Source organism: Podarcis cretensis (assembly GCF_951804945.1).
Source record: "Podarcis cretensis genome assembly, chromosome: 5".
Taxonomy (NCBI): Eukaryota; Metazoa; Chordata; class Lepidosauria; order Squamata; family Lacertidae; genus Podarcis; species Podarcis cretensis.
Window position 1 is genome coordinate 6,396,398 of NC_137174.1, and position 283,603 is coordinate 6,680,000.

Consider the following 283,603-nt stretch of genomic DNA (forward strand, 5'->3'; position numbering starts at 1 on the left):
AACAATCTGGGGAACGTGTGAGCTTTAAAAGCTTTAAGATTAAAACACCATTTATAAACTGTAATATGTGGTAAAATAGAATGTTTTGGAAGATAGCAATTCAGGAGGCCTGTAGTTTCCTTACCAGAGTTGCTTACCCATTTTTTTCTCCCATATTGAAAATTTGGGCTCCTAACAACATGGTCCTATTGAACGATGGCTAATGCTGGCCATCCTTTGTCAAATGTCTCAAATAAATCATTTGATGGCATCCATTAAGGAGTGGTTTAAATTTTAAAGGCAGCAAGATTCAAATGTTGTCATCTTTACAGAGGTAAGAGGAACTCAAGCTATTTCATGATTGCCTTCAGGACATGTTTTAATGACAGTGTGGAAACTGGGATCAAAAAAATTCTTCATGGAAGGTCACCTGTAGAATTTGAATTATGTCAAGAAAAATGGAGAAGGGGATACTACGAAAAATGTGAATTTAGATTTTTGTCTTGCTTAGCGGTTATGCAACCAGTGTGATATATGCATTGAAAAACAAAGTTGAGGAAGAGTAAGTCTCGTATGGCCCCACCCCACAATGAATAAGGCATTTACCCACTTTGGAGTACGTGACAAAATGTGGAGGTTTTGCTACCAAAACTTTGCACAGTGATAGAAAACTCTGGCATTAACTTGGAACCACAGCTTTAAGTATTCCTTGATGTGCTTCCTACAAAACGATTGCCAGACTTTGAGTTGCAATTACTCAGTTTGTGGGGCACAGCAAAACAAGAGCTTTCACTGCAAAATACTGTAAAACCGTTGCCAGACTTTGGCACTGGCTTGGAGGAGATTCCAAATTTTGGGGTCCAAAGTTAATGTTAAGTACGGACCCCATGTTTGATGTCCGCACCTCTCCTTCTGCCTCCAGCTGACCACAGAAGGGCTTCTTGCTCTGAGGGGAGGGCAACCCTTTCAGAAAAAGGATTTCCACTTCAGGTGTTTTTTTTGTTTTTGTTTTATTGTTATTGATGTGCATTGCTATGAAAACCACTTGGTGAGGTTTACCTGAAAAGCAGCACACCTTTGGTGGCGTAGCGAATGGGGTGTGGTGGGTGCGGTCCGTCCCAAGTGTCATCACTGAGGGGGGTGACCGCAGGGCCTGGCTGGCAGCACACCCAAGCCACACGTCTCTCCTGAGGAGTGACGCAGTGGCATGGGCACCTGCAGGTTCTGCGCTGCCCGAAACAGCAACGTGGGGTTTGTGGACTCGGTGGAGGTTCCGCACAGTTGCTCTGCCTCGGCTTGCCCCACCCCTGGGTGCAGGGCATTTGTGCCGTCCCGGGCGCCCAAGCAGATAGCTACGCCACTGCACATCTTTACATGAATACAGCTGTTGTTGTTGTTGTTTAGTTGTTTAGTTGTGTCCGACTCTTCGTGACCCCATGGACCAAAGCACGCCAGGTACTCCTGTCTTCCACTGCCTCCCGCAGTTTGGTCAAACTCATGCTGGTAGCTTTGACAACACTATCCAACCATCTCATCCTCTGTCATCCCCTTCTCCTTATGCCCTCCATCTTTCCCAGCATCAGGGTCTTTTCCAGGGAGTCTTCTCTTCTCATGAGGTGGCCAAAGTATTGAAGCCTCAGCTTCAGGATATGTCCTTCCAGTGAGCACTCAGGGCTGATTTCCTTCAGAATGGGTAGGTTTGATCTTTTTGCAGTCCATGGGACTCTCAAGAGTCTCCTCCAGCACCATAATTCAAAAGCATCAATTCTTTGGCGATCAACCTTATTTATGGTCCAGCTCTCACTTCCATACATTACTACTGGGGAAACCATAGCTTTAACTATATGGACCTTTGTCGGCAAGGTGATGTCTCTGCTTTTTAAGATGCTATCTAGGTTTGTCATTGCCTTTCTCCCAAGAAGCAGGCATCTTTTAATTTTGTGGCTGCTGTCACCATCTGCAGTGATCATGGAGCCCAAGAAAGTAAAATCTCTCACTGCCTCCATTTCTTCCCCTTCTATTTGCCAGGAGGTGATGGGCCCAGTGGCCATGATCTTAGTTTTTTTTTATGTTGAGCTTCAGACCATACAGACAGAAGCAGCCAAAATGGTGGAATAACTGCTTGAGTCATTCTATCCAATCATTGATTCAGTGGAACAAATTGGCTCCATGCAGCTGTTCGCTCATTCATACACCTCCAAATGCATCATCAGGAAGCATCTCCCAGGCCCCATGCTGCCAACTTGTAGCTGCTTGTATTACGCAAGAGTTGCCAAAAGCACAAACGAACTCTGCATGGATTGCTTTACTGCAGGCTGCTGCAAGGTTTCAGAGCAGCATGTGAGAAGTCAATGTGTGCCAACATCAGCACACGTTTTCCGTCTTCATTTTGGCACGCATGCCCAGCACTGTGAGCAAAATCTGCAGCACCAGAGACGCTTGTGAGAATCGGCTCCCTCTCTAACTGGCATTAGCTTCCCAAGTGCCCAGTCGTTGCAGGGCAAAGTGCACAAGGCATGCTAGTTACGATGATAAAAGGAAGCTACAAGAAATGCAAGCTGTCACGTGGGATGCTGGGAAACGTAGTCCTCACAAAGGCATGTAATAATATAGTCACTTTGACAGTTTTAGCACAATACGCAGAAATTTGCAGCTGATTCCTTGGATGTAGTCAGAGTTTGTTGACGCTAAGAAGAGGGAATCAGGCTTTCATCAAAATGCTGATAGAAACATTAATGGTGTTTCTGGTCCTGTTCCAAATAATTCAAAATTTGGTTTGGATGCCCCAGATGTTGGGAGTATGTTTTTGCATCTATAATATCCTTTTTTTAAAAAAAAAAATCCCCTTTCAAAAATATCCATGCCTGATGCAACATGCTAAATAGCCATTTTCAAGAGAGCTTACAAAATTCATACGATATATTGGAGGCACTTTGTTCAGTTCTGTAAATATCTCCTTGATGGCTGGTTTAGGGTGCTTTACTCAGGTGCCAGAATCACCAAGATTCCTTTTTCCAATCTAAGAATCCCCAAAATGAAACCCCATTTGTCCAGCCTTCCAACTTCAAGACTACAGCAGCTGGCAGGCCAGTATTTTTATCCCCATTTGAACTGACCTTCATACAGATGGCTATTTCATGTTCGGTTAGGTACAGACCTTATTGCAATACATAGAGCATAACTTGCAATCCTTTGCTGCCCTTGCATAAAGGTAAAGGTAAAGGGACCCCTGACCGTTAGGTCTAGTCGTGGCCGACTCTGGGGTTGCAGCGCTCATCTTGCTTTATTGGCCAAGGGAGCCGGCGTACAGCTTCCGGGTCATGCGGTCAGCATGACGAAGCCGCTTCTGGCGAACCAGAGCAGCGCACGGAAACGCCGTTTATCTTCCCACTGGAGCAGTACCTATTTATCTACTTGCACTTTGACATGCTTTTGAACTGCTAGGTTGGCAGGAGCAGGGACCGAGCAATGGGAGCTCACCCCGTCACAGGGATTCGAACCGCCGACCTTCTGATCGGCAAGTCCTAGGCTCTGTGGTTTAACCCACAGCGCCACCCACGTCCATAATACAATGCCTTAAAAGGGCTAGCATATTATAGGACTACAGCAGTGCAGGGCTGATACTTCCAGAAAACTCCTACGAAGGCAATCCTACGATTCTTTTGGCTTATATTGGGTTTATTCACCCTTGAGACTCAGCATGCTGCTCCTCCCCCTGCCCTGTTCATGGACACTTGGTTGCCAGGAATGATGTCATGCTCTTCATCTCATATCTCACAATAACACTTTCCTAGAGTAAACCTTAATCTCTTAAATCCAGCATACAGTGGCTGTCCAAACAGAATAGGTCTCTCTCTCCTTCTCTCTCTTTAATAAAAACCAGGTGATAAATTAAGTGTTTCTGATAAATGAGGGCCCCTGTAGTTCTGAAGACCCAAGCCAACGAGGGAGAAAGAAATATTTAAACCAGACATAATCGGTTTCGAATGAAATAAACTCTCTGTCAGAAGGACACCCCTAACTCTGACTGCGCACTGCCAATATTTTATCTATAGAGCAGGCATAGGCAAACTCGGCCCTCCAGATGTTTTGTGACTACAACTCCCATCATCCCTAGCTAACAGGACCAGTGGTCAGGGATGATGGGAACTGTAGTATCAAAGCATCTGGAGGGCCGAGTTTGCCTATGTCTGCCATAGAGCTTAGGAGGTGGGGGATTAATAACTTTACTGCCATATGAAAAGGAATCCTGGGTAACATATTTTCCCTTCTCTATCTTGACAGCTATTGGGGGGGGGGGTTGCTGGCATTTTTGCCACCATTGTATATTGTGGCAAAGGAAAGTTGCTGCCCCTGCTCCTTGCTGGAGCCTGTCGTCCCTTCTCTCTCAAGAAGCCAGGAAGCACATGTCAATAAACGGTGCCAGAAGTAAGTGGTACAGATCCAGGGCTTCAAGAAGACATTCACATAAGAGCGTGGGAAGAGCCAGAGGTGGCCAAGGCCTAGAAGAAAGCAGGTCCTTGGGGTGACCTTGGTCCAATCACTGCCTCTCAGCCCAACTCACCTCACAAGGTTGCTGTTGTGACGCTCAGATGAAGAGGAGAACCATATTATAGGCCACCTTGAGCTCCTGGGAGGGGGGATGGGATAAGAAAGAAAGAAAGAAAGAAAGAAAGAAAGAAAGAAAGAAAGAAAGACGCCCCAAAGCATCTCCAAAAACTAAAATAAAAACTGCCTCAAAATAGGAACTAAACAATTTAACCCCTGTATTGCAAACAATATTAATATCCAAGGCAACCCGATGACCAAATACAATGATACATTGCATAATGCACTCACAATAACTTCTCCTATCTACATTTTGAATGGTCCAAGGTCAATCTCTGGTTCTCAGAATCCTTATCTTGCAGCTGGAGACCTCCCAGTTACACTCCTATAACAATTTCAAAGGCTCCCTCTAGAGGGAAACAGTCTCCATTTGTATCAGTTCTTTCAAGCACAACTCAAGCAATAAACATAGTTTTGATTTTCAGTTACTTTTTCCTCCATTTTAAATGCAGAAGAGGACAATGGAAACAGTATCTTACTCTTATTTTAGCTAGCTGTCAAATCCGTTCTGTCAATAAACTTTCCCCAAACATCATCTGGCAGCCCGTTCCCAGGTTCGGAGCTGTGGTAATTTGATTTTCCCCTCACTCCTGCAGGCTTACTAAGTTCAAAATTTCCCCCCTCTTCACCTGCTTCCAAGGGGGTTTTTGTATTTTTAACTGATGGAGATTTAATCCTTTGTCAAAAGCTTTCAAAGACTTTAGCATGTAACGTCTTTGCTTCAGTCTATTTACAAAAGCGGAAGGCGGACTTCCTGTTTATGACCTTCCCGCTTCGGCGCCAAATTAAGGTATTTAAAGATCCAATTTTCCGTTCTACTCACGGGTAGTTGTTTAAAATCCAATTATCCACAGGAAAAAGTCAGCGCTCTCCAGCAACAGCAATGCGGCATTATGTAAGATAAACTATTTGCTGGAAGAGCTTCATAAAAAGACGGATGACATGACTTTTAAAATTGATAATTTGGAACAGAAAGTGACTAATTTGAGACAAAAAGCGAGCACCAACACAGAAATAATTCAGGACCTGGCACAGGAACCTACTTTGGCAGAACAAATGGTGGAGGAAAAGGAGAAAGTCATTGTTTTTGAACCTAAAATAACACAAGCGGGATCCTTAGTTTTACAGAAGCAAATTGAGGACTATAAATTGAGGCCTTTTATGATTGAATCTAGAAAAAGCCAGATTTTGAGGATTGGATCCCGGCTTGGACTGAAGAAGGAAAGTTGGAAAGATCCCTCTATCCAGGGATTAATTGACTTTTGGGACATGGACTTGGATTTTGAGGAGATTGAAGTTTTGGGGGCCTTTGGATTTGGAGGAATCTTGAAATATGTCTTGAAACACTGTATAGACCCTAGCTTCAACTATGGAAATTTGGCTGAACTGTCCAGAAGGAATAAAAGTAATGTTAGGATGGAGTTCTCTCGAGATTTGCTTTCTAGCATTAAAGAATATGAAGAAGATCTGCAGAAGGGACCTGGAAAAGAGTTAAGAGCCTCGGAGATAAGATCTCCAGGTTGATGGACTATATGGAATTGATGGAAAGGACTGGCAGAATCCAAAACCAGGGAGAGGAGTTGATGGAAGAAGATTGGAAAATTTAAAGTTTATATATAGAAATATCGCAAAATTAATGAGTGATAGAAAAATGGTGGATTAATACTTTATGGATTTAGCAGAAATGTTATAAGGAGCTAAACATATGTAAGTATTTTAGTTTTAATGTTAAAATAAGGTTAAAAAATATGTTATTTATAATATGATAGAGAATAGAGAAAGATGGAAAGGATTTGCTGAAATAACTAGTAGAAGTGGAATACAAAAAGGGAGGTGAGAAGAGGTCGAGGAAACAAGGGAATGAAAGAAAGAGTATCGGAAAGGGGGATGTATTATTATTATTACTTTTTAAAATAGTTTTTGTTTTGTTTTATTTAGGGTTAGGGTTAGGGAGTTGGTTTGGTTTAGTTTAGTTTAATGTGTTTAGTTTAATGGGTTTAGGTTGTGTTTTGTATTGTTTATATATTGTATTGTATTGTCTTTTTTCTTTTTCTCTTTTGTTTTTTCTCTTCTGTCTTTTTTCTTTTTAAAAGTAATAAATATTATTTTGAAAAAAAAGAAAAGGAGAAAAAAATAAAAATAAAATAAAAGTAGAGATTGGGTTAAAAAAATAAAATACAATGATCCATTGCTTCTTTCAGAGACTTATAAGACTTATGTTTATTTGGTTTTGTGTTTTCAAGAGAATCCATTAAGAGTGCATTTTTAGTGACTTTCAGAGATTCATAAGTTTTCTGTTTATGTGATTTCATATATTCCATATTATATAAAGAGTGTATATTGATATCGTATTGCCTTGGATATTACTTACTCAAAATAGGAACTGTCACTGCTAAACAGACATAGTTGTACTATTTGGAGATATTTGTTTCTAATATTATTTGGTGTTAAAATGCTTAGTGTTATGAGTGTTTCCTTCCAGTATAAGCAGTGGCTGTGCTGGGATTTTTATTTATTTTTTGTCAAGATCAGAGATAGGGGCAAATAATTAAACTCTTCCCTTATTTGAAAATCAATTGTAATCAACAGATTACGCTAGTAGGACTGCAATAAGTTTGGTAAGGAGGACTGTGTGAAATATTGCAGAGAAAAGCATGAAGAGAATTATTAGTGAAGGACTTTTAAAAGTAATAGTGAAAATAATGAAATGCAGATTAAGTGATAAAGACTGAAAAATCTTCAGATGTGGTTGATGAAAATCCAAAACATTGTATAAGATAAGAAAATATGTTGTATGGTTTTTTTTTGGAAACTTTATGTAAAGATTAATAATAATATATATATTTTAAAAAATAATAATTAAACTCTTCCCTGCCTGCTGCAATCCCCACCCCACCCCCCCTTAGGACCCACCACTGCTTCTATTGACATAAAAAAGAAGCATATTAATGCAAAAACACATGTACTGCTAAGTTAAATCTGGCCCACAGGAAGCTATATCATACCTATTTATGCCACTGGACTATTTAGTTCAATGTACTTTACATCATAGGCTCCACACTGGAGGTGACCCTCTCTATCTAGCCCTCACTGGGCCTGCTCAGGGCTGTGGTCAAAGTGCTTTTGCCTGGCTACAGGATAAGCTGAGAGGCAGTGACTGGACCAAGGTGGACAATCTTGGTCTACTGGACCAAGTGACTGGACAATCTTCCAGCACCAAGAGGAGAAGAGGAAAAAACACAACAAGAAAACAATATTCACACATTTAACATTGATAGCATTACATCCTATGAATAGACTTTGAATTTAAATAATGTTTGTTATTATAACCCAAGCTGCCAATATCCAGAAATAGGAAAAGGAAATAAGAAAAGGGAAAAGAAATAATGTACTTGATATGTGGAATATAGTTAATAGGAGGAAGGTATTTAATGAACTGCTTTGTTAATTTATATGTTTATAATCTGTGGTTCAAGAAGATCATCTTCATTTGTTCTCTTAAAAGTGCAAAAGGATTATAACTAGCCCTCTTCTATCTGTTGTTCCAAAGTTCTTTAAACATTGCCCAATGTTTGGAAGTGCCTTTTAAAACCTCACACATCTGCATGGGAGTCCTGTCTGCCATGTTGAATGGTTAGTATATAAGGAGCAGCACCTAGCTCTCCCATTACCCTGGGGGTTGGGTTGGTGGTTGGGTCTGGTTTGTTGTTAATGTATTTAGTGTATAAGGAGTTTTTTTTTTGTAATTAAAACCTTGCTTAAGTTATTTTTGAGTCCCTTTCTTTTTAATGCATGGTCTCCCCAGCAAGCTCTCTGCAGCGCTACCATACTGCAAATAGCCAACATCTTTGGTTATGGGCCCAGCTGCTGAGTGGATGACTGCATATTTTTGGACTCTGAGAAAGGTTTGAAAACTCCTTCTCCTGTTAGTGTAGTTCTGTGGGTCTGGAAGAGTTCCAGAATGGTTGACCGGGTTCCAGAAGCTGAGAAGGCTCTGGTCTTTCCACAGCTAACAGATGAGAACTATAGTTTATGGTCTTTTCGGGTGGAGGCGCTTTTGACCTCTAGAGAAGTATGGACCTATGTAACTGATGACCCTCCTGACCCTGTAACTAATGCTTGGTCGAAAGGAGATGCGAAAGCCAGGGCGATAATTAATTTGGCAGTCAGCGACCAGCAAGTAGTCTACATAAGGAATAAGAAAACTGCCAAAGAAATGTGGGACAGTCTTGCAGCAGTGCATATTAGAAAAGAGTCAGCGTCTGCATTGACGTTTTTCAAGCAGTTGTACCAGACTAAGTTGCAGCCTGGTGGTGATTTGGCAGCACACTTGAGACGTCTGGAGGCAATACGCGGCGAATTAATTCGAAGGGACATGGACATACCTGATATTCAGTATGTTTTTATCATTCTTTGTTCCCTTAACGAGGACTTTGATGGTATAGCTAGCCAGATATCTGCCGTCCCACCAGCACAATTAACTGTGGAAGGGGTGACGGCAAGATTAATGGGCGAGTTGGATAGAAGGGAGGCTTGTGCCATAAGCACTCCTATTTCCAGAAGTAATGAGGAACGCCATATGCAACCTTTTGGTGATGCGACTGCATTTAAAGCTGCAAAGCGTTGTTGGTTCTGCAATAAGCAAGGACATTTTGCAAAGGACTGCAGATCCAAAAGAAAGCAAAGTACTCCTAAGCCTGTTTCTGCTCGTCAGTCACGGTTGTCATCTCAGCAGCCAACATCGCACCGTAAAGACAGAAATGAGCCGCGAGCTTTTCATGCTCGGACTGCAGATCATAAAAGAATTAAAGGTGCCAAGTGGAATTCTTTTATTGTGGACTCAGGAGCTTCTCACCACGTTTGCAATGATCGAAGCTTGTTTATTTCTTTCGAAGAGGAAATTGGTAATGTACATTTAGCCAATTCACAAGTCTTGCAGTCACTTGGCAGAGGTACTGTTAAACTTGACTCTTTAAATATTACAATAGCGAACTGCATTTACTGCCCATCAGTGGACAATTTATTATCAGTAAGGTGTTTTGCTCGTCAAGGCATAAGTGTGCGTTTCTTAAATTCAATGTGTGAGTTTTTTGAGGGGAACAAACGTCTATTGTATGCCCGGGACTCTGATGGTTTATATAGACTGTATTTTCGCACCTACTCCCAATCGCCTATAAATTGCAGAGCAGCACAGTCAAGCCAGGGGTTGAGGAATGTAAGGCCACATTCTGGGTGTGTCCATGAGGCGCACAGAATTCTGGGACACTTGAATTTTGCTAATGTAATTAGGACGAAGAATATTGTTAATGGCCTCAACTTAAAACCATGTAAATTTTTTATGCAATGTCTATCTTGTTGCAAGAATAAGATTAAGGTTGCACGCAAGGGTAGGTGCTCAGATAGGAAAGTAACTGAGCCATTTGAGCGTGTACATTGTGACTTAGTTGGGCCACTCCCACCATCATTAGGAGGTTCAAAGTACTGGCTCACTCTCATAGACCAGTATAGTAGATATTGTTGGACTTATGCAATAGCTGACAAGTCCCAAGCATTTGAGAAGTATAAAGTTTTTTGCAACTGGGTAAAAACACACTTTAACAAACCTATTAAGAACCTGTTTTCTGACCGGGGCGGAGAATTTGTTTCTGAGGATTTTGAGAAATTCCTGGAAGCGCAGGGGACTACTAATGAGTTATCTTGCCCCCGAAGTCCCTGGCAAAATGGGCTTGTTGAAGTTGTGCAGCGTGATCTGCAAGCAGGGATCAAAACGTATCTGCACGATGCTAATCTGCCCAAAGACTTTTGGGCGGAAGCGCTTAATGCTTTTTGTTATGTTAGAAATCGCAGTTATCATTCTGGTTTAGAAGTCACCCCCTATGAGAAACTGTTTAAAAAACGCCCTAATCTGAAATACCTACGCATTTGGGGTTCAGATGTAATTATGCATTATCCCGCTAAGCAAAAATTGGGTGAGCGTAGTGTTCAGGGAAAATTAATGGGCTACCAGCAGGGGGCGTACAGAATTTACATACCAGCAACTGGCAAATTTCATATTACCAGAAGCATGATACAAACTGTAAATTGGAATGGAGTTGCTGTTTTCCAAGATACTAATGGTATAGATAATACTGAGGAAGAGGAGGAAGAAGCAGCAGCAGCAGGAAATGGTGATTCTGAATTAATGGAAAAAGACAAAAAGCCTGTTGAATCTGATAATTTGTTTGATGATTTAAAGTCACAGGCACCCGAGGGGAGGTTAGATTCTCTTGATTTTTCTGACCGTGAGCTTAGCCTACAGGCACCTCTTCAGTCTGACAATGATGATTTACAACCTGAAACTAGTGGTTCCCTTAGTCCTATTAAGTCTGAGGAGTCTGACTCTCCTTCCGGACTGAGACGTTCAGATAGAAAGAGGCAGAAGCCACAACGATTTGCAGATGAACATTTTAATACTGTGTATGCCAATAAGGCGGTTTTTGAGCCAAAAAGCTACAGTGATGTTCAGAATTTACCTAAGCACCAAGCTGCAAATTGGTATAAAGCAATGAACTCTGAGATAGCTTCTTTAAAAGAACATAACACTTGGTCTCTTGTACCACAAACCCCAGATATGAGACTTATTGATTCAAAATGGGTTTATAGAGTTAAAATGAATGACAAAAATGAAGTTGTAAGGTACAAAGCAAGATTAGTTGCTAGGGGTTTTCAACAAATTCCAGGCGAAGATTATGATTTGTGTTATTCACCAAGTGTAAAATATGAAACAGTTAAGCTCTTGTTAAAAGATGCATCACAACGTGGACATTCTGTTTATCACCTAGATATAAAAACTGCATATTTGTTTGCAGATTTAAAAGAACAAATTTTTATGCGTGTCCCTGAAGGCATAGATGCCGCTGAAGGTTTGGTATGCAAATTAAATAAATCCCTTTATGGTCTGCACCAAAGTGGAAGGAATTGGCACCAAACTTTAGCAAAAGAATTGCTGGATATTGGTTTTTCACAAGGAAAGGCAGACAATTGTGTGTTTATAAAGGAAAGGGCAAACTCTGTAACAAAGATATGTGTGTATGTAGATGACGTGTTAATTTCTACAAAAACTAAACAGGAATATGAAGAGGTAGTATCACAGTTACAGAAGAAATTTGATGTGGTGGAATTAGGCATAGCTAAAAATTACTTATCCATGCAAATTGAGAAAGGCAAAAATGGATCTTTTCTGGTTCATCAAACTGCAAAAATTGATGATCTTGTTGAAATGCTACGTTTGCAGTTTGTAGAGAAACTAATTGCTGATGAAATGATTGTATTTGAATATGTTCCAGGTAATAATCAAATTGCGGACATTTTTACAAAAGCACTTCCAAAGGTTACACATGAAAGACATGTACAAAGTATGCTTTATGTTTTTGTTCCACAATGATGAACCACAGGGGAAATGTTGAATGGTTACTTTAAATGTAAAGGTTCATCATTGTTCCACCTAATGTGTGTGTCTTTAAGGGGCCAGAGCAAGGGCCAGAGCAAGATAACGAGACCCAGCTTTACAGCTGTGAAACATAGCAGGTGCTGCCGAGTTGCATTGATTAAGGTGTGTCAGCATTTGCATGTAGTATATAAGGAGCAGCACCTAGCTCTCCCATTACCCTGGGGGTTGGGTTGGTGGTTGGGTCTGGTTTGTTGTTAATGTATTTAGTGTATAAGGAGTTTTTGTTTTTTGTAATTAAAACCTTGCTTAAGTTATTTTTGAGTCCCTTTCTTTTTAATGCATGGTCTCCCCAGCAAGCTCTCTGCAGCGCTACCATACTGCAAATAGCCAACATGCCATTTGTCCTACAGCTCTCTATCCAGACAGTGTCTGCTGCCAAATGAGTTTGAGCTGCAACTATCATGTCATATTGCTTTCTCCTTATTCATCTTTCCCTTACCAACCCAACTAGTTTCCCAAGGCAGGTTACAAAAGTAATGGAAAACCAAGTACCATTTAAAACCAATAACCTCACATTTCCATCACCTCAAAACCCCACTCAAAAACCTCCCAGCGAGACAGAAATGACACATGCCAGATCTATGGCCAGATTGAACCTTCCAGTCAACTTCTGAAAATCCTCCTGGAAAAGAAGAGTTCTGATGCACAACTCAGTCCCAGCAAGCAATTGCAGAGTAAATGGACCCAGAAGGCAGCAGGTGGAGAAGAGCCATTGGAAATGTGTACAAGCTGAAGAGAAAGCAGATTTGTGGCAGAGATTCTTGGTGGATGGGTTAGTACAAAGTGCATCTGAGTGTTCCTATTGTCATCTAGGAGATGTTGGACAATATATATTCCTTTTTAGATCTCCACATTTCCACATCTGTGTTTTGGTTTGTTTCCAAAGTCCTCATGAAAAATTATCATTATATCAGTACGTTTAGCTCACACATTTTGCCTCATATACCCAATTCTGTTGAGAAAAAATGAGAACATTGCTAGGATCTAGCTAATGTGCAAAATATCTGTGCAGATAAACCCATCTTCACAAAAGAAATCTGTTATTGTGGGCAATGGTCCCAAATATGTGATGTCACTTTTACTAAGATGGAAATATCTGCAGAATAGGAATGTCTGGAACGTTCCCTATTAATCAAAGCTATTATGACTTTGGAAGATAGCATAAGATGTGCTCTAGTATCTTTACTATAGCCAGGAAGAACTTTACAGGCTGATCTTCCCAAAGAACTGGAAAACAGCTCTAGGGCTTTTATTTCCATCAAATTAAGTTTTCCATACTTTCATGTTCCTCTCTTCACAAATGTGAAAGAGATTGAAAAGTGTTTTCTTACTCACGGGGCCCAAGTTAGGGTTGGAATTGGAAAGCGTTCCATTTCAATCAGGTACGAGATCATGAAAACAGCACCATAGACCAGCATTTGGAAACAGCATATTTGAAGATGATGTAATCAAGTTCAGTGTGCATATACAGTGATCTTAGGCGATTTATGTTAGGAATCCAGGAGCACGATAGACTGATTATATTCAGATGGTTTGCTATAAGTTCTGTAAAAACTGTTCCAAAATTAAGTATCCGAAGTCAAGATTGGTTTATGATGAGCGTAGGCTCTCACATATTTCAAAAGCTATGATTTTCTCACTTTTTGACTTTATGATATTTTTACAGTCCTGTTTGCAGAAGACTCCATGGATAATATATTTAGTTTGTAGACTGCAACATCCACATCTTGACTGCAACATCCAGCAATGGCTTGCATGTGCTATCGGGCCATCACAGATTTTAACACAACTTCAAAATGCAAAGCTTTTTACTGAATTCAGTTCATACATTCAGCTGCTTATAATCAAGTGTACAATGATGAAGTAATGAAAAATCACGTAATGTGTATGCATTTGTGAACGAATGTGAATCTTGCCAGTATTGCAAATGCTAACTAAAAAATGGTTGCCCCAAATAGTCCCTTATGAACTTCCTAGTCAAAAATTAAAAAGCATTAAATTAATATAAAAGACAGAACACATTATCCAGAACTCAGAGGTGGTTTTTTTTTTTTTTATTAGCCTCATAATATCAATTGGCAATAGAAACTGCTAAATCATACAATTCAAGGCAATGTGTGGTGTGTGTGTTTTTTCACATAGGGAGATGTGGGAGAAATTTGTTTTGCTTTGAATTTTAATGCAACCCTATCTATTTGCAATTCCCAAAACAATATGCAGGACAAAATGCAGCTGTCCTTCAAATCGTGCAGCTTTCAGACTCTTGTGGCACAACTCTCCAACACAAAAAATATACAAAGATGCATCCATTAGTGGAGTGTCTACAAAATGTGCATATAATAGTGAAGAAAATAATGGACTGTAGGTGTATATTAGGAGATGTGTGCACTAAAATGCTGACAATTTTTCATTTGTCCTTTTTTTAAGTGCTAACTGATGCAGAAATGTGGTACGCTGAATGTAAGGTTAGAAAAAAGAAAACTGAGAGAAACCGGAATTGATATCTAACCCTAGTTTCACATATTCATCCCTGGTTTATTTTTCGGAGAATAAGTCAATCTATAGGCGGTAGCTATATGGTGCTTTGCTGGGTCTAAATAAATGCATAAAGATCCCCCAGGCCAGATGCCTGCTGGAATAGCTTGCCATTCCCTCTTCAAAGCAATGGCCTCATATTTACCTGGCAAACAGGTAAATGGGGCCTGGACTGTCAGAGTCCCAGCTTGAGCTGCAGCCCCAGGCATCTGAGTGACTCTCTGTCCGGAATTGGCTGTTGAAGTGAAATAATTGAGAAGCGTACTTATGACCTCTATTTCACAGTGTAAATTTGTTGTTCAATTGTACTAAGTAAGTACTCTTTTTTATCACCATAAATTTCTCTTTGCATTAAGCATCCTTCTTTTCACGTCTTTTGGAGAGGAGCCCAGAAGGTATGTTCCATATTTGGTTTTGGCACTTTGGTCATCTTCCCCAGTGACTCAAAAAGAATAACACTAACAGACCAAGGGTCTGGCAGATGGCTATACTTTCTGGACAAATTATTTATTTGAACTTTAAAACACTCAGTTCTTATTGCTTAAAAAAAAAAAAAACCCACCACCACCCAACCCTATATTTTAAGACTTCATTAATCAACAAGAAGCAACCAGTCTACAACTAGAATAATTAATTGATTAATATGCTCATTTCAAGCAAGACTGTGAAAAATCAATTTGTTCATGGTGGGAATGGCAAGAAGATGCAACTTTAGCCAAATGTCTGCCATATGTATTAGGCTTCATATGCCTTCCCTGAAAGTAGGACTGGCCATTGGAGATAGGAGATAAAGCTCTCAAAGCAAAATGGGCATGAGCTCCTTATGTAGGTTTTCCCTTCCCCTTTGCAAAGACTCATGGGACAGCTTTTTCCCATCAGCCTATCACACAGACAAGATACTGGGCAAAAACCTGCCCAGTATTTTGCCATGGGCCCCAGCGCTGCTGGGTAAAGGCATCTCACACTTATTGGGCAGGAAATAAGGCTTACAAGGGCAAAATTCCACTAATTTTTGGATGGATTGAAACAGTCATTATGAGATCTTCTTTTGCAATTTAAATGATGAAAGTTTATCATATTTACCACTTTAGAAATAAAAAGCAGCAAGTGTCTTTATGCAAAGAGGTATGATTGATGAAACTTCAAGCCACAGTCTAAATAAGCTTGAACTGGACACCTCATATACGCCCAGCATTTCCTTTATGCCTTAGAGAGTCTGAACAAGTTGAAGGAAGGCCTTGAATGGCCAGAGTGTCTAAAGTTCAAATCCTGATAGCCTTAGTTATACAAATGGGCCTCAGCTACTCTAGATTACAGAAGCAAAACATTTTAAGCAAGATGAATGATTGCAAAACACATCAGGTGGTCTTCATTTGAAGGCATTTAGTGGAAGTCTTGAGGAATTGGTGTCAACAATGGAACGAACTGAGGAATATCATCAAAAATACCACCTGGCTGGGTCTTGCATTGTGGTAACATATTTACCTGTGCTTTATCTCAATGAGCCACAGAGAGCAAAGTGGGTTGTTAAAGGACAGGTAAGTTTGACAGAAACATACTACATCTAGTTATTGCCTTGCAACGTTCCAGCTTATAAACACGTTCCTGTTTTTATAGACAAGTACTGTTTAAAGTTCTTGTCTCTTAATGAAGTAGACGTTGTTTTTCTTAGTATCTGCTGAGATACAATTCCACATTTCCTAAGCCCTGCTCCCACTTCTAAGGCTTCGATATGTGACTTTATTATTTTCATAAGCATGAGCCTTGCTGTGTGTCTGGCTGTATTTTATAAGCCATTAGCGTGCCAGCTGGCTGAGAGAACCAGATAAACGATACTCGCCTTAAACCGCATAAATGTGTGTCTTGCATCTTTCTGCCCCGATCCTTCTCCTTTCCCATTTAGTTTCAAAAGGGTTAAACTGAGCTTTCAGTCCAGCAATTTTCAGCTAGGCCACTTGCCTCTTCTTTAGAAGAATTACAACCCTTTTGCCACATCTAATGGACATTCTATGGGAAAGTCATGAAAACCTCATTGTAAATAAATAAAATGGCTTAAGTATGCTAGAGAGAGGTTTCTTATAAGCAAACAGTTCCAGTCTTCTGGTTCTCTCTAAGAAACCTCTTCCTGCCCTTTTTAGCTGCCAGCATGCGGCGTTCCTAAAGAGAAAATGATGACCAATAAACACTTTCTTGCCAGGAATCACTGGAGGGCACAATTGTCTTCCCTTGTTCCAAGGAAAGCTCACAAAGCGAGGGATCTACCACACACACTGTGCCAAAGTAACGCCCTTCGTCGTTTGGGAAGGATATCCCTCAGACAGAAAATATAAAAGCAGTTGAAACGAGATTTCATGGAGCTCAATTCCCACAGCCTATTCTGGGCAACTAGCTTGATTACCCTTATAAAACATTCTGCACTAAATAGCTAAGACACTTTTTGTTTTGTTTTGTTTTGTTTTAAAACCCAACACTTTTTACTTCTGTCTGATTTAGAAAGAAGAAGAAATCAGTTTTTTCAAGAGATGTTTGGAGGAAGCCGGACAGCTTTTCAATCAATTTTCCACCATAGCAAGGAAGGTCATTGTTGCCTTCTCTTTTGTTGCTGTCCATAGTTCTCTCTCTGATGCACTTACTGCGTCAATTTTCTGAGATGAAAAGAAAGAGAAACGTTTGAATTGAAACCAATGTAGCAGAACAAGCGGCACAATAAAAATTACAAATTAATTTATGAGAGAGAGCTGCATAAAAACCGTTAAAGTCACATTAGATTGAATTCTTAATTCAAATACAGATATTCCTTTCTTGATCAAAAATGACACCATCTGAAAGCAACATTGATTGATGGGGAAGTGAAAGCTTTAAATGATCTCTCATCTCTCCCTACCCCCAACTCCATGAACTGCTTTCCCTGCTGGTGTGCAAGTGGTCTTAGGGATTGTGAAGCTGGTGGCATTTATCTTGTGTGGCAAGTATCACAGGCCACTAAGAGCACAGCACAAGAACCTGAGCAGAGTCCTCCTGGGTCAGGCCAATGTCCATTTTAGGCCAGCATCCTGCTTTCACAGTGGCCAGAACAAACACAAACCCCTGTGTTGCAGAATGTGACAATCTACAAAAATGCAAACGCAACACGCTGGCTAATAACTGTTAGTAAATATATAATCGGTATGGTGTCATTCAAAATATACGAATAAGCCACTTCAAAATAATATATATAACATACAACACATCTCACAAAATATACAAGTAACTGCAAGTTGTTACATGTATCAGAGTCAAACAAAGGTTGAAACAACCAATGAATAGCGAGGAACGCCAAACCGTCTCTCAAAGGAAGACGTCTAAAAAAAGTCTCAAAGGAAGACGTCTCTCCAAAGTCTCAAAAGGACAGTGTATACGGAATAGTTCAACTGTTTCGGAATACAGTCATACCTCGGGTTAAATATGCTTCAGGTGGAGCATTTTCAGGTTACGCTCCGCAGCGACCCGGAAGTAATGGAACGCGTTACTTCCAGGTTTCACCGCTCGTGCATGCACAGACACTCAAAATGACATCACATGCATGCGTGGAAGCGGCGAAACACGACCCTTGCACGCACAGACGTGCAGTCGCATGCTACGTTCTACTCAGGATGCAAACAGGGCTCTGGAACGGATCCTGTTCGTATCCAGAGGTACCACTGTAAAGTCTTCATCAGCGAATAATTATCAATGAAATATACCTACTAGTGAAGATCATAGTTGTGGTTCAGTGCTCTTCCTTTGAGACTTGTGTGAGATGTGATATATATGTTATTTTGAAGTGGCTTATTCGTATATTTTGAATGACATCATACCGATTATATATTTACTTACAGTTATTAGCCAGTGTGTTGCGTTCACATTGGCCAAGCAGATGCCTGAAGAAAGCTCCTGAACAGGACCCTGCCACAAGAACCTTCTGCCCACCTGCTATTCCCAACATCCAACTGTGGAGGGAGAACATGCCAGGCAGTCAGGGGCAACCTTATCCCCCATGATCTCGTCTAATCCTCTTTGCTTTCACAAGGCTGGTGGTCCACCATACGTGTTAGGTTTGCTCACCTCCCAAGAGGGTGGGGGGCACAAGGAACCTGCAAGTGTAATGGCTTTGCTAAAAAGATACTTGGTTTATTGACAGAATAACTGTCAGAATTCAGGGCCGGTCAGAGGTATGTGCCTATCTTTCCAGGCACCGGCTGAATTCTTTCGACCTCCCTCCGGCGACTCCCGGTAGGAAAAACACACGAGGTCCGTTCCGGCGATTTTCCTCAGGCTGTGAGAAAAACACACCAACTGCTCTCCTCCTCCCTGCTCTCCAGCATATCCCCAGGGAGGGGAATCAGACACAGACAGAAATGTATCTACATGTTTTATTCCTGTCTTCAATTCAGTACAGAGAAAACATGTCTGCTCTCATCAACAAACAGAGAGAAACTCCAAACTCCACCCATGTACATCCTGTACAGGTCATATGACACACACACTGAGCTAACATCCGGTGCTCAGTACAGAATGGACTGCCCCTTTGTTTCCATGGCAACAGTCACATACTTCCTGTTTGGCTTTCCAGCCACAAGCAGCAGACTTGGCTGCTATAGCCTTTGCTTGCTGTTGCATTGCTGCTTTAGAATAACATACTCCCCCTAAAGTATCAATGCGTGCAGCGAGCAAAGCGTCATCCAGAGAAGAAAACAAACAGTTGTTATACTTATAACACTCCCCTGTTGTTTCAGTTCCACCCTTGGAACTACCTGCCATTGGTTTTACCAATGTACCTCTCTGGTTATGTGACTTCCAAGGAATGAGTGCTTCTGCATTACCTTGGTTAGCAACTCTCTGTTGTGCCTTTGTCTCTGACTCAGACACAGCTTCAATTTGACCTTGGTCGTTTACAACAGCAACACATGCAATAGCTTGGTTGGCAAACTCTTCTGAATACCTCTTGGGTGGTACACCCTTCGTTGCTCTCTCAGACCTACGTAAGAGGTGCTGCTCTCCCTTGCTTTCTGGTTCAGCCTCTGAACTCTCTGAAGAACCAGTACTAAGCTTAATCAGTGGTTCATCCTCCTCTTCTGAGGGTCTAGTCATTACGTGAGATTTCCTCTCAATGACTGTGACAACTGAGCTGTCTGAGCTATCGCTGTCATCATCAGTACTACTGAACTCAATAAGATCAAACTCATCATCATCATCATCAGAATCATCATCATCACCTGTGGGAAATGTGTGAACAATCACTCGCTCCTGTTCAGGAGCACTCTCTAGAAATTTTGTGAGAATCACCTTACCAGATTCAGACAAAATTACTCTGTAGAGACCCTTTTCATAACCCACAAAAATGCCTCTGGCATTCTTTACTCCACCCGGAGCTTCTGTCCTCACATGAGACCCAAAAACCTTGAAATGGGCAACAGAAGGTTTTCTGTGGAACAGTTTCTCAAAAGGAGAACATCCCATGTCTTTTGAAACCTTTCTCAACCACGTGTAACAAAATGACATTAGCGACTCAGCCCAGTACTCATGTGGCAGATGTGAACTAAGCAATTGCGCTTCCATTCCCTTTTGCAATTCTTTGTTCACCCTAACACAGATACATCTCTTCCAAGCTTCTTCGGAAGCTGCAATTTTGTGCCTTATCCCTTTCTTCTTCAGGAACCTCTGGAAATCCTGTAAGAGAAAAATTGGCTTCTCATCTGTGCAAAGACAATCTATGTCAGCATCATGCATATTTTTAACCTTGTCACAAAACTCTTTAAACCTTTCTAAGGCTTCTTTCGGTCTCTCCAAAAGATAAATCCAGACAAAACCTGTAAAAGAATCAACACATATTAGGTAATATTTTGCATTGCCTCTAGATGGTGCTAAAGGACCAATCACATCAGCATACACCCGCTGAAATGCCTTGTCGACCCTCGAGGTGACCTGCTTGGCGTTCTTCTTGGCTACACCTGCAAAAGAAATCATGTTAGAATCACAAGAATTACATTCCATGTAATCTCTTTGATCAAAAGTCAACAAATACAGTCCATCTTTCTCTTTGGCAGAAAGATACAACTCTCCATCTTTGTAGATCTCGCAGTGTTGATCATCATAGGACAGTTTTAGTCCCTTCTTGGCAATCTGCGAAACGCTGAGCAGATTGTACTTCAACTCTGGAACCAAATAAACATTGTTTATAGTCAAGTTCAGACTTTTAAGATACACAGTCCCAGTTCCGGTGGCTTCCAGCTCTCGACCGTTGGCTTGTTGTACAACGAAGCTTTGCTTCTTAAACGACGAAAACAAATCCCTGCGATGGGTCATGTGAACCGTCGCTCCCGTGTCTAAAATGAAGGAATTCCCCACTTGTGGTGTGGCTTTTAGGGACATCAAAGCCTTTGCAGGCTTCGCCTGTGACTTGGCATGACTTCTGCCTGACGCCTCAGACTTTGTGGAGCTTCCCTTGGCTCCTTTGTTCTGACGTGGCTTCCTGCAGTTCCGCTGAGGATGCCTAGTCTGTCCACAATTGTGGCATCGGACAACGTTCAAAGCTACGGCGTCTCCTCCAGTAGCTACAGCAGTGGGGGTGTCTGAACTCCGTTCTTCCCTCCCCCTGTCCTTGACTTCCAGGGCGGCAAGTCTGTCATGTTCGTTCAGAACCACGGCAAAGACCCTGTCCGACGTTAGATCTTGCGCTGGGAGAGACCCCAGCTGACTGGCAACCGTTTTGTAAGTCTGATTCAGGCTGTTGATCACCATGAAGCAAAACACTTCCTCCTGCAGACGGAAATTGCGTTCCACCATCTGCTGACGCAGAAATTTCATTTCCGTCAGGTGCGCTTGAACATCTCCATCAGGCGCAAGCCTCAGGTTAGTCAGCTTTTCAAAATACAGCAACGCTGAAGAACCTGCATCTCTCTGATGTGTCCTTCTCAGCGTGTCCCAAACATCTTTCGCGTGTTCTAAACCTTGTATATGAACAAGCTGAGAATCTGACACGCACAGAATTATAGCGGTTCTGGCCTTCACATCCTGTGACTCCCAAGCACGCGTTGGTGCTGCAGGGATGGGGTTCTCAATCACCTCAAACAGTCTCTGATTCTGCAGCAAGGCCTTCATCTTAATAGACCAAGATGCATAATTGTCACTGGTCAAGTGGGGTGGAGAAGGCAGGCCTCCCTTCTTGGCATCCATTTTGAGTCCTTGCATTGACTCTCAAACACAAGCCTCTAAAATCCAATAGCTGGCTTGTTTACACTCTGTGCACCTGGCAGCAATAACACTGGCTGCTTGGAAAGTCCCTTTCCAACAGTTCCTTTGCAAGGGCCTAGACTAAACATGAGCTGTTTTTGCCTCTCCGGGCATAGCCCTTATCTTGAAACTGGCCTGCGTTGCTAAGCAACCACATTCCTTTCCTTGGACAGGAAAAACCACAGGAATGTTTGGAATGCAGACTCTTCTCTCTCGGAGCTGTTTTTCCCAAACGTTGCTCCCATGAAGCAGAGAATTAATCAATCTGCATTCACACTCTTAAGCCCGAAAATCTCATACCTGGGCTCCGTAGCTTGGCTTTCAGCTTCTTCTGGTCAGCTTCTAGCTGCAGAGAATCAGCATCCATCTCAGGCTTCTTGGAGAGGGATGAATACAGTCTCCTTGATGCAGACTCCCATGGATCGTAGCAACCATCCTCTGCTACCAATGTCAGAATTCAGGGCCGGTCAGAGGTATGTGCCTATCTTTCCAGGCACCGGCTGAATTCTTTCGACCTCCCTCCGGCGACTCCCGGTAGGAAAAACACACGAGGTCCGTTCCGGCGATTTTCCTCAGGCTGTGAGAAAAACACACCAACTGCTCTCCTCCTCCCTGCTCTCCAGCATATCCCCAGGGAGGGGAATCAGACACAGACAGAAATGTATCTACATGTTTTATTCCTGTCTTCAATTCAGTACAGAGAAAACATGTCTGCTCTCATCAACAAACAGAGAGAAACTCCAAACTCCACCCATGTACATCCTGTACAGGTCATATGACACACACACTGAGCTAACATCCGGTGCTCAGTACAGAATGGACTGCCCCTTTGTTTCCATGGCAACAGTCACATACTTCCTGTTTGGCTTTCCAGCCACAAGCAGCAGACTTGGCTGCTATAGCCTTTGCTTGCTGTTGCATTGCTGCTTTAGAATAACAATAACATCCTCAACAGAGAGGAATTTGCAAGAGCTGCAGAACTCCAGAACTATGAAACTTACAGCAGGCAGTGAGGAATTAGCTGACTAGAATTCTGCACTCAGGGAAGCAGGATGCTTCACCAGCAAGTTTCATATGGTTATTAGTAGGGTTGCCATATTTCAAAAAGTGAAAATCCAGACAGAAAAGGGGCAATTTGCCGGGGGTTTTGAGATATGTCTATGGAAATATGGGCTGCCATACATCTGGATTTTCCCAGACATTTAATACCGATTTCCGCCTGGACACTGCTGAAGTTTTCTGCATATGTCTGGGAAATTCCAGATGTATGGCAACCCTATTAGGTGCCCTTCAACTACATGACAGTTCCTAGTTAGTGACCCTCAGGAGGCAACAGAATTAAAACCCCATTGCTTTTGCAACACTTGGCAACCATTTCTTGACTACGTGGAAACAGAAGGCCATGAAAAATCACCACCACACTCTCATTTGAGCTTATGGGATGATTTATTCAACTGAGCCAAGATATAGACATTTGGGCCACTCATAACTTTTATTCTCGTAGGCAGTTGTAACAACCAACATCTTGTGATATTCTTTATTGCTTGTATAGTTCAGTGGACCTGAAAATGAATAAAAATATTTATATTTTTTAAAAAATCAAAACTTGGTTCCTACTACTATTACTTCACTTTAAAACTTGAATGAATTAGTAGCTAGCACCTAACTTATTAAATGAAAGTAGGAAACAAAGCTGAGTTTCAAAAAGGGTGTTATAGAAATATAGTGAGCACCACATGAAAATACACTGGGGAAAAAGCAAAGAATAAGCTATTATACTTTCATCACAATCCTCATAATTGCAGCATAAACCCATTCTCCGCCCTTTTCCAATAAATCTGCTCCACTGAGCAACAGGCTATAATTGTAATAGTTTAACAAAGACACTATCAGATGTTGATTCCTGAACGATATTTGCTTTGAACCAATGTCTTCAGGCAGAGGTGAGCCACCCACCTTCCACCCAGTGAAAGTTTACTTGGATGAAAGAGAGAGAGAGGAAAAGAAGGATATTTCCAAGGCTATTTATCTGAGCAGGCATCTATATTTATCAGACACCTATACTTAAGGCAAACAGAGAGGTCTTCAAAATCACATGAAGTAATCAAACAGTGACAGATCTTATTTGCACTGCTGAACTTGCTGACAACTTAATTGTTCTTCTCCCTATGATATTTCAGTCACAGGTCTCAAGAAAACCCTGTAAAAGCAAGCAAGTCAGACAGTTGCATGTCTGTTCATATGCGTGTTCTCCTGCATTTAGAAAGCAGTGTGTGCCTGTTTGATGATTTCTCTGGTTTGGATCTAGACAAATCTTTGACATATCTCTGGTGTGGGGTATAAGGTAAACTGAGCCAACTGCAAAATACTTACTGTCAGCATCGCCCTTGAGCCAGTGTCACCAACTGGACTCATGCACTTCAACCCCGACTGGGCTAGGCGAGCTGGGTAGCACTTCCAGAGACCACCTTTTACACAGGAACAGGTCAAAGTGCAGTGGACTCACAGCTTAGAGTTGTGAGCACCGGATTCATTTCCACAATACAGTCGTCGCACAGCAGAGTATAGCAGAGTCTGGCAGTGTATACACGACTCGGAGAGCAGCTCTGTAGAATATCTTCTTTTATTCTTTAACTACAACTATAATACAAAACTATATACAGAGCTAAATAGGTCTAAGCATAAATGAATGCTGCACTGAGTGTCTGCAGCTGCTCTTAGCAGCAACCTTATCTCTACACACAATCTCTAACACTCAGTCTCTCTCTCTCTCCGACACACTAACTGACTGACTGACTTGGTGCTGGAGCTGAATAAGTAGAAAGCAGAACACTGCTCCTCCTCTCTGGAGAATCAGCAGACTCGTCAGGAGATTCTTGGATATGGGAGGGGTGAAATCTCCTCACTTATGGGGTTTCTGTACCTTTGACAGTTATATGCATATGGGTCAGTTTGGATTCTATCTGGCCAATCTTTGCATATAATGGAGTGAGCAGATGCCCCTTAAAGTAATTCCAGACTTATAAGGGTCCAGTTGATACTGTTCCTTCCTCTCAAGCAACTCAGATGTGCAGGCCAGCACCTTAAAGGCTGACAAAGGTCCATATAGTTAAAGCTATGGTTTTCCCAAGACGCCTGCTTCTTGGGAGAAAAGCAGTGACAAACCTAGACATCATCTTAAAAAGCAGAGACAATACCTTGCTGACAAAGGTCCGTATAGTTAAAGCCATGGTTTTCCCAGTAGTGATATATGGAAGTGAGAACTGGACCATAAAGAAGGCTGGTCGCCGGAGAATTGATGCTTTTGAATTATGGTGCTGGAGGAGACTCTTGAGAGTCCCATGGACTGCAAGAAGATCCAACCTCTCCATTCTGAAGGAAATCAGCCCTGAGTGCTCACTGGAAGGACAGATCCTGAAGCTGAGGCTCCAGTACTTTGGCTACCTCATGAGAATAGAAGACTCCCTGGAAAACAGCCTGATGTTGGGAAAGATGGAGGGCACAAGGAGAAGGGGACGACAGAGGACGAGATGCTTGGACAGTGTTCTCAAAGCTACCAGCATGAGTTTGACCAAACTGCGGAAGGCAGTGGAAGACAGGAGGGCCTGGCGTTCTCTGGTCCATGGGGTCACGAAGAGTCGGACATGACTAAACGACTAACAACAAAGGCATGGCTTTAGAGCAACAAAAAATGCGTCCTTGATTTTCCACAGGCTCTGTAATTTCCTGATCAAAATTATCTTTTCCAATGGACGATTTTTAGACATGGACCATTTTTAACCCATGGCTGATAAAGCGTAAGGAAAACAGATGCTTCTCATCAGGAAACCAGTCTGCGAGCAACATTATTTACCATTACTTGGGCCTGTTCCAATCTGCATGCCTGTCTCTCACGAGGGCAGGTCATACGTCAGAAACTGAACAAAGTATTGAACTAGTGTCAGGATGTATTTCTGTCACAGAACAGCATGTGCCTTATCTATGTATTTTTCTGTCTTGATACTAACACTTTTTGTGAGAGATTGAGACAAAGGCAAAAGCTACAGCCATTGAAACAGATGCACATCTATATAGTAGGGTTTGCCATACATCCGGATTTTCCCGGACGTGTCCGGAATTCCAAATGTCCGTAATTTTACTTCTTGAAATATAGCAACCCTAATCTGCAGCAATAGTAGATCTCACATCCAACATAACTATTCTGAAAGATGATCGGTGATACTCCAGTGAGGCAGCACAGCACAGTTTTGACTAGGTCACATCCCAAGGAAAAATTGTCTCAATCTCTTGCTGCAAACACAATAATCTTGTCATCCCTTAAAGACTAGCTGTACCTGCAAATAGCAGGATGCAAACCTGTTACTTGCAGGTCTCCATTATAATTCTCTCTTCTGTTCCTGGCATTCCTGCTGCTGATGAATTGAAAAGGTGTCCTACACGGGAACGTATTTTCTGCCCGCAGAAGGACTGCTTTGCATCTTATTCCAGAGCATAGACATCTTACATACATGGGAGCATGAAAAGAACCTATTGTAACACTTCGTGGAGGGGAGCCTGGGGGGTCATCTAGTCCTAGGAATCTCAACTAAAGCAGATAGTTGACAGCTCTGCTTGAAAAACCTATGGCTTTACATTAAATGTTTTACAACATTTCATGTCAGCCTTAGCACTTGTAAAAAAAGAAGAAGATTGCCTTACTGACTGGGATTGCCAGTGGTGCTGCCAGGTACCAAATGGAGGAGAGGCAAGGGAGCAGGGAATGCAGGATGGGGCAAACGGTGGCAGGAGCACTGGGTTGGCTTTGCTGCTGTGCTCGCACTGTGCTGGGTTCCCTGCTGCCTTGCATCTCTCCCTCTCGATAACCAGCAGTAGTAGCAGGCAGTCTCAAGAAGCCAGCTCAGCGACACAGCTGGAGTGCAACCTCTGCTGGCAGCATCTCTCTCTCTCTCTCTCTCTCTCTCTCTCTCTCTCTCTCTCTCTCTCCATGTGTGTGTTTCTACATTTGTTTTCCTAGTGAAAGGGAGCTAATTCCACTTCACAGCGTAGCTCCGACTCCCCCCCCCCCCAACCCCGCTTGCATGTCAGTTTGTGAATTCAATCTTCAGTAAATCCGAGGAGCACAGAAGGTGACAGGCACAGAGGCCAGGACAGATAACAAGTCGGGAGGATCTGAGGATTAACCAATTGCTCCCTGATGTCAGGATGGGAATCCGTGGAAATAATCATTTTGGCATCCGCCAGGATAGGCCAAAGGTCAGGCTTTAGTGCCGTCACAGTTTCTTGACATCATCCAAACAGGTGCTTAATGAGGCGTGGTAGGTTTTTTAAAAACTGCTTCTAGGGGTTTGGAAGAAGCTATGCCCTGAAGATGGTATGGGAGACGGTAAGGCGGTTTGGGAAGTAATGATATATTATAAAAGGAAGGTCTGCCTAAAGACACCAGGATTTCCTCTGTTGTTGTTGCTGTATGGGAAATCTACCTGCAGGTTATTCATGGGAAATGGAAAAAAACAAACAAAAAACCCTTGAAAGCATGCACCTTGGTATCATTGGCCAATTGACATATCTTGTGCTTTAAATGTGATCCTTCTGACTGCAGCCAGAATACGGAAGCTCAATCCAGATAAGACAGAGGCACTTTTAATTGATAGTTCCCAGGACCAGAGAGGTTGCCTGCTCTTGAGGGGGTTACACTGCCTCTTACGGAGCAGGTACAGACCTTACGTAGACCAGTACAGGAGAGACATCTTTTATTGCAGCTGGGGCAGATGAAGGCATCAGGTGGTGGGGCTGAGGATGCACCATGACAGGGGTCGGCAAGGCTTACCTTGCCTGGGCTGGTTCATTGCTGAGGAGCCCCCTCCGTGGGCCGGATCGTGGGCGCGCGCACAATTTCTGGTGTCTGCATCTGTGCAGACACGATTTCCGGTGCCACGAAAGCGAGTCCCCGCACCGTGCTGCGCTGGTTTCGCGCAGCGCGCGGGGACTCGCTGAGTGGGTGACTCGATTCAGGGGCAACTTATGGGTCGGTAAAATGACCCCCATGGGCAGCTTGTGGCCCATGGGCCTTAGGTTGCCAGCCCCTGCACCATGGTGATTTTATTTCTGTGTTCCTCCCAGCGGTCATTCCTTCTCTGATGACTGCTCTGGATGCACAAACTGCATGTCTCCAGGCACTGCGGTCTCCTGCAAGTGATTCCCACATAGCACGGTTGTTGTTGCCAGCCTTCATGTCATGCTTGCAGACATCTTTACAATGCAGTGTTGGCCTCCCCTTGGGGACCCTGCCATCTTCCATTCTGTGGGCATGGCCGAGCCAGTGTAGATGTCTTTGAGACAGGAGTGCACACTCAATAATCCTACACAATTTGGAGAAAATTGCAGCTCTATGGTATTTTTCAAGGCCACGTGTTTCACTAGAGCAGCGGTTCTCAACCTGCAGGTCCCCAAATGTTGTTGGACTACAACTCCCATCTTCCCTGAGCTCTGGCCTTGCTAGCTAGGGGTGATGGGAGTTGTAGTTCAACAACATCTGGAAACCCACAGGTTGAGAAAGGCTGCACTAGAGGGACAGAGGTGTGACAGTCCATGATAAACTAAAGATGGGAGAGACAGAGAGGAGCAGGCTCACCCACTTCCTTGGAAGTAACTAACACAGAAATCAATATGCCTTACTGCTGATAAATAGGCATTGTCTATTGTCCTATTCCATGTGCAGAGAAGAAAAGCAGGTTTTGCGGTTTCCAGTAGATATTTGGGTTGGTATTTTCTTATGTCTAATATTTTCTGATAGTTCCAACAACCCCTGACCTTTGGCTATATAATCACCTTGGTGACAGGAGCCCCCGTCCTGCCAATTTCAAGAAGAAACCCTGAGCTATAGATCTATGCATCTTAGAACATAATTCATGCCCAGACATACCATATGCTCAGTTGGAGGCTGTGATCTAACACAGTGACAGTTGGATCTAATCTTTATTAGTTTTACCTTTGCAAAGGTTAAATGCATGAATGAAACCCGCATGAACAGACTTAACTCTGATGCTACAGGATGATCGGAACAGGGTGGCAAGGAGAATTTTAAAGCAGCGCAGAGCAGTGCCTCCCATGACCTGGGTTTTGATGTGATTCAACACAGAAGCACATGTGGCCTTTCAAGGTCTCCGTGGTGTTTTCATAAGGGGCTCCTGTTGAAGATACTCACAAATTACTGTAATACAGAGCAGTTGGCAAAAGGGCCCAGCAATGATATCTAATAAAGAGGGAATGTAATGTAGGCCAGGATGCTCCTCTGCTAGTACAAACCATCTGTTTCTACAAGATATCTGCATTGCAGAGTTGGAAAACAGTGGGGGGGGGGGGAGAAGGAGTTTGATGAGAGAAATATCTTCAGATCTAATAAATCTCCAATCATTAACAAATCTGTTAATACTGACACCTTGGAAAGTCACAGAAAGTTTATGGCATGGGTTTGGACCACTTTTTTTTTTTTTTTTAAATACAGCTTTCATCAGTTTCTAATTGTCTTATTCTGATGTTCAAACCAGATGAAAGTCAGAACGAGTTTGTCTAAAGTGGGGCTCCCAAAGAGAAACACATGGGGAAAATATTTCAGGCTAAGTTTCCCTTTGATTGGCAGAGTTAAGTGTTTGGCCATTCCGTTCCACAAAGTTAAAAAAAAAAGGCACCAGTCGGGATTGGTTGACGTGGCTGAAGCTGGAAGAGCAGCAAGATATTTGCTTCCTGAAGAACAAAACATCACAAACCAGGGTGCCTGACCCCCAAAGGGAGCGTGGGAAACCCAGAGAAGGAATCCAAGACATGGGGACCAGGGGGAGAAAAACTACAGCTACTTTGCAATTCTGCACGCTTTGCTAGAGGGACATCTATGTGACAGCCAGTGGCAACCTAACTATGGAAGACAGGGAGATGAGTAGATGCTGGTTGAATGTGCAGGAGGACGTGGTGTTGAGCAGTGGCAGATTTATGGGCTGTGGAGCCTTGCCTGCACCAATTTTGAGGTGCTCTATTCATTAACCATGGGACACGGGTGGCACTGTGGTCTAAACCACAGAGCCTAGGACTTGCCAATTAGAAGGTCGGTGGTTTGAATCCCCGTGACGGGGTGAGCTCCCGTTGCTCAATCCCTGCTGCTGCCAACCTAGCAGCTCAAAAGCACAAAGTGCAAGTAGATAAATAGGTACCGCTCCAGCGGGAAGGTAAACGGCGTTTCCGTGCGCTGCTCTGGTTCGCCAGAAGCGGCTTAGTCATGCTGGCCACATGACCCAGAAGCTGTACGCCGGCTCCCTTGGCCAATAAAGCGAGATGAGCGCCGCAACCCCAGAGTCGGCCACAACTGGACTTAATGGTCAGGGGTCCCTTTACATTTTAAGGCATGAAAATAAGCAGGAGATGTTATTGCATAACAAACCAGAAAAGGAAGTTGAGTGAAGTCTCGGGGGGGGGGGCTGGGGAACTGTATTTCTTTTTCTGTTTGAGACAATGCTTTTGTGATGAACACAAAACTGCAAAACTTAATGAAAATTATTTAAAAAAAGAAAAAGAAAATAAAGACATTTGCACCCAATGTATTAATGCCGCAGGGGACTTTTTTATGTGTTCTTATGACCAACAAGGGACGCAGGTGGCGCTGTGGGTTAAAGCCTCAGCGCCTAGGACTTGCCGATCGAAAGGTCGGCGGTTCGAATCCCTGCGGCGGGGTGCGCTCCCGCTGCTCGGTCCCAGCGCCTGCCAACCTAGCAGTTCAAAAGCACCTCCGGGTGCAAGTAGATAAATAGGGACCGCTTACCAGCGGGAAGGTAAACAGCGTTTCCGTGTGCGGCTCTGGCTCGCCAGAGCAGCGATGTCACGCTGGCCACGTGACCCGGAAGTGTCTCCAGACAGCGCTGGCCCCTGGCCTCTTAAGTGAGATGGGCGCACAACCCCAGAGTCTGTCAAGACTGGCCCGTACGGGCAGGGGTACCTTTACCTTTTACCTTTATGACCAACAAGTGGTGGAAGGAGCGAGCCGCATTCCGCTGAGTGAGCCTGTCCCTGGCTATAGTACTGGCTTTAGCCCTCTCACTGGTCAGAGCTGAAGGAGCTAATGGGCAGAGGGATTAGGGGAGGGAGGCTGGGGAAGATGAAACAGGTTTGAAAAGGCAACAAACCAGCTTAGGTAAGATCACTTTTCAAAACTATTGGGATTTTTTTTATAGAGTAAATGAAGGGATTTCCCTCTGCTGAAATTCATCATTTACAACTTTAAAAAGGGACACGGGTAATTTTCACCTGCGATCTCTGCTGTGGTTGATTTCAAATACTGCACACATATATCTTAATCAGGTATTTGTCCCTAAAAAGCGTTAGCAGAGGCACTAAATTTTAAACTGAAAGGAAACCAAAGGAAAATAGAAGATCAATGAAGACTTAATCCTAATAAAACAGGGACAGTAAATTGTGGGCAGATGGTGGACCTTGAGAAAGTCTCCACCTAGGAGCTTCCGGGTCAGCGCCTCCGGCAATGGCGGAGCTCCTCTGAATGGGAGGAACTAGCTCCGTGAAAAGTAGGGTCTGAACCGCCACAGCAAAGGCGGAGACCCATGGAAATCACAGGCGGAAGAAGCCTGTGAACTTGGGATTCGGCTGGCACCCTTTGCGCCTCCTCTACTCATGGGGAAACCCTGTTTTGGGGATCCGGAGCGACGTGGGGTGAGCGGCGCGGTGCTTTGAATCGACTGCTTCTTTCACGGAGTGAAGCCGCATTGCTGCTGCTGGAGAGCGCTGACGTTTTCCTGTGGACAATTGGACTTTAAACAACAACCTGTGAGTAGTACGGAAAATTGGATCTTTAAATACTTTTATTTGACATTGAACGGGGAAGGTTCAAAACAGGAAGTCCGCCTTCCCCTTTTGTAAATAGACTGAAGCAAAGAGCTTACAAGTTAAGGTCTTGGAAAGCCTTATGTAAAGGACTAAACTTCCATCGATTGAAATTATTAGACCCCCTTGGAAGCAGGAGAAGGGGGGGGGATTTTGGACCGTGTATCCTGCAGGAGAGAGTGATTAGAATTAAATTGCCACTGCTCTGAACCTGGGAACGGACTGGAAGTGACTGACGTTTTGGGAGAGTTCATTGACAGCGAAGAGAACGGATGTTGACAGTCGGTTGAATAAGAGAAATATATTGTTTCCATTGTCCGCTTCTGCGTTTAAAAGAGGGGGAAAGTAACTGAAAATTGAAACCAACTTTACTTTTTGAACATTCTTTGAAAGGATTGATACAAGTGGAGACTGTTTCCCTCTAGAGGGAGCTTTTGAAACTGTTACAAGAGTGGAGCTGGGAAATCTCCAGCTGCTTGATAAGAAGTGTGGGAACTAGAGCTTGACCTTGGACATTTGAGAATGTCGACAGGAGAAGCCTTAGTAACTGCATTTTGCAAGATAAACTATTTGTTGGAAAAGCTTCATAAAAAAATGGATGCTATGATTACTAAAACTGACATTTTGGGACCAAAAGTGAGCACCAATACAGAATTTATTCAGGATTTGACACAGGAATCTATTTTAGCAGGACAAATTGTTGAAAAGGAGAAGGAGAAAGTTGCTGTTGTCGAACGTAAAGCAATACAAGGGGGAGCCTTAGTCTTACAGAGGCAAATCGAAGACTATAAGTTGAGGCCCTTTATGATTGAAACTAGAAAAAGTCAGACTTTGAAGATCGGAGCCTGGCCTGGACTGGAAAAGGAAAGTTGGAAAGATCCCTCTATGCAGGGATTAACTGACTTTTGGAATATGGACTTGGGTCAGGAGGAGCTTGGAGCTTGGGGGGCCTTTGGAGTTGGAGGAATTTTGAAATATGCCCTGAAATACTTTATGGATCCTAGCTTTAATTGTGGAAATTTGGCTGACCTGTCGAGAGGGAGTGGAGGTGTCGTTGGATTGGAGTTTCCTCGAGATCTGCTCTTTAGCATCAAAGAATATGAAGAAGAATTGCAGAAGGGACGTGGAAAAGAGTTAAGAGCCTCGGACATAAGATCTCCAGGTTGATGGACTGTATGGAGTGGACGGAAGTGTCTGGCAGAGCCTGAGACCGGGGAGAGGAGATGGTGGAAGAAGATTGGAAGATTTAAAATTTATATATAGAAATATTGTAAAATTAATGAGTGACAGGAAAATGTTGGAATGAATTTTTTATGGCCTTAGTAGAAATGCTATAAGGAGTTAAGCTTACATAAGTATACTAATTTTAATGGAAATAAGATTAAAAATATGTTAAGACATTTATATGATAGAAAATGGAGAAAGATGGAAAGGAATTTCTAAAATAATTAATGGAAGTGGAATACAAAGAGGGAGGTGAGAGGAGGTCGATGATATAAGGGAATGAAAGTTAGAATATGGAAAAGGTATGATGTATTTAAATTGTTTTTGTTTTATTTTGCTTATGTGTTGAGGTTGTGTTTTGTATGGTTTATATATTGTATTGTATTGTTTTATTTTTTCTTGTTCTTGTTCTCTTTTCCCCCCTTTTTCTTTTCTCTTTTGTCTCTTTTTCCTTTTTTAAAAAAGTAATAAATATTATTATTTTTTAAAAAAAGAGAAAGTCTCCACCTAGGACTAGGGCTAGGGACAAAGGTGAGAGCTGTTTCCTAGTTCTGCTGGATCTCTCAGCGGCCTTTGACACCATCGACCATAACATCCTTCTGGACTGTCTAGAGGGGCTGGGAGCTGGGGGCACTGTGCTGATCCCGGGGGGAAGGTTACCATAGGCGTAGTCAAAGTCTGGTCCTGGGTCACCAGCCTGGAATCAGTCCACGAGGAGCGGGGCGAGGTCCGAAACAGGAAGCCGGGCGGGGACAGGAGCACTGGAGAGTCAAGTCTGGGTCTGGGCAGGAACAGGAACTCAACAATGACGTTGCTCCCACAACCTGGGACCGGGCCGACTGGCCTTTATCTGTTCTGAGGCCAGGGGCAGCCCCGGCCCCCAGGAGACCCGCCTCTCTTGGCCTTAAGGCGAGCACTCCTCCTGGGAGCAACCAGTTCCCTTCACCTCTCTGCCCTGAGTCTCTGCAGTTCAGGAGACGTTAAAGGGTTACTGAGCCCAGGGGGAGACTCACCTGCAGGCACTGAGTCCTCAACCACCTCTGGAGCCAGAGTGGGATCACCTCGTGCCTGCTCCTGAGGCTCTGACACAGGTGCAGGCGCTTCAGCATCAAGGCCCTGCCCCAATTCAGCTGGCCCTGGAGGCGGGGACTCCTGTGCAGGCTGGGATTCCTCTGGTTCAGCCTCTGAATCGGAATCCCAGGCCATCACGGGCACTGTCATACAGTGGTTTCGCTCCTTTCTCCTGGGCCGTGTCCAGAAAGTGGTGTTGGGGGATAAGTGTTCAGACCCCTGGGTTCTCACTTGTGGGGTGCCTCAGGGTTTCGTCCTCTCCCCCATGCTTTTTAATATCTATATGAAGCTGCTGGGAGAGATCATCAGGGGGTTTGGGCTGGGTGTTCATCAGTATGTGGATGATACCGAGCTCTACTTCTTCTTTAAATCAGAACCAGTAAAGGCGGTGAAGGTCCTGTGTTGGAGGCTGGAGGCTGTTGGAGGATGGATGGCGGCTAACAGATTGAGGTTGAATCCTGACAAGACAGAAGTACTGATTTTGGGGGACAGGGGGCGGGCGGGTGTGGGGGATTCCCTGGTCCTGAATGGGGTAACTGTGCCCCTGAAGGACCAGGTGCGCAGCTTGGGAGTCATTTTGGACTCACATCTGTCCATGGAGGCGCAGGTCAATTCTGTATCCAGGGCAGCTGTCTACCAACTCCACCTGGTACGTAGGCTGAGACCCTACCTGCCTGCGGACTGTCTCGCCAGAGTGGTGCATGCTCTGGTTATCTCCCGCTTGGACTACTGCAATGTGCTCTACGTGGGGCTACCTTTGAAGGTGACCCGGAAACTGCAATTAATCCAGAATGCGGCAGCTAGGCTGGTGACTGGGAGTGGCCGCCGGGACCACATAACACCGGTTCTGAGAGACCTGCATTGGCTCCCAGTACGTTTCCAAGCACAATTCAAAGTGTTGGTGCTGACCTTTAAAGCCCTAAATGGCCTCGGACCTGTATACCTGAAGGAGCGTTTCCACCCCCATTGTTCAGCCCGGACACTGAGATCCGGCACCAAGGGCCTTCTGGTGGTTCCCTCATTGCGAGAAGTAAGGTTACAGGGAACCAGGCAGAGGGCCTTCTCGGTAGTGGCGCCTGCCCTGTGGAATGCCCTCCCAGCAGATGTCAAGGCAATAAACAACTATTTTACTTTTAAAAGACAACTGAAGGCAGCCCTCTTTAGGGAAGTTTTTAATGTCGGATGCTGTATTTTTAATATTCAGTTGGAAGCCGCCCAGAGTGGCTGGGGAAACCCAGACAGATGGGTGGGGAATGAATGAATGAATGAATAAATAAATAAATAAATAAATAAATAAATAAATATTAAAGAGTTTAGCTAAGCAAAATTTAAACTGAATACTCAGAAAAATACCAAGATGGAGATGTTAAAGAGAATCAAGAAAATTAACCGGAAAAGCGAAGAGTAAATGAAGGTGAATGAAGGGATGTGAAGCGGGAGGAATCAAGTTTTATTTACCTTTCAAACTAATTAGTCTTTGGATGAAAAGAAGGACCACATGGATATGAAGCCTGCTTAAAGCAGAGAGAAAATGAGTAGGGGAAATAGAAGGCATTTCTTTTAAAAGGCAACTAGAGAAGTCAAGGGATGCGGGTGGCGCTGTGGGTAAAACCTCAGCGCCTAGGACTTGCCGATCTCATGGTTGGCGGTTCGAATCCCCACGGCGGGGTGTGCTCCCATCGTTCGGTCCCAGCGCCTGCCAACCTAGCAGTTTGAAAGCACCCCCGGGTGCAAGTAGATAAATAGGGACCGCTTACCAGCGGGAAGGTAAACGGCATTCCGTGTGCTGTGCTGGCTCGCCAGATGCAGCTTGTCACGCTGGCCACGTGACCCGGAAGTGTCTCCGGACAGCGCTGGCTCCCGGCCTATAGAGTGAGATGAGCGCACAACCCTAGAGTCTGACAAGACTGGCCCGTACGGGCAGGGGTACCTTTACCTTTACCTTTAGAGAAGTCATTTCATGAAGAGAAAGTTGGGGGTTTTGTTGCTGAAGCTAGAAATGTGCATGTGGGGGGGGGAGCAAAGAAGACATGGAGAGGACAACACTGCTCCTTCTAATTTCATGTCGGCTCAGGTTGCCTTGGAAGGAGAGAAAGACAGGTAAGTTAAAAACTTGCTGAAAAGGCAAATAAAGCATTTTGAGGATGAACCTGCTGGTGGTGATTGGAGTGACTGTTCAGCGACATGGAAAGTCCAGGATCTCATGGGAAAGTGCTTTCTCTGAAGGAAGTTCCTGAGAGAGTGGAGCGGCTAGAGTGGTGGATTAGGAACTGGGAGATTTGAGTTCAAATTCTCACTAAGCCATGAAACTCTCTATCTCTCAACCTAACTTACCTCACAGGGTTGTTGTGAGGATCAAATGAGGAAGCAGACTAGAACATCAACTCCACTAAGCCTTTCCAGCAGAACTGGCAAGATTACGAAAAGATATGGGAAATGGAGCTCAAAAGGTTAACTATGGAAGAGGCCAGGCAAAATGATCCCTGATGCATAACATGGCTCTCTGGTGATAATAAACAAGGTTTTGGGATTTTATTTTATTTTTGCTAAGCATCTTCTTGGAACAGCTATTTAGCACGTAGCTCAGACAACACAAAGCATTGACTTTATATAAACAAAAAGATATACAAACTTCTCACTTTGAAGTGACCATCACAGTGAAAGGAAGTTACTATCAAGTACTCTTGTATTTTCAGAGGCAATGATGCTTCCCTGATTCATCACCGGCTAGATCATGTGGGTGCTTCCTATCCTAGCATCCCAGGTATGTATGCATGTATCTATGTGTTTTAGGGACACAGGTGGCGCTGTGGGTAAAACCTCAGCGCCTAGGACTTGCCGATCGTATGGTCGGCGGTTCGAATCCCCGCGGCGGGGTGAGCTCCCATTGTTCGGTCCCAGCTCCTGCCCACCTAGCAGTTCGAAAGCACTCTTAAGTGCAAGTAGATAAATAGGGACCGCTTTATAGCAGGAAGGTAAACGGCGTTTCCGTGTGCTGCGCTGGTGCTGGCTCGCCAGCTGCAGCTTCGTCACGCTGGCCATGTGACCCGGAAGTGTCTTCAGATGGCACCGGCTCATGGCCTCTTAAGCGAGATGAGCACGCAACCCCAGAGTCGGACACGACTGGCCCGTACGGGCAGGGGTACCTTTACCTTTACCTTTACCTTATGTATGTATTTAATTTCTATACCGCTTTATATTTTTAAGAAAAATCTCAATGTGGTTTACAGAATATTAAAACATCAGTAAAACAATCTGAAGAAAGTCAAATATAGAGTATATTCTGTCAGATTTTAAAAATGAGATGCTGACACAAATGCAAAAGCAGAATGAAAAAGTTGTAGTGGAATTGGGGAAGAACACAAAAATGGTCACAGAAATGTCTAGCAAATTAAAAGCTTTGGACATTTCTGTGAAAAACTTGGACAAAATTGAAAAAAGAAAACGAAGAAATTAGAGGGGAACAAGAGATAGTAAGGGGGGATATGAGAGGTTTAGCTGGCAGACAGGATCAATTTGAGGATTGTCTCGCAGTCTTAGAGGTGAGACAAAAATCTAATGTTCTGAGAATAAGAGGCCTTCTAGAGGCGGAGGGGGAACAAGTTCTTAAAATATACATAGCCAAGACAATTGTGGATTGGTTGGGAGATGAACTGGAGTATGTTGAAGAATCTATTGGCAGTTGCTACAGGGTCCAGTCTAAATCAGCTAAGGCTAAGAAACAGCCTGGAGAATGTTTGGTAACTTTTTAATTCTAAGAAATTGAAGGAAACTATAATTGAAGGAATTGAAGGAAGTGCAGGCAGAGGGAGAAGGCAGTCAAGAAGTGAGGGGGACTAGATGAGTACAATCAGGAGTCCTGTCCCCAACCCTCAGGTACGTCGACTGGAAACAGCCCTGATGGCAGACAGACAACCATTTGCCAGCCGACCAATGGAGTTCAAATTACAGCAGCAGCTCAGAGAGGAGGAACGAAAATGGAAGCTCCATGTCTGGGAATGAGGAAGGGGAGGGGCTGACCCCCTTAGCCCCCACTCTCGTCAAATAGGCGGCCTTCAGGACAGATCACGTCACAAGAGGAGGCTGGGCTGCTTTTGGTTTCGCCGGAAGAAGTCTCCTCAGTAGGAACATCTTTACTGATGGACAGACGGCAGCGTTCACCGCTCCATGAACCCTGTTGTTGTTTTTTGCAATATATCTTCTTTCTAATTAACCATGCTCATTTGTTTCCACAACTCCCTGACAAATAAAATTGAACATATAATTCTCGAACAAAATTTAGATGTAATTAGTCTTCAAGAAACACATATAGTGAGCAAACATAATGGGCAGGTTCCAATCTGCCTTCATTACATATCTCTAGGTGCCAGGCAAAATCATTCCTCTTTCTTCCAGACCTTTGGCTCATTAAATAATCTATGACCTTTTAAGCTGGGGAGGTTAGTGCTACTCTGGTACGCATTTTTGTGTTTTTATATTGTAAACTGCACTGTGATCTTTGAATGAAGGGAAGAAGAAGAAGAAGAAGAAGAAGAAGAAGAAGAAGAAGAAGAAGAAGAAGAAGAAGAATGCTCTGGTGTGGATTCACTCTCAGTTTAGACAATTAGACAATGGTTGTCAGGGTTGGGAAGTGTGTGAGCAGACACTGCAATGAGCAGAAGACTTGCAATGAATAGTGTTGCCCTCATGCCAAACACCAATGGAGGAAGTGGGAAGATTATTTTCAATTATTCCTCCTTCCCCTGTAGCCCCTTTGTAGCCAAAGGCACTCCCCCACATGGTGGTCCCTGCGGGGGTCACCCTATTGGATGTAAGTCTTCAGAACCTCCACCTGGATTGACCTACACATCACTTCCGGCGGGTGGGTTGGAAGTATTTTGATTGCCCCATGACCAAGCCAAACCTCTTTCATCTGTATTCAATGAAGTTGTGGCCTGTTTTGATCCAAACCAGTCTTAGTGGTCTTTTATTTATCTGGGTTGGGGACTGGGGAGCACGGCACCTGGACCTGCAAGTGAGTTATATCGTATCTATTTTCACCCCTGTGAATTATCAAAACTTCCTCAAATCATGTAAATTAACAAATTCCCCTTGGCCGTTGACACTGGGGTCGAAAATATAGCCTGTGAGTTTTTCACTGTGGGGGAGAGAGAGAGAGAGAGAGAGAGAGAGAGAGAGAGAGAGAGAGGTGGTGCTGCTACAACAACAACAACAACAACAATGAAGTCCTGTGTATCCGTGTGAGTACATGAAAGCAAGAGACCAGCAGGATCACACTGAGTAGCCGTGGAGAAAGCCCAAGCCCTGGGTTCCTGGGAGAGAAGCCATGACAAGTCACAGGCTTAGTGATGTGGCAGCTTCTTCTCATTTTCAGGGCTACAGAAAGAGAAAGTATTAACAAGACCCAGTGGCGGGGAAGGTGTTGATCCTTTCTCCAAGCAGGTGGAGTCAGGTTCCCCCTCTTTCCTGTGCCCCTGGGAGATACTGCTATATCGCTCCCACAAACGAAAAGTCCTTGAGGTAGGCATTAGCCGTGCCAAAGCTTCACGCACACTTGTATAAATCGGAAGGAGCGTTACTGAAGTCAGTGCGGAATGTTAACTCTAATCTTGCTGATAAACCTGAGTGAAACCAGTTTGGAGATTGACTCTTTCAGTCAGTTTTGCAAGAGCAGCCAAAACGGTTTCAACAAGGTTACTTACATAGCAGAATAGTGCTCCTCCTAATGTACCCTGTAGTATTATAATACCAATTTTTACTTCATGTGCTTGACACCACACCTTTTAGCTGGGTCCAGGCAATTCTAACTCTGGCTGACATGCTTTCAGAGCACACCGTCAACCTTTTCCTTGCTTTAAAGGTGCGGTCAGCATGTGCAGTCACGCTGGTGTTCAAGAGCCAATATATCGCTCCCCTGAAACTGCAGCAAAACTCCAGTTTGAAATGTGGCAATTGTTAGATCTAAGTTCTTTGGGAATCACTGTGAGCTTAGGCCTAATGTGAAATAGGGTGAAAGGCCAATCCTAAAAGTACTCCACAAAATGGTAAAATCAACTGAGACTTAATGTTATTTATTTATTTAAAAAGCAGTGTGTGTCAGCCCTGCAGGGACAGGGAGAAATTCAGTTCAGTTGGCTTAATTCCTACTTACCCGAACAATGTTCAAACCATGAGAGTCACACTGAATTTTTTGATGCACTTGTCTGTCCCACCCTAAATGTGTACAATGATGCATATTTCAAGGGAAAGTATGCATAAAGAGAACTATACAAGCAGAAAAATTCATTGTGTTTTGGAAAATCGCTTGCAAAAACGTGTCTGTCAGTAGAAAAATGCTGATGGTTATTTGTGAGGACTTCAAAATATTTTTGACTGAGGTAACCAAGTGCCATACAATCATAGAACTGTAGAGTCAGAAGGGATCCAAGGGTCGTCTAGTCTAACCCCCTGCAATGCAAGAATCTCAGCTAAAGCATCCATGACAGATGGCCATCCAGTGTCTACCACCTCTCATGGGAGTCCGTTCCACTATCAAACAGCTCTTACTGTCAGAAAGTTCTTCCTGATGTTTAGTTCGAATCTCCTTTCTTGTAACTTGAAGCCATTGGTTCGAGTCCTACCCTCCAGAGCAGGAGAAAATATGCTTGTTCCCTCTTCCAAGTGACTGCTCTTGAGATATTTGAAGATGGCTATCCTATCTCCTCTCAGTCTCCTCTTTTCTTAGCTAAACAGATACAGCTCCCTCAACCATTCCTCATATGGCTTGGTTTCCAGACCCTTTATAATTTGGGTCACCTTCCTCTACGCACGTTTGAGCTTTATGACCTTGGACATGATATTAATGGATCAAATTGCACACTCAAAATTTGTTCAGCTGCGTGAAATTAATTTTGCCAGCTGAACCCCAAAAGTGAAAGATCTAAGCATGCCTAATAACCAGATAAGCTTTAGGAGGTGAAGCAGGCTTCTGTAGGCAAGACAGCTTCTGTTGCCAGGATACATTCACTAAATGCGTTAAATCTGAAAAGTGATGATCTTGGGTTTCATTTGAAAGACACTCCACTAGTTCTCATGGAGACCCTGTTAAAAACGGGTGAGTAGAATCTGAGGAAATCCGAGAAGCCATAGGAAACATTCGGGAATAACAGTTGTGGGACAGCTCTCTTCTCTCAGTCAATGCCCTGCATATGCTTTCTGTGGTTAATGGTTATTGCTTATATAGCACCATCTGCTTTACAGCATGCAATGCACAATATAGACAATTCTTTGCCACACTGAGCTTCCAGTCTCAACAACTGCTCACATACACCCACTACAAATGCCTCTCTCTCCCTTCTTGCATTCTGGCACCTCCATTCCCCATTTTGGGGCTGGGTTTAGTTTTTTTTTTTTTTTTTTAAAAAAACACCTTAAAATTTGAACCCCCCCCCCCCAAAAAAAGTACACAAAATATTTTTGGTTTCCAGAGTTTATTCTCAACTCGGAACAGGGTTTCCTTGGCAAACAACTAATTTCTCTTTGGTGGTAACTTCCTTCTGAAGTGAATGTCTTGTTCAAGTATTCGGCTGCAGGCATACACCTCTATGACAGCAAATCCGAAGGAAAATTTCTTCCCATTTGTAGGCAGCTGGTTACCATATTCCACTGAAAACAATCCTTCAAGCAACATGAATGGTGTAGTTTGCCTGAAAACCTTATATGCCTGTCTTTCTTTCTTTCTTTATTTCTGCAATAAAAATATTCTCCATGTAGTTTAATGTCTGTGGCCTGTAAAATAATCTTTCCGAAACTTCTTTGAAAGCAGAACCTGGTGATCCAAAACATGCTTTTATTGAGAGGATGGAATTCCTTCAACAATCCACAGAATGCTCAGCCTTCAGGCAAATATGCTGTGGGTGAGTGTTTCGTTTCACATTTCTGACAAAAAGAGACAGCACTTTCTACCAATAATCTGAACCAGAGAGGCGGGAGAGACGCTTGCGTTTCCAAAGTGCTCCTGATTTGGGAATGGGGTGGAGGGTTGATTTTCCTTTCCCCTGTATCGTAGGATTCTCACTAAGATTGAAAGTGGCTTGGGGACTCAAGTATTGACTGTGGCTGTTCCAGGGTGTGAGGTGCAGGTGGAAGTGAGGGAAACAGAGAATTGGAAAAGAGTTGCATTCCCAATGGACTTCTGCGTAGGATTTCATGCAGGTTGGCATTGAATGCTGTTGACCTTCTGCCTTTTGCTGTTCTCCAGATGAAATTAGCTGTGAGGACTGCACCAGGCATTTTGGTTGACATATTTCCACTTCTTCTTTTTACAGGGGTTGCTAACCGGGCAAATATTTGTGTTGCAGCACGAGGCTAATGATTATAATGCAGGGCTGTTGAGAGATATGGGGAGGGGAGACGGGGGCATTTCTTTTTTTATATAAATGCAACAACAGCAACAGCAACAACAGTAATGTGAGGTATCAATTCTCATGAATCCTGGAAGCAATGGACGAAGCCTTCCGAGCCTGGCAATTGGGAAAGAGCTGGTTGGGGATGATGTCTTTAGGATCTGGATGCAAATGTTAATGGAATTTTGTTGTTGTTGTTTAGTTGTTTAGTCATGTCCAACTCTTCATGACCGCATGGACCAGAGCACGCCAGGCACTCCTGTCTTCCATTGCCTCCCGCAGTTTGCTCAAACTCATGCTGGTAGCTTCAAGAACACTATCTAACCATCTCGTCCTCTGTCGTCCCCATCTCCTTGTGCCCTCCATCTTTCCCAACATCAGGGTCTTTTCCAGGGAGTCTTCTCTTCTCATGAGGTGACCAAAGTATTGGAGCCTCAGCTTCAGGATCTGTCCTTCCAGTGAGCACTCAGGGCTGATTTCCTTCAGAATGGAGAGGCTTGATCTTCTTGCAGTCCATGGGACTCTCAAGAGTCTCCTCCAGCACCCAGTAATCATGGACTCTGTGAAAGGATCCTTGCATTCCCATTCAGAACTGCATGGCAGCGAGTACACCATCCAGTTGCATTTGAGTAACAATGGATGGCAAGGCACAATGTTGAAATGTCCTTCCCCCATCTCATGCCCGCCTTTCTTCCATCACTATTTGCTTGGGGAAGGGTTTCTTTCCCCCGTTAGGTCAGGAACTCATCTTTTCAGTGTAACTTCTCATAAGAAGTTTCTCCTGTTCCAGAATCCGGTCCAAAACACACCAGTTTTACAGGATTTTCTCTGTTTGTATGAGTTCATCTAGTTCTGCAGAAAGGCTCATCATTAAAGAAGGCCCGGAACAACAGATATTTCACTAATTGTCTTTAATGCTTGACCCCTTTAAACCTTTTCTGACAGAATGAAATATTTCAGCTTAATTGGCTTCCCTTTCTGTGTATGTTTGTGAAACATGATGCATAACTGGTGCCAGATCGCAATTTGAGAACTGCCCCCACCATATTTATTAGATGTGTTTCTCTCCCCCCTTCCCCTCCCTGCTTCTCTGTTTGCCACACTTTGTAGTTCTCTGCATTTATTAGCAGCCTGGCATTCATCTGTCAAAACTTTGCTTGACATGGATGTAATAGAAAGGGGAAAGCTTCACCAGTTGGATTTCTGCCTGTCAAGGCACAAGCGCAGAGCTGGTTTTAAAAAAACACTTCTCTCCCCAGCAGGGGCGCCGACTTATAAAAAATATTGGGGGCGGGGCGGGGCCCATACCGACTTATAAAAAATATTGGGGGGGCCCAAGACCTCCAAACCACTGCTGCTGGGGGAACGAAAGGGGCGAGCCCCGGGCTGCCCCGACCTTAAGTGAACCTGTGAGGGCCTGCCCTTTGCGGCAGCCGATTGGCTGCCGCCATGGGCGGTGAATATTAATGAGCTAGGGGGACGCCAGCCCCGCGAGATTGTTGATGGGTCGAGAGCCCGCAACCCCACCCCCTCTCTAGATCGGGAGTGACTTTGTTTTTCTTAAATTATTGGGGGGCGGAGCCCCATGGAGTCGGCGCCTATGCTCCCCAGTGTTTGATTTCATTCATCTGGCGTTTCCCTCCACTTGTGTTCAAGATGTCTCCCAGCTCAATTCATTGTTCTGAGGCCTGGTGTGTACCCAGTTTGGCACCTGAGACGAAACATTCCCTTTGCCGCCCCCCACAATGGGGGTGCAAACTCTGCAAGGTATCCTCTCTGAATTGCCCCCCACCCGAAATAAGGATTTTTCATTGGCTCTCCCCTTCAGGAGAAGCCAATGCAAAACCTCACCCCACTGCTGGGTGCGGGAAGATCTCCTCCCTCACCAGGCAGGAAAGCTAGGTGGCAGGATGCCTCCCCTCTCAGAGGGAGTGGAAGCATCCCAGAGAGCATTGTCATCAGTCCCTCTCTCGCCAGAGTGGTGCATGCTCTAGTTATCTCCCGCCTGGACTACTGCAATGCGCTCTACGTGGGGCTACCTTTGAAGGTGACCTGGAAACTACAACTAATCCAGAATGCGGCAGCTAGACTGGTGACTGGGGGCGGCCGCCGAGACCATATAACACCGGTCTTGAAAGACCTACATTGGCTCCCAGTATGTTTCCGAGCACAATTCAAAGTGTTGGTGCTGACCTTTAAAGCCCTAAACGGCCTCGGTCCAGTATACCTGAAGGAGCGTCTCCACCCCCATCGTTCTGCCCGGACGCTGAGGTCCAGCGCCGAGGGCCTTCTGGCGGTTCCCTCATTGCGAGAAGCAAAGCTACAGGGAACCAGGCAGAGGGCCTTCTCGGTAGTGGCGCCCGCCCTGTGGAACGCCCTTCCAGCAGATGTCAAAGCGATAAACAACAACCTGACATTCAGAAGACATCTTAAGGCAGCCCTGTTCAGGGAAGTTTTTAAAGTGTGACATTTTAATGTATCTGTGGAAGCCTCCCAGAGTGGCTGGGGGGACCCAGCCACATGGGCAGGGTACAAATAATAAATTATTATTATTTTTATTATTACTGGGGTGGGGGACATTGACTGAAGCATCTCCCCCACTCACCCTTGTGGGCAGGCTGGCTCTGTGTGCCTCAAGGAGCCAAGTGGGTTTCATGTAACAAGAGAAGGGACTCAGGGCCATGGGCAGGTTTGCGTATTCCCCAAATCAGCCAAGACTTCGACAACAGCACCGGCCATATCAGCCTGGAAAATTCCCTAGAGCTTTATGGAAGACAACGGGATCTATCAACCCCTGGGGGTGAACCATCCTAACAGGTCCCCTGCCTCTGCAAAGGGGGAAAGGGGCCATGCAGCTAAGCTGGAGCAACCAGCTCTGACCTCTTCATACACTGGGTTTCTCCGATGGACCAGGCAGGGGGAAGGGACAATAGGCTTTATTATCTATTTCCTCCCAAGATAACGGAAATTGTAGGAATAACAGAGACAACAGGAGGTTGGATGCAGGTGAGCTTTGCAGAAGCACTCTGGCAAGCATGCTCCAAGCAAGCTGCCGACTAGCTCTGCTGAGGCTCCTTTTATTAGCAGAAGCCAACAATTGGAAACAGTAGTGAAACCACCCTGAACATGACGTATTTCCATCTAAGCACATTTCCAGCATTAGCAAATACACGTGTCAGCAGGTGTTTCCCTCAGATGTTCCCCCGATACTTAATCACGTCTGCGCCCCCGGTCATGCTCCAGCCAAGCGATATGTCTAACAAACAAATGGTGAGGGGACAAAAGGTCAGGGGGGAAACCCTGTTTTTTAGCCAAGAAGGCAAAATGTCAGGGAAAGCAGGGAACACTCCTTGACACACTGTTGCATGTCTGGTGCGAGGTTTGCCTTCGCAAAGCGGAGCGTTACCTCCACAGGAAATAGCACAGCAAAGTTCTCCAGGAATGCTTACTCTATAGTATTAAGCCTGTCATGCATTAGTTGGACTTAAGCATGTTGGTTATACGAGGCTGGTTATCCCACACTTCCCAAACTGCTTGGCTTTGGATTTGAGAGCTGCTGGCTTTGATCTGTCTAGGAATCATCTCAACCGTGTGCTCACCAATTCTGCAAGTTTCTGTGATTAGTTCAAATGATGGACACTGATGCAGGAATTGGAAGGATCCATTTATTCCTCCCTTGTGTCTCTTTGAGTCATTTTCACATTAATCTGCTATTTTTATTTTTAAAACATCTCTATGGAGTTTACATTTAAATCCTTATTAATCATTGATTGGTTGGCATCTGCCTGTCATGGGAGACAATGGAGGAGTTCATCTTTGGGGAGGGGGTGAGGTCAAACTGCTGGAAAGTTGCAGTGCCTGCTGTGACTGTAGAGACTGATAGGGAAGAGACATGTTTCATTGCAGCTGGGACAGAGGAAGGTCCGGTTGTGCTGCTGCAGATGCACCAGGGCGTTTCTTCTCTCTGCGCTCTTCCAAGTGGTCATTCCTCGTCTGATCACTGCTGTAGATACATGACCTGACTGTCTTCAGGCATTGCAAATGTATGCATATTTAAATACACATTTCCCACACATTTTGGCATTACTATTTTTTGAGACAATAAGTATAGCACAAAATTGGGAGGATTTTGAAATTCCAAGGGAAATCACTTCCTGATCTGCACATTGCTCTGAAATATGCAGATCAGGAGATCAGTTCACACGGAAATTCACAGAAACCAAATTCACAGAAACCAAATTCACAGAAACCAAACCAGGCTGAATATCTGCCTTTACTCCCGCTGAGTTGTACAATCAGGGCTGATGATATTGGTCTGGTCTATGCTTGCAGCTACCAGTTTCCTGACATAAGAAAGACACACACACACAAATTGGAAATTACATGATGTCCTTGAGCAATACATGCAATATCCATTTGTGCACATGGTTCCAAATCCAGTAAGAGATGTATACTATCAAAGCCTCCAGTGTGCACATCATTCTACATGGATCAGGGTTTTATAAACCCCCGTGCAACTGGAAAACCCAGTAGGTCACCTTGGGCAAGTGTCTCCATCTCTTAATCTCACCTAGCCAGCCTATTAGGCGCATAAACTGACAATGGAATTGAAAAGCACCACGGTCACAAAATATGGATTTAGAAATATCCTTGGCTAAATGGATCACCATAATGACCGCATGGAAATGGATGACAAATGTCCAGTAAACAAGATTTGGTACGAAAAAAAATCCTGTTGTGGATGTTAAATATGCACCAGGATTTAAGCAGAAGCTTGTTATGAAGGTGAACAACTTCTGGCTCCGTGGGCAAAATTGCAGCTGACAATGGAATGGGCGAGAGGAGATTGAAATTAAACTTCGACCTATTGACAGAGTCACGTCCCTTAGTTTTGCTGCTGTAGGAATAATTTGCATTTTGAACACCTCTATGAAGCTGTCTGTTCTGATGGCAAAACATTTACACATAAAGTGAAGAGTCCTTTGGAATTTACTGTTTGCTAGAGTACAATCAATATGTACATTTAAGAGCTCACTGCCATCTTGGATGCAAAACTAGAATCCATATTGATGGTAAAGTAAAAAACAAACAAACACACCACTCATTAACCACTTAGCAGTGTGCTAATTATTACTTTTCACAGGTAGCAATTTATTTTTATTTATTATTTGCAAGCATACCTTTTGGTACTCTCTTAAAGGGGGAGATGATTATGAGGTTGAAAAACACTGCAACAGAATAAAATAATATGGGCCCCTGTTTTTAAAACATCTAACTGTATCCTCTAATCTGAATATCCTTGACTAATCCTCTCAAATCTACACTGAATTGGTTCTGTGGTATTGAACTGTTTGCAGCAACCTGATCATTCCTACACATGACACTCTCTCTCTCTCTCTCTCTCTCTCTCTCTCTCTCTCTCTCTCTATATATATATATATATATATTATTCAGGACTTTCTGTTACAAAATTATACATACATAAATCATAAAACATGACACGACTGACAAAAATAGGCCACTAAGGGGTAATATTATTCCATTTTAAATAATTTTAAATTATTTCAATTTAAATCCATAATTACATTATTTTTATAGATCCAGACGTTGAGAGAAAATGTCCAAATGGCTTTTTAAACTGACCTTGAAACGTCAATTTCCTTAACAGTTTCTAAAATAACCATACAAAGTAGCCAAAAAAAGGAGAGAGGTCTGTCTTAGGGGTGGGGTGGGGGTGTAACTGGCCAAATTTATACATTTTATTTCTAAGTGGTTTTAAATAAAAGTAGTATGAAGGACTGAGGAGTCTCCTCCAACTGCGTGGGTCAGATTCATAGGAATATAGTTGCGGACCATTTTATGATACATAAAACTGGAACTTAATTCAGAGTAAAGTTGGGAGGTGACTCGTGAGGGAATCAGAGCTACTTACCCGTCACCATTAATCCCGTTTCAACATTCTGATTCATTTTAAGATACCATAAAAACTGAGGTGAGTCCATTTGAGTCCAACCTAAAAATCATTTCATGGTGTGTGAAAGTAAAGTTATAGGCCATAATCTTAAGGGGTACGAACTCCATATGTGCGGAATAGGGATTTGGGGAGAAATTTTATTCGTTTTTCATATAAAGGCAAACCTACCTAAGTATTACTTTCTGAAATGGTACACTAATCAAAACACAGCTGTCCCTTGAAACCTATGCTCCCCTGAATTATGCAGTGCAGTTTACCAGGCAAATAATGGATACCCAAATGTACGTATTATTGAAAACAGCATTAGAAAAAAGCTTTATAGTAGGGGAAATTACTCTGCAAAAATGTGTGTGTTGGGAAAAATTGCACACAAATATGTATATTTTAGGGAAAATCTGCAGTAAAATGCTGATGAATTTTCATAAGGATTTTTTTATATATATAATTACAAACTGATGTGGAAATGTAAAGAATTGAGGACTGGAAAACTGAGAAACTGGGACAAACCAAAATTAAACCATTTGCCCATCCCTGGTGTGAAGTTCAGCTTCTGAGGCCTCCCTCTCTGAAATGCATCACCTAACATTGCCTGGAAAGCAGTTCCTAAAACATGGGAGAAACTTCAGAAGCTGGTGTATAGTGTAAAGAGTTACAAGAAGGAGGAACATCCCTGTATGTATCTGAGGACCTCGCAGGATTACAACTCTGGTAACGGACATTTGTAGCATCCAGTTCCCTGTGTTTGCTGAGTGTTCACAAGTCCGATTAGGAATCCAAATCCCGTTAAGGTTTGTGCACTGCAGACATGATACTACCAATATCAAAATATAGGATGGGGGACACCTGGCTTACTAGCAGGACATGTGAAAAGGACCTATGGGTCTTGGGGGACCACAAGCTTAACATGAGTCAACAGTGTGTTGCAGCAGAAAAAAGGCTAATGCTAGTCTAGGCTGCATCAATGGAAGTATAGTGTCCAGGTTAAGGGAAGTAATAGTCCCACTCTGTTCTGCCTTGGTCAGACCACACCTGGAATACTGTGTCCAATTCTGGGCACCACAATTGAAGAAGGATGTTGAAGGCATCTCCTTCTACTGGCCAACAATAGAAAGTGTTCTTTCATACTGCATCATGGTGTGGTACGCTGGTTTGACATCAACTGATAGGAAGTGCCTACAGAGGGTGGTGAATACAGCACAAGATATTATGGGCTGTCCCGTGAATCCACTGGATGAAATAGCAGAAGAGCGTTGCCTCAGGAGAGTGAGGAAAATTCTCAGGGATGATTCACACCCTGGCCGGCACTTTCTTGATCTCCTGCCCTCAGGCAGAAGATATAGAAGCATGATTAGTCGCACCAACAGGGTAAAGAACAGCTTCTATCTGTAGGCTGTTATGCTGAATGAAAAGATAACAACAGGGCAACTGACTTTTGGGTTTGCATCAGTAAACGAGGGGAATTAAAACTAAGAGAGCTGAGTGGGGGTGCTTGTGTAATCTCACTGTATACAAGTTGTACAAGTGACAATAAAGTATTTCAATTTCAAAACAAGCTGGAACGTGTGCAGAGGAGGGCAGCCAAGATGATCAAGGTTATGGAAACCAAGCCTTGTGAGGAATGGTTGAAGGAGTTGAATATATTTAACCTGGAAAAGAGGAGACTGAGGGAAGAGATGAGAGCCATCATGAAATATCTCAAGGGCTATCACATGGATGATGGAGCAAGCTTGTTTTCTCCTCTGGAGGGTGGGACTCAAACCAATGGCTTCAAGGAGATTTCAACTAAACATCAAGAAAAACTTTCTGACAGTAAGAGTTGTTTGACAGGGGAAGGGTTTCCCTTGGGAGGTTGTGGACCCTCCTTCATTGGAGACGGTTGGATGACCATCTGTCATGGATGCTTTAGAGGAGATTCCTGTATTGTGGGGGTTTGGACTAGATGACCCTTGTGTACCCTTTCAACTCTATGATTCTATGAATATCCAGATCAAAATCTGTCTGTTTGGTATTTTAATTTTTTAAAGAACTAACACAAAATGTTTCTAGTTGGATACTGTCCACACAGCAGCAGCATAGCAAGAATAGTGGTTAGTACTAGCAGAGGCCAAGGTGTGTGGGTATGAAACACCACCCAATCGAAGACTTGTCTGGACCTTTTTCCAATATTATGACTTGTCTATGATTTTCTTGGCTTGCCTAGGCAAAGCTATTAACCAGCAACCCACAGCGGTAATAAAAGGCACCAGGAGCACTTTTTCTGCTTCTTACATCACTCCGGCAGCTAAAGAAACAAACATGCTCTACCCTTGTAAAGGCCTCCATACATTAGAATGCAAGTTTCTTTAAAATCTCCAAATGCTTATTTTATTTGAACTTTTGTCTGAGGAAGAACCTGAGTGAAAATGGAACAGAATTATTTATCTAGTTACTCAAGGCAACTTTATATAATGCGCCACCAAGCTACAAGAGAGTTTGGCTTCAACTTTAAAGCAGCCTCACAAATGAGTTCACAAAAGTTATTGCTTTCCAAAACTTTTTACTAGCCCTCCTCAACTCTTGGCCTATGATGCTCCTTTGCCTTTCCATAGGGCCTGAAATAAGAAAAGTGCCAGGTTGTATAAATTTAGCTACTCTAGCCGCTTGGAGATTTAAATCAGGCCACCGAGCGAAGAAGTGATTTGCTTTAAACGAGGAAAAAATGTGAGCTTTTGAGGGGAAAGGAAGAGCAGGATAATAAAGAGAAACTCTCCACCAATCTTGGGTTAATGTATAAAAATATAAAATAAATTATATATTTCACTGCACAATATAGTTTTAAACACTCTGCATGTTTTATAAAGACATTAAAACTGTAGTATTGCACTAGATCCTTCATTCCCCTTAAGGTCTCTATGGGCAATGTTCTATATTAACATTGAGAGCATAAGGGTTTGCTATTTAAAAAATGAAATACGGCAAAGCCTAGCCAATGGATGAAGAACACTCCTAAACAATTCACATTAAGGAGGTAAAGGAACCAGCCTTATTACACATGAAAGGAAAAGACCAGCTTCATTGCAACACCTTGGCGATCTTTCCTAAGCTGCACAACTTTTGTTTTTTAACTACTTTCAAATAAACCCAGAAATGAACGGATTTCACACCTTGGCTAAACTATACCAGCTTATTGCAGAGGAATATTAGCCACACAAGGTAAAAATTAATAATAGAAAAGATTAAAAAGCCATATGGTATCGATTTTCTTCTACAAGTGTGATTCCTTTGTCCTCAAATGATTTACACCTGTATTTACACTTGCAATATCATTGAATTGTACATTCACCAGGTGATGTTTTTGGAATAATTTGCTTTTTAAAAAGGTCTCTTGGTTCCAGTTAAATCGTCGATGGCAAGGTGAGATGAAGTGGTCAATGAAATATTTTCAAATCTGCTATGTATATATTTACATTAAATACTTGCTATAACTTTACCTTGCCAGAGAACTAGAATAACATATACAAGGCTCAACAGACCATTCACACTTCTCATGCGTAATGCTGTAACAGGGAAGGTTATGTCATTCCTAAACATTCTTTTTTCTGATCTTGCGCTCTAAACAACAAAAGAAAAGGAAACAATTTCTGGATCTGGTAACACTAAACTTACCTATATATTATCTCAAACATTTCCTATTGATGGATCCAGGTCAACGACCACATTGTTGCTCCTTTTCTTCTTGAAATGAGATTCAGGAACAGCATCCTAGACGATTGCTTGCATGTGTGAATGAGTTACACCAGAGGAAACACCAGAGAGAGAAACTTCCTTTTGCCTCAAAAATGTTTTGTGTGTGTGCAATGGAGACACTGAAGCTGTGAATTACAAAATGTTGAATAAGCAAGATGTATGTGCGTGTATTGGGCTGTGGTATCCAATGTGGGGCCCTTTGGATGAAGCTGGGACTACAACTCCCCTCAGCCTTGACCAATGGGCCATGCTAGCGAGGTGGGATGGGACTGATGGGACTGATGGACACTGGAGTCTGGAGTCTGAAACATTTGGAGGTCACTGATTGGTTCAAAATTGGGAAAGGCGTATGACAAAATTGGGAAAGGCGTGTCTCCCTGCTTATTTAACTTATATGCAGAATTCATCATGCGAAAGGCTGGGCTGGATGAATCCCAAACCAGAATTAGATTGCCGGAAGAAATATCAACAACCTCAGATATGCAGATGACACAACCATGATGACAGAAAGTGAAGAGGAATTAAAGAAGCTTTTAATGAAGGTGAAAGAGGAGTGCGCAAAATATGGTCTGAAGCTTAATATTAAAAAAAACGAAGATCATGGCCACTGGGCCCATCACCTCCTGGCAAATAGAAGGGGAAGAAATGGAGGCAGTGAGAGATTTTACTTTCTTGGGTTCCATGATCACTGCAGACGGTGACAGCAGTCACAAAATTAAAAGACGCCTGCTTCTTGGGAGAAAAGCAAGGGCAAACCTAGACAGCATCTTAAAAAGCAGAGACATCACCTTGCCAACAAAAGTCTGTATAGTAAAACTATGGTTTTCCCAGTAGTGATGTATGGAAGTGAGAGCTGGACCATAAAGAAGGCTGATCCCCGAAGAATTGATGCTTTTGAATTATGGTGCTGGAGGAGACTCTTGAGAGTCCCATGGACTGCAAGAAGATCAAACCTATCCATTCTTAAGGAAATCAGCCCTGAGTGCTCACTGGAAAGACAGATCCTGAAGCTGAGGCTCCAATACTTTGGCCACCTCATGAGAAGAGAAGACTCCCTGGAAAAGACCCTGATGTTGGGAAAGATGGAGGGCACAAGGAGAAGGGGAAGACAGGATGAGATGGCTGGACAGTGTTCTCGAAGCTACCAGCATGCGTTTGACCAACTGGAGGAGCCAGTGGAAGACAGGAGTGCCTGGCGTGCTCTGGTCCATGGGGTCACGAAGAGTTGGACACGCCTAAATGACTAAACAACAACAACAACAACATGTTGTATCCCCCTGGAACTTCTAGATTTTTTGATAACAGTTTGAGGCAGATCACAGCTCAAACTAACAGTAATTCCACATTCCACCATTACCTTTGAAATCAAAGGAGGAGAATCATATATAACAAAAGAAGCCATTTATTACTCACAGGATCTGCTATGTTTTAAAGGAGTTTACTAGAGGAAGAATTTAAAAGAAGTGTTCAATATATGTGGAAACATACGGTAATTTGTATATTTCAAGAGATGTGCATTTCTCCACCACACTCTCCAAACAAAATTGATTTGTTTTGTAAAAAAAAAAAAACCAACAACCCATTATTAATTTTTTCACAAAATTCCTGCAAATATTTTGTTTGTACATGATTCCCTTGTGTCCACATATCAAATTTTGATTTAGGAAGATTTCTACGTGAATAACCTTTGCAAGTGATATTAAAAACCTTCATGATTTCCCCCAGAGTTATTTGTTGTGTGTTGTCATTGCAGGATGGTCCAATATTGTTTTTGCTTTGGTTTAACATAATTAAAGAAACTTGCACAGCACTTTTGTGGTTGCGATGTACGGTAGACATTATTGTATGACATCATTAGCATGTTTGGGGCATTTATTATAGCCATTTATTTTTTCAGTTGCATTGAAATTGTTCAAATTCCTGTGTTCATTCTGTTTCCCTTGAGGTCCTTCCCAAGATCTACAGTCCTTAGGCCTGACCTTCATTGCCAACTGAATAACAAGCAAATGGCTTTTTAAAAGACCTTCTTCCTCAATATCCTTTGCTTTGTCTAACTCCTTCAGTGGCCTCCAGTGCCCCTTGAAATGTTTGATCCTGTTAAAACCAGCTGTGTCATTCATATATATATATATATATATATATATATATATATATATATATATATATATATATAAATTTTCATGCACATTTTGATTGTGTGTTGTTCTTTTTTAAAAAATCCTATTTTGTAAAAAAATAAATAAATTACTAAATTGATATGAGAATCAAAGTCCTGCTAATATCTAAAATGCTGAACATTTGTACTAAAAATATTGATTTGTTGTGGAGCCAAAAGCATATAGCGAAGGTACAAAGAATTTGTAATAGCCCCATTATCACAGGTTCCTTCTATCTTTCTCGGAGATTCCACCCACCCTCCATTCAACTGAATCTTGCACAGAATACCAAACGCAACACTTGCCTTGCCCCGGGCACCGGCAACCCACACTATGCCACTGCTATAAAGCAGCGGCTATATTGCTAAATTAGAGTGTCCATCATGTTGGGGTCATTAATTAACTTGATTATGCACCACCATGTTAATAGGGGGTCTAAATGACCCAATGCTCATTTAATGAAATCTTTTTTAAAAAGAAAACCACCCTGGGAAAAAACCTCAACACCCTATATTGCAATGATGGTTCAAAATGCCCCTGTACAATCAAACCTTTAAGGAGCCTATATGGGCTATAATGCAGCACAACTTAGGGGGAGCAGGTGCAAACCCCTTTAAGATCAGTTAGGAGCAGGAGCCCAGCATGGTTTAATTTTCTAATGGGAATTATGATGATGCGAATCATTAACATCCATATTTTCTATACACGCATCCCTTTATCCAAAAAACAATTGCAAAACACAAAGCAGCTGTACAATTATTAACCAGAAGGAAAGTAGGTACATATACAGAGCAACAGACGATAACTACTGCTAATTTTTTCCAGAGCTGAGAGTCAATGCTTTAATGAATTTGCTTTAATGAATGGCCCTCCAATTACATGGCTTTCCCATAGAATTTGCTCCCAAGATGAGTAGAATGCATGAGAAACAAGGAAAGTCTGTCGTTTTTGGTATCCATCAAAGCTTTCTTCCATGTGAGGAAGTAGCTAATTTGTCATTTCACACCCAAAAAGGCATGAAAAGTGAAAAGGGTGGGTGGGTGGGGGCAGCAGAAAGGAGGAAAACTGGTAAGAAGGCACTTCAGTGCAGGGGCAAGCCTTGAGATGATGAGATGTGACTCTTGTTTGATCTCAATTTGGGCGTTATAAACCAGCTCCACTGATGCCAAAAGGCTACATGGCCACAGGGCTCTCCTGGAGGAAAAACTGAATTCTGTCAGGAAAACGGAATCTACCAAACAACAGAAAAGTTAAAAACAAACTAGGAATATTTTACAAAATTACAAAGCTGCCCAACTCTAACTTGTGCGTTATTTACACATGGACGTTGTTTGCATTTCATTTTAATAAAAATATAAAGCATTAATTTCCCCAATGCACCCTTGCCTGTAAAATACACAGGACCTTTACAAAAAGAATACACAGCTAAGGACAAAGGCTGCTTCTGCCAGGTTTGGCTGGCAAATGGCGTTTTCCTTCGTGGATTTATTTGCGCTGCCATTGGTATCAAAGAAGCAAATGCAAACCAACAAAGGAGTCTAAAGTAGCAGAGGTGATGTGTTACAGATGGGTAAAAATGTCTTAAGAGACAGACAGGAGAGGTGCTGGCAAAAATCCCATTACCAACTAATAGGATTTGTGTGCATAACTCCCATTCGCTATTTTACTCTCGAGCATCTTCGCTGGCAGGTCCAATTAGAGTCAACACGTCACCTCAGCAAATGGCCTTCAAACTGGTTGCTACTTACACTCTAGGGAATGAAGCTCTACACGTCTTCCGAAAAAGTGAGGATTAAATTTGTTTGCATGTGCTATGACCCGTCCTGTCCACCCAGCCAAAAAATACCAAAGTGGACCTATGTGCCCTGAGACCCCGTGTGGTAAAGGTCCTGGGAGGCACATTCCTTGAGGGATGACCAAGAAGCTGGCCAAGAACCTACCACTTACCAGGCTACAACTTTAGGCCTAGGAAGGAACAGAAAGGGCCCAATTTTGTCAGCTGTGTGGATGAATCCCTCACACGCTGCTGCCAATGGAGTCTGGTGTCCATTTCTATGTGTCAATGCCTCCATGGACAGGGTCAATGTGCCGGATCATGCCCTGGGAAGGGTTGGTGTGCTCAGCCCAAGAGGTCTGATCTAAGCCAAAGGAGTTATGGTGCAGGGTGATGCCTATCTGGGATGGCTCTTTTCAACAGACCCCGACACTTTAACCAGCCTGATGTGAAATGGCACGGTGAAACATAGCGGCTGTTCAGTCAGCCCATTGTCCATGTTTTTAAACAGAAAACAACAGAGCAGCCATTCGGTACGTCACATAAATAACTCTCCGGAGCCTGAGATGCAAAGAAAGTCATCTAAGTTTGAAACCAGGGGACATTGGAACAGCACACAAGTCCTGAAGAAGTCTCTCCTGTATTGCTAGTGTATTCTTCTATGGGGGGGGTCTCATATACATTAACAACTAGGCATGGACTGGTCTCTCTGAGAGAAGCAACATCAAAAGGGAGGGCCCAGAAAAATAACAAAATTGTTCTCATTTGCAAAAAAGTCATTTCTTTAAATAAAATATGCAGACTATGTGGACGCGGGCGCAGTGTGTGGGGTGGCTGGCTGGTGATGCCTGCGGTTCCTTTTCTTCTTGATCTCCTGGATATGTTTCCACTTGGGTCCTCCTTTGTTCCGCTGACGCTTCTTTTCCCGGTGCCACATCTGCTCACAGTACTCATCCAGGCTGAAGCTGGGGCTGCTGAGAAGCTGGATGTAATCCTTGTACCGCAGCCGGGACTCCGCTAGCAGATCCCTCCCTCGCCCTTCTTCATCCTCCGTCTTCTGGGAGCTTTCCATCTGCCCATTCTCGATGACATTTAAACTCAACTTCACAACAGTTCGCACGAACGTGTGCTCCTGAGTATTGCAATAGTAGGCGCCCGTGTCCTTTTTTTGCAAGCTGCGAATCAACAGCCCATATTCCGTCTTGATGATCCTTTCATCCGGTTTCAGCTGTGGGTGGAAAGAAACAAATACTGTTGTAAGGCTTACAGAAACAAAAAGAAAGTTTTCGGTAAGTTGCAGCGAATGCCAAAGGTGGAGAAGGAACAGCTGACAAAGAGATCTGGTCACAGAACAGGGAGCCAATGAGGTCTGAGTTAAGTTTTCCTCGCTCATCTTCAGTTTTAACCACCATACACCTTATCTAAACTAGTTCACATTGTGGTTGGCATCTTGTTTAAAACAGGTTGCTATGCCTAAAAGTTCAGCTTTCATACACTAGAGATTTTTGGCCCAGGTGGACACTGTGCTGGCATTCTTGAAAACCCTTGTAGAGCCTATCCCATACGGACAACTTTTTCTTCATTTGGCTGCTAAGGTACCAAATACATCTTTGACAATATAACTGTCTTCTTTTGCACTAAAAAGGGGGGGGGGATAAATTTGACTACTGTCTACACAGAGAAGGTGGGGGGAGGCGAGAAAATGGAGGAACAGAAAGCAATGGACACTGCAAGAAAACGGGAAGTGTAATATCTCATATAGTCCACTGTGCCTGCATCTGGGAAAAGAATGTGTGTTTGGTTGGTGTTTGTGCTGCAAACAGGAGTTATGGGGGTTAATGCAGAGACCAGGTTCATGAACAGATTACTTTGCTTCAAAGTGCTGGGGTGGCATTCAGAAGCTATGGGTATTTTTTTGTTTTTAAATGTAGTTTTCCAAAATCATGCTATGAATTAATATTGAATCCTTGTCCTTTCAAATTCCAATTGGTGTCCGGGGTGGGGGGTGGGGGTGGTATTTTTCGTATTAACGATTTCGTATGTTTCAGTCAATGAGGTATTAAACAGTTTGTCTTCAAGTCTGCTAATAACACAGAATACACAGTATTAAAAATAACGGGAAAACCACAACCATCTTGTAATCGACATAAGTGCAGTAAACATTTCCTGATGTGAAAGCCAGCATTTGATTTCCTGACATTTTAACATTTAAGTAATAATTATAGTGGTTACACGACAAAAATGTCAGAATTTGTTACTGAAAAGGTAGGCAATTGTCATTGAATGAAGACAAGGATGAAACGATATAATCTTGCCAAATCGGAAATGCTTAACTTGAGCAGGTCGATTCAAGCTGGTGGTCCTGATTCGGAGCAGGAAGACTGGAACAGTTAGTAGGATTTTGCAGCTGGGAAGCAGCTTCAACCCACTGCAATGTAAACTGCTTTAGATGAGATCCTATAAAAAGCGATGGGATGTATGCAATTCCTACAATGGTTTTCACAAATCATACACAGGCAGAGCAAACCAAACCCTTGATGTGCTTTGCCAGAAGAAGTTTGGATCAACTGGAACTGCCTCTACCAGCCTCTCCCCAAATGGACAGAGGCTACTGCTGGGACTATCCCTGCTGGTGGTAGCCTCAGAAACAGTGTGGTTCATGGGCAGAGGGGGCAAATCCTGTGAAGGCCCATGTCCTGTGACACCACAGCAGCCACAACCTGGGCTCCTTTGCTGTGCTAGCCTGGCAGCTGACAGAGAAGAGGAATTTTCCTTGCCCCCCCCCCCCACACTTCTACCCTGGTCAGTGAGAGTGGCAAGGTGGTTGCTGCAGCCATGGCTGACCGCTCAGTTCAACCCTGCCAGCACTCTCAGCCACAGAGGGTTGAATGGCAACTTACTCACACACTCCAAAGCAACTACTCTATTCCGAACTTAAAAATTGAAAGCATAATGCTGGTGGTCAACAAAAGAGGTTTAAAGACTGTCTCAAGGCAAATCTAAAAAAATGTAGCATAAACACTGACAACTGGGAAACACTGGCCTGGGAGTGCTCCAGTTGGAGAACAGCTTTACCAAAGGTGTCATGGACTTTGAAGACACTCAAACTCAGGATGAAAGGGAGAAACGCGCTAAGAGGAAGGCACGCTTGGCAAATCCACACCGTGATCAACTCCTGCCCGGAAACCGATGTCCCCACTGTGGAAGGACACGTGGATCTAGAATTGGCCTCCACAGTCACTTACAGATTCATTGTTGAAACCGTGTTTATGGAAGACAATCTTACTCGGCTACGAGTGATCGCCAAAGAAAAAGAAGACGACTCACGCTTTATATAGTGCTTTTCTTAAATGCTCAAAAAGATCCCCCGTGGATGATCTCTGTAAGGTTGCTCAGCACCGTCCCTCCCAAATTGCAAATAGAGAGCTAAGGAAGATTGACTTGGTGACCAAGGGAATGTCTGAACCGGGGATTTCTGTCCTGGCTCACGGCTCACAAAGATGCTCCTTTGGAAGTCTCAGTGTGTCAGGGAAAAAAAGTGGCAGCACAGCGTTCTTCTACTGCCACACTGAGGCCCACAGCGTGAAAAGCAGGGAGGGAAGAAAGTTCAGTCTGATTCTGTAGCATGCAGCAGCAGGGACCCTTCGGAAATCTCAGCACCATGCTCCTTGTACAAGGGGACTATTCAGAGACACAGGGCTGTTGTGAAAGCTTTACTCTTTTTTAAAAAATTGAGGGCATATGGGGAAAAGAGAGAGAGAAGGAGAAGTGAAGCTGGAAAACTGCCCGAAGCGCACATGTGCCTTTCTAGCAAACTTCAGAAGGAATATAGTCAGGAGGCATGAAGATGGCTAAATTAAATTTATTCACACTGGGTAGACTGTACACTGTTTCTTTATGTGAAAAATATGTGGACAATTCCCCCTCTCCCTCCACAATATGCATACATACACAGCCTGGCTTGCTACCATGCAAACTGAACCATGGCTTGAGAGAGATCTGTGCAGCTGTCTGGATGCCACCCTGACGACCCATTGACTGCATCACAGACCACTAGACAGCTGTTGGAAAAGGATGTGTGTATGATCCAGTAACCAAGCATAGAGCTGGTGGCCAGGGAGGGCTTCCGGCTTCAGTTTTGTCCTACCCCTCACTTGCAATGTGGCTTTGAGCAACGAGATCCAGACAGGGTCGGATTCAGACCTTTAGAGGCCCTAAGCACTTAAATGATTTTGGTGCCCCCATAAATATCTACTTCAAAATAGAAACAATAATAAACTGTAAAATAAATGGCATTTTGGAAACAAAACCTACAGTAAGATGGAAATTAATGTTTATTTTCGTATACTTTCACTTTATTTATATATATTTTTTAAATCTCCAACTTTTTCTAATTGCAGAATCTTTGATCAGATCCTCAAAACTAATCTTGCGCCACACATCTGCTTCTATACATAGTAGAGATAAGACGCACAGCCTGCCTTGCTGCCAAGTTGTTCTGTTGGGATTTTTAATATTCTTCACCTGAGAAAATGGAAGCTCAGCTGAGCAATTTGAGTCCATTAATGTTAAAAATATACAAAAGAAAATGTCTTCATTTGGAAAGGCACTAAATATTGTCTTCTACAATTATTTTGTAAAGTTCAGCATGACTGAATCCTATTTTTTACATTTTTTGTGGCACTGAACTTATGATGCACATATGAGTGGAAGTGCTGAAGCTTAGCTGAGAAATCAGTGTTCAAGTCCTATGGGGAAGCATCAATCAGTGTCAGCAGGACTCGAACCCATGTCACAGCATGTGGATACAGGCTGTGAGGCCCCCTTGTGTCATGTGATGAAATGAACTTAGTTACTGCCCACCACCACATGAGAAAACAACAACAACACTGTCCTAATAAACTTAACAGAATCACACTATTATATACATGGCAATCAACTGTCATTCACATTTTACATGATGCCTTAGAATTGGTAATAAACAAAATGAAACTCTAGGGTGATTCCTTTATCAGTTATCACAAACAAAATAGCATATGGCATCCGAACTAATGTGTAAGTTCGTGTTTAATTTCATTGTAAATTGACACATCGATTGCCTCCAAAATCTTTGCTGTTAATATTTTGCTCCCCGCCAGAAAACAAAGAAAAGTTATCTCCAAAATTTTTGCCAAGGCCTTTAAAAAACCTCCACATTTGGAGAAGCCCCCTCCCCAAAATCTGGCAACTGAGCGTTGCTGCATGAGTGGACGCCTTAATGATCCCATGAGCCTCAGTGGACCGTAGGGAAATTTACCAGTTACCAAATTCTAATTTTGTTATAATCTCCATTATAACCATATTATTATTATTATTATTATTATTATTATTATTATTATTATTAGTACGTGTATATAATGTTTTCATTTATTGCTGGAGCCTTTTTTTTTTTTGCGGGACCTGGTTCAGCTGCTCTGTATGTCCCATGGTAAATATGGCAATGCAAATTTTCTGTGGTGCCCCCCCATCCTTTGATGCCCTAAGCCAGGGGTCAGCAACCTTTTTCAGGTGCCTCAGATCATGTGGTGGGCCAGACTATATTTTTTTTTTTTGGGGGGGGGGGAAATGAACAAATTCCTATGCTCCACAAATAACCCAGAGATGCATTTTAGATAAAAGGACACATTCTACTCATGTAAAAACACGCTGATTCCCAGAGCGTCCATGGGTCGGATGGAGAAGGCCTTTAGGGTCTTAGGTTGCCTACCCCTGCCCTAAGCACTTAAAATTTAAGTGCTTATTTTACTTAATGGTTAAGCCAGCCCTGGATCCAGAGCCCCCAGATTATTAGCCAGCGGCCACACGAGAGAGTTGGGGGAGAGTTATGTAGCTGCATAGTTCTCTCTAGCTGAAGTTCATGAGTCTTGAGAGTGCTTACCTTTGCCTGGATTGAACCCAAACTGTGTAGAAAGGGAAGTTTTGAAGAGGACCTACCTCTTCAAATAAAGTAGAGAGCATTTCTGATCTGTTAAATATTGTGGCTCCTATCTGTATCTTCTTTCACTAAGCTTAAGCCAAGTAATGTAATTCAATGTTAATAAGGAAACATCTTAAGGGATATTTTTGTGTGCAATTTCTTCTTGTGGGGCAGCTCATCTAATTTAGTGATCTGTTACTTATTATCCTTTCTTCTCTTTCCTTGGTTAAATTCCTCTCCCTGGTTTCTCATTTATCCATTTTGTAGGATTGTAAATCAGTAGCGTTCTGGGCTGAACATGATCAGGGAGCGATTGAATTTGTATATGCATACCAGAAATGAAATTAAGACATTATAGCTAAGGAACTCTTAGTCTGGAAAAGGAGGCTTACAAAACTCTGCAGTAGCACTGGTAAAGTGAATGCTACCTTTTGTGTGTGGTTTTCCCCAAGGAAGAATCACGACACATTGATGTATCATCTAATAACAAAGGAAAAATGTTAACTTCATCCAAATAGACATTTATGCTGCTCTATCTGATTAAAACTCATACAAATAAGTGGCCAAGATTTATTTAATTGAGTGACAGCCCTAAAGGAAACTAATGAATCAGTAATGATTGCACTGTTGCCTCAGCTAATATTTACAAGCATTTCAGTGAAAAGAGGAATAGAAAGAGATTAGATTTGATCTAGTGGGTTGGAAGAATCCAAGGGACAGCCTGAGTGAGATAAACACAGGACCAAGAAATCTGGACTTGACAGTCATTTGATGTATGAAGGTAGCATGGATGATAATATTAAGCCAAGTGGGAAATAATTAACAGAAGAGGGTCCTGCTGGATGAGACCAAGGTCACTGAGTCTAGCACCCTTCTTCCAATCAGCCAGAAGTTTTTGGGAAGTCATCAAGGAATGAACATGATAGAGCATTCTTGGGCGTTAAGAGATCTGATGAACATGGAATGTCTATTAAGCTCCTATTGTTATTGGCTGTTGATAGGCCGACCCTGCATGAACTTGTTTCATCTTACAAAGCCAGCTTTTGGCAATGAATTCCACAGGTCAAATATATGTTACTAGGGTCTGTGACCCTATTCACTCTGTTTGTCAACCGCCCTATCATTCTTCACACATTAATCCCCTACAGCACCCCTGCTACTATTCAACTACTATATTTATATGCGATAACTCCCCATCTCATTTTTCGCTTACGATGGATAAAACAGTCTTGGTTACAACCTGTTTTGGAGGCTTGTTCACAGATTACAGAGGCAAATCCAGGTTTACCAACAAGCATACACTTAAGAGAGAACTGCAACTGATGAAACACATGTGATGTGGTCCGATTTTAGAATAAAAAGAAGGCTACTGTGTTAAATGGTCCTGAATTGTGGTTGCCCTATCATATCTATCTATCTATCTATCTATCTATCTATCTATCTATCTATCTATCATCTATCTATCTATCTATCATCTATCTATTATCTTATGACAGGATGAAATGATGACTGATTTGGGCTGCTGTCTTCCTCTCCTGCCTTTATTTCTTTCGTATCCTGCTTGCCCAGAGGTTCAGCCCTCATTCTGCCTTTCCTCTTTATTTTACACCCTTCTCAGGACTCTGGAGTTTCATAAACACCTGACATTTCATTACTTGCTACTAGATCTTTAACCTTTCACACAGATGCTTAATTTGTACCAGTTTCTGGGAGGCAGATGAAAAATTCAGAGAACAGACAAAAAAAAAAAAAAAAAGGTGGATAAAAAGACAATTTCATCACATTATTGGTTTTGTTTTGTTTGGATGGCTTTCATTCCCTTTCTATATCAGTTCCAGTGTTACTGATATAACTGAGCTGTTATAACGTGGCTGAAAAAGCCCACTTCATGTGTATACATAGTTTCATATTCATATTGGGTAAAATCAAGTCATGAAGAAGGGCCAATCCGAACAATCATTTTTACCTAAAGATGCTTCCCCAGCAGCCCCAGGGAAAAATTCCCGCAGAGAACCTTCTCCCTGAAATGAGGGCTCCAAGATACAGTGGCGATTCCTGAAACGGCCCCCTTCCAGCTCCCATGATCATGAGTACCACACCAAGAAATGAGAGCTCAAACACTATTGCTAGAAAAAGACATTCTCTGAACTGAGACATCCTTGGGGACCATCGCAGAGAGAGCAGGAAACCATATGGCCCAGCCACTGCACTGTTGGATCTGTCTTAGGCCAGTTTTCTGTCTCCAATAATGGAAATAATAATAGAGAATCATAGAACTATATAATTGTAGAGTTAGAAGGGACCCCAAGGGTCATCTAGCCCAAAATAATAATAATAACGATATTATATATACAGGGCGGTAAGCCAACAATGCTGCTCTGTTACATGTTTCTAGTCCCTAGTATTTAGTTGTAAATTGCATCTATGTTTGCATGCTCTCTTTAATAATTGCAGCTGCAGACTGTTTGTAGACCTACACTCGGTGCACCTTTTTTGGGGGGTGGGATCCGATCTTATTTACTGGCCACCACTATTCCTTGAGGGAATATGTTTCCTAATTCCTAATTTGTCTTCCCTGCAATTGCCAATCATTTTTGAGACTGGAATGCATTTGTCTCATAAATTAAGTATGCCTTATGTCCAGCTCTCACTTCCATACATTACTACTGGTTTTCCCAGTAGTGATGTATGGAAGTGAGAGCTGGACCATAAAGAAGGCTGATTGCCGGAGAATTGATGCTTTTGAATTATGGTGCTGGAGGAGACTCTTGAGAGTCCCATGGACTGCAAGAAAATCCAACCTATCCATTCTGAAGGAAAGCAGCCCTGAGTGCTCACTGGAAGGACAGATCCTGAAGCTGAGGCTCCAAGACTTTGGCCACCTCATGAGAAGAGAAGACTCCTTGGAAAAGACCCTGATGTTGGGAAAGATGGAGGGCACAAGGAGAAGGGGACGACAGAGGACGAGATGCTTGGACAGTGTTCTTGAAGCTACCAACATGAGTCTGACCAAACTGCGGGAGGCAGTGGAAGACAGGAGTGCCTGGCATGCTCTGGTCCAGGGGGTCACGAAGAGTCGGACACGACTAAACAGCTAAACAACAATGTTAGTATAATTACAAAGGACTAAAATACCATTTATTTTAACTGCCTTCCTCAGTCCAAATTGGAGAGACATATTTAAGCATTCTGGACAGAAAGCCTTGAAGCAGTGAAGAAAGAAATTAACAGAGGATGCAAAACTGCGCATACAATCCGGCTAGGTCAATGCCACTTGCCCTTTGTGGGTGGTGTGCTTTGAAAGCTCCCATCATTACAAACCTCAGCAGCTCTTCCACTGTTAAAATATTGCACCTGTCTGTGAGGAGAGTGGCTTCAAAGGCTGCTTTCCTTCATTAATCAACAAAAGCGCTGGAGGTAAAATAAAGGCTACAAGCAGGTTAAATGCAACGTGGAAACAAAAAGCAAGCATGCATTTTTGCTGGGGCAAATGGAGAATTCTTTTTGGAAAACATTATTGCTTTCATCTCTTAGGCCATTCTGAAACTCACCCTATATTTTGAGGTCAAAAGTAGGTAGCTGTGTTGCTAATAACAGTATTATGCATCATTTCTAAATCACTCAGACTTTTTCAAGCCCCTCATCCAACAATCTCAGGAATGCTTGTCATTATCACCAGCACTTCTTAATATAACCAATCAAATTTAACAATACAGTGTGAAAGTTTTTCAAGTTACGCCAAACAGTTTTTGAGTTACACAAGGAACAAAAAAAAAAAAAAAAAATAATGAAAAGGGAGAAAAATAATATTTATGTCATTTGGTTCTCTTGTTTCTGTACCAAACACATTTCTAAAATTAATCTTTAGCCTTCCTGATAGACAAACACATTTCTTCTTTTCTTCTATTGTCTGCCACAAAATTGACCTGTGAGTTCAATTAAGGTAGCTTACTGCTGGAGATGGAATAGAATAACTGTTGGGTTTTTTTTTTTTTTTTTTTTGTATTTTCAAAGTGAAATACAATGCCGTCTAATTAAGGGAGACTTTTTCCATAAAAGCTCTGGGGTTGCCCTTGAAGACTGTCTGGAGGCTACAGCTAGTGCGCAATGTGGCTGCCAGGCTGGCAAGTCGGGAACCCGATCAGATGATGTGCCACATGTCACGGCTAAAAATTGGCTGCTGTTTCTTTAATGCTTAAAAAGCTGGGTCAGCATGAGTCAGCGGCCTGCATCAGGTTGTATATATAGAGTGAAAAATGTTAGTTGGGTTGGGTTGGGTTGGTTGGTTGGTTAGTGAAAGCTGGTAGTGTTGATGCGTACAGTTGGTCAGTTGCTTTTGCAGAAAGACTTTTAAGAATAAAAGCAGAAAGTACTCTGCAAGGATACTTTTCTCGTGGACACTTTTATGCTGAGAAGGGTCCGAGGACCAGGCTGAGGCAACAAAGGGAGGTCAGAATCCTTTCTTCTTCTTTTTTTATAAACACTGACACCACAGGTCCGAAAGCATGGCATTGGCTGCCAGGGAGCTGCTGAGCCTAATGAAAGGTAAAACATGCAAAACTCTAAAAGTACCTAAAAGAATGCCTTGCCCGGCATCAACCATCTTGGACTCTATGATCAGCAGGTGAGGCCTTGGTGGAGGTGCCCAGTTGGCATTGATTCATGACAAGGCCTTTTCAGTGGTAGTTGCCCATTTGAAAACAGTCCTGTTTATCTGGGCATTTGGTGGCTGGAGGACACTGTTCCTGGCGACCATGAAATTATAGTATGAAAGAATGTTTATGACTGTAACTCTTTCTAGAATATTTTAACTGATTTTATAATACTTTAATTAAAAAAAAAAATGTGGATGTGTTTGACACTTTGGCCTCCTTTGAGAGGAAGGGCAGGATATAAACTCAATTAATTAGGCCTACAAGGACTATCCATTACTACCCTGAAATAATCTCTTGATAGGCCTCAACACTGTGTCCTTGCTCATAGAAATTCTTGCATACATTGAGGTGTTTTCCCAAAGGACCCGTGGCACCAGTTGTAGACTACCATGATTTCATGTGACTACGATTCTTGCTGCTCCAATTCCTATGTTTCCACATGGAGGTTCCACTGGCAGAGTAACTCCCAATGTATTGGAAATGTTCTCTAGTTAGTTTGCTATTGTGAACAGTGCTGTCACCAGATGCATACAGGCCACTCATAACTCCTGCAGTACAAATTCCAGATGCTGTTTCAATCCTTGGAAACTAGGAATGTTGGCCACACCATTCACTGCAACTAGGAAACAGCCAAGAAGGCGGAATACTGGCCTAGAGGAATTGCCAGTCACATCTAATGCAACCATTTTGTTCTTGTGATCCATGACTATTTCCACAAAATGTTCTAAATTGAGTTTTCTGCTCAAGGCAATAATAAATAAGGAACCTCAGAAACGGTAACTAACAAAATCCAGGAGACCATTACCAAGTGAAACATCCTTTCACATACATGGGCATCCATCCATCCATCCATCCATCCATCCATGTTTTTGAAAAGCCCTACCAATATCCCATCATCATGCCACTTTTCCCAGCTGTGAATTTTACTAACTGTTTAGCAAGCGCAGGACTCAACTCACCATTACCGAACTCTGCAATTGCGGTTGCCAACTAGATTTTACTGCCACTGCCCAATTCCAAACAACATGAAACAGACACATGGAAAAATAGCAGATTACTGATGGAGCAGGTGAGAAAAAAACTTGTTCTGACTCAGTTCCATCTGGCCAACTGTAAACGTGGAGGAATAGAAGGAGTAACAGGAACTCGCAGTTGTCATTTCAAGAATACGGCTTGTCGCATATCCTGGAAATGCACACGGCTGTTTGGCAAAGCAAGAGTCCCATGCAGCGGCGTAGCGTGGGTTGTCAGCACCCGGGGTAATTTGCACCCCCTAACCTGTGGATTTGCGCCCCCTAACCCGTGGATTTGCGCCCCCTAACCCTAACCCCCAGATGTTGCGCCCAGTGCAGCCGGCCCCCCCTGCACCCCCCAGGCTATGCCACTGGTCCCATGGGATTCTGTGTTGGGGCCAATCAAATGCAAGGGGGGCTCAGATTTTATATATTCACAAGAGGCCCTTTTGAAGAAACAAATAAAAAAATCAGAGCTTCCTTTTTTGGCTCTGCCATTCATCATGTATGCAGAATAACTTAATGAGGAATAAATAGATAGAAGAGCATAAGATGCATTATAGCTTTATCATCATCATCATTTTATTTGTATGCTGCCTTTCCATAGTTAAAACAATGCTCAAGGCGGCTTACAACATGGCAAGATTTACATAATTACCAACATAACAAAAGTCATAAGCAATAAATAAAGGTAAAGGTAAAGGGACCCCTGACCATTAGGTCCAGTCGTGACCGACTCTGGGGTTGCGGCGCTCATCTCGCTTTATTGGCCAAGGGAGCTGGCGTACAGCTTCTGGGTCATGTGGGCAGCATGACTAAGTCACTTCTGGTGAACCAGAGCAGCGCACGGAAACGCCATTTACCTTCCCGCCGGAGCGGTACCTATTTATCTCTTTGCACTTTGACGTGCTTTCGAACTGCTAGGTTGGCAGGAGCAGGGACCGAGTAATGGGAGCTCACCCCGTCGTGGGGATTCGAACCGCCGACCTTCTGATCGGCAAGCCCTAGGCTCTGTGGTTTAACCCACAGCACCACCCATGTCCCTAAACAATAAATAAAGCACATTAAAAAAAATTTAATGTGTTTTAAACAATAAATAAAACACATTAAAAAGTACACAACAAAAGAAAAAAACAATTGCCACATAAATCATAATATCTAAAACTAAGAATACAGCACTATGAACAAATAATGTCACAGATGTTATTAAGATCAATTCATCTCTCTCACCTCTCCCACAACCTACATAGTTCCTGTGATAAGTCAGTGACTAACTTTCAAACCACAGGAACAAACACGCCCTTCATTCAACAGCACTAGAATGAGAGTGCCAAGCAACTGACTCGTGACCCTTTTAAAAAAATCTTCAGACTGCAGGGAGCTGGACTCCCACTGGCGACAGAATGACCTGGTGACAGCTCCGGGACCAGCGGAGATCCTGTTCGCTCCCCCCACCCTGTTCTGACTGGAAGTGGGATTCCAAAGCATGACCTCAAAGGTGAAGACCAGGGAGGCAGCCTGCTGGGCCAAATGCCTGCTAAACAAATCTGGATTTTGCCCTCTCCTTCCCCTCAGGAAACCGTATTGCATGTCACTGTGAACAACACATGACCCTTCTGTTTCTGGAGTGACATTTACAAAATCCGCTGAAACATCATAGCAGCTATTACAGCACTTCACTTGGTAGTATCCCGGGCACAGTGTGCAAAATGGTGGCATCATCATCCTGAAATATGGTAGCCTTTAAGCTGATATATTTTTAAAAAGAAGCATGGTTACAAAAGGAGGGGAAAGTGTGAGAGAGGGAGAAAGGGATGAAGAAAGACTGAAAGCAAGAAAAGTTGTTTAAATAAATGGGAAGAAACTGTGGCTTTACAAAGAGTAAGGCTGAGTACACACCATACATTTAAAGCACATTTACAGCACATGACTTCCCTAAAGAATCTCAGGGCTTATTCACATCTATGTTTGCCCCTCAGTCGGAACAAATGGCAATTGGGTTTTCCACAGACTGTGTTCTAAAGGGCAGGTTTTCTAGGGGGGAACCTTTTTTCTGGTTTTGCAGAAAGGCAAAACCCCTCAGACTGGTGCCTAGGGAGCATGGAAGAAGCGGAAAACTGATTGGATCCCTGCTTTCTAGGCTTGAGACAAGTGGAAGTGTGGAAAAATCCTAACTGTAGGTGCTCTTCAGCATTTTCTCAGCGCTTAAAACTGCAGTTCAGTGATACCTTGGTTTGCATACGTCTTGGTTTGCACACATTTTGGATTACAAACATGTCAAATCCGGAAGTGTGTGTTCCAGTTTGCAAACTTTTTTTAGATTACAACCCCCCTTTTTTTTTACGAACAAATTTTTTGGGAGGCCCCATTGGCGAAAGCGTACCTTGGATTACAACCTGTTTTGGTTTACAAACGGACCTCCGTAATGGATTATGGTTTTAAACCAAGATACTACTGTACTTTTAACATTGGGGTAATGTATTTCTGGGGATGCGGGTGGCGCTGTGGTGTAAACCACTGAGCCTTGGACTTGCCGATCGGAAGGTTGTCGGTTCAAATCCCCACGATGGGATGAGCTCCCGTTGCTCGGTCCCAGCTCCTGCCATCCTAGCAGTTTGAAAGCATGTCAAAAAGTGCAAGTAGATAAATAGGTACCACTCCGGCAGGGAGGTAAATGGCGTTTCTGTGCACTGCTCTGGTTTCGGTGTTCCGTTGCACCAGAAGCGGCTTAGTCATGCTGGCCACATGACATGGAAAAACTGTCTGCCAGCTCCCTCAGCCAATAAAGCGAGATGAGCGCCGCAACCCCAGAGTCGTTCGTGACTGGACTTAACTGTCAGGGGTCCTTTACCTTTTTAATGTATTTCTACAACTATAGGGATTAAGAGTGCTCAGCCAAACATTGTGAAAATGCCACAGCCTCCTGCTGGACAGCCCATTGCATCACAATTTACCAGCAATATGCTTTTATTTTATTTTTAAATTCTGATTTCAGGCACTGTTGTGTCCCCTATGACACACTGTAGTGAGAAACTACCAATCAGTGCTGGTTAAGTTCTAAGGACAGCTAGGCTCTTAGGAAGCAAAGTCCAGACCCAACTTTACTCCTTTTAAATTCCTTGATGGCTTGGGTGCCATAGCTCCACAGCAGAACACAGGTGGCAGGGGCTAAATCCCAGTTCGGATTACAGACATCAGCATTTAAATGGATCTCAGAAAGCAGCATTAGGAAGTACTCCTACTTGAGAATTTGGAGAGGTGTGGGTAGCCAGGACAGATAATGCTGGGCCAGATGTATAATTAGTCTAGCTGGTAATGATCATAATAAAGATTTGATTGTTTGATTGTTTGAATTAGTCGAGCTCAGTCTAAGACAGCTCCAGATGTGCAAATGACAGCTCCAGATGTGCAAATGCCTACTTCTCTACCCATTTGATGTGCAATACTGGTTATTAGGTGACACGGGTGGTGCTGTGGGTTAAACCACAGAGCCTAGGACTTGCCAATCAGAAGGTCGGTGGTTCGAATCCCCGCGACAGGGTGAGCTCCCGTTGCTCGGTCCCTGCTCCTGCCAACCTAGCAGTTCAAAAGCACATCAAAGTGCAAGTAGATAAGTAGGTACCGCTCTGGCGGGAAGGTAAACGACGTTTCCATGTGCTGCTCTGGTTCGCCAGAAGCGGCTTAGTCATGCTGGTCACATGACCTGGAAGCTGTACGCCGGCTCCCTCGGCCAATAAAGTGAGATGAGAGCTGCAACCCCAGAGTCGGCCACAACTGGACCTAATGGACCTTACTGGTTATTAGAGTGCTTAGCCAACACAATTAAAAAGGGGGAGGGGCATCCATCTCTGCTGTACTTTCCATCCCATTCTATACATGGCAATAGAGTTTATTTTATGGAATTACGTTTATAAATTATTAAATGCATACACACACACACACACACACACACACACAGGAGTACACAAATGTATAATTCAGGGTCTAAAGTTCCTAATACAGGTTCCATCATGTTCCATCCTAACTTCTAAGATCACCCAAGAACATCATCTGCACATTATTCTTTTTTTGCAATGTACCACATAGGAACACAGTAAAATACTCTTGGTGGTTTCCCCTCAACTGTAAAACAAAACAAAACAAAACCCTTTGCTGAATGCTTTGCCCCAAAGATTCCCCCAAAGTCTGGCTCTGCATGTTTTCCAAAAGCACCACGAGAATTTTTGTTATTTTGATAGGTTTACAGTAGGCAAGGACATGATTGTATGAATACTGAATACATGCTTTATGTTATGAGATGGGCTTAGTGATGTTAAATTCTCGAGAATATTCTCCAAAAGATTATTCTCGAGAATTTAACATCACTAAATGTTATGCTCATTGCGTAAAAAGTAAGCCAGGTTCCAACTGCTCAGAGTTTCAGAGGCTCCCCAGAGACCAGCAGTGAAAGCCGCAGGGGATCAAAAGCCTTTCTTTCAGCTTCTGTTGTTTATCTATGCTCATCTTTTGAGAGGTTAATTGTCTGTGCTTCTCCCCCTCCCAACCCCTGGGGAAAAGGAGTTTCCAGAGGAGATGTATGCAGAGATAAACAATGAATGGAGAAAGGTGGCCTGCATCTCTGTGACCGTTTTCAGTCATCTCTGCATGATTTGTTTGAACATGACTTATACGTGGTTCCTGTGATGAGCCCAGCATTTAGCCTGGATGGAAGAATTGCAGTGCGTGCAAACATTACAGTGAATATCCAAAACTCCATGCGTAATGTTAAAAGGAAGGCTGCTAATTGCACACGGATTGCCTTCTCGATCTTGATATTCCATTGTGATATTATTGGAGCATTCCCAAGTATGTGAGCTGAGGCAAGGGAGACTATATTTGTTCGTTCTATTAACCCCTGCCTTTGACCATGGAATTAGAAGTTTTCCAGAGGGAAAATACATTCTTAATGATGGTATCTTACCTCTTCCTCGTGATCTTCTCCAGAGCGTTGAATGAACCACCTGATGGAAGCTTGCTGGGACTTTGGAATACATTCTAGGAACGTCGAATTAAATTCGATGCCAAAAATCACCTTTTCATCAGTGGTTTCATGACTAATGCCTGGAACGCAAACATGGTACAGAAGATTAACCCTGCCCCGATTTCTTAAAGTGAAGGGAAAACATAGCTGATGCAGAACAGATGGTAGAGCAGCGCATGGGCTGTGAAGGGAAACAAGAGGCACCTCAGGTTTAGCACAACACACGATGGTTCAACCTGGTGCAAGCTGTGTATAACAGTGCTATTTAAGGCTGAATTGGTCACTTCCTTTCAATTAAACCACTGATGGAATCAGAATCTGATCTATAGCCTTTCTTAGAGGAATTCTTCTACTCTATTTAATGAGACTGGGAACCGTGAGGAGGATACAGTGACCTTGCTGGCTGGCAGCTAGCTCCAGGAAGAGGGTTAACAGAAGGACTGCTCCAGACTTCCTTAGAGGCAAAGTTGCCAGGGACATCATCTGGAACCCGAACCCTAAATTTGCCCCACCACTGAAAAGTAAGCATTTGGGGCACCCATACCAGAACTAAGTTCCTTCCCTGGGAGAAATCTTAGACTTCCTGAAGCAGCTCACAAATACAGTGGTGCCCCGCAAGACGAACACCTCACAAGACGGAAAACCCGCTAGACGAAAGGGTTTTCCGTTTTGGAGGTGCTTCGCAAAACGAATTTCCCTATGGGCTTGCTTCGCAAGACGAAAATGTCTTGCGAGTTCCTGCGGGTTCCCCCCCCTTTCCCCCCCTTTTCCTAAGCCGTTAAGCCGCTTATCAGCTGATCCGCTGATAAGCCGCTTATCAGCTGATCCGCTAAAAGCCGCTAAACCGCTAATAGCGCTAATCCGCTAAGCTGTCAATGGGCTTGCTTCGCAAGACGAAAAACGAAGAGCCTCACGGAACGGATTAATTTCGTCTTGTGAGGCACCACTGTAATAAATGCACCTCTTAACAAACATAACTAGCAAAGATAACTACGGTAATAAATAAACACAAACTTTTTTCAGCTTAAGCCATTCAAGGTTACTTGGAAGAGGAACAGATTATACAGTGGTACCTCATGTTACAGATGCCGCTAACCCAGAAATAATACCCAGAAATAGTTAAGAACTTTTCATCAGGATGAGAACAGAAATCACGTGGTGGTGGCACAGCAGCAGCGGGAGGCCCCATTAGCTAAAGTGGTACCTCAGGTTAAGAACAGTTTCAGGTTAAGAACAGACTTCCAGAACGAATTAAGTTCTTAACCCACGGTACCACTGTAAATCTATAAACACAGACCAGGGGTGTCTGGCACAACTCTCTGAAGTGATGTATGATTCAACAACAAGCCTTAGACGGAAGAGGGACTCAGGGCCAGAATCTGTGTTTTTTTTCTGCTCTGGGTGTGAAGGCACAGAGTGAGAACACTGGAGCGTGATTGGAACCAGCCTTGAGTGCCACCTGACCTAAATCACAGGATATAGCAATGGATACGCTAAACTTTTGGGATATCTCCCTGCTACCATTGTGGTGGAAGAAGCCCACCTTAGGCACGAGGTTTGACATGCCTTGTCTTCACCTTCCACCCTGTTCTTCCTTCAAGAACTCCCCATAGTCACATGGTGTTGTAAGATTTTGAGTTTGTACAGGAGGATGTTAACAGAGCCAGATGTTCTGCTGCAGACTTCTATTAATAGTCAGGGGCAAAGTAGCCAGAAGCATTAATCTGTTAGGGATATTTCAGGCTGAGTAAGGCTAGGGAACAGTTGCCTTCTTCATCCTAATTCCATCCCTCCAACCACAGGGAGCAGGCAAACTAAGTGAGGGTGGGAGAAAATTAAATGTCTTTCCAGCCCTCCATCTATGCTCTGCTTGCATACATTTGTAAATAAACACAAATATTGCAAAATGCAATCAGCTTCCCGCGGCATCCTTCTAAATGAAACCAAACTTGCTTAAATACTTTTTGCCTGGAACTTCTCCCCATTTGGGAAGATGAGGAGGGAGTAAAAACCTGCTTCCTAGATGTCTCCCACTGAGGCAGATTAGAGACCCATACTTGCACCTGGGCTTCCATCTAAGCCAAGTCTCTGGGCAAAGGCCAAGGTGAAAAGAACAGGCCCACATACAGCCATGAACAAAGCCTGTACCATGCAGATCAGAAGACGTTAAATGGGGCTCTTATATGAGGAATTCCATTCCCACAGTCCATAACTGCACGGTGCTTTATTTTGTGTCAACTCCTATCAGTCTACAGGACAAAGTCAATTGGCTCATTCCAGAAAGAGAACTTATTGTTTCCTTGGGTCACTGCTTACACTCCCAAAGTAGCAGCACAGAAAGCAGCAGCCCTCATTCACCCTGTCTGTACTCGGGTCCATTTGATGGCCCTTAATTTTAGTTTACAGCAGAGCTCTAACTTGAAATAACTGAGGAGCAATTGAAAACAGTTGCTCTTCCTGGATCAAATAATAAACCAAATGTGTGTTCAGGGCAGGGGACCCTATTGTTTTGTTTAAGAAAGGAAAACAAAATACCCTGTTGAACATTTAAAACGTTACGTTACATTGTCACAGAAATTTCATCTTAACCACAAGACAGCAGTACCAGTTGCCAGGGGAGCAAGCCAGAGCACTTGGCAAGCCCGACAATGTCCATAGTGGTGGGAGACAGTAGGCCGTTGTTAAGAAGAGGATTGTTTAATTAGCAAGGAAGAATTAGAAGAAGGCCTGGATAGCTTGATAGCTGGAACTAAGATGCTAGATCTTTGACAAAAAGTTGCTCTGTGGAAATAAGCCAAGGGAATGGGAAAAAGTGTGCTTCCTCAGTTTTCCTTGGGGGAATTCTGCTTCTTTGGCTCACTTGCCTAAGCCGACCTCCTGCGTTGCTCTTGGAAAGCTGTAGCGTTCCTCTCACGTTCAGTTATACTACTTACATAGACACCAATTAACTCTTCCATGGTCGTCATCTCCAGAACTATTCCTTTCTTTGTGTTTCTCGAAGGGTTGCAGAGAGTCCAATTAGCTCATTGTTAGTTCAGGTATACAGCAAGAACCAGCCAACCAGACCTGCTATTCTTTTTTTTTTGGGGGGGGGGGCATATTTGCTTCCCAAACTTCCACAGACTTCCCTGTTAACTATTTCTACTCCCGGTGAAGGCATAAGAATGGAATACAGGCGACTCTCAACCTACACAGCATAGAGCCAAAATCGTCTCTCGTCAGAACAAATTGGCTTCAATAGCGGGTGGGATTGCAAAAGTCTTTCTTCCCCAGACACCTGCCCTCTCTCTATTTTTTGTGTGCACAAATTAAAAGTGTGCATAGTGCATGTTACTTGTAATGAGTTCTCTGCCTGCAAGGGTATTCTCTGCTTTTTCTGTATTTCTGTTTTGCCTCCAGGTTGCATCACTTCACATGATGCAGCACATCTATGGACCCCGGTTTTGCCAACAGCAGGCTCACTATAAGCTTGCTCGGTCTATTAGCACTGAGGGCACTGCTTACAGATCTGCTTGTGCATGCCATCTATCAAGGAATGTAAGCCAGATGTTGTTTCCAATACTCCCAATTCAGCCCTTGAATTTAAGAAGTAAATGCCTTTTGGTCTACACAGAGTCACCACAGCCTGGCTACACTTCTGGTACCTGAGCATCATCTGCTCAGTAACCAGGCCTTGCAAGAGCTGAGAAAATCATTAGGCCCCTCACCTATCTTTTTGGAGACAAAGATGCAGATACTTACTATCTTCTGTATCACCGCACTGGGTAGCTGGGTCTCCATATTTGACGTCTTGCCTCCTTGCACGCCTGGAAAAATAAAGGTTGTCATGACTTTGTGGAATTATGCCTGCTGTTCTTCGGATGTGGGATGGAGCTTAAGGGAAGTTGTTCACTTGCAGAAAGTAACATCAGATTACATATATGAATAAGGCATAACTGATATTATAGTCACAGTCAACTTTTCTTTTCTTTCTGGTGTTCAGGCTGCGAGTGCTGCTTCTTCCATAGCCAAATAAGCACCATGCACCCATAAGAATCAGGCAGGTAGCAACAGGCCTTGGGGTACTCCAAGCTTGGCAGAAATGCAAAAGTGGCTGGATGGGGGGAAGCCTATGGAAGAAGGAAACCTGGAAAACATTCCAGTGAGAACTGGGTGTGCGCCTGAATCCTGACCCACTTTTGTGGGGTGGTGTGAGGAATACCCAGAAATCTGGGGCAGAGGAAAGAGAAAATGGAATGGAATGGAGCTCCTGGAATCCCAAAGAGCAGCATCCCACACAGCAAAAGCTTGTTTCAGGTCCCAGATGTATTGCCCGATGCCAGGTTGAACACAATACCTTTTAATGGCTGTGCACTGAGTAGCCCAGGACCTCCAGACACACGGCCCAGGCTTGCACCCCAGGGAAGTCACTTTGGTGCTGCTAACATAGCAAAAAACAATGCAGGAGGCAGCAGTTAAGCATTTCTAGTCTCTGCAGCCCCATCGGGCGCTGTGATTCTCCAGATGCTTGACTTCACCCCTGGAGGCACACTCCACTGTATCTTGAGACAGACAGATGCCAACAACCCTGGGACCTTAATTCCAAGGAAGTCAAGCCCAGTATATGTACTGCTGTCCCTGAAATGTTTCCACTGTTCAGAGGTTAGGTAACACGTAATACTATTCAAAGATTCCTCCTGCTGACATCATGGAAACATCTGTGTGTGTGTGTGTGTGTGTGTGTGTGTGTTGGGGGGGTATCTAACTAAGTTTTACTCAGAGTGCAGCTGTTGAAATCAATGAACGTGACTAAGTGAGGTCTATTAATTGCAATTGGTCTACTCTGAGTGAAGCTTAGTTAACCCTACCCAGGTTACCTGTACATGAACTAGCAGAGCAGATGATACCAGAGGATCCATGGGGAAGCCCTGGTGTCCTCCATCGCCAATGCCAGCCTTGAACTCATCCCATAGAGCCCAGAGCTTCACAGGTTAACCCAGCAGTGTGGGAAGGAGTAGCTCTGCATTAAATCATGGGGTACATGTGGTACTGTACCAACAAAGACAGAATGGCTTGCCAAATTATTGGAGTACTACAATATATCCAAAACAATGGGAGAAATTGGAAGGATCTCAAAAGAGAAGGCAGACAGGGACTGGAAGGTATTTAAAAGATACTTGCAAAACTATATCGAAAAATCAGAACTCCTATTAGAATAAACAAGTTTCGTTTCAAATATTGGAATACTAAATAAGATGGATAACAATGTGTAATAGAAAAAGAAGTATGAAATTAGGTTAAAGGTGTGTGAAAGAAAGTAATAGAAGTGGAAATTGCAATTGAGTAGATTGGAAGTCTAACACAAAGGGTGAGGGGTGGTGGATGGTGATGGGAATTATCTGTGGGATTGAGTGTAGGTATGTTGTAGGTATGTTGTATGTATGTAGGTATGTTGTATGAAATGTATGTTTGTATGTTTGTATGTGTATTAATGTTGAATTATTTTAACAACAACAACAACAACAACAATATAATAGTAATAATAATAATAATGGGGGGAAATCATGGGGATCACATAAGAAGCTACTCTTAGATGCTCGGTCAAAGCAGGAATGATATCACTCACCTTTTAGATGTTGGTGTGTATCTGGAGCATGAATTTCCATCCCAAGCACAATAGGGGTCTCTGGCAAGGCAACAGTCTGCACAAGCCTTGCCATATGTGTGACATCTGTGTAGTGAAAGCTGAGCCAATCCATCTCTGGAACCAATGTACAATTGTTGCTGGAAATCAGGCGAGGCAAATGAATTAGAAGCATTCTTTAAGAAACCTCTTTTTCTTTTGGCCTTGATTTCCTTCTTAGCAATTTTTCATTTAAAAATTTCTATTTTTATACAATCCTTACAAATTTATACAGCAAATGCAATTTATGTTCTGGTAATCAGTGAACAAACTCTGTTTGTCCAAGTAATCTCTCTGCGCAGTTAATCTCCAAGTTTTTAGAGCAGGGCCTATTTAGTCGGCTTTCCTCAGCCAGTCTGATATAGATGGCAATCATCGCTTCTCCAAGTACCGTATTTTTTGCTCTATAAGACGCACCAGACCACAAGACGCACCTAGTTTTTGGAGGAGGAAAACAAGAAAAAAATTATTCTGAATCTCAGAAGCCAGAACAGCAAGAGGGATTGCTGCTTTCACTGCGCAGTGATCCCTCTTGCTGTTCTGGCTTCTGGGATAGCTATGCAGCCTGCCTTCGCTGCATAAGATGCACACACATTTCCCCTTACTTTTTAGGAGAGAAAAAGTGAGTCTTATAGAGCAAAAAATACGGTAAGTTGCAAGAACAATCTGAGCTGAAACCAACCCAAGTAGACATAACATTGCCAGTCTTTTTACACTGGCTCTCAAGTCCACATCAAAAATCCAGGGCAGGTAGCATATTGAAAACGGTATAGAAGTTCTAAAACACATACTAGTATTGAATTCCATAATTCCATTCACAGAGAGATGTGAGCTATGAAGCTGACTAGCTTAAAACCAGAGCTGTGTAAAAAACAACAACCCTTCCTTAAAAACAAAACAAAACCCTTTCAATTAATAAGTGAAATTGCATCTGAAAATTATCAGACTGGGGCAAAGAAAAATCATGGGAGGAATGTGGGGTTTTGTTGCGGTTACTTTACTTTTGAGATGGCTAAGTGGCATTTGTGAGTATTGTTTCATTCATACTCCAAATCATTTCTCTGGTGGTCTTCCTGGGTCTGCAAGCTTTGTGAAAACCCATGACGTCCTTCGCTACGCTCAGAGATGCCTACCACCTGCCTGACAGCTGTTTGTTGTCATTTTTAAAAAAGGGGAAGGCCTTTTACTTTGAAAGGAATCACTGCATGAAAGCTACATGTGTGGAAAGTCTTTTTTTAAATAATAATAATAATAATAATTTATTTTTTATATCCCACCCATCCGTCTGGGTTTCCTCAGCCACTCTGGGTGGCTCCCAACAGATTAAAAACAGAATAAAACATCAAACTTCACTAAACTTCAGATGTCTTCTAAAAGTCAGATAGTTGTTTATTTCCTTGACATCTAACAGAAGGGCATTCCACAGGGTGGGCGCCACCATCGAGAAGACCTTCTGCCTGGTTCCCTGTAACCTCGCTTCTCGGAGGGAGGGAACCACCAGAAGGCCCTTGGAGCTGGACCTTCTGTCCGGGCTGAACGATGGAGGTGGAGATGCTTCTTCAGGTATACTGGGCTGAGGGCGTTTAGGGAACATTAAGGGAAGGAACAAGGACCTCTCTTAAAAGCAAAACCCATGAGCTCACACCAGTCTCTAACCATTGGTGGCTAGTGTCCTCCTCAGTGTCTCTCCCTTCAATTTAAGCCCAGGAGAAGATGGCATGGGGCAACTTTTTGCATGGGGCTTTTTCAGATCAGGAAGTGTGGGCCTCAGCCTTATCTACTTTGCGGCAATAGAATAAGATCAACTCTACACCCACCCAAATTCTGAATGTGCCCTGCAAATGAGGCAGAAAGTTTGAAAGTTATTTAATGGGGAAGAAAACACTTGGGAAATTGGAACACAGGTTTGGTGCAATCTAATCAAAATACATCTTTGCCTGAGATGAGAAACCTATAGAAATGGGTTTGTTTTTTTCATGAGCTCTATCAATATGGACTGGAGTAAGTTACCTAAATCAGAGGACGTTCATTGTAGTTCCATTGAGGCTGTAATCCTGGCCGCTCACTTATTAAGGAGCAAGCCTCAATGAACACAATGAGACTTACTTCCAAGTAGAGTTGCACAGGATTGTAAAATCACTGACTAATTTAATTTCAGTGAAAACAAAATAAAAAATTCCTTCCAGTAGCACCTTAAAGACCAACTATGTTAGTTCTTGGTATGAGCTTTCGTGTGCATGCACACTTCTTCAGATACACTGAAACAGAAGTCACCAGACCCTTCTATATAGTGAGAAGGTGGGGAGGGGTATTACTCAGAAGGGCGGTGGGATTGGGTGATTGGCAGATAGCTGTCATGAGCCTGTTGACGACACTTAACGACTGCAATAGGTCTTACAGGAAAAAGCAAGGGGTGAGAAGGTGAAAAATGGCTTTGTCATGTATAATGAGAGGCTCATCACAGCTATCTGCCAATCACCCAATCCCACCACCTTCTGAGTAATACCCCTCCCCACCTTCTCACTATATAGAAGGGTCTGGTGACTTCTGTTTCAGTGTATCTGAAGAAGTGTGCATGCACACAAAAGCTCATACCAAGAACTAACTTAGTTGGTCTTTAAGGTGCTACTGGAAGGAATTGTTTATTTTGTTTTGACTATGGCAGACCAACACGGCTACCTATCTGTAACTTAATTTCAGTGGTACTTCAGTGCAGCTCATGTGTTTGGGAAATAAAAGAACAGAACAAACATTACTTCCCCCCCCTTTCCCCCCCCTTTATATATTTTTTTCTTTTTCATAGATACAGGAATATATTTCAGAACAAGATAAGTATTCTGATATTGAATGTGAGTGGTTAGAGAAGACAGACTAGGGTGTGACTTTTTTTGTATGCTTCAAGAAAAAGAAAGATATGGAAATATTAGGATAGAAAATGTTTAGATGCCCTCTTTGAAAAACAGGTATAGTTATCTCCAATAATGTACAAGCAATTTGCAGGTGCTAAAATTGCCAATTATAAATTACCTGCTTTGGGGACATCTCCATAGTCAAGATGGGTGAGGGATGCTGAAAAGGAAATGGAAAAAACCCCAATGAAAATCCTTCTTCTGCTTAGATTGAAGACTATCAAACATTTGTCGCTCCACCAGCAGGAGACCAGTAGCCAAAACCCTTTGCAATCTTACTTAAGTGTTTGAAATAGTACTTCCCTAGAAACCAAAATATTCTGAGACTTTCAGCCTGGGATGAATTCACCTGTGACAGGAGTGGAAACTCATTTGTCTTCCCTGAGAAGAAAACAGGGTGTATTTCTGGAAGTGTGCCCATTTTCCAGGTGTGTTAGTCACCCACTAGACTCTGGGACTCAGCGGGGATTTGGAGCTGTGTTTCCGTGTCTTAAGTCCAACACTCCAAGCATCACACCTTCCGAGCTCTAACATAGCCATTGAAATGGATCAACTACAGCTGTGAAGTCCAACCTTCCTGGAAAATGTGCTCAAAGAGAAGTATCTGAGCAGCGCTCCCTTGAACACTATGCGATTCATATTGTACACAGCCCTCAGGTTCCTTCTGATCCGCTGAGGGAAAGCAGACAGGAATATAGTGCTGAAAAGACAGGAAAGAATGACACACTTTCCACAGCCTCTTCTTCTCCTGTCTGGGAGTGCCAAAAATGTCAAATGCCTGTGCCTTTGTGGCACCCATCTCACAGGTTGTCCACACATAAAGAGGGTGGGCATCCATACAGGGTGTTTCGGAACGGCCAGATTCACTTGGCTCCTCTGTCAGTCACAGGGGTCACGGGCTGATTTGAGCCTCACACAGTCAGTACGCGTGCAGGCCCCTAATGTATTTGCCATTTTTATGGTTTTCATTTGTCATATATTATGGTACTTGTAAACTGCTTAGATTTTTCCTCTCAAAATGTTAAGCAGTATATAAGTTAAATAAACAAATACATTGAAATAAATGTGAGCCAGCAACAAGATAAATTTCATGTGCTACATTCTAACTTATTATAAAGAGGTATTTTCCCTATGTACTGTGAAATCATAGAATCCTAGAGTTGGAAGAGACCACAAGGGCCATCGAGTCCAACCCCCTGCCAAGCAGGAAACACCATCAGAGCACTTCTGACATATGGTTGTCAAGCCTCTGCTTAAAGACCTCCAAAGAAGGAGACTCCACCACACTCCTTGGCAGCAAATTCCACTGTCGAACAGCTCTTACTGTCAGGAAGTTCTTCCTAATGTTTAGGTGGAATCTTCTTTCTTGTAGTTTGGAACCATTGCTCCGTGTCCGCTTCTCTGGAGCAGCAGAAAACAACCTTTCTCCCTCCTCTATGTGACACCCTTTTATATATTTGAACATGGCTATCATATCACCCCTTAACCTCCTCTTCTCCAGGCTAAACATGCCCAGCTCCCTTAGCCGTTCCTCATAAGGCATCGTTTCCAGGCCTTTGACCATTTTGGTTGCCCTCCTCTGGACATTCTCCTCTGGACATTCTCCTCTGGACAATGGAAGTGGGCAGAATGGGCTGAGTAGACAGACTCTTTTGTATGAGTCTTACATCCATCACTTGCTTAGGGCAAGGGACTTTGAAATGCTCCTGGTCAGTCAAGGAGCTTCACAACCCAGCCATAACTTGAGGTTCTCCTGACCAAGAATCTCAATGGAAGGGTTGCCAACTGAGCCCATGAGGGGCTTCCATGGAAAGCAACTGGGTGGCATGAGATGTCAAACACTAGAATACTCTGCCTGTTATGCTAGATCTGCAACCATCACCTGATGCTGCCACTCTTCAGGGCTTGTGAGTGCTGCCTTGTGTTGAATGGGGCCAGGGAAGGGAGTAACTATTCCCTCAGGGCAAACCATATAGATGACTGCAGATGAGGCTGAAGGCAGGAAAGCATCCACCACCTGCAAAGTCGTCACAAGGGCTGGCTCTTGGAAACCCCAACATCCAATGACATCATTCTGGTGTGGCTTCTTAAACATGTAAATAAACTACAGTCCCTTCTCTCTTTCTATTTTTTTTCCTCCGCATGAAAAAAAAGAAGAAGTGCATTTATAACATGGAGGAACATCTGCTGAGCTAATAGCCCTGTTTGGTATTAAATCTGATATGGCGCCTTTCCCTTTGACGTGATCTCGCAAGTATGCAGCAAATTGGTACATGCTCGGAAATTGCTGATTACTTGGCAGCCTGTTGAGCACTCTTGGCCTCCATGGCAGCAAAAAGATGACATTTAAAACAAGAAGTATTCCACCTCTGTAATCAAGGTACCAAGTGCACAAGGAGAGATTTACCTGGATAAAATATTGTTTTTCACAGCCGTGTAAAGCAAGGGCACCAAGGATGATTTCAAAGCCACCAGACCATTGCAGGAAAGCCAAAGGTTGGACCTAAAGCCGACTCTCTAAGAATCATGGCAAATGAAGAACATCTAATTCCATCATAGTTATGGGCCAGGGGCCAAAACTGCTATTTGGGGTGTGTGCTTTTTCCTTCCTCACCTAGCCTACCCCAGGCTGCAAAAAACCAAGAAATTTTGCTAATCTGATATTGAAATCAATGCAGATGTTTTGCCCAAGCAGGAACCTCCAAATTCACCTCATATTTCACTTCACTTTCTGTGGCAATTCTGTTATGAGCATTTGAGTTTCTTTTCACCATAATTCCTTAGTTTAAAAAGGCATACAGAATTCTTAATTAAACTTCAGCAGATCCTAGAATTTTCTCCAGGTGACTGATGTGAGTGACTTATTCTTGAGGAACACAAAATGAAGATTTTATGCCGCCCCAAAATGATTTTTTTGAAGAATGAAATCCATTGAGCTTTATTTTCCTTCAATTGCCCTTATGAAAGAGCTCAGTTGGCAGAGCATGAGATTCTTAATCTCAGGGTTGTGGGTTCAAGCCCCAAGATTTCTGCATTGCAGGGGGTTGGACTAAATGACCTTTGTGGTCTCTTCCAACCCTGCAATTCTGTGATTCTGTGAATTGTGTTCCAATGGATGAGGCTTGTAATCTTACCTTGAATATCTGCAGCTCTTCCAGGACCACTTCCTCCATGTCTCGCTTCTCCTTGGTTATACTCAGAACTTTCAGTACTGTTCCGACATCTGCAAGAAAGGGACGCAGCCAAAAATCAGTGGCCATTTTTGGATTTGACATTAAGATTTTCCATCTTCTTTAGATATGGCACCTGACTGAGTGCAGACCCTCCTCATTGGATTCTCTCTCTCATTTTTTTAAGCAGACACACATTATGATGCCTTTGCTCCATGAATCTCCCCAGTGCCTTTTATCTAAATAAAATGTTTGGGGTTACTCTCATTTCCCTACTCATATTGAAATACTGCCCCTCAATGAGGCCAGACTTAGGTTCACAAAATGTTTAGGGGTATGCGTACCCCTGTGTCCGCCCCCCCCCCGAAAAAAGCACTGAAACTCCCTTTCTTTTCACTATACAACTCTCTGCCACTGGCTAGGAAACAAGAAATGTACATCTTCCTAAATGCCAAGGATGGAGACAAAGCGTGTTCTCCTTCATGGAGAGCACGTGTTGCGGTGGGGGCCGCCAGGACACTCCAAAGTTGTGGGGCGGGCTAATTGATCATTGGCCACTGATGCGATTGGGGCTTCCCTTGTTGTTGGGAAGAAGTTAATGTTGCCATTTATTGATTGACAGCCAGAAATAGTAAAACTCCTTGCACAAGGCTAGGGCTTCCTCTTTTCGCCCGTGCATTGGATTGCCCCTCCCTCCCTCCCTAGAATAGGGTTGTTCGCTTTGACCTTGCTATGCCTGTCATGGGGTCGTCTGCTTTGGAGCGGGGGCCTGGTAGGAATTTTGTCCATCTGGCTGATTGGCTGGGGCCATTTGGTTTTTGCCTACTGCGTAGCAAATCGTCACAACTTGTAAGGTTCGCGGTTAGGCATTGGTTTATGGTTTGGTTGGTTGAGGGGCATGGATTGGCTGTGCCTGCCCCTCTAATGCTGCTGCTGCAAGGGATTCCGCTAAAGGAATTGGGAGCTAACTATTGCTTGTCCACTGTGTCAAGGGGGCTCGGGCCATAGCAATGAGCTCCTGGTTGCATTTGGGGTGAGGGCAGGTTCCCTGCTCCACGTAACCCCCAAGTGTATTCCCCCATTCTGACTTTCGCATTGTGCGGAATGTCAGTCTGTCCCCCATGGTGGGGGCAGATAGTCGCAACCAATGCCTACGCAACCACTCACAAATTTGTATTTTAATAAAGTTGTGGCCAAAATTATGCCAAAAATCTTAAACAAAAATTTCTGTGTCATGTGTGAGTTATTGGGGTGGACCTGGGGACCTCGACACGCAAAGAACTTGATATGGGATTGCCATTTCCTGCAGGAGCCCCATGCCAATAGTCATGTTGAATTGACCACCCTTAAATAATCACAAGCTCTTGTAGCACATTCAATGTGGAAAAAACTGTATCTGGAATCCATGATAATTTCACCATGCAGCATCTCTACAAGGTATGTGTTCGAATAAATTTATCCAAGTCAAATTCATGGCGTCTTGAAGTCACTGGTTTAGCATTTGGAAACTAATTCTACAATGGCCTTGTTTTCCCAAATTTGAAATGAGGACAGTGAACTATGACCTTAAACTACAAGAGTGTTGTAGCGTTGAGTACAAACAGAGAAGAAGTTGATTTAGTTCAGGTCTCACCAGATCTCATGTCTTGGAACTATTTAGTAGCTCTGAGCATGCACAAAGTACCTTGCCTGAGCACTGAGTAACCACAGCCTCGCGCTCTGCATTGTGAAGCATTAAGCAAACAAACAGCAAAACCAATGCCATTGCAATCAATTGTCCTGTGTTATTTCCAAAAGAAAAAGAAAAAAATCCCTTCTCATTTTGTTCTACTCCAAGGCTACACATGGGACATGCATATGGCAGTGATTAAACAAACAAAAGATCCTGGAATTGAGTGACTGGAAAACAAGGCTGGAAAAAGTCTTAGTGAGCTGAATCATTTATTGCAACATATTTAAAATACTGCAGAATTTACTCTATTGACTAAACTAACTTTTCCCACAATCTTACTTATGGTAGGAAAACAGAAAAAGAGACTAACTATGCAATCCAATACACAGAAATAAGCAAGCAGTGAAGTCTGTTTTTAGCATGACTTTGTAAAAGGCAGGTTTTAAATTTGTAAAATAAAATAAAAATGTCATGCTTCCTTTAGGAAGCTCAATTTTCAACAATTTAGATACCGCAGGCAGTACTCTTCTGTCTGCTGAAATTCTGGACTGCCATCTACTGACTACATTTTGTGCTATAACCTGCAAAAAAACTATTTCAATGAAGAGCAACACTGAATAATGATAGTTTTTTCACACGTTGGCCTGGTGCAGACATAATGCTTTCAACCATCATTAGCACTAACCATGGTTGGTTGCCTTGACCCTGATTAAGGTCCCAAAGGTACTATGGTACATTGGTTTAGCTTCCTGAGCAAAGTCCTGCCCCTGAAAAATATATATCAGGATATAGCAACATGACCTGTTTTATCATTTTGCAAGCAGAGGGGCTAGGAAAGGGGGGGGGACTGACTTAACCACAATTTGCATAATGCAGATATAACAATTAACTATGCGTAATGCAAACAATGGTTTGCAAACCCACTTTCAGACCTTGATTTCTCATCCTGGTTGGTGGCCAGGCCTTAACCATGGCTAAAGAAAAGAAAAGCATTGTGCACATTTTGACCACAGAGAGTTGATGCTATGCGATGTTGAAGGCTTCAAATAGAGGGAGTAACCTTGCACTTATCTGCAGATAGGCACCTGTTCCAAATGCCTTGGCATTTCTGCAGGGGCAGAGGAAGGGGGGTGCGGTGGGTGCAGGCCGCCCTGGGTGTCACCACTGAGGGGGGTGACAACATGCCAGGTGGCACTCACCACGGGGCCTGCAGCGCACCCGAGCCATGCATCTCTCCTGGGAGAGACGTGGTGGCTTGGGTGTGCTCAGGTTTTGCACTGCCCAAACGGTCTGCCCACTGCCTCCCCCCCCCCACGCTGTAGGGTGGCTGAGTGGGAGGAGGCAGGCATACTCCACAGGCCCCACAGTGCGCCCCACCTCTATGGGTGCCTGAGTGGCTTCCCCCGCCACTCCATTTCTACCTATCACCAGAAGGAGCTGGTTTAGCCTCAGTGTAGACACTCTAGAATCTTTCCAGTGAGACAACTGGATCTGCAGTGAGGGTTTATGCATGACAACTATATCCCTTACTCCAAACCTATCTACTCCAAACCTGCTTCAGGTATTTTTCAGTTGCAGCCATCCTTATTAGGAGACCAGGGCCAGATTTACGTATGAGCTAAACAAGCTATAGCTTAGGGCCCCGCTCTCTTGGGGGCCACCAAAAAAATTAAAGGGAAAAGAAACCTGGATGTATATTTACAAAATATAAGATAAAAAACAACAAAATGAAAGGAAAAAGAAACCTAAGATAAGAAACAAATAAAAGCTACATGAAGCAACGGTGTTGTGTAAAGGTAAAGGTAAATGGATCCCTGACCGTTAGGCCCAGTCGCGAACGACTCTGGGGTTGCGGCGCTCATCTCGCTTTACTGGCCGAGGGAGCCTGCATACAGCTTCTGGGTCGTGTGGCCAGCATGACTAAGTCACTTCTGGCAAACCAAACCAGCGCACGGAAACGCCATTTACCTTCTCTCCAGAGAGGTACCTATTTATCTACTTGCACTTTGACGTGCTTTTGAACTGCTAGGTTGGCAGGAGCAGGGACCAAGCAATGGGAGCTCACCCCGTTGCGGGGATTTGAACCACCGACCTTCTGATCGCCAAGCCCTAGGCTCGGTGGTTTAGACCACAGTACCACCTGCATCCCTTGTGTTATGTAGGTTCATAAATTACCATATAGCATATATTCAACACAAAAAACAGCGGCAATTTGTTGTTGATTCAGGACAGCTGGACATATTACCTTCAGTAGCTTAGGGCCTCATCAAACTTAAATCCGGCCCTGTGTGAGATGGTGCACAGCCAATGGACTGGGTCCACAATCTGACTAAGGCACATACTCTGCCCCGAAGAGCAAATGCTCATGCTCCAGGGTTAAGAAAGGAGGGCAAAGTCTTTTGCAATCCCAAGGCAATGATCCATACGCGCAACATTGTTCCATGTGTGTGGGAAACATGCAAAGGGCATTTTGCAAGAAGATGGAAGTCTCTATGGGAAACAGAGGAGCCAATGTCATGCATCTTACCTGTCCCTAAGAACATGACATCATACTGGCCATCTTCAGCCATGACACGATCCACCACAATCTGCGTCAGTCTGTAGTCCACATTGATTTGGGAAAACACTGGTGCTCCGGTTACTGGGTAGACCGATTTGTACATCACCGGATGGCGCTTTATGAAGCTAATGACATCGTCAGGAAAATCTCTGGTGGACTTGATGGATGGGTCATATGTTTTGCTGGGGCACTGCACAATGGAGAGACAAGAGAAAAGTTTTGAGGTTCTTCTTCTTTGCCTGCCTGTAGATTTTGAAATTTCTGTTTGCCTGGTTGCCCATTGTGTGTAAAAAAAATCACCTTTAGGCAAGCAGGGAGAGGAGGAAAAACAGAAAAAGATGGACAGAGTAGAAAAGAAAGGATTAGGGGGAAAAGACAGAGAGTTGGAACAATGTGAATGATCCACTAAGTTCTGCCAGCATTTCAAGAATGTTACTTTGGTACTTACTGAAGGCAGAAATTTTTAGGACTTGAAGTGTTAAAACACAACCTATGAAAATGCAATCCATGACTATCTATTTAGACGTAAGTCCCACTGAGTTCAGCGGGGATTGCTCAAAGCTGAATGTATATAGGTTGCATTTGGTCAAGACAGATGTTCAACATACTTATGAACTGTATTTCCCCCCCAATAGTTAATAGACACTGCCCCCTTGAGGCTACTCAGGAAAAGTAGTAATGTTCTGAGGAAGTGGAAACCAGTCTGCGAAAGCTTCTGCGGCAATAAATCTGTTAGTTTTTAAGGTGCCAGAAGACAGTTGCCCTTGCAGCAACAAAAGAGCAACATATTAAAACAATATTAAAACATATGCAGACACATTGCAATAAGTCTTGTTTGTTATCCAGGCTCCCGAGTGACATAAAATTGGTTTACAGTAGAAGAAGTAGGCAGAAATTATGACAATATGTACAATAAAATATAATGCTATAGTGGGTGGCGGGGGGGCTGTAGCCAGCATGCGAAAAAAATGATGAATTAATTTACTTATATTTCTTTTGGCCACAGACCACCCTAATAATAAAAATGTAGCACTGTAGCAAATTATATTAAAAAGCAGTTGCTTAAAGAAAACAGCAGAGAGAAAATGAGTGCAACACAGCTATAATCAAATTTATAGTCGAACACATGAAAATTGGAAAAGGCATTGAAGGGAAGGGCAGCGACTATGAGCTAATTTCCATGACGCTTCCTGGTCTCCATTACCAAGAAGATTGCTATTTTTTTGCAGGCATTACACAGGTTTCTCTTATCAATAACCAGCACTGGTTATACCCGCAAAGGTGGACTATATTCACTTTTAGATGGTGTTATATATGTGCAGGGGGGCATTTAGATTAAAAATAAAATTAAAATCTAGAGGTTGGCCACTGTGAGAACAGGATAGATGCTGGACTAGATGGCTTGTGGGCCTGATCCACCAGATGCTCTTTTTGCATTCTTGTGTGATTTTATACACAGAGACTATCAAGGGGAGGGAGCAATGCATTCTAGGATTGCCAGATAAAGCACTTACAGTCCTGCAACAAAAGAAGCCCATATTGAGTAGAGGGCTTGTCAACAGTCACTTGAGCTCCAGAAAAATAAATTAAAACTGGATGATGTCACCAATATTCATGGTCCCATTTCAAAGATGTTCAAGTAAGGTTGAAAGACTGTCTCATGTCCCATGTGTTAGTGGGATAAAGGGGCAGCAGGGATTAAGTCTTGGGTTTCCTGACTAAATATATTTTTATTTTTAATATTGTTCACAATCCAAAAGTGTAGTAGCAGGGCATTACCTCATATCACAAAGAAAGCAAATAAGCAATAAATAATAAGAAAAGGAAATGGCAGGGTTCCCCTGAATATAAGTACATTTTATGCTATAGAATGCTTGGGCTCACATGATACCACGAAAGGAGGGCTTGATTTACGGCATGAAATTAGCTGAGTGTTTTGCTATGCAGCTTTGGGGAACAGAGGAGAGAGCTCTCCAACATCCCACAATATGCATACCACAACCAGAGCTTCTCCTCCATCCGGCTGATGAGTACTATCTCTTTAAATAATCACTACAGCAAAACGATGGGCCATAATGCTGAAACTATTTTTCTGTGGTCTCAGTGGAGCTGCATGTTTCCAGAATCTGAGCTGTAATCTTTTCATACTAACAAGATAATTCCTAAATTTCCTGCCAGGTGGAGCTACAACATAATCTGTGAAAGAGGAGCTGCTCCTATCGAGCAAATAGACCATTTTATAATGTGTTTAAGATGCTTCTTTTAAGTTTGCAGGCTCGCTCTGTGACACAGACCTTTTAAACAGAGAGAAAGAGGTAATTGTCTCTCAGCACATTCTTCCAATACCAAATATGCCATTTGGCAGATTGCTCCAACTTAAACTTTGTTAGGGCTTTGGACGAACTTCAGCACTTAAGATCTGGCGCAGCTCAGAGAGCATTATGCATGCTGCATACGAAGCCAGGAACTGGACCGAATCTTCCCAGTTATTTGTGTCCGTTTTTAATACCCAGATGACAGCGAGAGTTGCCTGGAGGCACTTAGGTAATTCGATGGCAGGCTGCCACTTCTCTAAGTACAAGCAGGGATTCAGTGCTTGATAGCTCAGAAAACGATCTCTGATAGGATCGGGAAACAGAATAAATTTCATCAGTGGCAGCTAGTATCTGTCAGATAACATTTACAGTCACCTCATCTTTGAAATCCAACAACTATCCATTTCATTGGGAGGGAAATGGGATCATCTTAAGAGATGGTCCTGGTTGCGGGCAGGCTCTCAACCTGGTTCCCCCCACCCCGGCATGGGTGGAGCTATCGCCCTCACGCTGGGGTGGCACCACAATCACCCAGGGCTATTGCCCAATCATGTCAAAGGGTGATAGTGGGGGGAAGTATAAAAGTGGCAGCGTGATGTGTGCCAGGCTCCTGCTTCGCACTGCCAAACACCCACCCACCCTCCCTTTAATTTAGATCCTTTGGCCTTGCTTTGGACTTTGACTGGTTGCCCGGCTTGAATTGGGGGCCAGGTGGGAATTTTTTCCATTTGGCAAATTGGCACAGGCCCCTTGGTTTTTGCCTACCTCTTAGCAACCGTCACAACTTTGTAAGGTTTGGCAGTTAGGCACCGGCTTATTGTGAATTGGGGAGGGGAGGTCGGCCATCGCCTGCCCCTCCAGTTCCAAGGGTATTCCGTTAAAGGAAGCCGGGGCCTGGTTCCTGTCCGAAGTCCGCTTGAAGGGTGAGGGCCATGCCAGGCCTCTGGGGACACCAGGATAGATGCAGGCGGGTTCCTCCAAAGCAATTTCCCTTTGGGTGGTTTACCCTTACAGACTTCCTGCAAAAGGGGCAGGAGTCAGATATAGTCTTGCCAATGCCTAAGCCAATACTGCTCTCATTCCTGTCATCAATAAAGTTGTGGCCAAATTTTTGCCCAAAAACCTTAAACAAAATACCGTATTTTTTGCTCTATAGGACTCACTTTTTCCCTCCTAAAATGTAAGGGGAAATGTGTGCGCGTCTTATGGAGCGAATGCAGCCAGAACAGCAAGAGGGATTGCTGCTTTCACTGCACAGCGATCCCTCTTGCTGTTCTGGTTTCTGAGATTCAGAATATTTTTTTTCTTGTTTTCCTCCTCCAAAAACTAGGTGCGTCTTGTGGTCTGGTGCGTCTTATAGAGCGAAAAATACGGTATCTGTGTCCATGTGAATTTATTTATCCTAATAAGGGGTTGGTTTGAGGGTCTTGCCACACAACTAAGATGAACTAGGAGCCTGGGCTGGCTTGGACAATATTCTCATCAGTCATTTGGGATGGGCTCAAGCCCATGCCTTCTCCCTCTGCCCACTGGGCACATTTTCCCCACCTGTGAGATGTCCAGCTATGGGTGAAAAGTTTGCACAGAGCAGATGGGCATCAATTTAAATTCACAATGGTCCAAATTGCACAACTGAATCTACAGTGGTGCCTCGCAAGACGAAAAGAATCCGTTCCGCGAGTCTCTTCGTCTAGCGGTTTTTTCGTCTTGCGAAGCAAGCCCATTGACGGCTTAGCGGATTAGCGCTATTAGCGGCTTAGCGGCTTTTAGCGGCTTTTAGCGGCTTAGCGGATAAGCGGATAAGCGGCTTAGCGGCTTAGAAAAGGGGGGGGGGAAGGAAAAAAAACCCGCAGGAACTCGCAAGCCCATAGGAAATTTGTTTTGCGAAGCACCTCCAAAACGGAAAACTCTTTTGTCTAGCGAGTTTTCCGTCTTGCGAGGCATTTGTCTTGCGGGGCACCACTGTATTTGCGCTTTTCGGTCTACATGGGTTGAGCTTTTTAATATATAAGCTTATATACATGTTACACCCATACATTGAGAGGAGAACAGTCCTGCCCAATATATAGGGTACGAAGGTACACTTTCAGTGACCCATAGGGCACAACCTTTCTCCAACAGGAAAAACATCCAAAGTAGTCCATAATGAAAGGTCATTGGAGAGCCAGTATTTGAACGCAAACTCTAATTCTAAACAACAACAGCAATTTTATTATTTATACCTTGGCCCTCTGGCTGGGTTGCCCTGGCCACACTGGGCAGCTTCCAACACATATAAAAACACAATAAAACATTAAAAGCTTCCCAATACAGGGCTGCCTTCAGATGTCTTCTAACAGTTGTGTAGTTCTTTATCTCTCTGACTTCTGAAGGGAAGGTGTTCCACAGGGCGGGTGCCACTACCAAGAAGGCCCTCTGCCTGGTTCCCTGTAAATTCACTTATCACAGTGAGGGAATCACCAGAAGGTCCTTCGAACTGGACCTCAGTGTCCAGGCTGAATGATGGGTGTGGAGACGCTCCTTCAGATATACAAGTATACAGCTATACTTCAAAAGAAGCCTCACTTGCAGAAATGAAATGGATTTTCAAATTACCATATTTTTTGCTCTATAATACTCACTTTTCCCCTCCTAAAAAATAAGGGGAAATGTGTGTGCGTCTTATGGAGCGAATGCAGGCTGCACAGCCATCACAGAAGCCAGAACAGCAAGAGGGATTGCTGCTTTCACTGTGCAGCGATCCCTAGTGTTCTGGCTTCTGAGATTCAGTATATATATTTTTTCTTGTTTTCCTCCTCCAAAAACTAGGTGCGTCTTGTGGTCTGATGCGTCTTATAGCGCGAAAAATACGGTAGTTTTAGAACTGAAGTGTGAGACTCCCAAGCTGAAACCCACAGTCAGTTATGTTATAGGGTAGCCAATATGGCTTAGGTCAGGCTTCCCGAAACTCGGCCCACCAGCTGTTTTGGGACTACAACTCCCATCAGCCCCAGCTAACAGGACCAGTGGTCAGGGATGATGGGAAATGTAGTCCCAAAACAGCTGGAGGGCCAAGTTTGTCCATCACTGGCTTAGGCAATGCCTCCAAAGAGACCGTCAGCACAATCGACAAAAATACAGACTGATGAGTATAGTGCACACCACTGCAGACTGGTTTTGAACTTCATAGTTGAAAGCATTACACATGGGTTCCACCCATAGCCCACCCTGAACATATTTTTGTTTCATGGCGATTTCCATGGAGAGAGATCATTTTATTTTTATTTTCCAGAGTACTAGCTTATTCATTCAGCTGAGGTTACTAGCGAAACAGCATGGCTGTTCCCCTCCCTTTGAACTTGGTAAAGTTTTGGAATTGACCCTGCAATGTAAACACACTCAAGTATGAAAAGTGGGGTTATTATGTCAAAATAGAATCTTCTGTAAACAGACTCACTCTTCTCCCTTCTTGATTCAGAGAAGCGAAAACGGGACAGATTTGAATATTTTTAACACTTAACTAACCCCAAAACAAGGGACGCAGGTGGCGCTGTGGGTTAAAGCCTCAGCGCCTAGGACTTGCCGATCGAAAGGTCGGCGGTTCGAATCCCTGCGGCGGGGTGCGCTCCCGCTGCTCGGTCCCAGCGCCTGCCAACCTAGCAGTTCGAAAGCACCTCCGGGTGCAAGTAGATAAATAGGGACCGCTTACCAGCGGGAAGGTAAACGGCGTTTCCGTGTGCGGCTCTGGCTCGCCAGAGCAGCGATGTCACGCTGGCCACGTGACCCGGAAGTGTCTCCGGACAGCGCTGGCCCCTGGCCTCTTAAGTGAGATGGGCGCACAACCCCAGAGTCTGTCAAGACTGGCCCGTACGGGCAGGGGTACTTTTACCTTTACCTTTAACCCCAAAACAAGGGACACGGGGTGGCGCTGTGGGTTAAACCACAGAGCCTAGGACTTGCCGATCACAAGGTCGGTGGTTTGAATCCCCACGATGGAGTGAGCTCCCCTTGCTCGGTCCCTGCTCCTGCCAACCTAGCAGTTTGAAAGCAAGTTAAAGTGTAAGTAGATAAATAGGTACCGCTCCGGCGGGAAGGTAAACGGCATTTCCGTGTGCTGCTCTGGTTTGCCAGAAGCGGCTTAGTCATTCTGGCCACATGACCCAGAAGCTGTCTGCGGACAAACGCTGGCTCCCTCGGCCAGTAAAGCGAGATGAACGCCACAACCCCAGAGTCGGCCACGACTGGACCTAATGGTCAGGGGTCCCTTTTCCTTTTTAACCCCAAAACAAAACTCACTACCTGAAATGTCCCTCCCCACCATTGCACATTGCTGCCTGAAAACTCTTCAGTCTCCTTAAAGTAAATCAAAACAAAAAAACCTTCAGAACATTTAATACAGTAATTAATATTACAATGGATATAATTGTAATATTAATTGATATAATTGAGATTTCTGTTTGTTTTTTTAATAATTTATTAAAGTTTTGAAAGTTACAGAAAGGAAAAAGAAAAAAAAGTTAAACATAACAAAACCATACAATACAATATAAAAACAAAAATATTACATATGCATAACAAAAATAAAACAAAAACAATTTAAAAAAAAGAAAAAAGGAAAAAAGAAACACAACCTATACTTTCAATTATTAACTTTCTTTTACTTGTTTCAGCGACCTCCTCACACCTCCCTTTTTTTGTATTCCACTTCGATTAATTATTTCAGCCAATCCTTTCCATCTTCCTCAAACTTCTGTCCTATCATTTAACTTAACCAATTCTAACATTATTTTTTCCTTTAATCCAATTACAATCTATTATACTTAATTCTTTATAACATTTCTGCTAAGGCCATGTAACTTCATTCCAACATCCTTCTAACATAATTGAGATTTCTGCATTGCAGGGGGTTGAACTAGATAGATGACCCCCGGGGACCCCTTCCCACTTTAAATTCTATTATTCTATGAACATAAGTGTGGAATATTTACAATGCAGCCAAACCAAAAACTGATGCTTTGCTAGAAAGGCACATGATGCTTTGCTAGAAAGGCACATGATGAGAGCTGAAGCTCCCAGAGTTTTTCTGTGAGAGACACTCCCACTGTGCGCTGACAGGTGAAGGGCATGACAAGAGATATTGTCTTACCAGCTTGGGCACATCCTCTCTCTTTCTTCTTTTCCTCTTCATCTCATCACCAAGACAGAAATGTGAAGGACATCTTGCATGTCTAAGCTCCAATGCTCAGACACCATTTTAAGCTAGACTTAAGTATGTCTTTGTAACTGAATTACCATTTTAAGTCTGCCTGAACAAAGCTACTGTATCTGTTACTCTTCAACAAGTATTCTGGGTGAGTAAATGCTATTTTTACCCTTTACAGGACTGTTTGTGTGATTATTGTCTTAAGGAGGGGGGGGGGATACCAGGAGAATCCAGTCTACCTGAAACTATCCTGGATTACTTGAATGTAAAGGGATGCACTCTGCTGAACTCGCAAACATGAGGAAGGATAATATCTAATAAATATGTCCTCTCCTACAGTAAGAAGATCAAACCTATCCATTCTGAAGGAAATCAGCCCTGAGTGCTCACTGGAAGGATAGATCCTGAAGCTGGGGCTCCAATACTTTGGCCACCTCATGAGTAGGGAAGGCTCCCTGGAAAAGACCCTGATGTTGGGAAAGAAGGAGAAAGGGATGAAAGAGGATGAGATGGCTGGACAGTGTTCCGAAGCTACCAGCATGAGTTTGACCAAACTGCGGGAGGCGGTGGAAGACAGGAGTGCCTGGTGTGCTCTGGTCCATGGGGTCACAAAGAGCCGGACACGGCTAAACGACTAAACAACAACACAGTAAGAAGGGTCTTCTGATCAAGCCAATGGCCTGTCTCATTCATCATCCTGTTCTCATAGTGGCCAACCAGAAGACCCATTGGGAAACTGGCAAGCAAAACTCAAGCTAGCCAGACCCAAACCACTAGGTATTCCAAGAAACAGGTATTCAGAGACATGTTGTCTGGTAGCACATATTACAAAATGGATGCAAACTCAGCATCTTCAGCAACATTCATTACCTGTAGGGGCAACTGGGTGAAAGTATGGAAGGGAAGCAGTTTATTGGCATTGTGTGTCTTGGGTTGGGCAACCTGTACCCCTTTAGATGTTGCTGGGCTCCCACTGCCAGCAGCCCCAGGCAATATTGCCAGGGATTAGGGGCAACCACTTCTTGAACTACACATTTAACTTCTGGAGACTTGTGAGACAGAGATGAAACTTGAAGACCTGCCGCATGCATGTGTGGACCCCCTCAACATTTCTCCAAAGCAGATACCAGAAAATAGAGGCTGCCACTGGTAAATACGGAGTGTAGGAGAGGTCTTTGGACCAGGATCAGGAAAATGTAACTGCTGGGAACAATTGTGCTGTTATAGTTGGCAAGGCTGATCCTTTCAACAGCCATCTCTTGACAGTCACACAGTTTATCCAGAGCAAAGAAATGAAATGTGGAGTATCTTTCTTCTCCACCCAAGGAATTGCTGACTTTCCAGTCACTAAGTACCAGCTGTTGAAACCAATTCTGTCCACCCAGAGTGACTGAATGACCCTTTCTGATGTCTTTGGGTGGTGCAGAAGTAGGTGGCCAGAACGCAAGTGAACAAGGCTGGCTTTCAGCAGATTCTGAGTTCATGTCCTGCCAAATGTCATGGGCAAATGCGGGAGTCTCCTCCCAGTCCCTGGTGGGCTTTAGTGTGCATCCAAAATGCCAAATGTTGACCTCAGAGGAGAACAGGGAAGCTTGCCTAGTACTATGAACATCAACTATGATGAACTGCAGGAAGGAGAAGGGGCAGAGGAACACAAGAAGAGCCCTGCTGATAAACCCAAGCTACATCCAGTCCAGCATTTAGCTTCCAACAGAGGCCAGTCAGATGCCACCTCGAAGTCCTCAAGCAGGATGTGAAAGCAAATCCCCTCCCTTCCTGTCTGCTTGCCAGCAGCAGATATCCAGAGGAATAAGGTTTCTGAAGCTGGAAGTTTCATTTTAGTGCATACCCACAGACAGCCGTATCGTCCAAAAAGCTGTATAACCCCTTTACAAGCCACATCCTCTTGGGAGAGCAAACTTCTTAACTATGGTTCTAGATTCACGTAGGTAGCTGCGTTGGTCTGACGCAGTCAATATATACTATATATATATATATATATATGTATACACACACATATATATATATATTAAAGAATTGTCCAGTAGCACCTTAGAGACCAACTAAGTTTGTTCTGGGTAGAAGCTTTCATGTGCATGCACACTTCTTCAGATACACTGAAACGTAGGATGATGGAAACGTAGGACCACATTGAGCTGCATGACTAGAATCCTTAACTATGGGTTTGTGAAGAAGTATTTTCTCTCACCTGTCCATAAACTACTGTCCATCCATTTGGTTGGATCAGGGCTGGCATGATGCTTGAAAGAGGGCAGCAGCAGCTGCGCTGTGGCACCCAACAGCAGGCTGTCTGTCACTAAAAAGAGCAGAGGCTGCAGAGAGGCATTCTGGGAAGTTGAGATAATGGGAAGTTGAGATGATTGCAGCTGAAGCTGCATCAGCTGATACTTCTCTTCAGAGAGCTGGGATGTAGGTGATCTGGCACTGTAATATGCACAATATTGAAATGCTTTTTTAAAACATGTGTGTGTGTGTGTGTGTGTGTGTGTGTGTAATGACAAAACATGGCTTATTCTGCCTCTGAACAGCTTCTGCCCTTCACAAAGCACTGGCTGGCTGGGCTTAACAAATGGCATCAGGAGTTGTTGCCTTGATGGAAGTATCCAAGGTCACACCTGGTCCTATTGTGGTATCCCACACCACAGGCAAATATTTTACCAGCTTGGCATTCCAAACTCCACCCACAGTTTCACCACTGCTGAAAAGACATTAGGGATGTGGGTTTGTCACCACTAATTGCTTCGAATCAACCTCTAATTATGCATTGGCATAAAACCAGATGTGCTCTGAACACAAGACATTTCCAACCACCAGAGATCACCAGCTGGACATTTGAAATATGTCCCTTGACAATCTTAAGCTAGTTTGAGTTTGGACTTGCCCATAGATTGAACTGGAGAAGCTTCCACCTGAAACCATTTTGTCTTGACAGAGAATGAAGCTTTTCTGTGATTTGAACTCCCTTTAAGTGGCTAACATTCTCCTTTCCCTTCCTCCCCCACAACAAACACTCTGTGAGGTGAGTGGGGCTGAGAGACTTCAAAGAAGTGTGACTAGCCCAAGGTCACCCAGCAGCTGTATGTGGAGGAGCGGAGACGCGAACCCGGTTCCCCAGATTACAAGACTACCGCTCTTAACCACTACACCACACTGGCACACAAGTCAGGTGAAGACTTACGCAGGTATCTAAGCGACAAGTACATTCAGTTGTTATAGTCCTCACATGGAGATGGTCCAAAGTCATCACCATGGGGTGGCAACTCCATGTGAAGGTCCTAAACTTTGACCGTTATTTACCATGTGGTTCAATTAAATTTTGAGGCAAGAGTCAGAAGGCAGCAGTGCATGAAAATGTTCTTTAAAATGACTGTACCAGACAGATTTCTGTTACCTGTATTACATTTATTTCCCACCATTTTTCTAAGGCAGGCTTCTTCCAAGCCTAGATTCCTCAGCATCCAAGCATTGACCAGAACTGCATAGCTCCAGCAAAGCATTTGCCTTGTGTGTCTACAGACACACAACCAATCATCCCCAGAATCTTTGGCAATGTGAACAACAATTGTTGTCATTTAAGGAACCCTCAAAGGATTTTGCAGGAGAAAAATCAATCTCTATAAGACTGAAAACCGACAGAGAGAAGCTTCTCCACTGATCACTACACTTAAACCCATCTCTTATCTCAATGTCTTTCCTTGAAATTACCCATAAATTCATTTGCTAAGGAAGAGAGACACCAAATTTACTTGTTTGTTCTAGGTAAAATTTCAGTGGGAAGGTGAATGTCATGTTGTTGTTGTTGTTGTTGTTGTTGTTGTTGTTGTTGTTGTTTTTAAAAAATCTGATTTTTAATTCTCACCTTTCATCTTGAAGTGTTGCCTACTCTTTTGGAGAGCATGATGGGGTTCCCTGATCATAGAATCATAGAATCATAGAGTTGGAAGAGACCACAAGGGCCATCAAGTCCAACCCCCTGCCAAGCAGGAAACACCATCAGAGCACTCCTGACATATGGTTGTCAAGCCTCTGCTTAAAGACCTCCAAAGAAAGAGACTCCACCACACTCCTTGGCAGCAAATTCCACTGTCGGACAGCTCTTACTGTCAGGAAGTTCTTCCTAATGTTTAGGTGGAATCTTGGCTTCTAAGTTGTATTTTGTGTTGTGTATTATGTATTTTGTGTTTTTATTGTATTTTGTGTTTTTATATTCAAATTTTATGTTGTGAACCATCCTGAGAGCTATGGATAATGGGCAGTATATAAATTGAAGAAGAAGAAAAGAAAAAGAAGAAGAGGAGGAGGAGGAGGAGGAGGAGGAGGAGGAGGAGGAGGAGGAGGAGAAAGAAGAAGGAACCAATGATGAAGAAGCCAACATCAGGGATGAAGATAAGGGTGAGAGGCCCATGGTTCCATTTGCACTGTCAGGTGAGTCTGGGGTGTCTGAAGAGGGATAACATTAACCTGCAAAAGCTATCTACAGCCTGTGGCACTTCAAATTTTCATGGGGAGAGGTCCATGTTTGACTGCATGCTCACCAAAACCAAACTTCCCTGCACGAAGAAAAATAGTGCGTTGTCAACAAGGCTCAGGTGAAGTGCTCCCCCAGATACCCTCACTTTTTTAGTGCAAGCTTCTACTACAGCGATGCAGTCCAGGGAAGGTTCTTGATTCTGCTGAATGTATATATTTGCTGTGTCAAAAAAACAGGGCGGGTGCAACCGAGAGAATCAGAGGAATGTAAGGAAATCAAACTTGCACTAACTCTGCTGATTTTTAGTCACAAGAGGGATGGTAATACTCATATGGAAAACAGTCAGGAAGCAAACTGGTCAAGGACCAAACTCTCCCTCCCCCACCGCCCCCGACAAAAAGAAATATTTTCATAAAAGAGGGTTGGCCTTTCCTGGCTGATGCCTGATCCTGAGCCGAGCCATACTGTTAGTTCAGGTGGCAAGTGGAATCAGCTAGAACTCTGTTTAACATTTGCTCTGCACCCTCTGCTACGGTTTGCCATATCATTTTCCCTCCAACGCATTTGGGCTGTTGACAGTAAGAAAAACTAGGAAAGAGAATTTGGAGAATTACAGGGATGGAGAGAAAAAAAGGAGATTGTTAAATGACCTCCCGTTGGCATCACTTGCTAAATAACTAGCAAGCATGAAATGCGACAAGATTTACAATGTTTGGAAAACCTGCTATGTAATCAGCAATGATTCATATTGTAGAAAAATAGAAACAGAGAATGAATTTGGGCTGGGCGAAGAGGAGGCTTGCTCAAGAAAAACACACAAACAGGGAAACATTTTTCTCAACTGAGACAAGCCGATTACACTGAGAAGATCAGGGGAACATCTAAGTGGAGACACAAGCAGGATATTAACTGAGACCGGATCAAGAGCAACACCAAAATTAGTCAAAAAGGAGAAACAAACAACTTACGGAGAACTGGAAGGTGGTGTGAAAATGATCTAAAAAAATTATAGCAGCCACAGAAGCTGCTGGAATGGAAAAAAGTGGAAGGTCTTTTTCCATAGAGAACTCCTCTATCTCACCTTCTGACACATCAAAGGGTATAAAAAGAAAGACGAGTCAGAGAGACAGAGAAGGTGCTAAATTAACTTTTCAAAACAGAGGACATGCAATCAAATGAATCAGAAGCCTTGTGCAGATGGTCATGTTTATGGAGTGTAGAGATGGATATTGGCAGGGCTGGACCTCCTGGGTTCTCTCTTCCACATGTTCTAGGGCTCATGTGCAATTTGGCTGATACAGAATGGATGCACATTTTGTATAGAATAGGAAGCTGAGCACATGGGGTCTTAAGCATGTGTTGCTAGGTGGCATGATCCACAGGGGGCAGGCCCATGCCTGCTCAGGTGCAAGGAGCACTGTAGGGACTACAGTCACAAGTCACTTATAGGCCGGACAGAGAAAATTCACCAGTCTTCTGATTGATTCTTCTACCCTACACATATTTGTACGCAATTTTTGCATAATGTACACATAGAGAGTGATTTTTTGCATGTTCTTTTCACCAGTATATAAATGCTTACGCCCACTTTACATTTTATATGCATTTTTGTGCACGCTACTTGGCTGAGAACAGGACTGCAGCATTTGGAGAAGGGCGAATTCTGAAGGATACTTGTGCTTCGATTTGTGCGCTCTTTTGGAAAGTGTGACTGCGATAGGTTTGCCTTTAAATGTGAACTGAACTGGCTTCTCCTCCATCCGTAATTGTAACTTGGAAATCCAGAGTGAGGGGACTGAGAGTCAGTTGGTGGGAAGGGAAGTGGCTCCTAAATTTTGCACCCTGATCTGCATTAACGAAACATTTTTATTTTATTTTTTGGATTCAGGCAGAACAAACATCCCTTGGTTATTTGCGAGACTAAATTTTCGATGTGAATATTGTTGTCCATGATCAGGAACCATTCTTATGGCTGGTTCGATCAGCTTCACTAACTCTTGAACGAACGTGAGCAAAGAGAAGAGAAAAAGACATGAGCATCATGTTGTGCACTGGAAAGCTTTGCCAGTGGCGCTTTATTTTCAGTGGGATCCACGTTCCCATGGAAGAGGGGGCTCCCCAAAACCAATGAGCTTGCCCCCCTCCCCCCATTGCTGGACTCCTGTCATTGACATATACTTTTTTTCAGAGAATAATAATAATAATAATAATAATTTATTACGGGTGGCACTGTGGGTTAAACCACAGAGCCTAGGACTTGCCGATCAGAAGGTTGGCGGTTCGAATCCCTGCGACGGGATGAGCTCCCGTTGCTCGGTCCCTGCTCCTGCCAACCTAGCAGTTTGAAAGCACATAAAAGTGCAAGTAGATAAATAGGTACCGCTCCAGCAGGAAGGTAAACGGCATTTCCATGCACTGCTCTGGTTCGCCAGAAGTGGCTTAGTCATGCTGGCCACATGACCCGGAAGCTGTTTGCCGGCTCCCTTGGCCAGTAAAGCAAGATGAGCGCCACAACCCCAGAGTCAGTCACGACTGGACCTAATGGTCAGGGGTCCCTTTACCTTTACCTACTATTTATACCTCGCCCATCTGGCTGAGTTTCCCCAGCCACTCTGGGCGGCTTCCAATCAAGTGTTAAAAACAATACAGCATTAAATATTAAAAACTTCCCTAAACAGGGCTGCCTTCAGATGTCTTTTAAAGAGAAGATAGCTGCTTATTTCCTTCACATCTGAAGGGAGGGCGTTCCACAGGGCGGGCGCCACTACCGAGAAGGCCCTCTGTCTGGTTCTCTGTAACCTCACTTCTCGCAATGAGGGAACTGCCAGAAGGCCCTCGGTGCTGGATCTCAGTATCCGGGCTGAACAATGGGGAGACACTCCTTAGAAATATACATTGCCTCCTCCATGCCCCCCCCCCGCCCCACAATCCCAGCCAGCAGTACTGAAATTGATCGTCTTCCACATACCAGTCCATATAGTTCATGTTATTTTGCACAACAGCTGTCTGGGGAGGCTGAAAGAATCTAAGAAATTCTTCTTCCAGAGCTCAGCTCCGAAGAGGAAAATATGCATTTGCATCGAAAGCAGCGAAGCCACCTCAAAGTCAGCCCCAAAGAACAGGCTGGTTTTCAGTCTTTGCCTTCGGCTGTGGTCTCTTAAGTAGCACCAGAGGGCAGACAAGTGATGCTCAGGGAGCAACTGAGAGGCTGAGCAGTGCGCTTGCTCCTTTTGGCACCATGCTGGCTGTCCATTTCCAGGCTACGTTAGCAGGAGTTTCTCTCTGACACAAAGTGCCACATATTTAGTCATAGCTGCAATTTCAGAGTGCTCTCACACAGCACATGTACTTTGCGACGTTGTTTACTTGGGAGACGAAGCCCACTGAACAGAACATTAAAAATCTCCCTTCTTCTGTGTAAAAGAGTGCTAAGCAATGCCTTGAGGAAGTGAACTTCATCTCTGGCAATTAGACATGAAAGAAAATGTATTTCACAGCAAATTAGTTTGTTGTGCTTAATATGCTACCAGATGCTTAGGAACTTTAAACAAAGAAGGACTTTCTTCCTTTCTGGGTAGTTCCAACACTCTCAATAAAGCAGCTTCTGGTTTTTGTTGAGGTTGTTGTTGTTTTTATACGGCCAAGACAACAAATCCAGCGTCATACCATCCTTGGGAAACTTGAATGCACACACAAAAATAAGATTAATGGGATACAATATTGACAGCTGGGATAGCTCAGTCAGTAGAACATGAGACTCTTATTCTCAAGGCTTGAGCCCCACGCTGGACACAATAGTCCTGCATTGCAGGGGTTGGTCTAGATGGCCCTTGTGGTCCCTTCCAACTCTACAAATTCTACGATCCTGTCCCTGATTACTTCCCATTTTAAATAGCTACATCTGTACCTATCCTTTCATGTAGTAACTCCCTACCTGCCCACTCCTGTACTTTACCAAGCATTACAAACAAACAAAAAATACTTAAAGTATTAGGGATAAATTTAGATTACTGATCAGGGTCCTGGACAGTGAATAGCAGGTACCCATCATAGCAGCAGGTGGCGATGTGGTCTAAACCACCAAGCCTCTTGGGCTTACCGGTAGGAAGGTCAGCAGTTCGAATCCCCGTAATGGGGTGAGCTCCCGTTGTAATTTGAAAGCATGCCAGTGAAAGTAGATAAATAGGTATTGCTGAGATGGGAAGGTAAACGGCGCTTCTGTGCACTGGTTTCCGTCATGGTGTTCCATTGTGCCAGAAGTGGTTTAGTCATGCTGGCCACTTGACCTGGAAAGCTGTCTGTGGATAAATGTCAGCTCCCTCGGCCTGAAAGCGAGATGAGTGCCACACCCCATAGTCACCTTTGACTGGACTTAACCATCCAGGGTCCTTTACCTTATACATATCTCTTACCAGCCACAGATCTGGAGGCTTGTTTCAAGCAATTAGCACTTGGAGCCATATAAAATCCTTTGTCCAGAAGCTATGGGGCAACATGAACATGTTCAGGATGGATAAGGAAAGTTATTCAGTTCCCCTGTTAACCATGCAACATTTGCATCCAGGAGACTGTCTCCCATCAGTGCATTTAGAATGGATTTGGGGTGTCTGTGTCTGTAGTGGTTAGAGGACTAAGACGAAGCCAGTGTGGTGTAGTGGTTAAGAGCGGTAGTCTCGTAATCTGGGGAACCGGGTTCGCGTCTCCGCTCCTCCACATGCAGCTGCTGGGTGACCTTGGGCCAGTCACACTTCTTTGAAGTCTCTCAGCCTCACTCACCTCACAGAGTGTTTGTTGTGGGGGAGGAAGGGAAAAGGAGAATGTTAGCCGCTTTGAGACTCCTTAAAGGGAGTGAAAAGGCGGGATATCAAATCCAAACTCTTCTTCTTCTTCTTCTTGGGAGCCGAGGGTTCAAATCTCCCCCCAGCCATAAAGCTCAGTGGGCACTGCCTCCTCTCAGACTGACCTACCTCACAGGGTTGTTGTGGGGATTAAATGAAGGGGGGGAGGAATCATTTGCACCGTGTTGAGAGTCTTGGAAAAGACGGTGGAATAGAAATGCAACAAGGTAAAGGTAAAGGTAAAGGGACCCCTGACCATTAGGTCCAGTCACGGATGACTCTGGGGTTGTGGCACTCATCTCCCTTTACTGGCCGAGGGAGGTGGTGTTTGTCTGCAGACGGCTTCCAGGTCATGTGGCCAGCATGAGTAAAGCCATTTCTGGTGAACCAGAGCAGCACACGGAAATGCTGTTTACCCACCCGCCAGAGCGGTACCTATTTATCTACTTGCACTTTGACGTGCTTTTGAGCTGCTAGGTTGGCAGGAGGAGGGACCGAGCAACGGGAGCTCACCCCGTCGTGGGGATTCGAACCTCCGACCTTCCAATCGGCAAGCCCTAGGCTCTGTGGTTTAGACCACGGCGCCACCTGCGTCCCAATGCAACAAATAAATGACAATGTCTACATCCTTACTAGATATGTCACACACACAAATATATAAATAAATCAAAAGGAGGCCATCATAAAAGCAGGAACTTCTGACTGAGTGCACCTAAGTAGTCAGACACCTTGGCGGCCAGCCATCTTCTTCCCCTGCCTGATGAGAAGCCTGAACTGACCCAAGACAGGGACTCCACATTCCCCCAAAGGAGGACTAAATGTCCCAGCACACCTGTGACATTAATCATGTCCACTCCTGCCAAGGTGAAAGGGGTGTAAGTCACACCATGTTCCCACCCAGCAGGCTGGGACACGCATTCCCTCGGGTGTCTTGGATAGGTGTATGATGCTCCACCAAGGAAGTGGGGCAATCTTTTGCTCCCATCGGCTCCCTCTTCTCCTGCCCCAGAGAAGTCTAGGGACCTCGCAGCCGGCTGGTGGGGAGAGGCAGTGATGAGAAGTGCTTCGGGTTTTGTTTTGCGTGGACAGGCGGAGTCCCCAGATCCCGCACAGTCCCCCCCCCCGTCATGTGGAATAACGACTCAAGACAACATGCTATGGGATTAAATTGGCCACAACTTTATTAAATTTCAAATGTGGGTAGACCTTGGCTCAGGCACTGGGCGTTCTCCCTCCCCAGTCCCCAGCCGGGGACCTAGGGAGCATCAGGGTTATCCAGTGTGTGGGGGGGGGGATGGGCCGGCTCTGGAGAACATATGTTCAAGCAGAGATAGCCGCCCCCGTTACGCCGCCGCAGGGGAGAGCAATGACGACCTTTCGGCGTACGGCCAAAGCCTCCCTTCAAAAACCCCTTTAACGGGGAACCCTGGTATCGCCGCCGCAAAGAGGAAGATGGACTAAAGGATTCTGCCCAAGGCCTGATACCGCCAAAGTTGTGACGTTTTGCTACGGGAAAGGCGAAACCTGCCAATGCAGGGAAATTCCTTTCCGGCCCTTTAACAGCGACCTTAATGTAGCAGCGCCCGCATACCTGTGGAGACAGGTTAACCTGCAAAACCTGTGAAGAAAATTCAACCTGCAAAATAAGACATTAACTGAGGGTGGGTAGGGTGGGAGAAGCTCTGGAGCCAAGTAAGGATTCCCAGGTAAGATCCTCCCTCTATTGTGTGGGCAGGTAATCCCTCCCCTACCTGGCCTGGTCTCCTTGGCAACGCTTCCCCCCAGGTGGGATTGGACAACTGACTGAGGTAGGCGGAGACCTCCAGGTATCCCACCTGAGGGAAGGCAAAGCCAAGCCTATGCTGTTGGAGCCGTTCCAGATCTAGGGGCTGCACGCGTCCACGCAAAGGGTGCCCCCCGTTTTAGGCGGGGAGCAGTCATTGTTTGTGCACAAAGCACTGATCCTTTATACATACAGGTATTCCACGCATCCCTTTCAAGGGTGAACAAAATGATGTGTTTTTGTTTTTTTCTTTCATTTCCAAGGTAAGCTTTGGAACTAAGTCACAATATGTTTAATGAGCCTTTGTCCATTGTAACGGTGAACGGCCTGAGCCTTTGAAATAGCTGTCAACTGTACACAAATGCAGAGCTTTTAACAACTCAATATCTAGAGGTTTTCCTTGTACTAAGCATAACTCTTTTCTTCCCATTACTGACATATTCATTACCATATCTTTAAAAAAGCCAGCCACTATTTACTTACGATGTTCTGAAACAATTTATACCAAAAGGGGTCAAATTTAATGGCCACATCTAAAGAAAATATCATAAATAGAGACAGTAAAAACAAAACAGAACCGCAAGATTTAAGACACATACGCTCATAATTTAATGTTTGACAAAGCAAAGCATTATTCCAGGGCATGAGGTGCTGATGGCTCAGAGACAATCCCTGCCGACTCACGGAAATGCAGCCAAAGATTAGAAAAGCAGAGTTTGAGAGACAATCAGGAAATAAGCAGTTTGGCCACAGCTGTCTCAGAGAAACGGAAGAAGGGCATATACTAAAGAAAAAGAGAAAAAAAGATAGCAACAGAAACTGTCAACATGAGGAAAGGGATGAATGGAGAATTTAAAGCATCCTGGAAGGAAGATATATCTGTTGGAAGCTGCCCAGAGTGCCATGGTATAATAATAATAATAATAATAATAATAATAATAATAATAATAATACATTATTTGTCCAGGCATATAAAATAAGCCAGATTGGAAAACACGACACCTACCGTCCCAGGCCTGGGATATGGAATCCTTCCATCGTATTGCACCCAGCGATGGTCCACACTCTCCTTGTGGGCATAATGTCCATTGAAAACAGCTCGGATATCAGCCATACTGTACACACAAACAGCAGAGCCCTTGAATACAGAGCTGCAAAAACAGAAGCAAGTCGTGAGTGCAGCGTATTCAGCTCAGCACCTGAAAACAACCACTGACTTCAAGATCAAACTTTCAAAGCGAATAATTCCTTCTTCTTTTTTGCATGATAACAACAAATCCCCCCATATGTACATCAGGGACTTTTTGGTGGGTGAAAATCACATGCTCCGTCATTTGCATATAATAGGAAATGAAACCAGGTCAAACTGGTCAAATTCAATATACTCAACAATATTTACAAAGTTTCAAAAAACCACCACTGCTTTTAAAGACAATCTAGATACACGTGTGAAAGACTTTCCTGTTTGCTTTTACTGAAAAGGGAGGCAGAATCTTGAAGAACAAACTAAGTTTTCTTCCATCCTCCCCAAACCTCTGCAACATGCAGTACATTTGTGGCAGGAAGAACATAAGGTTCCTTGATAGATAAATTGACATGGCAAGGCTTCCCAGAGGGTAGGAAGCTACAAATCATTATCTGAAAAGTATTATAGTGCAGAATCCCCTGACTGTCTCTAGTTTATCATGTATAGTGGACTTCATAATTAGAATTATAAAATTGAAACAAGGCTCGGGAACTAGCAGGCCCTGGGCTAAATCCACCTGTTTCCATTCCCTATTGTCAATTCCAAACAGAAAAGAGGGGCAGGGATGAAATGCCTGTGGAAAACCTCCATTTCGCACCAAGTCTTTTGTCCAAGTCCCTCAAAAATAGTTGCTGACCTGTGGTTTGAAGTAATAAACTACCAAGAACAGTTCCCATTGAAGTTGGAATCCATCTTATATGAGAGGGTAATGGTTGGTGGGCTCTGCTGAAGGCCTGACATACTGGCTTGTAACCCTTGCAGAGTTTTGTTTAAATCTTGAAGAACAGAAGGGATCCCATGCTAAATGCAACACTGGGCTTGGATGTCAGCCATATGTTATATTTGTATCTTGCCTTCCCCGCAAGAGCTCAAAGGTGCATTTTCGCCTCAAAGCATGGCGGTGAAATCTGTCAGGCAAAGAGAACGTGCTTTGGCCAAGCCTAATAGCTGAATCTTGGACTTGAACCTTGATCTCCCACATCTGAGCCCAGCACTTCATCTGCCACACCAACTGGCTCTCACTGGGGGGCACTGAGAAAGCCACAATTTCCCTGCCTGCGCTTACCTCCTAAGGTGGTTGTAAAAAGGCAAAATAATATTTACTGTAATCCAATCTGAGGCCTAGTATTGCATTATAAACCAGCCAGGGTTCTTCAAGAAGGTCCATTTTAGTTTGTACACAGGTTTGGTCTCCAGGAGTTAAAGCGTACCTGGTGGTAGTGAATACACCATAAACCATAGGATTTCTTTCATCTCTCGTAGAAAGTAAGAACACGTCTTCTGCAATGGAGAATATGTTGCTTTTAAAGTTAAGTATGTAGGTATTTTCTTACTTATATGCATTTTTCAAATTTGCAAACTTTTGGCTAACCCCTGAAAATAAAGCAATGGCTCTCACTTTTTAGTTTCTATTGTTGCTTAGGCAAATAATTTACTATTTCCCAGACCCTAATTGTTAGTATGCCTCACTAACAGACTCCAAACCCATAACTGCAGATACTGTACATGTGGTAAGCCTCTCTGCCTGCCCCTCACTGCATACAGAATATAACATGTGGCAAGATGTTGCACATGGATGCACAATTCCTGCAATCTCCCCTTGTCAAAAAGGAGAGTGTGGGAGCAAGTAGCTACATGCAGAGTGTGTCTCTTGTGGTACCCTACATTACACAAATGTTGGGCAGTGCATGTGCGGGCCCATGGCCACGTGTCCAGACACAGGCTGTGTCAACCAGTCTGCAAAAGCAGAACAAAAACAAAACAAAACCCTGAAATAAAAGCTATCAAATCTGTAAATATCAGTCCGTGTCTGAAGTCCTGAAAGGGCTCCATGCTTATGCATGTACCGGCACAGGCACCCAGCTTAAGCCATTTAAGCCACTGTTACTCTGTGTGATGGAATGTTGTGATTCAGAGTTATTTTAAACTCCAGCTCATTCTCTCCACTTTGGGACTGAAAAGCTTGTAGAGACAGAGTGGCCAGGTAGAGATGAGGACCTGACGCAGGTACATCTACAGTGGTACATCAGTTTAAGAGCAGCCCGGTTTAAGAACAATTCGGTTTACGAATTCCACAAAACCAGAAGTAGTGTCCCAGTTTGAGAACTTTACCTTGGTCTAAGAAAGGAATGGGTGTGGGTGGCGCTGTGGGTTAAACCACAGAGCCTAGGACTTGCCGATCAGAAGGTTCAAATCCCCGCGACAGGGTGAGCTCCCGTTGCTCGGTCCCTGCTCCTGCCAACCTAGCAGTTTGAAAGCACGTCAAAGTGCAAGTAGATAAATAGGTACCACTCTGGTGGGAAGGCAAACGGCATTTCTGTGTGATGCTCTGGTTCGCCAGAAGTGGCTTAGTCATGCTGGCCACATGACCCGGAAGCTGTACACCGGCTCCCTCGGCCAATAAAGCGAGATGAGTGCCGCAACCCCAGAGTCGGTCCCTTTACCTTTTAAGAAAGGAATCCGAATGGTGGAAGGGCACCGGCAGGGGCGAACAAAGGCATTGTGACACCTGGGGTGGGGTGCCGCTACATAGCGTGCATGTGCAGCGCTGCTACGTCTGACACATGCGTCGGACGTAGCAATGCCACACATGCGCTGTACATAGTGATTTGCCAGTGGCGGTGCTCCAGTGCCGTACAGACGGTGCTGGTATCCTCTGCTCGCAGCTGCAGCTGTGAACAGAGGATCCTCTACATTTTGCTGTAGCGGCGACAGAGGGATCCCACTGCCGTCTGTACGGCGCTCAAGTGGCACTGGCAGCAAACCGCTATGTAAAGTGCATGTGCATCATCGTTGTGTACAGGGCATGTGTGCAACGCTGCACATGCGCTGTACATAGCAGTTTGCCGTCGGCACCGGGATCCTTTGGTCATGGCTGCAGCTGCGAACGGAGGATCTTGCCATGGCGGGGCCAGCTCCCGTGGGTTGCCTTCTTGTCACCCCCCCCCCAGACATGGCACCCAGGGCGCAATGCCCCCACACACCCTATTGCGATGCCACTGGGCACCGGCGGTGGTTTAAGAATGGTTTTGGTTTAAGAACGGACTTCCAAAATCGATTAAGTTTGTAAACCGAGGTATCACTGTATTTTCCTTCCTTCTTTTACACTGAGCCACACCCGCGAGACTCATAAACACGATACATCCTGAAGGCCCAGCTTTCAGGCATGGGGTAGATGTTGGAATGCTCCCCCGCAGCACTCCCCTCCCTTCAGATAGAAAGCTAGCCTATAAGGGGAAAGGGTTTAGCCTTTCCCTTTGCATCCTTTTATTCTATGTGCAAGGTTTTCATTTCTTAAAATGCAAATGTATTCACTCATGTGAGCCCCCACCTGCCATCTAGATTGCCACAGAACGTGAGGTGACCAGCTCGGTTTCTAAGCACAAGTCATAAACAAATATATTCTCTGGGTTTATTGTGTGCTGCTTGCTTTTCCTGTACAAAGCAATACAGACGCCAAGGCTCCGTTTACCTGTCCAGGCATGGTTGCCACCACTGGGCTATTACTCACATGCTGTTGCAATTAGTAGGAGTAAAAGTGTTTGCTCACCCACAGAATTCTTGTTTGCAGAGCTTTGTATAACATGTTATGCAGGTGTCCCAAAGGGCTGCTCTTACTTGGCTGTCATGAGAAACCACATGGGTGGAAATCTTTGCATTTAGTAAGATCGGTGTGTGAAGAGCAGCAGAAGAGGCAGCCAATAAAGGACCCAGTGGCATGTCTAAAGGGAGGCCAGAACTTTGGCTTGGTACTCTCTAGAGATATCGGGTCCTCCTTTAAAAAGGGCACGTATTCCGGTGAGACCTGGACAACCGACACCCTGTGTTGTGGGTGGGTATGATTGGTCAGCCACAACACCTGATTGGTAGGTCCCTCAAAGCTGGGTGCAATCTGGCCAATGGGACGCAGTCCAAACGGTTTGAGGGACCTATTTATACCCATGCACGTGACCCAGAGCTTCCTCTTATGGCACGTGCATTCGGAACACCCACCCACCTCTCTCTACTTTTAGGGTTTTGCGCTTGACCTTGCTATGCCGTCATGTGTCGTCTGTCGTTGGGACAGGGGCACGGCAGGAATTTCCCCCACTTGACCAATTGGCTGTTGCCATTTGGGTTTCACCTGCCGCACAGCAAATCGCCACAACTTGTAAGGTTGCAGATAGGCTCTGGTTCAGGTGATAGGGATGTGAGAAGGCTCTCGCCATCCCTATGTGAAGCGTATTCCGTTAAAGGAATCCAGGGACTTGATGGTTTGGTCAACCCCTGTGAGGGGGTTGTGCCCGTGCCTGAGTCCAGGGGGACATTTGGGTGGCAGAGTTAGCCTGTTCTCAGCTTTCTGCTTATCCAGATGTTCACCCTTGGCTGACCTATGCTGGAACCCTAGGTCAGCGCTACCTGCATGGCAGGGAGCTAGTTGAACCAGAGCCTATGCAACCAGTCACTTTCTGTAATCAATAAAGTTGTGGCCTAAATTCTGCCAAAAACCAGAACCAAAATTTGAGTCGTGTGTGAATTTATTTAGGAGGGAGGTTTCTGGGTCTGAACATGCAAATTTTATTACAACAAAACCTGCTTACAGGGGTCGCCTTGGATACTGTGCCACAAAAAGTCCCCTAAACATCAGGGGACTGTTAGTTGACCTCTACAGAGAAAGATTACACTCTACACATTTTTGTTCCATATTGTCTGTCTACCTTACAGCTGAGCCCATTTTTGGGACAATTTGGGAAGTGAGGGTTTAAAGAAATTTCCCATGCCCCCAGTAGCAGCTACTTTCAAATGAAGAAAATAGGTTTATAAAGTCTTGGTCTTCTGTGATTAAAGAAGGGATGGGAGAGAGAGAGCCACTAAAGCTGAAATTCACTTACGTAGCTCGTCAAAATGTGTAGCTGCTCCCTCTGGACCTGGGATCGAGCAAATGAGCCTGGCTTTCAGGAACGTGGTCCACTTGTTGATCAGACTGCGTTGGCCCCCCATGTCGTTCTGATGGAAAAGAAATAATGTAATTTAATTTCTGCTGGAAAGAAAGGAAGACTTTTACCTAAACAGCTTGAAAAGGTGTAACATGCCTGTTTTTCAGAAAGAAAATTTTTTCGGGGGAGGGGGAAGTTAGGAAAATGAAGTGATAATACAGCATTTTCTACACTGGATTGGAGCAGAATACTTAGCTGCAGGAGATTTTAACAAGCTGAGCAGCCATTTGTGGACGAGTGGGATCACTGTCACCCAGTGTACCCCCAGCACAAGCACCTCACCTTTCTCTGGGCCTGACATAGACAGATGAACTTCTTTTTCCATATGTAGGCTCCAGTCTAACACAGGTAGATTCAACTCATACAACTAACATGTCTCATAAAATCCTGGTAGCACCTATGCAATGAATCCTTGGATGGTTTTTGAGTAGAGCCTGGATGGCCATCTGTCATGGATGCTTGAGCCACGATTCCTGTACTGCAGGGGGTTGGACTAGATGACCCCCAGGGTTGCTTCCAACTCTATGAGTCTATGAATAGCAGCACCAGAAAAGAATATCTGAGGGGCAGGGGGCGAAAAGGGGCAAACAAAATATCTGATTGGAGGCGAGCTTTGTATCAACAGGATCAACTGGATCTCAGGCCTTCCTGGTGATAGTACCTCTCTTTGGAATGACCTTCTCAGAGAAGGGCACCTGGCTGATAGCCTTGCAACTTTTTATATATTGGAGTCCAACAATTTATTGGAGTCCAACAATACCTGGAGGACCACAGGTAAGCATACCAGCTCCAGGCAATTGAAGACAGATGCTGAACAACTGCATGTTGTACGAACAAGAGTTGTCTGGGATATGATTTTCATAGCTTCATTTTTCATCTCGGTTCTGTTCTTTAGTTCTTCCCCTTTCCAATGGTGTCTATGCCCTGGACACAGCTGATGGAAAACAGAAGGTCCTCAGTTGAGTGCAGGGGACAGCAGTGGGCTGATGAGCTGATAATCTGCCTTTGTTCACCTTCTACAAAAAGTACATTTGGCCACAACGAATTCAGACTATAGGGTGCCACAGGGCTCTTAGTTGTCTTTACAATAAACCTCATTATATTGCTAGAGAAAGCTCTTAAGGGTTTTCATTTCACTGCGAATAACAACTTAATTAGCACCTACTGCTTAGTAGTCTCTTAAACTGTAAGGAAACCCTAGCGCTCCGCCTACAAGTGACTCCTTCCAAGGAACAAGAAAGTACCTATCAAAAGTCTGCTATTCACTTGTGCCTGGGTGTCAGAAGCACGTACAGGAAGGCTGCCAAATGTGAGGGAGATATTTGACCTTGGTCAGTTACAGTAAAACTATAGTCACATGGAAAATCTGAACTGACTTTTTCGGGAGGGGAAGGAAAAGGTACTAAGAAATTCAGGGCAATTATATGCTAGGGAGACAATGTAACTATCTTGTAGACCATCATGAACAGTTCACCACTTCTCTGATCACGATCATATTTGGCAAGAAGAACTGGAATAATGGCACAGAGCTGCCTAAGAAAAGCACACCACTTTCAGAAACACCCTATTTTAACGTTTTAACAGTCAGACACAAGCTGAAGCAAGTATTGCATCCATCAGCACCTTCAATGAAATTCAGAATCACATGGCTGGAAAGAGAAGCACATGTGGCTGGAATTCCTTGTTTCTTTATATCTGGTTATCATAAATTTGGGGTGGAGGCCTTTTCCAGCCTTTGGCCACATTTGATTCCCCCATGGGCAAAACGTGTGGCACTGATGGGCCAGAGGGGGAAAGGGAGGGAGGAGACAAAAGGGGGCAGAACAATGGATGGCGTGACTCTGACTTTCATAGAGAAGGCTAGATTCCAGCCATGTGAAATTATTATTATTATTATTATTATTATTATTATTATTATTATTATTTATACCTCGCCCATCTGGCTGAGTTTCCCCAGCCACTCTGGGTGGCTTCCAATCAAGTGTTAAAAACAATACAGCATTAAAGCAAGATACAGGTTAAGAACAAGGTTCAGGCTTGGTGAAAACACTTGAGAAGGCCCCAATGGGGGCTGTGGCCTGTGAATCCACAGAGAGGACTGGGGACTGGACAGAGAAATCGTTATGCATTTTCTTTTTTCATGAAACCAGCCAAACTACCTCAAACAGGAGTTTTCTGTATGTGGGAATATGGGAATATGGGGGAATATGTGTACTATACATTTAAAGCAGCATCACGCCACTTTAAACAGTCACGGCTTCCCCCAAAGAGTCCTGGGAACTGAGAGCTGTGAGGAGACCCCCATTCCCCCTTCACAGAGTTCCCTAGGAAAAGGGAAGGGCTGTTAAACAATTAGTTCATTTGCCCTCTGGACAAGAGAATGTTTCCCTGTCAGGAAGTGGTACAGGCAGGGTCAGCCCAAGAGATTTTGGCACCTAAAACAAACCACAAAATGGCGTCTCCCTCCTGCCTGCCTGGAGAGAGCTTTCCACAAATGGGGAGCCACTGTGGAAATGGCCTGCCCTTGTGTTGTCACCCTCTGGAGTTCTTGCTGAGGAAGCACATGAAGAAGGGCTTCAGAGGATGATTGCAGGATCCTGGTCAGTTCCTTTGAGGAGAGGCAGTCCTTGATGTACTGCGGTCCTGAACCATTACATGCTAATCCCAGGTCAATATGGGTGTTCAGGGGCAGTTTGTTTTCAAAGACCTTGACACTCAAAAGGAAAGGTGAGCGTGCTCAGGGAGGTACCTAATTCAACACTAGAAATGGAGATGGCTTTGTTAATCCCCCTTCCAAGCAGGAATCACACTTTGAGCAACAGCTGCTCCTGAGAAAATGAAAGCAAATTGTGATGGCTGCAGCCATTTGTTGCCCTCCAAGATGGAGTCTGGGGTTCCAAACATAACCTGAAGGATGTGCTGATGCCATGCTTGCCCTGTTGGCTAACAGGAGAAATAAAGGTATCAGAGAATGCTGATGGGAGGCCTATTAGTCAATTATCAATATGAAACAGGTGCTTTCCATGTTAATCTTAGGCATTCATTTGAATCTTCCACTCAGTACTTTTTGAACTGGGAGGCACATTCTGTAGAAGCAGAGAGAGAGGAGCAATAGGCATTTCCTCTCCTCCTGTGTGCCCCATGGCAATATGTGCATTGTACAGGGCTACATCACACACCTGCCAGTGGGAGATATGTCTCTGTCTCCCACTTGAGTATGATTTACAAATGTAGGTAGAGGAAAAGCCAACGTGTTTTGCTTCATCTTCATTGAGGCTCATGCAGTCCACACCAGCCAGGTATCATAAGTAAGCTGTACTGCACAGAACACAGCATCACAACCACAGAAGAGAACAGATGCCAAGGGGGAAATTAAGAGAACATCTGCAGCTTGCCATTCCTAAATCTTACTGTAAGTAAAAATGACACACATCAAGAAAGAACAGCTGAATGCATAGGAAGTTTTCTGGACATCAATCAAGCTGGAGGACATTGAGAAATGCAAATGCATTGCAGTTTAAAAGTAATAATTACAGAAAGCAGCTGTGTAAGTCAAATCAGACAACATGTGGAATTTGAAGAAGTTGCTTATTAATTAGTGCCTGCAGCAAGTTATGCAAAAGCATCTATCAAAGGGAATTCCTGGCAAGAACAGCAGGAAATAAATGAAAATCAAAAAAGAAAGAAGCTCTTCAGTTCTCCTTGCATACGTAAGGAGAGAGTTGATATTACTGGCAAAAAGAAATGCACCCCTCCACACACACACACACACACACACACACACACACACACACAGCTACAGTAGGTTGCATTAGAGAAAATTCTCTGGTCACATTTAATAAATTCCCTGAGCTATTCTATCCTGAAATGGACAAAGATGTTCTAATTTTCTCAGCTCCATAAGCTTATTTACTTTAAATGCACCATTACATTTGTGGTTTCCCAGTAACAGTACTTTGCCTCAGTAAATTTGCTCACAATGCTTGCCTGTAGAAAACCAAGTCCCTGCCACAAGGTTCAAGTGTGAATTGTGCATTGTGAACAGGATGGGCTGTTTAAATAGTTGCTGTTATTACAGTATTGACCAGCAGCAAGAGACCATTTTGTGCAGATATAAACACAATATTTAAAGAGAGTCATTGACCACAATAAGCTGTGGCATGGGAATCTATTTACACAGAGTTCATTATGGAATTGACTACTCCACCAGGACAAATTGCAGATTCTTTTGGACATTTCCTAAAAACTTAGCAGCCCAGGATAAGATGAACCTGGCCAACATCCAGAGACATAAAAATTGAGAGAACTGCTGTGCTCTTCCTAATACATTGTTAGACTGCCATCCTTTTGTTGAACCAGAAGAGTGTGAAATTCTAACCGTATTACCAACACGGGAAAAAGCATCATTACTCTAATGTTACTGTAAACATGTACTTTATTGAGGAGTGGTGTTAATATGTTTCTGTGTGGACATGTGGCAGGGAATACTAGGATACTACCTCAATTTTGACAACATTTTTGATGTGGTCATGGGCAGGGGGGGCAGCAGCCACCTCAGGCAGCAGAATCCCACAGGGGATGCGCAGAGAGATCTTGTGAAAGTTCAGTGAGATCTTGTGCAATCTTGTTAGAAGCTGCTGCCATGTGACCGTGGCAAGCGAGGCTTTAACGGTAGGGCTGGGCCCTTCCCAACTTTGCCTCAGGTGGCGAAACAGGACAGGCCACCCCTGGAGGGTGGTAATTTTTGGGTGGAGCAGCTGAAGTCTAGGTACTTGGTCTCCATCCTCCTTCTTGACTCCTCCACTCCTCAGAAGTGCCTGCTTCCTTATTTGCTGGGCTCCCTAGTTCAACAGTGCTGTTGCATAGCTCCAGGTCAATCCAAAATTAGACCATGCTCATCCATTTCTTTATTATGGGTGAGGGGCAGGTAGCACTGACATCTGGGTGGGTGATCTAGGTGAGACTGACCTAACTCTGGAATGCCTGACTGGATCCTCAGTGCAGAATAAGGCAAGACTGGAGGGTCAGGCAGGGGGTGTCCCCATGGACCTCAGCAGTTCCACCTCCTTCAAAAGAAAACCTGTTGACCCCGGGGTGGGCTTAGAGGGTCTGCATTCGGTGTTGGGTGAGAGAGAGAAATAGAAATGCTGTTGGAGTACTCACCACCACATGGGAGTCAATGAGAGCCAACAATTCTCAACCGAGGAGCGATGTCCATGGGGTTGCCTCAATGGGAGACCCAGTCTAACACATCAACTGGGGCATACTCTTGATGTAGCCTTTGCCATGAATGATGTGAGGGGTGGCCTGAAGACAAGAGGGTACAGTGCCCCCTTCATCATGGTCTGGATTGGTGGGAGTCATTCCCATTTGGTGGGTGTCAAGACCATTTGTAGGCTTCTTTTTGCTGTTCATTTCATTGGACTTCATCAAGGAGCCTGGTGGATTCAGACTTATATTGTGGTAAAATGCCTCCCTTCTCTTACTTTCTCCATTTCACTGTCACTCACAGAAATTGTACTAGAGACAATTCTAAATTGCGTGCTTGGACTTCCTAATTTGAAATCACTCCAAAAATAATTCAAGGGAGGAAAACTTCCGGATATGATGTGAAAATATTTTCGAACTCAGGAGTCAGGTTTTCCGCAGCTAACCCCATAATTCGGCACATCTGATGTGAGAAAATTACAGCTCTAAAAAAGTAATGGGAAGTCTGCAAGGCTGGCCAGCAATGGGAGCTAAAATAATCTCTCACACAGAGTTCAAACAAAAGCTGTTTCCAGAGCTGATGTGGTTCACTCATTCAACATTCCTTTCCCTTTCCCTCCACTTGCTATTTCCACTGCTGTAAAAGGTTGATGATTGCAAGCAAAAATTATGTGATATGTATTTGTTTTTATACAATTTTATTTCAATTTATATTTTTTTAATGTGCAGATGGTACAATTCCTTGAAGTTTGAACCAGTTTTGCCTTCTGGTTTAACCATCAACACCTTGCTCTAACAGGTCTCTAGTATGAGGATTTAAGAAGGCAGTAAATTACAGAACTGGTTCAATAAACGTGTGTGTGCTTATTTCTCTGGAATCACCAGAATTCTCCTTTATGACCCATCCATATGTCAACAAAGAGGATAAATTAGGTTCCAAATTGCATAAAATTCACATAGAGGAATACTGAAAGTATAGATGTGAATTTAAGGGGGGGGGAATAATTTCTATGAGTTCTATCCAACCCTTTCCTGCCCCAGTGCACCCCCATATCACCCCACAGATCTACTCCAGCAGATTCGTGGGGAGGAGAGCTTCTGGCATCCCTGAGCAGGCTCAGGCAGGCTCAGAATACATCTGAAGGACTCAGTAATTGAGATCTGTTGCTGAAGCCCAGTAACTGCAGATTTTGGCGCCATCCCTCTGTGCCATCAAAGGAGTCCTCAGAAACATTATTGCATATAATCCATACAGGTAAATCCATCTGCTGCAGGTGCTTGTGTTTAATCCTCCTTGAATGTATACCTCCAGCAATGTGCCTGCTGCTGGATCCACAGTTGCTCTCAAGCTGGTCCAGATAAGTGCAAAAGGGTCTGCCAACATGCAATACCCACCCCCTCGCAACTATGGGATGGCAGCAACTGCCAAGGCAGCATCAGCCATACAGGTAAAAGGACAAAGCCAAGTATTTTAAAGGTGTCTTAGGTAAGGATAGCCCCATCCATCAGTTCTGGTTTCTTTCTGTTTCTCATTTTTCCAATCTTCAGTTCTCCTCATTTCTACATTGATAGTTTATTGTTTCTTTTTAAAAGTCCTCATCAAAATTCAGCAGCAGCTTAGGGCAATTTTCTCCTAATAGCCACATTTTTCCCCCATGCAATTTTTCCTAAAATACACAATTTTGCTAAGTAGACCCCCCTACCCAATATAATGCATAACTGTATGTTAGTTTCAAAAATATGTGCTCCCATCCTTAACTTTAGGCCTCGTCTACCCATATGGCAGTATGTGCTGGTGGCAGGCGTGGCCCTCCTAGAAGGCAGGGGGAGGCAACCACCTCAGATGGCAGGGCCCACAGAGACAGTAGACCCCAAGGTAGATCTTTATCCCTTCTTCCTGATGTTGATCTGTGCTCTCCCTTCCCTCCCCACCCAGGAAGAGAGCGCCATTTTGTGGTTCGCCTCAAGTGCCAAAATATCTTGGGCTGCCCCTGGCTGCTGGAACTATAAGTGGAGTGTAGCTTTTTTCTATATGTGGCGGTATGACTCTTGAAAGCTGCCTCACATCTGCGCAAGTAAAAATCTAGCATACTGTGAAGGAAAGTTCTAGCCCAGCCAACTGCCTCTTGTGCCAGATTCCTGTTTTCAGTGGAGCACTTAAAAAAATGTCATTTCTCTCCTGCATTCTGAAGAGGAACAGTTCATTCAGTACCTCTGAAATCTACCACCATCTCTTTTATGTTATCATTTCTTTATATATTATTATTTCTTTATATATACCACCTTCTTCTCCAAGGATCTCAAAGCATACATGGTTTCTCCGTCCTCATTTAACCCTCCACAACAGCCCTGTGAGGTTGGGCTGTACTAAGAGACTGTGACTGGCCCAAGGTCAACCAAGGAGCATCATGGCTGTGTGAGGATCTGAACCCTAGTCTCCCAGGCCAACATTCTAACCACTATGCATACTCAATGTTTCTGGGGCATATATAGAACAGGTGTTAGGATCGCAGAATCATAGAATAGAATCATAGAATCATAGAATTGGAAGAGACCACAAGGGCCATCGAGTCCAACCCCCTGCCAAGCAGGAAACACCATTAGAGCACTCCTGACATATGGTTGTCAAGCCTCTGCTTAAAGACCTCCAAAGAAGGAGACTCCACCACACTCCTTGGCAGCAAATTCCACTGTCAAACAGCTCTTACTGTCAGGAAGTTCTTCCTAATGTTTAGGTGGAATCTTCTTTCTTGTAGTTTGGATCCATTGCTCCGTGTCCGCTTCTCTGGAGCAGCAGAAAACAACCTTTCTCCCTCCTCTATGTGACATCCTTTTATATATTTGAACATGGCTATCATATCACCCCTTAACCTCCTCTTCTCCAGGCTAAACATGCCCAGCTCCCTTAGCCGTTCCTCATAAGGCATCGTTTGTTAGGATTACAAGCATGACGGTGAAAATAGCCCACTTTCAGCAAGGCTTCTGTTCCCGACTGACATTTCCCTCTGTGAACTAAGTGCATTTATGCCTGGAGATTTAAGCCTGCAAGTCCATTTCCCCTTTTAGAAGCCATGGGACTCGACAGCGCTTCCCTATGCCTGGATTGCATCCAGAGGGGTAGGAACTGACTCCTCATCCATGAGCTTTAGAGACAAGCCTGCCACAAGATTTACCAGATATTGCTGTGCAAAGATTCTGCCCAGAGACTCTGCCCTCCAGACATCCATGATGAGAAAAGCAGAGCAAAGCATCCAAGCCAAGCTCTTAACATCTGGCAAATCTGCGCAAAATGTTTCCTGCTTTGGCTGTTTATGGGACAGTCGACACGGAAATGAGATCACTCCAATGTCCACCTGCTTTTTTAAAAATTTAAAAAATATATATGCCATTTTTTGAAGTTCTTAAATGATAGAAAGCACTAATTTACAAGTCTGAAAGTCCTTGTGACAATGTCTGCAAAAGACTGTGGGAAAGTCCAGTTTGAGAAAGGTGCTTATTTGGCAAACCCACACAAATGTTCTCTCGCATGGGGCATTCCGGTTCTGGATCATCGAGCAGAGAGCAAAAATAACTAAAAATTATGCTCCCGTCTGCATATTCAGCAACATGTCTGGGCAAAAAGTCCAGGAAGCAGAATGGCTTAAGTGCTGGGAGGAATGACCAGATGCGTAAGGGGATTAAGGTTTCTAGAACCTGGAAATTACTGTGGGGGCAACGGGTATAAATCAGCAATTACTAGTGCCTGCCTAGAGTTGACAACTTGTGATTTTACAAATACCTAGTTGGTGCCTGGTTGGAGCCTGATGGGATTCTGGCACATTGAGAAAGAGACTGCTGGGTATGGGATCAAAGGGGTGGGGGGAAATGTGTGTGTCCATAGTGTGTTGGTATTTTTAATAGTGCAATCATAAATAAAAAATTATTTTTTCCCCTCTTTGTATCCTCCCCCCACCCCAGCACCTGCAAAAGAATAGAAAAGAAAATTTTGGAGCAGTGGTGTTGAAAATTAATCTATTGCTTCCATTATGTTATCCCAGTAGTGATGCATGGAAGTGAAAGATGGACCATAAAGAATGCTGATCCCCGAAGAATTAATGCTTTTGAATTATGGTACTGGATGAGACTCTTGAGAGTCCCATGCACTGCAAGAAGATCAAACCTCTCCATTCTTAAGGAAATCAGCCCTGAGTGCTCACTGGAAGGACAGATCGTGAAGTTGAGGCTCCAAGACTTTGGCCACCTCATGAGAAGAGAAGACTCCCTGGAAAAGACCTTGATGTTGGGAAAGAGGGAGGGCACAAGGAGAAGGGGACGACAGAGGATGAGATGGTTGGATAGTGTTCTCGAAGCTACCAGCATGAGTTTGACCAAACTGCGGGAGGCAGTGGAAGACAGGAGGACCTGGCGTGCTCTGGTCCATGGGGTCATGAAGAGTTTGACACGACTAAATGACTAAACAACAACAACAACCATTATGTTTAATGATATTGAAGGGAAAATGTGGCTAGCAAAATGGGCCAGGTTAAATCACAAACATACCCCCAGCTAGAAGGTACCAGTATAATAGCCTAAGGAAGGCAAAGCAAAATGTTCTCATGTGTGTGTTCTAATCATCAGGGCCAGGACTGTTAGAAATGCAGTGAAGGGCTGCAATATTACATTCATGGTCTGTGAAGTGCACCTCAGGGGAGAAGGTTTTAGGTTTGGGTCTTTTTGTTTTTAACTAAGCCCCAATTAAGGGGGGAAATGGGGTGCTCCTACGTGCTTAGCTACCTGCTCCCAAACAGTACTAAAGTCTAACCGAGAATGCATGTGATCCTTTTCCTTGAAATGCATCACAGTGAAGTTCTGAGAACCGATCACCAAGTAGCGCTTTACACCCTGCCATTTTGAAATGATGCTTTATTTGAATAATTGCATGGTGCACGACAATACTGGAAGGTCTTTGATTGATGCCAACAAGGGTATCAATATACCCTTAACAATATCAATATCTCGTAGGATGTGACTTTGCCACGAATGCTATGGGATCATGTTTCATGTCAGGATTATTTGAGAAGACAGTTGATGTGAAGTATAATTGTTTAATTGTCACAAAAATCGAAAATGCCTAAATATGTATTACTCGGGTTACAGATGCTTCAGGTTACAAACTCTGCTAACCAGGAAGTGGTTGCTCCAGGTTAAGAACTTTGCCCCAGGATAAGAACGGAAATCACGCGCCAGCGGCGCAGTGGCAGCAGGAGGCCCCATTAGCGAAAACGCGCCTCAGGTTAAGAACTGTTTCGGGTTAAGAACGGACCTCTGGAATGAATTAAGTTCTTAACCCGAGGTACCACTGTACTGCTAACTCTGGAGAAATTCCACTGCAGTATTCTAAGGGTTTCTGAGCTCTAGCTGAGGTGATAATTAGGTAACTGCCATTGTTTTCTGCTAGCTAACACATGAGTGTTTAACCTTAGATCACAAGAGAGGTATTGAATTGCAAATTCGCCATTTTGAAGGGAATTGCCTTGTTTTCCTTATTCCCGGGCTCTGTGAAAGTAAGGATGTGTAAATAGCTGTCTAGGTAAACAGCCTCAGGCAGGAGTGCAAGCTGGAATGCAAGGCTGCGGGGAGAGACAGACCTCTGCTTCCAGGTCTGTTGAAATTATTTCATATTTTGTAAGATGCTGAGTCTATGCCTTGGACTGGCACGTGTCTTATGGAATGGTTTGGATGTATCATTTGATGTTTTCATTTTGTTTTGAAAACAGTTCTTAAAGTAAAGTTTTAATTAAACGCATGGGCCTTAATAATGTTTCATTTCCAAAAAGGAGTCAGTTTTCATGCATCCAACTGCACTTCAAACTGCACAATATTAATATCTGCAATAGTCATTTCTGCAGATAAAAGCAAGCAAAGCAATAGACCCAATCTATTTGGAATTTAGTAAAGCCCTGCTTGGCAACTGATTTTAAACAGGGTCCCTCATGTGTAGAATGACTAAAAGAGTGAGCAGTGCTGGCTCTCCACTGACTTATTTCCATGTGATCCAAGAAGAGCAACAGAGAAGTAGGCTGAGCTCTTCCCCTATGAACTGAAGTTGGTCCCTCCCATTGGTCTGTGCTTCGGCTTAAACATGAGTGTGAGTAGATAAGAGAGAGGTTTTACCAGACCCTTGGTCACTGTTCCTGGCTGGTAAAATCAGTCTCTCCATTTGCCTCAGCGTGAGTGAAGTGAACGGGGACAGGGTGAGAACAGAGAAGAACATGGAAGCACCTGCCAGGCTCAGGGCCTGGCTGAGAGCCAGGAAGGGGTGGAGTCTCCACCTCCTTCATAAGCAGCTATCAGTCTGAAGCAACAGCTCCTCTTCCAAACTCCATCCTTCCTGGCCTGGGGAAATGGACAGAAAGTGGCAAGAAACAGGAGAAGCTTGGACTTAGATGACCCTCAGGGTCCCCGGGAACTCTACGGTTCTGTGATTCTACGATTCCATGAGTCACCTACCCTTATTTAAATGTGCAAACACCGTTCACAGGTTATGGCACCAGCTCTCTATTTGCCAGTTAAACTTGTTTTGTATTTTCTACACCTAATCCTACCGGGAGGGGAAAACACAAAACAAAGCCAAGGCATTGGCTGCACTTCATTTGATATTAGTGGGAACATTCTAGTTTCCCTCCCAAGCAGACGAAGAAATGCCAGCTACTGCAGATAAGCGGATGATAACGTCTTTAAGAAAAGAAAAGCAAAATATCAGAAATGCCACTTGTCATGACAAATTATGCATTTCAGTCCGACCGTGGACGTTGAAAGAACTTCCTCGCAATTTATAACACTATCCCCTAGGTGATATGCAGAATGAAAAATGATGCAACCAAAATCAGGGGGGCGGGGGCGGTTTTATGGTTCTTTTTTAAAAAGAAAAGAAAGAAGCATGAGTCAAAATAATACAAATTAAAAAATAATTTTCTCAAAATTAGAAATGCTGAAAGAAACCCACACAATACTACAGGACATCTGAATCCTCTAATCACTGGGTAAGATGAAAACGTTGACAGATGTTTGACCCAGAGGGACAGCATCCGTAAAGCCCTGATGTCAACTTGGTTAAGCCGTTTAACCCTTTCCCTTCAATGGTTGTGCTCAGCTCTGTCCATTCTCAGACCAGGGAGCTGCCTTCCCCCCACACAACTGCAAATCATCTGTTCAGCTAGAGAGGCTCAAGGCAGGCAGGCCTCACGCTCAAGCTACCGTATTTTTCACTCTATAGGACGCACCCGACCATAGGACGCACCTTGTTTTAGAGGGGGAGACAAGAAAAAAATATTCTCCCCCTCTCTGTTCAGCGCCCCTTCAGCGAAGCGGCAGGAGAAACGGAGCCCCTTCCATTTCTCCTCCCGCTTGGCAGAAGGGGCGCTGCGCAGCTCTCCCTCTCTGCTGAAGCCAGGAGAGACCATAGGACGCACCTTGTTTTAGAGGGGGAGAACAAGAAAAAAATATTCTCCCCCTCTCTGTTCAGCGCCCCTTCAGCGAAGCGGCAGGAGAAACGGAGCCCCTTCCATTTCTCCTCCCGCTTGGCAGAAGGGGTGCTGCGCAGCTCTCCCTCTCTGCTGAAGCCAGGAGAGACTTGCTCTCCTGCCTTCAGCAAAAGGAACCTGAAGCCTCCGGAGTGCAGGGGGAACTCGCGCTGCACTCCGAAGGCTTCAGGCGGCTATCCCTGAAGCCTGGAGAGCGAGAGGGGCCAGTGCGCACCGACCCCTCTTGATCTCTGGGCTTCGCATTGCTATTGCTGAAGCCAAGGAGCCTGCATTCGCTCCATAGGACGCACACACATTTCCCCTTAATTTTTGGAGGGGAAAAAGTGCGTCCTATAGAGCAAAAAATACGGTAAGAGTGACAGGGTCTAAAGGAGCCGAGCGATTGCAACTGTGCAGTGTGTGATCCACACCAGAAATAAATTCATTCCAACCATCCCTAGATATGGTTAAAAAAATTCAGAAAACATCCAAAGAGGTTACATTCTTAATTTTTTGAGGGAGGGGGCAACAAAGAGTCTTGTAGTAAAGCTGCCTTATGCAGAGTCAAACCCAGTGTGTTTTTCTGGAGGGACCCCTAAACATTTTGTGAATCTAAGTTTGGCCTCATTGAGGGGCAATATTTCAATATGAGTAGGAAAATGAGAGCACCTCTAAACATTTTTAAAGAAAAAAAAAAGCACTGGTCAAGACTATCCTGGTCCAACTATCCTAGCATTATCTACTCTGTCTGGCAGACGTAATGCCGAGATCTCTCCCATCCTCTGCTACTTGGTCCTTTGAGGTTCCCTGGGAGGGAACCTTGGCCCATCGACAGTACTCAGGCCTGGAGATGTGGCTCTTCCCACAGCACTTTAAAAGCAAACAGACTGCTCAGCAACACACACTCGTTAGCCAACACTCTGTCCTTTCCCTTGGTTCTCACAGAGGTTGCAGACCTGGGTCTCAGCTGCGCCACTTCAGAAAGCAGGCAAAGGACCACGCGACTGAACGCTCAGCCACGCAGATCATGAGAAACGTGGTTGCTCCACATAAGAAACTGGATGTCAGAGAGAAGGGGTCCAGTTGTGGCTTCTTATGGGCAGGGATTTTTTTTTTTTCATTTTTATTTGATAGAGAAGCAGTTCATTGTGTGACACCCCATCCTTTTCTCTCTACTCTTTTGGAGGTCTTTTCAGGACTCACACTGTATGTAATTATATCCAGAACCCCTTTCAGGAGTTCATTCTAGGGCAGATACGTCGGGGGGGTGTCTTAGTGATGTTGGTGGTGATGGAGGTTCTGCAGCCATTCAGAACCACAACTGTTCCTTGGGAGAGTTGGACAGAAATCATGCACTATAAAGACCCCAGGGCCTGCCATTCCTTGAGTCAGATCAAAAGCCTAACCAGTCCAGCGCTGGACTCTGCCTCAGGGGTAGGTGACAATCCTTTGGCCTTTCTCTCAGGCCCTTGGGATGCTCCCCAGGCTACACCTTCTTCTCCTGGGCCACTGGTTCTCACTGGTTCTGATCAACACCCACCTCAAGTGCCCTCGCCTGACTAGAATGTATAATTAAACAGCGGTAATGCCTCCTCATGGCTCGAATGGAGGGACCATGTGTTTGTCAGAGGGCAGAAACTGCTAACCTTTCCATGGCAAGAATGTAGCCTACTGTACAAACTGTAAGAATCACATCCATTGCCAAACTCTGATTTCCTATAGCATGCCCACCACTTGCAGGTGCCCCCTCCCAAGGTTTTCCACAGACGGATGTTTCCCCCGGGGATGAAAAATGTTTCCCACTCTGGAGAGTCTACAGTCAATCTCTTCCCCATATCTTGAGCTTCTTTAGCTTGAGTCAAGGCTTGAAGTAGATGCCCAGTCTCAGCAGTCAGATTCTGGCACGAATTTGAATATGTTATTAAAATCCATGTGACAAATTCTGTACAATCCTTATCTTGCTTTATCTTCATAAAACTACCACTAAGGTACCCACCCCCTTATTTCTGGCAGAGATCCTGCATTTTTAAAAGGTCACAAAGACAGACATGGAATTGCCGAAGCGTTTCCCATCACTGCTCTTTCATAGAAGGAAGGAGGTGCCAGTTAAACTTTCACCTGCCGCAGGGAGAAAAATTTCATCCGATGAAATTGCTGACCTTAAGTTGAGCTGTTCGGACAGTATCTGGGCTGGTTTGGACACAAAGAAAACCCATCATTTTGGATTATGAGACTGAGCCTTTGCCAGCCTTGTGTCAGTACAATTTCCCTTCCTCTCTAACATCCCCACGATGAGGCTGGGTGCTTTTGTTTTGACTTCAGGTGAACCACAACTTCTTGTGTTGTTCAAAACTTGACAAATGGTGGTTAACGATGGTTAACTGAACCTCACCACCATTTATGAACAGTCGGCTTATGTTCTGGATGACATGATAAACTATGGTTAATTATCAGTGGGAGTTTCTGGTGTCCTCTTGGTCACCCTGGGGCACTAGAGGAGGGAGTGAAGGAGCTCAAGGCTTGTGTGAGTGGACTTGGCTGGTGACAATCCTGGAAGCTCTTTCCAGAGAAGAGCAAAGGAAGTTATAGGACTGTTATGCTGTCACCTTTCTCCTTGCTTTATTTATCTATGTTTGGCCTGTGTTTCCTTTAGCAACATGTTTATTCCAAGGAGTTGAGAGGGGAAGGAGCAAGACAATGATGAAAGAACAACTCTTTATTTGCCATGGCAACCAGTGTGGAACACTGCTCTGGCAAGGTACTGTGAAACACGTTCACAAAGGGCATCCAACTGATGGCTTCCTTGGTCTGCAAGCAAGCTTTCTCCTTTTTTAAAAATGTTTTAATTAGTGGTCAAAATGGTATTTCATTGATGGCTGCTGAGATTTCTACCTGGGATGGTTATTGATTGACTACTGTTGTCATTGACTGTTGACTTTAAACTGATTTTACAGTGCTTGGTCATATTTGCGTTTTGCAGTTCTTTTGTTCCGGGATACCTGTTGTGCATTAAACCTCATACCTTGGCTTGGGTCCCTTCGGGCAGTGTATAAATATTGGCTGGGATTCAAAGCGCTATTTCAGGCACACCCAAAAGCTTGAACATACCCAGGTTTTTAAACAGCTGACCCTCCCCGCAATGCTATCTCCTTCGGAAATTCCCTCCAGTTTCAAAACTGGTTTCTCATGTGATGGTGGCAGTGGTTTGCTGCTTGAGAAACACAAGCCCAGAGCCCCATTCTTGGGATTCTAGCCATAATAAATAACGTGGATGGAACCAGAAAGTGTGAGAGTACCACAAAGCTGCAGGTCAGGTTGTTTCAGGCAAAGAAAATATAAGGGCAGCCCCACACAGCTCTTTGAATTCTGGGAAATAATATACTGGAGCAGAAGGTGATGAATGGGTGAAAGAACACAGACCAAATGCTATGGGGGGGAAGCAATAGCGAATACATACTGGAGAACTAAAAAAAACAGGAGTGGATTAGTTTGTTTGGGTTAGCAGTGATTTGTGAATGTAGAATGAGAGTCTCACTATTCAGAGGCAGGTAATTAAACTGGCTACTATTTAACTTCATTATCAACTGTGAAAATATAAGAATTCCAAACTCACAGCTGGCTTATCAAACCAACAGTGCAGGACCAGTTGAGAGAATGTGAGACTCCATTAGTAATCCATATTATTGTAGGTAGCCTAGACAGTACTTTGAGGAAAGTTATTTCCTCCCTTGGGCAATTAATATTTATCGAGGAAACAAAACTAGAGAGTTAGCTTTGCATATATTCTCATTGCTCACCTTACAGACTCGGCCAACTCGGGAAAGGATGGTTTTGTCAGAGGTGCTGCTATCTTGAGAAACTTCTCGGAAAAAGAAATAGATTTTGTCATCGTCTGGATTATATGTGTCCGGGATAGGGAAGAGTCCAATAAACTTTGCTCCTAAAAGACACCCAAAATACCAAACATTGTAACTGCATTGATCTGTGTTTTCTAACTCCTATGAGATGACACAAGACACTGAAGCTGGTGCAGAAGGAAGAATTCCTACCCTGAACCACAATGGGGCCTCCAATCTTGATGGACCATCAGCCAGCATCAGCTGGCACTGATGGAGCAGTTGGAATCCATCCAATGTCTGGAAGGCCACAGTTTTCTCCATCCCTGGGCGGTGGGATTGTGTACTCTTCACCTCTTCTTTCTCTGAAGTCAAGTGTGGTGAACCTCTGGCCCTTCAGACGTTGCTGAACTAAAACTCTCATCACCCCTGGCCATTGGTCAAGACTGCTGGAGCTGATGGGATTTGTAGTTCAGCAACAGTGGGAGAACCTAGTTTTCCCACACTTGTCCTAGATGAATTCCTCATTGAACAATCAGAATTTGTCTTACACTTCTGATTCTAATGCAATGCCAGCCATGACACAAAAGAATGGAAGTCAAAGGTAACATTGTCATACTGTTAACCGCCAGGATCATTCAGTCATCCAGTCTTGCTACCAAAGGAAACCACTCATTCATCTGCAAACATTTTGTCATTTAGGCCAGATTCACTCCTGTTTGCATGAACTGGACCAGCATGCATGCATACTATGTCAATATGATTTGTCATCCAGAGCATGGTGTGGACATGACTTTCGGCGTGCATTTAAACTCACTGCCAGTGTGTCTGTGTGAATGGGCCCTCACACATTCTTGACTTCTTTCCCATGGCATCAAGCCCACTCCTTTTAAAAGTGTTTGAGCAAGAGTCCTAAGACCATGCTTAAATACAGTTTTTAAAATGAATCAATGTTGGCAATGCACATCACTTTTAAAGAAAGGGCTAATGTAAGCTCCACTACATCTCTGTACAAATCAGGAGGAGGAGGCAAAGCCAAGGCAAAGACTCATGCAGAGGCACAACAGGCAGCCACCTGTAACATCAATTCTGCTGCAATCTGCAATAGGAGAAACACATTACTCAGTATCACTCCCAGCAGAAAATGGTTCAGAGGAGTAAGATTAGAGCAGGGAGGCTGCAATGTTATACACACTTACATGGAAGTAAGTAAGTTTCATGGAACTCAGTAGGACTTGTGTCTGAGTATACAGGCTTGCATAGGATCATGCAAAGGCCAATAAGGCAGGTAGCTCTGAGAGTGGAGACTCTGAGCTCTCCAAATTTCTTGGTGTTTTTGTTATTTTGCACAGGGACACTTTATAGGTCGCAAGCACCACATATTGCGAAGAAGCTCGCACAGTCTTCCATTTTAGTTCCACCGCAGCCCCATACAAACACAAAAATATGTCTTGTACCAGACAAGACTCTCAATCTTAGGGTTGTGAGTTCGAGCACACTTTGCTCCCACACAGCCCTCTGTCTGATGACTATGACATCTTTTCAAGTCCTAGAAGGATATGAGGCAGAGCTCAGGTAAAGGATGTAGGCCTGGCTGTTGTCTCTCCCTCCCCCCAACACAGAAATGCAATAATACAATAATATAAATACAGCAGGTGAAGAATCCCCCCATTGCATTTTTATTGCTTTGACTTCCTGGAATTCCAACTTTTCTTTGTTTGTATGCGCTTTTTGTTTTACTGGTTTTGTGCGGCATTTTTGTTTTACTGGTGAAGTTTATTGCTTTTATGTTGTTCAGAGATTTTAAAATAGTAAGCCGCTTATAAACACCTTTAAATGAATAAAATAACAGGGCCTCAGCATCTTTTAAAAGCCTGGGAAAGGACTGCTCCTTCTGAGACCTGCCACTATACGCAAGAAGTTCTTGCCCTAAGAAATTCCCCTCTGCTGATTCAAATCATTGCTCAGCAAGGTCAGCTCTGGGAGAAGTCTCTGACCTATTGCCTGTTACTTAGGATCCTTTTAATTGGAAATGCGGGTTAACAAAACTTGAGAGTTTTTGTTCTCTACCACTAAACTGTGGACTTTTCCTTGCAGTGAAGTGAACTATTCAGCTGAGAGAAAGAATATAGTTGAAAAGGGGGAAATCTGTCTCAATCCTATATAAGCAATTTAATACTAATTGCACAATTACTTAAGTGTGCACCATTTTTCATTGAAGGCCAAAACAAGAATGGGTGGTTTAATCTTTAGTGTGTGTGTATATTTATGTGTCTGTGTTTTCTTTAATTGTAATACTATCATCAGCCAATTTCTTGACACCAGAACACCCAGAAAATACAAACTTTACGTCAATTTTAATAGTGGTCTTTTTGTTGGAGTGAAACATGATTGCATTGAGAAAGCAATTTTGGGAATCTCTTGAACTTTAACAGAATAACACAAATTCTAAAAGCATTCGACTTAAGACATTATGTCAGATTTCAGACACACTAACAGACACAGAACAGAAGAGAACAGAATAGGCCAGTGTGCTTAGAGACTGAGACCTGGATTCAAATTTAAAATCCTTTCAAAAAGAAAAAGTAATTCGACTCAGCTGTGAAGTTCAATGGGTAAGATCCTTGGATGAGATCCTATTCCTTTGTCTAACCTACCTCACTGGGTTGTTATGAGGGATAAAATACGATTCCCACTGCCACCACATGGACCATCCTCAATCATCTCTTTGAAGAAAGGAAGCCTGAACTATAATATACTAATGAAACACTCATTTCTTCTGTGAAAAGTCTTCATGGCACCATACGAATGTTTTGGCATTCAAGCCAGGAGTGGAAACCTGGTGTTCTCTGCCTGATGCCAGAATGCAACTCCAATCAGCCCCATCCATTAGGGACTATGGTCAAGGGTAAAGGAGCTCTAACAATGTCCAGCTCTAAGCCGATGTGTTCCTTTCAAATGCATTTGAAACCAATTAATATGGTTCCCTTTGCAGTGTGGTTCCCCAATGGCTGGCTCCTACATCTGTGCAACAGATGGATGTCTGCCTCAGCTCGATAGGGTGACCCAGAGAGATGTGGCCCATAAGAATCCCATAACCTGGAAGCAAAGGCTCAGAAAAAGCTCAATATGGAGGCCAATTGGCCGAAATATTGGGAAATTTTGGAACAAGAAGGAGACAGATTAAAACTGCAGAGTTTTGAAAAACTAAAAAACAAAGTGCGAGATTGGCTTCATTACTACCAAATAATGGAGGCTTACAATTTGGATAAGAAAATTGGCTTTCAGGTGGAAAAATCAAAATTGGAAATAGAACTGTTAGACTCTAAAACTAAGAATTTGTCAAGAATGTATAACTTGCTGTTGAAATAGAGTACTCAGGATGAAATGGTTAAATCTGCTAAGATTAAATGGGCACAAGATGTTGGACATAACATTATGATGGCTGACTGGGAACAGTTATGGACCACAGGTATGAAGTTTACGGCATGTAATGCCTTAAGAGAGAATATAATGAAAATGATCTACAGGTGGTACATGACGCCAGTCAAGCTTGCAAAAATTTATCATTTGCCCGATAATAAATGTTGGAAGTGTAAAGAGATGGAAGGTACATTCTTTCACCTTTGGTGGACATGCCCAAGGATTAAGACTTTCTGGGAGATGATCTATAATGAAATGAAAAAGGTATTTAAATATACATTTCAGAAGAAACCAGAGGCCTTTCTCCTGGGCATGTAACAGTTCCCCTGCTAGTGCTTCCCCTCCAAAGGGACTTCTGAAGTGACGTCCCCCTCTCCATGGTCTTGGTGTGACCCAAGAGGCAGTCAAGGGGAGCAGCTTTGCAATCGCATCTGTGTCACAACTATATCTTCTTTGGACTGTGTGCCTGCCACAGTAAAGGCAAAAAGGTAAAGGACCCCTGGACGGTTAAGTCCAGTCAAAGGTGACTCTGGGGTTACGGCACTCAACTCGCTTTGAGACTGAGGGAGCCAGTGTTTGCCCGCAGACAGCTTTCCGGGTCATGTGGCCAGCAGGACTAAACCATTTCTGGTGCAACGGTACACTGTGACGGAAACCAGAGTGCACGAAAATGCCATTTACCTTCCCTCCACAGCGGTATCTGTTTATCTACTTGCACTGGCATGCTTTCGAACTGCTAGGTTGGCAAGAGCTGGGACGGAGCGATGGGAGCTCACTCCATTACAGGGATTCGAACCGCTGACCTTCTGATCAGCAAGCCCAAGAGGCTCACTCCGGCACCACCGTGAAAGAGAGGGAGGCTGGGGAGGGGACATTGTTTCAGCTGCTCCATCTAGTTGTTGCTATCATGCTTCCCTGTGTCCTCAAAGGTTGTCCTTAACCTCTTCCCTGATTCTTTCTTCATTCCAGGGCAGACATACAGATGCCTTCAGTTCTCTTTTCTGCTACCTTCCTCCAAAAGCTCCAAAGCTGCTTCCAATTCCCATTTCTCTTCACTTGCTTGCATGGAGCTATTTCTCAGGCAAGTATCACTGTGACCTTTCAGGGAGGCTATTCCTACCATCCCCTTCTGACTACTTAGGCCAGCAGCATAGGCAACATGGGTCTGCTATGGCGGGGGGGCTTCCCCACTCCCTTGATTTCTATCAGATTTGTGCAAGAAAAGAGCTCAGTGACAAAAAGATGGGACACCTCCAGGGGCGGCTTCATATCTTGCCATTAAGGAGGGCATAGGATACAGGATCAGTGCACAGAAATACAATGAAGGTTGCCAGAGAGTGAGAATTATTATTTTTTTTCCGATACAATTTATATATATATATATATATATATATATATATATATATATATATATATATAACTAACTGGACTTCCTCACATCTCCTTTACCCTGCATTATTTATATTAAAAATATCAGCAAATTATTACCTTGTTTCATACCTTATTTTGTACTTTCCAAATATTATACTTCTAGATTTAAGATAATTTTTATCATTTACTCATACCTTAAATTTAAACATATTGTTACCTTAAATTTCGACCTTTTCTTACTTATAACTTAATTTTCTATTTTACAAAATCTATTTGCTGGAAATGAGATTTTCTAAATCGTGCAGATACTTAACATTCATACAACTTATATTGTTTTTGTAAATAGTCCTTAAACTTCTTCCAATCCTCTTCCGTTGTTTCTTCTCCCAAGTCTCGGATTCTGCCAGTCATTTCAGCCAATTCCATATAATCCATCAATTGCGTCTGCCACTCTTCCAGTGTGGGCAAGTCTTGTGTCTTCCAATACTTTGCAATAAGTATTCTTGCTGCTGTTGTCGCATACATAAAGAAACTTCTGTCCTTCTTTGACACTTTCTGGCCGACAATGCCCAAGAGGAAGGCCTCCGGTTTCTTAACAAAGGTATATTTAAATACCTTTTTTAGTTCATTATAGATCATTTCCCAGAAGACCCTCACTTTTGGGCATGTCCACCAGAGGTGAAAGAATGTCCCCTCAGCCTCTCTACATTTCCAACATTTATTATCAGACAGGTGATATATTTTTGCAAGCTTGACTGGGGTCATGTACCACCTATATATCATTTTCATAATATTCTCCTTCAAGGCATTACATGCCGCAGAGAGTGAGAATTAAAGAAGCAGGGCATTGTCTTGCTGAAGGCTGCAAGGCATACAATGGCCCTTCTGTGCATTGCTGGGAAGTCACCATGTTCTTTTGGTCAGGAGATCTTTGCTTTGCAAGTCATCCATCACAACCGCACAGTAACCCTGAATTATGGGAAGCCAGGTCCTCCATGGAAGAGACAATTAATGGCCAAAAGAAACACATTTAAATATCCGGTTGACGGACTGTGTATAAAATGTGTCTTTAAATCTGTGTCTGTGGTTTGGGGTATTGCTCGAGAGTGTGTGTATATGTATTTGTGTGTGTGTGCATGTGGTGATTTTTAAAAGCGTTCACTAGTGTTTAAAAATTATCTTATTAGTAAAGGAAAAGAAGTACTTCTATTTAGGAAGCTCTTTTAATGTTCCCCTTAGTGGTATTTAAACTGCTTTTTGCAGGCATGAAATGTACCTTTATGGTCCAAAAGAGAGATGTTCCTATCTAAGGAGATTGGATTTCAACCTCAGTGTTTCAGACAGATACAGATAACTGGTTTTGATCTAAAATTAACTGTTTAAAAGACATATATGAAGGCTGCATTCCTAAATTGGGTGGGTAGTGCCAGTAAAAAGTGAAGCCAGATCAACCACTTTAACCAAAGCCCTGCTGGGCTCCTGCGGGAAAGGGAGAAGGGAGAAGGGAGCAACATTCTTGCTCTCCTCCATTACATACGTTAATGACAAAAATGCTACTGCTGCTACTACTTCACAGATCTTGCCAAGAACCTCGTTGTCATTTTTGCAGAAGCCTTATACAAGCAAGGCAAATAAATATCACTTTTCCTAAAGACTTCAGGATTAACATTTTTTTTAAAAAAATATGCAAATTGAAATTGCAACACCCCACCCCAAGCAACAACACAAGCTTCCATCTCGCCCATTGTGAGGCATGATAATTGAGGCTGGTAGTGTTCGCTCTTGCACTGTTTCTGTTTTCGTTTGCTTGTTTTCGTTTCAATTAGATGTGCGGGTATAAAACATCTGCATGCATACCCAGAATGGAAAATTGGGTGTAAGAACAGAGAAGTACAGCCAAGCCCTGCCTGCTGGTGTGGAGCCCCTGTCTGGAAGCCTTTGTGATTATACCTGCAGCCAGGTTTATTTGGAAAACTCCAGATTAGAACACACATGTCTAACTTTGATGCACATTCTGTTTTCCCTAGGGTGCCTGCCTGCCTAGGCAAAACTGGAACATAACGGACTTCCGGGTTGGCGCCACGGCCGAATGGCGGATTCCCTCCGAGCTCCGGAGGGAATCTGCTCGACAGGGGTCGGGTCCTGCCGCGCCGGCGACGCGGGGACCCTCAAAAACCACGGGCGCGGAAGCCCGTGGACCTGGTGACTCGGCGGGCACCGTTTGCGCCCCCCCGACCCGCGAAGGAGCCTTTTTAAAGGCTGCGGAGCGGGGGACGGGGAGTGGCGCGGTGCTGTGAGTCTTCTGCTTCCCCTGCCGAGCGAAGCCGCATGCCATTCGACGGAGAGCGCTGACTTCTTTTTTTGAAAATTTGGACTAAAATCTCAACAACCCGTGAGTAATTTGGAAATTTGGATATTGGATAAAAAAATTTCTTGGATTCGGCATGAGCGGGGGAGGTGCAAAAAGGAAGTCCGTCTCCCCTGCCTTGTAAACAATCTGAAGCAAGGACTAAATAATTAAGGTCGAGAGATTATCTCATTTTTATTGGATTAAATTATTAATTACACGGATGGACTGTATAAGTAACTGTGCTGGAGGATAAGAGCCAACTTTGAGAGCTAAAGCTTCCCCCCCCCCCGAAACCCGGGAGTGATCCGTGAGAGGAGCCTGCTGAGGAGACATAGAAGACTTTGACAGCTGTCAAATTAGCTGTCAAAGTGGGAGAAAATAGAGAACTTTGTTTCTGACGTTCTTGCTGGTTACATTTGCTACAACATAGCGATAAATTGTTGAAAATAAAGAAGAATTGAAACAAGTTAACTGGACTGTTGGGCTGGAAGTGTAAGGAATACTTAATAACCAGAATCCCTCTAGAGGGGGTTCAGGGACACTACAAGAATGGAAATTGGCCGGAAGATATTAGCTGATCTGGATGAGGTTGCCTTTCTCGTGAGAAAATTGGTAGAGCAAAGTCATGTTTTGTCTACAGTCCAGGCAGCTGAACAAGAAAAAAATCCTGGGAAACTTGAGGAAGTGGAGAAAGAGATATTTGTTGAACAGGAGCAGCAGGAAGGAGGGGCTGAAAAGGTGCAGAAGGCAAAGGAGAGCCGGAGGCCTGTCAAGATGGATATAAAAGAAAAAAAGGATTGGATGATGAAAATTTGTTTTGAATTGAAGAAGGAGGAATGGAAAGATCTCCCTCTGTGGAGATCTGAAGATTTCGGGACATTTGGACCTAAAAGGATTAAGGAACAAGTTTTGAGTTCCACCTTTAAATATGGAGGCCCGGCTGGAAGGAACATGGACATTTTTGGGACAGAGCCCTTCTGAGATCTGGTGGTAAACACAAAGGACTATCAAAAAAAACCGGCAGACAGGAGCTGAGAGGGAATTAAGAGCCTCTGACGTGAGGAATCCAGGCTGATACCAGATGGACTAATGGACAATGGTTTAGGGATTGAAACCGGGAAAGGGAGGGAGGGGTTTTGGGAATCTGAAGGGTGTACAAACATATTTTGATTTTTTTTTACTGTTTTTTCTTTTTTGCTTTGTTATAGGGGAATTCATGTAAGGGAAATTGGGTCGACCTTAGTAAAAGTCTTTAAGCATAATGATTAATGTCTATATGTCAAAACTTGATATACAAATTGAATTAAGTATAATAATAAATTAGGGTTAAAAATTAGGGATAAGAACTTGTTGAATAAATATTTGGACATGGAATACAAGAAGGGGAGGCGAGGGGAAATCGCGGAAGAAAGTTATTGAAAAATAGGATTCTAAATGTTGAACGTTGTGTTTTTTTTTAATTTTGTCTTTTCTTTTTTGCTCTTTTCTTTTCCTTTTTTATTTCTTGGTTTTGTGTATTATTTGAAACTAATAAATATCATTTGGAAAAAAAAACAAAAAAACAAAAACAAAACTGGAACATAACTGCCTTATTTTGGGGCAGACCATCGCTCCATGTTGCTCAGCAATTGTGTAACCAGTGACTAACAACAGTTCTCCAGGGTTGCAGGAAGGGAATATTCCCAGCCCTAACTGGAGATGCCAGGGCGGCTCTGCCAATGAGCATCAAATCTGCCTTAGATCAAGGATACCTAATGAAGTGTGGGCTTTGCATTCCAAGCTGCTCTTCTAGGCCAGGATTTTATGGCTTCTTGATATTTCTGCAGAGCTAGAGATGTAAATTTCAATGGCAATTTGTTGGCTGCAGTGGCACAAACAGTTACGCATATACACATATCTATTCCAAACATGGAACTGCCCTGTACAGAAGTTCCAGGTGTTCATCAGAGCACCTGCGGAGGGTTGGGTTGAGGCCTTGAATGCAACAGAAGGAAATGCGTCAGGATGTCTGCGTCTGCAGTTGTATAGAGGACAACTAGACTGTGGAGTAAAACAGGTTTCTGGGCTCAAAAACAGAGACTGCGCGTTCCCTAGTGACACATGCTTAGTTCTCTTACCACTGAGCCAGTAATGTTCTGAAATATCAGTCCGGATATAATGGTGGTCTTGTGACGAACCCAAAGAACGTGTTAAAGCAGTGTCTTTGCCAAGGAAATCAGAGGCCGTTCCAGAATACAGATATTCATCTACAAATGGAAAACAAACAGAAACACATTATTTAGGATTAAGGCATGCAGACAGTGGTTGCTCTTATTTTGTAGACAATCTCAAAAGAGGCATGTAGGCCTGTGATCTCAGAACCATTGCAAATGTTGTTGTTTTTTCTACTCCCTAGAGCCAAAAACTTCACTTTCATTAAAAAAAAACCCTGCCTAGATTGCTGAGTTACTCCAGCATTCCAGTGGGCAGCCAAATGCTCACAGTTGGAGAGTGGAGGGGATGGCATCCCATTGCAGGTCCCTTGAATCTGAAATTCAGAGGAGCAAGTGGCAGCTGCAACAAAATGTTGCAGTGTGCCATTCCATCAGCCATGCCCCTTCTCCATTCCAGTCTGCTTTGCGCCCCCACAGCCCCCCAAAACACAGCCACACTCTGCACTCTGTGGCAGCTAAGCACACTCGGATCACACTATTGGGGTGTTTCGGGAGTTTCTCCCACTTATAGACTTTTTAAAAAAAAGATTTACATGCTTCTGCAAATCTCAGGGCTCCACTTAACCTGTGGGTGCTTTGTTCATGTGTGTGGTGCTGTTTTGTTCCAGCCTTTCTCAACCTGTAGGTCCCCAGATGTTGTTGAACTACAACTCCCATCACCCCTAGCTAGCAAGGCCAGAGCTCAGGGATGATGGGACTTGTAGTCCAACAACATCTTGTAAGCAGTTTAATTATTGCATCAAGTGACAGGAAGACAGACAGCCCTCCATTCAATAGCTGTGAGCTTGTTACATTATCCAAAACATGATTTGCATGCAGTATTCCTACCAAGCAAATCCCCTGTCTCTGCTTATTTTTCTATATCCATTTGACCCCATTGTTTTCAAATTATTCCAACACCGTTTGCCATCTGTGGACACCTGAGCTTACCAACTTCCGTACGCACCGTCTATAATGGCTGAAAGAACAACTTCAAAACACTTTTTAAAAAAATCTAGTGTGAAAATGTCCAAATCCTTGATTTAGGGCCAAACCAGATGTGACTGTAAACATGTGGCTGACATACAAAGCACTAGCTGTGCATTTTATCTCCCCACCCCCAAGCAACTTGTAGCAAAACTTATCCGGTCCTGTACTCTTCTCTGCGACTGGCAGCCGATGATATGGAGAGGGGAGGAAGAATGCAGAATGCCAGAGAACAAGGCAAACTCTTCCAGATAGTATAGAAAGGAAGAGGGGGGGAGATCACCAGAGGCTGTTTTCAGCATCAGTCATGGTTTTAGTATTACATCTAATGGTGTTGTCAGGGAACTGCCATCGGAGCCAGAGGAGGAGGGAAGGCTCCAGAGCGATGCCGGAGAGGGTCCCAGCAGGAAGAGAGGCAGCCCATCTGCTGGGGAAGGAAATCAGCGTAACACCAGGGGTGAAGGGGGGGCAGATGGGGGAATCAGAGAAAAGGCTCCAGGACTCTTCAGCAGAGACTAGTGGCGAGAGCACGGGTCCTCCGCTGCCCACACCCTCCCTGCGCAGAAGACTTCCGCGCAGGGAGAGTAGGAGGAGACTTGGCGTCAAAGAACCTCTTTGCTGGAAGAAGTTTAAGAAACGCCCACTGTCGGATTCTGCCAGCGACTGAGACAGCCATGAGTGCAAGGCTGTCCGGAGAGAAAGGGTTCAACCAGGCAACCTAGCCAGGAGTGGCGGCAACTTACGCATGAGCAACCCCCTTAGAACCATTACAGGTGTCTATAGAAATTTGATAAAACAAAGTATGCTTTATGTGTATACAGTCTGCTTATTATTATTATTGTTATGTACTGAGTTCAATAGGACCCAAACTGCAGCAGTCTGATTGGTCCTAGAATAATAGGATTCAGAATGCAGCAGTCTGATTGCTCCTAGAACAATGCAGCAGTATGATTGGTTGGCAGGAACTATCCAATCATGCTCCAGATAGAAGTGAATCCACAACCTGATTGGCTTACAGTAGAATTCCGGAATTAGCCAATCATGTGCAGCCCATTGTGTAAATAATGTATATAAAGCAGATACTTTGAGGGGGACATTCATTCATTCCTCTTCACCACTATGAGCTGAATAAAGAGCATGAAATCACTTTGCGACTCTGAGTATATTTCAATTATTATTATAAACAAACAGAAGAGTGTGTTTTTTTAATTGCCCCATTTTCAGATGGACACAAGTCCTTTGTGCAGTGATCACAACACATTCTGTAAGGTAGGAGTCGTAATGAAGAATGAATGGTGTAATTAATGTCTGCTAACTGACAGACATGCTCAGTGACTGATGAAAGGGTTAAAAGAAACAGCCCATCTTGCTTTAACCTCTGGTGACAAGGACCTTTCAGCACTTGGCTTGTTCTTTGATCTCCTGCATGCCTGTTAGCTCCTATGAAGAGCATGGAGACTGTGGATTGTTAGAAGACAGAGAACATGAAACAGTGAAATAACAGTGGCATATGAAAGAAGTGATGTGCTTGCGTGCATCAGTTAAGTTGTTTGGGTGCACTTTGTCAAGCGGGTTTCCAAAAAAGGGATAATGTTCATTTAAGTCATTTCCAGATTTATTTCCATTTTGCACCTTTACAGTGTCCTTCCCTTTCAAATGCTGGCTCACACATCAGCTTTCCTCCGTGTGATTCTTCCAAAGGATTCCCAATTGCCATTGATGCCAAACTTCCCCTAAAGGGCATCGGAAGTGACTGCGGGAGTTTGGTCTCAGATAAAACAGCTGAGGGCACTCCAAGAGTCCAAAGAGATTTATTAAGAGAGAAAAGTCTCTCTCTCTCTCTCTCTCTCTCTCTCTCTCTCTCTCTCTCTGTGTGTGTGTGTGTGTGTGTGTGTGTGTAGGGAGCAGGAAGAAGACCCTCTCTAGCTTCAGATTTCACAGAGAAACATATACAAGCAACAACAGTTGGAAGCCATTTCTACAGTCCGGCTGTCACATCCACCTTGTTCATCGGGGGAAAAAAAACTGAAGGTACCATTAATAGTTGTATAGAAGATGGAATTTGGGGAGATACAGTTTGTCATAGAATCATAGACTTGTAGAGCTGGGACTCCAATCCCGTGCAATGCTGGAATCTCAGCTGAAGCAGACATGACAGATGGCCATCCAACCTCTGCTTATAAACCTCCAAGGAAGGAGAGTCCACCACCTCCCAAGGGAGTCTGTTCCACTGTCAAACAGCTCTTCCTGTCAGAAAGTTCTTCCTGATGTTTGCTGGAATCTCCTTTCTTGTAACTTGAAGCCATTGGTTTGAGTCCTACCCTCCAGAGCAACAAGCTTACTCCCTCTTCCACGTGACAGCCCTTGAGATATTCGAAGATGCCTATCATCTCTCCTCTCAGTCTCCTCCAGGGCCGTCTTTAGCAGATGCGGCGCTGGGGTGCAAAAATCCACCCAGCACCCCCAAATTACCATGGATAGTGGGAGGGGGCAAGCTGCCCACTGCCAGCCATATAGTTGGTGGGGCGCAGCTTCCATCCTAAGCCTCTGCAGGGATTGCTCTCCTCCCATGGAGGTTTGGGAAGCAATCTGCACGCCTGCCAGCCAGATGGTTGATGGGGTGCAGCTGGTGGGCATGCAGGGAAAGGAGAGGCCACCAGCAAAGCCGCGCAGCTGCCCCACTCGCTGGGGCGCCCCTAAGAGGCTGGCGCCCTGGCACAACACACCACTAAGCCCTATGGGAAAGACGGCTGTGGTCTCCTCTCTTCCAGGCTACACACTCCCAATCATTCCTCATAAGGCTTGGTTTCCAGATCCTTGGTCATGTTGGCTGCCCTCCTTTGCACATGTTCCACCTTGTCAACATCCTTGTGGCGCCCAGAACAGGTGTGGTCTGACCAAGGCAGAATATTACTTCCCTTGATTGGGACACTACATTTCTGTTGATACAGCCACTGTTCCTTGGGATTCCATCTTCTTCCACAAAGTCTCTAAGAAGGGGACACATTGCTGACTATCTCCCTGTGTTCTCTATCCTTCAAATCTTCAGAAAGGGTAGGGATCCTTGCCCATGACAATGCACCCCTCTTCCCCTTTGCATCTGGCCCCTGCAAGCTGTGTCCATGCATGTGCCTCAGAAGAGCTGGCATGATGAATGAAGACAGCAAACACAGGAACCAACCCATTCATCCTGGGCCCTTCCTTCAAACAATGTATGCCAAGGAGCCTGTCTTGTTCTTGCCACTCCTGCGGTAAGCTTTCCCACATAGAAAGAGCTGGAGATTAAAGGCTGCCTTTGCTCTTTGGCACTGCCACATTGGAGTCTGCTTTAAGTTGCTGCAAGTCTAAGTGGTGGCAGAAAGCTGCTGTACCAATTCCATCTAAAGCTTGAGAGCCCGCCTTTCCAAATGTTTGTGGCGATGTGGAGAAAGCGGAGCAAACCACACCATGAGCCACTGCACAATAATAAAACAGTTGCCATGCAGGGATCTTTTGATTTCAGCTGGCCTGGCCTAGGATATGATGATTCTGTACCCAAATCCTGGCACAGAATGAGCACTGTCTTCCACCCTTTGCTGGTGGTACAGAAGCAGTGGATTTTCAATTGCTCCTGAGCGGATGCTTGAACTGAAAGCTGTCAGTTTCCCTGGCCAACCCGAAAGTGCTCAGATCACCTGCCAATCAAGGGAGATGGAGCAGATGTTACACTGCAATTCTCATCTGACCTGAAGGGGGCTAAAGCTCTGCCATGGCTGTGGGCAGAAGATGGGCAGAAGATCATACAGGATTTCTGGATCTCAATTATCCAGTAACAAAAAAAGACCACAGTACCAGGAATTCCAATGAGGAAGAATGCTGTTGCCCTCAAGTTCTGCTTGTATCTTCCCATAGGCATCTGGTAGGATCCTATGCAAACTGGATGCTAGAGATGATGGGCCTTTGACCTGATTCAACAGGGCTCTTATGTTCTCATGCCTATTTTTAATTGACTGATCAATAGACAAGTTGCATATCTCTGAGCCTCGATGTTCCCCTGCTCTAAAATGAAACTTTATGTTTAACACTTACAGAGAAAAACCAATATTTAAGATTAAAAAGAAAATACGTGACCGTGGAATTTATTTGATACTTACCAAAAGGGTGGAAGGGAGTCCAGGGCTCTTAAATAGAGCCCAAATATAGAGAAATTTGTGTTGGTGTTTTTGGTTTTGTTTGTGTCTTGTATAAACGGGGAAAGAATATAATGTATTATGTAAATAATTTAGAATTAATATGTTTATTAATAAGTGTATTTTGTTTTTGTCTTGATGTGTGTAATTGTATATTTTGAATAAAAATGTATATATATATATATATATAAAAAAACTTTATGTTTAAGAGTGCTGGCGCAACTTGTTCATTAAGACTGTTTATCATTATTGTAATTATTATTATCTCTTGGCTGCCTTTGGGGAAATGGTTCCTCTCTCAACAGCAGTGATTCTCACCTGTAAAATATCTGCATTAATGGTTGCCTTTGACCAGGTTGTTGTGCATTCCTCCTGCCTATTTTTCATGTTTTGTTTGAATCCCTTCCCTGCTGTAACTCAGATGTAGATTTGTACTGATATAGGACGGCGATCCCAGGGTATGGCTCATGGGGTGCCTGACATAGTTAGTTCAGTTCCCTAAACTGCCAGTTTCCATCTGGCTCCACCTCCCTTCGCTTAAATCTTGTCTTGGTAGGTGTCCTTAAAAACCCGCCTCCCTGGAGTCTCTGGCCACAGGGTTTGCAATTTGAGCCCTGGACACTTGGACACATCCTAAAAGTGGACTCTGTTCGTAGAACAGATTCATTGTTAGATATATTATGCTTCCACCAACTCAGCTATTGATGCATCCTCTCCTTGTGACATTTCAAAGGTGCAGCAATGTTTCTTAGAACATTGCTTAATTCTATAATAAATCATTGCCTTTGTATCAAAGAAAAGGGAGACTAGGAGAATTTTCCAAGCTGTCTTTAAAGAATGCTTTAGGGTCATTTAAAAGAGGTAAAACATTCCAAGACAGACAAGTCCTATTGTTGCTGTTTTTTAATAATGGAAGTCTGGGACCTCAGAGGGTCAGGCAATAGGAATCATCAATCTCGTTATCCGAGAATAAAGGGTGAACATTAGTCATATTCTTTTTATAAATACGCTGTGACCAATCCTTCAAAGAAACTTCTCTTTTGGCACAAGTAAGAATGCCAGGGTGGATCTCTCTTATCTTCTGTAAGGCATACAACTTGATGGACAATTATGAAAATGTGGAGGTGCTCAGAAACAATAGCTGTGACAAAGATAGCCAAAGTACATGCAGAAACAGAGGAATTAGTCTTACAGTGCATGACAGCGAGTATCTGACTCTACTCAAAGCTACGATTCAAAGGCAGGAAGAAGACCGGGTGATATTGCACATTTATGCCGTGTCTTACAGTGCAAGCTTAATCACGTCTACTCAGAAGTAGGCCCTATTCCTTTCAGTGACTTCATTACTTCCAGGTAAGTGGGGCTAGGCTAGCAACCATCTTTGTAAACAGGGTTGTGTTGAAATTTCTCAGAAAAAAATGATTTTCTGACTAAATCCTTCATTCCACAATATGAGCTAAAAAGGGTTTCATTCTACATTGAGGGAGCCAAAATACCTCAGAGGAAGAAAGTATCAGTCCCCCCAATCTATTTGACAAATTCCCACCCACCCTAATTGTGCCACCTACAAATAGAGTAGAGAATTTGGGGGAGTTGTTTTCACTCAGCCCTAGTAAGAAACAGGTCTTTCTGCAAGTGAATGTGTGTCCCTTAGGGCTTGTCCACACTTTACTTTTGCTCGCTTCCAGGCACAGGTCCATGCTTTGAAGCTCTGAGTAATTTTAATTTTCTTTCTTTCTTTTTTGCCCTGGAGCTTTTCCCATGAAAACCCTCTCTTTAAAGCTGGAGCACGACAAATGGCAATTCTGGTTTTTCTTGGATTGCTAGTTGCTCCATGTTCAGCGTTGAAGAGCAGGTTTTCATGGAGACTGCTCTGGAGGTGGAAAAGAGCACTCAGAAATGGAGCTTTACAGCATGGCCTGTACCTGGAAAGCGATGAGGAAAGGTCAGTGTGGAGAAGCCCAGAGAGAAATGCATACACAAATATGACATAAATGAAGGAGCTTGAAAAACTGGCTATGTTGATTATGACAGGCATGTACTTAAAATACATTCAAATACACAGGATGGGAGGTGGTGCTGTAGTCTAAATGACTGAGCCTCTTGGGCTTGCTGATTGGAAGGTCGGTGGTTCAAATCCCCAAGACGGGGTGAGCTCATATTGCTCTGTCCCAGCTTCTGCCAACCTAGCAGTTCAAAAGTACACCAGTGCAAGTAGATAAACAGGTTCCACTGTGGTGGGAAGGTAAACAGCATTTCCATGCACTCTGGCTTCTGTCACGGTGTCCTGTTGCACCAGAAGCACTTTAGTCATGCTGGCCACATGACCCAGAAAAGCTGTCTGAAGACAAAAACCAGCTCCCTCAGCCTGAAGCAAGATGAGCACCGCACCCCACTGACTGGACTTAACCATCCAGGGGTCCTTTACCTTTTACCTTTTTTTTTTTAACTTCAAATAAATTAGATAAGTGTTCCATATGAAGCTGCATAGTATTGCTCTAGCTCAGAGTTGACCATAGAAGAGTGTAGGATATCCAGGCTGATATAACCAACATGCTTAACTCTAATTAATGCCAGAAAGGGTTAAGACCATAGGCTAGGTCACCCCCCTCTTACCTTGGGAGGAAGGGCTACCAAACTCTTGGTTCTCCCAGTCCACCATGTGAACCCTACCAGCAAGGAGGTCTAAACTGGAGTGCATGGCTTAAGTAAGCCATTTTTATATTTCTATACAAATAATTTAAAAACTCTCACTACTTTGGAACGTACGTTTTACTGCCCGTCTTTTCTGAATGCTGTGTGAAAAAGCACATGTATCTGAGCTTTGAAGAGTTTGTAAGAGGTTTTAACTTACCAAACATGTGGCCCTTTTCTATGCTAAGGAAAGTGGGAAGCAACTTATATTTAAAAGGTCTAACAGCCTATATTCCTACACTGTATTTTGCTGCATATTTTGTGATTTCAAATCTCTGCTAGGGCTCTCTCACCAAAGAGCAGTTGCCCCAAACCCGGATCTTCATCATCCAAGGAATTATCCTTTTAATTTTACCTAGTATTTTTCACCAAAATACTAAAAACCAATAAAGAACTTGCTGGATCGTGCCAGTGCCTTATCTAGTCCATGACTCCCATCCCTCCTGCAGTTTCTAGCAACAGGTATTCAGAGGTATATTTCTTCATGTAGGTATTTTGGCATTTATTTATAGACAGCTTTCAAGTGTTTGCCTCATATGCGGCTTTCAAGTGCATGCATCGTAATCCTTATGACAACCTTTCAAAGGAAGGTTGCCATTATTAGCCTAATGCTGGAGACTGGAGAGGGGGAAAGTGGACTGAGCCTTAGTTTGCCATATAGCAGGTTCATTACAGGAAAGGGAACTTCCTGGTTCATAAGAGTCACTCAGCCAATATGCAACACCAGGTTTTAAACTGAATGTTCTTCTTATACTATGATGAGTGGGAAATCATTGCTTCTGCTAAACTCTTACCTGCCATGACAGATGCAAACGGCTGCTGAGGATCAAAAGGACATTTCAGTCTGCCAGACTCCAAGTTGTGAGCATCAAATCTGAATGCCACATCCTGCGTATAAAGGATATTTTCATTAGTCCAGGAGCGGTCTGATTTCTAACGTAAAAGCCCATATAGGAAAAGGCAGCAAACTGAATTATATGGCTCAGATTTTCTTTGCCGTTTTCTATAGCTGCCTAATATTGCCCTTTCATGTGCTGATTTATGTTGTTGTCTCTGAAAAGCAAAGCATTAAACTGGTGATGGTGCATATATTACAAGTCAGCCAGTAGATAAATAGATAAGTCAGTGAGAGTAGATAAATAAGTACCACTGCAGCGGGAAGGTAAACGGCATTTCCATGTGCTCTGGTTTCCGTTACAGTCTCCCCTTGCACCAGAAGTGGTTTAGTCATGCTGGCCACATGACCCAGTTTGGGCAAGGGGAGAGCTGTGTAGCAATAGGATGCTCAGCAATAGCTCTGCTCATTCACAGTACAAGGTTTACACCCTGATCAATGGAGCCACAGCCCGGTCACAACATATATGTGTATTGACATGTTTATCTTCCTAAAGGCAAAGACAGGCACAGCGTAACAGGACAACTCACATAATAGTTTCCCCACAACTTTGCAGCTGAACTGACAGGCTGGTCTTGTACTTTCCACCCCCTTCAACTCAACTGCCTGACTACTACTCTTTCCTCCTGCAGTGAGGGAAAGTGAAGGAGGCACCCCACGAGCCACAGAAGTGAAAGGACCGCCCATTCCTCCATTTGCAGCAGGCTGGAGCATGGTGAGCCCGATCCTCTCACTTTGTGCTGGGATGGAAGGAAGGGAAGGAGGGAAGGGCACCACCTCTTCCTGGGCCCATGCAAAAAAACAGGACATTCTCTACAGCTGTCTCTGGCTGAGAAGGTGGTAGCTGCTGCAGGAGAAGGAAAGGCAGAGTCTCTGGAGAATGGAGGTGTTGGTGCTTAGGGAGAAGACTTGACACCTGAGCACAGAGTTCGTTTGCCGGTATGCATATCTGTGAACTGCGGCTGCTCCTCTACTTCACGACTCTCTTCACCTGAGCGGTGCCAAGAGACTGCTTTGAAAGACTAGCATGCTATCCCTCCAGGATAATGACCTCTTCAAACCTTTTACATACAAGAAAGCTTGGTTTAAAATGTGTGGGATGACTGGTGAATGATAACATAACCTTGCAAAGCAAAAACCTGAAGGGTTTGGGGTGTCCTGGAGGGCAAGGCAGTTGGTGGCAATAGCAACATGGAACTGCCATGTTCCAAAGAAGTATACCCGTTAAGATCAGCTGCAGGGAAGGAACAGCCAGGGATAGCTGCACTCTTCCTACCCACTTTGTAAGCTCCCCGGGGGCCTCTGGCTAAAACTCTAGTCTGATTCAGCTAGGTAGGTCTCACATCTGTAAGTTTTACGATAACCAAAGGCACGGCCATCTTGCTTCCATGAAATTAGACTTGGCATCGACTGCAATGGCAGAAGGCCTAGATTTTTAAAATCTCCTTGTGCTGAACTCTCTGACCCTTCTCGAGAGAGCCTTGCATAGTTTAAAACCAGGTTGTAAGCCATCTGATCACCAGCCAGAAATTTATCTTTCTACAGAATGGCCCAAGACAGCAGGTAACTGGCAGGTCTCAAAGGCTGACCAGCAGGCATGAAAAGCTCATTAGAGGAAGGAAGAACATCTTGAGATTTTTGCTTCCACAACAGGAGATTAGAGTCTCGATTTGCAACAAATCGCAAGTGTGTTGCTTGATAATTACAAAGATTAGTATAATGGTCATCTGGCCCTTTGAAACTACAGAATTAGAAAGAAAGAACTTGGCACCACAGCACAGCTTGGCTTTTGTATAGAGGAAGCCTACACTCAGCTATGAGGCTCTTGCAAGATAAATTCCTTCTCTCCCACTTTCCCCCCTTTTGTTTTTGTCTCGATGGGGTGCTGACTATGTGTCTCAGAGTCATTCCCACCATCAGAGGCAGCCTTCATTTATCTATCTATCTATTTATTTACACATTAAAAGCTTTCAGAATCTGCCCTTAAGCTAAAGGTCCCGAGGCGGAGGACCGTAAACATTCAAAATTAAGCATTAGCAACATGATGCGAAAGCAGAAACAAAATACGACACCGTTTCATTAAATGTGCAATCAATCTCAAAACAAAAACCGCACAGTGGCGGAGAACTCTCAGTTCCAGCACACCTAATGGAAGGCATGATACACCTTGCCATTCCTTTACTTAATATTAAAGGTAAAGGTAAAGGTACCCCTGCCCGTACGGGCCAGTCTTGACAGACTCTGGGGTTGTGCGCCCATCTCACTTAAGAGGCCAGGGGCCAGCGCTGTCCGGAGACACTTCCGGGTCACGTGGCCAGCGTGACATCGCTGCTCTGGCGAGCCAGAGCCGCACACGGAAACGCCGTTTACCTTCCCGCTGGTAAGCGGTCCCTATTTATCTACTTGCACCCGGAGGTGCTTTCGAGCTGCTAGGTTGGCAGGCGCTGGGACCGAGCAGCGGGAGCGCACCCCACCGCAGGGATTCGAACCGCCGACCTTTCGATCGGCAAGCCCTAGGCGCTGAGGCTTTAACCCACAGTGCCACCTGCGTCCCATTTACTTAATATTATTATTGCTCAATTTCTGTAGCATCCGTGTATAACGTACTTTGGAATGCTGATTCCATGTATCCTCTAACAAGCTCTGGGCCACATTCAACTAAAGAGTTGTGCCAGTGGGGGCTAGTGCAATGAGCCCTGAAAGTGCAGCATGACTCCCTCTCCCCAATGGAACGATCGACACAAGACTGACTTCAACCCTAAGGATGGAGAGAGGTCCAGAGAGAAACATGTTTTAGCAGACTGGAGTTGCCAATATCCAAATCCAGCTCTCTAGCCTGCCCATTTAAATGGGCCTAGTGTGCTTCCTTTCTCTGGCTACCATTCCCTGCTGGGGAAGGTCACGCAAGCCATCTGGGTTCACTGGGCCCATTGCACCATTAATCACCTGGAAAAGCCAGCCTGTGCAGAATGATATTAATCACCTTGTTTGAGCGCAGAGGTTTGCTAACGTGCAATATGCACACATCAAAAATGTGAGAACATGAGTTCTTACACGACTGGCAAAAACTTAACATTGCCCCATTGTTTGTATAAAGGGCTGTCAGATCATTTTTTATATGGCCATAGACTGTATTTTCAAGGGAATGATGGATGCGAGGGAAAGTTAGAGCCATTCCTTGTCATGCACCATTTGGGAGTGGATTAAATTACCTCTTTGTGTGTTCCAAGCTCTATGTAGCCACAGACTGGGTGGAAAGCTCCCGTACCGCAGACATAAACATGGGTCCTGTTGTAAGGCTGTAGGACTCTGATGAAGTTGGCACATTCTGTCTATTGTGGAAAGAAGGGCAGAAATTATTCATCATCATTAGCTATGCAATATTCCATTCCATTCCATTGCCAGGCCATTATACTACGTGATGCCAAGGAAGGTTTGAAACAACTTGGAGAAATGTCTGGCAGAAAGCCGGCAAACAGGGTTTATTGTTTTAAAACTAAACATTGCATAACACCCAACTTTCACACCAAACCATAGTTAAGGAAGCTGAACTGTGGCTTGGCGTCTGACTTGACAAACCATGATTTGTGATTGGGGAGTATACCAGAATCACAAATCATCATCTGAAGTGGGTTTGCAAACCGTAGTTTGAGCTAAATATAGTCTAGTGGGACATCCAAACCAATAAATTACTGCATTACTTGATGGAAGCAATGGATCTGCAGAGATGGAGCGGGAAGAGAAAGCCAATGAACAGCTCAGAATTGTTTGAGTGCTGCACATCTAAAAGCTCAAACCATGGAGCCACGGATTGGGTTCTAAATTTTTAGTGCCCGTGCTGGCTCCAGGTTTCAGAGGAAATAGATGCTGCCTTGTTCCAAGTCAGACCATTAGCTCAGCATTGTCTATGCCAGGCATAGGCAAACTCGGCCCTCCAGCTGTTTTGGGACTACAATTCCCATCATCCCTGACCACTAGTCCTGTTAGCTAGGGATGATGGGAGTTGTAGTCCCAAAACAGCTGGAGGGCCGAGTTTGCCTATACTGACAGCATTTCAGACAAAGGATATTCTCAGCCCTACCTAGAGATAATGGGGATGGAGGTTGAGACCTCTTCCCTTGGGCAAGTGTGGTTTATATATAACCTAGTCCAGGCATAGGCAAACTCTGGCCCTCCAAATGTTTGGGACTACAATTCCCATCATCCCTAGCTAACAGGACTAGTGGTCAGGGATGATGGGAATTGTAGTCCCAAACATCTGGAGGGCTGGAGTTTCCCTATGCCTGACCTAGTCCATCTCCTTTGATCTCAGGGCAGGGCACACAATTCCCATAAAGCATACTTAATGATCTATAATGTCATCATTATATACAAGAAATGACTTCATTGGGTCCCGCTCCCTGAGTGGGTCCATCTCCTCCTCGCTGAGGTCTCCACTGGCCATTTACGGGTCCTCTCTCTCTCTCTCTTCCCAGTCCTCACAACCACCCAGAAGCAAGTGGAAACTGCTGCTCTGGTGCCTCGCTCTTGCCACAGTTTGCAACCTTAGAGAAGACAAGTAAGCAGGCAGAGATGTCAAGGAGGCTCTGGGGATCAACGGTGTGGTCCCCAAAGGATGTGGTCCTCAGCAGCTGCCCAACAAAGCCTCCCATTCCCCAATGGTTTGGTATGACGTCCAAACTAAGTTACTGGGGAAGAAAATAGTCTGGTTTGGACAGGTGGAGAGAAATGGAGAAATTAAGAACAGTTGTGCCCAGAGGATTGTGGGGCTTTAGCTCAGCACGGTATGTGTTTGGCATTCAGGAGATCCATTGTTCAATTCTCATCTTCTTTAATGAAGCAACTCAGACAAGAGCAGGTTTATGTGCCTGTGATTTCTGACTGTTAGAGACCACAGCACTGGGCTAGAGGGACCAATGGTCTTCTTTTGCATAAGCCAGCAGCATGGGTTGGTTAAAACATAATATTCTGCCATCAACTAATTACTGTAATATTGATGCACAAGTCTGCTTTTGTTAATATGCTGTGCTCAAGCTGAGCTCTGCACGTTCCTAGCACAAATGGCTTTTTCAACAGGCATAAATGAAAATGGAGTAAATCCACATAATTTACAACTCTCACGGACTTCAAAGGGCTTATGCTGAATGATGAAAACCTACAAGCTCTGTTCTGTAATGAATACTCCCCCTTCAATAGGGAGCATTGCCACAGTTCTGCTTCAGTCAACGTTGTCCTTGAAGTGCCTTTATTATGTCTTGTTGTGATGGATCAGAGCATCTATTATGAAATACGCATTCAAAAAAAGAGAATGGAAGGAAACCCTGCCTTACCAAGGCTTGACTCTTGTGCATCAATCACTCTATATCAGTTGGCCTCACTTTCTTAACATCCCATCACACTTGAACATGACTAAGGAACTAGAGTTGAGCAGAGGTTTGGGGTCCTGTCCCCCCTGCCTTTATCAAAAAATAATAATTGAAGGAGGTAGTGAGGTAAAAGGGAGGATGAAAACAAGAAACCATTTTGCAGTGAGGTATATATTTCTCTATAGATCCCAGAGGGTGATAAACAATTGGTGACCTTTTACTTGATTCCTTTTTTAGAATTATCATCTATGCCAGGCATAGGCAAACTCCAGCCCTCCAGATGTTTGGGACTACACTTCCCATCATCCCTGACCGCTAGTCCTGTTAGCTAGGGATGATGGGAATTGTAGTCCCAAACATATGGAGGGCCGGAGTTTGCCTATGCCTGATCTATGCTGCCACTTTCACCAACAGAAATACAACTGGTGACCCACTGGGTCGCTCATCTTCTCGATGCGTCTCTATCTGAAGGTCACGGCGTCAGGAAGTAGGATTGCTCCACAGGGAGTGTTGGCATTAAAGACGGTGACTCCACCACCTTTCTCTTCCAAACAATGCCTCACATTGCATTCAGTGGGGTTTACTCCAAGGTAACTGGGGATAAGACTGCAGCAGAAACCAACAAACAGATTTTAAACAGTGCCCACACAACTGAAGGCAGTTTCCATCTGCGTGTACTGTACTTACCTGTGCATCTTTCCCAGCTAGTTTGCATAAATCCACCTTGTCCTTTGTTGCTGGCCAATATATCTGCAATCAATTTAGAACAGGTGTTTTAGTATCGGAAGATTTCACAATTTATATAGGTAAGGGTTTTGGTGTTGTTGTTGCTTTGCATATCTGCATTCCTGTTCCTCCTTCAAGGAACTCAAAGAAAGGTTGGGGCAAAAAAATCATTTCCAGACCTCCCTCCTTGCAGGCACAGATCTCCATGTAGAAAGGCATTCACATTAAGCTGAGCAGATACTCTTTCCCCCACTTTGCAACTGGCCTTGTAACTCATGCACAGCAGCACGCAGGATGTGACCCATTCTTCTCAGGGTTGTGTCCCACAAGTTGCTCACAAATGCAGCTGACTTCAGGACCCTCTTTTTATTTGCCTATCAGAATTTATTGTGCTTCAAGCAGTACATGTTTCAGGAACCCGCAGCGAACATGAACGGGGTCCTTCATTTTTATCCTCACAATCCCCACGCCACCACCAATGCGGGTGAAACAAAATCTCTTGTTCGAGGCAGCACAGTGAGTCTGTTCTTGAAATCTAATTCCAGTAATTTTCCATAAGCCATATTTCAAGGAAAATACAGATTACACTGACCTCCCCTCTCTAGCTCACTACTGGGGTGATGTTAATGCTTCAAAAGCTCTTATTAAGAAACTTCTTTGCAATGCTCAGATCAGAAACGGGCCTTTCCAAATGTCAAAACATCCAAGATCATTCTTTAGCTTGATTCTATAAAAGGATTTAACAGCAGTGCAGTGATAACTGATTATTCAGTAGGATAATGTCCATTGGTATTAGCTAATGTCCAGTATCATGGGAATCATCCATTAGTATTCTCCCAGGATGACCACTTGGAAGAACATCTAAACTGACTAATTAGAAACCACAGAGCCTAGGACTTGCCGATCAGAAGGTTGGTGGTTCGAATCCCCGCGACGGGGTGAGCTCCCGTTGCCCAGTCCCTGCTCCTGCCAACCTAGCAGTTCAAAAGCACATGAAAGTGCAAGTAGATAAATAGGTACTGCTCTGGCAGGAAGGTAAACGGCATTTCTGTGTGCTGCTCTGGTTCGCCAGAAGCGGCTTAGTCATGCTGGCCACATGACCTGGAAGCTGTACGCCGGCTCCCTCGGCCAATAAAGCGAGATGAGCGCAGCAACCCCAGAGTCGGCCACGACTGGACCTAATGGTCAGGGGTCCCTTTACCTTTACCTTTAATCCATGCCAAATAAACTATTAATCTACATTTTTTACAGTAATCTCTCATATTGGAGTCTTTTAACTGCTTTAAACCATCAACTGAAACTAGAAGCACATTAACAGTGTAATCAGAAATGGGATTCAGAGAAGAAGAAAAGCATCAAATCCACAACCACATATATTTGAAAGAGGTCTCCGTGTGTCTTCGGAGTGGGGAAATCTCAACTTCTTATTGCCCTGTCTTCAGGGTGCTGTTGTAAAGCGGCCAAGAATCCTGCCTCTTAGGAGAGCTGCAGGGTTTGGATGCCAAAGATCCTAAACTGCTCCCACCCTGCCCCCAAATGCCCCATTTCAGGATTTTCTGCTTGCTACCAGTGATGGAAAAACCAGCAGCAGTAGCTTTCTGTCTGCCTTGGGCAAAGCTGGACAGAACCCCCATAACTGTTGGTGCTTTTTTCTGCCAGCAGAGATCACTGGAGGGACAAGTACCGTATATGTATGCAATGCCAATCTTCTCCACCCATCACCATTGGGGTTTAAGATTGCACTATATTTTATAAGGCCAAAACCTGCAGACACTTAGACACAAATCCAATTAAAGTCAAAGGGACCTATAGCTGAGTAGACATTTATAGGTTTCCAGTGTTAATTAGTGAGATTTGATTATTCTTTTAAATTCTGTGTAGGGAGCCAGGGAAAGCCCCTCTCAAGCATTTGACACCGTAACATTGTTTTGTACTTTTCTAAACTATTAGGTGGGACGTGGGTGGCGCTGTGGTGTGAACCACTTAGCCTTGGGTTTGCTGATCAAAAGGTTGGCAGTTCGAATCCCCATGACGGAGTGAGCTCCCGTTGTTTAGTCCCAACTCCTGACAACCTGGCAGTTCAAAAGCATGTCAAAGTGCAAGTAGATAAATAGATACCATTCTGGAGGCAAGGTAAACGGCATTTCCATGCGCTGCTCTGGTTCGCCAGAAGCGGCTTAGTCTTGCTGGCCACATGACCCAGAAAAACTGTCTGCGGACAAACGCCGGCTCCCTCGGCCAGTAAAGCAACCCCAGAGTCGTCCGCGACTGGACCTAACGGTCAGGGGTCCCTTCACCTTTACCTTTTTAAACTACTGGGACTTTATATAATCCCTAGTAAATTGTTTGCATGAAGAAAATTTTAGAGATTGTTCTGAGAAACGCTTCCTTGCCAGTAGCACAGCTCCGAAGAAGTTACACAATATTCTTGCTTAATGCACAATTTCCTGTCCCCAAACAAACGTTTCTGACCCACAGTGCTCCAAAGAGCAATAGTTTGTGATGTATCCTCTCTCTGTTTGTGTCAGGTGGGAGGCCAAAGCAGCTGATGCACAAGAGAGTTCTGGGGAAATGTCTCCTCCATTTATCTCTGTGGCCAGATGTGGCTGCGGCTCCCGGAACACACAGAGCCTGAGCATTGGCAGCTGGTCAAAAGTTTGTTGCTCCTTGATAGCACACTCATTACAGCAGACGTCAAGGGCGGATCCCGCAAACAGTTCCACAGCAATAATCAGAACGCCTCCTATCCTTGCTTAGCCTCCTGAGCAGTGCGGTGTCTCATGCAACTATCTCAAGATACAGTAAATATTTCAAATGCTCTTAGATTATTATTATTATTTTCACATGATACTTAGGAAATATCCTAACCATGCTCCACCATGTCATTGTGGTAATGTCATTAACTTTGGGGAGCAATTTTGTGGGTAAGCTAGAAGCTACACAGCCCACGATATGGATAGGGGGAAACCACCTCAGGCACGGACCGTATTTGTCCTTTTCAAATTGCTCTATAAAGGAAAGCATTTCAATATTGTACAATAAATGATGTTGGTTTAGACACCGGGTTGGTCAACACTTTTCCGGGCAAACCCTCTAATTGCCTCTATGCGCATGCCTATTTCCAATAGAAACAGAAGACTCTGTATAATTCAGATTTATTTGCAGGGACTTAAACAATAAAAACATGCTTATTTGTTCAGCAGACCTAATTCCCACTTCGGATCACGGGATCCATCTTAAATATCATATGGCAGCGTTTCCAAGTCATTTAACACTCGTATCATTTGCAGGAAGGCATTTAATATTCCAATTTACTGCTTTGGTCCCCAGAGGCTACCTGTAACGGAACGTATTTTGTCAGATGACTCTGAATTCCGAGGCACACAAAGGACACGCTTGAAGCCCACACAGCTCCCCGTGTGTGCAGACGAAAGCCTGGAGCAAGGCCGGGTGGCACCCAGCCAAGGCAAACCGCGGTCAGTCTAAACACAGCGCAGCACAAACACCACATTCTGACACTTATTTGCTACTGGGGAGTACCTTTCAAGCACTGAAGTCTTTCAAGTGAGTTTGATATACACCAAGCCCAGCAGGAATGGTACATGTATCGTGACCAGGGGTGCAACTACAAAGAGTAATTAAAGAGGAAGGCGGACAGGCAGAGATTCCTTCGAGACCGTCGTTCCAAAAGCCAGACCTATATATCTGCCCTGGGGGACTTAAATAGGTAGGGTGGCTGCCAAAAGACTGGGGCACCCACAGATCCCACGGGGATCGCTAGGGAGGCAAAGGAGCTCAGAATAGCAGTTTACCTTTTATAGTAATTAAAATATGCTGCTCCGTAGCGATGGCCCATAATGATAAGCCTGGGGGAGAAGCTTATCAGAAACAGGCAGACTCTTCTGCAAAACCGTAAACAGAACCTGCAATTTATCCCTGCGCGTCACTAACCACAGCCCAAGGAGGACCAGAGGCTGCCAAAGCTGATTGGAGGATATGCTCCTATGTTTGTTTACTCACTCGAAAAAGCGGCAAGCGTTTGTGCAGAAGGAGAAGCCGCAGGAATGAAATTAGTGTTCCTCTTCGGCAGCTTTGACATGAAATGTGGAGCATCGTTCTTACAGCATTTACAGTGTTCCAAATGTTTTGCTATAGAGGCTGTGGTTCAAATCTCACCTCTGCCATGAACTAGAGGTTCACTAAGTGCTGGGCTGCTTCTGACCGCGCACCTTCTTTTGTTATCCAAAATATCATGCCATGACACCAATTCCCAGCTCTGCAAACACTGCAGCTGGTGAAGTGATTTAGGACTGAGGAACAATGAGCAGGATGGCCTCCTGTCCCATGTACTGCTAGACGCTATAGGGCAAGAGAGACCCTTGGATCATAGCTGTCAACCGTCCCTTATTTGGCGGGAAACTCCCTTATCCCAGAGCCATGTCCCGCTGCTGTCCCTTATTGATGATGTCCCAGGTTTCATACTCGCCCTGCTCGGGAGTGAAGCAGCAGCTTGGGGTCCTCTGCTGCGCGCAAGAGAGCGCACACGAGCTGCCGTGTCTCTGTCTCTCCCTTTCCCCCTCAGGGGCGCGTCGTGAGGAGAAGGGTGGCGGCAGGCGGGCAGGCAGCCCCTCTCTTGCGAGGCTTCCGCCGTGCTGCCAGGGGAAGCTGGAGGTGGCAGCGGTGGCTGAGGAGGCAGCCTGAGGGAGGAGGAAGAGGAGGGGATGGGGAGGGACACAGAAGGGCGGCGCTTCAGCGGTGCCGCAAACACCTCATGCTGGGCTCGTGGGAGGCATGGGCGAGAGTCTCTCTCCCTCCCCCCTCTCTCTTGGGCGGGGAAGGGCCGATGGAACTCCTCACGCCAGGATGACGGCAGTCCCGACGTGTTGCTTAGCATACCCTCCAACCAGTGCAGCATCTTAATGTAGTGATTTCCCCCTCTGCATCCCTTTCATAACTCTATTTTTATAAATCGTTTGTCCATCCATAGTTCAAATTTTTACTACAAGTTTTCTGTCAATCCTACCAACGTATGTAGCTCTTTACAATAGCTTTTCAACTATATTATAAACTTTCCCCATTCTTTATTAAAGAGGTCCTCTTCCTGGTTTCTAATTCTGCCTGTAAGCTTTGCCATCTCGACGTCGTTCATCAGTTTTGTCTGCCACTCTTCTTTGGTCGGAGTTGTAGACCCTTAGGATCCAACCCTCTGCAAAACACAGTCAGTGGCAGCCAAAGCAGCCTGGCTCCATCAGTGCCAGATTTCTGCATAAGCTAAGCCAAAATTCCTTATTCTGGCTGCTGATCCCTTATTTTCGAGGCTGCTGGTCCCTTATTTTCAAATCTGTAAGTTGACAGCTATGCCTCGGATATTGTAGGATTCCACCTCCCATCATCCCTGGCAAGATTTGGAGAGCCACAAAGGATGGGATAAGCTGCAGAACTGCTTCTTTGGACCAGTAGCCGTGATGGGTGTACAAACACCATACCCACATGTAGAGCACATGGCTTTACCCAAAGAATTCTGGGCATTGTACTTTGCTAAGGGTGCTGGGGATTGTGGCCTTGCTACACTTCCCAGGATGCTTTCAGGGAAGTCATATGCTTTGAATATGTAATGAAAATGTGGTATGGATATGCCCAATAACTGCTACGTTATTTAGTTCCAGCCTTAACCAGAGATGCTGACTTCTCCGTCTCTGCTGAGCCACAATATAGGTAAAATAATGCTGTTTTACCTTACAGAATCATTGTGAAAATACTGAGAAAGTTTGCACTCTCACTTCACTCACTCTAAAAGTGCAATGCTAAGCAAGAACAAAGAGGTACATAAGCAAACTGCACTGGCTTGGATGGTCAACAGCTTCAGCCATGGGAAAACTAGGCTGCCTGTAGATTATTTTATTGGAAGTCCAGCCTTAGTGGGTGATTTAAATCCTCTTTCCCACCTCCCATCAAATAACTTAACATCCATTGTCTGGGACAGCCATCAATACCTGAACCAATATGCTTTTGAATTATTATGCTTGTGGAAAAAGTAGAAATCGATGACAGAGGGACAAAAAAAATACTTTAATTACAACAAAATATAATTATAGTCTCAGTTATTGCAACATATTATATTCAAATCAAAAGTTTTCTCACGCAAGCATCTGGTTCCCATATTGCATGGTTTCAGGCTGTTGACAGCTAAGTAAGGAGATTGCCATCACCACAGATACCCATGAGTTCAGTTTTCTGTTAGGCATTGTTGAGAAACTTGCATCTCATCAGAGCATTACGGCTTTTGTACGTACGGAACATTATTCCAGCTTCTAAGATTAAGGCTGCAATGATACACATGGGAGAAAATCCTACCGCTCTCAGTGGGACTTACCTCTGAGTTGACATGCATACGATTGTGCTGCAAGGCTGTGATCCTCTACACACTTAAGCCCCATTAAATGGAATGGGATGTATCTCTCAGTCAACCTGCACAGGTCGGGGGGGGGGTGGCAATCATTTGGGGCTGAGCTCCTCGGGGTTTAGAACAGGACCTGATGCTTCTATTATGATAAATGGTATTCAGTGGACACTTAATGGTGGAGGGGAAAATCTACATTAACATTAGAGCCAGAGATGAAAAGCATCCACTGTTCACTTATGAAAGGGAAGGGATCACCTTGAAAGGGACCAAAAAAGTAATTAATCCTCAATGTACGGCTCTCAATAAGATCTATTTGCCTTCTGTGACTTCATCAATTGCTGATTGGCTAGGATACTCTATGTGGTCAATCTAAGAAGCGTTGCCTTCACTCTAAATGCCTTCAGTGATGTCTGCATGTAGATAAATATGAATGTTCCTTATGTGATTAATCGTGTCCTCCTCACAGAGGGCACATGTTGCGGTGAGATCAACGTGTTGCGGGGTCGTTTGGATAGCAAACAGTTTGAAGGACCTATTTATACCCATGCATGTGTCGTAGAGCTTCCTCTTTTCGCTCGTGCATCAGAACACCCACCCACCTCCCCCTATATTTAGGGTTTTTTCAGCAATTGACCTTGCTATGCCGTCATGCGTTGGGACAGGGGCACCGTAGGAATTTCCCCACTTGGCTGATTGGCTGTTGCCATTTGGGTTTCGCCTGCAAATCGTCACAACTTGTAAGGCTGCAGATAGGAACTGGTTCAAGGTGGATAGGGATGCGGAGCTCTGCCGATCCCTATGTGAAGGGTATTCCATTAAAGGAATCCAAGGACTCAACTTGGTTTGGTCAATCCCCAAAAAGGGGTTGTGCCCGTGCTTGATTCCAGGGGAGCATCTGGGGAGTGAATAGAGTCTGTTCCCAGGCTTTTCACCTGCCTCAGGTGTTCACCCTTGGCTGACCTATGATGGAGCTCTGGGTCAGTGCTGCCTGCAAGGGTGCAGGGAGCTAGTCGAACCACAGCCTATGCAACCACTCACTTATCTGTAATCAAAAAAGTTGTGGACTACATTCTGCCAAAAACCAAAGCTAAAATTTGAGTTGAATGTGTCTTTATTTGGGAGGTATCGGGATCTGAACACGCAACTGATTTGATCACTCTATGAAGAAGGGGGAAAACTCTAATCGATTAGGAGTATTACACTGGGGATATTTGCAAATTCTGTGTGTGTGCCTGTGTGCTTGTGTATTAATTTTATCACAAAGTGAAAAAAAACATAGATTATATCACAAAATGTGTATTTAAATAGTATTTTAGCTCAATGCATGCATTTCTAACTATATCTTATTTGAAAATGTATCTTGTGGAAGACTGCATGCAAGATACAACATCTGCACATGTATTCATCTTGCAAGACAACACTTCATGTTTGCTAATTTTTTAAAATTTCTCAATAAAGTTTTGTTTTTTTTAAAAAAAGTACCTTGTAAATATAAAAGTACCTTTCATTTTGTTTTTTTAAATGAGAACTGTGTGAAATCTAAAGGATAATTATGTTCCAATCTACTCATGAATCTGGGAGGTGAGACTGAGGCCACCCTGCCTTGGAACTCACAGAAATATTATTCCACAAACACCCTTATACAGTAAGATACTTGTGCAAACCAGGGCTTTCAATTTGGGCCAAAGGGAAGCACTGGTGCTAAGAGTATCTTTTCAATATATTCCAGCTTCTGCTATATGAAAGGTTATGCTTCAGGAGCCTTAGTTTTGATTACTGACTGTGGGAGGTTCATCATTAAAAACTTTGAGAAGACTGAGCTCTGGGAATAGACGATGCGGGAAACACTCTCAGGGTATGAGCATGAACGCACACATGTTGGCAATGTTTCTAAATTGTTTCTGTAAAACTCTGAGAGCCTACTGTAGAGGGTCAAACTTTTTGGCTGGAAAAACCTGCACACAGGTCAACAGGTATAATTGAGATGAGAACTTGGGCTAAGTGAAGACTGCCTTTGCTTGGACGTGGTTGTCATAACATAAGATGGAAGAAGAGATGTTGCCATTTGCTTACATTCCAGCTAGATGGGGGGCAGAAGTCCAATCGATATTTGTCATGTTATATTACTGTACAAGAGGCCATGCGTGCTGACAAATCCAGTTTATTAAAAGCAAACCATGTTAACAGTGGGAGGGGAAGCTATTAAATCCTTGTGATGGTGCATGACAAACAATGTTTGCTCTCTGTCCAACAAAAGCAGGAACAGAGTGGCTAAAAATGAATTTATCAGCTGAAACGAACACACATATATCCTCTTATAAACTGACCTTCTTTACATTTTTGTTTAAATCAACCAGGCTGAGCAGAAAAATGTGGTCCTTAGCGCCGAGAAACAGCCGGCCCCTTTCCTCGTCCAGCAGCACAGTTCGGAAGTCCAGCCCCTCCGCCGAGCCCAAGAATGGAACACAGCTGTTAGAAAGCAGCAAGTCTGTGAGAGAATGAAGAAAACCTTTATCACCAAAAATGTATACACACGGCTCATTGGTGTCTTCTGTAAATATATGCACCCAACACGCTCTTCACTGGTTAAAATAACAGCAGCTTGCAACATTTCTTGCTATAGGACAGTGGGGTGGAGGGTAGCACACCAGAGCTGTGTGTGTCTCTTCCTCCATCTGGGGCTCCTGAACTAAGTTCAAGGTGATGAACAGCTTGGAACCAGTGGGCTTGTGGAATTATCCTACCCCAATGTGACCCCACTTGACTGCTCTGATGGGTGCAATTGGCACTGGTGTATCTGCCACATGATATTCATTCCACATCTGTAAGAAATTAATATCAATATATCATCAATATATCAATATTGAAATGAAGCAGGGACTTTTGTTCTACTCTTTCTGGCTCCCTCCTACTTAGAATATTTTTGTTTGAACAAGCCTATCTAGACATGTAGAAGTTACATGCTTTTAGAATTTGTTTTTTAGCTTGCAGTTGATATGAATTGGTTTTTGAATGCTTCTCAAATACCTGCTTTAACAATATTTTATTGATAATTTTAATGTTTTATTTTATTGCAAACCCCTTTTAGGTTTTATTACCATCAAGAAATAAATATATTTATAATATATATATATAATGTTATATATTATATTATATATAAGGTAAAAGGTAAAGGTACCCCTGCCCGTACGGGCCAGTCTTGACAGACTCTGGGGTTGTGCGCCCATCTCACTTAAGAGGCCAAGGGCCAGCGCTGTCCGGAGACACTTCCGGGTCACATGGCCAGCGTGACATCGCTGCTCTGGCGAGCCAGAGCCGCACACGTAAATGCCGTTTACCTTCCCGCTGGTAAGCGGTCCCTATTTATCTACTTGCACCCGGAGGTGCTTTCGAACTGCTAGGTTGGCAGGCGCTGGGACCGAGCAGCGGGAGCGCACCCCGCCGCAGGGATTCGAACCGCCGACCTTTCGATCGGCAAGCCCTAGGCACTGAGGCTTTAACCCACAGCGCCACCTGCGTCCCCTTATATTATATATATATAATGTTAAATAAAAGAAAGTAAATGAATAATGTAGATTAGAATGTAGACTGTGGATTTGAGCAACCTGAGATGGAACTCAGTGCTGCAACTACCCAGCCAACTGCATAGTTTTGGATTAATTTCCTTTCCTGAACGTTACATTGCTTGCATGAGCCATCAAATGTCCATATGTTTAGCAAATGATGCAACTTTTTGATTCATGAGGACAACAACTTTTAAAAACATATTGAGCAATGGTCATGTTTCAGTGATCTAGGCACCCGAACACCATGTACACATGTAAATGTTTTATACCTTTCCAATACAGAGATCTCCCTGGCCTTGTTCCTTATCCCAGCATTGTGTTAATCAACACAAGAAGTAAGGGTTTTTTGTGTGTGTGTGGTAGCACCCTAGAGGGTTGTGAGAGGCCAATGAGAACTCTTTTATTCCAGTGGGCCTTGCATTTCTGTTGTTCTACTTGAGATTTTTCTGGGACCAACCTTGTTATTTCCTTGTTTTGAGAGTTGCTTGCTTTTTCTCTTTGCAACTGTATCTTATCTATTATTGTTAGTGACTGTAATGGGTTTTTATGAATGTTTGCAGCCACATCCTAAATTCATGGCAGAGTGACAGGCTGTTATTTACTTTTTACAGGGTCAAACACGATCCAAACATTAACTCTTGTGCTCTGCAATAAATCATTTGATTAATCTGTTAATGAGAATTATTTTTTTAAATGGACATTTACCATTTATATTTTTGAATCTATAACTGTGTATGATAATGCTGATATTGTTTGGAATGTTCTATGTGTGACTTTATATACGAGATGTCAAAAGTAAACAAAAGTAAACATCTCCTTTAAATGAAGTTGTGCTTATTGTAAGCCAGCTTGAACAGTCCCTAGAGTCATGCTTCTGGGACGTGTTTTTGTTTTAATAAACAAATATACAAGCAAATTCATAAATAAGACAAACTGGGAACAAAAGGCAAATGCTTTGGACAAAATGTACGTGTGTGTTAGTGTCCTCACAAGTCTTTCTCAGCCAGTTTCGCCCACAACAGCGGAGAACCCCAGTACAACTGAGGACCTGTAAGAACCTGCCATAATCCAGTGCAGTCAAAGGGCCTCCTCTCATGTGTAACAAAATAAAAAAAAATTCTTCCAGTAGCACCTTAGAGACCAACTAAGTTTGTTATTGGTATGAGCTTTCCTGTGCATGCACACTTCTTTTCTCATGCATAGTTTGCCTGTCCTCTCTACAAATCATTCTGTCTCTGTCTCAAACTCTGCCCTGATCCCCCTACTTTGCCTCCAGAGCAAAGGCAGCCACAGTGCTGGTGGAAATTCCAGAGCTGACATTGGAGTGCACACTTTGCTGCCAGAAATCTCCATTGCAAACAGCACCCCAGCAGAAGACCAGAAGCTGGCACTAGGATACAAATCTCTCAAGTCTCTGGTTTCCTGCTGGGCATAGCTGTCAACTTTCAGATTTGAAAGTAAGGGATCAGCAGCCTCACCTGTCCCGGAGACAGTCTACGGGATATCTAACAATCTGGGATAGCAGCAGGAAGCAGCAGGAAACAAGGGAATTTCCCATAAAAAAGGGAATGTTGACAGCTATGCTGCTGGGCTAACAGTTTCCTACAGAGCTCCACCGAGTCAGCTCCAACACTAGGGCCATCTATTATTATTATTATTTCAAGAACAAATAACAATACTGTTTACAAGGAAATAAAAGCCGGCAACAAATTAAAAAGAATAAATCCAATTATAAAAAACAGACCTATGTGTAATACACAGCAATACAGAGTGAAACAACTACATTAAAACATCCATATTTTAAATATATAGTAAACAAGCCCATTGGAACACCATAATAACTGAGAAAGAGTGGGAAACTCAAGTCAAGACATTGGAGAAATGTTTGTCTAAGCCGTGTTACTTCCAAGAGCTGGTTGAATGCTAATAGTGATGGCACTTTTCATATTTGAGCAGGAGGATCATTTCCCCCATGAGTGCCCCCCATGGAAAAGCTTGCTTCCATCTTACCACAAGTTGATAATCATCAGGCCAGGACAAAGTCAAACAAGACACAAGATCTACCCACCCGGGAAGAATGGCAGATGAAGGTGATGGACTACATGGAACTGGTGGAAATGACTGGCAGAATCTGAGACCAGGGAGCAGAGTCGGTGGAGGAAGATTGGGGGAAATTTAAAGATTATCTACAGAAATATTGTAAAATTAAGGAATGTTGGAAAGATGTTGGAATGAAGTTACATGGCTTTAGCAGAAATGTTATAAAGATTTAAGTATGATAGACTGTAATTGGATTAAAGGAAAAATAATGTTAGAATTGGTTAAGTTAAATGATAGGACAGAAGTTTGAGGAAGATGGAAAGGATTTGCTGAAACAATTAATTGAAGTGGAATACAGAAGGAGGGAGGCGTGAGGAGGTCGCTGAAACAAGTAAAAGAAAGGTAATAACATTGAAAGTATAGGTTGTGTTTTCTTTTTCTTTTTTTCTTTTTTTAATTGTTTTTGTTTTATGTTTATGTAATATTTTTGTTTTTGTATTGTATTGTATGATTTTGTCATGTTTAACTTTTTTTCTTTTTCCTTTCTGTAACTTTTAAAACTTTAATAAATATTATTTTTTTTTAAAAAAAAAAAAAAGTCAAACAAGTTAGCTAACGTTCAGTTTTCAGCCCTAAAGTGGTTGAGACCAATGGCAGTAATTTACAGAGCTGGCCAGTGTGAAGGCCAGCTCAGAGTCCTGACATTTAAAACAAATCTGGTTTTTTGTATGTGTTTTGTTTTGTTTTAAGCAATGCGAAACTAATGTCGAGTTGGCAGACAGTGCAGTAGAGAGGGGAGGGACATGGTTAACAGTGCTAGGATTTCAATGCTGTTATCAGGTATAATTTGCAGCGGTTTGGTTTGCGCACAGGAAAAGATTAATGAACCTCTACAGGGTAGTGTATTTCAACAAACCCATTGCTGTTTTAGCCTCCAGTCGTTCTCCTGGGCACAGACGCTGATTCATATCAAATCATGTCAGGCTCTGTGATGTAGACAAATGAGGATGGGAAAGAAACCAACTCATTTTCACTTACAAACTAAAACGTAATAGTTGAATCTTGGCATGGGGTGGATTGTCTGTGGGTCCAGCTTTCATACTTCTCGAAATGACCCAAAGCCTACTATTTCCTTCTCATCAACAATATTTGGAATGAATGAGCAGTATACACATTATTGGAATACAGCTATTTCAGGCTTACAAGAAATGGGAGGAAATGCTTTTCAGACATGCATTCCAGAAGACTCTTGCATTGCTTTGTCTTTAGACGGACAATGCAAATGCCAAGGAATAGTGCACAGTTAAAATGAATGAGCTGAATGATGGAGGAATAATGTCCAGATCCGTGTTTCCTTCTGCTCAGTACAATCATCCTAAAAACCTTTGATCAGCACATAGCAGTTCTGCTTGGTTGTGACCTGAAGTCTGCAATCATGGTGATCATGAAAAGACAAATCAGAAAGGTGGCATGCAATATTTTGTAACCGGCCAAGTGAAGAGCGATGCCTTTGGTTTAACTTGCCATTTTGGGATATCCTCTCTTTCTTTGTACGTTGGTTTGTTTAGTCTAGTTCCCTCAAACACCCATATATTGGGATATGGTTGTGTCTCTTTTTAGAACACAGCTCTACAACCAGGATCCAAAGGCTAACTACAGGTATGCACCAGGGCTTACCCAAGTTCCTTTGAATGAATGCATCCTCTGCCAATTTGAACAGCAAAGCTCCAGCCCACATCATAAACTGCTGTGGAAACTCCTTTCAGATTCCAAAGTGGTTTGTTATATGGCACCCAGTGGGGCAGAACAGCTGTTAGCACAAGCTAATATTCACTTCGGGCACACACAGCTAGTTGTGTGCTTTGTTGTAACCCAGACAATGTTCGATGTTTCCAGACAAAACTACAGCTCAGTGAAACTTGTGTATATGTATAGATTTATGACCCAATCATCCATTTCAAGTTAGAAGAACAGATTCTCTCTCTCTCTCCCACACACACACACACACACAATTTTAAGGAGAGATGCCAAATACACCTTCACAAGATATGTGAAGCATCATCTATTGAACACAATGATTTAGTCATTTAATTTTTAGGAGACACCTGTGGTTGAAACAGCTTGAAAATTTAGACAGCCCAGTACTGATTGGATTTTTTTAAAAAAAAAAAAAACAAAAAAAACCTGGGTCAGCACAACACGTTACATTTTGGGAAAATATCATGGATAGTTTTTGCCCCCTGTTACTCTGACTAATCATTCTTACTAAAAAGAAGGCAGCTTCATGGAATCATGTTTCCTCTTAAAGTCCAATCTTTTCAGAGAATTTAGAATGAGCTCATAATGACCCAAGAGATGATTAAGGTCCACTGACATCCAAGGGAAATTGTTGCCTCTTTGGAAAAGCTTGGGCTTTGTACCATTTGCAAAGCATGAGCATAGTCATGTAAGAAATAGAGGGGAGAGCAGAAACCCCCCTCGCCTGCTTTAAACAGTCCTTGTTCTGCTAGTTTCAAACAAATAAATGTGAGCAGAATACAACTTGGTCTTGTTTGCTTGGCTGCTTGTTTCATCATCAACCTTCAACCTCTGTAACTCCTCAAGTCAGCCCCCAACATGGAGCCCAGTTGCCGTTCCTTCTGTTGCAGGGAAATTGGAATCACAGTCACAGAGGGAGGTAAAGATCTCTAGCTATGATGCACCACAGCTTTGCTTTGTTTTTCAGTATGTAACTTATAGCTATTTATTTGTTATTGGACTTAAAACCCACCTTTGCCCTCACAACAACAAGGTACGTAGGTTAGGCTGAAAGTTGGTGACAAGTTACCTCATTGAGCTTCATCACCAAGTGGGGTTTTGAAGCTGTGTCTCTCCAGTCTTAACCCAACACCTCAATTGCTGTGCCCCCACTCACACCCTGCATTCAGCAGACTTGATTTTAGTACAATCGCAAGATTTAATCATAGGGAAACATGGCTCAGAGATTCCTCCCTCCTTCAACTAGTTAAACATGCCACTCTAATTTCCCTGCTTGTTTGAACAAGCCTAACTGCCATGATGAAAAAGTGATGTCATTCAAGAAAGGGATTGGGACCACTTTCCAAACCCTTCTCTGTGACTGTGGGATCCATGGTCAGCTTCCCTGTGGTAGGGAAAGTGGTGGTGTTGACAGACAGGGGGCTGCCATTGCTAATGAAAGCTTGTCAATAACACCAATGTTGCATTTTGGGCAAGGCCCTCGGTAAATAATACGAGGGTTTGATGTAGCAGAGTACACACAAGAAACAGACTCACAGGGTGGTTACAAACAGCCTATAAATTCATCTACATCCCAACATGCCCTGCTATAATGCACACCTGTAATTATATTGCTGAAGGACCCGGTAACTAAAACCAAAATGAGCATTTTGTTTTTGGGTTTTTTTAAATAATATTTATTGGTGTTTCAAAAAGTTACAAGAATAAAAAAGAAAGAAAAAGAAAAAACAGAAAATACAAAATACAGAAAAAAAATAAAAAACAATTAAAAACAAATCCATCTTACCATATCTTATCTATCATTTGCTTGTTTCCTTGACCTCCTCACACCTCCCTTTTTTGTAATCTAGTTCATTAGTTGTTTCAGCAAATCCTTTCCTTCTTTGTTTTTATCTTACTAATTTATCTTAATATATTGTAACTTTACATTCTGACCTGTTAACAATCCATTTTTACTTAATCCTTTATAACATTACTGCTAAAACCACATAGCTTCATTCCAGCATCCTTCTAACATTCCTTAATTTTACAATGTTTCTGTAAATAGACTTTAAATTTCTTCCAGTCTTCTTCTACCGACTCTTCTCCCTGGTCTCGGATTCTGTCAGTCATTTCCGCCAGTTCCATGTAATCCATCACCTTCATCTGCCATTCTTCCCGGGTCCAAAATGAGCATTTTGACCCATGAGGCTGGCAGGGCCCACCTGCCCTCCACATCAGGTAAGTAAAGTAAGTAAGTAAAGTTTTATTTATACCCCACTGTAATGGTTATAAGGGGTTACTTGTGCGTAAGTTGCCGTTACTTTCGGCTAGATTGCCTGGCTAACCATGCCTCGGCTGACAGCCCTCACTCCGTGGCCATTCAGTCGCTTGCAGAATCCGTCAGTGGGCGTTTCTTGAGCCTCTTGGAGCATAGAAGCTGTTTGATGCCAAGTCTCCGCCTACTCTCCCTGCGCGGGACTCTTCTGCGCAAGGAAGGAGTGGGCAGAGGCGTGCCCATGCTCTCTCCACTAGTCTCGGGCGAAGAGTCTTGGAGACCCCTCTCCGAATCCTCCATCTCCCTCCCTTCTCTACTGGTGTTGCGCTGAATTCCTTCCCCCCTGCTGGTCCCCTCTCCTGCATCGCTCGGGAGCCTTGCCTCCACCTCTCGCTCCGATGTCAGTTCCCTGACACCCGCCTTCCCCGGTCAAGACCAGGCTCAGGGCGGCTAACATCAAATATAAAATACATTAAAATACAATCAAACAATTGATTAAAATACAGCTTAAAAATTAGAATCAGGATAGAATTAAATGACTGCCCATGAATTACAACCATAGGGGTCGGGAACCTCAAGTATTCAGCTATCCATGTTGGTCCCACATGAACCGATAAAAGGGCCAAGAGGTAACTTACAGGGTCCCATAGAGGGAGGTCAAACTGGGCCCGGACCGAAGGCCAGGCGGAACAACTCCATCTTGCAGGAGTTGAAGAGATGTCAAGTCCTGAAGGGTCCTGGTCTCCTGCAATAGAGTGTTCCACCAGGCTGGGGCAAAGCCAAAAAGGTAGCTGGGTCTGTGAGGCTTGGCTTTTATTTCCCACAATGCCCTGGATGGAAACTATGCTGGGCATTCCAGAGCATCGTGGGAAGTTAAAACGTCACTGATGCCAGAGTGCTGCTGCTATGCCAAGCTGTCCAGTAAGCCTGCAAGGGGTCCCTAAATGTAACAAGGGGGCACCAGGCCAATTTGCCAAGACCCCTGCCCACCTGGCTCCCCATCAAATCTGGGACGGACAAACAATTACCCCCTGGCTAACAGAAAAAGTAAATGTTCCCGGAAGACAAAAACGAAAGAGTAGTGCCAGTAACGGAGTGATTGTTTTACCACATCCATCAGAGATTATCCACGCAAGAAGATCACAACCCTTTCACCCCTCAGCCTCTGCTGGGCCCACAATAATTAACTCTTTTGATCAGAGCTGAGCAGAACAGAGTCTGATGACCTTCCACAAAAGTGAACTTTAGACCTCTCAGAAAGGAGAAGTTTCATTAAAAATAAAAGCAGTTATCTGTACAGTCATAAAGTCCACTCTCCTGAAAGCTCCGCGGGTTGTCTGAAGTTCAAAACAGTTCCTCCTGACCATTTATGGCTAGCTCTTTAATGTTGGATATTTTTGAACAAACTCTGAGTAAAGGCACAGCTGCACAAAGAAGAGGGGGCTCTTTTTCAAGTACTGTTGTTGATGTTGTTACAGAGATAATGAAATGCTCCTCTGTGACTTCGCATTATTGGTGAAAAAGTAACAGGCCCAGTTCAGAAAACATCACACAGCCAAGTTAAATAATTAATCCTGAAGCATTGTGAATGGAAATGTATCCAGTTTGAAGCATTTGTTATTACAAAGAGGACCTCGGGTCGTGGACACGTACAGGTTCCCTTGTTCCTAAGCAGCTTATCTTTCTTGTGTGACTGCCAAATAAAGCAAAGCCATCCTTGTTACTGAAGCAATTAAAAATGGAAGAGTATTATTATTATTATAAGGAAAAGGAAACTGTCCACATGAAAGGTTACAAGTTGAGCTCCTGATCCCATGCAAACTCTTCCCAATATTTCAAAATATGAGAGATGATCTGGTTCAACATTACATCAACCTTTACCCAAGAAGGGTCAAAGTCAACATAGAAGATGAACCCCATGTGTCACAGAACCTTGAAATACAAAGAACTGAACCAGCTATGGATCCCTCTCTATGAAATTTTATTTATTTATTCATTCATTCATACATACAAACATACCAACATACCAACATACCAACATACAAACATACAAACATACAAACATACATACATACATACATGCATGCATACATACATACATGCATGCATGCATACCCACCCTGCCCATCTGGCTGGGTTTCCCCAGCTACTCTGGGCAATTCCCAACAGATCAAAAACAGAATAAAACATCAAATATTAAAAACTTCCCTAAAGAGGGCTGCCTTCAGATGTCTTCTAAAAGTCAGGGGGTGCCGCCCACAGTGAGTGTCCCAGGGGGATGGGGTGGCAATGTCACCCACCCTTAGGGATGACACCCGGGATGGACCACCCCCACCGCACCCTCTTCCTCTGCCACTGGATGGTGGGAGGGGAAGTAAAAATGACCACCAGGTTTTTACCAGGTTTCTTGGCCACAACCTAGATGCACCTGGAGGGATTGCCATGCACAAGGTGACGCTACATGGCTTATGGGCTGCACTGGGGTTAGCGGGTTACAAACTGAGCAGACCTTCAGCAACCAAATTGAAATGTTGTTCCCCTAGATATTTAATTAGTTTACCTTGTAACAGATATGCTGGTTGTGCAATCTTGCAATCAGAAGATTATTTCCTCCCTTATCAAGAAAGTAACCTGTTGAGTTAGATGCTAAGCAGGGCTGGGAAAATGTCTTAAATTCCTAGGCACCAACATCACATTGAGAAGAAAGAATCCAGAGGCAGCATCAAACTCAACAACATCCTCAGTATGTACAGCTGACAGTGAGATTCTCAGTTCCTAGCCACCTGCATGAAATATTTAGGCATTCAGTCAACCTGGTGCCTGGTTCCTTTTTCCCTTCTCAGCCTTGATTATAACAAACACAGCAGCATACCTTCCCACATATCACAGATGAAACTCTTGTACCCTTGAGTTGTAACACTCCCATTGTCACATGACGCATTGCTACTCTCGTAGTTACATGCTGCTGGAGAAGCCTGACTGTGGGCACATTTAGTCATTGGCTCTGCAGTTAAATAGACTGTCCACTTCTCAGGCAAGATGCCTAGAGCTGCTTACAAGAGTGCAAAATGTTTAACCCCACAATAGATATCCTTCTAATAGGGTATTTCTACCAATCAGTACCTGCTTCTTGGGAGAAAGGCGATGACAAACCTAGACAGCATCTTAAAAAGCAGAGACATCACCTTGGTGACAAAGGCCCATATAGTTAAAGCTATGGTTTTCCCAGTAGTGATGTATGGAAGTGAGAGCTGGACCATAAAGAAGGCTGATCACCGGAGAATTGATGCTCTTGAATTATAGTGCTGGAGGAGACTCTTGAGAGTCCCATGGACTACAAGATGATCAAACCTATCCATTCTTAAGGAAATCAGCCCTGAGTGCTCACTGGAAGGACAGATCGTGAAGCTGAGGCTCCAATACTTTGGCCACCTCATGAGAAGAGAAGACTCCCTGGAAAAGACCCTGATGTTGGAAAAGGTGGAGGGCACAAGGAGAAGGGGGCGACAGAGGAGGAGATGGTTGGACAGTGTTCTCAAAGCTACAAACATGAGTTTGACCAAACTGCGGGACGCAGTGGAAGACAGAAGTGCCTGGCGTGCTCTGGTCCATGGGGTCATGAAGAGTTGGACACGACTAAATGACTAAACAACAACAACAACCAATCAGTATGTGGAAAATGATTTTGCTGCAATAGGAAGACATTTAGCTGATGGCTGAGGATTTGTGTTCTCTCCTAAGCCATTGGGTTTTAAAAATTTACCACCGCTGTTTAAATGTGTGTGTTTGTGTGTGTGTGTGTGTGTGTGTGTGTGTGTGTGTGTGTGTCATTGCCAAAGCAATCAGCACTTTGGGGAGTTCTAGGAAAACATGCCGGACATTTCGCTGAAAAGTTATTTAGAAGGGAAGCTGTACTGTTTGCAAGCAAGAAAAAGGAAATCCTTTCTGCCAAAGGCAAATCAATTTAATGATGCCAAGTGGGAATATTCCAGAGTTCTTTCTGGTTACCCACAGGGCAAGCAGCCATATTATTCTGCCTGATGGGCAGTGGCACCTTGTGTAAACAAAAGATTCTGTCCACCTTCCTAAAGGAGGCAACATTTTTTCCCCCAGCCTGGAGTCATGCATACGTGCCATAAAAGGTAGTCATTTTCCTGCATGATTCAGCAACTGTGCACTCAAGAATCTTGCAAGTTAGCTGTAACAAGCTAACTTAAAGCTGGGGTAATGGGAAGATCAGTCCTCGGCAGGTGTTGGTAATTGCCTGCAGCACAGCAAATAAGGAGTATTTTAATCGTAATAAGCAACCAACAGAAAGCAACCAGGTTGGGAATGGTGCAGCCAGTCAATGACAGAGCTGGGTTCAAAATGCAGGACAAAAGAAAGGCAAGCATGGAGGAAGGTGACAGCAGAGGTCAAATGGTAGAATTCTGGAGCAGAGCTGGCCCACACATTACACAGAAGGAGGTGGTATTGCTGGTGCCCTTCCTGTCTCATCGCTGGGGTCTTCCACAGGTTTGCTTCCAGCGTCAATTCCTGCACTTTTCTTAAGGATTTGGCCCACACTTCAAATGATTCAGATGTGTCTTTATGTAATCCATCAGAGCAGACCTCTGCTAAACCTCTCTCCCCTATCTGACCCGAATGCCCAAACAGGACTACAGAAATTGCCCAAGAGCTGCTTATTATCCCATGTCAAAATGTCGCCTCAGTTGTACTGCTATTCTCCATTTACAGCACAACTGTACATCACTGGGGATGTGAGGCTGCCACTGAACCTGATCTTTCGGTAACATCTAGCTGAAGAACCTCTTGTGTTTAGCATTGCTGCTTCAGTTCTTCGGCTCTAAAAGGCAGGGGAATGCTGAATCTCATGGTATCGTGTCAGAAGTTTCATTTTATAGACATTACTGGGGAGGTGCAGGTCAGCGGCAGCTGATAGTCTCCGGTTAGGCCTTTGGAAAGAAGCAAGCCCCACAGGGGTGATCACACCTACAGTTGTTCGCAGCCTCATCCTTTTTCAACTGCCTGCCTCCATCCCCACCCCACCCCCATGTCCTATCTCTGCTTCTGGGATTAAGCCAGGTCAGCTTGAAGAATTACTGGGTAGTATCTTGTGTAGAAAAAAATGTCCCCCTTCTTTCCTCCCAAAGACCCTTTTCAAAGACATAAGTTCATAACTGTTTACAAAGTGGATATGGGTCTGTTTTCCAAGGTTATTCTGTGTAAACAACTGATGTCAGTGTGGAGGCTGTCCTGCAGGAGACAATGGGCTGGGTAATTACAAGAAAAAGAGTGCAACAGGCACTCAAAACGCATCTTCCATATTTAGTGTCTAAAAGTGGGATAAAAGAAAACACAACATGATGAAAACTATTTATTATCCAGCTATGCTCAGCTTCTCTCCTTCCCCTCCTGCCTTGCAGTTGTTTCCTGGTGTTTGGGAACCTGCATTGGCAGAGACAACCTTAATCAAACCATTTTGGGGCTGCCTTCAGCATACCTCAGATGTTTGTCCCTTAGTGGAAACCCTCAAATTTGCTTCTATTTTTGTTTTAGACAAAATATCAGGGCCAACACTGCTCCACAGCGATTTCCCCAGGACATTTTGCTGCCTGAGACAAAAGGCTAACCTGGCACAGCTGCCGCCAGCATTCCATGAGCAGAAGGTGACTAGCCCATCAGGTGAATCTTGATATAATGCTTGAGACAACACCGTATCCTTCCCTGCACCTCAGGTCAGGGCACAATTTTGCCCTTCAACATCTCAGGATCAGCTGCAGGAAGCAGAAGGCTCACTCTGCCCAAGGATAGGGCCAAGGCTGCATCTCACTGTATTGCCGTGTGCACATTCAAACAAATTGCATGTCCATTTCTAGGTGCAATTAAAATGTGCAATTAGGTAAAGGTAAAGGGACCCCTGACCATTAGGTCCAGTAGTGACCGACTCTGGGGTTGCGGCGCTCATCTTGCTTTATTGGCCGACGGAGCCAGCGTACAGCTTCCGGGTCATGTGGCCAGAATGACTAAGCCGCTTCTGAAGAACCAGAACAGTGCACGGAAATGCCGTTTACCTTCCCGCCGGAGCGGTACCTATTTAACTACTTGCACTTTGACGTGCTTTCGAACTGCTAGGTTGGCAGGAGCAGGGACTGAGCAACGGGAGCTCACTCTGTTGTGGGGATTCGAACCGCCGACCTTCTGATCGGCAAGTCCTAGGCTCTACGGCTTTCCATTTCTTGCACAGAGGTTCCTTCTTAGCATTTCTGGCAAATTATGGCACTGAGGGCAACCAGGGCCAACAATTGCCAAGTTCATGTAGTTGTTGTGATGCTGCATTGCATCAAGCCCAAAGGATTGAGATTGAGACTTCTCTATTTTGATTCCTTTCTCCACCATCCAACACTAACAGTTATGACACCGGTGAGTTTACTAACTTTAGGGAAGTGTGATTAGGATAAAATAGTTCACAGGTTAAAACTTATTTCCATAAGAAAAGAAATCAGCAAAATTTGTGGGAGAGTTCTGTTTTTATTAGGTGTGCCTCAAAAATTGAATTCTGAAAGGAAAAAGGTTAAATGTTAAAAATTCCAAAGTCAGATTTGGATTCTGAAATTTTCCAATTTAAAAACTGGTACAATAATTTGTTTTTGAATTATGTAATTCCAGAAATAAGATTAGGAAAGGATTCCAGACCAGGCACAGCTACAAGAGCAAGAATTCCAGGGTATGGTATACATACACATGGAGGAGCCTACCTTCTTGGTTAAAGCAGGTCTAGGTCTGATCAGCACTTTGGATAGGAGACTACTTGGGAACCACATGTTTGCTGCCATGGGTGTCATCATGGAAGAAAGTCAGGGTGCAAATGTCAGAAAATAAAAGCAAAAACAAAAAGCAGGATGGAGTTTTGAAATATATTTTCCAGCCAGACTTTTCATTCTTAAAAACAGTGGCAAAAAGAAGCTAAACTAAACAATTGGGTTATACCTGTGCCATAGAGGATTCTCAATATACAGTATTACCAAATTTTAAAGGCATTTATTCAGTGAAGAATTTGGGACCTTTTCTTACCAATCAGAAGAGACTGACTTATTCTCTTGCTCCTATTTTTCTTGCCATGTTTTTCTCATTAAAGCAGGCAACGCACTCTTATTTACCATGTAAACAACTTATTGTTTTTAATCATTTTTTATCAGCTAGAGAGTCATAAAACTAATCTGAATGTCTTCATTTCTGTTGCCAGACTTTTCCACTCAACCACCACCCTCACAAACATACAAACATTATTACTCAAAGTTTTGTTTTGGTCTAGATTGTTTAAAATATCTTATGTTGCTATTTACCATTTTCCAAAAGAATGACAACAACTGAGTTACTTTGCTGGGGGGGGGGGCTGAATAACTGAAAATATTTGTTGGCAATGCTACAACAAAGCAGGAATAATAACACTGAAAAGTCACTTAAAATGTTTACCTTTATAGGAGAGTTTAAGTCTTGGGACATTTTGTTTAGATGTTACGGACAATGGCAAGAGTATCATTCCCAAGCAGAACATCATACAAAGATGTTGGGTTTTGAGAGATATTGTTCCAATCATTTCTCCGGAATTTTTTCTTGCACTTCTCATTTCTTTCAACAATCCAAAAGAAATCTGTAAAGAAAAATAAAATGTCATTGTCTTTGATAAAGTAAGATTTGTTTTCTTTCGTTTTTAAATGAAGGATGGCTAAAAGCATTCTTCTCAACGGAAAATATTTTATCATATGCTCGAAAAAAATTCAGATGGACACAAAGGAGCCAGACATGCTTGCTCATGGGTAGGCAAACTAAGGCCCTGGGGCCGGATCTGGCCCAATCGCCTTCTAAATCCAGCCCCCGGACGGTCCAGGAATCAGCATGTTTTTAATGTGTAGAAGGGACGCAGGTGGCGCTGTGGGTTAAAGCCTCAGCGCCTAGGGCTTGCCGATCAAAAGGTCGGCGGTTCGAATCCCTGCGGCGGTGTGCGCTCCCGCTGCTCGGTCCCAGCGCCTGCCAACCTAGCAGTTCGAAAGCACCTCCGGGTGCAAGTAGATAAATAGGGACCGCTTACCAGCGGGAAGGTAAACGGCGTTTCCGTGTGCGGCTCTGGCTCGCCAGAGCAGCGATGTCACGCTGGCCACGTGACCCGGAAGTGTCTCCGGACAGCGCTGGCCCCTGGCCTCTTAAGTGAGATGGGCGCACAACCCCAGAGTCTGTCAAGACTGGCCCGTACGGGCAGGGGTACCTTTACCTTTACCTTACATGAGTAGAATGTGTGCTTTTATTTAAAATGTATCTCTGGGTTATTTGTGGGGCATAGGAATTTGTTTATTATTTTTTCCAAAATATAGTCTGCCCCCCCAAAGGTCTGAGGGACAGTGGGCTGACCCCTGGGCTTGCTGAAGCAAATTGTTCATTGGAGTCACTGGGAGATTTCCCCCCGGTCTAAACAGCAGGCTTGGGTTGGGGTCTGAGCCACCCGCTCCGCACAATGTTCCCAATCTGGATTCTGCCTGTCCCCCTCCCCATGTCTGTGATGTATTTTAGACAGCCCATTCGGGCAAATGCTGGCTGCATCACTGATGCATCTCTAGCTTAGTCCTAAGGTTGCCGTCCCAGGTGTGCTTAACCTCAGATGGGGGCTGGGAAGGAAATACACCTCACTGAACACTATTATTAGTATTATTATTTATTAAATTTGTATCCCACCCTTCATCCAAAGATTACAAGGCAGTTCACAACATAAAACTACAAAGTGGGAACACAAAATACATAATACAGTGGTACCTTGGTACTTAGACAGCTTGGCTCCCGAACAAATTGGCTCCCAAATGCTGCAAACCCGGAAGTAAATGTTCTGGTTTGTGAACCTTTTTTGGAAGCCAAACATCCAACGTTTGGAAGCTCCTGCAGCCAACTGGAAGCCGTGCCTTGGTTTTTGAATGGTTTCGGGAGTCAAATGGACTCCCGGAACAGATTACATTCAAGAACCAAGGTGCCACTGTAAAACAAAAACAAAGCAAGCCAATTCCACCACCCCTAACACATTTATCTGAAATAATATTTATTCCAATTTTAAAGGTTACAAAAAGAAAACACTAAATTAGGCATGAAAAAACAAAGCAATGCATCACAATAAAAACAAACAGACAAAAAAAAGAAAAAAAGAAAAAAAACACAGAAAAATATGAACAAAAAACAAACCAAACCTTCCCATAACTTATTTTTATCTGCTTATTTCCTTGACCTCCTCACACCTCCCTTTTTTGTATTCTAGTTCAATTGAATGTTTCAGCAAATCCTTCCAACTTTGTTTTTATCCTAATAATTTATCTTGGTATACTGTTATTCACATCTTTCACAAATTAAGAAGTCAATTTTAACCTAATCCTTATATCATTTCTGCTAAGACCACATTACTTCATTCCAACAACCTTCTAACATTCCTTAATTTTACAATGTTTCTGTAGATAGACTTTAAATTTTTTCCAATCTTCTTCCACCAACTCTTCACCTTGGTCTTGGATTCTGCCAGTCATTTCCGCCAATTCCATATAGTCCATCACTTTCATCTGCCATTCTTCCTGGGTGGGTAAATCTTGTGTCTTCTAATACTTCGCGATGAGTATTCTTGCTGCTGTTGTTGCATACATACATAAAGAAAGTTCTGTCCCTCTTTGGCACCAATTGGCCGACCATGCCCAGGAGAAAGGCCTCTGGTTTCTTCTGAAAGGTATACTTAAATACCTTTTTTCATTTCATCATAGATCATCTCCCAGAAAGTCTTAATCCTTGGGCATGTCCACCAAAGGTGAAAGAATGTACCTTCGGTCTCTTTACATTTCCAACATTTATTATCGGGCAAATGGTAGATATTTGCAAGCTTGACTGGTGTCATGTACCACCTCACCCCTAACACATTTAGAAGGACATAGTTAGTCAGTCAAAGGCCTGGTTAAAGAGGAATGTTTTCGCCTGCTGCCTAAAGATATATAATGAAGGTGCCAGGAAAACCTCCTTTGGGAGAGCATTCCGCAAAGGGGAACCAGCACAGAAAAGGTTTGTTCTCGTGGAGGAAGTACATGAAGAATGATGGTCACAGGGTCCAGCTTGGTTCATATGGGGAGTGATGTACACAGTTCATTACTTCAATGCCTATGGCCAAACCTTCACATAAAGTTATGGCCTTATTTGATCCCAAACCAAGATGTTGCGTGCTGTCTAGTTATATGCACCTTAGGGACATAGCTGCCAACATTTCCCTTTTTTAAAGGGAAATTCCCTTATTCCGAATAGGATTCTTCGCAAGAAAAGGGGAAAGTTGACAGCTATGCTTAGGGAACAAGATGGTTAAGGGGCCTCAACATGCAAGTGGGAAAAGGTCAGCATGCACTCCTTTCCTAACCCATCTTTTTATTTCAATTCTTTTAAGATGATGCTTCTGAAACAGGACAGAACAGGAGTCGGCAAACTTTTTCAGCAGGGGGCCGGTCCACTGTCCCTCAGACCTTGTGGGGGGCTGGACTATATGGGGGGGGGGTGAATGAATTCCTATGCCCCCAAATAACCCAGAGATGCATTTTAAATAAAAGGACACATTCTATTCATGTAAAAAACACGCTGATTCCCTGAGCATCCACGGGCCAGATTGAGAAGGTGATTGGGCCAGATCCGGCCCCCGGGCCTTAGTTTGCCTACCCATGGGATAGAAGGTCTCCCCTCCCAGAATAAGGGCAGGGGTGGGCAGGAGCCGCCTACAAACAGGGGGAAGTTTCAGGGGGAGAGATGCAGCCTCCAAAACAGCTGGCAGAAGCTGCAGAGCAGCAGGAATCTCTCTGATGATTCTGCGTAGAGCAAGTTCTCCCCTACCTGTGCCTCTTTCTCAAGCTGGAGAATTCCAACCAGGGATTCCAAGAGGTTTGTGTTCTTTCGGTTCCCTTTGAGCGCCAGCAAAAAATTAGTGCCCACAAATCCTTACATTAGTTGCACGTCTGCAGCTGCAGGTGCCAGGAGGTGTTGCCAAAGTGATGCCTGCAGAGGGCCGGAGAACTTGTGAATGGAGTGTGTGGGGGTCTTAGCTTAAAAGTTCAGCAAAACCCTCAATCGGGAACTGCACGTGTTCCAGTACATAACTGACAGTAGGTAGCACATGCATTTTTGTCATTTGAATACTCATCGATTAATGGCTCATCCCTTGGTAACTTTCAGCCAGACATGCAAGTTCCTTAGGCATTTTTAGAAGTCCCCCCCCCCCAACACATGTTCTCTGTTGTGCACACAACCAGCCTCCGCAAGTTCGGCAAATGTTTGGCATGCACACGTGCAAGAGGTGAACATGGTATTTCCCCTTCTATGTGTTCAGGGAACATCAAGCGGGCACACTCCTGAAACAGACTGTTTTTTCCACAGAAAACCATTGTCCTTGAGCTGACCCTGGGCAATAGGAACGTTTCATGGATAGCAATTAGCCAGTGATGGGTATTTGCACGTGCAAGCTACCATTTGATGTTGCAGCCCAACCAATGATGGCATTGCTTTTGTATCCAGCCCACCTACGTTATGGGTCCTAAGATGTGACTTTCTAGCTGGCTGCTGGCCATCCCTTAGACAGAACCACTGAGTCAAGAAATCTCCCCACCCCCTGGCAATGGACGACCGTGAAGATATGCAGCATTTAGGACAGGAAGGAAAGGGGGAAATGAGCTTGAGACGAGCACATCTCGGCTGGCTCACCTGAGCAAGAGCCTTTGAATGGGAGGAAGAGGAAGTACCTTCAAGTACATGAGAAAAATGAGAACCAGCAAATAAATAAATAAATAAATAAATAAATCCAAAGACGCACTTGCCTGCTTTCGACAAATCCTGAAAATGGCTACAGAATGAACATTTCATCCTCTTTTGAGCAATTTTTGTTTACTGAAGACATTTGTCCTTTGTGTGCATGTCCCTTTTGTCTATTTATTTAAAAATACAATCTCCTTAGAACACAACATACTAGGCCTCCTTTATACACAAGGCAGCTGCTCAGCGACATCGAGGCCAACTGAGTCTCCCTCTTTATTCATTGTGGACTTGGCTGCTTGCTGGAGTTGGATCCCCATCAGATTCCAATTTGTTGCTACATCTCCTAAAAGCAGAAGGGAGACCTCGAGAGCTTCTCTTAAGAGACTTATGGTTGTTTTGTCAATGGTGCCCATCAAGCCATAGGAAATTCCTGCTCTGTCCATCATCAAGGGTTAATGAGATCCATGCTCTGAGACTGAGAGAAAAAGAGCCACTGTTTTCTGTATGGACCAACTCATTCATTATCACTAGTCTTGGCATTGCCATTGTAGAAGGGAAGAAGATGGGGGGGGGGCTAGAATCAGTCAGTTAACTCTACATGCTATTGGCTCTAGCTTCACCGACTCTTGGGCTCCCTGCTTTCTGCCCCACCAGTCCCAGGGAGCACCAGTCTCCACTGGAGCAGCAGCAGAAAGGAGCAGGTCTTGGGAAAGTCCGGGGAAGCCTTTATCTCTGCTGCACCAGTGGCTCCCCACCTGACTTAGAAGGCAAGGTTTACAGTCAGTCCCTTTAAATCAGACATTTCAAACATATTCAAGCTGCCCATGACTCCTATCATAGCTGAACCACCTTCAAGGCTAGGGTGTTCCCCCATATCAGGCAAAGGGGCTGACTCTGCCATGCATTCTCTTGCATGCCACAACTTGCGGGTTTATTCTCATCACACAATATTCTTTGTTGCCATATGGAGATGAGGAAAAATTCCAGTTTTAGTGTCAAAGAGTGCAATCCTATGCATGCCTATCTGGAAAAACAGCACTTGTGCTTACTTCTGAGAAGACATAAGCCCATTTATTTCAATGGCTTTACTCCGAGTATGACTAACACTGGATATCACCCATAGGATTGGGGCTGTCTTTGACGTGGAATGGTCACTTCCATTCAACTCCTCTCCACAGCCATGTTAATGGAGACATCACCCTTGCTACTATGTTGCATAAAGGGAGAAAAAGAAACAGCACACACCCCAATCTCTGATGAAGAGCCACACTACATAGTTTCACATTTGCCCTGCTTCAAGTCTTGACAGGTATCTGAAAAAGAAACTGTTCATTTCCCCCAACAGTAGTCAGATTTACAGTGTGATCATCGGCATGTTGCAAAGCCCGCTGTGTTCAGTGGGACCTACTCCCTAGTAAACACAGTTTGGATTGCTTCACAGCACAACCACTGAAGTCAATGTCTTTGGCATCAGTGAGTAAGTTTAGGATTAAGACCAACTTAGTTAACATCAATGACTCCAATGAAACCACAAAACTGTGAAGCTGGGGCCAATTGATGGATAGTTAATTTATTCCAGGCTCTCACAGCAGCCAATAGGAGTCAGTGTAACTATATGAGACTTCATAGGCCACTTTGTTCAATCTGATATCTAAATGCAACTTATAGCACTTGGGGAAGGTTTTGCGGTTTAGCCACAGAGTCTTAACGCAAAAGGGTTGTGACTCACACAAAAATTCAGCCTGTCAGCCTTGACTGACATAATATCCATGTTATTATTCTTAAACTACATTAACTGAATCCAGAGAGAGTTTTAAAGGAGCCATTAATGAGACAGTTCCAGGAACAACGTTGAGTATGCGTGCATAGAAAGACGTATCAGGTGCAGTGCAATACAGTGGGATTTGTTTAAGAATAAAAAAAGTTGAACGTGATGTGCTAACAATGGAATGTCAACCTGCCGTTTCATTGCAAGGCTTAAGTTGATGATTGTGAAATAACCTTTAGAGTTATCACATTGCTTATTGTAATACTGCGTGCCTGAGGGCTGGGAGTTCAATATCAGGTAAAATTGAGGTCATACCCTTTGGTCTCTACCAAGCGCTGTGATGAATAAAATCACAGCAATCACTGCTATCCTCAGTTATTGTTACCAACAGCAGTTATTTTCTGTCTTGGGACTGTAGCATAATGGTAGAGTGAACTCTGGCATCTCCAGGTTTAGCAAATGATGATGGGAAAGAGCTGTAAAACCCTGGACTTCCTGTGATGTCTACTTTAGGCTTTTGTCAAGGTGGGCTTTGTGCTGCATTTTGGATCTTTTATTATTATTAATGGAATTGGCTGTGCCTTCTCCCTGCTTTCATTGATTTAAAAATGGGACACTATCAGGAGAACTTATCCAGTGGACTGTGTCCAATATAAAAAGCTACTCACTGTGGCTTATGCCCAAAGGCAGGTGTTAACAAGAGCTTGGAAGAGAGATGGATACGTCATTCTCAAGGGCCAGGCAGATTCCATAGGGGAGGGGAGGGAGAATAGCATTTGAACAAAGCACTTAAAAAGCACTTATCAAGGGTCAAGCTAACCTCAAAGATATTTGGTAGAAGAGTCACTGATCCCAAAGGTGAGATCTAAGGAAAAGAAATGCATACCATGATGGCTTTTACTGGACCACCATCAACAAGAGCCTGCAAGTCGCCTCCAGAAAGAAAGAAAAATTCAGTCCAACGGCAACTTGTTCTTGTGCAACAGCTTAAGGCCATCTTAACTACATACTGAATGCAAATGTTAAGAGGCAATCTCAGCTTGGGGAAAGGCTCATTAGTTTCAGATACAGAGAAGATACTCAAGCAGTAACTCCAGGACAAATGCAAGAACAGAATCACCCACATCTGAAAGAGAGAGAAAGCAGTGTATCAGATTGTTTCCAGTCCAGGTAAAAGATGGGCTCTGCAGCGTTTTCCATCTTGCTGGAATCAATCACAGGTCAGTTCTGTCTGCTCCATCCTTTTGCATGCCATGTTTTGTTTGCATTTTGTGGACATTTTCACTTCGTAATGCCTTCATTAGCAAATTATACCCATTTACCCTAATGCATAACCTTTGCAGCAGGGGCGTAGCTATCCGGTACCCGGTGTGGCAGAGGTGGGGTAACCCGCCCACGAGGCAGAGCGATCTGCCCACAAGGCCGCTGCCCCGATCCCCAATGGGGCAGCCACTCACTGTAGACTTGGGAGTCATGGACGGGGGGGGGGTGGAACGTCACCCGTCTGGATGGCACCCGGAGCACACCACACCAGCCTTGCTCCGCCTCTGCTTTGCAGAGAACAGGAGAGATAGAATGCAACCTTGCTGCTGCCCCTTGATCACTCTGCATGAGGGGCACCATCTCATGCAGGCAGAGCCGTATTGTCCATCCACCCAGCCAATGTCCCCAAAAATCAGGCTTAGAAGAGGCTGAGTGCAGAGCCAAACACAACATGGCTTCAGTGGCCAACTCCCTCTCCTTCTGCTGCTGCTGCGGAGGGTGGAAGCAGCCCCCCATTGGTGGCAGAGAGAGGAGGAGGCGGAAGAGCCAGCCACTGAAGCTGCACTGCCACCGTGTTCAGCTCCACCCCTGGATCCTCCGGACGTTGGCCCCCACAATCGCCCTTGCAAGCTGGCACCTCTACTCTGTGGCTTTCAATACCATGGACCATAGCATCCTCCTGGATTGGGAACTGAGGAAGTGTGTCACAGTGGTTCTGGTTCTACCTACGGGACCCAATTGAGAGAGGGTGCTTTATTGCCCCAGGGCAGTTATGCTATGGACTGACACCGGGCACTTTTATCTTGAGTGTTATTTAATGCCTATATGAGGTTGCTGGGACTGGTCGTTATGAGTCTGGGGGCAAGGCACAACCAATATACCAATGACACTCAGCTCTGTTTCACAATCAACATCAGGAGCCTTGGACTGGTGCCTGGATGCAGTGGTGAGTTGGAGGAAGGAAAATGAGCTGAGCTTGAATCCTTGCAAGACAGATGCTGTGGGCGAGTGGTTCCTGTGTTCAAAAAATTGAGTAATTGCTTGCCCTGGTTCATGGTATGGGGTGTTTCTAGGTTGAGTTTTGTCCCTGGGGGGGCTAGAAGTGCCTTTTGACACCCACCCTTGGGGTGGCAGCTGCTACCATTTCTGAACTGGGAGACCTCAGTTGTTCACGCACTGGTGACTTCAAGACTGGATTACTGCAATGCACCCTGTGAGGGGCTTCCCTTGCGCTTGACCCAGAAACTGTTGTTAGTGCAGAATGCTGCAACATGGCTCCTGGCAGAAGTGACATGTGTCAGCATGCAGCATGCTCAGAGATGTGGAGTGGCTGTCAATTCGTTACTGTGCCAAGTTCAAGGTACAGTGCTACCTCGCAAGACGAAATTAATTCGTTCTGTGAGTTTTTTCATCTTGCGATTTTTTCGTCTTGCGAAGCATGGATTTCGGAAAAGCTTCAAAAATCACCAAAGTCTTCAAGAACCTCAAAAAAGGCTACCACACCGCGTGCTATGAGTTGCTCCTCGAAGTCAAGTCGCAACTGCAGCCCCTGAATGCACGGTTTTAAGAAAAAGGAAACAAACTTGCAAGACAAAGGAAACAAACTTGCAAGACGTTTTCGTCTTGCGAAGCAAGCCCATAGGGAAATTTGTCTTGCGAAGCAACTAAAAAAAAAACCAAAAAACTATTTCGTTTTGCGAGTTTTTCGTCTTACGAGGCATTCGTCTTGCGAGGTACCACTGTACTGAAAAAGGTAAAGGTAAAGGTCCAGTCGCGGATGACTCTGGGGTTGCAGCACTCATCTCACTCTATAGACCGAGGGGGCCGCCGTTGGTCCACAGACATTTTTTCCATGTCATGTGACCAGCATGACTAGGCCGATTCTGGCACACTGGAACACTGAAACAAGAGCAGTGCATGGAAACACCATTTACCTTCCCGCCGGAGTGGTACCTATTTATCTACTTGCACTTTTCTCTATTTTTGGCGTGCTTTCAAACTGCTAGGTTGGCAGAAGCTGTGATTGAGCAACAGGAGCTTACCCCGTTGCAGGGATTCAAACCGGCAACCTTCTGATCAGCAAGCCCAAGAGGCTCAGTGGTTTAGACCACAGTGCCACCCGTGTCCCTCAAGGTAATACTATTGGTATATAAAGTCCTTAGTGGCTTAGATATCTACATGTTTTAATCCTTTTTTTGCTGTTATTTTTAATTATCTTGAATTTTTTTAATTGTTTTTAACTGATATTGTTGATAATTGTAATACTCCTTGTAAACCACTTGGTAAATAAATTTTATTAGACATACACTTTGAAATTCATCCGCCAGTGAGATGTGCATTTTATATGCATCTCTTATGTTAAGCATGTATTTTTGTGCAAACATTTTGTGCACTGAAATTTCATAGCAAAATTCATAAAAGTGAACGTTCCAACTGGGAGCTGTGTTCTGATCCTCGAGCAAGTTTGGGAGTACCAGACTGGGCCAGTCTACTTTGAGAGGCAAACCGAATGAATTCATCCCCCAAGCCTAGTCCAAAGCTCATGATTCCCAGCAGACAGGTCTTCTGAAGCTTAAACCAGCTTCTCCAACTCATCTCTTGGACCATAAGCCAAGTTAACACACATTGAAGCATTGATCAAAGCCTTGCTTTGGTCTGCTTCTCCAGTTACTAAGAGATCATCTCAGACTCAGTCGATAAGAGCTGCGCTTGAAATGCCCAGAATGTCTGTTTATATCCACAAGAACCCCTTAGCTCTTCTGCTTGTGTGTGATTCTACTGTGACAAAGTAGACCACAGAAGGGACAACTCTTATCTCTCTAGCAGGGAGGAAGGGTGGTAGAGTTTGATTGTAGCCAGCGAAAGAGAAAGAAATGTGGTTTGGCTAGCAAAAAGGAAGAGGAATATGGGAGGGGCGACAACTGCATAACTGCTCTTGCTTTGGTAAACTGATGCTACATTAAATATTAGCACTTGCTGTCTGGACCTCTGCCTGCGGTACATAAAGGATTATTGCAGGAACACCCAGTTCTCCAATATTCTCTCCTCGCAAGGGAACTAACCTTGTAAAAAAACAAAAAAACACCTTCCCTTGAAACTTATTCCCCACTTGGGAAGGTGGGGTGAGCGAAACATCCCTGTTCTTACCATGTCATCACCACTGTATACGTCTCTTAGCTCCTAATACTAGGAGGTGCTATTGAGAAAGAAGTGCGTTCAGCTAATAGGAATGCTTTCAGAGACGTTCTGCTTTCTCCAACTAGGTTTTGGATTCGCATTTTTATAGTCAGTTGACGCAATCCAGAAAAAGCTCTCAGGCCTCAGCCCCGTCAGTTCCAGTGGAATGTGTTGCACACACATAACGGACTTTAGCTGGATTTTGCCCAGAGGGTAAGAGGAGAATACATGCAGGAAAAGCGCAGAGCACGGTACCCATTTCTATGTGCACTCAAGCATATTCCCAACTGGGATTAATTCCACACACACACCCCTACAAAGTGTGCCTGGATTTTATAGAAATAGAGTTTGTGAGACAAAATGCTTATGCAGCACTTCAAATTGATTACCTTATGCAGAGCAAGTAATTCAATTTCATCATAGCCTAAAGATATGGATTTCAATGGGCTTTTGCTGTTGTCGTTTTATCAATGCATCACACTCAGTTCTCATTTGTCTAGGCTGATATTGAGGGGGGGGGGGGGAAGTAGTTTAAGATAACCCAGAGTTGGCTACATGCAAAGAAAAAGAAAGAAGATCGAGCTCTTAGGACCAGTTCCCTCTCCCTTTTCCCATGAATACAGCCCTACATTTGCCCTTCTACACTGATTCAGGCCACACCTGGCCCAGAGCAGAACTGAGTTACAAATTGGCCAAAGAAGAACAAAACCTTTAATGGAATACAACCCATGAGGTACTGCAGGATGACTGTGAACACCTAGTTACAGATAGGTAGCCGTGTTGGTCTGCCATAGTCAAAACAAAATAAAAAAATTCCTTCCAGTAGCACCTTAAAGACCAACTAAGTTAGTTCTTGGTATGAGCTTTTGTGTGCATGCACACTTCTTCAGATATGAAGAAGTGTATCTGAAGAAGTGTGCATGCACACGACAGCTCATACCAAGAACTAACTTAGTTGGTCTTTAAGGTGCTACTGGAAGGAATTTTTTTATTTTGTTGTGAACACCTAGTCCAGGAATACTCATGCTTACGTGTAACTGTTGATCCACCAGAAAGGAACTGTACATCACCTTGAAAGGTAGGTTGTGCATCTGCATTTTGGATGTGCTTATAGTTTTTGGTCCAGATAAAATGATGTGTGCATGTATCACCTTCCCTGGATTGGGGGGGGGGACCAAAAAGCAGAATCCTAGGGGCTGGGTTCCCTTCACACACCCCTAAAATATTTGAGCAGGGCGCCGTCCCCAAACTTGATGGGTATTGCCATTCAAATGGGGTGTGCATGCCACATCATGTGATACATTATGCAGAGTGGGGCTTACTCCCCCCCCCCCAAAAAAAAAACCCATAATAATATTATATTCAAGTTGGCACTCCTGGGTGGAACTGTTCATTGATCAAGTACTGAAGGAAAAACCAGTATTAATTGCATTAGGAGTTGTGTTAGCATCTCAGTTTGCAATGATTTTAGTATGTGGCAAAGCACCCTGAGGACTATGTAGTGTAAGAATAATTATCCTAGGCATTTCATCAAACATACATGCAACTGAGAAGGGTTTGCACTTAAACATGCAATTAAGATTCCTGCCTTGCAGTATCAGTACCAATATTTTGTTGTTGTTTAGTCGTTTAGTCGTGTCCAACTCTTCGTGACCCCATGGACCAGAGCACGCCAGGCACTTCTGTCTTCCACTGCCTCCCGCAGTTTGGTCAAACTCATGCTGGTAGCTTCGAGAACACTATCCAACCATCTTGTCCTCTGTCATCCCCTTTTCCTTGTGCCCTCCATCTTTCCCAACATCAGGGTCTTTTCCAGGGAGTCTTCTCTTCTCATGAGGTGGCCAAAGTATTGGAGCCTCAGCTTCACGATCTATCCTTCCAGTGATCACTCAGGGCTGATTTGCTTCAGAATGGATCGGTTTGATCTTCTTGCAGTCCATGGGACACTCAAGAGTCTCCTCCAGCACCATAATTCAAAAGCATCAATTCTTCGGCGATCAGCCTTCTTTATGGTCCAGCTCTCACTTCCATACATCACTACTGGGAAAACCATAGCTTTAACTATACGGACCTTTGTTTTTGCAATCAGTTCTACAGCCTCTAATTAAAACTTTTATGAAAAATGCTGGTCTGAAATTAAGAGAGACTTGGATAGTTGGACAAAATTGAAGCTTTCCTTGTTAGGCCGAATTGCTGCTGTTAAGATGAATGTATTGCCAAGAATGTTGTTTTTGTTTCAAACATTGCAAATTGTGGACAAGACGGAGTGCTTCCGGAAGTGGCAGAGAGATATATCTAAATTTGTCTGGCAGGGCAAAAAGCCCAGAATTAAGTTTAAGATACTAACTGACACGAAAGAAAGAGGGGGCTTTGCCCTGCCAGACTTAAAGCTGTACTATGAAGCCGCAGCTTTCTGCTGGCTAAAAGACTGGCTACTTCTCGAAGACACTGATGTATTGGACCTGGAAGGTTTTAACAACGCTTTTGGTTGGCATGCATACTTATGGTATGACAAGGTTAAGATCAATAAGGTCTTTAAGAACCATATTGTCAGGAAAGCAGTATTCAATGTCTGGACAAAATACAAAGACTTATTGGAAAACAAAACTCCGAGGTGGCTTTCACCTCTGGAAGCTAAGGCCCGAAAAAGACCCAATATGGAGGCCAAATGGCCAAAATATTGGGAAATATTAGAAAAAGATGGAGACAATTGGAAATTGCAGAGTTTGGAGAAAATGAAGGATAAAGTGCGAGACTGGTTACATTACGCTCAGATTAAAGAAGTCTTTAAAAATGATAAAAAGGTAGGGTTCCAGGTGGAGAAATCGAAGTTGGAAACAGAATTGTTAGAACCAAAGACTAAGGTATTATCAAGAATGTATAACTTGCTGTTAAAATGGAATACACAAGACGAAATGGTTAAATCGGTTATGATAAAGTGGGCTCAGGACATTGGGTATAATATTATGTTTGAGGACTGGGAAAGGTTGTGGACCACTGGGCTGAACTTCACTGCATGTAATGCTCTGAAGGAAAATGTAATGAAAATGATATATAGATGGTACATGACCCCAGTTAAACTTGCCAAAATATACCATTTGTCTGATAATAAATGTTGGAAATGTAAAGAACATGAAGGAACATTCTTTCACCTCTGGTGGACCTGCCCTAAAGTGAAGGCCTTCTGGGAAATGATATATAATGAGCTGAAGAAGGTATTTAAGTATACCTTTACTAAGAAACCAGAGGCCTTCCTTCTGGGTATTGTCGGCCAGAAGGTGTTAAAGAAGGACCGAACATTTTTCATGTATGCAACAACGGCAGCAAGGATACTCATCGCTAAGAATTGGAAAACTCAAGATCTACCCACACTGGAAGAGTGGCAGATGCAGCTGATGGACTGTATGCAACTGGCCGAAATGACTGGTAGAATCCGAGACCTGGGAGAAGAGAGGGTTGAGGAGGACTGGAGGAAATTCAAGATTTATTTACAGAAATATTGTAATTTGGTTGAATGCTAAGAAGGATGCTAGATCATAAATAACTGCCTACCACTGAATTAGATCTGATTTTGATGATAAGTGAGAATAAGGAAAATATAAATTTTTTGGAGAATTGCTAGATTTTATTTAAATGAGCGGAGATAATATTGTAAACAAGTGGGTAATTTGCTTGGAAAAAATTTTTTTTTGTAACGATGTAAGTGGGAGCGGGAGATGTGAGGGAGTCCAAAGAAGTGACGAAATTATGTTATGATACAAGTAATGTCGACTATTATTTATGCATTTGTATTCAAAAAACCTTAATAAATATGTACTAAAAAAAAATAATAATTAAAACTTTTGAACCTTGATCATAAGAAGAAGAATCACAAAACACTATATGGAGCTCAAATGTCTCATATTAAAAATCCAACTATCTTTCAAACAGATGAACGTTATTAATATTAATCAAATATTAATCATTTGTTCATAAATAATAATAATAATAATAATAATAATAATAATAATAATAAACATTTATACCCCACCCATCTGGCTGGGTTTCCCCAGCCACTCTGGGCGGCTTCCAACAAAATATTAGTCTGTTAAACATTAAAAGCTTCCCTAAACAGGGCTGCCTTCAGGTGTCTTCTAAAAGTCTGGTAATTGTTGTTCTCTTTGACATCTGTTGGGAGGGTGTTCTATAGGGTGGGTGCCACTACCGAGAAGGCCCTCTGCCTGGTTCCCTGTAACTTGGCTTCTTGCAGCGAGGGAACTGCCAGAAGGCCCTCGGCGCTGGACCTCAGTGTCCGGGCAGAACGATGGGAGTGGAGATGCTCCTTCAGGATGGAACCATCATAAAATAAACCACAGCAGAACACACATCCAAGAAAAACCTTTGATTGAATCTGAAGGCAAAGAAAAGGCTTCAAAGACTTCAAAGCTTATCCAAGCTAAACATGGTGGAGAAAGGGTGACCTATAGAATGTGTTTTATTCAGAAGTTATGCTTCTATAAGCCAGCAATGCACTTTGATTTCCAAATAGCCACCTGAGATGATGGACAAAAAAACAAGCCGAACTGGCTTGGAAGGGTGTATACCTTATTCACGAATAAGCTGTGCCATGCCAAATGGAAGCATGTTCATCTCAAAGCTTGCAAACTTTGAAATGCCGTGTAAGCTGGCATACAGAACGTTTGCAAAAACCCCATTATGACATGTTTTGAAAAACTCCAAACTTCAAGAAACCCCTTCCACTTCAGTTTACGGCCCCACATCTGCTGGAGCTCACTCAATAACACATCCAAACATGGCATCTAGAACGGCTTCCCACACATCTGGAATCATCTGCAACTGCATCCATCTCCTCTTGTTTTTGGTTTGTGATTGTGTACTGGGGGGGGGGGAACTATGTTGGGAGACGGAGCCTCCATAAGGCTGTATTTCAAGTGGAGCCGTGTAACTGTACAAATTGTGCCCAGAAAATCCAAATCAAGAACATTTTGCCTTTGTGTCATACTTGTGTTTCAGCTCATTAAACTTATCTTCAAATGTCCTGTGGCTCTTCTGCAGCATTCTTGGGTTCTGTTTATTATAGTCTGAGGTAAATATGGATGGTTATATATTAAAATTCCTTACTACTTTGTTGGATTGTCTGTGGCTGTTAATTAATTCAATAGCAGAACACAAATGTTTGATTTCATCTGGCGGGTTTTACAAGCTCCCGTCATTATTAACTCTGGTCTACTTCTGGTTGCTACATGTTGCACAAAAGCAATTACAATGGTTAAGCGAAGGCCATGGCAGCAAAAGGTCCAAGAGGTTGGAGCTCTAAGTATAGACGGGAAATATTAATTTAGGACACAGCAGAGGTTTATGAAATCAAAAACAGTGGGGTCGGATACACTGTCCCTGTCCCCCCCACTACTCAAACTAAAGGTTTCTCAGTGAGGTTGGCTGGCAGAAAATTCATTGCTGACAAATGAAAGCATTTTGGATCAGAGGAGCCAACTCCTAGGGGCCAAGATACCTTTGCTCCCCCTTAAAATATTTGAGGGGGCTGCCCCCCACCCAAAGTTGATGGGCATTGCCATTCAAATAGTGTGTGTGTGCCACAACATATGATCAATTATGCCGGGCGGGGCTTACCTGTTTCCCCCCCCCCTCCATATTTTATTCAAGTTGGTACCCCTGCTTTGGATAAAGTGTTTTGAAAAGCCAGTAACTTTCATGAATATCTGGGTAAGAATTTGAATCCATGTTATTGTTTAAGGATACCTCAGTCACAATTGGGACGTGGGTGGTGCTGTGGGTTAAACTACAGAGCCTAGGACTTGCCGATCAGAAGGTCAGCGGTTCGAATCCCCACAACAGGGTGAGCTCCCGTTGCTCGGTCCCTGCTCCTGCCAACCTAGCAGCTCAAAAGCATGTCTTTTTTATTTTATTTTTAACTTCTTTTTATTCATTTTCTATAACCAAACAACAAAAAAAGAAAAAGAAAAAGAAACAGCACACACCAAAGAAAAAAGAAAACATCAACCAACACAAAAAACATGAGCAAACCAGAAGACAAACATTAATTAACAACAAATAACGGTTGACGGCATGTCAAAGTGCAAGTAGATAAATAGGTACCACTCCGGTGGGAAGGTAAACGGCATTTCTGTGTGCTGCTCTGGTTCACCAGAAGCGGCTTAGTCATGCTGGCCACATGACCCGGAAGCTGTACGCCGGCTCCCTCGGCCAATAAAGCGAGATGAGCGCCGCAACCCCAGAGTCGGTCATGACTGGACCTAATGGTCAGGAGTCCCTTTACCTTTTTACAGTCACAATTATTTGACACCAGCCTACAAAATGTTTGCTAGAACTGAGTAGCCCATTTAAGGTGTAATCCAAACCGCCTTGGGATAGGGCTAAGGTGTCCCTCTGCCCAGCCTTGAATGCCTCCATTAGCCACCATGTGGGGCTCCTCCTTCCAGCTCCTGATTGGATTGCTCAAAGTACCACGGGCAGGATCCTTCCTGATGGCAACCAGCAAACCCCCTGAAAGGAAGCATCCCAGTGGCAGGGAGGGGCTTAGCTAGCCCAGGGAGGGGCTTAGCTAGCCCAGGATACATGGGACACTGAGCTGGTGATGAGGTTGGGCCAGATCTGTATCCAAATGCTATGCTAGTACCAGGCTTGCACAGCAATTTTCCTGTGCCCTGCCTCACCTCTGGCTCTGGCCGGCATGTGTGGCAGGCTTGAGGATATGCCATTGGCTCTACTCTTCTACCAAGCCCTGCCAGCCAGCAGCCAAGTTTAGGAGAGTAGCCATCGTCATTTAAATGCTGCAGTTACAATTGTGTGGAGCGGGACCACCCCTGCCACCCCTCCACCTCCTGTTGCGCCCCCTTCAGTCTTGTCACCTGCTGTCTGTGCATGGAGGAAGTCTGAAGAGCAGAGCTCGGCCACCTTCAGATCTTTTCTCCAAGGTCTGAACAGCAGTGGATGGACCCAGGGATGGAGTGGCCAAGCAAGGGACTGCGCTATAGTATTTGTTTACTTGAATATCAACCCTATATTAGGTAGCAATACATTAGGAAGGTGGTAAATAGCTTTGAATTTGTGGAGGGATAAAAAGATTATAGGTCCAATGTAACCTTCCAAACCACAAGCAACCATCTTTGTTTCAGAACACTTTGCTCTTCACTGCTCCAAGAAATACGGAGCAAAACAATCCAGGGCAACCTCTCCACTCTTGTCTTCATCCCTTAGTAATAATAAGAAAGCCAGAAAAAAAATAAAACTGAATGGATCTATTAGAGGTTCAGGAACTCCTCAATGAGTACTAACTCCCAATTATCTGTATTTTTGTTGGCAAAATGGTGCTTTTCTCACAAAAGACCTTCTGATGTCAAAGCACGGCAGCTACAATATCAAAATTCCTCCAAAAAAACAAAACAAAAAACTTCTTATCTCCATTGCCACAGTGGCTTCTGAACAGATGATACCCTTGGTAGATGTTACATTCCCACAGGAGCACAAATCTCCCTGTAGGTCAAACAAAAAATGCATCGTCTCAGGCCAATAGAAATAACATTTCTTGCATTATTTGATTGATTCGGCACAGTAGTTTTTGCAAACTTTGCCTGTTGAGATATGGTCCATTATGCTAGTTGCATGTTTTTATATCCTCTCATGCTCTTAATCAGTGGAAAGTGAACCGTATAAAAGCCAATTTGAAGGACTTTCGACCTGGAAATGAATGTTACTGTCCCTTGAGCACAGCCAATTAATTTCTCGTCTCTCTCATGAACATCAAGGAAAATGTTAACGAGGCAAGGCAACTGAAAATCAATGTGTTATCAAGAGAAAAGGAGATAAAAGAAACAGGAAACTGGCAGCTGGGGGGAGTGCAGTTGTGCATGATAGTATTTCATTTAAAACAAGAGAAGCTAGCCTTTTTCAGACCAAAAGGCACAAGAAAGACACTGGCCACAATAGTCAAGGCACACACATAGAGGCCACTCCCTACACATTCAGGCAGACACACATTGCTCTTCTCCTAAGTCAGTGCCGAAGGGACTATTATTTGCAACATTCACAAACATAGGCACACGGATCTGTGTCTATTTCAAGAGAGCAACAGATATGTAGCTTGCAGAATATTTCAGAACGGACTTCTCAAAAAAGGAAACCAAATCTATGAGCTATGCATGTCCGGAGATGGCTTTGCTATTAAAACAGAAGGTGAATGTTAACTCCGCACGGGGGAAGAGATGGGTCTGCAGGAGACCAACTAAGTCCTGAGGAAAGCAGAGAAACATAAATCTGTACATACACCCTTTTGAGGGCCACAGTTAACCGGCTCAGGCTACTACATTGCAGGCTCCCTCAACCTGCCCCTTCCATCAATGGGTCTCAGCTCCACTTTCGGGATGCATCAGTACCAATGTCAACTGCAGCTGATACCAAACTTTTAAACTTGAAGCCTAGGGATGGATGTGTAAGCGTATTTCCATTCCATGCCAGTTTTCCTTGCATTCAAGCAGAGGTTCATTCCATCCTGGGATTTGGTTGATCTCCACACCACCCAGGCATGAACAATCCATGTTTAATTTATATACCATACTTTTCCATGTATAAGATGACCTTTTTTAATTACAAAATTATGCTAAGAATTGGGGGTCGTCTTATACACAGATAGTGCATAGGAGGGACATGTGATTGGGTATTTTGTTGGTGATCGGCAGCTTCTGCCGGTGGGTGGACAGACGATAGTTGGCTTTTGCGTTGCGTGTGTTTTTCAACAATTCTCTCTAAAAAGACCCCAACAACTGTGGGCCACCCCCCCAAAAGTTCAACAATTCAGGGCAATCTCCCCCCATTTTCTTAATGTTGTGTCCCCCAAAACAGGGGGTGTCTTATACACGGGGCGTGTTATACACGGAAAAATACGGTACATTTTATGAGCGTTTTACACAGAAAAAAATGCAAGCTGCCTCTACTACCTTGCTGGGTGTTGGAATGGGAACATTTTAGCCCCTTTCCAAGTGCCCATGAAGATTCACTGGCCATGTTCGGCGTTGTATCAGGGGCTCCATAAATAAACACATGTTTCTGCTGGTTGCCTGCAAACAACAACAAGCAAAACTTGAAATGGCTCTCCAAGCACATGGCATGCCAGAGAACACCCCCACTTGAGTTGTTCAGACCTGATTTAGTGGAATTGCACCCAAATTAGACAGGGATATAATTCTTGGTATTTACTCTATGGAATGAGAGGATGAAAATGAAATAACCTCTCATCTACTAAATTCATTCCATTTATTTATAAACACCCAAGTTATAAAAGAGCAATATTTTAATATGCTGCACACCCTAATTTATAGGTACATCTGTGTTTCCTTTGATTGTGGTCCAAATTCCTCAAATTATAACTTTTATTGTTTCCCTTCTAGCTTGGCAGCAATTTAGGGAAATTTGCTCATTTCTTCCACACCTCTGAGGTGAACGAAACACACATTGATCCAAACATGCCCTTATCTCTTTAGCAGAAGTTCCAGTTATCTGGTTTCTGTGAAATCTGGCTCTCAGTTAACACTGCGATGATGGAGATGAATGCCTGACAGATGGAATTTTCAGAAACAGGGTATCAGAATTTTTAAAAATGATGTGCTGGAACTTTTAAAAAAGTTAAATAAGCACAGGAAAAAAAAAAAAGGTTGAGCCACAAGACCCAGCATCAGTGCTAAGGTGTAACTGAACTGTTGGCACACAGCCCTTGGAAAAAAAAAAGCCAATGCAATTCTGGGCTGCATCAATAGGAGTATAGCATCTAGATCAAGGGAAGTAATAGTGCCACTGTATTCTGCTCTGGTCAGACCTCACCTGGAGTACTGTGTCCAGTTCTGGGCACCACAGTTCAAGAAGGACACTGACAAATTGGAACGTGTCCAGAGGAGGGCAACCAAAATGGTCAAAGGCCTGGAAGCGATGCCTTATGAGGAATGGCTAAGGGAGCTGGGCATGTTTAGCCTGGAGAAGAGGAGGTTAAGGGGTGATATGATAGCCAGGTTCAAATATATAAAAGGATGTCACATAGAGGAGGGAGAAAGGTCCTAGTTCAAGGAGTGTGGTGGAGTCTCCTTCTTTGGAGGTCTTTAAGCAGAGGCTTGACAACCATATGTCAGGAGTGCTCTGATGGTGTTTCCTGCTTGGCAGGGAGTTGGACTCGATGGCCCTTGTGGTCTCTCCCAACTCTATGATTCTATGATTCTATGAATTACTTTACTGAACCTTTCTCCCTGCCTCTACTTTATAGAGTACACTAAGATGACATTGCTGGGAGTTACTCTGTGTATATCTGTGTAAGGTTGATGGTGATACTTCAAGCATTAACCATTTTAAATCCTCTTTTATGATGGTCTGGCAAGGGTTTACAGATTCTGCTTCCTCCTTCTGCTGAAGTTTTTGCCTGCTATTTCTTTTTCCTGTTTTATTTCTCCTCAAATGACCTAGACAATCAGGGATCAGGCACTAGGCAGGATGATGCCTGAGCCTATAAGATTTAACTATGTTCTGACATCAAGAGGGGCAAGTGTAGCCCACTGGAGTGATGGCAGCAATTCTTAATTGGTCCACATGGGTGATGCTAGCCAGTTAAGGACAACTACCAGGATTAAACAGTTTCTCAGTCCTTAGCAATAACTCCACAAATTGCTGATGTGATGGCCCTCCTGGGAAATAGGTTAAGAAAACAAATCCCAATTTCATTTTAGCGCTACTCCAGACTGTGGGATGTAATCCATTGGAGCAGTCAAATACAACATTCCTTGTTTCCCTAGAGTGGACACAGGCAGGGGGGTGTTACTCCAGCCACTATAACTTCCTGTGCCACAGGTCTGAAGTGTCCTCCTCTACATGTGACCAGGCAGATGGGCATGACCTTGGCTGACTCTATAAAAGAGCCGAGTCACGCAGCCATCTCTCTCTTGATGCCATTTTCTTCTCTTGATGCTGTTCTCTTAATGTATTTTGCTGTCTGCTAGGTCTCAGCCAGCAGCACATGGGATATGGAATGAACTCACACTTCGTTTTGCAACTACTAGCTAAAGCCTGCCTTCATACTATGAACTGAATGTGAGTAAACTTCTTGTTACTTTTAAGGAAAGACTGTTGTGTCTTTATTCTTTTAAAGGTAAAGGTAAAGGTACCCCTGCCCGTACGGGCCAGTCTTGACAGACTCTGGGGTTGTGCACCCATCTCACTTAAGAGGCCAGGGGCCAGCGCTGTCCGGAGACACTTCCGGGTCACGTGGCCAGCGTGACATCGCTGCTCTGGCCAGAGCCAGAGCCAGAGCCGCACACGGAAACGCCGTTTACCTTCCCGCTGGTAAGCGGTCCCTATTTATCTACTTGCACCCGGAGGTGCTTTCGAACTGCTAGGTTGGCAGGCGCTGGGACCGAGCAGCGGGAGCGCACCCTGCCGCAGGGATTCGAACCGCCGACCTTTCGATTGGCAAGCCCTAGGCGCTGAGGCTTTAACCCACAGTGCCACCTGCGTAGAGGGATCAAAGGGGGCTTACCAGGAATAATCCAATCTGGGCAAGCCAGACTGGACTGCTTAACTAAAGAGATTCAAATGAAGCAAACTGCTGTACAGAGGGGAATTTGCTGCGTGAGTGAAGGAAGAATAATATTGAATCAATATATCCTCTCCTACCATCCTTAACATTCCCTCACAGACTCTAGGCAAGGGGCACTCCAAACTATGGGAAACATCAGAAAAATTGTCTGGGAAGACCTATATCAGAGTTCTGCAACTGCCTGTTTAGAAGAGAGGAGTGGCTCTAACCACAACCAGGCCCAGGTTTTGGCATGAAATTTTGCTCAAACAATACCAGCTTGATTGGCTATGCAGCGATTTTACATTTACATCCTTAAGCAATGCTATCCATTGAACAGCACTGCCTTTATTAGAACATTTGAAATAAATGTTATGTTTAGCCATGATCACCATTGATGGATGCAACATTTCTTTTCCCAAAAATGTAGGCTAGCCTTTCCAGGAGTGCAAAGCAACAGTCTTGCAACAGGAAAGTATGGCAGAGTTTGAATGGGGTTGGGCCAAATGTTGGAGAAAGAAAAGCTAGCATCTGTCAGATTGTTTTCACTATGTTCCCTTCTTAATTAAAAAAGAAACACTATAATCTTCTTTGTTTCACAAATGTGCCATTTGTTGTCAAATCAACACTTCATTGTGCTTTTCTTAAAACTGAGACTCTACCCAAATGGAGAATCATGGGCAAAACACAAATGTCAACACAGATTAAGGATAAAAACAAGCCAACATTGGCAATATTATTGACTAATGTCTCCAGAGGAATGCACAATATTGAACTCTTGCCAAAATGTTGGCTGGCCTGCTTTTACTTTGGCCCAGTGTTCAAGGGACAACTATTATTGGCGATGGGTAATGAACATTTATTTAGCAGACTTTTTCATCTTCCAATAAGAGCAATCTTTCACTTCAGATTAGCGAGTACCAACATTCCTCCCCACTGAGAATGAGCTCTTCAAGGCCCCTGGTGTCATTCTCTCAACAGTTCATCATTTAGTAGGGGTTGAGTATCATTCTCAAACATACACACTTTGTCTCGATTCAGCCTCTTTGATAAAGGCTCATCAACATTCAGACATGCGCCTGGCGAGACAGAGAGGTTACTGGTTATTGCTTCTCATTGTTACAAAGCCCTATTCACCACCAGTCCAAATTATTGACTCAGGAACTGTTTAAAATTTGCTCAAGGAGAAAGCAAAGATGAAGACAAATAAGTGAACACTAAAACTTGAGAGAAGATTTAGCAAACAGCTTCCAAACCACATAATGGCTTTTTCAGAGTAAATCTCCACCCCACCCCCACTGGCCATTTTAGATGGACATCTCTGAGAGGCAAAACCTACCTTTATCAAGTAAGAAAAAAATGCCCAACCCAAGAGGCTGATCCCCATCAGACTGAAATATCTTGCATGAGTTCTTTTTCCTAGCCTTACACACAGTACACACATACCTGGGAACAAGTCCCATTGAACTCAATGGGGCTTCCTTCACAATATGATAAATCAATATGAATAGGAAGACTTCTGTTTAAATGAATATACAAGTCAATTAATAAGGCTTTTTAACTCATTTACAAATATGGGGGATTTAAATACAGCATCATTTATATATGTTTCTCTGGAATTAAACCCTATTGGCTTCAGTGGGACATACTCCCAGGTAAGTGTATACAGTGGTACCTCAGTTTATGAACTTAATCCGTTCTGGAAGTCTGTTCTTAAACCGAAAATGTTCATAAACCAAGGCACGCTTTCCCTAATGAGGCCTCCCGCTGCCGGTGCCCTTCCACCATTTGGATTCCGTTCTTAGACCGAAGTAAAGTTCTCAACCCAAGACACTATTTCCAGTTTTGCGGAGTTTGTAAACCAAATCACTCTTAAACTGGACTGTTCTTAAAGTGAGGTATCACTGTATAGGATTTCATTTATTATTACATTTATATCTGACTTTTCCTCAAAGAAATTTAAGATGATGCACATTGCACCTGATTACTCCCTCCATGGTAACCTCTCTAGGTAAGATAGGCTGAGAGGCACTGACTGGCCAGTGAGCTTCCTGGCTGAGTGCAGGCCTGAGATTTGGTCTCCCAGGTCCTAGTTCAAGAATGTAGCTCAGGGGTAGGCAACTTAAGGCCGGGGGCCGGATTCGACCCAATCGCCTTCTCAATCCAGCCCATGGACGGTCCAGGAATCAGCATGTTTTTACACAAGTAGAATGTGTCCTTTTATTTAAAATGCATCTCTGGGTTATTTGTGAGGCATAGGAATTCATCCCCCCCCCAAAAAAAAAAACATAGTCTGGCCCCCGCCCACGTGGACTGAGGGACAGTGGGCCAGCCCACGGCTCTAAAAGGTTGCTGACCCCTGCTCTATACCACTCTGGCTTTTACACCACACTTCATATCACTAATGATGCACTCTTACACATGTTTACTCAGAGCTGAGGGCCCTAGCTTAGTGGTAGAGAATGCCAAAGATCCCAGGTTCAGGTCAGACTGGGGAAATTCCTGCCCGAAAGCCTAGAGGGCCGCTGCCAGCCAGTGTAGACAACATGGAGTTAAATGGAACAATACACTTACTTGGTCCAAGGCAGCTTCCGATGTTCCCATTGAGTCTAGTATGGTTGGTTTTTTTTAATAGCATTCTCCCACTCTGTGTGTCACACACTGGGTCCACATTGTACACAAAGGACAGCAGACTGCAGGTGTGGGAATTATGTTGAATTCATACACTTAAAAAACAAACAAACGGATTCTGCAAGTCAGAAAGCAGACGGGAGAGGGCAAAGCCAGTTTTCCACTCCAAGGGAGGCTTGGGTTGCGACTTGTTTCCTTTTTTTAAGTGGGGAACATTCAGAGATGTAATCCCCCACCTGTCCTCTGAATAAGGGTGATTTGGTTTCTGGCTTTTTCTGCTCCATGTATAAATCAAGCTTCAGATGTGACACATTGGAGAATAAAAGGTCTCTTTGGGGCATTTCTGAAAACATCCTCAATCAAAACAAGGGGGGGGGGGACACAGGTGAGCAGTAAAAGATCTTTAGAAACAAAGCACGATATATGCCTTTCTCCCTCACTTCCAGTCAGTTAAATAAATTAGCATTGTGCCAGAACATGTCTCCCCATCTCTCAAAGGTTTTCCTCCCCTGTGAAAAATGCTTCCATTTTTCTGCCTGAGTCTCAGGGTGCTTTAGAATTTCTTTTTATTTTTTGCTGGGTGATGGGTTTTGAGCTTCCCTTATTGGTACAGTGGTACCTCAGGTTAAGTACTTAATTCATTCCGGAGGTCTGTACTTAACCTAAAACTGTTCTTAACCTGAAGCACCACTTTAGCTAATGGGGTCTCCTGCTGCCGCCGTGCTGCCGGAGCACAATTTCTGTTCTCATTCTGAAGCAAAGTTCTTAACCTAAAGCACTATTTCTGGGTTAGTGGAGTCTGTAACCTGCAGCATATGTAACCTGAGGTACCACTGTCTTTTTTTCTGTATATGTGTGCACACATCTCCAGCATCCTGCAGCCTCCCTGGCTGTTCCTGCTGCCTGACCAGCAAAGGCCCCATGGGAGGGGCAGCGGCGTAGCGTGGGTTGTCAGCACCCGGGGCAAGGCAAGTAATTTGTGCCCCTAACCCCTAACCTGCCGCCGCTGCCAGCTTCTTCTTGCTGCTGCCTGGGCTGGGGTATTTACGGTAAGGTAGCCACGACGGCGGCGGGGGGTCCGTGTCAGGTGATCTGAGGTGAGTTGCCGCTGGTGCTGCCGCCCAAATGACGCCGCTTGCGAGGAGGAGGAGGAGGGCAGAGAGGCAAGGAAAATGCAACATGGCCCAGCAGCTGCAGCAGCAGCGGTGGCGGCGGGGCTGTGAGGAGGGGCTGCCTGGCGCGCCCTCCACGGCCCTGACGCGCGGGGACCGCGGCGAGCGCTGAGAGCTGCTGTCTGCTGGACGCCTTCAGCCCAGACGCGCGCACAGCTCGTCGGTTCCGCGAGACATGGGGCTCTGCTACAGCCTGCGCCCGAGGCTCTTCGGCGACTCCGGAGGCGGCGAGCGCGCCCCCCCAGATGTTGCGCCCGGTGCAGCCGGCCCCCCTGCACCCCCCATACTACGCCACTGGGGAGGGGTTCCCTCATGTCATCGTCCCTTCAGGTGAAGTGCAGGCAACCCAGGGAGGCTGCAGAGTGCTCATCACTGGATGAGATGATTTGCAGGATGAACCAAATGACTCTCACAAACACTCCTCGGCCACCTCAAAATGAAGGCAAGCGCAATGAAGGCCCTCTGCCCTACTCATGAGAATGTCACCATTTTTATGTTTATATTTTATAACGTTCAAATGCAGTTAGGTGTGTGTTTTTTCATTAGCTAATGGACAGCAGTCAAAAAACAAAGGAGAATTTTACAAAACTGCACTGAAACAAACCCATCTCTGACTCCTGTCAATCAGTTTCCGCAGTTAAACCTGGGTTTTAGTGTAAAGAAAGGAGAAAAACTTCCCTCTATCAACTTTCTCCACAACATGCATAACTTTGTAAATCTGTCATGCTCTCCCTTGACTTGCCAGTTTTCTACATTAAATATTTGTCATCCATTACTCAAGTCAACACCCCATCTGACCCGATCCTTCCAATACCTCAAAGCGGGCAAAGCAAAAACAAAACTATGATAAAACCCAGTGATAACTATAAAGACAAATTGGTTGGAAAGGAAACAACAGAGAACCGCGGGTGTGAGAGCCAACAGAAATCTTCAGTGGAACCTCTGGAGTTTGAAGTTTTGTTTTGTTTTCTAAGGAGGTCGACCCTGGGCTAAAACTCTGTCGCTGACTCTGGCTGTCCTTCAAAGGAAGGAGTTCCCGGGAAGTGCTGACAGATTTTGAAACACAGCCCAAGAGACAGGTGAGACACTGAAAACAAATAGCCCTTAATCACTAGGTGTGTCCACAATTGCCAGGGCAGGAAATGATCTGATGAGTTCAAGGTGGATCCCATCTTAAGATGTTATTGGACTGAAGACAGCAGCAAGATTGTGTTTTGCATTTGGTCCAGCAAAGCTTGCCTTGACTTCAGTGGCGACAGCAGGTCAGGACCCTAGAGTGATCCCTCTCCTGACCGAGATACAATGAACTGATTATTTGTTTAACCTTTCTCTGAAAGGTTCCCGTTTGTCATTCCTGTATAGTAAAAGGCGTCAAGGAGCTTTGGATGGTGTCGGCTTGTCAGCATCCACCTATTTAATTATCACACTGTCACAATAATGGAGTTTTCTGTGTTCTACCTTTTCTATTCTCAGTGAAAATCATTGCCTGTTCCAGGAACATCTCCACATGTAACACGGGTGGCATCATTCTTCTCTTCCTTCCCTTTACCTCTTCACTTCTTTAGATATCCCCATATCAGAAACTCCATAGTACAGTGGTACCTCGGGTTACAGACGCTTCAGGTTACAGTCTCTGCTAACCCAGAAATAGTATCTCGCGTTAAGAACTTTGCTTCAGGATGAGAACAGAAATCGTGCTCCGGCAGTGCGGTAGCAGCAGGAGGCCCCATTAGCTAAAGTGGTGCTCCAGGTTAAGAACAGTTTCGGGTTAAGAACGGACCTCCGGAACAAATTAAGTACAGTGGTGCCTCGCAAGACGAAAAGAATCCGTTCCGCGATTCTCTTCGTCTAGCGGTTTTTTTGTCTTGCGAAGCAAGCCCATTGACGGCTTAGCGGATTAGTGCTATTAGCAGATTAGCGGCTTTTAGCGGCTTTTAGCAGCTTTTAGCGGCTTAGCGGCTTAGCGGATAAGCGGCTTAGCGGCTTAGAAAAGGGGGGGGGAAGGAAAAAAAACCGCAGGAACTCGCAAGACATTTTCGTCTTGCGAAGCAAGCCCATAGGAAATTCGTTTTGCGAAGCACCTCCAAAACGGAAAATTCTTTCATCTAGCAAGTTTTCCGTCTTGCGAGGCATTCGACTTGCGGGGCACCACTGTACTTAACCCGAGGTACGACTGCCTCAGTAAGCATCAAGCAGGAGGTTAAGTTTAATTAAATGCTTGATATGATTAGGTAGAACTGAACCAAAAATGACCAGTCCAGCTTTAAGGATGGGGAAAATGGGAGGTAACAGAGGATATGGCACCTTGAAGAGTATCTTGGAAACGGAAGAGAATCTCCTCTTTGGAATGCTGTGTTGCGCCCTCCTCAGAAATATGCACCAGGGGCCATGGCCCCATGGCCAGTCATGCTCCACGTCTTATCAAGAGTGAGGGCCTGCCTGCTCAGGAGGTGAGCTGAGACAGCCAACTTGCCCACCCTGCTGCCTCCATCCTGGGCTTCTGAGATTTATGCTTCACTACGACCACTCGTTTTAAGTTTCTCTCTGCAGTCGCAAGGACTAGAAACTTACCTCAAACTTCTCAAGATGCCGATTTGCTCACATCCCCTTTGAAGCCACAAAGACTAAAAACTTAACTCTGTTTTTAAAAGGTACCCTTGGGATGTTGAATTCATCAGACACCGCAACCATATGTTAACCTTGTAGGCGCACTGAATTTGCACAGGCTAGCCAGTAGTCTAAATAACTGAGCTAACCACAGTTAATTTCCCTTTTCATAATGGCGAAGAAGATAAAATGAATCATGATAAAGTTACTTAGCTGGATGGGGTTCCTGGCAAGGACACTGATGAATATTCAGCCAGTTAAAGAAAGACACTTGTGTTTGCTGGCTTGAAGTGCTTGCAGGGAAATGCATTACAGATTATTCACTGCAGGAAGTCAAAGATACCTTTCAGAACATTCTGTACACCTGCCTCAAAATCTGCTGCACGAATTGCTTTGGGTTATCAAATGTAGGCAGGAAAATGATATTCAAAACTGCCAAGATAAATCTATTCAGAATTGCAGCCTTACAAATTTCCAAGGGCTTGGGCGATTTTTTTTCCTTGCTAAAGGGCCGCGCCTGTATAACCAAAAAGGGAGATGCATTTGTGCATTTGTGCATGCTAACCTATTTGTGCATGCTAACCTATATGTACAGATGCAGGTTTAGAAATAATTTCAAACCATAGTGGAAAGACTGTGTCCAGGTGGCCCAGCTGCCTGCGAGGTCTGTGGTCCAAGTATTAACTGTTGATGTTCAGAGCCTCTTTCTTCTTATCTAGGCTTTCTTGAGTGCAGCTGATTTTCTAGATCCATTTCATTTTGGGCTTAGGCCTGGTTTTGGCAGAGAAACAGACTAGCTCACCCTGTAAGATAGGGTGAGTGTGTCCCTGTCAATTCTCCTTGATCCTTCAGTGGCTTTCAGTGCCATTGACCATGGTCCGTGTTTTCTTTCTATAGATACTCAACAGTACGCAGTACCGGCACATTTTTTCTGGAAGAAAAGCACGGACCACTGTATTTTTCCGAAGAGGCTTTCTGAACTGATGGCAGGTGGCACTGCTCTGCAGTGGTCCTGATCTGACTTGGATGGTCCTTTTCAGAGGGTGGTGCTGGAGGAATATTGTTCAGCCTCATGGGGCCCTTAAGTGTGGGGTTTTGCAAGGTTTCATTTTTATACCCCTGGTGTTTGACATCTACATGAAAAAAATGAGCATTTTGGAATGTGCTGTTGGCAATATATTGATGACACAGAGCCGTGCTTCTCCTTTACATCTGCAGGTGCAGCATCAGAAATGCTAGACTGGTGTCTTGCCTCAGTAATGGCCTGGAGGGTTTGGGACAACTACACAAGAACTACACTATTCAATTGATTCTGTCAGATTCCAACTCTGCGGGCCAGTGAAAAAGTTCTCATGTTGCTTGGCGATGGAGATGTATTGCCAATAATACAGAGGACATTAATAATCCCATCTTGTTTCTTGTTTGAACACCTTGTGAGATGCATCCATAAGTCAGCAGCCTAACAGTGCAATCTTATATCAACACACTCAGAAATAAGCCCCATTGCATTCAATGGGACTTACTTCTAGCTTCTAGCTTATTCTGGTCTTACCTGAAGAAAGCTGCATGAAAAAGAAGAAGCAGCCAATGCAAAACTCACTATAACAATTTGAGAGTTATGGGGAAACACTTTCATAGAATCAGAGTTGGAAGGGACCCCCAGGGCCATCAAGTCCCACCCCAAACAATGCAGGAATCTCAGCTCTAATGCATCCCAGGCGGATGGCCTTCCAACCTCCACTTAAAAACCTCCAAGGAAGGAGCGTCCACCACCTCCCGAGGGAGACTGTTCCTCTGTCAAACAGCTCTTACTGTCAGAAGTTATTCCTGCTGTTTGCTGTTGTTAAGCATCAATCCTGGACAGCTTCCAAAACAAACCTGATAAGATTAGAGTCATCACATTACAAGAGAGGTATTCACTCTCATATTATAAATCATCTCTGGAGTACTTCCTCCATCTGCGTGCACAGAGATTCCTTTCACTGCCTTCACTTTGTCCAAAATATGCTAAGAATGATAACTGCCCCAAATTTCCAGCTTCCAGAACGCCTGGCCTGGCAAGGATATATGACTCTCGGAAAGCATTTGGGAGTCTCTCTGTTCAAACAGAATGCAGAGCTGAAGTAGAGTGGAAGAGCACAGCATTGAATGTACAGGCTTAAAAAGGAAAGAAAGAAAAGCTTGTCTACCTGCACAGACAGCCAAAGAAGAGTTCATAAAATACAAAGAAGCAGGTGCCAAATAAATTACTATTTCCCATTTGTGTTAAATGGGGGGGGGGGCTTGGTCTGAGTTTGATACACACGTCAGCTCTCTGTTATTGAAGCAGAACTGATCTCTTATGGCAGAGCAGGTGGACATGCTTGTATTTTGGAAAAGACTAAAGTAAGTCCAGTGATTTATCATTATTTTTCATTTGAAGTAAATGAGCATTGTTCATTGATCATACATGTACCTACCCCAAGTTAAGTAGAAAGGCTCTCTAATGCAAGACTAGTTAAAACTCTTGCCTGTGTGACCAGTTCTTGTGTAGAAGTCACAGCATCCTACATGCTTCAAATGTTATTTGAAGAAAACTTTCTTTAAGTGTTCAAAGCACTAGTACAGTGGATACTCGGGTTGCGAACGTGATCCATGTGGGAGGCACGTTCGCAAAGCCTCTCCTCCTTCCAGAGGGGAGGGGTTGTGAGTGGGAGCCAATTCCCACATCATGCAGGGGGCTCAACCCCCTGCCCTTCCATCATCGCTGGCAAGCCACGCCTCCCGTTTGGGCACCCAATCGGGTGGCTCCGGGGGGCGTGGTCTAGCCACTCAAATGCGGTCGTGCCAGCTCTCCCCAACATTGCACCGCCGATTTCCAAGAGTCTCCCACCCACCACTCCCTTTAGAGCGTAGCATCTCACCGGACCTTGCTATGGACCCATGGTTGGTCGCCCTCATAGCAATTGTCACAACTTTCTTGGTATTTGGCGGTTAGGCATTGGAATGTGTTGTTGGTGTATGGAAGGGCAGGGTGTGGCCATCACCTACCCCTTCACTTTGGGTATTCCGTTAAAGGAATCTGGCGGTCGTGGATCCTGTCCGATGCCCTGTGTGTCGGGGGGCCATGGCATGACCCCCAGTGACATCAGGGGAGAGCTTATAGTTGTATTAGGATCAACAGGCTACTGGTGGTTAACCCTTCGACAGACTCACCCCTCTCCACGTGGGTGGAGTCAGATTTGGTGTTGTCCAATGCCTAAGCCAATAACTTCTCACATGCTGTAATCAATAAAGTTGTGGCCTTTTCTAGCCCATTAACCTTATATCCTGTGTCCACATGTCATTATTATTCCCAATAATTCTCCCCAAGCGGGGGACGGGTCCTCGAATCACAAACCGCAGCTCTGCGTCTGTGCATGTGTGGGCTGCAATTTGGCACTTCGGTGCATGCGCAAAGCGCAATTTAGTGTTTCTGCACATGCGCGAGCGCCAAAACCCAGAAGTAACCCGTTTCGGTACTTCCTGGTTTGAGCACATCTGTAACTCGAAAACGCACAACCTGAAGCATTTGTAGCCCGAGGTATGACTATATTGTTATTTATGCTTTCCCTTTTCTATGCCATACATCCGTCTCTCTTATGTAAAGCTGCAATGCAATGCACACTAAAGACTCTCCTCCCTGAAAGAGAGGGGAGTGGTTGTGGGCGGGAGCCCGAACACCGCTCCTAGCAGGGGGCGTTTGCCCCCTGCCTCCAGCTCACCTGGCTGGCACCAACCAGGTGCCATGGGGGGGCGTGTCCAGCAGCCTTTATGCTGCAGCGCCAGCCTCTCCCCGGCCTCATTTCTCTTCGTCGTCCTGTGCGAGTCACCCACCCTCTGCTCCCTTTGAGTTAGGGCTTAGATCATTGGCCTTGCTATGGACCTTAGGTTGGTCACCCCAGTTGCCCGGGGGGCCTGGTAGGAGTTTTTCCATTTGGCTTTAGGCTTTTTGGTTTTTTTCGCCTACCTCGTAGCAATCGTCACAACTTTTTGTGCTATTGGTGGGTAGGTTAGGCATTGGAATAATGTGTTGTGGTGTGTCGAAGTGCTAGGTGTGGCCATCGCCTATGCCTTCAATTTCTAGGGGTATTCCGTTAAAGGAATCTGGCGGTCGTGTATTCCGTCCGAAGCCTGCTTGGCGGGAGGCCATGGCACGACCCTCGGTGACATCAGGAGTGAGCCTATAGTTCGATTAGCATCAACAGGTGATGAACCCCTGGTGAATAAACCCACTTGTTTCGCGATCCATTGCCTAAGCCAATACCTTTTCATTGCTGTAATCAATAAAGTTGTGGCCTTTTCTAGCCCATTAACCTTATATCACGTGTCCCTGTGTCTTCATTTCACTTCGCGGGGGTCGGGTCCTCGAACCACAACTTGGGAGTAAGTCTCATTGGACTCAGTGAGACTTCTAAGGAGACAAGCACGAGATTGCACTCCCCATCATCCAAGTACACTCCCATGAAAACTTACTTCCGAATTAACATGCATCTTTGACATTATTATTTTTGCATGTGGTACACGGCAAGGTTGATCAACAGGAAGCAAGGGGGAAATCTGACTTCAGGAGCAAGGCCTTTGCTTCTGAGGCTGTCTAATGTTATAAACCGTCCTGTGAACAACAGATGAAGGGCAGTATATAGATTTAATCAGTGCTTTTTTCTGGAGGTGCTTTTGTCCATTTACTGTATTTATTTTTCCTGATTTGAACTATAAAATGGTGATTTCCTTGAGTCAAAATGAGAGTACCCCTAATCATTTTTTTTTTAAGAAAAAAGCACTGGATTTAATAAATAAATAAATAAATGCTTTTTTTCTTTTTTATACATATACACATACACAGTGGTGCCTCACAAGACGAAAAGAATGCGTTCCGCGAGTCTCTTCGTCTAGCGGTTTTTTCGTCTTGCGAAGCAAGCCCATTGACGGCTTAGCGGATTAGCGCTATTAGCAGTTTAGCAGCTTTTAGCGGCTTTTAGCGGCTTATCGGCTTAGCAGATAAGCGGATTAGCGGCTTAGAAAAAGGGAGGGAGGGGAAAAAACCGCAGGAACTCGCAAGACATTTTCGTCTTGCGAAGCAAGCACCTAGGAAATTCGTTTTGCGAAGCACCTCCAAAACGGAAAACTCTTTCGTCTAGCGAGTTTTCCGTCTTACAAGGCATTCGTCTTGCGGGGCACCACTGTATATATATATATATATATATATATATATATATACACACACACACACACACACACACACACACACTAGCCAGGCTCATGTCAATAAAGTTCATTTCAATTAAAATGCTTACAATATACTTCTTGTATAAATGAGCTTCATTTATACCATCTAGTTGAGATTTTTTTTAAAAAAAAAATGAACGTGTTTGTTGATTGTCGCTATGCTTTGAGGACAAGCTAATATTCCTTTCCAGAAAGCTTTTCATTGGGAAAAAAAGAGGAAGAACTGTAATGTAGGAAGTGAGTTTCATTTGGTTCAGGTTTTAGAGTCACGTCTTTGCGTGAGATCCCAAATAAACCACACTGGTAATATTCATACATCTGGATCATGTGAGAGGGACATTTCGTGCACCCAGACCTGACTCAGTGAGGTTTACTTACAATTTGGCTGATAGCCTTTAATTTGAAACAAATCTCCCCCTGTAAAGTATTAACTTTCATGAATATCTGTGGCGTGAAACCATTTCTTCTTTCAGCTGCTTTGCTGTCACGCTAAACAGATTCTGCATATTTGAAGAAGAGATGCATCGAGCTGCCGCCACCTCGAAAAGTTTCCTCGGCAGGGCTGGCAGACTGAGGTGGCCACGACTGAGGTGGGTTTGTGCAAATGAAGGAGCCCCCAGAACAGATTTCTGAGGCACATGGAAGGAGGAGGAGAGGGAAAGGAAGCTCCATTGCTTGAGTGGATTTCATTAGATACAACCCAACACGTATTGTGCTGCTTGGGAATGATGGGAGTTGTAGTCCACAACATCTGGACTGGAGGACAATACAGTGGTACCTTGGGTTGAGTACTTAATTCGTTCTGGAGGTCTGTACTTAACCTGAAACTGTTCTTAACCTGAAGCACCACTTTAGCTAATGGGGTCTCCTGCTGCTGCCGTGCCGCCGGAGCCTGATTTATGTACTCATCCTGAAGCAAGGTTCTTAACCTGAAGCACTATTTCTGGGTTAGCAGAGTCTGTAACCTGAAGCATATGTAACCTGAAGCATATGTAACCCAAGGTACCACTGTACATTGGCTGCCTCTACATTAGTATCTTTATTCCCAGGTCTTCTCACTGCACAACTCTTTTCATTGCATCTCTCTTTTTTAAAACCCATTTCAAGAATCACGTCCCTTTCATAAAATTCTGTGTTGAAAGTACTTTGCAGGGGGCGTCGCAATCACTATCCTTTGGGGAAAGGGCTTCAGTGGTCTTTTGGTTCTGCTTGGTCCTCTGGTTGCGGACAAGTGTGGAGAATTCTATTGCCATGAGAACACAACATTTATCTCGATAGTGCTCTCCCCAACAGTCAACATTTTGAAATCACTTCCCCACATTTGATTCCAATGCAACGCAGAATGTCTTGGCGTGCATTTTATCTCCAACAGCTGGTAAATAAGAACAATTCTCTGCAATTAGATTGATGGCATTGCACAGTTATGACATTAGCAACATAGTAAAGTTTGATATATTTTCCATAACACAAACATCACCTTACTTCCAAGAATGCTGACTAGAACCAAGTGGCGCCGGTCGTTTATGTTCCACATGTGAGATCTGTACATGCAAAATCGAATACTCTATTTATGCTACGTAGGAAACTGGGATTCACACAACCATGATTATGTTGGGTATACATGTGGAGTGGATTTTGAGTGGCTCTCACTGGGTGATTTGAAGAGACATAGGATTCCTCAGATTACATTTTTAATATATGCCTATTTTGTGGGGGGTGGGGGAGTCCAAGACTCAGCAAAAATGGCTTCCAAAAAAATCTCCATGTTATTTATGATGGGAAAAAAGGGGGGGGGTCAGTTCCCCAAAGTGGCTGACCGGGGGGGGGGGGGAGCTGCTGTGCCAGTGAGATTACAGTAGGGCAGCTGCTGACCAGAAGGCAGAGGGCCAGTGGGGCAGGAAGGAGGTCAGCACAGTCCAAATGCCCTAGTGGAAGCCATCCTGCACTCCGGCTGGTGCATCCACAATGTGCTGGCCCATGTGTTCCCTTGCCCCACACCTTTCCCTCCCAGTGTTAGTCTTCAGCTTACAAAATGGAAAGTGTAAACCATTTGCAGAAGGAGGTGTGAAGCTTCAGGAGAACCCTGTGAGGTTTGGAGATGAGCAGCTTTGCTTGGCAAGTGTTCCAGATACCTCTGGAGCCGCTTGGGTTCGATATTTTGAACTCTGTCTGGATACACAACCCTTTGTGTGTTATTTCATGGCTCACTCCCGCCCACACACTTCTTTGAAGACTCATAGCACCTTAGCATTATTTTCCCACATGGTTTAAACAGTGTGTAGATGTCGTGGTTATGGCTGCAGTGAGCAGCTGATCTCATAAGCAGAGCTAGAGTAAAATAATTGTGATATGTAGATCACCAGCACAAACATCTACTCATGATCTTGCTAAGGGCACTAGAAGCTATCCAACATAGGGGTCCATCCAGTCTAGCACTGTCTTTTTCAACTGGCAGAAGACCTCAGGCTGGCAGATCTTTCCCAACTTTGCCTCAGAGATAGTTTAACTCATGAGTGGGAGACCTCTAGTCCTCCAGATGTTATTAGACACCAACTTCCACCAGCCCTATTCTTCATACATGTCCATTTGAGGATCCTAAGAATTCACATACTCTCATCAAATTGGTCCTCAAACTACTACATATTCTCCATGCTGTAAAGATGACTTCTGATTTGACTCTGTTTTCCGACCTCTATGCTATAAAAAGTGTCAGTACTTGGCAGAAAAAACTGCAATTAAAAAAAGAAGTCATTTCTGTACACATGGCAACTTTACAGAAGGTTAGAATAAACAATTGAGGAAGTGGGAAAGCAGCTTGTGGAAATTAGAAAGTTAAGGAGGTGGGTTTGGGGAATTTCATTGTAACTGAGACAGCATGTTGCCCATAAAAATAGTTTGCAGGACACAAATACTAAAAATAATGAAAGAGTATTCTTCAGCTGTCCAATAACTCATATGAGAAATCAAGTGACTGACTCATATGTTTTTAGCAGGTTGGACCAATTAGTCCCAGTTTTCTTTGAAGAGAAAATGAATGCTCCTACTGAGGTCTTTAAGAGGGAATTTCCTGGGTTGTCCATTGTCCCCTGTATTGTTATTAGGAAGCCTTTCTTCATTACTCTTATTTTCAAAAGAGCCCACACTGTGAAGCTGGTCTGCACATGGACCCCCCAGCCACTGAGAGGAGCTGGTTATTGCAGTTGGTCAATTTCCATCTGTTTTTCCTTAGCCATTAAAATGGGGTGCCCATAATTGAATTCAGCATCACAGATCAGCATTACGCACCATTGACCCGTCAATGGCCACCAACAAGGTAAGGCCCACAAACAAGGAAGCCCATCATTTCCCAGGTAAGTTTCATAAGCCTTGCCAAAGCTAGAGCCATTGGAAAGAGATGTTCACTCACAATCAGAACACCATTTTTCAGAGAATGCACTTCCGATATTTGCATTTTGCCCCAGATTTAGGAGAACACTTAAGGAGAGGAAGAAAATGTGCTCCATGCTTTCTCTCACTACTCTACTCAGAGATGGGAGCAGCAGCAAGCTCCAAACACTGACATCACCAAATCCCAAATTTCATGGCGAAGCAAACAAGTGTATCATGAGAAGCACAGCCATAATGAATGGATCCGGCTGGCCAGCCACAAAGGAGGCTGTCCAATGCATCTCCACATGATTCATGGTTCGAGCCTTTCCTCCTCATAATCAGACTCTGTTGAGGAAGAGTAAGGGTCAGCCCTGGGCATTTTTTTGCTTCCTGCAGTGAAAGACAAAATGGTGCTTTCTTCTGATTCCATGTACGGATACCAGCCAGAGTTTTATTTGAACACCAGCAACTGGGCAGAATCTGCCCAGGGGCAGAGCTACCTGCCCCAGCACCCAGAGCAGAGAGGGGGCAGGGCTAGCAGCCCCCACAGCAAGAGTCCCTAGCCGCCTGCTGTCCACACAACGAGCGTTGTGGGGGCGCCGCTAGCCGCCTGCAGCAGCAGCATCCCTAGTGGCCCGCCACCCACACAGAGAGTGTGGAAGAAAAGGGGTCAAGTTCACTGCATACACTGGGTATTTGACTCCTGTAAAATTAGTAAAGATATATCATAACTGTGACAAACTTTGCTGGAAATGTAAAGAAAAGGAAGGAACATTTTATCATATGTGGTGGACCTGTCCCAAGGTGAAAGACTTCTGGGAAAAGATTTATAATGAATTGAAAAAAATGTTGAAATATACATTTATAAAGAAACCAGAGGCCTTTATTCTTTGAATAACAGGTTTGGAATTGCCCAAGAAAGATGTTAAATTATTTTTGTATGCCACAACTGCTGCTCATATTTTGTTAGCTAAAAAGTGGAAAACCCAAGAATTACCAATGATAGAAGAATGGCAGATGAAGATGATGGATTTTTCGGAGCTAGCTGACCTAACCGGAAGAGTCCGCGACCAGAAGGAGGAGGAGTATCAGGAAGAGTGGATTAAATTTAATGATTATTTAGTTAAATATGTTAAGTTAAACTAACTGAAAACAACTTGCAGATACTTAATTGGCTTAGGATTTTATTTATGTTAAGTGATGAATTAATATGTTTAATTTCATAAAGTGAAGATTTAAGGATGTTAATGTTTAAGTTAAATTTTATAAGAATTGTGACTTGGGAAACCGTTAAAAGGATATGCAATGAAATGATATGCAATGAAATTCAACCAAGGGGAAGAGGGGAAGTCACTTAACAAAGTTAATAAGTGTAATTTTCAACAAGGCTATGATTTATGTTTGTTTATCTTATGTGTTTGTTTGTTTATAATATTGTGAAAACCAATAAAAAAATGGAAAAAAAAGAGTGGGGGGTGGCGGCGCAGCGATGGCACCCGCCCTCCCAGCTGACACCCAGTGAGCACCTCACCCCCTGCACCTGCCTTTTTCTGCCAGTGAATCTGCCACCTCATCTGAGGGCAACAGGCTAACTCTGGAGGTCAAGAGCTGCCCTTCAGTGCCTCCCAGGACTCCCTGCAACTCAGCACCTGCTGCCTGAGTCAGGCACCCCACTCTGCCTAATGGCAAGACCAGCCATGGGAACAGAAACTCCCCCCGAGTCTCTGCATACTGAGTGTGACGAGATCATTCAGTCTTACAGAGGCAGCCAGTGTGCAGAAGAGTTACTAGTGGGGTGCCACAGGGTTCTGTCTTGGGCCCGGTCTTATTCAACATCTTTATCAATGACTTGGATGATGGACTCAAGGGCATCCTGATCAAATTTGCAGATGACACCAAACTGGGAGGGGTGGCTAACACTCCAGAGGACAGGATCACACTTCAAAACGACCTTGACAGATTAGAGAACTGGGCCAAAACAAACAAGATGAATTTTAATAGGGAGAAATGTAAAGTATTGCACTTGGGTAAAAAAAATGAGAGGCACAAATACAAGATGGGTGACACCTGGCTTGAGAGCAGTACATGTGAAAAGGATCTAGGAGTCTTGGTTGACCACAAACTTGACATGAGCCAACAGTGTGACGCGGCAGCTAAAAAAGCCAATGCAATTCTGGGCTGCATCAATAGGACTATAGCATCTAGATCAAGGGAAGTAATAGTGCCACTGTATTCTGCTCTGGTCAGACCTCACCTGGAGTACTGTGTCCAGTTCTGGGCACCACAGTTCAAGAAGGACACTGAGAAACTGGAACATGTCCAGAGGAGGGCAACCAAAATGGTCAAAGGCCTGGAAACGATGCCTTATGAGGAACGGCTAAGGGAGCTGGGCATGTTTAGCCTGGAGAAGAGGAGGTTAAGGGGTGATATGATAGCCATGTTCAAATATATAAAAGGATGTCACATAGAGGAGGGAGAAAGGTTGTTTTCTGCTGCTCCAGAGAAGAGGACACGGAGCAATGGATCCAAACTACAAGAAAGAAGATTCCACCTAAACATTAGGAAGAACTTCCTGACAGTAAGAGCTGTTTGACAGTGGAATTTGCTGCCAAGGAGTGTGGTGGAGTCTCCTTCTTTGGAGGTCTTTAAGCAGAGGCTTGACAACCATATGTCAGGAGTGCTCTGATGGTGTTTCCTGCTTGGCAGGGGGTTGGACTCGATGGCCCTTGTGGTCTCTTCCAACTCTAGGATTCTAGGATTCTAGGATTCTAGGATTCTGTGGTTTTTGTTAAAAGGTTGGGAACGCATGCCTTCAGCCCTGAAGCGCACTTTGGTAAATAAACAAGTTTCCGTCGACCCTGCCTAATGGGGTTGTTGTGAGGATAAACTAGGAGAAGGATCATGTACAGCACACTGAGGACAGAAAAGGGAGGAAATGAAATTGCGGCACAAAGATGTAGGAAATATCTTCCTCTCCAAAAGCTCCCTAGCTCTGCTCTGGGCTCCTGCTCTGGATACAACCCCTTCCAATCAGACAATATGGTCAGATGAGTGAGTGACACAGAAACACATGGCCTCCTCAAAGGACTGTGAATTCTTAATGTACAGTGGTACCTCGGCTTACGTATACTTCAGGTTACATACGCTTCAGGTTACAGACTCCGCTAACCCAGAAATAATACCTCGGGTTAAGAACTTTGCTTCAGGATGAGAACAGAAATCGTGTGGCAGCAGCGTGGTGGCAGTGGGAGGCCCCATTAGCTAAAGTGGTACCTCAGGTTAAGAACAGTTTTTTTTTTTTTTTTGCATATAATTTTTATTAATCAACATCAGCAAACAAAACAAAACAAAATACATTAATTTCACATCGTTTTCATAACTTATTTCTCTTTTGGACTTCCCTCAGCTGTTCCGTAAATCATCCATGGTCATAATTTTAATTACACATTTCTCAAATTTATATTGACATTATTTATCTCTTTTTTCCTATTCCCTTTAGACAATATGTCTTGCTTTTTTACAGTGCTTCTTTAAATCCCTTAAGCGTCATCTGTCCTTCACTTAAATATTCCAGATATTCCACAAATTTCCCCCAGTCCTCGATGAACTTTTGGTCTCTTAAGTATCTAATCTTCCCTGTCAATTTATCTAATTCTGCGTAATCTAACAATTTCATTCTCCACTCTTCCACGGTCGGTATTTCTTGCTGTTTCCATTTCTGGGCCAGTAACACTCTTGCGGCTGTGATTGCATATCGAAAAAATTTGCAGTCTTTCCTTTTTATCTCATTTCCTACTATTCCCAACAGAAAGACTTCTGGCTTCTTTATAAATGTGTATTTTAAGATCTTCTTTAACTCATTATATATTTTCTCCCAGAAGTCCTTCACTTTCCTACATTCCCACCACATGTGGTAGAAAGTACCCTCTTTATCCCTACATTTCCAACACCTATTGCATGTCTTGTACATTTTTGCCAGTTTTACCGGTGTCATATACCATCTATAGAACATCTTCATCATATTTTCTTTTAACGTCATACAAGCAGTGAATTTTAGACCCTCCTTCCATAGTTTCTCCCAGTCCTCAAATTGTATATTATGACCCACATCCCTGGCCCAGCTAATCATCACCGACTTAATTTCTTCATCTTCCAAATTCCAATCTAACAACAGCCTATACATTTTAGATAGATTTTTACCATCATTATCTATAACCTCACTTTGAAATTTCGATTTCTTATCCGTAAAACCTCGTTCTTTGCCATCTTTCTTAAACATCTCATTTGTTTGGAAGTAGTGCATCCAATCATAAACATGTTCCTTTACCTGCTCATACGGTTTTATTTTCCACTTTCCTCCTTCTTTAAATAACAATTGACCATATGTTATCCATTTACTTCTCATATTAGTTCTCCTTACACTCATGACTTCTAGAGGTGATAACCAACGTGGTGTTCTAGGTTCTAATAGGTTTTTATACCTGTCCCATACCTCAATTAAAGGACCCCGGAAGATGTGGTTCTCAAAGCCTTTATGGACTCTCCTTTTCTCATGCCATAAATAGGCATGCCATCCAAATCTATTGTCGAACCCCTCTAGATCCAACAATTCGTTATTCTCTAGTTTAATCCACTCTTTCACCCAGCAAAGACATGATGCCTCATAATACAGTTTCAAATCTGGCAGGGCAAAGCCTCCTCTTTCCTTTATATCTGTTAGCAATTTAAATTGAATTCTCGGCTTTTTGCCCTGCTAGATGTATCTTGAAATCGCTCTTTGCCACTCTTTAAAAATCTTACTCCCCTTAATTATAGGGATAGTCTGGAATAAAAATAATATCTTTGGAAGCACATTCATTTTAATTGTAGAGATGCTTCCCCAGAGTGACAATTTCAGTTTTCCCCACACCTCTAGGTCCTTTTTTATTTCCTTCCAAACTGGTTCATAGTTATTTTTATATAAATCTATATTTTTGGGAGTTATCCATATACCCAGGTATTTCACCTTTTTAACCACCTCTATTTGTGTTTGTTGTTGCATTACTTCTATTTGATCTTGATCCATATTCTTCACAATCATTTTTGTTTTTTTCTTGTTTAGTTTAAAACCTGCCACACTTCCAAACTGTTCCATTTCCTCCAAAACTTCTTTTACCGTACTTGTTGGTTCTTCAATCATTATTACCAAGTCATCCGCGAACGCTTTGATCTTATATTCGTTCTGACCGATTGTCACACCCTTTATTTCCTTATTTTGTCTAATCGAATTCAAAAGAACTTCTAATACCGTTATAAAAAGTAACGGTGAGAGTGGGCATCCCTGTCTTGTTCCTTTTTGTATCCTTATCTCTTCTGTGACTACATTATTTATAATCAGTTTGGCTTTTTGTTCTGTGTAGATTGCTTTTATTCCGTTAAGAAACTCTTTACCAATCTCCATATATTCCAGATTTCTCAACATAAAATCCCATGTTATGTTATCGAATGCCTTTTCGGCATCGACAAACATCATTGTGGCTTGTTTATCAATCCTAACACACAGATATTCCATCATATTAATTATATTTCTTATATTGTCTTTCATCTGTCTGCTTGGAAGGAAGCCCGCCTGGTCTTTATGTATAATTTCTAATAGAATCTTTTTCATCCTCTTTGCAAGAATCGCAGCGAATATCTTGTAATCTAAATTTAGGAGTGAGATCGGCCTATAATTTTTGACTTGGGTTAAATCTGAATCCTGTTTTGGAATAAATGTAATATATGCCTCCTTCCATGTTTCCGGAATTTCTCCTTCTCTTAAGATGTTGTTCATCACTTCCTTCAATGGCATTATCAAAGTAGGTTCCATTTCTTTGTAATAGCAAGCAGTGAATCCATCCGGCCCCGGAGCTTTCCCCCTTTTTAGTTCTTTAATCGCCCCTTTTATCTCCTCTATTTCAATTGGGGTATTCAGTTGCTCTTTTTTTCCAGTCGGGATCTTTTGCCCCTCTTATCTTTCAGATATCTCTCTATTTTCCTCAAGTTATTTCTTTCTCTATTTTTGTATAGTCTTCTATAATAATCCAAGAACCCCTTTTTAATTTCCTTCGGATTGGTTATCGCTTTTCCTTCTACTGTAATCTTATTTATTGTGTTCTGTTCCTTCCTTTTTTTTATCTGCCATGCAAGCCATTTTCCTGATTTATTCGCAAATTCAAAATTTCTTTGTCTCAATTTCTTTATATTCCATTCTACTTCTCTATTTATTATGATAGCAAACTGTGCTTGTAAAGCTTTAATCTTTTCTTTTATCTTCAAATTGTTTGGTTTCTTAATTAATTTTTGTTCGTTATCCATTATTTCCTTCAAAATTTCTTTTTTACCTTTTTCTCTGTTTTTATTTTTAATTGAGTTTTGCTGAATGAAGAATCCTCTCATTACTGCCTTGCTGGCATCCCACACAACTTTAGCCTTTGTACCTTTGTTACAATTGTCTACAAAATATTCTGTTAGCTTCTTTTGCGCTTTTTCAACTATTTTCTGGTCGTCTAAGAGATAATCTTTCATTCTCCATCTGAAAGTTCTTTCTTCGAGGCTTCTTAATTCAAATTCTATTGGGTTATGATCAGAAATTACTTTCGGTTGGATTTCTATCTGTTGGGTTCTTGGTGTCAGTTCACTTGAGATCCAAATCTGATCTATCCTTGACATTGACTGATTCGGTTCGGAATAATACGTAAATTGTTTGTCTAATGGGTGCTTGAAGTGCCAAATGTCTATCAAATTGCAACTTTTTATCATTGAGAAAAAAGATTTTGGTAATTTCCCTTCTTTACTTGTTCCTTCTCTAAGTCTGTCCATTTCTAATGAGATCACTCCATTCAAGTCACCCATTAAAATGATTTTCTGGTCCATATATTCAAATAGTTTTTCTTCTAAAACTTTGTAGAATTCAGTCTTATTTCCATTCGGTGCGTAGATCCCGACTATTATCAAATTTTCTCCTTGCCAGTTGATTCGAACTGCTATTATCCTTCCCTCTTCATCCTTGAAAATTTGTTGAGCTTCAATTTGGTTTCTAATATATATAACCACTCCTCTTTTTTTCTCCTTATCTGAAGATACAAATTCATTTCCCAATCTTTTGTTGATTAATATTTTTTTGTGTCTTCTGGCTACGTGTGTCTCTTGTAGGCAGATGATATCTAAGTTTTTCTTTTTTAAGAACTGTTCGATTTTATTCCTCTTCTTTTTTTCATTCATCCCATTGATATTCCAATTCCAAATTTTTAACGCCATGATATCTTAATTTAAATAAAATTTAATTTTTTTCCCCTATAATTTGTCTGTCTCTGTTAAGAACAGTTTCAGGTTATGAATGGACCTCCAGAACGAATTAAGTTCTTAACCTGAGGTACCACTGTGCTCTTAAAAAAATAAAATAGTCCAGGTGGGTGTGAAGTATAACTTAAGAGAGGGAGAACAAACTGTCAGAAGCTTGGGGTCTAGGCGTTCACATGCCTTCAGCACCCTGGACGGACCTTCTGCCTGCCTCCCCTTTCTCTTCCTTTTTGCCAATTGGGAGCCTGCACGGTGACTGACAAGATAGTGCACAGGGTCTTGCCCTGGTGGGTATAAAGTATGGGTGGTGCTGTGGTCTAAACCACTGAGCCTCTTGGGCTTGCCAATCAGAAGGTCAGCGGTTTGAATCCCCACAACGGGGTGAGCTCCCGTCGCTCAGTCCCAATTCCTGCCAATCTAGCAGTTCGAAAGCACGCCAGTGCAAGTAGATAAATAGGTACCACTGCAGCAGGAAGGTAAACAATGCTTGTGTGTGCTCTGGTTTCCGTTATGGTGTCCTGTTGCACCAGAAGCAGTTTAGTCATGCAGGCCACATGACCCAGAAAGCTGTCTGTGGACAAATACCGGCTCCCTTAGCCTGAAAGCTAGATGAGGGCTGCAACCTCATAGTCACCTTTGACTGGACTTAACCGTCCAAGGGTCCTTTAACTTTTACCTATAAAACTACTTCTTCCAATAACCCTCAACAACAGAATTGTACCACACATGCTAGAACCCTGACGTTTACCAACTGGGGCATACAAAGTTTTATAAAGATATGCAACAGGCATACCCCCCAAAAAAAAAATTAAAAATTGAACCCATAAATTTATTTTGAGTACTGGAACTGAACACAGCTCACAGTCCATCCATACAAGAACCCCTGACAGCCACCTCATAACTATTAATCTTCTCTTTTAACAGACTACTGTGAACAGGGTTATTAATCTTCTCTTTTATCCACCTCATCCTCCCATTATTCTGACCTTGTACCTTGATTTACTGCCCTGGCATCTCACATTCCTTCACAATATTTATACTCTATAAATATATAACTATGGATGTCTGTTGCCTCCCCCGCCTTTTGGCTAAGTGAAAACCATGAAAGTTCTAGTTTATTTGAGCCCATCACCATAAATCAGTCCAGAAATCAACCCATCCCTAGTTCTGTTATTCTTTTTATTTATAAGTTCTTTGGAAATAAAAATGCTAGTCCAACAGGCCTCTGACTTTTGGCTAAATATAAAAAGCCCCAATGCAAAACGAAAACGAAAAACACCCGCATGGGAAGATTCCTGGCAGACGTGTCCGATAATGTGTCTAGGTAATAAAACCTGATAGCTTGGGCCCACTTTGATTTTAGAGCCAGGATGTCCAGAAGCAGAAATCTTCTGCATGCAATGGGTTTCGTTGCTGCATCTTTGCAGTAATCCTTGGAATCAATGGATGGTCCAGTTCCTTCCAGCTATCACTGGTCTTTTTACTGAGATCACCCGAAACAGAATCTGGATATAAAGATGCATGCACACAAAATTAACTCAATAAAATAAAAATGTTGTTTTTCATATGTTGAGCTCCACTCGTCCCCTTTCCCATGTCTATTGTCTCCACTCCAGCCTCTTTGCATTAAATCCAGCCTTGAAGTGGTGAAAATATTTGGAAGGAAAACCCAAAAGAGCTATTGCCCTTGAGAAATATTTACCTCCTAGGTGGACCAAAGAGCTCAGATTTGCTGAAGGGCTCATCCTATGTATCTAGCCTTGTAATCGCTATGACCCAACTTCATATCTCTTGTTGCGCTGAGACATACGCAACTCTTAGCTTCCCTGCTGGCCTTGATCATTGGGAACCCCAAAACAAGAGAATATTTTCCCCAGAAAGCAAATGCAAAACCTGTACCAGATATAATTTTCAAAAAACCACAGCAATGCTTTTTCAATAAGGAGGGGGGAATAGCATGCTCGCAAATAAAGAGAATATCATCATATGTGAAAACGTAATAGAAAGCATGTGTCTTGGAAAAACCAACATGCAAGATCAGATGCTTCCATGAGGACCCTTCCAACGTTAAAGACCAGCTGCTACAATTTACTACCTACCAATAGCAGACAGAAAGACACCAGTGAGCTATATTACATTGTTATTTTCAACTGCAATCACAATTTTCAGTGCACTGCAGTTGCAACAAATCATTCTTCCTGTTCAAAATAATGCCTTTTATTTTGGGGTGGGGGGTTGCTGTACACCTCGTGCATCCACAAAATCTAGCCCCTGTTTTGGCAATGTTCCATCTTGGGCTACTGCCCCCTCACTGGTCCTCCCCAGTCATGATTCATGTGAGTTGCCCATGACCAAAGTTACAGTGTGAGCTCTGAAAGGCACCTGCTATTCGCAAGATTGTACACCACCATAATAATTTTAATCAGCTGGTAGCTTATAAATGGGACGCAGGTGGTGCTGTGGGCCTAGGGCTTGCTGATCAGAAGGTTGGCGGTTTGAATCCCCGCGACGGGGTGAGCTCCCATTGCTCGGTCCCAGCTCCTGCCAACCTAGCAGTTCGAAAGCACGTCAAAGTGCAAGTAGATAAATAGGTACCGCTCTGGCAGGAAGGTAAACAGTGTTTCCGTGTGCTGCTCTGGTTTGCCAGAAGCGGCTTAGTCATGCTGGCCACATGACCCGGAAGCTGTCTGTGGACAAAACGCCGGCTCCCTTGGCCTATAGAGCGAGATGAGCGCACAACCCCAGAGTCAGTCATGAATGGACCTAATGGTCAGGAGTCCTTAATCAAGAAGGGAGTTTATAAGATTGCCAACACTGCTCATTAGAAATGGTGATTAGTTTTGTGCATTAGTTTTATCAATGAATTCAAAATCAAGGGTATGTCATAGTAATTTGTGACATCTCATTGCCTCTTTTGCAGGTTATGGAAGCAACAATGGAGCGTCTCTGAGCGTGGCTGAGGAAGAGGAGTGTTTAAAGCACAAGGAATGAGATCAGTCTAGAGATCTCAGTGAAAACCCTCTTAGAGCTACATGGACTTAAACCATCTGGGACTGTGGCTTTATGCTAAGTTGATATTGGCTCCCTCGGCCAATAAAGCGAGATGAGCACTGCAACCCCAGAGTCGGTCACGACTAGACCTAATGGTCAGGGGTCCCTTTACCTTTACCTACACGGGCTGCAGGAAATAGAGGGGATGTAAACATATTTGTTGGGATTTGTGCAAATATTCAAAACCGCAGAGATGCTCCCTTCAGTGTCATCATTCACTGCAGTATATCTGAGGGTCTAAACAAGATATTAAGTGTACGATTTATTGAATACACATTATTGGGGGGGTTATAGCTAGCGTGGGTGCTGCAATCCAGTTTGGTGGGGGAGAGGGGGGCTTCAGCCCTTTCCAGGTTTTATCCCCAACTCTTCACGCTTGCAATTTGCATTGCGGAGGACAGTAGCAGCCCATGTGGTAATTCCCAGTCCAAGTCAACAATGACCATTAACCAAGGTTGATGGAAATTGTAGTCTGGCAAGATCTGGATGGCAGCACTTTGGCTACCCCTACATAAGAGTGATTGAGAGATCCTTCCCCCTCCAAAAAATATTCCAGATCCAAAACTGTAGCATGCAAGGAGCACCTCATTCAAGAGTAAACAACTTGATTTACATTGCATGCTGTTTGGCACAGAAAAGAAGGTAAACCAAATGTTTGTCTGTTTTCAGGTATATTCACAAGATTCATCTGAGGTTGTTGGCATTCACACCAAACAGATGTGTGGGTGTGCACACATGCATGTGCATGATGCCTGAGGTCATGGTGGCTGGCAGAGTGGTGAAGGGAGGGTGGACTTTAGTCCTCTAGAGTCAGTTGACAATGAGGATGGGGTTTTCAGAATGAGAGTTTCTAGCTTCGTCAGTTTGGGTGCCATATCTGCAGTTGAAAACAGCAGAGCACATACCTCCCCTTTTATTTCTGAGCACACAGAAAAACTTGACAAACTCCAGTCTCTCTTTCAATCCAAGGAAAAGGCATGTATCAAAGACAAAATTCAAACATTTCCTTTGAATTACTTAGGTGTAGCCAGTTATCTCCCCTTAGATCAAAGTAATGGGAAAAACAAAAGCTTCCATGCATATATTTTATAGAGTGTTCCTAAAAGCCATAATAAATAGCAAGAATTGAAACATCTTGAGGAAAAAAGATCTATCAGAACAATAAAAGTATTTTTCCATTTTATGATGAGATCTTAACATGCCTTTAATAACTTGCTATCATAAACATAACTAGAGAGAGAAAACGCAGCATTTTTGCTGCAAGAGGTCCAGTATCATTTCATAAAGTTTTGCCAAATGTTTGCTTATCAAAATTAAATATCCATGGGAAAGAATAGGAGTTTTATATGACTGGCCGGCTGCTCCCATCAACAACCTAGTCACCACATTCTGCATTAGTGGCAACTTTGTATTTTTATGCCGCAAACTGCCCTGAGATCTTTGGGTGAAGGCGGTATACAAATTTAATAAATAAAATAAGTATTTAAAAATTCCAGGTTGTCTTCCTGGGTAGCCCCACATAAATTGACAACCTAATGCAGGGTGGGAAATTTGTGGCCCTCCCCAATGTTTTTGGATTCCAACTCCCATCAGCCTCAGCAACTGTGACCAATGGCAAAAGATGATGGAGTTGTAATCTGACAACATCTGGTAGCTGACAGGTTCTCTATCCCTGCCCAAAAGGAATACAACTCAGACAATGCAATGCATTTTCACAGGAACCTGCTAGCTTAGAAGTTACAGAGAAATAATCACCAAGACAATTGTTGTTGATGGCATCTGCCTATCTTGAGAGACAATGGAGTCTGCATCTTTGGAAGGTGGCAGGAGCTCAGCCACGCAGCCTCAATGAAGGAGCCTGTCGTGGGGGCCTGTCTCATAATTTTGTGTCCTGGGCCACCACCACCCCATGCTACGCCACTGGCAGAGTGTGAATCAGGGTGGCTCACTTAGAAATGCAAATAAAATCCATGAGCATCCCTGGTATGGACACATTTCTCTGTGCACATGAAATGAACTGGGAAGACACATTCAGGTATCATTTCAGCACCAGGTGTGCATATGTCCTGGAAGCCCTACAAAGAAGCTTTGGACTGGGGCAATTGGCCCAGTTACTAACAGCAATAAAGAGGGCGGTCAGCAGCAAGAGGGCCAACTCCACAGGCCAATTCTTGCATCATATTGATCGTATGGGAAATCATATGGAAGCCATTTGTGCAAAAGCCATTCTTGTCACCCTGCCCCTCGCATGCACATGTCACACAGTTTGTGTGATCTTAAACATACAGCTGAACAAGAAGGATTTTGCTGGTATGGTTAAGATCACACAGACCAAGAAGGCAGCTGTTTGGGCAAAGAGGCTTCTTTGTGTGTTGTTTGGTAAGCAATTCCAGGAGCAACCACACGGCTGCTTTCTGCAAGGCCGGCTAACCCACAAATCAACCAAGGCCGGTAGGGTGAATTAGTTCCAAATTACTCGTCCAAATGAGCCCAGAGTTAGTTTGCCACCTGAATGATAGAAATGTGGGTTACAATGAGGGACCTTTTCGCATCCTGCCATTATAACATCTGAAGATTCTATTTACCTTTTTTTAAAAAAAAAAACAATCAAGGAAACTTATTCTATTCATAATAGTAAGTTTCGGGTTGGAAATCTACCTGGTGAGAGCAGATTATTCCCAGTAGTGATGTATGGAAGTGAGAGCTGGACCATAAAGAAGGCTGATCGCCGAAGAATTAATGCTTCTGAATTATGGTGCTGGAGGAGACTCTTGAGAGTCCCATGGACTGCAAGAAGATCAAACCTCTCCATTCTCAAGGAAATCAGCCCTGAGTGCTCACTGGAAGGACAGATAGTGAAGCTGAGGCTCCAGTACTTTGGCCACCTCATGAGAAGAGAAGACTCCCTGGAGAAGACCCTGATGTTGGGAAAGATGGAGGGCACAAGGAGAAGGGGGCGACAGAGGACGAGATGGTTGGATAGTGTTTTCGAGGTTACCAGCATGAGTCTGACCAAGCTGCGGGGGGCAGTGGAGGACAGGAGTGCCTGGCGTTCTCTGGTCCATGGGGTCACGAAGAGTCGGACACGACTAAATGACTAAACAACAACAACAATATTTAAGGAAATTCTTGTGAAGAACGGTTGAGTTATTATTTATGTAAAGCATTTTTACCCCACTCATCACCCCACATTCCATGGCCTCTCCAGACCTTCGGATGCCAGGGGTTGATGTAGGACCTTCTGCCTGCAAAGTTTTTGGGCTCCAGCCCATCCCCACTGGCAACTGTACAGTTGCAGAGGGGTCCTTTCCCACTCTACAGTCATATGGTTCTACATGTAACCAGCTTCCACATAGTTTCCCAGTTGTTCCTCCTCCGGGTGAGGAAGAAAGCAGAGCCACGTCCCCCAGCAAAGCAGATCGGGAGCAAGAGGAGACCCACCTCCCCCCTTGCTCAGTGCATCACAAGCCTGAGAGGTGGTCACAAAGGTGTAGGCTTGGCCTTGGGACTTCAGTTCTTGTTGTGTGTGCCCCTCCCCACCACCACACCACCCCAAAAAACAGGTGCAGATACACAGCAGGCTGGAGTTGCCTGCTTTCCCTGCTAACAAAAGCTCTTCCACCTTCCAAAGTTGCTGGCTAGGCAGAAATAGGTTTTCCAGTCACTTCTTTCCCAGGAAAAGCTTCACTTGGTAGATTAAGGCATGGGTAGACAAACTAAGGCCCGGGGGCCAGATCCGGTCCAATCGACTTCTAAATTTGGCCCGCGGACAGTTCAGGAATCAGCATGAGTAGAATGGGTGCTTTTATTTAAAATGCATCTCTGGGTTATTTGTGGGGCATAGGAATTCATTCATTACCCCCCCAAAAAAAAATATATATATATATAGTTCAGCCCACCACATGGTCTGAGGGACAGTAGGCTGGCCCCCTGCTGGAAAAGTTTGCTGGCCCCTGGATTAAGGCTTCATCCAGCAGCTTTTAAAGGCACAAGGAAAAAAGTTGGCAGGATTATCACAAGCAAAAGGTGTGCACTATTTCAGCCAGTTAAAAGACCTTGAATTGGGGTATTCCACGTGTAGTTTTTAAAGACACAAGATCTTTGCTAAGGGGGAAAAAGGGTTGGCCACTCTACTGCAGACAGAAGGTGTGTAACGTTAGGTATACATGCATGTCCTGCCCCACATGAGTGATCATGTTCATGTGTGACTACGACATCACAGGCAGGACGCCACAGAATTTTGTCAGCTCCCACCCCAGCTCCAGTCACACATCTGCTGCCAGTCATGAAATGAAGAGATGCACACACGTGTCAACTAACGAGCAACTTCAGCTACTAAAAACAGAAAGTGGCCTCTTCTCGATGCAGCCATATACATTTATCAGCTCAACGCTGTTGTCACAACTCAGGAATGCTATTCAGGGACAGAGGAAAACCATATTGCTTTAAACGCTGAAGCGCCTCTAGCTACAGTTCCATTGGATGGATGTGGCCTTTGCAAAATACTGGCCACTCCTGGAATGATCGATATATGGTTTGCACAATCGAAAACAAAGGCAAAACAAAACTGTAAATTTGAATATTCCAGGAAATTCAACCATTTCCCCTCTTTGGTATAAATCACAGTCCATCCCCCTCCACCCTCACCAGTGAATCATAAATAAATATTCTAAAGGCCTGGCTATTTTGGCAAAACATCTGCTTCCTGAAGTAATCCTCAGGCATTTACCAAGTAGGTTGGAAGCAATCAAACTGCTTGCTGTTTTAAAGATTGGAGACACACGCATGTGTATTCAGAGGGAAGAGATGCATATTTACGGAAAAGATGAGAACAGTTGGTTTCCTCGCCAGTGCTCTGTGGAACCCTGTGGTGCTTCAATTAGAGGTCAGGCTAAGAGAACCAAGAAAAGTTTGCCCACCAAACAAGTGCGCCTGTGCGACTGGGACCGAGCTGGGCAGATCTTTCCATCCTGTTTTGGTCTCCCTGGCAATCCAGCATAGGTCCAAGCCACCTCCCTGTGTGCCGTCCCACCCTCCTGTGTGCGCTTTGTACATGCTTTTTTTTTGGGGGGGGGAATTCAGTCATTTTACACAAAGCACCCACCTTTCAATGTTTGTGTTTTTCTCACCAGGCAAATACACATTCGGAATGCACCTTTTTTTTTGTAAAAGATGCATTTCTGTGCACATTTTTTGTCCATCAAAAATTCATTGCAAAAATCTGTTCCAATCCGTAAACAAGTTGGGATGCTTCAGATTGGGTCCATGGAAGAAATGAGAACCAAATGAATTTCTCCTCCATGCTTAGCAGAGAAGGAGCATTGGGTTCATTCCAGGTCACACCCACAGTTTGCAAGGGGTGACAAGAAGGTAAGGATGGATGAAATTGTCAATTTCAGTCTCTTTCTCTCTCTCTCTGCCAGACTGCTCCCTGCCTTGCTGGCCTTTCCCCACCTGGCTGTGTGAAACTGTGTGTGTGTGTGTGTCTGTGTGCGCGCGCGCAAACTGACTCCAGCTACAAAAGCTGAGGCTGCTGAACAGACTCTTGAGCTTGGGTGCTGTTTGGAGGGTGAGTTTGGGTGGGTGGGTGTGTTGCTGTTGTTGCTGTTAATTTTTTGCATCTTTATTTTGGACCTTATGATTTATGTGGAAATGGTGCAATTTGGTTGTGTACTTTCTGGTGCTTCGCTTATTGTTTACGGTTTTCTTACGTTTGCCGCTATGCAACATTTTATATGTTGTAAGCCGCCTTGAGGTTGGTTTTAACTTTGGAAAGGTGGCATAGAAATAAAGTGAGTGATTGAAAATCAGGTGAGTTACAGCTCTTAATCTTGGATTTCAAAGTTCGTGAAGAGTAAATACATACAGAAAGGATGCATTTAGCTGAAACACCGATGGACGTGGAAAGAGGGAGGACGAGTGAGCAGAAGAGGAAACAAAAAGGGTGTATTCCAGGGCTATTTTAAGCCCTGGCATTGTTAGGTTTACAGTATGACATCCAGACAAAGATGTCAGCTTTTGCTGAAGTACGTCTGAGGTGCAGCACTATTAAAAAGGTAAAAATAGCTCAGCGGAGGAGTTAAAGGCTGCTTCACATGAATTAAATGGAGCCCTTGCTCTTCAAGGTTTCAAATGCCTTGCAGGCATCTCTCTTCCAAAGCTTGGGGTTTTTATGTGGCTCATCCCCAGCCCAGGCAAATTCCACGAAAACAAGGAAGCAAATGAGTAACACATTGACAGTACTTGTGTGTTTCCATTCAACACCACCTACTGCTGCCACTGGATTCTGCCTGTTTGGCAGAGATCCAGAAGACAAAGGGGCTGCCTTCATCTCAGAAAGACCAAGGCTGGGCAGGGTTAGGGGAGGGGAAAACTTTGCTTTGGAGCAGCGCAGCACCTTGTTACCTGAGAAGCGTTGTCCCCAGACAGTGTACTTCCAAGTGGGATCACACTAATGCGGAGATTTCTCATAATAAAAAGCAGGAAAGCAGGGAATATGGGAGGGTATTCCCACTGCATATGCTTTTCCTATCCCAATAATCCCTTTAGCATATGCGCCACCGGGGTGCAAAGATCCGCCCAGCGCCCCCAAATTTAGTTAATTTCGCATGCACAGCTTTGGTAAATTAGCAGTGGCGTAGCGTGGGTTGTCAGCACCCAGGGAAAGGCAAGTAATTTGCACCCCCTAACCCATGGATTTGCACCCCCTAACCCGTGGATTTGTGCCCCCTAACCCTAACCCCCAGATGTTGCGCCCGGTGCGGCCGGCCCCCCTGCACCCCCCACGCTACACCACTGTAAATTAGCGCACAAAGTCGAAAGTCCTTTAGTGAAACAGTAGGTATACCTTTCGGTAATACCTAGGTATATATGTATTTTGTTTTTCTAGCTTGATCAAAATTATTTATTATTTCATAACAGGGAGATAGTTAAGAGCTTAGGTGGCTTCAGCGGCGGGTGCCTGATGCCCCCCAGAATTCGGCACCCGGGTGCCCCACACCCTCAGGTAAAGACGGTCCTGGAGTTATTAATCAGAGCTCATCAGACTTCAGAATTACTGGATCTTTCAGTGTTTTCTACTGAAAACCAGAGGAGCACGCAATAAAGAGGAGACTGAGAGAAGGTGTGATAGCCATTTTCAAATATCGTAAGGGCTGTCACACAGAAGATGGGAAATGCTTCTTTTCTCCTGTTCCAAAGGGTAGGACCCAAACCCAATGGCTTCAAAATCAAGTTACAAGAAATTAGATTCCAACTCAACATCGGGAAGAACTTTCTGAGAGTGAGAGCTGTTCAATAGTGGAACAGATTCATAGAATCATAGAATCATAGAGTTGGAAGAGACCACAAGGGCCATCGAGTCCATCCCCCTGCCAAGCAGGAAACACCATCAGAGCACTCCTGACATATGGTTGTCAAGCCTCTGCTTAAAGACCTCCAAAGAAGGAGACTCCCACACTCCTTGGCAGCAAATTCCACTGTCAAACAGCTCTTACTGTCAGGAAGTTCTTCCTCATGTTTAGGTGGAATCTTCTTTCTTGTAGTTTGGATCCATTGCTCCGTGTCCGCTTCTCTGGAGCAGCAGAAAACAACCTTTCTCCCTCCTCTATGTGACATCCTTTTATATATTTGAACATGGCTATCATATCACCCCTTAACCTCCTCTTCTCCAGGCTAAACATGCCCAGCTCCCTTAGCCGTTCCTCATAAGGCATCGTTTCCAGGCCTTTGACCCTTTTGGTTGCCCTCCTCTGGACACGTTCCAGTTTGTCAGTGTCCTTCTTGAACTGTGGTGCCCAGAACTGGACACAGTGAGGTCTCACCAGAGCAGAATACAGTGGCACTATTACTTCTCTCGGGAAGTAATTTAACAGGGAATAAATTTGACTGAAAAACAGTCTCGGGTGATTGATTGTGGACTCTCCTTCCTTGAAGGTTTTAAAGCAGAAGTTGTATGGCCATCTGTCATGGATGCTTCAGCTGAGATACCTGCATTGCAGGCAGTTGGTCTAGACCTTGGAGTCCCTTCTAACTCTACAATTCTATGATTCCAATTCCCATCAGTCCAAGCAGCATAGCCAGAAGTGTCTCCACCTCCATCGTTCAGCCCGGACACTGAGATCCAGCTCCAAGGGCCTTCTGGCATTTACCACATTGCAAGATGTGAAGTTATAGGTAACCAGGCAGAGGGCCTTCTCAGTAGTGTCGCCCGCCCTGTGGAATGCCCTACCAGAAGATGTCAAACAGATAAACAGCTATTTTATTTTTAGAAGCCCTCTGAAGGCAGCCCTGTTCAGAGAAGTTTTTAATGGTTGATGTTTTACTGTGTTTTTAATATTTTGTGGGGAGCCACCCAGATTGCCTGGGGTAACCCAGTGATATGGGCGGCATATAAATAATAAATTATTATTATTAATGATCAAGGATGATGGAGCCAGAAGCCAGCAACTTCTGCAAGGCCACAGTTTCCCCATTGCATTCTAAAAAAATAAAAATAAAAAATTGGGTCAGGGCTTTAAGCTGCAATCCTATGCACATTTAACAGAGAATAAATTTGACTGAAAAACAGTCTGAGAAGACATGTACACACTGTAAGAAATTCATTCCATGGAAGCTCTGTGAGCTACAGGCACATTTTAACAAAAAAAAAAATGCTTCAGAGCAGAAGCATAAAACTCAAAAATATATCCATACAACTTAAGTACACTATAAATGCAAAACAACAGGGATGTATTTATTCAGAAAAAAGCAAGCAAACCTAAAATACAGGGGGAAATAATTCAGAGTTATTATAAAATTTCACCTACATGGCAACCAAAAGTTCACAATATGGTACATTAGCTATCAACCTACACAGAACTCTTACCAAGTCTGAGGAATCCTGTGTAATACAAAAGCTTGCACGTCAAGTTTTTAAATTAAGGTTGTTTATATTAATGGGCCAACACTGCATATTTTTCAAATATAAACGCATCATGCCTTTTCATAAAACACATGCACACACAAAGAGCAAAAGCAGAAACCTGGAAGTATAAAATGCAAAAGGTAGAAGGAATAATACTGGCTGTTTTATAAAGGCTAACATTAATACAAAACATGCTCTGTGTTGGGCATCCCTTGCAAATAATGTTAATGCAAAATGCTGGAGCAAGAATGCTGGGAGACGAAGCGTCCTTGTTTTTAAACAGCTACACTGGCTGTTTTCCAAGCCCAGTTCAAGGTGCTCATTTAGATGGTTAAACCCCATCCTCTAAAATGAGCAGATGAAACCCTCCAGGCACTTCCTACATGGGATAAGGTAAAAAAAAAAAAAAAAGAGCAGAGAAATCACCTTGCCAACAAAGGTCCATATAGTTAAAGCTATAGTTTTCCCAGTAGTGATGTATGGAAGTGAGAGCTGGACCATAAAGAAGGCTGATCGCCAAAGAATTGATGCTTTTGAATTCTGGTGCTGGAGGAGACTCTTGAGAGTCCCATGGACTGCAAGAAGATTAAACCTATCCATTCTGAAGGAAATCAGCCCTGAGTGCTCACTGGAAGGACAGATCCTGAAGCTGAGGCTCCAATACTTTGGCCACATCATGAGAAGAGAAGACTCCCTGGAAAAGACCCTGATGTTGGGAAAGATGGAGGGCACAAGGTGAAGGGGACGGCAGAGGACCAGATGGTTGGACAGTGTTCTCGAAGCTACGAACATCAGTTTGACCAAACTGCAGGAGGCAGTGGAAGACAGGAGTGCCTGGTGTGCTCTGGTCCATGGGGTCACGAAGAGTCGGACATGACTAAACGACTAAACAACAACAATAAACATCATCTAAATAAAGTATTTTTTAAAATCTCTTTGATGATTTTGCTGCAAGAGACAATGGCTGTGTTCCCTTGCCCATTTACTGAGCACTGACTGCAGTTCCAGTTCCGGTTGTTTTGTTAATTGATTTGACATAAAGATATGTACCAACTAACACATAAATATGTAAACAATAACAGAACCATTCATGGAGCATATTCAATATAAAAACAAAATGAATTGCAAGTACACATAGCAAAGTTTTAAAAACCTAGCTACTGGGTTTTTAACGTTATCCAATGTTATCCAAAATGCACATGTATCCTGCACTTTGTTATAAAATACTACTGCATGGTGCATTGTATCTCAAACCAGCTTCACACTGATTGAAGTTCTTAAGTCATTCCGAGAAAGTCTCTAACCAAGGTGTGAACACCTTTGCATAGGCTAAAGACATCCCACCCCCCATCAAGGCCCCCTTGGGTGGGAACACAAACAGAAATGAATCTGACACTAAATAAGTCATGCTGATGTGAACATTTTCAGGGTGGGGGGAGGGAGGCTGGAGCTGAGGCATGCCTGGAGGGGGAATAACACTAAGGCATGTTGCCACCCCTTTGGAAACAGTTGTTGAAAATAGTCATTCTTCAGCAATGATCTGAATTGTACACAAGGGATTTTATTAGCTTTGTAAAATCTGTTTGTAACTTACTAAATACGCCAAAGGTAAAGATGGCCTAGAAAAAAACCTAGCAAGCTAAATACAGATTTAAAGGGTTTTTTTTTCTCCTTTTTTAGATCTTTAATGCAATGTTCCGCCACAAGCCCAAACCCACTTAATTTCAAGTCATTCTCACTTACTGCAGTGAAACAGATCCCATGGGAAATGTCTCTCACTGCTGGCAATTGCCAGAAAGAGATTTGTTGACCACTGGTTTTGGAAGCAGGGAAGGAATTTTGCAGACTCTCAAATCCATCCCCTGATCCCTTAAAAAGTTAAAGGTAAAGGTACCCCTGCCCGTACGGGCCAGTCTTGACAGACTCTGGGGTTGTGCGCCCATCTCACTTAAGAGGCCAGGGGCCAGCGCTGTCCGGAGACACTTCCGGGTCACGTGGCCAGCGTGACATCGCTGCTCTGGCCAGAGCCAGAGCCAGAGCCGCACACGGAAACGCCGTTTACCTTCCCGCTGGTAAGCGGTCCCTATTTATCTACTTGCACCCGGAGGTGCTTTCGAACTGCTAGGTTGGCAGGCGCTGGGACCGAGCAGCGGGAGCGCACCCCGCCGCAGGGATTCGAACCGCCGACCTTTTGATCGGCAAGTCCTAGGCACTGAGGCTTTAACCCACAGTGCCACCTGATCCCTTAATGACAGCCAAAGACTTCCTACAAAGACGACACCAGCATTTAGCCCTTTAGTCAAGAGGCATCGCAGCAGGCAGTCAAGTGGGCTCCGGACCAAGGTGGAATAAATGCTCAGCTCAAATTCTCTCACCATCACCACATGAGAAATGATTTGCCCATGATTCTTACCCTTAGCCTGTTATTATTTTAAAAATATTAATAATAATAATACCCACCCTTAGGTCCCAGGGCGAGTTGCAACATTAAAGCACAATATCATATATATATATAGCATTTTAAAAAAAAAAAAAAAGTCCACCATGTGGAAGAAAAGATTGACTGTAATCAACCTCAGCTGGTCCAAATTATGAAAACTTTACAAAATCAAACTATTGGCATAGAAGAAACAAATTTAAATTCGTTCCTTGATTTAAATTTGAAAGTTAATTCTAACAGCACGGGCCTAATTGTGTCTACTCAGAGGGAGTCTCATTGAGTTCAGTGGGGCTCCTCCCCAGTAAATCTCAGAGCATCTTACAGGAATTCCACATTTACATTAAGGAAGCATGGGTGAGGTGCAGAAGATGAAATGTATGATAGCAAAATATTGGGCTTTTGAATCCTATGGATTCAGTGAATGGGGTGGTAAAGGGCAGAGAGAACACAAGAAAGAATCTGCAGGATCAGGCCAATGGCCCAACTAACATACTGTTCTCACAGTGACCAGCCTGAAGCCTCTTTAGGGAAAACCACAAGCAGGACCAGAGGCCTCTGCCCTCTCCTGCGCTTTCCAGAGAATGGTCCTCGGAAGCTAAGTGCCTCTGACCATTTCCATCTTCTCTCCAATGGAAAGCAATCTCCACACAGATCTTGGACAAGGGAAGGGGGAAATGGAAGAATGCTTCTCATTTTCTCTTGACTAAGTGCAGCTCACCTGCAGAGAAGGAGAGGAAGAGGAAACTGTGGAAGGGCCAGTCCATTTTGACAGGCAAAACGAAACGGTCTTGGACCTTTTACAAAGCAGCAAGTGCTGGCTTGCCTCTTTGTTTCTAACATTTCCCTGACTACTTTTCAGCACAGATGCAGCCCAACTGCTAAATAACTTTAATAAGGTGCATGTTGCTCGTAACTGTGTGTGTCAGGAAAGGATGAACGCAGAAACTTCTAAAGAAACCTGCCGTTCCCATCACCAGAATCAGAAGAGAAACTGAGTTATGATTCGTCTGTTCACAAGGAGGGCTAGAAACTCACACGGGAGGCAGAGAAACAAGCCAACAGATCTGTGAGCTTAGAAGGATGAGCTATTGGAATTGGGGAGTGTCCTTGGCAGTTACTGAGCCCAACCCTGCTCAGTGCAGGGATATTGAAGCTAGAACATCCCTGAAAGAGGGCAGTTCTTGCAATTTGAAAGTTTTGTGCAATTTGCCTTTGGTTGCCAGCTCATATCCAGACCCAATTCAAGATGCTCACATTGGTGCTCAAAGCCCTAAATGATTTGGGCCCCAAATACCTGCAAGTCTGTCTCCTTCCCTACATGAGATTGGGGTGGTGGCAGCTGTGAACTGTGAAACTGGCTCCCCACATAGATGCATCCGGCAGCTCCATTACGCAGCTTCCAGAGGTTGCTGAAGATGCCCCTCTTTACTCTGACTTTTGACACTTGTTTTTTTTTATTTTTTTAAATAATATTTATTAAAGTCTCAACAATTACAGAAAGAAAAAATAAACATACCACATTAAACAAAAACAAAACAACACACCACAATATAAAAAGAGGAAAGAAAACAAAAACAAAAACAGAGAAATAAAACCCATTAAACAAAAACAAAAACGCAAAAAAGAAAATGCATCAGATCTCATTACCATTCTTTCATTAGCTTATTTCCTTGACCTCCTCACACCTCCCTTTTTTGTATTCTAGGTCTATTATCTATTTCAGCAAATCCTTTCCCTCTTTTAAAATTTTTGTCCTGTAAATTGTCTTAATATAATGTAGCTTTACTTTTCCTCCTTTCACCAATTAACAGTCAGTTATTCCCAAATCCTTTATATCCTTCCTGCTAAAATCATATAATATTGTTCCAGCATCCTTCTAACAGATATTAATTTTACAGTGTTTCTGTAAATAGTCTTTAAATTTCCTCCAATCTTCCTCCACCGACTCTTCTCCCTGGTCTCGGATTCTGCCAGTCATTTCCGCCAGCTCCATATAGTCCATGACCTTCATCTGCCATTCTTCCCGGGTGGGTAAATCTTGTGTCTTGACTTTTGACACTTGAGGTGTATATTTTTAGAATGCACCTTAATTTATATTATAGTAAACTGTATTAAACTGTCTTCAAATTTGCATTCTAACGTTGTAACCATCTTAGGATGAAGGGCAGGTAGTGAATAAATAAAAACGTAATATTCGAATAATCTTCTTTCTCTCTTGAATCAGGTTCCACCCTAGTTTAGGTCTCCTGTCTTCTCCGCTTGCCATAAAGAGGAAGCGTCCAGCTCTGCCTCTTGTCAGGGCACGGCGAGCAGGGGAACCAATATGGTGGCTGGACTGCACCTCCTCCCATCGCTGGTCATTGGCCAAGCTGGCTGAGGCTGATGGAACTGAAGGCCACTAAAGACGCCTGCTTCTTGGGAGAAAAGGAATGGCAAACCTAGACAGCATCTTAAAAAGCAGAGACATCACCTTGCCAACAAAGGTCCGTATAGTTAAAGCCATGGTTTTCCCAGTAGTGATGTATGGAAGTGAGAGCTGGACCATAAAGAAGGCTGATCGCCGAAGAATTGATGCTTTTGAATTATGGTGCTGTAGGAGACTCTTGAGAGTCCCATGGACTGCAAGAAGATCAAACCTATCCATTCTCAAGGAAATCAGCCCTGAGTGCTCACTGGAAGGACAGATCCTGAAGCTGAGGCTCCAGTACTTTGGCCACCTCATGAGAAGAGAAGACTCCCTGGAAAAGACCCTGATGTTGGGAAAGATGGAGGGCACAAGGAGAAGGGGACAACAGAGGATGAGATGGTTGGACAGTGTTCTCGAAGCTACCAGCATGAGTTTGACCAAACTGCGGGAGGCAGTGGAAGACAGGAATGCCTGGCGTGCTCTGGTCCAGGGGGTCACGAAGAGTCGGACACGACTAAACGACTAAACAACAACAACCTTTGGAGACCTCTGCTCTGGATACACCTGCATTAGAGATGCATTGCCAGAGGAGGTGCCGCCAGGTGTTTCTGGAGCCAGCGCCAGAGCAAGGGAGAAGCTGGAGAGCACGTCGGCTGATCAAAGCCGAGAACTTGCTGCTCCCCATCATTTGGGAGCAGGAGGCACCCGTGCTCCTCCAGAACTTCGCAGAGCATGATACCGAATGCTACCGCTGCAGAGTGAGAATTCAAAATCTTCCCCAAGAGACTGGGCACTAATCAAAACCATTTTTTTTATTTCAAACTCCTGCTGCTCTAAATGAAGTTTGCAATGGGAATGCTAGAAAAGAGGCCAGTCAGGGATCCTTGTTTGAGCACAGCGGCCAGAGGCAATTATACTACACTCCCTGAATGACAATACTTATTCCTACATCTCACAGCCAATACTTGCAAAAGAAGAAGTTGTTTTAAAACAGGCCCCGACCTGGTGTCATCCAGATGTTTTGAGCTACCATGTCCCCCACTCCCAGCCAGAACAGCAGCGCTTGGCAGGAGCTGATCACAGCTGGAATCTCAAGCATCTAGAGGGCACCGGGTTGGGGAAGGCTGTTTTAAAGACTTAACTGCATCCCCCTGGAAAGGCTGGTCCCTGATTTCTGGCACCACCCTAAGCGACTCTCATGTGCTGGGGGGGGGGGCAATTGAAAAGTGAACTTACACAGTTACATAGTACATAGTACATCGTATCTGAAGAAGTGTGCATGCACACGAAAGCTCATACCAAGAACTAACTTAGTTGGTCTTTAAGGTGCTACTGGAAGGAATAGTACATAGTTGTTACAGATGTGTTTTCCTAAATATAAATGCAACTGATAAGGCCAATCAGCCCAAACACAACTCTAAGTGTTTACTACGTGATTCGGAGGGACTTACTGGTACCTCTGGACCTTAGAACCTATTTAAGTGCACACACCAGAAAGGTTAGACAGTTAACATCTGAGTGCCATGAAATTAACAGGACGACGAGGGAGAATTGCCTTAATACGGAAGTTATACTCCACCATCCACAAGTCCTCCATCCCAGTGTTAATCATCATTGGCCCTGATCTGTCCGGGATGGGGGTCAAAAGACTTGTGTCTGCAATGTTGCTACCCAACTAACACACCTGCGCTCTTGGAAGAGAAAACACCACTTGCAGTTCAACCTGTCAAAAGCTCCCAAGGAGAGGATTGCAAGGGAAAGATTATGAGAAAAGATCTGTGAGTTGGGAATCCTTTCTCCCTCTACACTTTTGGGTGTGTGTGTGTGTTGGGGGGGGGTGAGTTTTGGTTTGACATTATGCTGCTCAAGCTCCTGCTTGAATTTATTAGACACCCTCAACTAGAAAGCACCCACTGAGCAGCCGGACATGCTTTTCAGGCAAACATGTTCAGAAGTCACAGGAAGAACGCACCAAGTTTAATCTCCGAATAAAACTGCAATCAGCTGCAATCCTAGACACATGTGGTTAACCCTCTTGGGTTAAATGAGGCTTACTCCCAGCAGCTGAGAGGTGCATAAGATTTCAGCCTTAGGATCATGCTGCAAAGAAGCAGCGGCAGGTGGGATATGCAGGCGACAGGCATCCTTGGAAAATAAAGAACAGCCAAGAGCCAAGCCCCCGTTTCGCCAAAACCGAATCGCAGTGGAAAATACAAGTGATTTATTGCTCTCATTATTCTTATAGCTTTCCTATTGCAGAGAACTGTGCTTAGGCAAGCATTTTTTTTAATAAAACAAAATAAAGGATTTCCCTACTTTAAAAAATAATAATAATAATAATTGAAAGCCGACACGTCCCAGTTTGTTTGCAGCAGCCACGCCGCTTGTAAGCACATTAGCGCAGCGGCACAATTGCTTAGCCAATTTGTCAGCCGCAAGACGCAATCCTTGCCCTGGAATAAGAAAGCTGGGGTAGCTCGGTTGGTAGAGCCAGTGGCGAACCTACATTTCGAGGGTCCTGAAGCTTGAACTGTCATGGGGGGCCCTTTTCAACCAGCAACGAGGTCTGGGTAACAACCCCGGTTCTCTTCTTCAGTGGGGCTGTTCCAGGACAGATCATCACACCTTGACAACCTCTGTGCTACATAATCAATTTGAGTCGTGGCACTCAAATGGGGACCCAAAATAAGCAATGAGGACGGGGGTTCGAGCCCCAGTGTCGAGTGAAGGATTTCTGCCTGGCAGCGGGTTGAACTACTAGATGATCCTGCCGATCCTTTCCAATTTACACTTCTGTAATAATACTGTAAGTAAGCAAGCTAACAAACAAACAAACAGGCAAAGGGGCAACGGAGAAGGGGACCCGCGCGCGCCCCCAGGTTGCCCAGCCGGTCCTTACCTGTTCCGGGCTTGAGCTCGCTCTCTCGGCTGCGCGAAAAGACAAGCGCTGTGCGCGCTGCGGAGCCTCGCCTTGCCGGGATGCTGCCCGAGCGACTCCTGCGCAAAGCCGGCTGTGCGTGGCTCTGGGCGCCGGAGAGCAGAGGGCGCGGCTGCTGCTGCTGCTGCCGGGCGCCGCCTCCTGCCTCGCAGCGCGCTCCTCTCGCTCGGGGAAACTTGGGGCAGCCAAGACTTCGCCGCCGCCGCCTCCTCCTCCTCCTTTTGCGCTGCTGGCGGCTCTGCGCTTCTCCTCTCCGGCTCCCGAGCTGCCGGCGGCTCAGCGCAGCCACGTGCGGCGGCCGGAGGGAGGCGGCTGGTGCTCTCCGCCAGGCGGCTGCCCCGGGGCCGGATCCAGCCAGGCGAGCGTGGAGGGCAGCCTTCTCGCAAAGGCGTCGGCGGCGTCGGGGGTCTCCGGCTCAAGGTCGCCCCCCAGGCCGGGCACTTTCGGCGGCGGCGACGGCGACGGCGCGGAGTTGGCCGGTTGCTGCGCCAAGAAGGAGCCTTGCGCTCCTCCGACTCGGCAGCGCGGGATCCGTCGGGGGCTCAGCGGCGGAGAGAGGGGCGCTCGGTTCGGCTGCGGGGATTTTGTGTGTTTGTTTATTTTGAAAGAGTCTCTTTATGCGCAGGTGGGGCTCCGAACTGTGCCCGGGGAAGACCCTCCCCACCCCTCACCCTGAGCTCCGAAGTGAAGCCTGTCCAAGTCCGGAGCAACGGGCTGGCCAGACTTGCGCGTTTGTTTCTGCTCTGTTTCAGGAAATCTCCAACTGATCTTCCGTGCAGCCTTGGATTTACTTAGAAGATTTTGCGCAGGCTCTCATTCTCTCTCTCTCTCTCTCTCTCTCTCTCTCTCTCTCTCTCTCTCACACACACACACACACACACACACACGGTTTTCAATATGTAGAATCTGCCTGTTTCCGATGTCTATGATAACTAGCCCCCCTCCCCACAGACGGCCAGTATTTTGCAGAAGGGATTTAGGTTTGGACTATAGGAGTCAACCCCTGGGGCCAAGGACCTTTCACCCCCATTCCCACCCGCAAGAAAATATATGAGCCCCCCACCCTACCCCATAGAAAGGCATTGCCATTCCAATGATGCGCTTGTGCAACATAGTGATTATGCAGAGCGGGGCTTACCTTCCCGTCCTCCAGTATTTTATTCAGCTTGGTACCGCTGGTTTGCACAGCTTAAGTGAATTAAAGCGGTCTGTCACTCCGCTGCTTTTTGTCACTCTTTGTTGCTGTTGGTGCAAGTGGCTCTCCATTGGGAAGAATGGCAGGATACACAGGGAGTTAATAATAATACCCTTTTGGAAATGGACTGGTGTTGTTGGTCTGGGGCCCTGCCTCACGGCCTCCCCCTCAGAAGGAGAGGGAAAGAGATGCATGAGAAAGATGCTAATTGCTGAGAGCGGAAGACAGGTGTGGAGACTCTGTGAGCCTCCAGATGTTGCTGGACTACAACTCCCATCATCCCTGGCCGTTGGCCCTGTTGGTCTGAAGCACAGAGAGCCCAGTGATGTCAGGGAGGTCATAGCCTTCCAACATAAAGTAAGAATGCAGGCTTCCCTAGCCAGATGCTTCCAGATGTCTTGCACTACAACTCCCAGCAGCCCCAGTCCCTGTGGATGTGCTGGTTGAAGGTAGTTGTAGCCCAAAAGTTCTGAAGATACCACATTGTGGAAGTCTGGGATAAGAATATAGTCCTGGTGGTTTAAACCTTAGCAGGATAGAAAGTGCTGCTCACTCCAGTTCTCCAGCTTCCGGCTCTTTGGCCTGAAATTCACTTATGTCTGAACCATGAAATCTAGCCTGGCATTCTCTGGTCCATGGGGTCACGAAGAGTCGGACACGACTAAACGACTAAACAACAACAAGCCACACCTCTTCCCACCTGGTTGCACATAGATTGTGGGGACATTGCATATTCCCAGCCTTCAGTGTTTTGTGTGTGGGAACACACAATCGTTGCCGTGTTTACCTGTATATTGTTATGTGGTTGGACATATGTGGTGCATGGACAGCTAGCAGGGGTTGTCAGGAAGCTGACACTATGGGTGCAACAGATGCTCCGTCTCAGTCCTGTTCATGCTTCACAGTTTCAGAGTTGCCTGGATTGCCCGTTTGCAAAACAGCTGCCCTGTTAAAGCTTCCGTTTAGCTCTTTGTTTGCGCTAAGTCCTCAAAGGATGGAGTGTTATGTGCTGAATGTGAATGTGTGACTCATTCCATATTGTAAAAGTCCTCTCTGGAGCTGGGGTTGCAGGAAAACAATGACCACTCAGTACTGCAATGATAGTAAATCAACAGCAGCAGGAACTTCCAAACATAAGATGTACAAGTAGGAAGTGGGAGAAGGAATGAGGGAGGAAGCCTCTTGCCCGGCACATCACAAAGTGACCATCAGCCGCAGGGAGATTAAACTCAGAAAGAGTTTCCTTTCTATCTGAGCCTGCTGTTCCCCCTCCTGCAACTACTCCAGGGACAGAGAGAGACATTCTTCCTTCATCACAGACACTGTCAAGAGGATAAGAGCATGAAAAGAGGCTTGCCCAAGGCCTCTGTGGCCCTGCATCCTTCCTCCCACAGAAGTTCACCATCTGTCTCTCTGAAAACCCCACAAGTGAGCCAGGAGGGATTCTCAGGGTACATCTTCTGTGGCTGCTTCCCAGCAATGGCTGCCCCAGATCCTGGAGGGACCATGTAGCCATCATGACTTCCAAAGTCTGGGAGCATCCACCCAGAAGGCAGCCAGACTGAAAGAAGGGCTGGACAGGTTCATACAGGAGAACATAGTTCTTCAGATATCCTGGGCCTAAGCCCAAAGAGTTTTACATGGAGTAAACTCATCAAATAGTCATGCACATTATTTTCAGTGGGTTTGTTCTCACTACTGTTGGACACTATCCATAGTGTTAGTATGTACCGTATTTTTCGCTCTATAAGACGCACCAGACCATAAGGCACACCTAGTTTTTGGAGGAGGAAAACAAGAAAAAAAAATATTCTGAATCTCAGAAGTCAGAACAGCAAGAGGGATCGCTGCGCAGTGAAAGCAGCAATCTCTCTTGCTGTTCTGGCTTCTGTGATAGCTGCGCAGCCTGCATTTACCCCATAAGACGCACACACATTTCCCCTTACTTTTTAGGAGGGGAAAAGTGAGTCTTATAGAGCAAAAAATACGGTATATTATCTAAAACACAATTCACAGTTTGAAATTCAAACAGCTGCTCTGCCTATTTGCAAAGGAGGTTAAGGGAAATGCAGACTATACTATAATGCAATCTATGCCTTGGAGTTTGAGATATCAGAATGGAAGTTGCTGTGCATAGTCAAAATACCACCCAGTGTTTCATTTTCAAGACCCACTTAAATCTCCACACACATTTTATGTTAAGGCAGGAAAGATGCAACGCGGAAGTTTCATTGGAAAGATCAAAATGAAACTTGGTATGCAATATTATTAGGCCATAGGGACGTTCTCTCACTGACAGTTCATTTGAGCACAACCTTGTCCCCCATTTTATGGAGGGAATTAAAGGCAAAATGTAAAATATATTGCCTTGAAATATGTGAAGTGAGATCTCTCACACATGGAGCTTCACCTGTGCTACTGATTTAATTTAACCAGATTTTTAAAAAATTATTATACAGTGTTTACCGCACTTATGTTGTAGACAATATGGTTATGATATTTGCTTCTTTGATACAATTTTTCATGATTTGACACCCACATAAAGAACATGCTTCTCAGTCAGAAGATGCTGACCATCTTTTCGCCAGTTGCCATTTATAATGCAATTTCATATTACCAAGTGGCATGTGAGAGAAATCAACATTTTGGATAAACAGCAGTGAATCTTACATTGGAATTGGATGGCGGGCAGATCTGGACAGATATTTGTGGCCTGGGGTGAGGGATGAAATGGCACTTCTCTCTTCGAAGTTCTAAACATGCAGGATGGAGGGGTCATTTCACCCTTTGCCTCAGGCAACAAGCATCTCAGACCCACCTTGTCCAAATCTGTCCTCTCGTACCAATGTAATTAATTAGACTAATGGAGGGCCTGCCCTTTCCGCACTTAATCTATGTGTTTCATGTCAGCAAGATAAATGCATTATTTCAAGTTTAAAGGTAAAAGACCCCTGACAGTTAAGTACAGTTGCGAAAGACTCTGAGGTTGCAGCGCTCATCTCGCTTTACTGGCCAAGGGAGCCGGCATTTGTCACAGATAGTTTTTCCAGGTCATGTGGCCAGCATGACTAAGTCTCTTCTGGCGAACCAGAGCAGCGCACGGAAACGCCGTTTACCTTCCCGCTGGAGCGGTACCTATTTATCTACTTGCACTTTAACGTGCTTTCGAACTGCTAGGTTGTCAGGAGCTGGGACTGAACAACGGGAGCTCACCCCGTCATGGGGATTCGAATTGCCGACCTTTTGATCAGCAAGCCCAAGGCTCAGTGGTTTACACCACAGCGCCACCCGCGTCCCCCTTTCAAGTTTAAGAAAATGCAATAGACTCTTTTAGAAAGGCTAAATGAAACCAGCCAGTCCTTTCCAAAGTGACCAACAATCTACCAAACAAAACAAAACTAAACCCCAAGAAACAAAAATAAATGGAGAAGGACTATGGGTGGGATGTTAAAATTAGCATAGTTCAAATAACAATATTATTATTTAAACTTTGACTCATGCTGCATGCATTGTTTGTACAAATGCTAGGCATACCACAGTAATCCACCAGGTTTGATTTCTGATGCAGATTTATTCTGCTGACAGAGACAAGTATCCCAGACCTTCCATATATCCAATTTTATCTATTTTTTGAAGTGGAAAAAAATGCATCAACAGCTGGAGCTGTAGACTCTTCTGCTTGCGACTTAGGTGGGGGAATGGGTTGGATATGTAACATCTTGCACAAGCTTGGAGGATTGTGTATAAAAGCTGTAAAAAAGAAGCCGTGAAACTGATAAGCTTTCCCTGCCCACCCGCCCTCAAGCAGTATGCCAGAGAAGTCCTTTTCCTGTAAACTGACAATGTGTTTGAAACCATTTGCCAAGTCCATCTTAGCAGAAATTTATGGCCCAGTGAGAAAGTGGCTTGGTTTTTTTAAATTATTATCATCAGAATTTCTCTCTGTTTCTCATTTTTCCAGTTCCTCACATTTCCACACAAGTTTGTAAAAAATAAAAGGAAATAAAATAAAACGCAGGGGCATAGAATTGGGGGAGGATGCCAGGCTGATTGCCCTGGGCGCATTTTGGAGCGGGTGCTTCACACACCACCCTCCCTGAGCCAGCCGTGCATGGCTTTGTCTCCAGAGAGGAGAGGGTGGCATGAGAAGGACCCCAGTTTCACAAAGCAGCGAGGGCTGTCGTGGTTCAGCAGGCTCTGTTCACCCTCCACACCCCACCATGGAAACACTCCTTGCAAGGCCACTCAGGAAGGGTGCATTAGAAGGATGCAACAGCCTTGCCTGGGATCGAAACCTGGGCACACAGCTGTTGCAGCCATCTCATTCTGCCCTTCCAAGCGACTGGTGTGTCATTTCAGACCAAAGAGACAGATAGGTGATTCCGCTTTGTGTGAAAGGGTACCCAGTTGGCTCACAGGAGAAGGCAGGCTGGCCAATAAAGCAATTTTTGAGTCAAGTCCAGCTCCCACTCTGGGTTCTGTAGAAATTTTCTAATGCAGTTTCATAAATGAAGGTGGGAGAAGTGAAATCTCTTTGGAATAACACTGGATTTTGCTTCCTTTAAGGCTCCTAACTAATCTGAAGGAAATAATAAACACTAAAGTGGTGCCTTGGTTCTCAAACGCCTTGAAACTCAAACGACTTGGAACCCAAATACTGCAAACCCGGAAGTAAGTGTTCTGGTTTGTGAACTGTTCTTGGAAGCCGAACGTGCTCCGTTTTGAGTGTTACACTCCCGATTTGAGTGCCACACTTCTGTTTGGAGTATTACACTGAGGTCTGTCTGTTTTTGCTGCGTATTTTGTGTTTTTGTTTTTGCAGCTCTTTTTTGTTTGTTTTCATGACTATGTGGAACCCAGTTCAGCTACTGATTGATTGATTTGATTGATTGATTTGATTGATTGTGTGACTGCAGTACATTGTTTATTGCTTTCATATTATGGATCAATGATCTTGTTAGATAGTAAAATCCATGTTAAATCACTGTTTTAGGGGTTGATTTTAAAAGTCTGGAAAGGATTAATCCATTTTGCATTACTTTCTATGGGAAAGTGCACCTTGTTTTTGGAACACTTTGCTTTTGGAACGGACTTCCAGAACAGATTAAGTTTGAGAACCAAGGTACCACTGTACTGGGAAACAAGGAGATGAAGACAGAGGGGCAAGGGTCAGGAACTTCCTGGGGCTGACGAAAAAGCCTTGCTCCCACAGAGATTCTCAGGGTCAGAGTAGAGTGGAAGAAGAGATGTGCGAGAGTTGAGTCCAATGAGATGAGCATCCCAGAATGGAACCAAGTGGGGACTGAGGGCTGTCCAGTAGAACTAGGGCAAAGGCATTGGCTCCAAGACCAATAATGAACAGAAGGGGCATTAAAGGGCAGAAGGTAATGGTGACTTAACTGTCAGCGGGCCTTACAGTACAATTTCCTGCTGAAATTGCTGGAATGCCACAAAGGATCTCTGGCCAATCAGAAACCATGGGCAACCAACACAGGTGTCCCCACAGGTGTGGGGGAAGGTAAAGGTAAAGGGACCCCTAACAGTTAGGTCTAGTTGCGGATGACTCTGGGGTTGCAGTGCTCATCTTGTTTTACTGGCCGAGGGAGCCAACGTACAGCTTCCGGGTCATGTGGCCAGCATGACTAAGCCACTTCTGGCGAACCAGAGCAGCGCATGGAAACACCGTTTACCTTCCCGCCGGAGTGGTACCTATTTATCTACTTGCACTTTGACGTGCTTTCGAACTGCTAGGTTGTCAGGAGCTGGGACCGAGCAACGGGAGCTCACCCCGTCACGGAGATTCGAATCGCCGACCTTCTGATCAGCAAGCCCTAGGCTCTGTGCCACCCACATCCCCATGGGGGAAGTTAGGTAGGGGCATTTCTCAGAAAATGTAACTTTAAAGCTAATCCAATACAAGCAGAAGATGCTTGCTGGAGGATGGTTTTGATTACTTTCCAGGAGGTAATTAATAGCTAAAGAAAGACGCCCACTTGCTTTTGATATGGCAAAGGTTCTTGGCACTGATTAGGTTTGCACTGCTGTTATAGTTTATCCCACACTTAACAGCCACTGTGGGATGAAATTTTGCAGGAACCACTCTGGCTTCCTTCAGTTCCTTGGCAATGGCACTATGCTCATTGCCCAGTGCAAAGCAATTGTGGGCACACGGTTCCAGGGCATGTGCAGAGTTCCAGATGAACTGAGCTTCTCAATAAGAACACCCTTAAAACTAGAATGTCATGACTATGAGAGAAATGTGAGTGAGGTGAGAGAGAAATGCATTGTGCCTGTTGAACTGATCATATCAAACCAAGGGACACTTAGCTAGAACCTGCTACAATATAAATTTGAAGCCACTTTTTTTGGTGTCTGTTAAAACCTGTACGTAGCATTGAGGAAACAGGGATACAAAATACAACTCCTCCAGTAGCCTTCAAATATCCATTTCTGCTGCTGTTTTTCCTCCTGTTGGCAATAGATACTAGAAGTCTGAAGGAAGAATTCCCTCGGCGCACACACACACACACACACACACACACACACACACATATATATATAATGTTGTTGTTGTTTAGTTGTTTAGTCATGTCAGACTCTTCATGACCCCGTGGACCAGAGCACGCCAGGCACTCCTGTCTTCCACTGCCTCCCGCAGCTTGGTCAATATATATATATATATATATATATATATATATATATATATATCTGCAGAACATTTTCTGCTATGAATTTTTATTCACATTTCTGATACCAAATGATACAATATCACCAAAACCCAGACAACAGCTTTTCCTTGGTAGTTCAGTAAGCAAAATTCATTAAAACAAAATAAACTAATAGGTTTTTTAAGTGTTCTTATAACTAGCCATTTGTTGCAGGCAGGAATCCAAGAAAAAAGATGCCCTCTGGTGGCTACTTGTCAGATATTTCCAGTGATGCATAGGAGCTTATAAGAGCTAATAATACCCTTGGCAAATTGTGAAGAATGAGCTACGTGCCTCACCCCTAAAAAAATTAGAAATGCCATTGGGAAATTACTGAGGAAGTTACCAAGCTGAAAAGGCATATTTGTTTTTTGTTTTTTTTAAAAAAGATGTTTATTGAGGTTTTACCAACAGATAAAAGAAAGTAATTACAGAATAAAAAAGAAGAAGTTACAAATACAAAAATACCAAAGAAAAATACAAAGTACCTGAAAAGTGAAAAAGAAAAAACAATTAGAGAAAAAGAAAAAAATCAATCTTTTCATATCTTATATTTTGTTTACATGTTTCCTGACCTCCTCACACCTCCCTTTTCCGTATTCCAGTTCACATGATTGGTTCAGCAAATCCTTTCCCTCTTTGTTTTCATCTTAATTCTATATCTTAACATATTATAGCTTCATATTTTCATCTGATTATCAATCCATTTTTTACATACTCTTTTTAACCTTATTGCTAAAACCGTTTCATTTCAATCCAACATCATTTTAACATTCGTTAATTTTGCAATGTTTCTGCAAATAGTCTTTAAATTTCTTCCAATCTTCTTCCACCAACTCTTCTCCCTGGTCTCGGATTCTGCCAGTCATTTCTGCCAGTTCCATATAGAAAAAAAAATGAAAAGGCATATTTGTTGTGTTTGCAGTTTCTGCTTTTCTATTCAGCCTGGACAAAATGTTCTCCCCTGTTTAATGTGGTATTTTAAATCATCGCTGATCATGACATTCCACTGCAGTTGCACATGGGCGCATATAATGTACTGATAGTTCCTCACAGTTGGAGGAAATATAACCAGAAGTAAGAACCAGGGCTGTCTTAAGCATCTCTGGCGCCGTGGTTCAAAGAGTCAGCACCTCCAGCACCCCAGCAACTCCAAAACAAGGGAGGGGGCAGTGGAAAATGTCCTCTGCCTCCCCCACCGCCCTGATCCTGGTGTGGTGGCAGTGATCAAGCAGGAAAACGTGCTGGTGGACATGCTCTCTGGCGTCGGGGCACCTGAGAAGGCAGCCTGGGAAGCCTACACACCACTTTTCACCAGGAAGCAGGAGGAGGACAACGACCAGCAGGGCTGTCTTTAGCAGATGCAGAGGTTCTGTGGGGATTGCTCTCCTCCTGCGGAGGCTTGGGAAGGAAGCTGCACGTCCGCCATCATATAGTTGGCGGGGCGCAGCTGGTGGGTGTGCAAGGAAAGGGGAGGCGGCTGGCAAAGCCGTGCAGCTCCCCCACTTGCTAGGGCGCCCCTGAGAGGCCCTGGCGCAATGAACCACTAAGACCAATGGGAAAGACGGCTCTGTTAAGAACATGCAGCTGGGCATTCTGTTGCATCTGATGCTCAGCTATAGTAGGTGGTGATACATGCGATATTCTTGACAGTAGTTTCTTCTGATCCAGTGCAGAAACTTCAGATTTGTTTTCTTTTGCCATGAATGTTCTTTGTATTCCTGGATGAAACATTTTTAATAATAAAAAGATGTGGCTCTGAGGCGAGGCCAAATAAACAACTAAGCAACAGGGAAAGTTGGTGAAAAGCTCTTTGTGGCTTTCAAATGACTAGTTCATCTCTTATAGATTTTTTATTTCTCTGTTACTATTATTATTATTTGTTTAGTGTGCATAACCTCCTACCCTGATTAAGGTCCTTATAACTTGGTCCATTTTCAAGGAAAATATCTGCTATAGTAAGCCACATGCCCTAACAGTTTAGACCGGTGCTCTTGATGTTCTTCGCAACTTTTCATATTCTCCACCTTTTTTATATATATAAAAAAATGAACGCTAATTTGCAAGAATAGGTAACATAGAAGTTTTCCCCTGGAATGGTTCATTTTGGGCTAGAACCAGACCACAATCCTGTGTATATGAACATTAAATAAATGTGTGATTTTGTTTATAAAAGTATGCCGTACCACATTTAAGAATAATTTTAGCATTTGTATGTAATTATTTTAACAAATGCAAAAATATGGATGTCAAGTGTCTTATGAACTCTTTAGGTGTGAAAATGAATTTATCAAATAAATAAATAAAATAAATAATGTTGTGTTGTTTAGTGATCATATGAATTTATAGCCATTTTTATACTTCACTGTTTAATCTGCATTCCTATATTCAACAATTTTACCGCTTTGCCTACAGTTCTTTCCCCATTATGCTTTGAGAGCACACTGGGCATACAAAAATGTTAGTTTAAAAATAGAAACTGACAGGGATGGTTTATTGGTATAAGGATGAGGCTCAGAATAACAAACTTCCTTAAAATAGCAGAGTCAGCTAATCTTTGCTGGTGATTTTTTTAAAAAGTGCCTTACAGCATTGTGTGTCCAAAACAAAGCTCTCTTTTTATATATAAATAGAATTTCATCTTTTCTGTGTTAGTATAACACAGAGCCATACAAAAGATTCACTGACAAGTTACCAAGACGAAGTGGGTTACTCAATCCCTCCTGGCATTCCTTGACACCTTCACCTGGTATTCTCCATTCCCCTGGTTTAATTTGCACAGTTCTTTCTTTTGATTTGTCTTCTGCCAATATATATATTTATGCTTTTTAAACTTATGCTGAAGTGCACAATAGGCACACATATCTCAGCCATCCACAGGTACTGTATTTACAAATCAGGTACCACCCTGTGTGTTCCCTTTCATAAAATCATAGAATTGTAGGGTTGGAAGGGGCTCCAAGGATCATCTACTCCAACCCCCTGCAACGCAGGAATCTCAGCTGAAGCATCCATGACAGATGGCCATCCAATCTCTGCTTAAACACCTCCAAGGAAGGAGAGTTCACAACCTCCCAAGGGAGACAGTTCTACTGTTGAACAGCTTTTCCTGGAAAGAAATCTGTTTACAGTGGATTCTCTGCTATCTGTAGTGCTACTATTGCAGGTGTGAGGAATTCTTCGCCTTTCAGATGTTCTGAACGGTAGTCCCAGCAAGCAGATGATGGTAGTTGTAGCTGGCAACATTTGGAAGGTCAAATGTTCCTGACCCCTGTGATACTGGAACATCCCATGTGATTCCTCCAGCCTCTGTGTTTACCCAAATTAGATCTGAGATTCAGCCACAAAGGAGTGGCCACTATGCCTCAGACTAAGTAAAGAGTAGGATGTCTGGTTTAGTCATCTTTTAGGTACAAATCTGGAATTTCCTTCATAGGCAGAATCCAGCAAAGCAATGGAAATCAGCATCAGATTGCAAGAAAGGTGCGGTCTGTGTAGCCAACCTCTTTCCCCCATGTCTCCTGGTAACATTTGTGATGTGATGTAATGATGCTTCATGATTCCCTGTCCTCATTCCATATAGTCATCATGGCTTTCAGTCAAGTTAACTTAGACAATTTCCTCCTTGGCCACAGCAATTCATACGGGCTTAATTCCTGGCGTTGTTCTTACATTTTTTTTTTCATTTTTACTAGCATTGTTTTATTTGAAAGTTGTATGGATCTTTTTACTACTGTACACTGCTTGGGGGGACTTGTAAAGGTAAAGGTACCCCTGCCCGTACGGGCCAGTCTTGACAGACTCTGGGGTTGTGCGCCCATCTCACTTAAGAGGCCAGGGGCCAGCGCTGTCTGGAGACACTTCCGGGTCACGTGGCCAGCGTGACATCGCTGCTCTGGCGAGCCAGAGCCGCACACGGAAACGCCGTTTACCTTCCCGCTGGTAAGCGGTCCCTATTTATCTACTTGCACCCGGAGGTGCTTTCGAACTGCTAGGTTGGCAGGCGCTGGGGCCGAGCAGCGGGAGCGCACCCCGCCGCAGGGATTCGAACCGCCGACCTTTCGATCGGCAAGCCCTAGGCGCTGAGGCTTTAACCCACAGCGCCACCTGCGTCCCAAAGCTAGTTGAGGGGGCACCCGGATATGAACCAGGGACCTCTTGATCGGGGGGACTTGACGAAAGGTTTTAAAAGGCAAATCAATCCGTATTGCACACAACCGACTGCCTTGTTAAAAACACCTAATGTGACAACACAGTACAATTGTGTACCCCAAAGAAAGCCCCACTGAGTTCAATAGGGCTTTCTTTGGGGTACACAATTGTACTGTAAGTGAGTTCAATGGAGCTTACTCCCAGGTAAATAGGTTCAGGACTGCAATGTTAGTTGGGACTTCCACTGGACTGCATTTTTAAATTCTTAGGTTTCACCCGTATTTTGTCTTTGGAAAGAATTTTGCAATGCAAGTTGCTACAGAAACTTGAGTTTCTATACACAAAACAAGCCTCACCACAATGCACTCATTTTGACTATTGGTCAGATGTTTTAATATTAATGAAAGTTTATACCCTAATCCGAAAGCAAACATTCTCAATTCAAGATACACAAACTACAGTTCTAATTCATGTTGTTTATTGCTTTTTCCAGTACAAGCAGCTTTTTGCTGGGCACTCGCTTTAATACAGTTTCCTTCGACAACATGTCTAGAATGTGGCTAATGCTTGGCTGCCTTTCAGACTTTTGGGATAAAGTTTTAAAATGCATAATTTATTACGCTTAGTTTCATTGGAACCATCTGCATTTATGTTAAACTGCCCACCTGCATTCAGTGTCAGTCAATTGCAAGTGTGGCCAAAACTCAGTATTTTTCTTTTCAGATAACTGTTCTGAATCATTATGAAATAGTGGCAAAGCATCTTTAATTATGTTGAGCAGATTCTTTCTGGTGGGAGGGTTAGTAGACTGCAATATCACTTACAGGAGGGATGTTGGTTTTGTTGGACCCCAATTCCTATCACCCCTGGACAACATGGCCATTGATCAGAAATGATGGAAGTCCAACCACATCTAGAAAGCACCACACTGCTGCCGTCAGTTGTCACAAAAATGGAAGCAAGAAGAATTACCGACAAAAGAAGAATGGAGGATGAAATTGATGGACTATGCAGAATTGGATAAACTAACCGAAAGATTTTGAAACCTGTGGGACCAGAGATTCACAGAAGACTGGTGTAAATTTACGGACTATTTGAAAAGTAATTGTGATGACCAGATTACGTTTGTAGGTTTGCAAGAAGTTTTGTGAGGTAAATTATTTGAATTATTGCAAAAATGGTTAAAGAGGTGGATTGTGAGTTAAGATAATTAAAGGCAATAGGAATTTAAGAAATGCAGAAGAAATGATAAAAATGGTGGATCATCAGAGGTGCTGGTGGAAGTCCAAAAAGATTGTATAAGATGTCAAGTTCTGTGGAATGTATAATAATTGGAATGTTGAAATTAATAAAAATTATATATAGAGAAAAATAGAAAGCACCACACTGGCTCCTTAGGCTGAGTGGGCAGATTTTGTCACCATTGACTTGATGTCTCCAAATGCCATGCCTTATTTTCTTCTATATGGCTGTGAGTTTGGGAATTGTGGGGTGTGTGTGTGTGAAGAAATGGAACATTACAGGGAGGAAACTGGCCTAGGAAAGTCCCCCCTGGCCTTGTCTTTCCAAACATTTTGGAGTGCATTTGGTACGATCTCAATATTTTCTGAGAGTTCTCCAATAAAGCTTGGAACATCCACATCAATTGTGAGACTGGTTTAGTGGAATTTACTCACTATGGTGAGTAGGAAAATAAGAGTACCCCTAAATATTTTTTTAGGAAAAAAGCACTGGATGAAACTCTCACTGAGAAGATAAACTTTTATCAAAAGTTTATAGTTTCAGGTTGCAGTTGATGACACTGGGGGTTTATCTCATTGAATATTACTCTGTAAAAAAATAAATACTCTGCGGGTAGAAAGCTGACAAGTCAGGAAAGGCTTCTAGCATAGTTTTTGACATGCTTGCTTTACCTTACAGGGTTTTTTCTGTATGAAAGAGCATTCTAATAAGGTAAGCTCCTACTGGCACAGCCCAGACACAGGAAGGGCACCTCACTAAGAACGAGGCCTGGAGGTGAAAATGTCTAACCTACTCTCCTGGCTCTTAGCTGGTGCTCCAGAAGAGAGCTGATTTTGCCCCATAAGAGACAGGGGCGGGTGATGAATTCCATTTGCTATATCAAAACATATTCAGCTCCTTTCCAAATCCCCAGATGTTTGCTTAACCCCAGCACAAACCACTTCATTCAGTTTGATGTCAACTCTAGGTACCAAACGAAAAGGATGTTGTGGTCAGGATGCCATCTTGGGTTTCATTCGTAGGAGTGGGCAAGATTCTCAGTGAGGGTTTACAGGCCTGCTTTTGAATCTCTTCAAGATGAAATTCAAGAGAGGGTGGGGGGAAAGAACGGCATTTTTGGTTGCGGCTACTTTTATGACTTATAATATCTTCAACAATGTTTTCAAGAATGGCCAAACAGTTTCTACGCCCCTCTTTACATTTTTAAACACTTAATGGATATGTGCATTTGGCATACATACTTAGTAAACAGGACCATACAATTCTAACAATATAGGCACTCCCTGTCTAGAAATAATTGGTTGGCCAGCTGTGTAGGTGCTGCTGATATTTGCTTACATATGGTCTGTATATGTACTCCCACCCAAGCCTATTAAATGATGTCACTTTTCACAAATTTCATATTTTGTGTTTCTTTTTTGGGGGGGATGGGCATTCCAGTGGCAGAATAATGGTCTCAGCTGAGAAATATGTCTGAACACAACACTGTGTATATCTTTCTTTCTTAGTGAACGCATAGCTCTGTTAACTGGAGCTGGGTGCCAGATTCTCTTTGATTTCGCATCAGAAACAGCATAATGTCACTTATTTAAGTGGAGGCATATTGATTTCCCTGAGTTTTGGCAAACCTCAGACAATAAAAGAACTTCTCCTTGCCAAAGATGGTTGACAGAATTGTGGATTTACAGCTCAGCTGTTTAGGAGGTTATAAGGGATAGCCTCACTTGAAAATGGTGGCTTGTTTGATTTAAAACAAAGGATATTGTGCTTGAGGGTGATGAGATTGATTCAGATATAACCGAGTGCGTGTGTGGAGCAGCCAGGGTTGTACACATTTAGACCTATTTTTAAAAGCTGAAATCCAGCCAACTGGCTGTTTAGTGTAAAGAGAAATGTGTGTGTGTGTGTGTGTGTGTGTGTGTGTGTGTGTGTGTGTGTGTGTGTGTTCATAAATCTAGCTCTTGGCTTATCCTCCTGAACAGCTGACTGGTGGCATTTCAACTTTTACAAAAAGTCTGTGCATGTTGGAATGGTAATCTGGGTGTTGGCTTCGAAGGAGAAGCATATATATAGCCCCGGTTTACATACGGTTGCCCATTTAGCTACAAATGTTGTATAAGGCTTCTAATTCATCCAGGGCATGAGTGTTCACTGTTCACCAGTCATCCCTTCCCCTGCCCTTTTGTCTTCATCTCATGTACATCATTTGGTCCACAAAGCCCTTTCTGGTGGTCCTGTCTTATATACTTGGACCAGTTTTGCTATTCATCAGCATGTTTTGTTTTGTTTTGAAAAGTCGCTGGCTGTTTAAAACACCAGAATCTGTTTCTTCTGGCAATCTTACTTTGGAGCCTCCGTCCAACGTAAATGAATCTTGAGGGTTCTCCCCACTTGGGCACATATAACTAAGCATTTCAGGTTTGGAAAAATCCAGCAAATTTATGTTGCAGGTGCAAGCTATCAAAACTTGTGGTTCTCTCATTTCAAGCCACAGAGGCAATACTATCTCTGTAGTTTGTGAAACCAGTTTTACATTCTGATTGTAAATTACATGGTCCCTGGTTCCTTGATGGCTTTTTAAATTCTAGCTCTAGGGGCAAGCAAAATCCCCAAAACACCCTACGAAGTGGGAGGAAGCTTGGCGTGCATTTAGATGGTTTCTGGAGAAATCGAAGTCAACATATTTCCAGAATTTGCGGTGGACCCAGGCAATAAAAGGTTCAGTCTAAGGCTGCAAGCAAGCCCGGGGCGCACGCTAATCCTCTAGCATGAGAAGACTTTCCTTCTCCCTGGCCCTCCAATTTTTGGAGATCTTTTATTATTTTACCTGCTGTTTGTTTTAAGGCGTTGTGCTGTACTTTGCACACACACACAGAGAGAGTAATTACTGTATTTTTTGCTGAATAAGACTCGCTTTTTCCCTCCTAAAAAGTAAGGGGAAATGTGTGTGCGTCTTATGGAGTGAATGCAGGCTGCGCAGCTATCCCAGAAGCCAGAAAAGCAAGAGGGATTGCTGCTTTCACTGCGCAGCGATCCCTCTTGTTGTTCTGTCTTCTGAGATTCAGAATATATTTTTTCTTGTTTTCCTCCTCCAAAAAGTCTTGTGGTCTGGTGCGTCTTATAGAGCGAAAAATACGGTACGCGCGGAGGCAGTGTGCCTCTTGTTAATAACAAGTAGGGAGAGTTTTGCTGCATTCAAGTCCACATGCATCTGCTCAGACACTATGGTAAGAGGATGCTGGGCGAAATGGGTCTTTGGACTGACCCAGCAGAACTCTTCTTACGTACTACAACAACAACAACAACAACGGAGTAAAGTAAGACTTACTTCTCAGTAAACAGCATGCATTGAATTGAATGACATATGTACGAAGAGATTCCTGCCTATCCCTTGGGTCAATCCAAAACATTTTGCTTCCTGAGGCAAAGGACAAGACGTACAGAATTTCATGTACAGAATCTCACCAGCCTGGCAGCTGAACTGAGGGAGAAGCCGCTGCATTCAGGTGGACTTCTTTCTTTCCTTTTCAAAGCTGGCATTATTGTTTGGCTTACTGTAGAGTTTCAAATCTAAGGCTAGTCTACCCATTTATATTCTGGAAGAAATAGAGGGGAGAAGAGAGAGAGTGCTATAAATGATTTCTTGCAACAGGGTATAAATGACTGAGGCTGCAGTCCTAATTTCCTAGTGCTCTCTGGCATAAATAGGTTTTGCAGCCTATTCTGAAAGCCATCAATGAGCCTTCTTCTGGAAGGGGCCACCACTGAGAAAGCCTTGCTCAAATGTGCCCCAAAGGTAACTGGTAGACTGCAGAAACACTGTAAGATTTTATTTTTGTTCTCCACATGCTCCAGAAGGCAAGGAGCATAGTTTAGCATCAGCTAAAGCTTGTGAGTTTTCTTCAAGGTAGTCACACTTAGAAAGCACTGCACAGGTCAATCCAGTTACCTGTATTTTTCACTCTATAAGACGCACCAAACCACAAGACGCACCTAGTTTTTGGAGTAGGAAAACAAGAAAAAAAATTCTGAATCTCAGAAGCCAGAACAGCAAGAGGGATTGCTGCGCAGTGAAAGCAGCAATCCCTCTTGCTGTTCTGGCTTCTGTGATAGCTGCACAGCCTGCATTCGCTCCATAAGACGCACACACATTTCCCCTTACTTTTTAGGAGGGAAAAAGTGAGTCTTATAGAGCAAAAAAAATGGTATATGGATGAGGACGGTAAGATTCTTCCATCTTTAAGAGTGCACGCAGCCTACATAACAAAGTCACTCATAGATGCTGTTGGTCATAACCACTAATTGTTCTTCTAGACAAAGTACTGGCCCCAAGATCACCTCCATGAACCGGTTCTGGTAAGTCAATACCCTGATAAGCCCAGGTGAATTGTCTCTCAGAGAGCATTTCATCTGCCATCAACATAAAAACTCCTTATCTGAATTCAACATCAGTCTGTTCAGCTTCATGCATCACCACCAGCTACAAAAACTGGTTTAGTACTGAAACAGCAGCTACTTACTTAACAAAATAAAAAATATAAGGAGACCCCTGACCGTTAAGTCTGGTCGCGGATGACTCTGGGGTTGTGGTGCTCATCTCGCTTTACTGGCCAAGGGAGCTGGAGTTTGACCGCAGACAGCTTCCAGGTCATGTGGCCAGATTGACTAAGCTGCTTCTGGCGAACCAGAGCAGCGCACGGAAACGCCGTTTACCTTCCCGCTGAAGCGGTACCTCTTTATCTACTTGCACTTTGACATGCTTTAGAACTGCTAGATTGGCAGGAGCAGGGACTGAGCAACGGGAGCTCACCCCGTCGCAGGGATTCGAACTGCCAACCTTCTGATCGGCAAGCCCTAGGCTCTGTGGTTTAGATCACAGCGCCACCCGCGTCCCTTACTTAACAAAATAGAGAGCACTTATTTCTCTAGTTTGAGGCTACCACTTTGCATTTCTAAGCATGGGCTGGTTTTCACTGAGATGGTTTCCTGTATCTGGGTTACATCATTTCAGGTGAGGGTTTGCTCAGTTGAATGCTCCTCTGTACAGAAGGATTCCCTCTACAAAGGGAGAGAGGGCGGAAGCGAGATCAGAGGAAGAGGCAAGGCTAGAATCCTTCTTCTTCTTTCTGTATAGAGAGGCAGGTTTTCCCACAGTGTTTTTGAGATACAGAAATATTCCACCATGTGAGACACTGCCACTGGAAGCGAGGCAGTGCCTATCAGGAAGTCCCTTTCAATTGACCTTGCAGAAGCCTCCAAGGGTTTCATACAAGAAGCAAGACAGGATTGAAAAAAGTCACACAAAGTCAACTCAGCTGCTGACTTCACAGCTATATATTTGAAGACGATGGCTAAATAAACTTCATTTTTAATTTTCTCACATTGGTACAACACAGTTTATTGCCTAGTAACATCCTATGAAAAATAAATAGATGGATTAAAGAAATATGAATCTCTCTGCTTTATAACACTCCAGAGTCGCAGCTCAGCTCAAAGCATCAGCTGGCAGAACTTGGTCCCTCTCCAGACATTTCATAAGGACTCAGCCAAACATACACCAGCTGAAAAGTTGGCCTCTGATATCCCCATCTGGGCGATATTCTTTCCCCCAGTCCTTTTATACAAATGCAAATTGTCTTAAGCATACAAAATCTTTGTTCTATCTTAAGCAATATCCCACAGCTAAGCCAAGCGATAGACAATGTTTGCTCAAGTGATAACTGATATATATTCTACATATGCACATAATTTTCTAATGTGAATGGTTATTACTGCCCCTGAAAGATTCCATTATTTGGAATTCATGATGCACTCATTTTAAGAACAATAAGAATGATGCAAAAAAAGGAGGGAAGTCATCTGTTTTGGAATACTTTGAATTAATGTGTGCATGCTCATTATTCAACAGTGAGGCAACATTTTGGACTAAGTTCTAGGAGAGGCTGAAGAAGAGTGAAGCTCCTCCTTCTCCACTCCTGCTGTAGACTAAGGTCACTCCTGTTCTGAAACACAGGAAGCTCCTTATACCTAGCCAGACCACTGAATCACCTAGCTCAGCAGAAGCATCTCACCAGGTGGGGAGGAGACGCTACACTCGGGTACCAACAGGAGAGTCACTGTTGCTTATTGGGAGGGGTGAGGTGGTGGGGAGGTTGGCATGATGCAAACACATTGGCAGGAACCTCGGACTGGCTCCAAAGGTACAGCTACACCACACCCAACTCCCTAGTTGCAGCAGATCAGCTGGGCTCTTGGCCTATTTAGCAAAGCCTTTTGGCAAATGAAGGTGTTTGACTGTTGGGGATGCTGTGCTAGATCTTTTTAATAGGGCTTCATACCAAGAAACTAAGAAAATAAAACAGACCCAGGACTTTCTGCAGAATGTGCTCTGTCACTAAGGCCCCTCAGCTGTTCACTGCGGTTTTTGATTCCTGATCAGCATGGGGGCCAGGATGAGTGCACCTGCTACTGTCTATGCCTGCACTCGACTGTACATTATAAAATGAATACATCTGTGAAGTGCTATTTGCTAATAGACCTGGCAATGTACTTTATTTCTTTAAAAGTAAGAGATTTACCAAAAATGAGTTGAATTATTGTTGAGGAGTCTGCTATTTTAAATGGTGTGGATTACTTTGCATTTACACCAAGAGATAGTCTTCGAAAACTGTCACCCATTATCTTTAATGCAATTTATCAAAAACTTGTGAACAGACTTAACGATTCTCAGATTATTTTACCCTTTGGGTGACCCTGATCCAGACTTCAACTCAGCCAACTAATTCCTTGCCTCGTTCATTAAGATTAGAGTTGAAAACGAAAAAAAATCATTAAGAGTCTGTGCAACGAGAGCAGGACAATTTCTTGGCTTGCTGACAGTAAGAGATCCAAATTAATTCCATACAGAAAGAAAGAAAGAAAGAAAGAGAATTCAAAGCTGTGTGTTCCATAAGAAAATGTGGCAATGGCAACTACTTTTCAAAAGACAGATTAGTGGAGGATAGGTCTAGCAATGATGGCTAAATGGAACTTCATGAACAGTAGCAGTATACCCATATACATTGGGAGCTTACAGGCAATGGGCTGCTTATGAACTTCCAGAAGCATCTTCCTCACCTCTTCTGGAAGCAGAAAGCAGAATGTTCAATGATCTGATCCAGCAAGGCAATTTCACTGTCCTGGTTATGGAATTACATGTTGTTTCTGTTGGAGAGACGGGTTTCGAAACAAGATCCTCTTACTCTCTCATAGCAGAGATTGCTATGGTGATTGCCACAATGGTGATTTCTACCAAGCACATTAAAACTTGTTTAGATTTACATCTGCCCTCACCCACCTTTAAACAAGTGTTCTCCATGAAAATACTCAGGCTAGAATAAATCACAGAAAATTAGCTTGCAAATAAGTCAATGTTTTACTCACAGTGTTTCCAGAAGTTACAGCAAACAAGTTTTCATCTGCTGGCGGTTAAAGATGAAAAGATGAAAAAAACAACTTTAAAAGAAAAAAATATTGTATTACTGTTATGGTATAAGGAATAGAAGCAGCAAATGGAGAAAGAATATCGATTGATATATGTGTCTATCAGTTGAAATATATGCCTATCCCAGATCAGTAGGTGTTTTTCTAATGTGTGTTTTCAATTGTGTAAGGGCTGAAGAGTGAGCCTCACTGGTCCTGCCCACTCACTCCCACATGTGCCAAAGAATGGACAAGAATCTTGTATCCCATGTGGCCCTAATGTGGACCATAACAGGGGCTCTCTTAGAGTTCTTGCTGGGTGCGGCAGAGTCACCATGCTAGCTTTCTAGCAGGTGGGTTGCTGTTGCCTTCTGGGAAAGGGAGCAGGGAAGGGAAGAGAGGATAGTGTGGTGCAAGCACACCAGCAGAACTGAACTGGTGCTCCTCCTGCAGCTGCATTTGCCCTGCAGCTCCATCTCCACACAACAAACCCCTTTGGCCCTTATGCATTTCAGCTCCTAATTCTTGTATGCATGCTGGTACAGACAAAAGCCCCTGTTTACACATCTGGTAGCAGCACCGTGCAACACTGTTTTCTCCTGCATTTTGCCACTTTAGGCTGCAGGGAATGAGTATACACTTGGGATAGGACTCCTGCACAGAGAAGGAGAGTGAAGGAGGCAGGCAAATGTAACTTCAGAGCCTCTTTCAGCTAAGCTACTGCCCTTCTCCAAGACGGTCAATGGACAAGAACTCCACTGTGGGTGATATCAGTCCCATAATAGGAAAGATCCTGGTGAGTTCTTTTTAAATATTGTTTTAATGTGATTTTATTATGCATATTGGTTTTACTTAAACTGTGGTGGATGGATTTGGTTCCTAGTCATGATGTAATAAATTACTATTACTAGCTATTTCTTTCAATGCTACTGCTGGTGGTGCCTCTCCACCTCTGCTTCTCTGAATTTCTCATTATTTCAGCCTTCAATTCAATTCTCCAAATTGTGGTATTATTATTTTTAATCCTCATGAAAATTCTCATGAATTGTATTGCAAAATTTTCCCATCAAAGTTATTTTTATTTGTAATTTTGCCCAGCGCGCTCTCTCTCTCTCTCTCTCTCTCTCTCTCTCTCTCTCTTCTTTCTTTCTTTCTTTCTTTCTTTCTTTCTTTCTTTCTTTTTAAGAAAAAAAGGTGCTAGGACTCACAACGAAGTTGTTACAATAAGTGCAACACTTTTACCATTTGGAAAAAAAGATCCTGGTGCTGTGTGCCCTTGAGTACCCCCAGAAAAAAGCGCTGGTTTTGACTAATGTACACATTGTTGCAGGGACGCAGGTGGCGCTGTGGTTGAAACCACAGAGCCAAGGGCTTGCTGATCAGAAGGTCGGCGGTTCGAATCCCCGTGATGGGGTGAGCTCCCATTGCTCGGTCCCTGCTCCTGTCAACCTAGCAGCTTGAAAGCACATCAAAAAAAGGGCAAGTAGATAAATAGGTACTGCTCCGGCGGGAAGGTAAACGGCATTTCCATGCGCTGCTCTGGTTCGCCAGAAGCGGCTTAGTCATGCTGTCCACATGACCCGGAAACTGTACGCCGGCTCCCTTGGCCAGTAAAGCGAGATGAACACCGCAACCCCAGAGTTGTCCACGACTGGACCTAACAGTCAGGGGTCCCCTTTACCCCCTTTACACATTGTTGCAAAGCAATGTTCCTTAATGCAACACACTTTTGTACACATTGGCTGATTGGAGTGATGCATTGCAAATTCAGAAAACTGTTAACTTCAAATGATAGTTGTCTTTCCCTGTATATTGCTCCGAGATGTGTGAATTAGGTAGTTTTACATTAAAGTGCAAAATGCAAAAACCAAAACCAAAACTTACCACTGTGTCAGAGAGGTCGGTGCTTCTCCCCCCCCCCCCAGTAAAGAGAGAGTGTGTGGCTTTTTTCTTCTTTTAGTTAGTATTTGTACTGAATTTGCTAGAAAATGTATTTTACAAAAAATAAACTGTTTAAGGGGGAAAGAAAACATATGCAATGTAACAGCGGCAAAGCAGGTTAGCTGGTTGTGTGGCGAGTTTCCGCCTCCCCCCGGAGGAAATAACAACACATGATGCAAGTATTTAGGTTAATGGGCTAAAAATGGCCTCAACTTTATTGGTTACAGGTGATGAGCGGTATTGGCTTAGGCATTGGTCCTAACCAACTATCTGGCTTCAGCCTGTTTGCTTGAAGTCTGGGAAGGGTTAACCGCCAGTAGGGGGAGACCCGCTGATGCACATCAGCTAGGAACTCCCCCGGGGTCACCGCCTGGGGGCATGCGTTTGGCCCTCACCTCCATAGGCTTCGGACAGGGCCACGCCCCCCGGAATCCTTTACCGGACTACCTATCAAAATCCGTGGGAGGTCGCCTTTGAGTGGACTTAACCGTCCAGGAGTCCTTTACCTTTACCTTATAAGGGATAGAAGATAGGGTGCAGCAAAAGGGGAAAATAAAGAAAACACCATGGAAAAACAGGATGGAAAGTCGATAAAACAAAAGACTTTAACACTAAGGTTTGAGTCATCACTCTGAACGACTCAAAAATTAGATAACACGTTTTCATTGGGCTGCACTATAGGGAATTATAATAAGCAAAGTACAGTAGTACCTCCGGTTACATATGCTTCAGGTTACATACGCTTCAGGTTACATACTCCGCTAACCCAGAAATAGTGCTTCAGGTTAAGAACTTTGCTTCAGAATGAGAACAGAAATCGTGCTCCAGTGGCATGGCGGCAGCAGGAGGCCCCATTAGCTAAAGTGGTGCTTCAGGTTAAGAACAGTTTCAGGTTAAGTACGGACCTCTGGAACGAATTAAGTACTTAACCTGATGTACCACTGTAGCAGTATTTGAAGTCTTCAAAAGTAGTCACTTAAATTTTTTCTCTCCATTCTCTTCAATTCCATTTTCAGCCTGTTGAACTATTTTGCCTTCTGGGGAAGAGAAACAAAAGCTCCTCATGTTTCTCTTTCCAAAACATTTTGCTTCCCAAGCGTTTTCTTATCTCCAGTGTTTACCAGTAAACACGACATTCTTCAGTTCAATTTCTGAGTTAGCCTCAGGGGCCACAGAATTATAATTTTGCTCATGACCAAACAGGAGTCAAATCAGTCTTCTGACATCTGGTAATTATAGTACTGTAAGGAGAACTACCGAGTCCTATCAGATAAGGAAAACAGATTTTTGATTTGACATGTGAATAATTATCCAGTAGAAGGATGCAACATTTTAACAAGGCATCTACACCAACCATGTTCAGGGTAATGCTGGGATGAATTTGACCCAGGCAAATTTCATAGGTTGGGATGGCAGTGGCAAAAACACCCCCGGAAGATTGCTTTAATCTTGGGAGGCAGGGAGATCTCAATGTTCCTCAATAGTGGCTGCAGGTTTTTCTCCCCCAACTCCCAACCTCTTTTTTTAATAACAAAAAGAGCCTTAAAACAGCCTCAAGTGGGAGATCAGCTGCTCCTGCCTCACATTCCTGGGAAGGGTGCGGGGATGAAATCCTCAGCCACCTGACACAGAAAAGTAGATTAAAAAACAAAAATGGCCAAATATGTCTACATGTTCACATAGGATCAGTGGTCCTGAGAAAGGGGAGGTGGAAGGAGATATTTGGCTCAATCTGAGTTTAATTCACATATCTGAAAAATACTCATCCTTCATGGCTGTGTCTGTTATCCTGCAATGTTATCAGATAAGAGAAACATTATCTTCCCTGTTCAGCTAGAAGACCTGACAGGTAGCGCCAGAGCCATTAAATGTGCAGTAATGGAACAACAATTTACTGCCAAATAATTAATATGTTACAACTCTTGAGCCCAAATTGCTCTCAGAGCATTCGCCCCCCACCAGAGACTCCCTTCTGGTTGAATATGAGGAGGATTCATGTAGTCATCACAGTTAGTCTTCCAAGACATGATCTTGGGGGGTTATCCCCTTCTCCAGTGGCCCCACACCCATCACCCCACATTGTCCAGGAGTTTGCCTCCAGCCTTATATAGAGGCTTGTGCTGGACAGGAATATTTCATCCTTTAGTGCACTTATCTTAGGATCCAAGCCAATGGCTCAAAGTGGGGACTATTTGACCCCAATACCTGGGTGGCACTGTGGTCTAAACCACTGAGCCTAGGACTTGCTGATCAGAAGGTTGGCGGTTCAAATCCCCGCAACGGGGTGAGCTCCCGTTGCTTGGTCCCTGCTCCTGCCACCCTAGCAGTTCGAAAGCACGTCAAAGTGCAAGTAGGTACCTCTCTGGCGGGAAGGTAAACGGTGTTTCCTTGCACTGCTCTGGTTCGCCCGAAGCGGTTTAGTCATGCTGGCCACATGACCCGGAAGCTATCTGTGGACAAACGCCGGCTCCCTCGGCTTGAAAGCGAGATGAACATGCAACCGCAGAGTCGTCCGTGATTGGACTTAACACTCAGGGGTCCCTTTACCTTTACCTGAGCAAAACAGTGGCTTTGTTCAAGTGTGTGTGTCGGGGTGGTGGTGATTAGATAGGTGGTTAAAGGCTACTACAACATAAATTATTTTTTTCTCAGCTTAGGCTGCTGATCCCTGGAATACCATTAATAAATGCAGGAGATTTTCTCTAATGTTGCATTCACTCCTAGATATAAGCAAAAGTTTTCCACTGCCAAGCTGGCATAGCTTTCCTCCTACACAATGCTGCATTCTCTGACATTAAAAGAGTGCGCCGCAGGGGAGGGATTGGCGAGAGCCGGTAGTTTGGATGTGGGTGGTGTTCTTGGATCCAAGTAGTGGAGGATGACTGACAAACAGGCATTTGTTCTTACGATCTGTCAGATATTTTTCTAAAATCTGACAGGGCCTCCGCATGTTGCTGCCAGGGCTTGGGGTTGGCATTAGGAAAGGTAAGCAGTTGGTCAAAACAAAGTTCAGGAACCTTAGAACCATAGAGTTGTAGAGTTGGAAGAGACCATGAGAGTCATCTAGTCCAACCCACTGCAATGCAGGAAACTTTTGCCCAACATGGGTATTGAGATCAAGAGTCTCATGCTCAACTGACAGAGCTACGTAATGGGAGTCCTGAGGTCTGAATTTGGCCCCCCGGCCAGAGGTTCCTCACCCCTGATGTGGCAGGAGTGAAGTGAATAGAAATACAGTGGTACCTCGGGTTACATACGCTTCAGGTTACATATGCTTCAGGGTACAGACTCTGCTAACCCAGAAATAGTACCTCGGGTTAAGAACTTTGCTTCAGGATGAGAACAGAAATCATGCTCCGGTAGCGTGGCGGCAGCAGGAGGCCCCATTAGCTAAAGTGGTGCTTCAGGTTAAGAACAGTTTCAGGTTAAAAACGGACCTCCGGAACGAATTAAGTATTTAACCCGAGGTACCACTGTATTAGGGACGTAGGTGGCGCTGTGGGTAAAAGCCTCAGCGCCTAGGGCTTGCCGATCGAAAGGTCGGCGGTTCGAATCCCTGCGGCGGGGTGCGCTCCCGCTGCTCGGTCCCAGCGCCTGCCAACCTAGCAGTTCGAAAGCACCTCCGGGTGCAAGTAGATAAATAGGGACCGCTTACCAGCGGGAAGGTAAACGGCGTTTCCGTGTGCGGCTCTGGCTCTGGCTCTGGCTCTGGCCAGAGCAGCGATCTCACGCTGGCCATGTGACCCGGAAGTGTCTCCGGACAGCGCTGGCCCCTGGCCTCTTAAGTGAGATGGGCGCACAACCCCAGAGTCTGTCAAGACTGGCCCGCACGGGCAGGGGTACCTTTACCTTTACCTTTACCTTTACCACTGTATTGGGGATTTAGGCTCCCCTCATTCACAGAGGAGTAAGTCCCACTGAATTCAATAGGTCTTATTTCTGAGTAGACACGGTCAGGATTCTGCTGTTAGATTGGTAGATATGAGATTCCCCCCCCCCCCTTCTCTCATAATACAAGACTATGGTGTTATCCATGATGCTGAACGCTGGGAGATTAGTTCAGATGCAGCTTCTCAAGGCACAGAATTTACTTATGGAATCCTGAATTAGTGATGCTTACCAGTCAGGGGTCCCTTTACCTTTACTTTACCCTCTTAAATGGCTTCAAAAAGGGATTCGAGAAATCTGTGGGAGATATGGCTAAGGTGCCTACTTGATGGCTATATGACATGATCAGTGCCAGAGGAAGAGGAGCTGCTGGAGAACAAAAACAACTGAGGGCCATGGCATCCCTGTCTTCCTTGCGGGCTTCCCATGGTCAACATCTGGTTGACTGCCATGGAAGATGGGATGTGGGGCAGGATCGGCCTTTGCCCTCAGGGTTCTTCTTCTGTTCTCCTTATTGCCCCCCGCCCCCCCAGGGAGCTGCAGGGAAGAGAAAATCATTCTAGGTATGCAGGAAATATTTCTCCTCAGAAACTGTGCATAACTGAAATCCCAATGTAGTTTGGGGTATCTGGGTGTGTACAGTCTAATGTCATTTTTGGCTACATACCCAGGAAGTGCACACTAAGTATGTCTGCTTTAGAAAGTTTGCACTGACTGAACCTTTAGTGAACTGAGCCATTGTGAAACTTGAAACATAAGCCATGCATGCCGGCTGAATTTCTACTAGACGTGTAATCAGCATTACTCCCATGTTGAAGAACGATTTAGTCCCATGTGCGTTTGGATTTTGCTTATCTGTAATTTCCTCCTTCCTTGCAACCCACTCCAATGGCAACTGACCTAAATGTTTTTCTCCTGGAGAAACTCCTTCAGTGGGCTTCCCTTGTTGTCTCAACGTTTACCTGAAGGCTGATGGAGTTTATGTGAGGTGGCGTCATGACTCAGCTGTGAAACAAGATGTCCCTTGTTCAAATGTTGCTCTGGCCACAAACAAACCAGCTACCAGCTTTAGGTCAGCCACTCGTGCTCAGCTTTCCAATATGGCAATAACTCTGCTCTACAATCTGACAGGATGGTTGTTGTGAGGTAATTTATAGCAGGGGGAGCCCATCAGATGTCGTTGGGCTCCAATTCCCCTCGGTGCCAGTCAGTGTGACACACAGTCAGGGATGATGGGGGCAACATCTGGAAAGCCCCACACAGACCTAGCCCTGACTCATGAAATGTGTTTTGGAGATTGAAAAGCATTTATGAATCTACATATTCAGGCCAGGGGTTTGAGGGTTTCACCACAAGGCTAGGAAAAACATTTTCTCCATGTCAGATTATCGAAAAAATCCAGATTTAGAGGCAGGTTTTGTTTTGCTGTCTCACAGCTTGCATGGACCACCTGTCTTGTAAAAGCGTTGCTTCCTTGCAGACAGCTCTGGCATGGTGCAGCCTGTTGATTTCTGCTTTCTGACTGTGGCACACAGATAATCTAAAGGGCGTGGACTGATCTGTAAAAACTTTAATAAGAGTTTGCCTCACTGAGTGCCTCAGGGCAGGTTGTTGTCTGAGATAAAGCATTGTTCGCATCACACTCAGCCCTGTGAGGAGTCAAAGCAGAATCCCGGGACCCCTGCTTAGTTCTTTTCTACTTACCATCTCATGGCAAGGAGCTAGAATCATCCCACCCTACCTGAGACTGCAAGCTAGTTGTGAGGGGCTGGACAATCTGTGTGGCACAAACACAACTCTCTCCTCCAAAGGAAAGGTGTGTCAGGAAACCCAGGACTAAGAGGCTGATGCCATTGCCCACACCTTCTGCCACCTGAGGCAGTTACCTCACTCTGCCCAGTGGTAGGGCCAGTCTTGAGCACATTCAGGGTAACCCCAACAGACAAATATTTTATTGTGAGGACAAAGGGACCCCTAGGAGTTAGCCCCTATGCTTCACAGCTAAGCAGACCTTTTTGGTGTTAACACACCAGCTTTCCAATAAAAGTAAGGAAACGGCATGAAGAAGTAAGGAAACAGCATGAAGGGTGGCTGGATCCTTCCAGCCACTGATCGTTTGATCTGCTTTTATGCCAAGCTGATGGGAAACTAGCATGTCAGGAGAAAGGTACATAACCTAGTTCCCTCTTTGACATGTTTATTTTATTGGTGCATGATTTTTCTTTTCTTATCATGGGAGGACATTCAAACGTGAGTCCTCCACCTGCATATGGAAGTGATACAGGTGGACAGTGCATCCTGCCTTTTTCCAAAACTGCAAACTGGACCTTATTATTGAACATGAGGGAATCTGGCTCTCTTGTGTTAAAAAGCTCCAAGTAAAAGCACGCTCTTGCCACAGCCTTCACCTCCAAGGATGTCTCAGCGAACTGACAGATGCCTCAGGGAATTTAATGTCTTGCCAGGAGACTGGGAGAACTTGACTAAATCACATATTTGTTATTTGGCCCTTTGGGAGGAGGTGCAGGCCAATGCTAACTAACTGAAGTGAGGAATATTCTCCACACCAGGATGTTTGACACATATTTCTGCCGCCTTGGCTGTTGCTTGTAAGCTCTGGAAAAGATTACCCAGTAATCTTCATTCATTACTGAATGGTCCTACTCAACAAATGGCCGAATCCTATCCTATCTATCTATTGAGGTAGTTTTCCAACTAACCAATGTTAACAAAAATGCAAAAAAAGGGGGAAGTGTGCATAAAAATGGATATATTTGTGAAACTAACATGCACGAATACATTATAGTAGAGGGCATGGCTTGCACAAATGTCAAAACTACATGTAAGGTAAAGGTAAAGGTACCCCTGCCCGTACGGGCCAATCTTGACAGACTCTGGGGTTGTGCGCCCCTCTCACTTAAGAGGCCAGGGGCCAGCGCTGTCCGGAGACACTTCCGGGTCATGTGGCCAGCGTGACATTGCTGCTCTGGCGAGCCAGAGCCGCACACGGAAACGCCGTTTACCTTCCCGCTGGTAAGCGGTCCCTATTTATCTACTTGCACCTGGAGGTGCTTTCGAACTGCTAGGTTGGCAGGCGCTGGGACCGAGCAGCGGGAGCGCACCCCGCCGCAGGGATTCGAACCGCCGACCTTTCGATCGGCAAGTCCTAGGCGCTGAGGCTTTAACCCACAGCACCACCTGCGTCCCAAAAACTACATGTAAAATGTATTTATTAGGAGAAGTTTGCACTAAAAGGCTAAAGCATTTTCATGAATGTTTTTTTAAATGCAAATTGCTGCAGAAATTTGGAGAAATGAATTTATGATTGAAAAAATTAGAAATAGAGGACTGAAACGGACTGATCCTTCCATCCCTTGTCCTCCTTCCTAAACATACAGTCTCTGTGGAACTTCCCTGACTTCTTTCTAAACATTTAGTTGGTTAGACTTGCCACTTGGAGCCACGTCTGCTGCTGAGACGCCAATAGTTACCTCCATCTTCCTTTTCCCAGAATGCCTCTGAGCTGGGCTCTCAGGCATTTGGGGGAAATGAAGGTGACAGTTACAGCTGGAGCCACAGTGGTTCACTTGCTCAACTAAATGCTTTAAGAATGGAGATTGCAGCAACTGGCATCAGCCCTGGTATACGGCTGTCCGCGCTGAGTGCTGGCACTGTCTGTTTCATGCTGCTGTCCCTGTCTCCTCAGATGGTCCTTTAGGATGCAGGGCCCTAAGCCATGCCCCAAAATCCAGCTCTAACAGAATCACTGTGCTCTCTTATCCAGTATAAAGAGCTATGAGCAATGCCACCTTACCAGTAATAAAAACGTAAAGGTAAAGGTAAAGGGACCCCTGACCATTAGGTCCAGTCGCAGACGTCTCTGGGGTTGTGGCGCTCATCTCGCTTTACAGGCCAAGGGAGCCAGCGTTTGTCCACAGACAGTTTTTCCGGGTCATGTGGCCAGCAGGACTAAGCCGCTTCTGGCGAACCAGAGCAGCGCACGGAAACACCGTTTACCTTCCCGCCGGAGCGGTACCTCTTTATCTACTTGCACTTTTTGGCATGCCTTTGAACTGCTAGGTTGGCAGGAGCTGGGACCAAGCAACGGGAGCTCACTCTGTCGCAGGGATTTGAACTGCTGACCTTCCGATTGGCAAACCCAAGTGGCTCAGTAGTTTAGACCACAGTGCCACCCGCGTCCCTTTACTAGTAATAATCTTACTAAATAGCCCCAACTCCTGTGTTCTTGAAATAATGAAAGGGAGTAAGTGTGATTTTAAAACACAGCTCAAACCTTTCACAGACATTGCCGTATCGGACTTAACGCTCTGTGCAATTTTTGACAGTTTTCTTACTCTCCTGAGCCAACTGGGAAGGACCTCCAGAATTCCTCATTACTTATATAGTGAAAGTAGAAATTGTTGTGTCCTGATATCATGGAACTTAATTTTAGAGCTTATTCAGCATATGATAGTTATGTAAATTTAATGTAAACAACAACAAAGAAGAGAGGCCGAGGTATTAGGAAATGCATACGGACATCTGATTCAAAGTGTGGGAATCAACAAAGAAATGATCTTAAATCTAACTTTATTGCACGACCTGGAACTTGAGAGGTGGTGGTGGGGATTCAGCTCTTCCTTGGTGGTCCACAAAGAGTATTTTTGTTTCCTAGGATTTCATGTGCAAAATGTCACTTAAAACCACCAGCATGGTATGCAAAAAAATCTCAGAACCAACAACAAACGAAGGGAAGAAGTCAGTGTTATCCCAGAACAGGAGGCAGCCACTAAAACTGGCATCCTGCCCTAATTTTGAAGGGGGCATAATATTTGTGCATAGAAAAGCAATCGCAAAGCCTTGTAGGATGCTTTGGGTAGACTATGTCTCTATTTAGAGTAACTCTCCATGCAGCGTTTTTGCAACTCATGTGCTGCAGTGAATCAGAGGGGGCAATCCTTGGTTCAAAGTCAGAATAAACCCACACTAAGCAATTGACCGGGACGCGGGTGGCGCTGTGGGTAAAAGCCTCAGCGCCTAGAGCTTGCCGATCGAAAGGTCGGCGGTTCGAATCCCTGCAGCGGGGTGCGCTCCCGCTGCTCGGTCCCAGCGCCTGCCAACCTAGCAGTTCGAAAGCACCCCCGGGTGCAAGTAGATAAATAGGGACCGCTTACTAGCGGGAAGGTAAACGGCGTTTCCGTGTGCGGCTCTGGCTCGCGAGAGCAGTGATGTCACGCTGGCCACGTGACCCGGAAGTCTCTCTGGACAGCGCTGGCCCCCGGCCTCTTGAGTGAGATGGGGACTGTTATGGGTTAAGGGGCTGCTTGTGTGTAAATGGTTGAGTTCTCAAATCATGCAATCAGTTTCTAAAACTCTCCCAGACCGCGGAGCCATGGGTGCATGGCTACCTCAATCGCTGGCAGAATCCGTCAGTGGGCGCTTCCGGAATTTACGCCAACATAAGAGTTCCTTAACGGAAACTCTCCGTCTGGATTCTCTGCGTGACAGTTTACTGCGTGGAGTAGGCGTCCCCAGCGGAGGTCCTGAGACTTCTCCGCTATTCTCACTGGAAGTATCTTGGAGCCCTCCCTCCGACTGAGTTTCTGCAGGAACTCTCTCTCTCCCCCTGCTGGTTCCTTCCTCAGCATCCGAGGGTCTCCTAGCCTCCTTGAGCCCTTCCACCACCTGACTCTCCGATGGCAGTTCCCTGACAGGCGCATAACCCCAGAGTCTGTCAAGACTGGCCCGTACGGGCAGGGGTACCTTTACCTTTAAGCAATTGACCCATTTCAGAATCGCAATGAGATTATAAGGCCTGCTCCTGGTTACACGAATAAACATTGGGGGTGAGGGATAACCTTGGGTTTCGAAGAGCATTTGTTTGCAGGACACCCAAAAAGAAGACTTGTGCCACATAATCATAGAGAAAAAGGGTTACATTATATAAAAAAAGCACAACACAGAGGATCGGGAAATAAGACCAATGGACCAGAATGAGCTGAATCAAATTAGTTTTGGGAGATGTTCTCCAATGAAGGAAGGATCTACGTCTTTCCATCTCCTGGGCATGTTTAGGTGTCACCAAGGAGCCCATAGCAAAGGATTAGAAGAAAATCCTACAAACTCTTAAAAACAATCAAACAATTGATGCAGACACAGTTTTGGTGATTTTGCACATCACAGAGATATTGGCACTTCCAAGAAATAATCACATATAACTCCCCACCTCCCAAAATGGCACTTCTAAGGTTCCTTTTTAAATTTTTGAACAAAGAGTACCAGGATTTAAATGAGAAAATGCAGGCATGGCACCACTGTTAAGGGCTGGTCTGTGCACATTTGAATGTCTGTTTCCCTCTTCATTCACCATCGGACTTCCTCTCAGGCAAACATACATAGGATTGCAGTCTTACATTTTTAGGCCAGGAAACAAAAAACCTCATAGAATCATAGAATTGTAGAGTTGGAAGGGACAACCAAAAGCCAACCCCCTACAATGTAGGCATCTCAACTAAAGCATCTATGACATTCATTGGGCACACTGGGGGAAAAACAGTAAGTGCAGACCTGTCACTAAAACACGAATATTATAGACAAGGGTGAGTTAACTGAGTCACAGTAGGAATCTCTCTCTCTCTCTCTCCTCAATGATTGATACCAAATGCTACCGATAAGGATCAGTACATAATTAGATCAGTGTTGGGTTCATTTCTACAGCATGTTTTGGTTGCCATCAAATGGTTAGCCTATAGGTAAGCAACACATTTGTTCTGTTTATTTATCTATCATTGTAGTTTACCCTGTCCCAAGGGCTCCGAGCTGATCAAACAGAGAAAACACAAATCCGGTCCTGTCCCCCCCCCCAAGCATTTGCTAACTATAAACAAGCTTGCCCATTTGCGAAAAACCTACAAGCGCATGTGTGCATATGATAATGCATTAGGCGACAAAGTCCATTTGGTGAAACATCCCAGTTCTCTGTTTTTGCTGGTTGCATCTTCTCCAAAAGAGAGAGTAGCCATCTTGTCTGATTATCTTGTGTATCATGCTAAAGTAAGGTAAAGGTAAAGGGACCCCTGACCATTAGGTCCAGTCATGACCGACTCTGGGGTTGCGGGGCTGAGGGAGCCAGCGTACAGCTTCCAGGTCATGTGGCCAGCATGACTAAGCCACTTCTGGTGAACCAGAGCAGCAAACGGAAACGCCATCTACCTTCCTGTCGGAGCAGTACCTACTTATCTACTTGCACTTTGACGTGCTTTCAAACTGCTAGGTTGGCAGGAGCAGGGACTGAGCAACGGGAGCTCACAACGTTGCGGGGATGCGAACCGCCAACCTTCTGATCGGCAAGTCCTAGGCTCTGTGGTTTAACCCACAGCGCCACCCGCGTCGCTATTATGCTAAAGTAGAGCCCATCAAAACAAGAAGATTGAAAAGGGGCAAAGGATAGTCTCCATTTTCTTTCCCTCCAGGTCACATTGTTTGACCCTCATGACTCTCTGCAGGCTCTACACCAAGAAAACCTTCCTTGAGTTCTTTTCGAGGATGGAGAGATGAGTTGTGTGAGAGGGTAGAAATCTCTGAGTTTTGCATGGCTGGAATTTGGACCTTGGCCTGAAAAAAATATTTCTCAGCTCCACCTGAAAGTCACTGCCAGGCAAAGTAGACAATACTGACCCATGATGTCACCCTGACTCTGCAAAGCAGACTTCATCTGGAGAGGAGAGTGTTGGCATAGGTCAAGCAACCAAATTATCCAGACTTCCAGACATTAAAGCAGCTTCAGTGGGCAGCCAATCAACAGGGAAGTTGGTTTTGGTGGCTGTGTGACAGATGGCCCATTGCCTTGCAAAAGAAAACAAATACTGGCAGAAATCTGGCTGGCACTGCTTCTTCCACTCCCTGGGTGGACAATACTGCATGTAGCACTGGGCTGAATTTTCATGAGGTTCTGTTTACACTGGAAAACTGCTGTTTCAAGGGGTGTGAAAATGTTTGCAGGGAAACGTCTACCCCCAATCGTTATTCTCATGCTTGTTTACAACTATGGTTTTCCCTGATGCTTTGCTGCACTCAGAAGGCGAAAGCAGAGCTCTGGCTCATAGAACAGGCTCAGCAGCCAGCCTGTCCTTTGCCATCCTCTTCTCCTTGACAAGTAGGACGACCAATTCTACTTGTACCAGCAGCTGCCATGCAAGGCACATGGAAGAAAAATAGATACAAAGTACCAACATGTTGTCTTTGTCCATGGAGTTTTCTTGGCAGGGATACTGGAGTGGCTTGCCGGTTCCTCCTCCAGGTGGATCACATTTGGTCAAAACTCTTCACTATGACCTGTTCATCTTGGGTGCCCTGCTCGGCATAATTCATATCTTCTCTGAGTTATTCAAGCCCTTCACCACGGCAAGGCAATGATCCATGAAGGGGATCACTGAAGACAGTGAAGACACTGAAGACATGAAGACAGCATCTCAAAAAGTAGAGACACCACCTTGCCAACAAAGGTCCGTATAGTAAAAGCTATGATTTCCCCAGTAGTGATGTATGGAAGTGAGAGCTGGACCATAAAGAAGGCTAATCACCGAAGAATTGATGCTTTTGAATTCTGGTGCTGGAGGAGACTCTTGAGAGTCCCATGGACTGCAAGAAGATCAAACCTCTCCATTCTGAAGGAAATCAGCCCTGAGTGCTCACTGGAAGGACAGATCCTGAAGCTGAGGCTCCAATACTTTGGCTACCACATGAGAAGAGAAGACTCCCTGGAAAAGACCCTGATGTTGGGAAAGATGGAGGGCACAAGGAGAAGGGGACGACAGAGGACGAGATGGTTGGGCAGTGTTCTGGAAGCTACCAGCATGAGTTTGACCAAACTGAGGGAGGCAGTGGAAGACAGAAGTGCCTGGCGTGCTCTGGTCCATGGGGTCACGAAGAGTCGGACACGACTAAACGACTAAACAACAACAACCAACATGTTATCCTGCTGATGAAAAAATTTCACTGGCTGCCAACTAGTTGCTGGGCTAGATTCAAGGTGCTGGTTTTGGTATACCTGACAGATAATCTCACCTTTTGTGTACCCAGTGTCTGGAGTTGAGGGCCTCCTGCAGATCCCATCTGATTAGGAGATCCCATTCCACACAATGTAGTCATCAGACCTTTTCTGGGATCCCCACCCCCTTAGACAGGCGTCTACTGAAGACTTTCCTATTCCAACAAGCCTTTTAAGTTGAGATCTATCCCGGTTTGAAATTGCTTTTAAATATGTTTTTATTATCACTTGTTGTTTGATGCCCTGGGCTCCTGTGGGAGGCATGGTGGGATATAAATTTAATAAATCTCTATTCATGATTTCCTAATGTGGGTCACCGGGCACTACTTTTTGTTGTGAAATGTTCCATGTGTAAATCAAAGAGTGTGAGCATATAAAAGACTTGGATGTTTGAATATTTGAAGTGAAGGTTAAGGACAATTAAATGAAGGCATTTGGTTTTTTTTAACAAAACTGGGAAACTAAATTTCTTGCAACAAAATCATTTTTTTCCCTGTGAAAAAAATAGATTTGCTTCTGTCTATGAAAAGAGTCATGGAAGGAAATGCAAATCAATGCATTATCTTAGCTGAAATCTAACTGTTTGTGTTTTACAGCTGGATTGAATGAGGGACAGGACACTTAATATGCAGTATTTTCAACCAGGAAATAATATCTTCTTTGCTGTGCATTGTTTGCCACAGACAAAAGAAAAACATAGCATATAATACATTCCTAGCAATGTGAAAAGGACTTTCATGCATAGGTTGGCTGTATTATTGGAATTACTATTCAGCTGCAGGAATGATGACAGAGTTCTTAAACTCAAATATAAAGGACCCCTGACAGTTAAGTCCAGTCGTGAACGACTCTGGGGTTGCGGCGCTCATCTCGCTTTACTGGCCAAGGGAGCCAATGTTTGTCCACAGACAGTTTTTCCTGGTCATGTGGCCAGCATGACTAAGCCACTTCTGGCGAAACCAGAGCAGTGCACAGAAACGCCGTTTACCTTTCCGCCGGAGTGGTACCTATTTATCTACTTTGATGTGCTTTCAAACTGCTAGGTTGGCAGGAGCTGGGACTGAGCAATGGGAGCTCACCCTGTTGCGGGTATTCGAACCACTGACCTTTTGATCGGCGAGCCCAAGGTTCTGTGGCACCCGCGTCCCAGTAACTCAAATATGAGAACCCTCAAATTAGCTTCTTCTATGTGCTCAATCACACAGGCCTTGTCTTCAAAGAATTGCATCTTATGAGGACTTCTATCTTCCCCCAGGCCACTCCACTGCACCCATAGCAAAATTATTGACACTCCAAGCAGCCATTAACTACGGTTTGCAAACTGTGTCCATGGGCTTTCCTGGAAGCTAATTGGGAGTTTCTTGATGAAAGGGAGGATGAGCTTTATTGAATGATAGCTTCTCAATTGTACCAAACTAACTCTACCATGTGCGGCCAGTTCTGGAGAGCACTGGTATATTCTAGTGTACATTCTCAGTGCATGTGGAATGGAAGTGAAGGTCAGCAAGCCCAGTGAGCCTCCTGAGTGAACTAAATTTATTTCCTAACATGGGGAAATAAATGTGCTGCCCTTCTGATGTTACTAGACTGCAGCTCCCTTACCCTCTGTACACTGGCCATGATGTGGATGACACCACAAAGGCTATCCTTGCCCTAGAACTTATTCTAGAATCCTTTGCAAAGGGCAGAGATGCTGTAGATATGGGAAAGGGACCCATGAAGGTAGAAAAATCTAAAAATGAGGGAGGTAAGTAAGCCACTTCCCAGGTGGTTCACATTTCTGTTGGGGGAAAACAAGTTGGCCCAATGTTTGGCTGGTTGCGAAGGAAAACAGTAACACAATGCAGGAAGACACGGTCTTTGTGTCCGTCCCCCCCCCCCCCCCCGATGTTCCCAGCACTTATAATATTGCATTATCAAATGGATTGAGAACTTGTGGCCCTCCAGATGTTGTCGGACTATACTGTCATCTGGGAGCATCATCCCCAGACCATGCTGACTGGGGGGAGGGTTAAGGGAGTTGGAATCAAACAACATCTGGAAGGCCACACATGCCTGTGTTAGCAAATTAACTCTATTCTTTTCCACAGGCATAGGCAAACTCTGGCCCTCCAGATTGGAACTAGAATTCCCATTATCCCTAGCTAACAGGAACAGTGGTCCGGGATTATGGGAATTGTAGTCTCAAAACATCTGGAGGGCCAGAGTTTGCCTATGCCTGCTCTTCCATCTAGGTCCTGGTAAGGGCCACATCCAATTATTTTTCAACAATGCAACATCATCAGGTGCTTCCAGAAAATTTCCTGGGCTCCTGCCAGCTGAATTCAAACCAACTAACAGCTCAGCAGCTGCCCAAAATGTGGTTGATTTATTCTGGCTACATTTTAAAAGGGGGAGAGAGAAATATTAGTTATTTTACTCAAAACATCTCAAAGTAACATCAGAGAGCTTCCCATGTAATTAATGTGAGCATTAACAACATTTATAAAACATTAATTTATTGTCCTATTTATTAAATCTGCAAGCTATGCTGAAATTTAGTAACAAAGGGGACGTGGTACAGAGGCATGTTAAGCTTTCTTTGCTATCCTTTACTCTTTCCAGTTAAATTAAGGATCTGTTTTTTCATGGACATGGGTAAGGCTTCTTCCACAAGGCTTCAGCAAGCCTTAACAGTGCAATGCATTTGGGGCCTGAGAAATAAAGACGGTTCCAATCTCCATAAATCCAATAATGATATATGTTAGAGGCAACAGCTAAGGCATTCCAGGAAGTGGAAGAAGCCAGTGCCATGTGCTAATTGGATATTGCTGCCCGTTGTATCACTGCTGCCTCAAGGGACTCGTGTAAAGAACATGCAAACATAAGGTTGGTTAGCAAAAATAATCATCTACCTCATGAGGCTGACAATAAAGCCCTGGCTGTTGGACTTCCAAGAGTTTAGTGGTCTCCTTTGCCTACTTCTAAACTGTCCGCAACACACCTTTGCACACACTGGATGGTTGTGTTCCTCTAGCCTTTGGAAGGCTGAAATGGCTCTATGAAGTGGCCGGCATTTGTGCAATGGGTGCCTGAGGAACCCCACAGCAGGCTTGCTTTATTTCTGCACTGCTTAAGCGAATGCGTCTCTGCGGGGTAGCATTGAGGAAAGCTAGAGGAGCTCCAGGAGGCATTTACACAACTGGAACGATTCCAACTTCACTCGAGCCCAGCACATGGCTGCCAAAAAAAAAAAGGAAGAAAAAATGCTCAAGTCTAGCTATCCAAAATCAACAAGATGGAGTGGACGTCTTGAGAATTCTCTCTCTCTCTCTCTCTCTCTCTCTCTCTCTCTCTCTCACACACACACACACACACAGAGAGAGAGAGAGAGAGAGAGAGAGAGAGAGAGAGAGAGACTGGTGCCCTTCAGATATTATACTCCATCAGCCACAGCCAGATCAGGGATGATGGGTTTTGTGATCCAAAGCACCCGGAGAATCCCAGGGATCCACCTGTACCATACAATTAAACAGTAGGATACCACTTTGAATAACTCAAAAGAATATGGGGAACTGCAGTTTGTTAAAAGTGCTGAAAGTTCTTGGTTGCCCTAAGGAGGGTGACCAAGTTGATTAAGGGTCTGGAAACCATGCCTTTGAGGAACAGTTGAGGGAGTTGGGGCTTTTAAGCCTGGAAAAGACAAAACTGAGAGGAGATATAATAGCCACCTTCAAATATGTAAGGAGCTGTTGCATGGGAAATGGAGCAAGTTTGTTTTCTCCTGCTCAAACCAACAGAGTCAAGTTACAAGAAAGGAGATTACGACTAAATATCAGAAAGAACTTTCCAACAGCAAGAGCTGTTGGCCAGTGGCACGGACTTCCTTAGGACATGGTGGACTCTCCTTCCTTGGAAGTTTTTAAGCAGATGTTGTACGGCCATCTGTCATGTATGATTTAGTTGAGATTCCTGCATTGCAGGGGTTAGATTAGATGAGCCTTGGGGTTTCCAGGGGATTCTGGGGACAGTAGCTGTATGATGGCAATGACTGTAGCTGTATGATGGCAATAGGGGTCCCTGAAAAACTCTCAACAAACACCAGTCTAATGATATTCATCTCAGATCCTTCATAGATACAAAGTCTTCTCTTGGGATGTTGCTTGTTCCTCTTACACTGGGCTTTCAAAGTGTTCCAGTTGCACACTTGAAAAACCTCATTGCTTTCTAGGAAAACGTCAAAAATGAAATTTAGCTGCTGCTCCTCCCCCCCCCCCCCCGCAAGAGACAGGTACAACAGATAGCAGGGAGCTCAGGTTCTGAGATTACTGTTTCTAAGGATAATTCTCCAGCCCATTTAGAATGAAAGTTATGAAGGAAAATAACACAATTTGAAGGAATTGCTTTATGATATATGACCCAGCCTGCTCCTATCTTCCAGCGAGTAAATTCAGAGTTGTGCTTGATGAGAAACATATAGTTACACATGTTCCAAAGGAGACAGACAGTGTAAAATAAACTGCCTGGTTCATTTTGAAACTGTGTTTTGCCATTCCTTGGGGTTTGTGTCATTCCCCCCTCCCCTTTAGACTTGGACAATGGAGAATGGACTGCTTGATTTGATTCAAAAGGACTTCCTGGCTCATTTTAGCCATTTAGTATTACACTTATTTCCCACCTCTCCTGCAAGGAGCACGAGGTGATGGATGTACTTCTCTCCCTCCCCACATTTTTTCTTCACAACAATCCTGTGAGGTATGTTAGGTTGAGAGATGGTGACCTCCCAGCTCACCGGGTGAGTTTAATGGCTGAATGGGGATTTGAATGCTGTTACTCCCTTCCGCATTCTCAGGTGCAGAGGACACAGATCCTTATAGGAGAAGCCCCGTGAATTTTGGAGTGGGCTGGGGATTAGAGAGAACATTAAAAGATGTGATGGCCTGGGATTCGGACTCGGAGGCTGAACCGGAGGAATCCCAGCCTGCACAGGAGTCCCTGCCTCCAGAACCACCTGTGCCGGATCCTCAGGAGCAGACACCAGCTGAATCCACTCTGGCTCCGGAGATGATCGAGGACCCATTGCCTGCAGGTGCTCTACTCTCAGCCCCGTCAGGGGAAGGTGAGGTTGCCTCTGGGTCCGGTAACCCTCCATCCTCTCCTGAGCTGCAGAGGCTCAGGGCAGAGAGACAGAGGGAACTAAGTTCTTACAGGAGGAGTGTTCGTCTTAAGGCCAGGAGAGGCGAGTCACCTGTGGGCCGGGACTGCCCTATGCCTCAGAGGACATAAAGGCCAGTCAGCCCAGTCCCAGGTTATGGGAGCAACATCGTTGGTTATCTGTTCCTGCCGGCACCCTGACCTGCACTCCTGAGTTCCTGACCATGCCTGACTCCTTGCTTTGGACCTCGCTTCGCCCCTGATGGACAGCCTCCTTACCCTCGACCTAGGACCAGACTTAGACCATGCCGCACGGTAACCCACCCCCCGCGACCAGCACAAAAAAGCTACCTGTGGTCAGCCTACAAACAGGACCTGTGTGGGAATGTTCAGGGTGGCAGGTCAATAAAAGAAGTTTACTCACTTCAGTTCACAGTTGGATTCCTGGAGGCAGACTTAGTCACAAATATGTACATGTGGATCTACCCCATATGGGGAATAATCCCAGTGCTTCTGCTAGCTGAGAGACATAGCAGAGCACTCCCAGCTAAAAAACTGGTCCAACAAAGAAGGAAGTGAAAAAGAGAGACAGTGCTGTGTGACTCGTCCTTTTGTTACCTGGACAGGTTAGGTCACGCCCACCTCTATGTTGGGATTCACAGAATGCTGTGTGAGATAGTAAGTCTGCAGGCTTGAGTTTGCTAGCTGATGCAACTGGCTGCAATATTTTTATGGAAGTGCTGGGTCAGAATGGCTCAGCAGTAATGTGCTGGCAGTTGATTGGTTGTCATTGGTTAAAATGGGAAACCTGTCCAGCAGTAAAGGGGTGGCGTAGAGGAGTGTGGTCAGAGAGAGAGAGAGAGTTAGAGGTCTTCCTATTTGCCTTAAGGTGTAGCCAGG

The 283,603-nt window shown here is 44.0% G+C and overlaps 1 protein-coding gene and 1 long non-coding RNA gene across 2 annotated transcripts; one reads left to right on the plus strand and one right to left on the minus strand.

Moving 5' to 3' along the window:
• Positions 1 to 30,926: 30,926 nt before the first annotated feature.
• LOC307215820 lies at positions 30,927 to 36,737 on the plus strand. The gene is made up of 3 exons (XR_013838642.1): positions 30,927 to 31,369; positions 35,357 to 35,632; positions 36,006 to 36,737. It is a non-coding gene; the product is annotated as an uncharacterized lncRNA (long non-coding RNA).
• Positions 36,738 to 53,685: 16,948 nt separating this feature from the next.
• SEMA3D (semaphorin 3D) lies at positions 53,686 to 242,181 on the minus strand. Its single transcript, XM_079975171.1, has 18 exons — positions 241,897 to 242,181; positions 177,722 to 177,899; positions 162,952 to 163,112; positions 154,183 to 154,245; positions 151,342 to 151,461; positions 148,029 to 148,122; positions 139,310 to 139,438; positions 130,010 to 130,152; positions 113,398 to 113,512; positions 109,738 to 109,807; positions 108,287 to 108,431; positions 88,638 to 88,860; positions 84,403 to 84,491; positions 81,387 to 81,428; positions 78,303 to 78,460; positions 76,439 to 76,503; positions 72,638 to 72,777; positions 53,686 to 57,281 (listed from the first exon to the last, which is right to left on the minus strand). The coding sequence occupies exons 2-18, from the start codon at positions 177,873 to 177,875 to the stop codon at positions 56,856 to 56,858; spliced, it is 2,337 nt and encodes a 778-aa protein (XP_079831297.1). The 5' UTR covers positions 177,876 to 177,899; positions 241,897 to 242,181; the 3' UTR covers positions 53,686 to 56,855.
• Positions 242,182 to 283,603: the final 41,422 nt, after the last annotated feature.

What these genes read in the sequence shown, in the direction of transcription:
- SEMA3D (XM_079975171.1), bottom strand. Translation starts at nt 177,875, where the DNA reads ATGAGAAGTGCAAGAAAAAATTCCGGAGAAATGATTGGAACAATATCT. An exon ending in GGTGTATTCACTACCACCAG is followed by an intron (nt 108,432 to 109,737) that starts GTACGCTTTAAC and finishes CTGTTTTTGCAG; the next exon opens with CTCTGTATTCAAGGGCTCTG. An exon ending in GTGCGGTGATACAGAAGATA is followed by an intron (nt 72,778 to 76,438) that starts GTAAGTATCTGC and finishes TTTGCGTTCCAG; the next exon opens with GCATTAGTCATGAAACCACT.